Below are 281,633 nucleotides of genomic sequence, written 5' to 3' on the forward strand. Positions count from 1 at the left end.
TAAAAACTGGGGGTTTTCTGATTAAAGAAGGTGAGAATGCGAGCTCCTCACCTCTTTACTGGTCTCCCTCTCTCTCCTCTCATCCTCTGATCTACCCTGGACATGACAGCCAGAGTGATCCTTCTAAAATGCAAATCCATACATCGTGTTGCCAGATTCAGTAAATAAAAATACAGGATTCCGGTTAAATGTGAATTTCAGATAGACAATGATACATTATTTAGCATAAGTAGGGCCTGTGCAATATCTAGGACATACTAATGCTACAACTCCTGTTTGCTATTTATCTGAAATTCAAATGTAACTGGACGCCCTGTAGTTTACGGGTCCACCCTTTCCATATAGCTTTCATGGTTCCCCTTCATTCTTGGGAAAAGGCCAAGGTCTTGGGAGGGGTTTATTGGGTTCTTTACAACCTGTCCTCCATCTGACCTGTCAAGGCCCAGTATTTCTGGACAAGCCCTGTGCTGCTACTATGTCTCCCAGCCTTCAAGCCTTTGTTTAAGTTGTTTCATCAGCCTGGAAGGCCCTTCTCTATCTGAGAACCCTGTGCCTCCAGGAGGGGCCATGGCCTCTGTATTTCTACCTCCCTGGGACAAGGTAGGGGTGAGAGATTAGGTGATGAATGAAACAAGTCCAAGGCTACACAGCAAATGAGGGGCAGGTTTGCAGCAGCCACCTGGACCCATGTGACTCTCTCCCCAGGGCTCTCTGCGCCCAGCTGGCTCACATGGGCCCAGCACTGGGATCTCTCTCTCTGGGACCGTCATTCTCTACAAGCGCAATGCTCCCAGCGCACAGGGGGTTAAGCCAGCCTCGGAGATGGGAGCTGGAGCCCATGGAGTCCTTTCTGACAATAAAGCTAATGAATCCCTCCTTGCCGTTTTCTCTTGCACAATAACATTTAATCATCATTTGCACAGCAGATGAGAAGTTTGCAGCAGATGCAATTCTGCGTGAGTGGCGATTTCTGTGTGTGGGAAGCATGCCTGCTGTCCCTAGCACACCTGACAATCTGGGGCTGGGACAGGCAGCTCCCCAGAGGGGAAGTGTGTGCTCCCACGTGCCAGGGCTCTAACCCCACACACGTGTGGAGATGGGCTTCAGAGGCACGTGGCTATCTGCGTGCATGCCTGTGTGCGGAGTTTGACACACGTGGCACGGCTATGGGTGGACCATGGTGGGCCCACCTGAAGGCGCACGTGGACCAGAGGTGGTGAGGTGCCTGTGGACACGTGGTGTGGAAGTGGAGGTACATGCGTGTAGACAGGCAGACACGTGGGGGGTATATATCATGGCACGTGTGTGTGTCCTTGTGGATCCGAGCACTTGCTGGAGGACGCCTTTTAGTTAGATGCTTGTGAGCATGTATATTATGTACACACAGACCTACGGGCTCACATATGCACACACACCTATGGGCATGATGCAGCTGAATGTAGAGTTTGTACCTGATGCTTCCTGAGGCTACACATGCTTTCCTGCGCATGCATGCAAATATGCATTTGCATTGTGCACGTGTGCATGGAGCTCTGAGTTCATATGCACAGGCAGGTCCAAGGGGATAAGCATACGGGTACCAGGTACCTGCATGGGAGGGTCTGGGGACCCATGTGAGTCTGTGAACGAGTGCGTGCCTGAATGGGGAAATGTAATGGCCCGCCCGAAGGGTATTCGTGGACATGTATGTACATGCATGTAAGAGAACACAGCTATGGAAGGCACATGTCTGCTCTGTGTACAAATTTGAGTGCACACGTGAGAGGGTGTCTCTAGCACATGCATGGCATGCTGGCACGTGACCACATGGGCAGAACTGCAGGGAAACGCTCTGTGTGCATGTGTCTGCACTGTGCCCCCAGCTAGGAACATGTCTGAAGGTACACACGTGTCCGCATCACGTGCTGGTCGGAGTATGTGGGCGTGCGGGTCCACGCGGGTGCAGCGCATTGAAGCGTGAACACGCTTGCCTCCGAGTGAGGGCTGACAGGGTTACATTTTCCAAAGGCTCAGCGGCCAGTGACAGAGCTGGCCTGAGAGCGCTTGCTGGCAGGAGGTAAGTGGAGCTGCTGATTCGTGACCCGGGGGGGGGGGCAGGATGACGGCTGGCTGGCTGACGGATGCAGCACTCAGCCGCCCCCTCTGACAGCAGCCGGCTCTCTGAGCTGCCTGAAGCAGGAGGTGGGAGGTTAGTTCTTGACCTGTGTACTGGGCGCTGCCTTCCCATGCCCCTGCTGCCACGTGCAGACGCGCACACACGGGTACCTACCGGAGAGGCACCGTGCGCCCCAGCTCTGCCATCTGTCTGAACTGCCTCCCCTTCTGGCCAACCGCTCCTCTCTCCTCCCCACACTCCCCCAGAAACTCCACTCTGAATGCGAACTGTCCTGTTCTGCACAGATTCGTGGCCAGGTGGGTGTGAAACGGTCCCGGGCTTTATAAGCTTTGCGTCCCTGGGCCAGGCCCTCCCCGTCTGTGAGTACTGGGCTCCTCGTCTCTAAAACGGGGCTCCACATGGTAAACAGAGTCCGCCCTCCATGGGTCTTACCTGTTTAGTAATAATTACCTACAGGGCTTAGAAGAGCGCCTGGCATGAAGCAAGTGCCATGGAAGGGGGCTGTCATTAATATCCCCAGTTCTAAAATTCTTGGTCAATTATACATCAATTCTTGCTCATGACCCTGGATGCTCTTTTATCCTGTGCTGATGACAGTGATAGAGATGGTGACAACAAAAGGGACATTTTTTTTTTTCTTTTCATTTTCCCAGATGCCTTGAAAGGAGGGCAGACGTGGAAAAGGGAAGGCTCTTTGTTTTCTGAGCTCCTTGGTAGAGGTAGGGGTGCCCAAATAGAGCCTGGATAACACAGGGAGAGGAAAACGGAGCTCGTGGGGCAACGTGGTGGGAACCAACGTGACGGATGGCCAAAGGCTGTCTACGCCACCACGAGGCCCTTGTCTGTGACCCCAGATCATCATAAAAGCGTACAAAGCTCACGAAACGCTGGGCCTTGGCGGACACCTTGCAGAACCCAGAGAAGGGGCTGGACTCACGTATTTCACTCCTGGCTTGGTTCAGGGCCCAGTGGAGATGACAGGTGCAGTGCAGGAGCTGGAAGCAGAGGGAACCAGGGGAGCGTTACCTCTCCCCACCTCCACCTCGGGATCAGCTGCAATCCCCCAGGGAGGCTTGAGGACTCCCACGGGCTGTAGAGGACGGCGGTGGTGGAGGAACAAACTCTCCCAGGACACAGAGACTGACACCAGATACGAGCAGGCCATGTGGCCCGTGCTTCCTCTGTGTCAGGCACTGTGTGTGCTGCGGACAGTGGAGGTTCTGGGGGCCAGAGCACCCCCATTAAATCTTGGCATCTCTATTTATTAGCTGTTTGCTCTTAGGCAAGTTACTTAACTTTTTTTGTGCCTCCATTTCTCACCTATAAAATGAGGGCTACTTCATTGGGGGGATGAAGGGTTAAAGGAGTTAATTCACTTGAAGTGCTTCGAGCGTGGGAAATGCTTGGGAAGTGTCAGCCGTAATTACTGCATTTTAGCCTCAGTACAGCCCTATGGAGTAGGTGTTCTAGTGTGTGTCCTTTATGAGTAAGAAAACGGAGGTACAGAGAGGGTAAACAACGTGTCCAAAGTCACACAGCTGGAAAACAGAAGAGCTAGAGGCTCAGGAGGTGAATCTGGATGAATAAAAGTTTTTATTTCTGGCAAGATCTTTAACGCTGTGTGACCTTGAGAAAGTCATTCCCCACGTATGGGGCTTGGACAGGATGTTCAACGGTCTTTATGACTCTGTCTGTTTGTCCTTCCAGACATGCAACCTGCCTCTCATCTCCTTCTTGGCAGGTCAGAGTCAAGGCAACTGGCACATGTGGGAGGAACACAGACTTGGAATCAGAGGTCCTGTGTTGTCCCAGCTCTGTCCCCTACCAGCTGGGTGGCCAGCCAGTCACTTCACTCCTCTGGGTCTGGGCGTCAGCTTCCCTCTCTACAAGGAAGGTGGCAATACACCACCCGAGAGTTGCTGGGATTCTGTATGCAGAGTGGGGCCCACGTGGGCCAGAGAGGGGATCACTAGAATCCCCCCGGGTCCCCAAGTTATAACATCCATTTGTAGCATGAGCTACAGCAACCACAGATTAAGGCTCCAATAAGGATGATGGTCCCGAGATGCCCCATCTCGGGCCAACCACACTCACCCCGTAGCCCTCAGCGGCTGTTAGGAGACCTGTTCAAGTTGAGCAAAGCATCATTTCTTGGCCTGGCCTTCACGGTCTTTTCTCAGTCTTCCTCCAATCAGCCTTTTCTACTCACCCAGCAACCCAGCCCTGGGGACCACACGCCTCTCCCAAAGCCGCCACATGCTTCTGGCCACTCCCCCGCTCCCAGCCTTTGAGGATGCTCTTCTCTCCGCCTGGAATGCTTTGCCTGCCTGGCCATCTGGTACACCTCATACTCATTCTTCAAGATCCTGCTGGAGTCACCTCCGCTGGGAATTATTCTTTCTTCGGTATTTCCAGGACCTTATTCTGTCCATTCTGCCACCACTCTTACCCAGAGCATTGCTATTGGCTGCTTCTGGCCCCCTGCCTCCTGCCCCCACCCGGTTGGGCCCTGAGTTCCTGGAAGGCAAGGACTACTTAAACGCTCTGTGTAACCTTGAGCGGGTTACTACTCTCTGAGCCTCAGTTTCTTCACCTGTGAACCGGGGCTGACGGTATCTGAGACAATACAGGTAAAGACACTCAGGACATAGTGACTCTCTCTGGATCTGTCACAGTGGACCTTGACAAATGTGGTGGGAATGAATGACTGCTCCCTGGGAGGGTAAAAAGTAAGGCGCATGAGCATTTATTGAGCACTTTCGATGTGGCAGGAAGGCACTGAGATCAGAGCTTAACATTCGTTATCTCCCCTAAGCCTCTTAACAACTCTTTAAGGAGGGGACTCTCATTAGCCCCGTTTTACAGATGAAGAAACTGAGGCTTCAGCAGTTACGGACCTCGAGGAAGGATGCCCACCTAGTAGGAGCTAGAATTCAAAGACAGTCAATGTGAAATGAATGAATCACTTGGGGGTGAGGTGGGAGGACAAATAACCTGTACCTTACAATCAAATGGTTTTAGAGCTGGAGGCTCTGAGGGGCGACTTAGCCCTGGGGTTCTTAACTTGGGGTCCGTGGATGGGGGGACTGCTGGGTTCCCGGACCAAATAGATATGGTTCCCGCCACACCCAGTGGCTTCGGACCCCTCCACTTCCCGCCAACCCTCTCCTCTCATCCAAGTCCTGGAGTAGCCCACCTTGTCCTCTGCTGGCACCCCTGCCAGGGGTCCCACTCCAGTGTTGCCCAAGCCTCTGGAAGGCTGTCCAGTCGCTGGGAATGTCCCTCCTCCCCGCTCAGAGGAGGAGTGACACTGATGGCCCATTTTCTCCTCCCTTGGGGATGTTGGGAGAAGGGGGAGGCAGATATGCTGGGCTTCTAATAAAGACAAAGATGATAACAGCATCAAAGGCTACCATTTATTGAACACCTACTATGTGCCAGGCACTGTCCTAACCACTTGACACCTGTGAACCCTTTTTATCCTCACAACTCTTCGAGGTAGGTTCATTATTTGCCTTGTTTGACATAGAAGGAAAACTGAGGCCCAGAGAAGTGGGGTACCTTGCCCAAGGCCAGGTAGCTGGTGGGTGCCATGGCTCCACCATACACCAGCCAAGTGTCCTTAGGTCACAGCCACTTCTCTGGGTGGCTTTCTCCACCTGTTACCTGTAGGGACCCACCTCATGGTTTCTGTGACGACTCGGATGGTCTCTGCAGTGTCCCAGCACACAGTAGGCGCTTAGTAAATGAACAGCCTTTCCGTTCTTCTTAACGCTGATGGGGGTTACCTGGGGAGCGTGGGAGCATCCTCCCTCCAGGCTTCTTGTCCAAGCCAGGAGGGAGCAACGCCGCCCTAGCTCCCTGTCTAACCCCAGAGCCAGGCATTGCCCGTTCTCGTAGAAGTTTTAATGACGTTGGTCGTGATGCCCGCACCTCTGGGCGAAAGCTGCCCACCCCTCCTCCTCCAGGGGAGGGCTGCTGTCGGGGAGTGCAACCCCAACAAGTCCCCCCACCCCCGCCTTCTGGCCGCCCCGGGAAGGTAGGAGGGGTTGGGGACGGGGATGAACAGGGGACGTGCTTTGTCCTGGGGTCCAGTGGGGTCCTGGGTGACAGGGAGGGTGGGCTAGGAGGCTGGGGCCTCCTCGTCGGGGCGGTGACCAGCGTAGAGCGCGGCCAGGGGCCGGAAGCGCGGGCCCCAGCTGCTGAGAAAGGCGAAGTCCTGCTCGGAGCCCGACGAGCCGCTGTGCAGCGAGCTGAGCGAGCCGGCCGGGGAGTCCGCGCCCTCGAAGGCGTAGGTCTGGAAGGCGTCGTAGGGCGGCACCGACAGGTCCCCGTCCGCCAGCGCCACCTTGCGGCTGATGAAGTCCCTGAACACTGAGAAGTCCGGCTCCGGGCTCGGCGGCCCCTGCGGGAGCGAGTGGCGCTCCGAGGGCAGGTGGGCCTGCGGGGGGCTCCCCGCGTCCCCGCCTGGGCCCCCGCCGCCGCTTCCGTCGCCGCCCTTGAGCTCGCCGAAGTCGTAGAGGCTCCGCAGCGCCGACATGTCATAGGCCTCGGTGTCTTGCTCCCCGCCACCCTCATCGTTGTATTTGATGACATTGTCCCGCATGTCTTCGTCTTCATCGGAGCTCAGGTGGCTCTTGTGGTGGCGCCTGAGGGTGAGGATCAGCAGCACCAGAACTGTGCACGAGACAGAGGTGAGCGCATGAGGGCCAAGCCCTGCCCAGGGCAGTCGGGGGAACACCCCGCCCCTCCTCCCCAGCAGAGCCGGTTCAGCCTAAACGCTCATGCAAGATTCCTAGATTTCTGTGCAAAAACAGCTTTCTCACAGTCTGGGAACTGAGATGGCTATCTGGATAGGTAGTGAGCTACCCATCTTGAGAGGTGTGCAAATCAAGACTACACCACTACTGAGGGTGGGGTGGGGACAGAGAGCAGTGTTAAGAGATTTCACGGGTGTGGAGGGTGGGACCCAGTCTCTGAGGTCTCCCTCCTCAACTCTGTGAAGAGATACAACCCTGTGAGGTTCCTAGGTGCTGAGGGGTGGAACAGGGGCAGCTGAGGTCTGGGGGGGAATGAAATGTGGCTGACCCTGACCTTTCACTCTCTCCCTCCTCTGCCCACTCCAGAAACCCTGAGCGCCCTGTCAGCCCGTTGAGTCTCAGGTCAAGCCATTTCCTGCAGGAGCCCTTCCCTGAGAGCTTCAGGCCAGGCTCAGGACCATCCCCTCCAAGCTCCCCTCCAAGCTCATCCCCTCTCCATCACCCTGGTTCGGTCCCTGGACGAGAGGCATCAAGCATCTCCTGGAAACTGGTTAGAAACACAAACTCTAAGGTCTCGCCCTAGATCTCCTGGGTGGGGGCCCAGCAGTCTGCTTCCGTAAGGCCTCCAGGTGATGCACAGGCAGCTTAAGTTGGAAAGCCACGACTCCGTCATAGCCCAGACCTTACTGCGTTACCATGTTGGTCTCGCCTCACCCCAAAACCCATGCTGCGAACCACCCTTGAGGACCTGGGGAATGTTCCCCCTGGGTGCGGCCTGGCACGCAGCAAGCACGAGAACCACGCTTGTTGAATGAATGAGTGAATGAAGATCAGGATGCAGACCTGAGTGATGCAAGGATGAGCGAATGAATGACTCATCCTTTCTTGGCTCCCTTGCCTTCCAGGGCTCCGCCTTCTCTTCCTCCTCCCACCTCACTGATAACCGGTCCTCAAGCTTCTTTTTTGTGGCATTTGGAAGTTCCTGGGCTAGAGGTCAAATCGGAGCTGCAGCTGCTAGCCTATGTCACAGCCACAATGACACCGGATCCAAGCTACAGCTGGCCACAATGCTGGATCCTTAACCCACTGAGTGAGGCCAGGGATTGACCACACATCCTCCCAGAGACAACACTGGGTCTTTAACCTACTGAGCCGTAACAGGAACTCCCCAGTTCTCAGCCTTCTAAGCAAGCATCTCCTCTCCTCTCTGACTTCCTGCCATCAGATGTCTCAAGACTCAGTCCTGGGTCCTGTATCCACACGCCCTCTCTTGGCATGTTCCTTGTCTCGAGGCTTTCAGTTCCATTTAGAGACTGACAAACGCCATACTGCAGCCTCCAGCCTGGACTTCTCCCCTGAAACCTAGATTGTACATCCAATTTCCTCCCCCAACAAGTCCTCGGGGTTGACTGGGAGCCCTGCAACCTTAACATGTCCAAATTCGAAATAATAATCTCTCCCCCTTCCTACCCGCAGTCTCCCCATCTCAGCGATGGCAACCCCAACTTGCCAGGTACTCAGGGCTTCTTGTCTCTTTCATTCACTGATGAATCTCAGTGCCTAGAATAACTTAGCACATGGAGGAATGCGCTTGGAAGGATAAATAAGGAATCCATGAGCAAATGAGAGAATTAGATAGATAGGCAGGTAGAAGGATGGACAGACACATGCTGGCTGTCATGTCAGCTAGACTCTTCCTGCTGCTCCCAACAGCTCGGGCCAGGCCAGTGGCCAGAACCAGCTGCAAGGGCCATGGGGCAGGGTGCTGGCTCACGACCTAACAAGGTGGCTCACGACAGGGAAGGAGGTGGGATCCGGGGACAGGTCGGAGGGAGGGAAGGTGTCAGGAGAGAAGTGGGAAAAATGGATGGACAGCTTCCGGAGCTGGAGGCCGGGAGCTGCGGAGGGGGATGCCCGTGAGAGCAGATGGTGGGGAGCTCGGGCGGCGGGCGACAGATGTGCCAGGCCTGATCAGCGATTCCGCCCGTCACCTTTAGAGCACTGATGTGCACTTTCTTCGTTTGTGGGCAATTAGGCAGAAATTTGTTTGCACTGCCTCGGAAAATGAAACTGCTGTAAAGTGCACCCTCTGGAAAAAGGGTTTCTGAGCCATGGGCTGGTGGGGGGGGAGAGGCGTGGCTCCCAGCTGGGAGGAGGCTGCGGTGGGGGGGGGGCTCTGCAGAGACTGAAGAGGTCCCGGGGAGGCAGGGCGGGGGGTGTGGGGGTGAGGGGGGGCAGCGAGGTGAATCTCCCAGGAAACTGAGCAAACCCAGGATCTGCGAGGCAGCCCTGCCTTGAGTTCCTCCAGCCCAGACTGTTCCCGGAAGTCCAGCAGTCAGGACCGAGTGAGGCCGTCCCCGCTTCAATGGCCGGAGGTGGCACTATGGCCACCTGAATCCAGTTTAGCTCCTGAACCTTGACTGAGCCATAACAGGAATGCCCCAGTTCTTAGCCTTCTAAGCAAGCATCTCCTCTCCTCTCCGACTTCCTGCCATCACTGAGTGAAGAACTGGGGACACTGTGGGGGGTTCAACTGGCTGCTGGTGCACCTGATACCAGAGTAGATTGTGCCCCCTCCCCAAATGTCCTCAGATTTTACCCCACGGCCCCAGGGTTTTATCCCTGGTTTAGATTCAGAGCAGGTGGGGGAGTTAAAGGAGCAGGGAACACAGGGCAAAAAGACCTGATTTCAAGTCAGAAGACTAACCGGGTCCCCTTTAGCGAGCCACCCCACCTCCCTGAGCCTTAGTTTCCTCATCTGAAAAATGGGGGTGATCTATCTGGCTGAATATTGTGAGGTTCACAAGAGCCTTTTTACTAAAAGCACTATGTACAGAACACAATAGGACAATAGACGTGAGAGGATTTCTTTTTGCGTCTTTGGCTGCCCCTCGGCGTGTGGAGTTCCCGGGCCAGGGATCAGATCCGAGCTACAGTTGCAACCTATGCTGCAGCTGCTGCAACGCCAGATCCTTAACCCACTGTGTCAGGCCAGGCCAGGGATCGAACCCACGTCCCAGAGCCCCCAAGAGGCCGTTGGTCCTGTTGTGCCACAGTGGGAACTCTGACATGAGAGAACTTTTAAAAATATTCTTGGCTTTTGGAGTTCCCGTTGTGACTCAGTGGTGAATGAATCCGACTAGGAACCATGAGGTTGCAGGTTCTATCCCTGGCCTTGGGGTTAAGGATCTGGTGTTGCCATGAGCTGTAGTGTAGGTTGCAGCCACGGCTCGGATCCTGCGTTGCTGTGGCTGTGGTGTAGGCCAGTGGCCACAGCTCCGATTAGACCCCTAGCCTGGGAACCTCCATATGCCGCAGGTGTGGTCCTAGAAAACACACACACACACACACATATTCTTGGCTTTTAAAAATTAGGGAGAGTTTGGGCCAGGGAGAGGGTGAGCCAGCACGAATTTAGTCTCAGCTGGGGGCTGACTCCTCCTGGGGCTGCTCTGAGGATGCTTCTTACTTCTTGCAGGAGCTGCATGTTCGAATGTGGGAGAAGAGTCAGGGAATCTCCTTGCCGGGAGAGGGAAAGTGAGACTCGACGGGGCCCACTCGGGGAGGAAATGCGGGGCCCGAGGACGGGGGGCCGATTGGCCCGGGGGTGGGGCTGGGGGGCACTGGCTCTTGGCCGACTCACCAACCAGGATGAGGACACAGACCAAGAGGGCGATGAGGGCACCCGGGCTGAGGGAGGCGGCCATGACGAAGGCCGTGGTGTTGCAGGACTGGATGGCACCGGAGCTGTCGCAGCCGCAGATGCGGATGGTGAGTGTGCCCGTGCTGCTCAGCGTGGGCGGCCCGCTGTCCACCACCAGGATGGGCAGGAAGAACACGTCCTGCTCCTGCCGGTTGAAGCCCAGGTGCTGCGTGTGCACCGCGGCCGTGTTGTCTGTGCCGGGGGGAAAGGGAGTGGCGTGAGACTCGGGGTCAGCCTCCCCCGCCGCCTCCCCATTCCTCCCAGCCTCTGCCTCCCTCTACTCCCAGCTCCTGCCTCCCAGCTGACCCATAGGCCTACTCCCTGATCTCCCCACATTCTGTTCCTGGCTGTCCCCCAATTCTTCCCCCAGCTGCCTGAAGAGCTTGTCCCCAGCCATAGAGCCCACAATTCTGTCCTTAGCTGTCCTAAGATTCTATTCCCAGCTGTCTCAAAATTCCATTTTCAGCTCGTCCAAGGTTTTGTCCCCAGCTGTGCCAAGGTCCTGTCCCCAGCTCTTCCAAGATTCTGTCCCCAGCTGGGCCAAGGTCTTGTCCCCAGCTATTCCAAGATTCTGTCCCCAGCTGGGCCAAGGTCTTGTCCCTGGCTATGTCATTTTTTTTTTGGTCATTTGTCTCAACAGCATTTTTGCTGTTATTGTTCCACATTCCACCCCAGCCACCCAATGCACACTGGCCCTGGCGTCCTACGGCCCTTGAGTTGTGGCTTGCTGGGCCTGGACAAGTTCTGGGTCATCAGAGAAGACTGGGCAGTCGGGCTGGCACCTGCCTTTGGCCTGAGGGAACTCCGTGCCAGGAGTCTAAGAGTTGAGACTGGAGGGCTGGGGGTGTGGCCCCTGGATCCCGAAGAGGAGACCCTAGAACACAAACCTCTTATCTCCCCCACCTCTTTCATTTTTTTGGCCACACCCACAGCATACAGAAATTCCCAAGCCAGGGGTCGCATCTGAGCTGCTGCTCTGACCTAGGCCACAGCTGCGGCAACACCGGATCCCTAACCCACTGAGCGAGGCCAGGGATGGAACCCGCATCCTCACAGAGACAACGTCGGGTCCTTAACCTGCTGAGCCACAATGGGAACTCCCCCAGCTCTTTCCTTTGGATGCTTGTGGCCTGAGGACAGTGACCTCACACGAGTCATACTCGTCTCGTGCTTCAGCCTGGTGCTGGGCGTGCCAGTGAGGACTGGGGGTGGTGGGGTCTGAACATGCCTGGGTGGAAATAAAACACAGGCTGAGGTGTAGGTGCGTCCACCTTCCCTGCCCTTCCACCTCCTCCGCACTTCTGTTGGGGTCAGGCTATCCCTGGCCCTCCATCCTTTTGGTGGCTGCCAGCGTGGTGGTCCAGAGGTGCTCAGAGCCCAGCTGGCTGCTGCCCACCGCCCCTCGCAGCCAGCTTCACAGCAGGGGCCCTATTTCCTGCTGGGGGCCCAAGCCTACCTCCTGAGTCCTTCTCTCTGCCCCCCACAGTGTTCAGGCTGGTCTCTCTGGCCTCCGACTTTGGCAGCCTGGACCTCTTCCCCAGCCCCAAGTGAATGCAGCCTCTTCCCCGCAGTCCCCAGCTCAGTGCGCCTGGCCTGGCCTTCCCCATCACGGACATAATACAAGAGAAAGAACCCTTGGATGGGCCGACTTGTGACCTTGGGTACATCTGTGAAGGGCACCAGCGGTCCAGCTAAGACAAGATCAGTCATGGGTTAAAGCTCACGTGATGGACATGGGACGTATAACTGTGTTATTCCTTCTCCTTTCACACATACTTGAAATTTTCCACTAAATGTGACGAACTCAAGCAGAGTCCATCATTTACTAGCTCGGGAAACTCGCTCAGCTTCTCTGGACCTCGGTCTCCTCGCCTGTCACTGAGGAAAAGAGCATCACGTGACGTGAGGATTAAATCATGTAATTCGCACATAACTCTTAGGAGAGTTCCCGACACGCAGAAATCCTACCTGAACGCCGGGTGCTCCTTTTTTCCTGCTCCACCCCCCACGTGCTCACCCTGTGCCCGCGCTCTGTCTGGGCTGCCCTGCCTTTCTTTATTCGCCGAGTTCCCGCTGGCTGGAACACCCTCTCCACCTGGCCTGGGCAAATTCCTCATCTGTCATGCTCTGGCTAAATGTCACCTCCTTTCTGTGGCCTCCTTTCTCTGCTTCCCTGGGAAGGAAGGATTTATGGCTCCCTCCTGCCTGCTCTGACGATGCAGGTGCCATGCACACTTCTGTCACAGCCCTTGTCACACTGTGTTAAGGCAGCGAGTGTCTGTCTCCTCCCTGGCACGGAGCCCGCCTTGAAGAAGGGTGCGCGAATGAACCATATCTTTTAGGGTAACTGGTGGTCCTGGGTCAGCCCCTGGAGCTCTTTTGACCTCTAGCCCACCTGTCAAAGGGTGAGTCGACTCCAGCTGTGACAACATCTGCCCTCCCCTGGGAAAGAAAGGCTCGAGAACACGATGAGGAAAAGGAGGAATGGTGGGGGCTCCTCACTGCTTGCATACTTTTTATGCTTCAAGGACCGGGTGGATGCTTTAAATACGCAGTAACTGTTTCATTCTCACCACCATCAAGAATTGTGACGTCATTTCCATTTTATATATGTGGAAGTTGAGGCTCAGAGAGAAGGGATTTGTCTGGATTTCATCCTGTGAATTGGTGGCATAGTTACTTTTTCCATCCATCCGTCCATCCCCATCAAATCTTTGTTGAGTCACCCCTATGTGCTCGGCACCTGCCATAGCATCAGGGGGAAAATAATGAAGAGCTAAATCAACCATAGTCCTGGATCCTGCCTTTTATTCTAATGTGAGAGACAAATGTTAATCAAATGAACCCACAATCTAGTCTACGATGACAGACTCTGGTGAGTTCTAAGAAGAAAGGTAGAGGAGTTCCCATCGTAGCTCAGTGGTTAATGAATCCAACTAGGAACCATGAGGTTGCGGGTTAGATCCCTTGCCTCGCTCAGTGGGTTAAGGATCTGGTGTTGCCATGAGCTGTGGTGTACCACGCAGATGGGGCTCGGATCCACGTTGCTGTGGCTCTGGCCCAGGCCGGCAGCTACAGCTCTTATTAGACCCCTAGCCCGGGAACCTCCCTATGCCTAGGATGTGGCCCTAGAAAATGCAAAAAGACAAAAAAAAAAAAAAAAGAGTATGGGAGTTCCCACTGTGGCTCAGTGGAAATGAATCCCACTAGTATCCATGAGGATGCAGGTTTGATCCCTGGCTTTGCTCAGTGGGTTAAGGATCTGGTGACGCCATGAGCTGTGGTGTGCAGGTCACAGATGTGGCTTGGATCCTGGGTTGCTGTGGTTGTGGTATAGGCTGGCAGCTATAGCTCCGATTCAACCCCTAGCTTGGGAACTTCCATATGCTGTGGGCGCGGCCCTAAAAAGCAAAAATACATAAATAAACAAATAAATAAAAATACAAGAGTGGATGTGGAAGACCAGTTTGGAAGCTCTTGTGTGTTTTAGATGTGAATTAATAGTGGTAGTGGAGGCACAGAGAAACAGACAGATTTGAAAAATGAGTAGCTGGCTCTGGCTCAGCCTCAAATTCCCAAGCAAGAATAGAGGAGAGGAGAGGAGATGTTTGTTTCTCAGGGTTGCTGTCTTTGGCCATGGAGCCATATGTTTCGAGAGCTCTGGTCCCTGCCGCTCTTTCGCCCCCCCAGGAAGAAATCCCTGAGCACCAGCTCTCTACCCCTTCACTGCCCTCCTGGGCAGCAGCTGGCTTCATGTGGGGAAGCCACTGGTCACCCCAGACCCCCACGCCACCCTTCTAGGCAGGATCTGCGCCCAGCACTGCATCCATCCATCTGGCCTGACATCCATCAGTGTCAATCCCTGGCTGCAAAAGCAATATTTATAAATCACGTTTCCAAACTGGCTACAAATTTGTACAAAGAAACAGATGGGTTGGGGTAGCCGTTTGTCAACCGGGATATTTATGTGGCAAGGAGGAGGGGGCTTGGCACACTGTGGGGAGGGGCTGGGGGACTGGAGAAGCTCCTCCCTGGCTGTGCTGACATCAGCATGCTGCTGCCACCCTCGCTCCCAGGGCTAGTATCAGGTGGTCATACTGGATGGGAGCCCTGGTGGCCAAGCCAGCCCCACCCCCACACTGGGCAGACTCTCAGGCCCCTTGGGTTGGAAAGATCTGTGAACTTGGCGAGGTCAAGTCCAGGCTACTCGTGTCTGCTGGCCCAGTTCAGGATAGCAATGCAATAACGCACAGGCAGGGCAATACCAGCAGTTGTTAAAGTTGTTAAAATATTGAATGACTTCTGAAAAGCTTTAAACAGCTTGGACTCTGAGTCCCCTGAGTCCTTCCCTGCTGCCTCAGCTGCTCCCCCAAGTACAGCCCCAACTTTAACACAATGAAGCCACTCAGGGGTTACAGACAGCCTGGCACGGCAAAGCCTCTAGCGTCTTAATCCAGATTATGTACAATCAGTATCCTTTCTCATTAGTTATCTGAACTACAATGGTTGTTTAAAAAATTTCTTTTTGTGGCTGCACCCGTGGCATGCAGAAGTTCCCCGGGCCAGGGGTCGAACCCAAGCCACAGCAGTGACAATGAGCCATAGCAGTAACAATGCTGAATCCTTAACCATTAGGCCACCAGGGAACTCCAAATATTTTTAATGTGACTCCTGGAAATACAGATGGGTCTGGCTTCAGAGGCCACTGAGGGAAGGGGTGTCAAGGTCTTGGGGGGGGGGAATCCCAGACCTGTCCCAGGATCAGAAGGAACCCACATGACCTGGCTCCTGGTAACCACTGATTACCTCTCCTCCGGTCCTGTGCTCACTCACCCCAACCAGGCAGCTCTCAGACACCCAGGACTGCTCCCACCTCAGGGCCTTTGCACGTGATGTTTCTTGCACTTGGGTCATTCTTTGTCCAATTATCTACATGGCTCACTCTCTCTCTTCCTTTAGATCCCTGTCACTACTGATTCCTTCCAAGAGAACTTCCTAAACCACCTTATTTCAAATAGTTTCTCCTCTTACCTTGCTTTATTCCTTCCTATTTTGTCTTTTTTTTTTTTTTTTTTTGGAATAACTAGAATATGCCAGGTATCCAGAGTCTAGCACCGAACAGAACAAGGTCGAGACTCTCGTGAAGTTTGCATTACTCCTCCCCAACCCCAGCCACTTATCATCCTCATCCTATTATTTGTTTAGTTTCCCTTCCCTAGAATGTCAGCTCCACGGGGGCAGGGATTTTTTCTTAGGCAAAGCTGCATTTTCAGGACCTGGCATAGTGCCTGACATATAGGCTGTATTTCAATACATGCTGAATAAAGATTGCTGAATGGGAGTTCCTGCTGTGGTGCAGTTGGATCGGCAGCATCTCTGCAGTGCTAGGACGCGGGTTCGATGCTTGGCCTGGCACAGTGGGTTAAAGGAGCTGGTGTTGCTGCAGCTGTGGCATAGGTTGCAACTGCAGCTTGGATCTGATCTCTGGCCCAGGAACTCCATATGCCATGGGGTAGCCAAAAAAGAAAAAGACCCCCCCGCCGCCGCCCCGTCCCCCACTCTACTCCTTGAAGGTTCAGACTGCACCTTCTTGCTGCTGGGAGTGGTGGGGGGGACTTGAGGGGAGGGTCTCACAATGGGATCAGCTCAGGCTGGGCGGGGCAGTTTGCTTTCCAGGGAGCAAGTTAAGACAGCAAGCACACTGGATCTGAGACAGGGGTGGGTTTGAATTCCAGCCTCACCACTGACTCCCTATGACACTGGGAGGGTCCCTTATCCTCTTAGAGTCTCTTCACCTGGAAAATGGGCCAAGGGGTAAGAAAACCACCTCCCAGGGTGACCATGAGGATGAAGAGAAACTTTTCCTTTTTACAGCTGAACCTGAGGCATATGGAGTTTCCTGGCCTAGGGGTCAACTCTGAGCTGCAGCTGCTGGCCTACACCACAGCCACAGCCACATCAGATCCGAGCTGCATTTGCGACCTACACAGCAGCTTGCGGCAACGCGGGATCCTCAACCCACTGAACAAGGCCAGGGACTGAACCCATATCCTCACAGAGACTATGCTGAGTTCTTAACCCACTGCGTCACAATGGGAACTCCAGATAAAGCACTTTATAAACGGAAGGGTGTGTGCACATGGCTTATTCCAATGTCCACTTAAATCAGCGGCTCTTTCCACACTGGATGCTGGGCCCCTTAGGCCCCGCGTGGACCCTCTCTGGGTCTCTCCATCTACCATCCTCTACCCCCTCCACTCCGCCAACCCACCTCTGGGTCTGGCCCGGACTTTCTGTGCCATCTTGGACCCACCACTGGCCCTCTGGGTGCCTCTATGAGAAGGGGGCGGGGAAGCTAGGCCCCTGGCCCCTCTTTCCATGGATCCTAGGATTTGGTGGTTCACGGGTAACTCACCTTGGATGTCGAGCAGAGAGAAATGAGGGTTGCTGGGAGCTTCAGGCACCAGGCGGAAATAGAAGCGGTGCCCACCCTGGGGCTCGTCTCTGTCCACCACACTGATGGTCTGGATGAGCTGAAGGGTGAAGAGGGGGTAGGGAGCTGATGCAAGGCTGAGCCCGCTCTGGGCTGGAGTAGAGGGTACCCTGGCAGCAACCCCCAGCCCCCAGCCCCTCAGTGGTACCTGGCCTGGCTTGGCATCCTCACACACGGCTGCTTCGTAGGGTGTGGCCAGCTCAGGGGGATTGTCGTTCACATCCAGGATTCGGATCCTTAGGGATGCCCGGGAGAGCTGGGCATGATTGTCTGAAATGAGACCACAGGAATAGGGTGGGTGGGTGAGACCCAGACAAGCCCCTCATCTACCGCTAGGACAAGATCAGGCAGTGGGGTCACACTGAGAGAGCTGTGCATGGACCAAGCTCATACTAGGACCAGGACGGAGGACAACTGGCTAAGTGGGTCATTATCACCATAACTGTCACCACCACCACTGTCATCATCACCATAACTGTCACCACCACTGTCGTCATCACCATCACCATAACTGTCACCACCACCACTGTCATCGTCACCATAACTGTCACCACCACTGTCGTCATCACCATAACTGTCACCACCACTGTCATCATCACCATAACTATCACCACCACCACTGTCATCATCACCATAACTGTCACCACCACTGCCATCATCACCATAACTGTCACCACCACTGTCGTCATCACCACCATTAGATCATCACTCTAACCATCACCATTACTGTTACCACTGGCACCGTCACAACCTCCACCACCAAAATCACCAGTACCCCCCATCACCACCTCCACCGTCACCTTTGACCACTCCCACCACCAAACCATTACCACTACCACCATTAGCACAGTCACCTCTACCAACCTGTTATTAGTGCCACCATCGCCATCCTCACGACTCTCACCGTCACTGCCGTCACCACTCCTCTGTCACCATCACCCTTAGGTCCTCACTTCCATCGCCGTTAGAATCCCAGCCGCCGCCACCACCCTGTTCATTAGCGCGACCTTCCTCATCCCCGCCATCATCACACCCTCCCCACGCTTACTACCATCACCCCACCCTCACCACCAATCATTCACAATCTCCACCACCTCTGCCACAAGTGCCAGGACCAGCCCCACCGGCACTAGCGTGACCCCCGCCATCATCAGCCATGTCACTAGCACATCAGCCTCACTCCCACCTCCAACAACGCTACACTCAACATTGCCACTTTTCTCCCATCCGCATGGAGAGCAGAGAATTCTCCTGGGGGTCCCTACGCATTATTTCAGGGAGCCTTGCAGAGAGCTTGTGGTTTGGTACAATTTCTATCCCCAAATTACATAAACTAAAACATGGCAAAGGTTAAGGAACTGGTGAGCTGGCAACAGACATCTCAAAGGTCTGCTCTTTTCAGACGCAGTCCCAAGAGGGCAAGAAGAGTCCCACTGGAGGTGGGTCTTGACCAGGATCCTCAGCAAGACCACCAAGTCTCCACCCCTCCAACTATGATGTCTCTGAGGTCACTCACTGCCTCTGTCGTATTAGTTCCTGGGTCCCCGGCACTGTGGAAGGTGGCACAGAATAGGGTCTAACAGACCTACTACTGAAGGAGTGTAATGAAGCCTGGAAACATTTGGAAGAGGCTTGAATTTGGGGCATGGCTCTGTCCCCGACAGAGTGTTTGACCTTGGATAAGACTTTTCCCTCCCTGAGATCAGTTTCCACACCTGGAAAATGAACAGAGCATACAGAGTAAGGGCTCGGGAACCAAGTGGTTCCAATCTCAACTCTGTACTCTCAGTAGCTGTGTGGTCCACGCCAGGTCACTGGACCTCTCTGTGCCTTGGTTTTCTTGCCTGCAAAACGAGGCTAGCAGTAATGGGTTGGTTAAGAGAACAGATTGAGTTGATATCTGCAAAGCACTTAAAACTGCCTATGCAACACACAGCAAGTGCTAGATAAGGATTTCCTTGAAGGCTCCTTTCAGCAATGACATTAAGTGACGCTGGGCTTGTTGGGTCTAGGCTGCAGTGACCCAGCCTGGCCTCTCTCAGAAGCACCCTGACTGCTGGCCCTTTATAGCAGCCCCCCTGCCCCCCTGCCCGAGACCTCAGTGCTCACTGGTGCCCCATCCTTGGCTATCTTAGCCATGAGTTCATTACCAACTCGTTCTACCCGCCAGTAAAATCAAGGACATCCCCCGGGGGAGGGGAAACAACTCCCTTCCAAGCAGACTTGATGGCAGGGTCTCTGGCCCAGCTGGCAAGGAGCTATTTGGGGGGCAGCCTGAAAGCTTCCAGGCAGCCAGGAACCCCTTGCATTTGGGGAGGAAGTGGGGGCTGGTTGGCTGCCTCTTCCTCTGAACTTGGGGGGCCCCCTGGACACCCACGGCAGCTGCTCCTGTGTTGATAAAGAGGGACGTGGAGATGGGGAGGCAGGTGAGGCCACCTCCTGGGGGGATCAGGGAAAGGAAGGGGGAGCCCTTAATTAACTCAGACCCCGACTCCTCTGTGGAGCTCCCCTTAGCCTGGGGGCGCCTTATCTTCTCGGCTCACCCAGATCTGCTGCTTCAGTGATTAGAGGGGGCTTTTCTGGGGGCGGGAGACAGGAGTCGTGACTGGGAATGCTGGGTGAGCTGTTATTTTTAAGAGCAGGTTTTTTAGCTGGGGAGCTTAAACAGCCAGCCAGTGGGTGCTTTCGGAGGAGGGGGTGGGGGAGGGCTGCTGCCAGGAACAGGCACCTCTCTCTCTGCATTGAGGGACAGGGAGGGTAGAGGGTCAGCCAGGGCCCCATCCCCTGCGGTGGGGGTGGGGGGGCACAGGGGCCGGAGGGAGAGACAGGATCCTTCGGGGGCAAAGGGAGGTCTCAGAGTGGAGCAAAGTCCTCAGTGGGCAGACACCTTGCTGGAGGGCTGGGGCCACCGCTGGTGAGACCCCCACGATTGTAACTTTCCCTGGGTTCTGCTGGGCCTCTCCTACCACTCCCCCCTCCATATAATCCACATATGACATGGCCTAAGTTTAAGGTGTAAAATGCAACGTTTCAATACACATAGATATTTCCGAACGTTTATCACAATACAATTAGTTAGTGCATCCTTACCTTACCTAGCTCTCGTCTTGTCCTAACACCTCCTTTCAAATGTCACTTCTTGGGAAAGCCCTGAGTCCTTCGGCACGAGTGAGGGTCTCAGATCTAAGATGTGGGGCAGCCGAGAGATGAGCCTCGACGTTGCCAAAGTTGCCACCTACAGAGCTTATCCCAGAGACCCCTGAACCGGGGGCTGGCCTGGAGCCCCCGAGCTCGTGGACCAGCCCCGAGTCAGCATCCGGGGCTCCTGACATCATGGTGGTCTCCGGCGTGGTGTGGCGCATTAAAATCACCTGCAAAGCCTTTAAAACGTACTGGTGCCCAAGGCTTGGTCATGGATAGGTTTTTAACAGCCCCAGGTGAATCTGATATGCGGTAAGTGTTGCCAACTGCTGCCCTGGGGTGACTGGCAGGTGCTGCGGGGGGTCCAACCTGACATCTCGCCTCTGATTGGCTTCCTCCAAAACTCCTCTTGAGCACAGTTAGCATCATTTGTAATACTTGCTAATAAGGCATAATTTAGCACCACAAATGTTTCTGGTATAAAACAAGAAATCCACCAATTAATTAAGCTTCATCTCTGTGCAGGACTTTCCAATTTATAACAAACTTTCTTATCTACGACCTCATTTGAGCCTCAAAACAACCTGTAAAGGATGTCTTCTTAAACCCATTTTGTAGATGGAGAAACGGAGGCACCCCCAAACCGGCAAGGCTTTGTACAAAGTCACAGGCGGGTTGGTGGTGGAGCTGGGGTTGGGTCCTAGGTCTTCCGACACTAAGGCCCATGCTTGGCTAGATGCAACGCCAGTGCCCCCCACCCCCAACCACCTGAATATCTGTCCATCCAGATGCAGCTATTGCTCGGACCCAGGCCCAGGCTGACCTCACCCAATGCTCAGCAGCAGGTGCCCTCTCCAGGGGCTGGATCCCCCAAGGGTCCCACCCCCCTCCCTTGGCATCTCAGTTCAGCTGACTGACATGCAAATTAGTTTAATTATTTCTTCTTCTAAAATAAATTATATTTTGCAGTAGCTGCAATATGTTGTGTCAGGCAAAATTACATTCAATATTTTTAAACTAATTGATGCAGCCTTGAGGAAGGCTGATTGACAGCCCAGAGCTGAGCAGGGCTGCAGCCTTAACCGATTCCTAAATTAAAATTAAACGTGCTTCGGCCGGGTGCTTCCTCTCTGAGCTGGCTCACCATTAATCCGGGGAGGTGGCAGGTGAAGCCCTGGGGGGCCGAGGGGGTGAAGAAGGTGGGCAGTTAGTTCTGTGGGTGCCTCGAGAAGAGGGCAGACTGGGGTGGGAGAGCTGCTGTGCAGTGTGGGCACGCTTCTTAACTTCTTTGGGTCTCAGAGTCCCTATGGGTAATAGACGAGGGATCGGACAGGGCGATTTGAAACTGAGACTCCTGGGGTTTGCTGACTATTACAGTTTGAGCGCCTCCTTTGTACCCAGGACATAACATGGAACAAGACCAACACGGTCTCTTGGTTTGGTGTCAGGGACCAGTATCTATCATTCTAGACTGTGAGAAGAGTCAGAGTTAGAGAAAAAGATCCAGGACTGTGAACCTATGTGGCAGGGGCCCCTACCCTGATGGGGTGTAGGGACAGTTGCCTTGGAGTAGGTGACATTTAGGCAGAGATTCCACTAGGACGTAATCAGGTGAAGGGGATGGGCAGGAACGAGTGTTCCAGGTAGAACAGCACGTGCAAAGGTCCTGGGGTGAGAAGGAAGACTGTGGCTAGTGAGACTCTGGATCTCTTCCAAGGAAGACCCCAACCCCCTGGCAGTTTCTAACCCATTCTCTGGGCTTTGAGGACTGGAGCCCAATAGGAAGGGTAGAGGGAGTGGGGCCCGGCCTGGCGACTCCGTTAGGGAACTCTTAGGAATACGGTCCTCTTAAAGGACACCAGCAAACACATATCAAACACTCCCCACGGGCCAGGGTCTGTTCTGCCTCATTTCATCCTGTCAACCACTGAGAGAGGTAGGGCCTTGAATCAGTGCCATTTTGCTGATGAGAAAACGGGCTCAGAACTTGCCAGAGGCTCATAAGGATCAACAAAGCCAGGACTTGAACCCCAGTCTGGTTCCAAAGTGGGGGTTTCTAATCATCACATGGTACTGCTTTCCGACCATTTTCAGCTGCCAGAGTCCTACTTGCTCAAGGCCCCAAACAAATGTCTCTGCTTCCTCCAGGAAGCTTTCCTTGACTGCCCTCAGTCCTGGGCAGCCAGAGTATAAGCCCCAAACCTCCAAGGGCTCCCACGCGCTCTTCCTCCCCGGCCTCGTCCCTCACCCCGCGCTCCCCCTTCCTCTGTTCTGTCTCCTGCTTCCCCTCCTGCAGATCTTTGCCCAGCTGTCTTCTCGCAGAGACCTCCCCTGATGCCTTTATTTTACTTTGCTTCTTGCAATCCCACCAGACACCCTCTCCCTGCTTTATTTCTCTCCCTGGCACCTACCCAGCATCCCCTATATTTTCACTTATTTAGTTTGCCTACCATCTTTCGCCCCCATTAGAAAGTCAGCAGAATTTTGGTCTCTTGTTCTTTACTTTTGTATATCCTCAGCCCGTTTGTGCACAGCACACAGTAGGTGCTTAATAAAGATTCACTGAGAGAATAGATTTCATTGTCAGTGGCATCCCTGACTGTGGTGAGATACTGGGGAGGGGACAGGAAGAGATGAGATCCCCGGAGGGACGATTTCTGTGGGGGTGGCACCCCGTCTAGGGTCCTTCCATCTAGGGAACTGTCTGGCTGTGTGACCCTGTTCCTGTCTCTCTCTCTGGACCAAGGTTTTCTCATCAGCAAAACAAATGGAGTTGGACCCTCGAGTTCTTGGCTGTCGCAGAGAACGAGGGAAGTGAGGTGGCAAGAGTGGGAGTGGGACGTGGGGAGAGCGGGGAGGGAAGGGGGAGAGGGGTGGGGGCAGCGGGAAGGTCCCTTCTCCCTCATGGTGGTTCAAGGGTGGGGGGAGCAGAACCCAGACCCTCTTCTCCACCATCCCCCAGCGCCTCCCTCCTCCCGAGGGAATTAAATTGCATCCAAACACCAGGCTCTGATTAGCGCTGGCCAGCTGGGCAGAAAGATTTATCATCCCAATTACGAGCTGGACGAGACAAGTGGGGGGAAGGGGGGAGAGGATGGGGAGGGGGCTGAGTGAGCAGGAGGGGGTGCGCCGGGGGAGGGGCGTCAGGGCTCTCAGGAGCGGACGCTTCACACTCCCTGCCTTGTCCCCACTCCTCCAGTGGGGGCATGAGGTTAGGGCGCCTTTCTCTATTTCCCTGATTATCTGGCTTCCACGCTGAGATGGGAGGTTTGACCTTGTCTGGGTGGGCGTGTTTGGACCTCCGAAGGGTAAGGGAGGACTTCTGGGAGAAGTAGGGCCCCTGCAATCCTGGGGAGAGTGTGGGGGAGGAAGTTTTCCTCCCTAGGGCCAAGCTGGCCCTGATATTCTGGGCTGTCCTATGAGACGCCATGGACATGACAAAATCTTTGTTCCTGTCAGCATCCATTAAGTACCTAGGTGGCACAGGATCCCAGGAGTGACCTAGTCTAAGAGAAACCCAGGCCTGATTTACACACCTCTGGTGACAGGGCGCTCACTACCTTACAGAGCAGCCCCTTCCACACAGGGCTGCGCCAAGCCTCTTCCCAGAAGGCACCACAGTCAGTCTCCTGACCATCCTCCTGCCTGTCCCAGCCCTGCCCTGCACCCTCTGCACGTGACTAAGCCTGAGTCTTTATGATGAGGGCCTCCCAGCTGATCTCCTGCTCCAGGCTGGCCCCCTCCTGTCCCTCCTCCCGCACAAACCCGAGTGAACACTGAGGACTGACATCTGACCAGCTCGCTCTTCTGCTTAAAGACCTGCACTGGCTGCCTGTCATCCCCAGAGCTGTCATCCTCATAGGGCATCTGAGGCCCTTCCTTCTCTCCTCGCCGGCTCCAGCCCCAGCCTCCAGCCACACTCCGTCTCTCCAGTCTCAGGACGGACAGCGGTCTTTCTCCAGGCCCCTGGCACACAGGGGCCTTTCAGCCGGGAGCACCCAAACCCCCTTTCCTCAGCCTTCGAGACCCAACTCAGATGTCCCCTCCCCTGGGAAAGATGCTGTCCCTTCCTCTGCCCTTCTTGGGCGGGACCAAGTCTCTCCCTGTGCCTCCCGAGTGCCCACTGTCCTTTTTATTCCACTCCATGTTGTCACCGAGTGGACAAGGCTCTCCTACGTGAGCTCCTGAGGTCAGTGGCCAAGAGTTTTTGCCACCAGATCCCAGTGCCCAGCCCAGCCCATGTGGGTGACAAAAAGCCCTCAGCAGACACTTTATATAAAACATTCAGCACAATATCTGGCATAGTGTGAGCTTCAAATACACAGAAGCTGCTATTACTAATAGTTCACAAGAACAGTTATTATCCTCATAGCAATCCGGGAGGTACCATTTTTTGTTTGCTTGTTTTTTGACAGTGCAGCGGCATATGGAGTTCCCAGGCAGGGATCAGATCTGAGCTGCAGCTGCATCAACACTGGATCCTTAACCTACTGTGCTGGGCCAAGGACTGAACCTGCATCTCAGTACTCCCAAGATGCCACCGCCAATCCCGTTGCGCCACAGCAGGAACTCCAGTAAGTACCATTTAATGGATGAGAAAACTAAGGCAAGCAGAGGCGGGATGACTGTCCAGACTCGTACAGCTGGGAGTCGTGCCACTAGAACCAGTTCCTCTCCATCACGTCGCCCTGCCTCCCTAACTGGGCGGGCCATTTATCCACCCATTCAGGAAATATTTATACACACTGACTACGTACCAGGCCTGCAGTGAATGCTACAGATATAGGCGAGACCTTGTCTTCATGGAAGGTACTGTTTCCTGGGGAAGAGCGGTTCTCTAAGTCCACACGCAAATGCACATATAAATCATAAAGCAAGCTCTGTGGCGGGAAGGAAAAATCAGGGTGCTATAAAACCGTGACTTGACCTGGGGTGACCCAGGTGGGGAAGCTGCAAGCCAATCCGATTAACTCTTTGCTCTCCTGGGCAGCTAGAGACCACCCCTCTACAGCAGCTTAGGGCCCTGGGGGAGGGGGCTGGGTGCAGCCCCCTGGGACCCCATCCCTGACCCCAGTGCTGGCTTTCCAAGCCCCCAGCCCCCCACCCTGCCTCGTCTCTTTGAAGACTGTCCCTTACATCTGCCCTTTCCACCGACGGATTCAGACACAAATTGTACTTTAAATTCAATATCGGTCATTAATATTTCATGATTACAAAACGTTAAAGATAATGTCAGTGGAAGGAGCGTCTGCATGGGCAGAATGGATGACTCAGAAGTTCGGGGAGAGGGAGCCGGCATACTAAGTGGTTCGGGAGTCTTTGAGGTAACCCTCTATGACGGGCGGCGGCTCCCGCCTGAGTGCTGCCTTCTCCGAGGTGCTCGCAGAGCCTGGCTGCTGTGTATAAATATTTCCCCTCTGATTCTTGTCACCTCGTGTTTGGTACACCCGGAGCAGGCGGGGCGCCATGACCCCGCCACTGTCCCCTGTTTCCGAGGCAGCCAAATGGATGCTTCAGCAGGAGGGCTCCGGAGGGCAGACCCATGCACACTGAACTTGGGCCCCCAGCTGGCTGCTGGAGCCCTGGCCCTGCATGGACTTGCTCTGTGACTTCAGGGCCATCGCTGTTCCTTCCTGAGCCTCTATTTCCTTGTCTGTAAAGTGGGGCTAATGATTTGTTCTTGTCTCCCGGAGATGGCAAGAAGCTGGAGTGGGCGGATTATCTGTGGCATTCCTGGCTTCGCGCCTGGCACCAAAGCCATATAACTTGAGGAGCATCAGACAGGCTGGGGCTGGAATTTGGACAAATGACTTCACCTCTCTGAGTCTTGGTTTCCTCATCCACCCCTCAAGGATAATAGCCGAATCGACACCTGATTGGTGGGACGATTCACGAAGCACAGCACTGCCAAGGGCCTGGCATAGGGTCGGTGCTTAAGTTGAGTGCACAGAGTCAAGATCGACAGATATCATTAACTGTGCACTTACTAAGTACTAGACTAAGTTCTTTCCACATATCATCCTCCTTAATCCTCCTACTAGTACTGTGAAGTGGGAACCATTCATTTTCACATTGATTAATATCCCTGGTAAGGGTTGGGCAGGGGTTGTGAATTACAGCTCGGAGGGGAGTTGTCTCCAGCCCAGTCCAGCCACCACTCTTTTCCTTTCAGAGACTCCTCTCCTCCCCCATGCTTAGTTGCTGGGGATGGTGCGTGGGTGGGGGTGGGGTGAGGGGACAGTGGTGGGGCCCAGAGAGCGGAAAACCAGGAAAAGGGAGGCCCTGTAGCAAAGCTGTGGTGGAAACCGGACAGACTTGGTCCAAATCCCAGCTCTGCCACTGCACATCCTTGGGCAAATCTCCGAATGCTCCGAGCGTCGATTTTCCCATCAGGAAACTGGGTGCGGATCTTAACCGATGGCGATTCAAAAAAAAAAAGTCTGTGCCAGAAAGCCTCGAGCTCAGTATCTACTGGGTAAACAGGGTAGGATGTCTGTGAGGGAGGATCCCCCTACGCCGTCTCCTGTGAAACGGCAGCGTTACAGACTGCACGCTGCCCCAGCTGCTCTCCCTTAACCCAAGAAGGGATGTGCTAGTGGTCAGGCGACCGGGCGGTGTGACAGCTGGTGGGGGAGATGCATCTGCGGGCAGGGAGAGGAGGCAGCCCTGCCCAGCAGCCCGGCCCGGCCCCCTGGCTGCCCGGGGAGCAGGTTCGGGGAGGTAAGGGGCGGGGGGCTGTCTTCCCTTCAGTCCAGCCGCCACTTCCTCTCCAGCCACCTTTGTTATCTTCCTTTCATGCGGTGGAGAAGTGGATTCAAAGGCTCGGGAGCAGCAGGCACTGAGGTTTGAGCCAGCTTTGTATTTTCTTTTAAACCAAAGTTGAAAGAGACGAAGGGAACTTCAGCCTAGGGACTTCCTCGGCCCCCGGAATGGGCTGGTGGGGCCTGGGAAGTGGGAGGCACTGGCAGGGGTGGGGAGGAGGAAGGCCGCCAGGAGGGCTTGCGGGGGCAGGAGGGGCTTGGGGCTGAGGAACTGCGGAGGGGAGCTGGCATGCCGCCCGCCCCGGGCTCAGAGACTCTGAGTATTCCTGTTGTCACCACTGCTTACTGGTGGCTCTGCTGGCTCCTGAGACCTTAAGAGCTGACAGGGTGGGGGAGCTTACAGAGCAGGTCCAGGCAGTGGCAGCCACAGAGGCGACGCTGCTCTGGCTATGGAGGAGGCCTGGAACTGCCCTCTCCCTGCCCCTGGTGTGCCACGAACCCCCATGCTCTCAGCGCCTCACCTCCATGGCCTGACCTGTTTGGACCCCATGTCCCAGGACCCCCTCTTTCTCCTCTCAGCTCACACTCCTCCCCAGCTGCACCAAACTGCCTGTGACCAAAGCCCCCCCTGCACCCACCACACACACACTCTTCTAGAAACTGAGGCCAAGCACTTTGGAGTCATCCTGGACCCCCCTCCATCTCTCCTCCAAAGCATCCCAAAAGCAGGTCCTTTGGGCTCTATCTTTAGCTCTGTCTCACAAAGGTGACCACTTTTCACCATTTCCCTGGCTGTCATCTTGGGCCAGGCCACTCTCTTATCTTCGAAGCACTGTCGCATGTAACTTCTAGCTGAGAGCCCTTCCTTACCCACCCCCTCGCCCTGCAGCCCCCAAACACCAAACAGTCTGTTCCCAATGCAGCAGTCAGAGGCATTATGTCTCACAACCTCCCTCTCTGTTCAAACGCCTCCCCTGCCCCGTGAATCCCACCTCATCAAGTCCAGACGCTGCAATGACTGACCGCTCTCCTCCAATATGCCACGCAAACTACCACCACCGGGCTTTGCCCTGGCTGTTCCCTCTCCTTGGAACAATCTCCCCCCCACCCCACCCCCGCCCCCGGCGGCGGTGGCAATGGCATGACTCCCTCACTTTATTGAGCCCTCTGTTGAAATGTCTCCTCTCAGAGAGGTCCTCCCCTAAAAGAAACAACACCCTCTTCCAACCCTTTTCCTCTGCTTTCTTCCTTCCCGGTTTCTTGTCAGCGCAGCATCAGCTGACATGTGTACACCTTTTCTCTTAGTTCGTTGATGGTCCAGCTCTCCCCTGCAAAGACAGGAGTTTTTCTACCTCATTCAGGGCTGTATCCCCAGCCTCCAAAAAACGGACTGGTGGGAGTTCCCGCTGTGGCACAGTGGGTTAAGAATCTAACTGCAGCAGCTCAGGTCCCTGCCGAGGGGCAGGTTGGATCCCTGGCCTAGCACAGTGGGTTAAAGGATCAGGCATTGCCACAGCTGAGGCTCGAATTCAATCGCTGGCCTCAAAACTTCCCTATGCCAGGAGTGTAGCCATTAAAAAAAGGGAGGAGGCTGGTATGTAGTAGGTGCTCAATAAATGCTGAGGGAAGAAAGCCAGAACCAAGACTGGCCCTGTCCCTCTGGCTTGGGATCCTTCCCAGATCTCGGTTCAGGCTCCTGTGCATCCGCTTTTGCTGACCACTCCCCCACACCAGCTTTGGCCAGTTTCTTACTCTTTGCCGGGACCCCAACACTTGGCCCCTCCTCTCTGGGCTTTGCCGGACCACGCAGTCTTTGCCCCTCCCACCCATGTTCGCCCCGCCCCCGGGCTCACCCGCCTCCATGGCCAGCACCGTGATGTTGTGCCAGCCAGCTGTCTCTCGATCCAGCCCCTTGCCGGTCACGATGGCGCCCGTGTCGGCATCGATATCAAAGATCTGGTCCAAATCTGAGTCTCGGTCAATGGCGTACCTGAAGGAAGAAGGGCGGGGTGATTGAAGGTGCCCTGGCGCCCATGGACCCTGTGCCCATGTCCCTCCACCCTGCCCCAAAAGAGGGACCACCTGCCTGGGAAACACGAGAAGCAGAGGGACCCTTTCCGCCAGAGGAGGAGTGGAAAGGGATCGGGGTTTGCCTCTCAGCCGCGCTGGGCCCCTGCTGTGCAACCGTGGGCCACCCTCAAACTTTACTGCGCGCCTCAGTTTCCAAAGCTGGGTAATGCGGCTACCAATTTGCATGCCGCAGTGAGGGCTGGGAAAAGGCAAAGGGCCCAGCACACGGGATGTTTGATTCTTATTTTTCCGTAAGAGGCGACCTGGAACTGGGCTTGAGAAAGGGACGGGGTAGCACGCCGGGCAAGGGGAACAGAGGTGCGAAGGGCGGTGAGACCAGGACGAATGGCAATTATTCAGGGGCCGGCAAAGGGGGCAAACGCGGCCAGAGCTGGGAAGGGGGAGGGGGAGGCCCCCGAACCCGCAGAGTGCAGAATGCAGGCGGTTGACGTGCCCTGGGGAACCAGGGGGCATCCTGAGCAGGAGAGAGGGGTCGGCTTGGCCGCTCTGAGGCTCTCCGGAGGCCCCAGACCAGGGAGGGCCACGGGCCGCGGGAGGGGGTCCCGGGGGATGGCCGCCCGCCCCTCCCGCCCGCGCAGCACGCCCCGTGCTAATCTGCGGCTTTTCAGTTGCCGCGTGAAAAAGCCCTTTGTTCCGCCTTCTTCCCGGGCCTTTGTGCGGCAGCTCTAGGCCTGAAAGGCCCGTGTCCAACACAAGTCTCGGGCGGCGGCGGCCCAGAGAGGCCCCGCCAGCTCTGTCGGCCGCTTCCCCGCGCTGATAACGCGGGCGGGGGCAGAGCCAGGCTGCGCGGCGGCCCACAAAGGCCCCGAATGCCAAGCAAGGGCTCTTTGTGCGTCGCGGACAAAGGAGCGCGGTGGGCAGGGCTCAGCGCCCGCCCCCACCCCCCAACCCGCAGGAGGAAAGGGGCCCCAACCCCCTCTTCCAGAGCAAGAAACTGAGGCCCAGGGAGGTGAGGACACCAGAAACATCCTCTGCTGGGGACCCGGAGCCCTGAGATGACCCTTCAGTGGGGCCTTGGCTGCATGACCGAGCCTCTCCGGGCCTCAGTTGCCTCAGCTGTGGAATGGGCGAACGATCCCCAGTGGGACCGCATGGATCTGAGAGCAGCTGGAGCTGGCTCGGAATCTTCTGCTGCTTCTACCTGACTTTGGACAAGTCACTCGACCTCTTTGGCCTCTGTGTGCTGGTCTGGAAAATGGGGTGATTCATACCTCACACCGGTGTGGGTTAGAGGAGGTAATTCTTGGAACCAGGCACAGGTGACACGCCTTATTCTTTTCACATTCACTGTTATAGTGGGGCGAACTTCGAAAGCCCAGGCACACGCGTGCAGTGGGTGTTACAGCCAGTCTCCCGAGTCCCCAGTTTAATGCTCTCTCCTGTCCCTAAGCACCTAAGCCCACATCCTCTTTGGTCCTGATCAGCCTAGGTCCTCCTGACCTGGGTGAACCTGTGCAGGGAGGTTGAGACCCAAGATGGTCATTCCTCCCACGAGCACAGCACTTAGCAGTTTGTAGCTTACTCTTCCTCCAGCCATCCCTCCCTCTGTTCCTTTATGCTAAGTGCCGCTCTGTGCTAAGCCCTGGGGATGAAATGGCAAACAAGGCAGACAAGGTCCCGCCCTGCCTGGCATCTTGTAAGGCTGATGTGATCTCCCCCGCTTTGCAGATGAAGACACTGAAACTCAGAGAGGAAATCTGCCAAGCTCAGGGCTGCCAAGCCTGGTTGTGCAGGTGGCGTCCTGCACAAAGTTCGTCGGCGGAAAGGGGGAAGTCGGGGTGAAGTCCAGCCAGTGTTCTGCCTGCACAGCCCTGTCCGAGCCCAGGAAGCATCTTGTCAAAGGCAGGAGGGCTTTTTCTAATTTACTTCAAGATGCCATATGGACCACTGATAGATAAACCCCGCCCAATGGTGCACAGGGACTGTCACAAAATTAAAATCTGTACCCCAGTTTGGGACTGTACACCCAAAGTTCTTTCTAACACCCTGAACCATCCAACGTGGCAACACGTGGAGCTTCGGGCTACCTTTGCCCCAAGCCTGGCCTGTAAGATGTTTGGGTCCAAAAGGAGGTAGAACCAGACTCCAAGCATCAGCTCAGTCGGAAGGAAGCGTGGAGACCACCTCCTGGTTTTACAGGTGGGAGATCCGAGTCCAGCAGAGGGCCAGGGGCAGGACATGGCTGGAGCCTCCTGATTGCCCATTAGGGCTGGGCTTGTTGGGGGATGCCCACCGCCTTCTTGTTTCTCCTCCCCTCTCTTCACTCTTCTCCTTCCTCCTCCCAGTTATTCTGTTTTGTTCACTCCTGGAGGGGAAGCCGGGTGGGGAGAGTGGGGGGGGGTGGCTGTAATCTAAGTGGAGACAGCTGTATCCAAGGCCATGGGGCGGGGGCTGTGGGGAGCTGCCATTAACCAGTTAAAGACTTGGGGCTGCAGGTCAGTGAGGCTGGCTGAGCCCAGGTGGCTTTTTTTTCCAGCTCAGGGAGCCAGCCAGTGAATGGGAGGGAGGGGTGGAGGGCATGGCATGTGGCCTGGCAGATGTGGGGGGGGGCGAGAGGGCAGCAGGGGAGGCTTGTACCCCTCACATGTAGGTGCATGAGTTGTGTCTGGTTGGTGTTGTGGGCAGAAAGTGTGTGTGCATGATTGTAAGATGCTACGTCGCCGACAGAAGGTACAAGAGGCGGCCACTCAGCCCTGGAACTGGATGCAGGTCCAAGATGACCCAAGAGAAGTCACTTCATCTTTGAACCTTAATTTTCATCAGAGTGGAAATGATTTTTCCTCCCACCTTGCAAGTGGCTGGAGGATTAAATGCCTAGCTGGGGGGTAGGTGCCTAGCTGAGTTCCGGGAAAAGGACTCCATGAGTGAAAACTATTGTTTTTCTAATGAGTGCTCAGAAACGTCTGGTAAGGGGGGAGTTCCCATCATGGCGCAGTGGTTAACGAATCCGACTAGGAACCATGAGGTTGCGGGTTCGGTCCCTGCCCTTGCTCAGTGGGTTAACGATCCGGCGTTGCTGTGAGCTCTGGTGTAGGTTGCAGACGCGGCTCGGGTCCCGCGTTGCTGTGGCTCTGGCGTAGGCCAGTGGCTACAGCTCCGATTCGACCCCTAGCCTGGGAACCTCCATATGCCGACAGAGCGGCCCAAGAAATAGCAAAAAGACAAAAAAAAAAAAAGAAATGTCTGGTAAGGGGGGTACAGGAGACCCTCCACAGATCAGTGTGTGATCTGTGTGCCTGGGGGTGGGAGGCATCTTGTTTGGGCCTGGGAGCATTGCCAGTGGTCTGAGAAGGACAGGAGTCATCTGTGGTCTAGAAGGTTCTGCTCAAATCTCACTGTCCTACTTCTCATTTGGTCAGCCAGGACCTGGAGGGCAGGAAGGGGAACAGGAGCAGGTGTGTTTGTATCAGCGTGTGTGTGTGTGTGTGTGTGTGTGTGTGTGTGTGTGTGTGTGTCTGCACGCATGCAAAGAATGCCTGGGAATGGCGGTCAGGAGTGCGGATCCGGTGCCCATCTGCCTAGGTTTGCCACCTAGCAGTGTGACCTTGAGCAAGTCACTTGGCCTCTGTTCTTTAGTTCCTTCCTTTTTAAAAATGGAGCAAATAAAATACCTACCTCCTAGGGTGGTTGTGAGGATTAGACAAGCACTGCCAATAACACATTTTTACCTGCACTGGGCACCTGCCACATGACCTATGGATTAGATCTTCTTTTGATTTGCTCAGCAAGACTTCGTGCCAGGCCCATGTAAGGGCTTCACGTGCACGAGCCCCTCTAATCCTGGCCAATGCTGTCATCACTGCCGCTGCCACTTTCCCCAAGAGGAAACGGAGGCTCCCAGAAGCCAGGTGCCCTGCCCTGGGTCAAAAGGGCTGGTTGGTGGCAAAGCCAAGTTCTCAAGGCACATCCGTCTGTCCAGAGGCCCAGGTCGAACCAAGAGCATCCTCCTCGGGGCCAGCCAGGTACACCTGTGGGTGCTCCCACATGCTACGAACAGCTAGGAGCAGCTGCTGTTGTCAAGGTCAGGGTGAGAGAAGTGGAGGGGGGTACTTCCTGGCTTGAGGGCGCATATGGGTTTTCTCCACATAAATGCGTGCATGGATAGCTCACACAGGCATAGCAAACAGGAAAGTCTGCAGATTCATGCATGTCCAGGCTGCCTGGTGCTCCTGTGTCTGGGGTCGTGTACACACAACAGGCTGAAAGATGCAGCCTCCGCCTCAGCTGCAAAAGGGGCTGCTCCCCTGACCAAGCCATTCCTTTCAGCTCACTCCATCCCATCTGTGATGCTGTCCCCTCCCCCACCCTTTTGAAGCCCACACGCAAAACCCACCACACGACACCTAGAAATCTGCAGAAGGAAGGGGAGAAACAGGTGTCGAGAAAAATGGTAACGTCCATTTCCTGAGGACCCACTATGTGCTGGACACTTAATCCTCCCTCCAACCTGGGGACCACCGAGCACAGAGTCTAGTCCATAGTAGACGAGAATAAATGAATGAGGCAGGTACTACCATGCCACCCATTTTAAAGATAGGAAGACTGAGGCTTGGCCTGGGTATAGTGATTTTCCCACAATTCTACAACCAAGCTGGTGTTCGAATCCCAGGTCTTCTCTGACTCTATAGCCCATGTGTTTCTACAGCACCCCACTGTGGCGTTCTGGGAGGAAATGAAGTGTTCGCTCCCTCTCTGGTCCTGGTTTTGCTTTCCTGGTTTTGCTGCGCAAGTGAAACTCACAAGGGGGCTGGCCCTGGGCTGAGAAACAGCCAGTGTATTTGCAAGGCTGCCTAATTCAGAGATGGGCCTGCGCCTTCTCCTTTTCTGGAAAGAAAAAAGGTGTCCTACTGCCTAAGGATAAAGTCCATGCCTTCATCTAACACTCAAGGTTCTGTACAGCTTGTCCCCAAGTGCCCCCCTGACCTCATCTCCTGCCCCAACCCCCTCATGTTGAGTTCATCCAGCCTGGCTCCCTGCTCCTGAACTTAACCTTGTGGCCCCTTGAGTCTGTTCCTGGCACCAGGCCCTCACCACCACTGCACCCTGGAGTGTCCCCTTCCTATGCCAACCTATTCCTTGCCATCCTTGCTCGGGGGCCACCTTCCTTGGTGCCCAGAGTACTCACCCCTCCGTGGAGCTTTCTACTCCTTAACCCCCCACCTCAGCCCACACAGACTTAGATCTGTCATTGGATTCACTCACATGGGCCCCAGCTTTCCTACTGGCCCACAGACGACTCATCTCTGTGCCTCAGGCATAAGGGTGGAAATTGCTTCTAACTACAAAGAGAGTCAAAAGTCGGGGTGAGGTGGCAGGAGGCTGGACTCAAGAAGCAGACAATCGTGGGTTAAAGCCCATTCCTTCCCCGCTCAGGCCGAGTGACATTGAGAGAGTCACTGCCCTTCTCTGGTCCTCAGTTTCTGCATCGAGTCATCTATTTCCTGAGGGCCAAATGCAACAGCATGAGGCAGCTTCCACCTGCTCCAGGGCAGGGGTTCAGAAAAATCACTCGGGACATCTGTGCACGCATTTCTGTATTTCCCAGGTGCCTACCATGCTAGGCAAAACCTCCCAGGATCCCACTTCATGTCTTCATTTCCGGGAACATACTAAGCTCATTCCTGCCTCAGGACCTTTGCACTTGCTGTTCCTTCTACCTGGAATGCGCTCCCCCACATCTTTGTATGGTTGGCTCTATCATTCTGATGTCAGCTCATGTGTCAACTCCTTGAGTACTTAATCCAAAGTACCCCTTGCGGCTCCAATCCTTATCCTATTACCTGGTTAATCTTCCTCATCTCATGTTCTTATCAGCAATATCCCTTTTAACCATTCAACGAACGCAACTACTTATTGGCCGTTTCCCCCTCAGGAGAGGAGAGGGATTGGGTCTTATCACCACTGTTTTCCCATTGCCTGGATCAGTGCTGGACAGGGCATGACTCAATGCATGGGTGGTGACTAAGTCCATGACCCTTGGAATCCAGGAGCTGGAACAGAGGCCAAGCTCTGGGCCACACACGTGGCCTGTGAGGACCCCTTCTCTGGCCTCCCATTTCTGTGTCTGTCCCCTCCAGACTGGGCACTCCTCCCCAGCTCTGCCCTTGGCTGAGTCATCTCAGGCCTGGCGCAGGGCCGGGCTCGGAGGAGGAGTTGGGTAAATGTTTGTGGTGTGAAATTGGACCTGTCTCAAGCTCCTCACCGCCTCCACATCTGAGGAGCCCCAGGGAAGGGGCGGCAAAGAGAGATGAAAGGAGGTGGGAAGCAGGTTTCAAAGTTGGCCCTTTTAGTGCAGATAAAAGGAGGGGGGGAGGGAAGGCGATGGAGGGGGGAGGGAGAGGCTTGAGAGGGGGTGAGGAGAGCTTTATCAGAGAGGAGGGGAGCAGCCAGGCTGGAGCAGGGCCTGGGAGGCCAGGAGGCCCCTCCTCCTGTTTCTTAACTCCCTGGGCTTCACTTTCCTGCCAAACACAGGTGATAATGGTCCCCAGGTGAGGTTTGGGCTGAGCCAGAGGCTGACAGGATGTTTCAAGACTATACCTACCAACAGCAGGCATGGAAGGGCAGTAGCGGGCATGGAAGGGCAGTGGTGGTGTTCAGAGGCAGTGGAGGGCAGTTTTGGCCGTGAGAAGGGTGGAGGCAGCCGGGAGGCATCGGGGAACCTCTGCACAGAGTCTGAGCTCCTTGGCCTTCCTCTGAGGCCTATCAGACTAGTCTCGCTGGCTCGTCTCCCTGTCTCCTGTAGCTATCACAGGCTGCCTTTCTCCAGCATACCTAGCATTCCTTTGCCTCCACATACCTGTGCCTGGAATGCCCTCCTGCTCTTATTTACACCTGACCAGACTCGGGTACCCAGCTCAGTTCCATTCCTCTCTCCTCCAGAAAATCTTTCTAGACCCCTGAGGGTAGTTCCCAGTCTGGGAGTCCATTGTTGGTTAAGCAGGATGGCATCTTTGTGTCCTCTCCCAGGGCTGCCATGGAAGGTTGCACAGGCTGTGCACTGTACAACTCTGAGAGCACCATTCACAGGGACCAGGATGGGAATGGTACCCATCTGACATTGTGTAATGCAGAGATCCTCAAGTTAACTTCCCTTCCGCCTATCTCCAAATGCTCGGCACAAAGCTGGGCACATAGTTGGTTCAGGGATCACTCACTGACTATGTACAAGGTTTTCAGGGCATAAGCAGGGAGCTCTTTTTCCCACCCACCCAACAATGGCCATTCACCCTACCCCTACCTCCTCCTCCGGTTCCCTTTCCACCTGACATTCTTCCAACCTGGGCCACCGTCAGGGATTCCCCAACCCCTGCAGCTCCCAAACCCCTCCCCTCCCCGGGGACACCAACAGAGACGAAGCATCCCCTCCCCTCCCCCCACCTGCCTCCCTCCCTACTCTGCCTTTCTCTCTGCTTCTGATTCTTTCTTTCCCTTTCCAGCTTTCTTGCCAAGTCTCCTCTCTCTGTTCCTCCAGTACCAGGTGGGTCCCTCTGTCTGTTAGTTCCTCTGGCCCTCTTTCCACCAACTCTCCTCTCTCTCTGGTCACTTCCTGCCATTGTTGCTCTCTCTGCCCTCTGTGGCTGCCTCTTTTCTCTGCATTTCATTCATCCACCATGGGTCAGGGAGTGTCCACTGAGCGCCTGGCAGCAGGTGAAGCCCTAGGATGCAGTCATGGACACAGACACGCCTCCCTACCCTCCTGGAACTTATTTTTTTTTTTGGAGGGAGGGGCAAAAAACCACCAGAAAAAAAAGGGTAGCATATTCAATGGTGATGAAGGCTGATGAGGACAAAAAAAGTGGCTATGAAGTATGGGGCTGGGAAGTTGGTGGGAGGTTAACATTTTAGAAAGAATGGTTGGGGAAAGTGTCACTGAGAAAGTGACTCCTTTGGAAGGTCCTGGAGGAAGTGAGGGGACCAACTATGGGGCTATTAAGGGGGAGAACGTTCTAGGCAGAGGAATCAGGAGTTGCAAAGGGCCCGAGGTAGAGGAGGACTGGGTGTGTCTGTGGAGTTGCCAGTGTGACTGGGCAGAGTGAACAAGGGGCCTAGGGGTAGTGGAAGTGGGGGCTGGGGGTGGGGCATTGTGAGGGTCTGGGCTTTTATTCTGAGCCAGAGGTGCCTTGGCAGGGCTTTGAGCAGAGGCAGGCCACGCTTTGACTTACATCGGGGCGGATCAGTCTGACTCCTGTGCGATTCTAGATTCAAGAGGGGTGAGGGCAGAAGCAGGAGACCGGCGGGGAGGCAGTAATCCAGGGGAGAGAGCAAGGGGCAGCAGCGGAGGCGGTGAGAAATGGTCAGATTCAGGAGATGTTTTTAAAGCAGAGATGACAGGATTTGCTGATGGACTGGAGGGAGGTGTGAGAGCAACACAGAAGTTGATGGTGTTTTCAACATTTCTGACCTGCAGAGCTGGAAGGATGAAGTGATCTTTTTTTTTTTTTTTTTGGTGGAGGACGGCGGAGGCTGAGCCCAGCTCACTGCGCTGTGTGTTGCACCTGCTTCTCTCTCCTTATCCTGCGTCCCTGTCTCTGCAACTGTTCGGGAATCTGTTTCCTTTGTCTCTTTGGCTCCGGCCTGTTTTCTCCCCCACCCCCCCCGCCCCGGGCCCCCTCCCCCTCTGCCCGCCGTCTGTCCACGGGGCGCTGGCGGGGTAGCAGGCAGCAGGCGTCGGCCCCGGGCGGGGGTCTCACCGGACGGGCCGGTTGGCGGCGTCGGGGTCCCGCGCCGTCACCACGCCGACCAGGGAGCCCACCTGCGCGTCCTCCTGTACCTCCAGGAGGCCGGAGGGCGGCTGGAACTCGGGGGGCTCGTCCACGTCGGTCACGGCCACGCGCACGATCGCCTGGTCCCGGAAGGTGCCCAGGTCAGCGAAGCGGGGGTCCACGAACTTGTTGAGGGCCTCCAGGACCACGGTGTGCACAGGCTGGGACTCGAAGTCCAGGCGCTGGGGTCGGGGTGGGGGAAGCAGAGGCCCGGTGAGTGGGCTCACCCCCCACAGGGGCGAGATCTCAAGTCGGGGGTGGGGATGGGCCCAGAGAGGGCGGGGCTGGCCCAAGGTCACTGCTGACTCAGCAGGGGCTGCACCACGGAAACGGTGCCCAAGACCCACACCAGCACGTGGAGACAGTAAGGCCCTGCTGGGGACAGTCTTCCCCAGAGACACACAGCCCAGACTTCCTGTTACCGGGGCACGGGTGGTGGTGGGGCATAGTATGTTAGGGCATTTCAGTAATTTATTAATTTACAAAGCACTTACTCTGTGCCGTATTTGTTTTTTTCTTATTCACAAGTCATCTCTGATGCGTATTTCCTTCCAATCTTTATTTTTTAATCTTTTGGCCAAGCCTGCAGCATGTGGAAGTTCCCGGGGCAGGGACTGAACCCCCACTGCAGCAGTGACCCGAGCCACTGCAGTGACGGGGCTGGACCCCTAACCCCCCAACACCACAGGCGAACTCCGGTGTCAGGATTTTAAATATATAAATATAAGTAAATATACTGACTCATCTAATTTTACAACATCGCAAAGAGGCTTGTATTTTTATTACCCCAATTTGCACATGAGGAAATTGAGACCTAGAAGTTTCTGGAATTTGCCCAAGGTCACTGAGCAGAGGCAGGATTCAAACCCAGGCAGTGTGGCTCCTGAGTCTCAGTCCTTAACCCCATGAGAGGAGAGGACCCTGGATCTGCTGTGGACTCGGTCTGGGTCAGCGGGCAAGCTGTTTGGCCTCTCTGGGCCTCAGGGGGGAGGCTTAGGTGGGACTGCTAATGTGAGTTGAGCCCTATAAGCCAGGCTGCCTTAAAGCTCTCTTCGGAGATCTGGCTAAAGCCACGCTGAGCCCTGCTTCTCATCAGGGAGTGCTGGTGGGTGACCCTCTGATGAATGAGCTCCATGGCTGTGTTGGCTCTGGCCTTCTAAGGACAATGCCTTGGAACAAAGAGAAATTGCACCGGGGGAGCCACAGGCGCCTCCATTACATGGCGGGGGAGCCATCTGAGCGGCGAGGGTGACCTTCCTGGAGACCCGCCCTGTGTGTAGGGACCCTCCTTTCTTCTCAGAACCTCCCATCCTCCCACTCCCTTCTTCAGCAGGGGAAAAAAAGAAGAAGAAGAAGAAAAAGAAGGGTTACCAACTTCCTGCATTCTGTTGCCTGGGAAATCAGGATGCAGGGAGGCAGGCGCTGGCCTGGCCCGGGAGTGAGCGATGGGCTCTGGAGCCAGGTCATCAATCAGGCGGGGGCGCTGCTCCCTGAGCCAGCACTGACTCCACAGGGACACCTCAGGCGCCACTGCTGGAGCAGGCAGGAGGGGGCCCAAGAGCTGGGGGGAGGGGGGGCAGAGGGGGCAGCACTGCGGATGCAGGCTGGGCTTGGGGCCTGTTCTGCTGCTCTGTGATGCTGGGCCTCTCTGGGCCTCCGGTTCCCCATCTGTGAAATGGGCTCATCTTCCATTGAGGACAAATGGAGATCAGAAGACTGAAAACCATGTAAGGCTTAAAAGGGTGGATTCTGGAACTGGACTGCCCAGGCCTGTATCCCTACACTGCTTTGTAAGATGCGAGACCTTGGATGCAAATCAATGAACTTCTCAGGGCCTCAGTTTCTCATCTGTAAAATGGGCAATAATAGTACCTCAGCGGGTTGTAGGGATGAAATGAGTTAATACATGGAAAGCAGTCGAAGGGCACTTGGCACGTTGTAAACACTTCGTTATTAGTATCGTATTGTTTTCCCAGTTGAGGAAACTGGGAGTTTTCTCTATGCTCAAACCCTCACGGCCAGGCAGAGAATGGGTCAGAATGTGCTCATCGAGTGAGTGAAGGGCCAGATGTTTCTGTGGGCCCCAGAGGGTAGAGCCTGGGCTGATAGGAGCAGATTTAAGGAGACAGATTCTGGCTGAATGGGAGGAAGAAGAGCTGGACAAGGATAGGGAGTGAGCATCCCGTCCCCAGGGGTGTACAAAGGCCTATGACCATTTGTGGGCCAGGGCAGGGGATTCAGACCTCCCTGGGGGAGCAGGGCTGGAGAGGACAGCTTCAAAGGCCTGCGTAGCCCTGAACCGCCAAGCCCGTGACCAAGGCCTGGAAGAGGGAGTTTTGCTTTTCTTTTTGACCTCGGTTCCCTGTCCCTGGGGGTTGCTGAGTCTGCTGTTTTAGTTTCTGGTTCCCGGGCTAGCGAGCCGGCGTGGAGGCTGTTAGACTCAGGGAGGAAGGAGCTGTGGGGTCACCAGACCTGGGTTCCCATCCCACGCTCCCTCTTACAGGAGTGATCGCAGGGAAGCGCTTCGGCCTCTCTGAGCCTCTGTTTTCTCACTTGTAAAATGGGCATAATATGTTTCCCTCAGTGGGCAACACGAGGAGTAAAGGAAACAATGAGTGTGAAGGCCCTGGTTTGAACTTGAATTAGCTCAGCACAGACTCAAAACCTGGACCGAATCCTGACTCTCCACGGCTGGCTGTGCAACCTTGGACAAGTCACTTAACCTTTCTGTGCCTGCTGTTTTCATTTGTAAGGTGGGAACAGCACCGTCAGGGGTTTCCCAGGTTGGTCCAGGGGCTCTGCAAAGACCTAAGCCCTGGAGTGGAGTGGGACGGGGGCTCCTGGCCGCTCGGCAGCCTCCCTGACCCCACTGCCCTGGGGCCTGCCTCCCCACCCCTCCCGCAGCAGCCGTACCTTCTGCACTACAATGATGGCCTCCTGAGTGTCGCTGTCAGTGGTGACCTTGAACACATGGCCGCCGCTGCCGCTCTCCTCCCTGAGGTGGTAGGTCATGTCTGTGTTCTCCCCCACGTCCGAGTCCTCGGCCTTCACGCGTCCCACAGCTGTGCCGATGGGGGCGGACTCCTGGATGCTGAACTGGTACATCTCTGTAGGGGATACGGCTGTGAGCAGGGCCGAAGGGGCAGCCCCTCCCCCAGCTTCCAGCAGCTGGGGGAGAGGAGGGGGTCTCAGGGCTGCACCTGCAGCATATGGAAGCTCCCAGGCCAGGGGGTTGAGTCAGAGCTGCAGCTGTCGGCCTGCGCCGCAGATGCAGCAACGCAGGATCGGAGCCACATCCGTGACCTTCACCTTAGCTCATGGCAACACTAGATCCTTAAGCCACTGAACAAGGCCAGGGACTGAACCTGCATTCTCATAGAAACTAGTTGGGTTCTTGACCTGCTCAGCCACAATGGGAACTCCCGAGGGCAGCGTCTTAAAGGAGCTCCCCGCTTGGCCAGGGTGGGCACTGGCAGAGGTGAGTCCTTTGCAGAAATGCGGGATGCAGCGTAAGAGGGGGTTCCAGTTCTGACGGCTTTACTCCCTGATTGATTTGGGAAAGTGGCTGCAGTTCTCTGGGACTCAGTGTCCCCAGAATGATCAAGGCTAAGGCTCTGGAGTCAGTCCTGGCCGTATGATCCAGAGCTTTGGTTTTCCTCATCTGTAGAATGGGAATAATAATGGTGCCTTCCCAACCGCGCTGCTAATCCCACGATTAGCTCAGATGCTGATGCATGTCAAGGGCTTAGCATAGGACCCAGCACCTGAGAGTAGCCAAGAAAGGGAACAAATTGTACTAAAATGGTCGGGCTTCATGCTGAGGTTTTGTTGCTCTTGATGTTAATATTAGTTCCTTCATTCCCACATATTTATTGAGCATCTCTGATGTCCCAGAGGCACCTCTAGGCACTGGGGTTGCAGCAACAGACAAAACAGACCCAGATCCCAGGGCTCACAGTGCTCTCCTCTTAGCGGCAGGGGAAAAACACTAAATGGTCACATCAGTAAAACATGCAGTACGTCAAATGGTACTTTGGAGAAAAACAAAGCCAGGAGGGGAATGGGGAGTGATGATGAAGGCGTGTCTGGAGTCTGGAATGGGGTGATCGAGGAAGGCCTCCCTGAAAGGTGGCATTTCTGCCAAAAGGCTGAGGGAGGTGAGGGAGTGAGTCACGCAGCTATTTCGGAACGAGCATTCCAGACAGAGGGAACAGCAGGTGCGAAGGCCCTGAGGCGGGTGCAATGCCTGGCGTGTTTGAAGAATGGCAAGATGGCCCCTCGTGGCCAGAGGATGGAAGCCGAGGGGGAAACCGGAAGAAGGAGGGTCTGATGAGATGCAAATAGCTCCCTGCTCTCCTCCCAGAGCCAAGATGAAGGGGGGGGGGTGATGTGCTAAATGATGGGCCAGCCCAGGTGAAGCAGGGGTTCTGGAGATGGGGATGTGTCTCTTGGGACCCCCACTCGGTCTGGATCCCCTTGTGCGGAGTGGCTGCCTCTGATTCACACACGCAGCGAGGGGGGGCTCACAACACAAGCTGACCACTCCCCTGCCCTCCTCCTTGCCGCAGCTCTCCGCTGTCCTGGGATGGATTTGTACAAGGCCCTTGCCTTGGCCTGCCCCACAAGATGCTTGCTGCCTGGCCCCTGCTGACTTCTGCAGCCTCAGGCCGCCAACTGCCCACCCCAAGTTGAAGTTCAGGCTGGCTGGAGTTCCGGTCATTCCTGAAGGATGACTCGCTCTATCCCACCTCTAGACAGTCCCTCTCTTAATGCTCCTCTTTGCCTTCTCCCCTCCTGTTCCCACTCTTTTTCTAGTTTTACTGAATATTGCCTCCATTAAGGAGGCATCTCAGGCCTCCAGACTCTGCTCCTGTGTGTCCAGGGTCCCCGTCTTATCCCATGCTAAGGATTACTGCATTTCCTTATGGTTTTCTGTTTATTCTCTCTCTCTCTCCCTTTCTCCCTCTCTTTCTCCCCCCCACCACACTCCCTCCCTCCAGGGTGTAAGCTTCTCGCCTGCAGAGCAAGGACCACATCTCTCATTCATCAGGCATTCACTGGTGTCTGGCAGAACACCATGCTGTCACATAAATGAAACGTGTGAGTGACGAGTAAGTGAATGAATGAAAATCAGCATGAGTTGCCCGTATACACTCACCAGATTCACACAAATGAAGAATCTGACAATACCAAGTGTTGGTGAGCATACGGTACCATGGACATGTGCATTTTTTCGTGGGGGAAGACAGCTTGGCATTATTTAGTAAAGGTGAAAATGGATTTATCCCACAACCCAGCTATTCTGCTCCTTTGTACACGAGAGAAATGCAGACAAAACAGCGCTGGGAGACAGGCAGTAATGTTCAAAGCAGTATTCTCCATCATAGCCTCAAACTGGAAACAACGCAAATGTCCACTGACAGGAGAGTTGATGCATCATGAAATACTATACAGCAGTGAAAATGAACAAATTATAGCTACAAACAACAACATACCACTTCACAAACAGAATTCTGAGAGACAAAGCAAGACAAATCATTTATAGGACATAGGGTTAATGGAATGTAGGGTTCCATTTATATGAGGTTAAACAAACAAATGAAATTAAACTATAATGTTAGGTGATGCATACATGGGTGAATCCATCCTAAAGAAATGGATAAGGAAGGTGTGATACACACACACAAAGGGATAATACTCAGCTATAAAAAAGAATGAAGTTTTGCCATTTCCAGCAATATGGACTTGGAGGATATTATGCTAAGTGGAATAAGTCAGACAGAGAAAGAGAAATACTATATAGTTTAACTTGTATGTGGAATCCAAAAAATACAAGGAACTAGTGAATATAACAGAAAAGAAGCAGACTCACAGATACAGAGAATAAACCAGTGGTTACCAGTGGGGAGAGGCACGATAGGGGTGGGAGATACAGAGATACAAATTATTAGGTTTAAAATAAGCTATAGGGATATATTGTACAACATGGGGAATGTAACAGATACTTTATAATAACTATAAATGGAGTATAACCTTTAAACATTGCCATCACTGCATTGTACACCTGTGGTTGATATAATATTGTAATCAACTATACTTCAATAAAAAAGAAAAAGAAAAGCAAGGCGGTGGTAATCACAAAAGCAGATGGTTAACTCTGAAGGAAGGGGTGGAGGAGAACTTATGATCAAGAAAGAGCATGTGGGGGCTTCTAGGGTCCCCTAGAAGTGTTGGCTTTATAATCATTTGAATCGGACAATTATATGTTACACCCTTCTGTCTGTGAGCCGTATTTCACAATAAAGAAATAAGGAAGGGGAGTTCCCACTGTGGCACAACAGGATTGGTGGTGTTTTGGGAGTACTGGGCTATAGGTTCAATCCCTGGCCTGGCACAGTGGGTTAAGGATCTGGCATTGTTGCCCCAGCTAGAGCATAAGCAGCTAAGATCTGATCCTTGGCCTGGGAACTCCATGTGCCGTGCGGCGGCTAAAAAAGAATAAAAGAAGAAAAAGAAAGAAAGAAAGGAATGCATGGATGAATAATCCAGAGACTTCTGGGGCCCTGGCCCCTCTGCTCTGCCCCACCTCTTCCAGCTCACAGAGCCTGGTACACTTGGGGAGAAGAGAGGGTGGCCCCCACCCCTCCACATGGCCCTCCGAAGCTTCCCCATCAGTGAGTGGGGCTTGGATGGGGGCCACACCCACCCCCCGCTCCCCAGCAACAGCGACAGGGGCGTGGAGCTGGCTGGCGGGCACTGCCCACCCTGCTGTGAGTCTGGGCTGAGGCGCTAAGCCGAGATGTGCTCTCAGCTCAGGGATTGGATTCCCTTATCGCTCGGGGGTCAGTCCCCCGTGGCAGGGCCTAATGTGAGAGCAGCAGCCCTCGAGTAATGACTCGCCCGATAGGAATCAGCCCAGCTCCCCACGGCATTTAGTCTCTGCCAGCTTCGGCGACATCTCTGGTGCGGCTCTGGGCCTGAACCTGGGACAGAGGGGCTGGCTGGGCTGATGGGGTGCTGGAGGACGGGGGCCAAGAAACCCCCCACCCCCAGGGGAGGTAGAGAGTAGAAAGGCCTCCTGCTTTCACGGAGAAGCCCAGAAGCCTGTCCTCCTGCCTCAGAAGACAAAGCAAAGACCTGCCACCCCAGCCCTCAGCTGCCCTGTGCACAATTATAGGTGTTCCTTGGCCTGAGCATGGTGGCAGCCTCTGTCAATATCCATAAGATAGCCCTGTGTCTGTCCCCCCATCCCCAACGTCCCTTGGCAAGCTTGGGTCCGTAACAGATGACATGCAATAAGCAGGACGGGGTGTGTGAAAGGGTCAGGGAGGGGCCGGGGTGGGGGGTGGGCAGAGGGGCTCACTCTTGGCAGGAAACAAGGTGAGGGGTGGGAAGGCGACTATGTTGCTTGGAAAAACCAGACAACCTCAGGGTTGTCCCCTGCAAGCAGCGGGACTGGAGGGGGGCAGGGAGTTCATGGGTGACTTGGATGGACAGATGGGGCGTCCCTCTGGTGCAAGGCCTACAGGGCAGCGGGGTGCCTTGGAAGGGTGACCAGACAGACACCCAGATGCACCTCCTCCCTCCGGGAAGGCCTCACTCACTCTGCGGGAACCGGGGCGGGTTGTCGTTGACGTCAGTGACCACGATGGTGACAGTAGTGGAGCCCGAGAGGCCGCCCAGCTGGCCCGCCATGTCTGTGGCCTGGATCACCACCTCGTAGCGCTCTTGGCTCTCGCGGTCAAGGTCAGGCACGGCCGTCCGGATCACACCTGTGGATGAAGGAGGGTGAGGCCAGGGACTGCCACCCTCCCACAGCTGCCAGCGGACACGGAGGCCCCTCCCCAGGCAGAGGCTGGGCTCATTCAAGTTCAAGAGCAGAGCAGCTGATGCATAAGACACAGAGATGACCGCTGTGCAGCTGCGGGGCTCGGCAGCCAACACACACGCACAGCCCCTCACACACACATGCGCTTATACAGATACACTCACACAGATAACTCACACTCACTACTGCATACACACATGCACTCACATCCATAATACACACATACACACAACTCTCAGATTCAAACACTCTCTCCCGCACACTTGTACACATACACACTCACGCACATTTATATACAGACATACTAACACACCTTTCAAACACACACACTCGCACACACACACTTTCAGGCACACACACACACATACACACAACACAAAAGCAACAGACTATGGACTCTTTGGTTTACTGAAAAGAGGCGTAGGGACTAGAACCAGCCACTGTGTGACCCCGGGATTTCTATATATGAGCCTGGCCTGTGCCTGATCCATCTCTAGGTGCGTGGCACTCAGGCCAGGGCGGGCCCCGAGTGGCAGGTCAGTGAGTACTTAACGACACGAACTGAGCTCACACCCACCTTCAAACACACTCACTGTGGAGTCATGCTCACCTGCACACAGACACTGATGTGCCTCACACATTTACGTTCAACGTACATGACACATATGAGGTCACACGCCCACACAGACGCCTAGCTGCTGGCACACACTCTTATTCTCCCACGATTACGTCATGCCCCCAGCCCTCAGCCCCACCCCCCCAGGCCTGGCCCTAGATTCTCTGTCCAGGCACCAGCGAATCGCTGATCAGACAACCCTTCAAGCTGCTAATGGTAGCAGGGGGAGGGCAGCAGGAATGGGGGTGGTGGCAAGATGAATTCTGCACAGGGGAGGGCTGGGCTTCTTGTCTCCCTGCCAGTGGGAGACCAGGGTGGAGGGAGGAGTTGATGAGGCATTCAGAGCCCCCCCGCGCCCCACACTCCAACCTGCCGAGCACCAGGTGGTGGCAGGTGGTGCCTGGGCCCTGAGCGCCAGGTGGAGTCATGCACCAGCAGGCCCATGATGCGCCCCATAAAACCCAATCTCTGACTCCTGATGTCCCCAAACAGCCCCTAGACACCACTAAAGGCGACAGAATGGGAGGAGAGGCTATAGTGTGTGTGTGTGTGTGTGTGTGTGTGTGTAGCTGGGGGAGCAAGGGGTGGGGCACCTGGATGGTGGCCCTGTTTCTGTGGGAAAGTGTAGTCTGTCTAAACAGGGGGTCATACAGACCCTCTATCAGCGGCCTTCCAGACTCCTCAGTAAACTCCCTCCTGACCCCCCTCAGCTGGGACTGGTCTTTCCAAGGGCAGGGGAGACCTGGAAGCAGATGAACCTGGGATAAATCCCAGCTCTGCCATCTGCTGACCACGTGATCTTGAGCAAATCCCTTCACTGCTCTGAACCTCAGCTTCTTTAACCATAAAATGGGACAATCACGGTATCTCTCTAAAGAACAGGATTTCTCCAACTTGGCACCATTGACATTTGGGGCAGGATAATTCTACCCGCTAGATGCCAGTAGCAGCACCCTCGACAGCCAACCCTAGTTCCAGATGTTGTCAAATGGTCCCTGGGGGCAAAATCGCTTGAGAACCGCTGCTGCAGAGTTTCACCTCGTGAGAATTGCATAGAACCGTAACAATTGTAACGGATATTGACGTGCATTTACTCTGTGCCTGGCACACTTCTAAGCACCTTAAGTGAATCGCCTCATTTAATCCCCTCAACACCCCTATGAGGAAGGCAGTTACACCCATTTTACAGATGATGAGATGGAGGCAAGGGTTAAGTACTGGCCCAAGGTCGCACATGTAGAAAGCTCACGAGAGTCAGGATTCCAGCAGGCCCTCTGGGGCCAGAGTCCATGCTGTGAACTGCTCTGCTGGACCACTGTAAGGATGGAGGGTCCCTGCCCAGCGCACTTGATATCCCCCACCCCAGCCACCACCAGGTACAAAGGGAGAGCCCAGGCCTCTGACAGAGCGATGTTCACTTTTGTGGTCCTGTCTCAGCTCTTGAGATATCCCCCTTGCTCATCTCAGTCCTAATCCGGCAGGAGAGGAGCAGTAAAGCCAGAGAGAAATACACACACCCAGGAGGAGGCGGTTAGAGGGAGACCCACAGAGAGACGGCGACCTGGAGAGAGACAGAGAGACAGAAAGAAAGGAGGGGGAAAGCAAGAACAGCAGAGGCAGCATGAACAGACCTTCTCAGGGATGCCAGAGGGGCCAGGGACAGGGAGGGGTGGAGAAAGATGGCGGGGGGCAGTGGAGGGGGGAGAGGGCAGACAGATGGATTGACAGCAGAGTGATCACTGGACCAAAGACCGGAGCTCCTTGTGTGAGCCAGGCAGAAAGGCAGAAGGCAAGCGGGCCAGTCGAGTGCTGACTATGTGCTAAGCTTGGTGCATGTCCTGTGTACACACCTAGGAGCTCACTGATATGGAGGCTGGTGATGGGATGGGGCCCACTGTGCATCTATGAGCTTGTGAACCAAAAGCTCCATGACCCCGGCTCTGAGTGGTGCTTGGAACAGGGGTCAGGCTGAGATCCACCCCTGTGGGTGAGGAGCCACCCTCATGTGGCTGGCCTCCTTGCTGTCCCTGTCACCTCCAGCTCCAGAAGAACTGGGGACACTAAAGTCCTCTCACTTGGAAACAGGATGAAACATCATTGAGTTTGTGATCGGATGCCATCTCTGGGCAACTAGGAAGTAGGTACCCTGAGACCACGGTCCCTCTGGACCCTGCCCCCGGGGTCACACCGAGTGACAGGTTGCTCTGGTGATAGCTCCCAATGAACTACACCTGTTGGGATCCACACTTTTGGGTCCTTCCCTCCCACACTGACTCTGGCCTTGGCCATGAGGCTCACATTGGCCAGTGGGACATCAGCCAAGGGTGACAAAAGCAAAGGCTTGACAAGCCCTTGTGTCCTGGGACTTGTCCTCTTGGAACCCTGAGGCCACTGTGCTGTGAAGAAGCCCAGGATGAAAGGCCACATGGAGGGAGAGCCCCAGCCATGCCAGCTGTCCTAGCTGACCTGCCAGCCGACTGTTGCCATGGGAGTGACCCCTGCCAAAGAACAGCCCAGCCAACCCACAGAACTGAGACAACTAACAAAATGTTGCTGTTTTAAGCCACCACGTTTTGGGGCAGTTTGTTATATAGCAGTGGACAGTGAATAGAGAAATCAAGCGAGTTCCCCAGCCCATCCCTCTTCTGGGTTCCTTCATGCGGCTGCCTTTTAACTGGAGGGTCGGCTGCCTGGAAGGTCCCAGATGGCCTCAGGTGCAAGCCTGGTGGTTGATCTTGGCTGTTGGCTAGACCTGCCCTCATCCTCCAGGGGGCTGAGCTGGCTCCCTTCTACGGCAGTCTCAGGGCCACGTTCAAGAGGGGAGAATGAAAGCTGCAAGGTCTCTTAAGGCCAATCTGGGGATTTGCAGAATATCACTTCTGTGACACTCTCTTGGCCAAAGCCAGTCATAAGGTGGCCCGGATTCAAGGGGTCGGGGATACAGTCCTGCTCCCCCACTTTACTAAGAGGCCAGTTCAAGGATAGGAGGAATTGGGAGTTCCCGTTGTGGTGCAGAGAAAATGAATCCGACTGGGAACCATGAGGTTTCAGGTTCGATCCCTGGCCTCGCTTAGTGGGTTAAGGATCTGGCATTGCCGTGAGCTGTGGTGTAGGTCGCAGACGTGGCTCAGATCTGGCGTTGCGGTGGCTGTGGCGTGGGCCGGCGGCTACAGCTCTGATTAGACCCCTAGCCTGGGAACCTCCATATGCCTCGGGTGCGGCCCTGAAAAGACAAAAGACCAAAAAAAAAAAAAAAAAAAAGGATAGGAGGAATTGATGGTATATTTTGCTATTGACTCTGTTCCACTCCCCACTCTACCCCCTGATGCTGGAAGAAGCTTCCTGGAGGCTGGTGTGCTCCTGGGAGGTCTGGGAGAAAATTCCCAAGTCAGCCCATGAAGTTGTCCTTAAATCATGTGGCTCTGAAAATTCATTCATTGACTCATTTACTGGGCCCTTACTGAGGGCCTTCCATGTGCCGGGGCTACAGAGTCAGACATGAGGCCCACAAGAATGAGGGACTTTGGAGTCAGACAGATATGGAGTCAAGCCTTCTTCCCACCATTTACATGTTATCCGACCTTGGGCAGTTCTTTTTTTTTTTTTTTAAGTGTTTTTATCCCCCCTCCCGCCTTTTTTTTGGCCATTCCCGTGGCATGCGGAAGTTATCTGGCCAGGGATCAAACTCACATCTCCACGGTTTTTTTGTTTTGTTTTGTTTTGTTTTTATTTGGTCTTTTTAGGGCTGCACCTGTGGCATATGGAGGTTCCCAGGCTAGGGGTCAAATTGGAGCTGTAGCCGCTGGCCTACACTACAGCCAGAGCAACACGGGATCCAAGCCACGTCCACAACCTACACCACCGCTCATGGCAAGACTGGATCCTTAACCCACAGAGCGAAGGCAGGGATCGAACCTACGTCCTCATGGATACTCGTTGGGTTCGTTAACCTCTGAGCCACAACAGGAAGGCCTGCAGTAGGATTCTTAACCCACTGCACCGCAGTGGGAACTCCCGGGCAAGTTCCTAACTCTCTCTGAGCCTCAGTTTCCTATTCTATAAAATGGGGAAACCCAGCTGGAAGGGCTGTTAAGAGGGTTAAATGAGACAAAGCTTCCAGCAGCAGGTTCCACCTTTTAGAGGTGGCTTGATGACTCCCCTTCCCCAAGTCCTAGGTCAAGTACCCCATAGAGCACTTCCGCCAGGGGCAAGATCCATGTTGGTCGTATTTATCATCTTGTCCATAGTCTATAGCGTCTGGCACATAGTAGGTCTTCGATAAACATCCTGACTTCCTGACCTCTTCCCTTAGACCCTCTGCCCTCCGTCCTGGGTCTAGTTGTCTGTTTCTGGCTTCTCCGTTGGAATAAAAGCCCCATGAAGGCAGATCGAGTACATCACCCTGACTCCAGATCTGGCCCTTACAGAGATCAGTTTCATTTCCTCCCAGGGAACCAAACATCTCCATCTCTGGCTCGGTTGAGAAGGTTCACCAGCTATCATTTCTGGCTCGGTTGAGAATGTTCAGCAACTACCTTTTTTTTTTTTGGATTTTTTAGGGTTGCACCCACAGCATATGGAAGTTCCCAGGCTAGGGGTCGAATCGGAGTTACAGCTGCCGGGCTACACCACAGCCACAGCAATGCGGGATCTGAGCCACATCTGTGACCTATACCACAGCTCACAGCAGCACCGGATTCTTAACCCACTGTATTCTCATGGATACTAGTCAGGTTCGTTACCACTAAGCCACAACAGGAACTCCTTCAGCAGCTCTCTTGAAGTCTCTGAGAGAGGCTTTCTATGCTTGCTGGGGTGGTGGTGGGTGGGATGGGGTGGGGGTGGGTTTGGTCCTGAGAACCCTCCTTGCAGCCTGGTCCCTACCTGTCACCCCCAGTTCCAGCTGTTGTCCTCCTCACCCCCGCTGTCCCCTCCAAATGCTGCAGCAGGGGTCCTGGAGCCCAAGTGACGCCTCATTAGCCAGCAAATGCCATCCCTGTTTTCCCTGGGGGGCGGGGGGGGAGGCTTGCTGGCAGGTCTGGCCTTTAAAACACACAAGTTAATTCCTCCTCTGGCACGAGCCTCCTTGGGGCGCCCTGCCTCCCCCTTCCCTCACACCTTCCTCTCAGGCCCCGTTCCGGCTCTGCTCCCTGCTATCTGCACAGCGAGAACAGACTGTACCTCGCAGCGGCTGCTAAATATAGCCCCGCATCAGCGGAATATTCCTGGCTGGGGAAATGGAGCTGTGGCTGGAAATGGCACCAGGGCGGCCCCTACCGCGGGCCTGAAGGCAAGGGGAGGAACAAATTGGGTCCTTCCCGGGGAATGTCTACACACAGCTTTTCAGACCGAGAAAGCTGAAGGACCCTAGAACAGGGACCCCATCTGTGTTTCTTCATTTGCTTTGCTTGGTGCCCACTTTCTGGCTTCTAGGGAACGATTCCTGCCCTCCCAGGCTCCACAGCCTCCCACTTGCCACCCTCCTCTCTGCAGTGGGCGATGTGCTCAGAACCCGGCCAACCTCCTCACTCTCTTGGAGTCTGACGCTTCATCTGCCCACCCTGCCCCCTCCCAGACTCAGTCCTGGCTTTTCCCTTATTTCTCTTCTGTTTTTTCCTCCCCACCTTAAAGCTGATCAACACTAAGGGCCTTACCGCCTCGGGTTGAATGGATGAAGGCTTTACCAGCATCATCGGCATCGCCATCCTCCTCCTCCTCCCCCCGCTTGGCTTACATTTAGGTCCAAGCTTTGTGCTGAGCACCTCACACACTCATGGTCCCCCCCCCCCCCCCACCGGCCTGCATGTTCTCTCCTAGGTACCAAGTGGCTCACAGCCTCACTCCATTCAGGACTCAGCCCCAATGCCCCCTCCTCAGAAAGACCTGTCCTGATTTCTTCATCCAAGACTATTCTCTTATCCTGTCTCTGTGTCTTCCTAGCATTCATTGCTACTCTACATTATGTTGTACATTTACGTGCTTATTTTCTGTATTTCCTGCTCAAATAAAAGCTCCACGAGGACAGGGTCTTGGATTTGCCTGCTGCGGCATTCCTAGAGCCCAGAGCAGAGCTGGGAACACACAGGCCCTCAGTAAAGAGTAGCTGAATGAATAAATGAACCCTCCCGTCGGAGCCTCACAGCCGTCATGTGAGACGAGTATAATTATCTCTCTTGTGCACGTGGGGAAATCAAAGCTTCAAGAACCCCAACCATTTCTGAAGCTCTCGACCCACATTTCAGACAACTCGTTCTAGATGTTTCTTTCCTCCTCTCCTCTCACTTAAAGCCAACACGGTTAAAACTGAATTAATTAGCTCTGCACCAGATGCTGGAGCACATTCAGAAGCTCCTCTCCCCCTCGACAGTTTTCTTTCCTTTTTTCTTTTTCTTCTTCTTTTTTTTTCTTTTTTTTATGGCCACACCTGCAGCACACGGAAGGTCCTGGACCAGAGGCTGAATCCAGGCCAGGGCCTGAGACTAAGCCGAAGCTGCAATCTATACCAGAGCAACGGCATGCGGACACTTTAACCCACTGTGCTGTGCCCCGGATCGAAACCTACACCTCTGCAACGACCCAGGCCACTGCAGTTGGATTCTTAACCCCCTGTGCCACAGTGGGAACCCCCTTAGATAGTTCTCTTAATCCACACTCCTCCTCTGCTTCTCTAGGTTGTACCCCTTCCCATCCCAGGACCCAAAGTCAGGAATCCTCGAATGCTTTCTTCAACCTAGTCCTACACGTTTATCCAGGCTCCCGAGGTTTGCCCTTTGCAGGATCTCACTGTTATCCCTCATTCGCCCTCCTCAGCATCTCAACTAACCCGCATCTACCCCTCCCTACCGATCCCGCATTTTCTCTGGCTCCCTAACTAGAGAAAGCAATTTAAGGAGTCTGGGTGGGAGCCGAGGTAGGGAGCAGGCTTTGGTTTTTGTCCTTCGGGGCTCTCTGCTGGGCACCCCATGCTCCTGGTTCTCCCTGAATTCAGTTCCTGCCTCCGAGCCATGCTATACAGCAGCAGCCCGAGGGATCTTGTTAAAATAAAAACCTGAGCGTGTCACTTCCCTGCTTAAAAGTCATCAGTGAACCCACAGTGTTGGGGAGGGGGAGAGGAAACAGGCTCTCTTGTATGCGGCTCTTGAAAGTGTGATCTGGTACATTTTGGCATTATCTGCCCAGATGCCAAACGCACGTGCTCTTTGACCCAGCTTTTCCACTTCCTGAAAATTATCCTGCGGATACACTCACATGAGCACAAAATGATGTATGTATGAGGTTATTCACTGTAGCACTGTTCGTTGTTGCAAAAGATTGGAAACAGAGTAAGTGTCCATCAGTAGGGGACTGGTGAAATACATTTTAGTGTATCCACAACAGCTGTTAAATAAAGGAATGAGGAAGCTCTTTCTGTACTGATATGGAATAATCTGCAAGATGTATTGTTAGGTGAAAAAGGCAAGCAGTGTGTATAGTGTGTGTTTATAACTACCATTTGTATTAAAAAAAAAAAAAACCCGAAACAAATACATGTACCTATTTTCTTGTACATGCATAGAATCGCTCTGGAAAACCACACAGGAAAATTACATTGGGGATACAGGCTGGGTGGCTGGGGGACTGGAGACAGTGAAGAATTTCCACTAAAAGTTCCACCCATGTGGACTTTTTGAATTTTGTGGGTTTTTTTTTTTTTTTTTTGGTCTTTTTACGGCCACACTCATGGCATAGGGAAGTTCCCAAGTAAGGGGTCCAACTGGAGCTGCAACTGCCAGCCTACACCACAGCCACAACAGTGTCAGATCCGAGCCGCTTCTGCAACCTATACCACAGCTCAGGGCAACACTGGATCCTTTAACTCCTAAGCAAGGCCAAGGATCAAACCCGCATCCTTGCAGATTTTGTCGGGTTCTTAACCTGCTGAGCCATGACAGGAACTCCAGACTTTTTGGATTTTGAACTTTGAAATGTATGATCTGTTTTTTTAAAGAAACAGTATTTTTCCTTTTTTTTCTTTTTGGTTTTTAGGGCTGCACCCATGGTATATGGAGGTTCCCAGGCTAGGGGGTGAATGGGAACTACAGCTGCTGGCCGAGGCCAGAGCCACAGCAATGCAGGATCCGAGCCTCATCAGCGACCTACACCACAGCTCACGGCAACGCAGGATCCTTAACCCACAGAGAAAGGCCAGGGATCGAACCCAGAACCTCATGGTTCCTAGTGGGATTCGTTAACCACTGCGCCACAACGGGAACTACCCCCCCCCCCCGTCGGATTTGTTTCCACTGTATCACAAGGGGAACTCTAAGAAACAGTATTTTTCAACTGAATGAGTTCAAAGTCTCATAGGCTATATACCCCAAGTGGCCACCTTTGGAGTTGCAGTTACTGGGGATGGGGTGGGGGGCGCTCTTCCTTTCTTTTTTAAAAACATTAATGTTTGTTTCCTAAAATGTATTAGTTTCACAAGGAGAAAAAAAATAATGCAGATATTATGTGTAAGAGAATGCAACTGCAGACTGGATTCCTCAACCCCTTCCCCTAAATAAAACAAACACAAACAAAACCCCCAAACCCAAATCCATCAAATAGCCTCCCGCCCCACTGCCCTCGGAATAAAATCCAAGTGCTTCAGCCTGCCTCACACGCCGCACAGTCAGGCCCCCGCCAGCCTCTCCACGTCACCTCTCAACAAGCCTCTTCCCCAGTCCTAAGTTGCTTACCATTCCCCTCATGCCTCAGGCTGTTCTCTTCCTCCCAGTTTTGCCTGCACCATGCCCTCTGCCTGGAATGCCCTTCTCCGAATCTGTCTGGCCAACACTGTCTTATCCTTAGGAGATCGCCAGCTACCACTTCCAAGAGACTTGCACCCTAATTGGCCACGCAGATGCCTGTCCCCCTGCCCAACTGGATTGGGAGCCCCCTGATGACATTTAATAAACATTCTGTGGTGCCTGATGTCTCATCTCCTGCCTTTTCCTGTCCCAGCGCCCGTGAGAGCACTGCCTTTGGCATCGGCAGCTGCACCCAGCTGTGACACCTTAAGCGAACCCCTTCACCGCTGGGAGCCTCAGCATCCTCCTCCTGACCTCCCTGCTGCTCTGGCAAAGCCCCTCAGAGATGTACTCAGGTTCTAGCTTCAGAGGGAGTGAAGTGGGGGGCGGTGGCTGTGGGTGCTGGACCACTGCTTGGTGGTGCTGGTAGGAGGGCAAGCAAGCCAGGAAGCCATCCTTCCCTAACGGTCTCAGCCTGTCTTCCCATCGGATCCTTCACAGCTGCCACGTGAATAGAGGTTTCACAACTGCTGACGGGCTGCCCTTCACCAGCCGACCACCGCCCCTCCACACCCGGCCCCCAGCGACACTTATGGCCATGACCGACCCCTTATGGGCAGTGGACGCGCCTGCCTCAGTTTAGCTCCAAGGGCAAGGGGGCCTTCTGCGTTCAGATCTCCAAAGTCCTTTCAGGGAGCCCATGGGGATGGTCTCCTGCATTTTTGTTTTCACGACCATTTTGTGGGCGCCCCCCACTCCATTTTATTTTGTTCCTCAGTTCTTCTCTCTTCCTGCCTGGCCGCCCCTCCCTCTCCACGACCCTGGGATCTCCCGGAGCGGGCAAGATGCTTCTGTGTCCTCTGTTCTGACCTCCACGCAGCAGGTTGCGAGGCTCAAAGCAGACTTCCGCCCGCCCCCGCCGGCCCCGCCCCTGGCGCCCCTCCTCTAGTTCCGCCCCGGCTCCGCCCCTTTGGCTCGACCCCGCCCCTCACCGGTCTTGGGGTCCACAGTGAAGTGGTGCTCGCCATCCAGCACGCTGTACACCAGCCGAGCGCTGCTGCCGTACGTGGGGTCATCCGCATCTGAGGCCATCACCTGCATCACCGACGTGCCTGGGCCCGGGGGACCAAGCGAGACAGGGGTCAGCTGGGGCTGCTGTGCTTGTCCTCCTCACCTCTCCCCACCCCCAGAGAAGCCAGGAGGGGAGACCTAGGCAAGAGGTCACTGGAGCCAATCCCATCAACAGTCCCCAATCTAACATTAAGACCAACCCGCTTCCAGATCTGGGGCTTTCCCAGGGGCGCAAGCAGGACCACAGAGTCAGATGTGGATTCCAATCTCCCCTCAGTGGTTCCCCGCTGCAGGACTCTGGCAAGACTCTGAATCTGTTTCCTTATCGGCAAAATGGGGACAGTCCCGGTCCTTGGTTCTTGAGGGAACTCATTTTAAACTCCCAGTGCAGAACCAGCTCAGAACAGTCTCTCAGTGGGTGGTGGAAATGGATATTTTCAGCAGTTAAGGTCATTACAGAGTTAGAGCTTAAGGCTGGAAAACAGGCACTTCAATCCCAAAGCAGGGGTCCTTCTACCCATCCCAGCCCCTCCTGGGTCCTCAAGGGAATTCTGCCTCCTACCTCCCCACTTGGCATCCTCCCACCTCTACCATGGAGGTGGCAGGTGTGGGGGCATCTCCAGAAGGACAACCAAGTTCACTAGAGCTCAGGGGCCAGTGTCTCTTGGCCCCCAGGCAGAGGAACAGCAGCATCAGCTTTCCCTTTAGGAAGTGGTTGGCTGTGGGCCCTGGTGCCCTCCTCGCCACCCCCCCCCCCCGCCCCCGGGTGCTCAGACAGTCCCCGCCCCCGACACATACACTTCTCCTCATGCTCTGCACGTAGGCTGCTGGGGAGAGTATAAATTGGATAAAAGTCCATCAAACAGCGGCAATTAAGTTATTGATTTTCGACGCTGCCTCATTAAACTGGGAGCTTCTCTTGGCCTGTCCCAGAGATGGCTCTAATTTGACATCATGTTCAATTTGACGAAAGCAGGGCTTGGGATATGAGGCTGGACAGGACGGGGGTGATGAGAGGGGTGGGGGAGGGGGTGGATGGAGGGATGAGCAGAGCTGTGTGGGCCACCCGCACCTTTCCAGATAGGAAGGGGTGACATGGAAGACCAAAGTGGGATTCTTGGGGGGCTCAGGATAGGACCCAAGTGGGATGCGATTCAAACCTCACTTCAAGGAAATGCCCTCTTCTGGGTGCCCTGCTGGTGAGGGGGTGGGACCCAGGCCTCCTGAGGTTCTGGGGAGGGACCTCCCGGTGGGTTGGGCTGGGCTGTCTGGGCCAGTGGGGTGGCATGCTGGGGGGTGAGGCCAGTTCACTGCCTGGCTAATGAGCGAGGCTCTGGAAGTGCTACTGCAGCAATTCTGCTAAGCCCAGCCCGCCGCCCGCCTCTCCCGCCTCCAGCCTGGGGCCCTCGATCATTCCAGACAGACACATGTATTTATTTTTCACTCTTTTGCATTTCTCATTTCCCTCTCCATGTTCCCCCTCCCAGACTCCTAAACCGGCCCTGCAATGCGCCTCTCTCTCTTTGGCGGCTCCAGCTCCACATCAACAATGTCAGAGTTGCCTGGAGAAGCTGGGGAAGAGGTTTGGGCAAGGCCCCTCCTTCTTGATGACTGGTACCCAGGGGTCTCCTATTCAGGGCAAGGGCATGATGCCAGGTGTCTCCTATTATTCAGAGAGGGGAGAAAGAAATACACCCTATTGAGCACTCACTACATGCCTGGCTTCACTAGCCACTTAAATCCATCATCTCTAATTCTCATAGCATCTCTGAGAGGCAGAGTGCGCCCCTCTAAATTACAGGTGAGGACAGAGGTCCAAAAGGGGAAGAGACTTGACTGAGGGCTCAGAAGAAGAAAGTGGGGGGATCTGAACCCAGGACTCTCCAAGGCCAAAGACCTCAGGGAGCCAGAGTCAGCCTGGGCACAGTGACTCTGGATGGTGGTCTGGGGTACTGAATCACTATCAGTGATGACTCTGCCGCTTATTAGCAGCTTGACCTTGGGCATGCCATAAACCCCATTTTGGCCCCCATTTCCTCATTTGTGAAATGAGGGTGAGAGTACCACCCACCTCTGGGCTCCGTTTCAGAATTCAAATACATTTCCATATTCAGCACCGAGGACAGTGCCCACCCCATGCTAAGAACTCAATAAAATGCAGGTTGTTGCTGTCCTCTCAGGAGGCACGGCATGCCTGTATACAATGGCACAATCGTGCCTCCCTCACAGACATACCGAAATGAGAGAAGATACATAAAGCATCAGGCTCGTGGTGGGTGCTCGATAAACAGTGGCTGCTGTAACAGTTATGAGAGAGGGTCTCCCTGCCGCTCTCCTCTGCATGTCCCCACCCCATCCCCCAGGCAAGGCACAATGCCGAGCTGAGTGACTCCCCAGGGACGTGGCTGAGCTCTCTCTCCTTCCCTGGCTGCATCCCAGGGACTCCCGCGGGGATGATGGAATCACTTCCCCAATCTGGGATTCTTTATTGCAGCCATTACAGTTAATGCTGACACGTAGGGATGGTGAAGGGTCAGTGATTCACCACTGGTTGGGAGCCTCACACTGTGCACCCCCCCATCTTCACAAGTCAGCAGCTCCCCAGAATCAGCATACAAAAGGGCTCCAGGCTTGTGGCTGCTATAGGACCACCTGTGTCCTCCGTCTAGGTTCAGCAGGTTGCATTTTACAATGCACCATCATGGCCATTCTCTCCTTCAGTCCCCGTGCCAATTCTATGATGTAGATGCATAACGCGCTAGCAAATGTTTAACCACTGGCTCTGGGGGATGGATGGATGGGGAGAGATACCCTGCTTTATAGTGTTTGCTGATTTCCACGGTGTAAACACTCTCACCATGGCCAATTTCAAGCTACCAATGTGGTATCAAGTAGCTCATGAAACTCTAGAAAATCAATATTTGGCTCTCACGATCTGATACGAACTGACTCCAGGACAATCCTACATTATCTTCATTTTACAGATGAGGAAACTGCTATGCCCAGTGAAGGGTGAAATGTAAATGAATACTGAATAATAATGAAACCCATTATTATATATCCTTATTCAGTGATAATGATAGATTAGGTTTATTAAATAACATTTTGTGCTACATACTATAATAAGCTCTTTATGCATAGTATCTCATGGAATTCATACAATAAATCCTTGAAGTAAGTGCTGTCAAAAGCTCCACTTTGCAGATGAGGACATAGAGGCTGAGTGAAGGTTAGTATTGCACCCTTTTTGTCTCAATTTCGTCACCTGTTAAATGGGGGTAATATTACTACCAGACTCTTGGGATGGTTGTGAGAACACAAAGAGGTTTCCTTGTTCAGTACCAAGGACAGTTCCCAGCTAAATTCACCTGGCAAGGAAATAGGAGACGCAGGATTCAAACCCATGTCGATCTGAAGTCAAAACGTACATGTACCTTGCCTTCTAAGGTAGTAGGAGAGGGGGTCAATAGGAGTAGAAGTAGAGAGATAAGTGACAGAAGAGCCAAAGAGAGGAAAGGGAGGAAAGAGCAGGGGAAGAACAAGGATTCTCCCTCTCTGGCAGCTGGTTCAAGCTCAGACTTCCAGGAGAGCTGGGATCGGCTAGAATGAGCTGTGCGCTGTCCATGGTGCTACCAACCCAGCCCTTCTGCTTTGTGGGGTTAAGGGCCTAATTCCAGACTGGCATAGGAAGGGTTGTCCAAAGGATTCTTGGGTAAAGAGCCCAAGGCTCCACGTGGGATGTTGGATATGGAAAGGCTGGTCCTTGGAGAGCACAGAAACCAGTGGCTCTCAACCTGGTTGCACATTAGAATCTCTTAGGAGCTTTAATATAAAACTGATGCTGAGCCCTGTCCCAGACCAATTCAACAGAGCTCTCTTGGGGTGGAGCATAGCCAAAGGTATTTTTCCTTTTTTTTTTTTTTTTTTTTTTTTTTGTCTTTTTTCCTTTTCTAGGGCTGCACCTGCAGCATGTGGACATTCCCAGGCTAAGGGTCTAATCAGAACCAACTGAGGGCCAACCTTGGGCTGCAGACCCCAAACTTCTCAGGGCGGAGGTGGCGCCATGTGGAGTGGGGCCCAGGGATTGAAGACAAATCTCATTCCAACACTGTCCTTGGCTGGGCCTCACTTCCCCTTCTGTAAAATGGAAATAACACTCTATCCTTCCTGTCTTTGGGGTGAGGGAGACCCCTTCATGAGATGAAAGAGACGAAGCACTTTGGAAGAGAACAGAATCCTCAACTGACATGACCAAGTGTCATTATTATGAAGATGTTTGTAATTATTATCATCCTGCCTCTTTCCTGCCTCCCTTTGCTGCCCTGCTGGGCCTGGGGAAACCCTCGGCTCACATTTAGCTTCTCATTTATGAAAAATGAGTCCCACCCCCCGCTGCTGCCAGAACTGCGTGGAATGCTTTCTATTAAAAATTAAAAACCACTTGTCGAGTCCCTGGGAACGTTCCGATTACACAGGAAACAAGCCCCTTCTCCAACCACCTCCTCACCGCGCCCTCCCTGCCCAACTCCCTCTTTGATCATCACTTACGATGCCGCCAGCTCACTGGGCTGGCCCCAACCCCACTTCCTGCCACCCTGCCAGGGCAGCCTAATGTAGATGAATGATACACAGGAGATGCAGAGAAGTAGTTGCACAGGAAGAAGGGGTCGGACGATAGAAGGGGAGGAGGCAGGCCCAGGGACAAGTGACAAAGGAGGCACAGAGAGACCGAGCAAGAAAGGAGTCAGGGGATTGGGGGGTGGGCAGGTAGAGGGACAGAGATCTAGAGAGATGGACAAAGAGAAAGTGAGACAAACGGAGGTACCCAGACACATAGGGAGAAATGAGGACAGAGACAGAGAGATGAGGGTCAGAGAGGCAGAGACATATACAGACAGAGAGTGGGAGAGAGACGGTGAGATGGAAAGAGGTAGACGTACAGAGATAAAGTCAGAAAGGAGGGTTCCATAGAAACAGGCAGACAGAGATACATATGAAGCAAGAGGAAAGTGAGAGTGAGCAGGAGGGAGAATAGAGAGAAGGAAGGGGAATTGGCCTGATGGGGGTCAGGGCCCCCCATGTCAAACACACTTCTTTATAGAGTCCCCAGGGAACCCCCAAACAGCCTCTCCTTGCTCTTTCACTCCTCATGGACCCCAGCCATGGACTCTCCCAGGCAGGTAACACTTGAGCGTGTGTGGATCTCATCTGCTCCCCTGGGAGAGAAGACTCTCCTATTCCAAACCGGGTCCCATAGGCTCTTCTGTCTTCTCCAGGTTTAAACAGGGCCCTCTGTTAAACAGCCGGTCACCTGGTTTATTCAGGACAGCAACATTCTAAGCGACGGCAGTAGCGTCCTTCTCTGCCTGTTGCAGAAAGCGAACATTTCTGGCTTATCATTCAGCTCCATTCAGTCACCCAATATCTACAGAGCACCCGCTCTGTGCTAGATGCTTGAGGGCAGGATGGTGGATTAGTCCCTTTGCACCCTCGGCCAGGTGGCCACAGGGCCTGGCATAGAGAGGGTGTTCATGTTTGTTGAGTGATTTGTTGATGGAAAAGACAAAGAAAGACACGGGGCTGACTCCTGAGGGCCGGGCCTCTGCTCCCCTCTGCTACCTCTCTCCACTAGAAACCTCCTGTCCCACTTCCCCCGATCCTGGGTGGTGAGAGCCAGTGCCGTTGCTAGGCAAGGAGATATTGCACATATAGATCTTCCTGGACTTTAATTAAAAACATCTTTAGAAGTTGTCTCTGCAGAGGCCAGCGATTGATTCCTGGCTTGGGCCCGAGGGCTGTTGAGCCACACTCTCTCCAGCTGCAGACGGGACAATGAGAGCCTCCCAGCCTGCTGCTGCCCCCCCCAAACGAGACCCTTGGGGAACCACTTCCTCCTGCCTCCCTCTTTTCCTCTCTGCCACCGTCCTCCCAAGCACTGGGCTTAGGAATCAGAGAGTGTGCCGTCTGACTTTCTTTCCCCTCCCCTCTTGAGTCTCAGTTTCCTCAGCTGTAAAATGGGGGTGTTAACACTTAACCTGAAAGAGGGAGAGAGAGAGAGAGACTGTCTGGGAGGATAAAATGAGATTAGGGATGTGAAAGTGCTTTGCAAACAGCAAAGTCCTATGTGCCCTAAAGAGGCGGTCGGGACTGGTTCCCACACACACCAAGGCAAGTAGCTTGGGTTCTGGTTCCAGGTTCTGGGTCTGGTTCTGGCTCCGGTTCTTACTGTGGAAACTTAGGCAAGTTACTTTATCTCTCTCTGCATTTATCTCCTCATTGGTAAAATGAGGACAGTAATACCTGCCCTGCTTATTCCCAGGATTGTGAGAATAAAGGGAAATAGCTTTGCGAAAGCAGTGTTGGCTGATAGCTATTATTTAGTGAATGTCCCAAGAAGTGCAGACTGCACTACAAAAGAGGCTCTTTCCGCCTATTAAAGATGCTGCTCACAGAGGGACTGGAATACACGGGAAAGTGGCTGTGGCAGGGTCCCTGTCCATTTCCAGTCTGTTGAGCCCTGATCCCATCATCCAGCAATGCCAGTCCTATGGCATACGTGCCACCACATTCTCCCTTCTTGGCTTCCAGCAGACATCACTAATCGATTGTGGCATTCTTTTCTGCTGAGCCTGAATGAGACCTCAGATTCCTCAACACAGCCCTATAAGCACTACCAATTGATGAGAGTTGGCACCAGAGATGAAACTGATCTGCTACCACTTTGAGATCAGGGGCAGTATCCTGCTTATCTTTGCATCCCCACCTATCTAACAGAGGGCCACATACATAGTAAGAACTCTTAGGTATTTACTGAATTAAAGCAACTTTAATTTTTTGTTTCTCTCCACTTGGGGCTATATATATATATATAAAGTAGGTGCTAATAAATGTTCACTTAGTTGGGTGACTCATCTTTGCAACCCCGACAGAGCCAAGTACACTGGAGGCCTTGTATATAATGGGTGCTAATAAACATTTGTGGATTTAATTCAATTACTTATCTTTACATCCCCTGCAGTGCCCAGAATAAAGTAGCGGCTAATAGATGTGTGTTGGATTGAACTTCTCGTTTCTGTACCCTCAATGGTGCCAAGTATTTTGTCTTATACATAGTTGGCATTAATAAGTAGGTGGAGTTGAATTGGCCATGGGAGCCCTGTGAAATTCTGTCCACCGGTCAGGCTGTGACCACTTAGGGAAGGGGTCTGGCCCCCCCAACATCAAGAGATGATCTAGTCTAACTCGTCTCTACCAGAACTCACTCCCTCACTGATTTCACCCAGCCTCAAGCTTTAAATTCTCGCTCTGCTGATGACTTCCAAAGTTGTAACTCTAGCCATGATCTTGCCCTTGACCTCTAGACTCAGAGATCCAACTGTCCCCTTGACAACTCCACATGGATTTCTAGTAGACGTCTCAATCTAACATGTCCAATAATGAATTCTTAATTACGTGCTGCAAACTTGCTCTTCCTGGAGCATTCCTCATCTCAGCAGCAACAGTTCCATCCATCTACTTGCTCAAAGCCTTCAGCATCCTCCTCATTTTCTCTCTCTCTCACTCCCCCCATCCAATCTATCACAAAACCCTGCTGGCTCTACCTTCAGTGTACATCCAGAATCCAAGTCACCATCACCTCCTGGCCCCACTATTGCAGCTGCCTCCTCACTGATCTTCCTACTTCCAACCTTGCCCCCTACAGTCTATCTTCAACATGGCGGCCAACAAACCAACTTTTAAAAATCCACATTGGATCATATAAGTCTTCTGCTCCCTCTCTTACTTAGAGCACAACCAAAAAGCTTTTAGTGGCTACAAAGTGCCATATGGTCCAGCTTCCAGCACCTCCTCTGACCTCCTTGGATCCTCTGCCCCCTCATTTATTCCTCTCTTTGCCACAGTGGCCTCCTTGCTGTTTCTCAAACATGACAAACACATCACGCTTCAAGACTTGCTGTTGCACTTGCTGTTCCCTCTACCGAGAGCCTTCTTCCTCTAGCCTAGTGGTTCTCCAACTGTGGCTCCTGAACCAATAGCATCAGCATCACCTTATTAGCATCTTTGTTAAAAATACAAATATTTCTTTTTTTTTTTTTCTTTTTAGAGCTGCACCCATGGCATATGGAAGGTCCAGGTTGGGGGTTGAATTGGAGCTGCAGCTGCCGGCCACAGCCACAGCCACAGCCATTCCAGATCTAAGCCACATATGCAACCTACACTACAGCCGGATCCTTAACCCACTGAACAAGGCCAGGGATCGAACCTGCATCCTCGTGGATATTAGTTGGGTTCATTACCGCTGAGCCACAACAGGAACTCTAAAAATGCAAACATTTCTAACAGCCTAGATCTACTGAATCAGAAACTGGGTTGGGGCGGGGAGGCTTCTGTGTTTTAACAAGTCCTCCACATAACTTGGATGCACAATAAAGTTTGAAAACCACTGTTTCACGTAGCTCCTTGGTCCATTCCATTGGTTCTTTCGGCCCTTTGTTCGAATGTCCTCCTATAAAAAGGAAAGGTCCTCCCCCCCGCATCTAGAATTGCAGTCCCGATATAACTCCCAGTTCTCTTATTCTTCACAGCACTTACACCGCAGGGTGTATTATACCTTGGCTTGTTTATTTCTTTCCTGCCTCCCTCCCTGCTCTAGATGTAGGCTTCCTAAGGATCCCCAATGCCAGGGATGGTGCCTGGCACAGAGTAGGCGTTCAGTAAACCTCTGGGCATGAATGAGTCCCCTCAGTGCTCAGAAGGGAATGTGGGGCCCAGAGAGGGGCAGCGACTTTCCCAAGGTCACACGGGGAGCCAGGCCTCCTGACTGTCAGATGCAGGACCCGCTTCACTGCATTAGGCTCAGCCTGGCTGGCGTGCCCCTCCTCAGAAGTGTGGCTCATTGGGGGCCCCCCCGGCACACTTTCCTTCCCTTTTAAGCTGTGAGTGGTTTAATTTGTGAGCGCTGCAGCCTTTCATGTCCCAAGCTGCATCCCCGCTCCCTCTGATCTCGGAAGAGCCCAGACCCCGGTGCTGCTTGTCGACCCCGCCCCTCTCAGCGCAGATCAGGAGGCTCAGTAATTGTGACTGATTTTCAAAGCCGTCTGGAGTTTCTGCAACTACCCCGGTGTCGGACTTGCTTCCCTTTCAAAAAGTTGCTCAAATGAAATAAACTAATCTAATTTCTGCTTCCTCCTTCCTCCTCCTGGGTTTCCCTGGCTTGTCCAAGTTAAGTCCCTACTTTTTCCTAAGTGAGAATGTCAGAGTCGGAGGGCTGGCAGCGGGCGGGGAGGCAGGGCGGGGGCTCCTTAGAGCTCTGTTCATAAAGCTGGGGGCTGGCTCTGCCTCCTACTTCCCGGGTGACCTTGAATGAGTCCCTGCCCTTTTCTCGGTCTCATTTTCCCCATGAGTGACACAGAATCTTGCTGCTCCAAAAGCCTGGGAGCCAAGGCCAATGACGTGCTTGGTCACTGACATGCTAAGTGACTGTGGGTAGATCTCCTCTCTGAGCCTTGGTGTTCCCATCTGTTCAATAGGGATGCTAACATCAGTCCTACCACCTTTCAGAGTCGAAGTGAGAGTGAAGTGGCGACGGGAAGGCCACCATGGTGGCTATGGGGCTGCACTCCCCTCTGTACCCCTCACCTGCATCCACTAGCCACCTCGCAGCAGCACCAGGAGACGTCTTTTTTTTTGTCTTTCTAGGGCCTCACCTATGGCATATGGAGGTTCCCATGCCAGGGGTCAAATCGGAGCTACAGCTGCCGCCCTATGCCACAGCCACAGCAGATGGGGATCTGAGCTGCATCTGCAACCTACACAGCAGCTCATGGCAATGCTGGATCCTTAACCCACGGAGTGAGGCCAGGGATGGAACCCGCATCCTCACAGAGACAATGTCAGGTCCTTAACCCACTGAGCCACGACAGGAACTCCCCAGTGGGAGATTTCTAAAATGCAAATGTGCCCACATTACATCCTTGTGGTTCCCTCAAATCCTTTGGATATGATTCCAGCTTCCTTCTCTTGCCTCATCTCTGGCCATCTTTCTGGATTTTTCCATGTGGAAACGTGCAGCTCAGTTTTAGGTGAAGAGAGACAGGACCCCATCTCCTTAGGTCAGAGTTTGAGTCCAGGAGTGGGGGCTGCTGGACCTGGGAAGTCAGAGGGTTAAGCTACCTCTGACTGACTATGTGCATTTGAACCCCTCACTGGCTCCTCTGAGCCTTAGTTTCCCCACTTGCAAAACTGATTTCTAAGTATTCCCTGGGTCTTTGTCTTGGACAACTTCCAGATTTATCTCTCTAGCCCAGACCCTTCCACTGAACCTGTATATCGAACTGCCTTTTCCGAGATCTCTCCTTGGCTTTCTGATAAATACTTCCAGCTTAGCACATCTGAAACCAAACTCCTCGTTTCCCTCCATCCCCCAAATCTGTTCCTCCCACTGTCTCTCCCATCTCAGCAAATGGAGATCGCATCTATTTAATTGCCCAGGTCAAAATCTCGGTGGTCATCCTTGAATTTTCGTCCTCTCTCATCCCACAGCCAGTCCATTAACAAATGCTTTCAGCTCTACTTTCAAAGTAGATGCCCAAGTTTATCTCTTTTCAGTACCCTTTCTGGTACCACCTTTCTCCAAGGCACTATCATTTCCTGCCTAGGTAATTGCAGTATCCTTCTCAATGCGCAATCTGCTTCTGCCCTTATCCAGCCCCCTCCCCACCTAATCTTCACGGACCAGCCACAGGATCTTGTTACAATTAAGTCAGATCATGCCACTCTTCTGAACAAGCCCCGCCACTGACTTCCCAGCTTGCTCAGCATAAAAGGCAAAATCCTGACTGTGATGACATGGCTGCATGATCTGGTCGCCTCTCTGCGTCTCCTCAGAGGGAACTCAACCTTGGGGCCTTTGCAAGTACTGTTCCCCCCGACTGGAATGCTGTTCCCCCTGGGGCCCATGCCCTCACTTTTTTTTTTTTAATTTTAAAGTATAGTTAATTGACAATGTTCTGCCGATTTCTGCTGTAGAGCAAAGTGACCCAGTCATGCCCTCACTTCTTTTGCGCCTTTGCTTTAATGTCATCTTCCCAGACCCTGCCTGTTTACATGCTTCCTTCCTGTCCTCCTCTGTCTGAATGTCCCCTCCATGGGAGCAGGGAGGCGGGTCTGCCTTCTTGTCACTGCGTCCCCAGTGCCTATGCATACGCGTTAAACGAATGAATGAATCTGTTTCACAGATACATAGCATGTCACATGCATGCACACGCCTTAAAGGCTGTGCATGTGCACATCTGCATGTGTGTGTGTGAACACCAGCCCACACCCACATTCACCCCCCGCCGTTCTCCGTTCTCCCACCATCCCTCTGTGCTCCCCATCTTCTCTGGCCCACTCCCTTCTCTTCCTTGACTGGCTGCCTGCTCCTTACCAACCAATCTGCCAGTGTGGCCCAGTCTGGGGAAGCCAAGGCTGACCACACTCTTCCCCAAGGACCCGAATACCCCTGCCCCGTGACATGTAGCTACAGAGCTGGAAGGCCAAGGGAGAGGCAGTGTTAAGCCGTCGGCCACTGTACATCAGCGATGGAACAGATCCTAGAACTTAGGGCCGCTGCTCCCTGTCCAGCCTGGCTGGCAGGTGGCTCAGGCTTATGTGGTGCGGGAAGAGATGGCAGCTTCCGGCTTGGCCCTCAACCCATGCCACCAGCTCCCACCAGGAGCCCCAGGCTACGTGGGGCCTTGATGATCAGTCCACTCCCTGTGGGTCCCCCAGTGGGAAAGGGGGGAGTCACCCAAGCTCTTTTCAGCATCTCACTGCTGTGAGATGTGTTTCTGAGTATGGCTGTGTCGGCAGGTATGCATTTTGATGTGTGTCCTGCCTTTTTTCCATGTACGACTGTGTGGACCCAATGCTCCCGGGGGTTTGCAGCCACAGCTGGGAATGGGCGGCTGAATCTGTGTCTGGGGGCTCGGCCACCTCTGTGAGCCTGTGTCTCTGGGTGGCCGGGCTGGGTGTGTTGGGGCTTCCTGTGGGCAGTGGATGAAGCTGTCTGGAGGTTGTTGCATCTGGCTGTGCCCACGCTTGTCTGCAGCTCCACTCGGAGCCCGAGACCCCGGGGTGGTGATAATGTCGGGCTGTGGCTTTTGCCCACGTCTAGGCAGGTGGCTGTGTCTGTGCACAAGCTCCACTGGTGGGAGGGGCTGCTTCCTGGGTGGCGTTGTGTGTGACCATGTTGGGCGTGAGGCCATATCTGGTTGTGTGGCTGGGCTTTGTTTCAGCAGCTGTGTCCACTCTGGTTGATTCTGGGTGTAGGTGAGCCCAGGGTCAGTTGTGTCTGCATTCGTGTGGGGGTTGCGGTCAAGGGCTGTGCTGTGTCTGTGTGTGGTTGAGTCTGGTGAAAGGCCAGGTCAGCTGGACAGCTGTGCCTGTGGGAGTGACTGTCCCGATGTTGCCAGTGTGTGGAGCCATGCCGAGTGGGGCTGTGTACAGGTGCACCTGGGCCTGTGTGACTACGCGAGGGTGTATAAGTGTGTCCACATGTAGGTCTATGTCCCTGTGTGGGGACTGTGTCCCCGTATATGCCTGGGGTCACAGGTATGCCTCTGTGCAGGTGTGCAGCTGTGACTGCCCAGGACGTCGTCTGAGCTCATGCAGGCACCTGAGCTTACACCTGTACCCTCTGCTGCGGATGGAGGTTCCTGCCTCGCCTGCCACCCCCTCCCTGACCCCAAGTGCCTTCTCACAGCCTGGCAGCTCCCCTTCCCCTTCTCCCTGCCCCCCGTCCCAGCCCTGCAGCCCGCAGCCCACCTGTGGGTGAGAGCTCAGCCACGCTGCCAATGTAGGGGCCGTGCAGGAAGCGGGGCTCGCTGTCGTTGATGTCCTGCACCTTGATGATGAACTCCGACTCGGGCTCCAGCAGGCGGTTGGTGGCGCGGTCCCGGGCCTGAGCCCTCAGCGTGTAGAAGGTCTTCTGCTCCCGGTCCAGGCGCTCCATGGCGTGGATGTCGCCCGTCAGCTCATCGATCAGGAAGATGGTCCCAGCGCCCTCGCCCGAGATGGTGTACTTGATGGCCCCGTCCCCCTCGTCTGAGTCCGAGTGGATCTGGGGAGGTAGGGAGGAAGGCAGGATGGAGGCTGGGGTGGGAGCTCCTCTTGGCTTGGCCCCCCCAGCCCCCCAAGTCCCACTGGGGGCCCCTTCCTAACCGCATCGCTTCTTTGACAGACCTATCCTTTCTTTTTTTTTTTGTCTTTTTGCCATTTCTTGGGCCGCTACCGAGGCATATGGAGGTTCCCAGGCTAGGGGTCGAATCGGAGCTGTAGCCGCCGGCCTACACCAGAGCCACAGCAACGCGGGATCCGAGCCGCGTCTGCAACCTACACCACAGCTCAAGGCAACGTCGGGTCCTTAACCCACTGAGCAAGGCTAGGGATCGAACCCGCAACCTCACGGTTCCTAGTCTAATTCGTTAACCCCTGCGCCACGACGGGAACTCCTGACAGACCTATTCTTCGGTGAAGACACTGCGGCTGGGACGCCTCGCACCATCCTCGTCCCAGGTCTCACTGTCAGGTCCACGGTGCTTCCTGCCCCCGTCATCTACCATTCCTTTTCCCTCTGTAGCCAGAGCCATCTGAACACATCCTCCCCTGCTTGGACCTCTCCGTGGCTCCCCATTGCCCTTACAAAGAAGCTAGAGCCACCTCTGCACCTCTTCTTCCTTGAGTGCCCTGTCCTTATTTCTCTGTCTACTTGAGAGTCTACTCATCCTGCAAGGCTCAGTTCAAGGGCCACCGCTTCCCCAAAGCTTTCTCGGACCCCCCCCCCCAAACCTCGCCATTCCTCTTCCAAATCTTTGCAATACATCAAGCCGTCATTATCACGCTCAGCCTGTAGGATCGCTGTAGCCATGTTTCTCAAACCTTAATGTGCAGGCAAATCACCTGAAGATCTCATTGCAAAGCAGATTCTGACCCAGTAGGTCTGGGTGGGACCTCAAGAGTTTGCCCTTCTAACAAACTTCCAAGCTGCTGCCCTTGACCGCAGTCCCTAGGCTCTGAGTCCCCAGAGGTTAGCAGTGGTATCTTCCTCTTCTTTTTCTTTTCTTTTCTTTCTATGGCCCACCTGCAGCATATGGAAGTGCCCAGGCTTGGGGTCGAATTGGACCTGTAGCTGCCACAGCAACGCCGGATGGGAGCCGCATCTGTGACCCATGCTGCAGCGTGCAGCAATGCTGGATCCTTAACCTGCTGAGCAAGGCCATGGATTGAACCCACATCCTCATGGATAATATGTCAGGTTCTTAACCTACTGAGCCACAAAAGGAAGTCCAGGGCTGGTATTTCTTGCTCATCTGGTACCTAGAAAGCCAGCCTCAGGGCTTGGCACATGGGGGGGGACATGGAGTGGAGGGACAGAGGAGGAAAGGGAATGCAAATTGGAGGAGCACCTACTATGTGCCGGGCACTGTGCTAAGCAATTTACACACTTATCTAGTTCAGAGTTCTTTAAAAAACAAATTCCTCTAGAGTATCTTTTGCTATCTTCACTTTACATATTTTTTTTTTCCATTTTCTGACTGAGGATTAGAGAATTGGGATGATTTGCTCAAGGTCAGAGTGCTGGACTAACTGGCCTGGGTCACAGCCTGTGCTTTCTTTCTTTTCTCTCTCTCTCTTTCTTCTTTTTTTTTTTTTTTAGGGCCACATTCACGGCATATGGACGTTCCCAGGCTAGGGGTCGAATGGGAGCTGCTGTAGCTGCCGGCCTACGCCACAGCAACAGCAATAGCAACACTGGATTCGAGCCATGTCTGCAACCTACACCACAGCTCACAGCAACCCAGATCCTTAACCTGCTGAGCAAGGCCAGGGATCGAACCTGTGTCCGCATGGATATAGTCAGATTTGTTTCTGCTGAGCCGCGACGGGAACTCCAACCTGGGCTTTCTCATTCCAGCCTCAAACTGCTTGGGAGGAGCCCATGGCAGGGATGAGGCAGTATGGCCTGGCCTGGCCTTGCCTCCAGCATCGCCATGCTGTGTGTCCTTGCACAAGTCACTGTACCTCTCTGGGCCTCAGGTGCCTCCTCTGGAATATGTGGATCATAACAGCACCTCCTTCTAGAGGTTCTGGGGGAGTTTATTGAGTGTGAGGTCCAAATAAGGCCCTCGGCACCTGCCTGGCAACAGGGGACACTGACAATATGTAACAGCCAGCCTGGCAGAGGAACTGCCCACGGAGCGGTGCTGCAGCAGGGCCCCTGCTGGGCCAGGCAGGAACACTGGGCGTGCCGGATCACACAGAGGTCCAGGGAATGAGGGAGTTGGGGCGAGGGAGAGGAAAGGGACTATTTACTGCAGGTAGGGAGCTTTTTCCCTATTTTAACCACCGGTACAACTATACTGGTAGGTGCTCGCTGAAAATCAGCCTTCCTGAGACATAGTAAGTGTCCTATAAATGGTAGCTATCGTTATTATTATATTATTACTAAATGTTAGCTATATATAACTGGGATTTAATCCAGGCACTGTTAAGCTCCAGAAGCCAGGCTGTTTTCACTGCACTGAGATCTCCTGGGCAAGGAACCAGCAGAAAGACTGTTCTTCCGAAAAGAAACACCCAAGTCCTTATCCTCCAATGTCCAAATCTCCGAGGCAGCTCTGAGCAGAATAAAATGTATCTGATGAAGCCAGTGACCTTGGGTGGGTCCCTGCTCCTCTGTAAGCTTCCGCAGAGATGGGGTGCGAATGAGAGAATCCCTGAGGCCCCTTCTGGGTTGGGATGCCATGTGCCCCATCACACTCGGCAGGATAACAGGTGCCAATGAAGTCATCACGAAGGGGGATGAAAGCCCACCCCCTGCCACACAGGAGGAGCCTGGGTATAAATTCTGCTGGTGGAACTTTGTGTCTGAAAGGTGGATTATAGAAGTGCCATTTGGAAGATTGAATGGCCCATAAACATTTTCATATTTCATTAGCCGATTAATGGGCATCTCTCTCTTTTTGGCGAGTCTGCTGATTCTCAGCAGAAATTGCGGGGAGTAAATGGAGGCGCCGGGTGGAACCTTTCCGGGTCCCCGTCCTGTTATAGATTGCCCCAATTAATGCCCGTCCTGGGCTCCACCGAGAAGCCTTCTTCCTGTCCAGTTACTGTTAATAGATTTCTCATAAGTGGCTGGATTGTAAAAACCTCATAACTCAGTTTAATACCCCCAATAAAATTATCTCAAGACATCGGCCCTGAATCAGCGGCCGTGCTGGGGATGAGGAGACCTGTCTCTCCTGCTTGCTGTTGATGCTTCCTCTCCACCTTTGCTCAGGCAGGATGGCAAGAGAAGAGGGCAAACTGGGTCCCTCTCAGGGAGCCTCCACCCACTTCCCAGTCAGACCTGTTGCCGGTTGATTAAATCAGCAAACATTCCTGAGCAGTGAGATACCATCTGGGGAAATGCTGACCAGCTATAATCTTACTATCACCCCCATTTCTCAGATGAGAAAACGGAGGCACAGAAAGGGGAGGTCATTCGCTTTGTCACCCAGCTAAGGGCGGGAATCCAGTCGCCTGACTCCATCGCTCACTAGTGCTCTGATCACAGCATGTGTTAATATTACCCTCTGAGTCCCTTCTTCCACCTGAGAAATCAGATCGAGTCCTACCTGGCACGGGCGTGGTGAAGATGAAACGCCATTATGTTGGTAATGACCTACACACGCTGTAAGTGGTTGTCTCCTTTCCTTTCTGGCCCCCTGGGTCTCCGTCATGTCCCCAATGTCCTTGACATTTTATCTCAAACCCCCGGCCAGGGACCACTTACGGGGGGAGGGAGTAGAACCGAGTGGTGACGTCACTGATGATATTCTTCCGTGAAGCAGGACACAGAGCTCACAATGGGGCTCAGGGGCTACTCTCTGGGGTCTGCAGCATCAGACAGGGCTGGTCAGCCCGGGGAGAAGCTAAGAGCTTGGGCCGCTCGCCCTGCCTGCCTGGCTCCTGGCTCTGGCTCTACCTGTGGCTCCATCCCGGGGGGCGGGGGGTGTCTCAAGACTCTCAGCTGTGAGGCTGGAGTTTGGTGCTCTTGTTTATTGAACACCTGCTGTGTGCCAGATTGCAGGCTTCTGCAGAGATCTAATTTAACTCTGGGCCCATGGAAAAGTCTCCCCATTTTCCAGGTGAAGAGCTGGAGATGGGCCCAGGTCTGTTTGACTCCAAAGCGCAGCTTGGTCACTCTGGAATCTGGTGGGAACGCTTACGATGTTTCTGGCTAAGGAAGAGGCAGAGGGAGGCGGGAGCAGGCTGCCGGGTGGCCACTGGGCCTGTACTACCCTGTCCTCACAGGCCACAGTCCCCGGCCACCTCTTCCATCTATTTCATCATTTGGAAAAGGATTTTAAATCACAAGTCAGGAGAGATGGCGGTGGGCTTTGGATTCAGGAATGGCTGGGTGCCAGCATCAGCTCTGTCACCCACCTGTGGCTGGTACTGAGCGAGACATTCCCCTCCTCTGAGCCTCAGTTTTCTCATCTATAAATGACACCAATATTGTTTCTCCATAGATCGCGAGCTCCCTCTATAATATGATGATATGAGAGAGCTCCGGGCACATAGTCAGTGCTCAGTGAAGATGAGTTTCCACTCCTTTTCAGGCACCTAGTCTCGGGAGGGACTAAGGGTCCCCTTGTTCCCCCCCCATCTCCTGACAAAAGAGCTACAGTCTCAACACCTGACCCACTGGAGACCCAGGGGCCATCATGCAACATCTTCTCATCCTTTAAACCCAGCTTGTTTCCTCCTTCAGGCAGCCCTCCCAGATGCCCTCCCAATGTCCCCTCTCCTGCTCTGCACCCCTGACCTGTGCACACACCCCTCTGTTCCACACCCCCCTGTTGTAATCTGTCTCCCCAGCTGTTGTGGGCCTCATGGGCAGGGACTAACGTTGACTGTCTCCATCTGAGCTCACCATGCCTGGTACATACTAGGTGTGTGACAGAGTGTGCAGAGAAAATACAGGGGGAGGGGGAGAGAGGGGTGTGTGTGTGGGTGTGTGTGTGTGAGTGTGTGTGATGGTAAACTCCCTGAGGATATCAAGCCTATGGCTGTTTGCTTCCATTTCGCTGGCACCAAGCAGAGGCCACAGCACCACACACTGAATAAACGAATAAAGAAATATACAACTGTCATTAGAATCCACCAGCTGTCTTCCGGGATTTCTGGAGGTTTCAGTGACTTGGTTAAACCCCAGGTACACATGAGCTAGCCTAGGGGACACTTCCAGGCCTCCTACTGTTCCCTCCTTGATATCTCAGTGATCTTGCGACACAGAGATTATCTTCTCCCCATTGAACAGGTTGGCAAACTGAGGCTCAGAGAGGGTCCGTATCCTATGTAAAGCCGCACGGTGAACAAGAGGCGGCCTGAGGCCTGTGTAACTTCGCGTCTTGGGTTCTTTTCTCTGCGTCAAGCGTGGCCAGCCCAGAGGGAATTCTCCCTCCCTGAGCCCCGGCCCTGGATCATAAACAACGGGAAAAACACCAGAGTGATGGCTTCCATCCCGGGGGGGCTGAAAAACGGGATTTACGAGGCCATTAATTACTTCCTCCTAATTAAATCAAAATTAAATGCGAGCAGAGGTACGTTTTCCTTATTAAAGACAATTAAACGGACAGTGCGGCTACGCAAATAAAAACGAGTCCAGGATTTAAACGGAAAGCAAATCAAATAAAAAGCCTCCCCCCCTCCAGGAGGGGTCTGTTCGTGCCTGGGCTCCTCGTAAACCAGGAGTTCATCAATTTTCTTTAAATATTAGCAACTTAATTAAATCTGCTCTCCTCCCCACTTTAATCCTGCAGTATATCTAAAATAGATCTCACCGCCCACAGGAGTTGGTCATAAGTGCTGACCCCATAATTCTCTTGTTTTTTAAAAAAATTAAAAATCCTACAAAATCCACATCCAGCTGACAGAAGCCTCGGGGGAAATTATGGTTGGGGAAAGGGATTAGCCCAAGTACCCGGACTGTATGGAAATGTTGGGAGGTTGCCGAGGGTGGGTGTTGTGAGAAGGTGAGGGGGGACCAGGTGGGCTGCGCTGCCGAGGGGGGCAGGACGGCACAGGGGCCCATTGGTGTGGGGCCCTGGCGATAACCCAGGGGGCCCCGTGGTTCCCGCAGGTGCCGAAAGGAGCCTGGCGGTGACTGATGGAGGAGGCAGTTGTAAAATAGGTTCCTGTTGGGCGCCCAGGGTTCACTCAGAGGATGGCGGATGGTGCGGTTGCTAAGCTACCTTTGGAATTCGACAAGGACGGATGCTCCGAGCGGCTCCCTGGGGCGGGGGACCGGGAAGCAGTGAATTAACTGAAACCGTGGAGAAGTCCTTTCTCCCTGAAGAGCGAGCGAGGGCGGCATGAATGTGTGCGTGTGTATGCATGCATGTGTGCACACACAACCACTCGTACAAAGGAGGGACTTGGCCAGAAAGGGGACAGGGGATTTTCAAAAGGCCAAGCTCATATTCCTAGAGTGAGGGATGCGCTGGTGACCCCCTCCCCCCACTCTGGTGAGAAACTAGGACATCGGACTGCTCAGGAGGCTTTGGGGATGGGGGGGGCAGGGGTTCCTAATATCTGTGTGTACTCCAGGTGTGGAAATATCAGGCCAGACCCATCATCATAAAAGCTGAGACTTGCTGAGCACGTACCGGGAGCTCCCAGGTTCTCGGCCTAAGCTAACTGACTGACTCCTCATCACAACTCTTGGAGGAGGTGCCAGGCATAGCCTCACTCGGCAGATGGGGAGACTGAGGCACAGAGAGGTTAAAGGATGTGCCAGGGCCAGAGGTCACAAGCAGCAGAGCTGGGATTTGAGCCCTGGCAGTCTGGCTCCGGTTGGCCCTGCTGAACCACACACTATATCATCTTTCATAAGAAAGGGTGCTTTGGGCACGTGTTTGCAAAGAGATGGAAACTTCTCTTTCTTCCTTGCACAGAGTGCTTGTCTGAGAGTAAGAGGGGAGGGGCCCTGGGTGAAGATGATGGAGGGAAGGATAACGTAGTCATGGCAGCAGCGGGGATGCTGCGAGAGGCTGCTGTGAGAAGAAGGACCCCCAGGGCCTGGCACAATACTGGGCTCATAGAAGATGCTTCATACAGGACAGATAAACTGCACTGAGCCCAGAGCCCATGTCAGGAGAGCCTCATCTCTTGGGGTTGGTTCTACCACCACGGTGGTCTTACCCCATGCCTGCCAATCAAACTTCCCTGGAAAGCCGAGTGGCCTTGGCGTGATGTTCTCTGCCTCCAGCCTCAGTTTCCCCATCTTAGAATAAAGAGACTTAGTTGGGCCCTCCCATCACCGACAGACTGTAGTTCAAGGAGACAGAGGTGGCACTTGACTCCTGCTGTTGAGATGAAATGGCTAAGTGGATGCAGACAGAAGTGATACCACAGTGGCTGACTCTTTCATCTCTTGGGGATGTGGGTGGCGGAGGGGGCCTTCTCAGACCCCAGCTGCCGGGCAGATGACAGGGCTGAGGTGCCTGAGACCTCGCAGCTGACGTTTAGGCGGATGTGTCAGAGGCCTTCCCTGACCTGCTGGGGTTTTCCTGGACCAAAGTCTCTCTACCAAGCCTGGAGGTTTTGGAGAGGTTTGGAGACACAGGCTGGGACTGGCCTCCGATATGCACAGGTTCCAACTCTGGCTAAGGCACCTGCCCACTTGCACCTCGACTCCCTTGCCTACAAAAGGGAACCATGATTTCTGCCTTGCAGTTTAAGGGTAAAGTGCTTCGTGTGGGAATAATGAGACAACAATAAACAACCAGGCCACACGCCCAACACTTTGTGCTCAGGTTTCTTCTTTCAGCCTTTCACGACCCCAGGAAGTGGGCTCCCCCAGCCCCACTTTCATAGACAAAGAGACTGAGGTCCAGAGAGGAGAAGTAACTTGTTTCAGGTAAGCCGGTTAATGCGTTGGCAGAACCAGGCCTCGAACTCAGGTGTGTCTGGCTCCAACGTCCGCACCCTACCTACTTCACCATTAGCTCCTGCCCGGCTGCCACTTGTTCCTCCTTCCCCTTCCCTTCGCTTCATTCTACCAGCTCCACCATCTCGCCACCCTGGCTGGGAGTCAGGAGCCCTAGATTCTGCTGCTAGTTTGCTGGGTGACCTTGAGCAGAGACATGAACCTCTCTGTGCTCCATCAAATCCCCACTTTGCTCAGCTGGGGGGAATCCATGTCAGCCACACGGATGGAGGGGAGTGTAGCCAAGGACCAGGGGTTACTGTATCTAGACCAGTGAAACTCTGAGTTTCCTGCAAGGCAAACCCACAGGTTTACAGCAAGACCTTCCCCTCCTCCTCGTCAAGGGTCCTGATCCCTGAGCCTTGAATTGAGCAGCTTGGTCAGCCTCCCAGTTCTCAGGTCCATTTAAGCACACAGCAAACTCCACAGCTGGTTTCCCCCATCTCTGCTGACCAAACGTTCCTGGAACGCTGACTGGCCTCGGCGGAAGCCAAACACTCCCTGGGCACCGCCCTGCTGTTCATGCCCTACAAGCACCCTCCACCTCAACATCTCAACTGCTGCCAAGTCTCTGAAGAAGCCAGGCTCCAGCAGGCCTCCAGGGCTTTGCATCGACTCTGCCCTCTTCCTCATCAGCCCGAACACCTACTCATACGTCAAAACCCAGCTCAGGCATTTAGAAACCCCCTCCATGAAGCCAGCCAACAGACACCACTTATCGAATGCCTATTCTGAATGCCTAGTCAGTGCCAGGTGCTGACCTGTGAAGCCTTTTATTTTTTTGCTTTTTAAGGCCACACCTGTGGCATATGGAAGCTCCCAGGCTAGGGGTCGAAACAGAGCTACAGCTGCCAGCCTACACCACAGCCACAGCAACACGGGATTCAAGCCATGTCTGCAACCTACACCGCAGCTCATGGCAACACTGGATCCTTAACCCACTGAGCAAGGCCAGGGATCGAACCCGTGTCCTCATGGATACTAGTCAGGTTTGTTACCACTGAGCCACCACGGGAACTCCATGACCCGTGAGGCTTTTTATGCACCAGGGTGTCTCTGCCACTCTGGGGAGCCTGCAAATGGCAGAGGCTGGACCTCACTTCCCTCTGCCTCCCCAGCATCATACCCATGAGGGCTCTGGGACTGAAGAGATGAACAAAAGTCCTTCTCAGCGCCTGACACTCAGGGCACAGATTTCAGCCACATTAAACAACAATTACTCAGAGAGTTTGAGAAAGTAGCTCTCATTCATTCACGCGATGAACAGTCAGTGAGCAATGTCTGCGCCAGGCACTGAAGATTTTACAGTGAGCAAAACAAACACAATCTAACAGGAGAGACATGCCTCAACTGCATAATCAAACAAACACATGCATAATTAAGCGTCATGAAGCAAAGATACCAGGACCTTGGAGGGCACAGAACAGGGAGGGACGGCCACATACAGGAGGATCCGATCTAGCCTGGTGTGATCCGGGGTGGCTTTTCTGAGTAAGTGGCCTCTGAGCAGGGACCTGACTGTGAGATGCAGCAAGCAGTAGAAGGAGCAGGACAGAGCAGTTGGGGGAAGTAAACAATCTGGGGGGTGGCTGGCAGGAGCCTGTGAGGGGGCCTCAGAGGGACCATCAGAAGGACATCAGAGGGGTGCTGTGGCTGGAGACTCACAGCGAGCGTGGCAGGAGATGAGGCTGGCTGGGCGGCCAGAACTTAGCCAATAGTGGGATGGCATTTGGGCTTGACCCCTAGGGCATGGGAAGCTATTGAAGAATTTTAAGCAGAGAGGGGACAGTTTGTGTGTGACACCGTCCTGTTGGCAAACTCGTTTCTACATTCTCCGGGCATTGATCTACAAAATGAACTGGGTCTACCTAGTGCACTCTCTGCTCCAGGATGCCAAAGGGAGACAGACTAGAAAAAGATGTGGGTGGGCACGGAACAGAGGGATGACTCTGTTGTCCGCCCCTGACCGGGGGCAGCTGGGAGGCGGCCACGGGGACTGGGATGGGGGGGAAGGGGAACTGGGGTCCTTTGCATCTACCAGGGGGCTCCCGGGTCCTGGCAGGGGGCGGGACAGTGGATGGGGATCCCACTTTACCTTGCCCACGTACAGGGGCTCGGTGCCCGTGTACTCCTCCACCACGAAGAACTGGTTCCACACCCAGCCGCGCTTCACGCGGCCTGTGCCAGGCGCGCCGTCCTGCGCAGCCCGGGGCTCCGATGGCGCTGGCGTGCCCGCCGCCCACAGGGGTCCTGGCAGCTGCGGCGGCGGCGGTAGCAGCAGCAGTAGCAGCAGCAGCAGCAACGCCGGCGACAGCGCGGCTCCCGCTCGGAGCCCCCGGCCGTCGAGCCGCGGCCTCATGCTTGGCCTGCCAGGGCCCTGGGCCCAGGAGCATGGACGGGAGGCACCAGGGCGTGGCCGCTCGATGGCAGGACGGAGCGGCGCAGTGTCACATGGTGGCCTCAGCGCGGCCGCCGGGGCGCCGCCCCCGACGGGGCACCCGGACAGGCGCGCGGCCCTGAACGCCGCCCAGCCTTGGGGGCGCCCGGCTGCAGAGGGAGGGGGCGCGGTCGCACCCGGGGCATGGACGGCCCCCGGGGTCCCCGCCCGCGCCCCCCTGGCGCGGCCGCAGCCGGATCACCAGGCAGCGCCTCTGCAGCTCCGGAGTCGGGGGTGCGCCATGGTCCCTGCGCTCAGGGGTGCTGGCTGGGGTCCGGCGGATCCTTCGGGGACTAGGGGCCGTCCCGACCAGGAGCCTGCGAGAGAAACGAGAAAACATCAGAGGAGGCTCTCTGAGGAGACAGGGCAGGTTGCGTCTATCTTTTTGTCCTTCGGGTACTAATTAAACGCCGACAGTGTGCCTGGCACGGTGCAGGGTGGGACAAACAAGACCAAGTCGTTCCTGCCTTCTTGGGCTCACAGTCAAGTAGTCATGTCCTGTCCCCTCCCCCCAGCCCTGGAAACTTCCTTTCAACTCCCACCTCACACATCCTCTCTCTCTCACCCTCTCCCGGCACCCGCTTTCCTCATGGACCCCTCCTCCAGCTGTTTCTTCGTGGGCCTCCATAGGCCACGGGCCCACAGGAGCGGGGACCTTATAAGATGCCTTCCCTGCCCCCGACACCTCACGGCTGCAAATCTCTCCAGCCCAGCCCACCCTCTAGAAAACCCCCATCCTAGAAGAGGAGCTGTCCCTTCTTCAAGAGCTCCCAAGCCTTCTGGGTGCGGAGTCCCACGCCCTGCCTGTCACCCATCCCTCCACTCATTCTACCCGATACACAGGAGCCCAGGGAGGGCCTTCTGATCTCCTGTGAGTCCCTCCACATTCCTTTTGGGGGTGGGGTGCCAGAGTCCCAGAGGGCCTTGCTTGGAGGCTCCCTGTGTGGCTCTGGGCAGGGTCACCTCCCCTCTGAGCCTGCCGCTGGGGTCCCCCCATCCTCCTCAGAGGACCTTCCTTTCCCAGAGTCTGAGAGCCACCTCGCCCCCTTCCTGGACCAGCACTGCCGTCCCCAGATCCATCCATCTCTGCTTCCCTCCCTCCATCGGATCCTGCTTTCAGCAAGAAAGGATCTGAGGGACTCACTCCTACTCAAGCCATAATGATGAATAATGGCTCAACGTGGGTGTTTACAGGGGACGGCAATGAGGAGTTTCAGGCACTGAGAAGCATAAGTGGAGGTGAGGAGCTCGGTCCCCACTTCTCTTCCCAAACCGAGTTCAGCTCAGTTCAACAACTCTATTGCGCTGAGTTTTGACTCTGTGCCAGGTATGGGCTGGATGCTAAGACAAAGGTAAGTAAGCGCACAGTTCAGTGATGCGAGAGTTAAGACCCCTCGTGCACCCACCTGAATGCCTGGTGGTGTGTGATCAGGGCTCTGAAAGGGGGTGCAACCTGGCACCTGGGGGGCTCTGGGAAGAGAGTGGGCACACGTGTCCAGAAGGGGCAGGTGGGTGGGAGGGAATCAGGGCTGCTTCTTGGAGGAGGAGGCCTCTGACGGGTGGTTAGAAAAGGATGGGTGTCCTGGCAGAGGAGTGGGCAGGCAGGTTGGGGGTGGTCTGGCTAGTCTGGGGAGTCAGCTTGGAAACATGAGGTGTGTGGCTGAGCAGAGGATCTGGGAGGGACTGGCCTGGCCCCCAGCCAGGTCCTCCTGCAGATGAGGGAAGTGGCTGGAATCTTTGGAGCAGAAGACAGGCCGATCACTTCTTGTGACCCAGGACCACAGCTGGCAGTTCTCATAACTTGAACTCACTAACTCCCATGAATCACAACAACTGTGAAAGTTGCTGTCTTATACCCATTTTGCAGATGCGTGACTCCCCAGGGCGCTTTCCCACTAGCAGCTCCAGGGTTTCTTTATGGAAGGGGTTCTGGGGTAGATGTCATCTGTGGGGAGGTGGGGGTGATGGTGAGGGGGTTAAAAGTGCATTTCAGGGCAACGAGAATGAGACAACATCGGTTCCTAGGGAAGAGCTGAAAAGTCCCCAAGCCAGCTGTTCCCTCTCCCTCCAGACCCACCCTGAACTAATGGACGTCAGGAGAACTCCTGACCCCACTGTGAGCATCCCTAGCACCCCTTCCTCACCCACTCCGTGGGGTCTCACTTGGCATGAAGGCACAGCCGAGGGATGCTGGCAGACCCTCCCCCACCCTGGTGACCCTGCTCCACAGGCAGTGCCTGAGCTGTGCTGCCGCCCCTGGGGATCCGGTGCGTTGATTCCCAGCGTTATGGCCTGGGCTGGTCGTAATGAGGCTGGAGTTATGGGTGAGGAGGAGGCACCGCTCCAAAGCCTTCATTTCCTGCAGCTTATGACTTCCCTGCGCGCTGCAGGAACTCATCCCCTTACTCCATCAGGCAGTTTCAGGGCCCATCACAGCCCTGCAGGGACGCAGAGGGGAAGGGCTGGGGGAAGGGAGGGTTTGGGGGATGCTGGGGCCACCTCTGGGGAGGGCCATGGGGGTGCAGGAAGGGGGAACAAGGGGAGATCCCCCAATGTCTGCAGGCACCCCATTTGGGGCTCTCTCCCCTCTCTCTCCTTTCTTTCTCTAGAACCCCTTTAATAAGAGGGGGACACACTAAGATTCCATCATTCATTCATTCATCAAACATTAGCATCTACTACATTTGGGGAGACAGAAATGCATTACATTTATTCATTCAACACACTTGGAAAATCATGTCTCTGTTTAAGGCAGCAGGATGTAATCAGCTACTCAGCTATCAGGAGAGAGGTGCATTCTTCTGGTTATTCTTCTGGTTATTCGTTTACTCTTTCTACAAATATTTACCCGTGCCTCCCTGACACCGGCCCCCTGTGTAGGCACGAGGGACAAAGTAATAAAGCAATAAAGTCCTGGCTCTCATGGAGCTGACCTTCTGGTAACAAAGGAATGGAATCTACAATATAATTTCAGGGAGCGATAAATATTAAGGAGGAACATAAAGCAGGGAAGAAGGAGGAAGAGGGGGATGGAAGGGCTGCGGTGGGTGTGCTATTGTACACAGGGTATCAGGGAGGATCTCTCGGAGGAGGTGACATTTGGGGGATCTGGGAGGATGAGAAAGAGCCAGGCACACCATGGTTCCATGCCGAAGGAACAGCATGTGCAAAGGTCCAGAGGCTGGAACAAGCTGAGGAACAGGGAAGCAGGCCACGGTGGCTGGTACAGAGCAAGGGGGTGGCCGAAGATGCCTCAGGAAATGGGGGTGCCGGCCAGATGGAGCAGGACTGGAAGAAGGAAAGCAGTGTCCATTTCATTCTGAGTGTGCAGAGAAGCGCTTGGAGGGACTTTATACAATAAAAACCGAAATGGCACACGGCTATGAGGGAATTTCATGATGGGAATCCTTCAACTTTGGAGGGCCAGGCATAGCTGGGTGCAGAGTAGGGACTCTGTGACAGAGTAGGGTCACAGAGAAGGTGGCCTTTGGAGTTAAAGCGAAGGAAGGATTTGAACAGGCGGAATTTGGGGTGTTGGGGAGGAGAGGGAGCACGCTGTGGAAGGGCTGCAAAGTCAAGGCCCACTTTAGAAAAGTGCAGAGTCCACGAGTGTTGTCCAGAGCAGCACAGGATACTTGGTGATGGAGTGGGGCCTCGAACCCAGGACTTAGATTCCCCTTGGCAGAGGGCATCTTTGAGGGGATAGGAAAAGATGGCCCTCCGAGTGGACGCAGCCCAGTGCGCAGAAGCACACTTGGCAGGACAAGGGTGGCTGTGTCTCAGCTCCCACCTGCCTTCCTGGCAGGCCACCCCGGGCAGGGCACATCCTGCACTGTCGTTTGCAGGGTGAGGCCCGCATGGCCACACACCCCCCGACCCCCTGCCTGGACCTTCATGCCTCAGCCCACTGGCTCCTCTGTTGGGCACGTTGGCCAGATTCCCTGGCCACTGGCCAAGTCTCCACCACTCCACACGGCCCTGCCAGCACTGCCCTAGACACTCCAGCCTCTTCCCGCCCTCCTTCCTTCCTGCTCCAGCTGCCTTTCCCGAGTGGGCATCAGCTACAGGACCTTGGCATATTCTGAGTCCTTCAGGGAGGCAGCTGTGGTGCCTTGGGCTGTGTTCGGTCCTGCTGGGTCTCTCAGTAAGATCTTGGGCATCTTGGCAGCCTTCTCTGGGCCGCATGTCCCAACCTACTGCCCAGCTGTTTAATCCCAAATGGGATGAGAAGCCGAGCCCCAGGCTGGCTCAATAAATGCTGGCTTTGTCCCGTCTACTCTTCAGCCTCACTTCCTATAATCCGTGTGCTCTCAGAGCCACATAAGTTCCCACCACACGTGTGGTTCCTATATGTGTGCAGGCACATGCCTGCAATCATGGATGCCAGTGTGAGTGCACACACGCGTGTGTGTGTGTGTGTGTATCTGGTGCATGTCCATTCCTTCCACAGATGTTTGTGAGTGGCCACTCTGTGCTGTTTCATTGTGTCACAATGAAAAGTAACGGAGTCCTTGCCCTTGCAAGTCTAGCGGGGGTCAGACAACAAATAAATAACATGTCAGATGATGGTAAGAGCTATGGGGAAAAACAAAGTAAGGGGTCCCGGAAGTGCTGGGGGTGGTTCGCTCTCTCCTTCTCTCTCTCAATCACCTCTTATAAATGATAATTTATACAAGACGGTCAGGGAGGGCCCCACAGTGAGGATGATACTTTGAACAGAGATCTGGAGTGAGGGAAGGAGATGGCCGTGCACAGAGCTGGGAGAAGAGCATTCCAGGCTGGGAGAACAGCAGGTGCAAAGGCCCTGAGGTCAGTGCATGTTTGGTGTGCAGGAGAAACAGCAATGAGCCCAGGGTCGCTGAACTGGAGAGAGTGCAGGAGGGCAGCAGGAGATGAAGACAGAGAGATGTGGAGCTGGGCGTCAGAGCCTGCAAGACCTCCTTTGGGATTTTCTGTGAGTGAGCTGTGACTCTTGGGAGGGTTTTGGCAGAGGAATGCCATGATCTGGTTTACATTTTGAAAGTTCACCCAGGCTGGCTGTTGTGTTCTAAACAGAGGGATACTGGGGCTAGGAGGGGGCAAGGGAGCTATTTCAATAAGCCAGATGAGGAGTGAAGGGGGCTTGAACCAAGCAGGAGCAGCGGAGGTGCTGAGGAATATGGCTGGATCATGAAATACGTGGATGGATCAGAAATGGGGTGCGAGTGGAAGAGAGGAACCAAGCCTGACCACACCTGCAGCCCGGGCAATGGAAATGATGAGGTGCTTTCACTGAGCTGCAGGCAAGCGTGGGCAGAGCAGACCTGGGGAGACCATCGGGGACTCGTCTGGATGTATTACAATCAAGTTGTGGACGTTTGGCGAGTCCAAGTGGAGACATCAAGCAGGCAACTGTGCTAATAGTCAGGAGCTCAGGGGCGAAGTCCTGGCTGCAGATATAAATCTGGGCACTTGGATGGTTTTTAGAGCTGAGATTGGGTCAGCTCGCGAACGAGGGAGCATAGATGGAGAAGGGGTCCCAGCACCTCAACACAGAGAGACTGGGGGTGGGGACGGGAGGCTAGGAGAGAAGAGGTACTGGGGAAGCCCACAGAAGAAAGGAAGAAGGAGGCATTAGCTGGTGACAGCCTCTCCACCTTTGCCTGTCACGGTTCCACTTTACACCTGCTGTCCTGGCATAACTATGACGAGTGTCCGACCCCCTTTCACTCTCGGTTTGGATGATAAATTATATGGTCATTCTACTGACAGGTCAAGTCAGACACAGACTTTGAACTGACCATTGGATTTAGCAACACGGAGGTCATCAGTGGCCTTGATAAAAGCTGTTTTGGTTGAGTGGTAGGTGTGCAGGCGTGACTGGAGTGGATTTGGGAGAGGCTGGGAAGAGAGCAGGTGGAGACACGTGTGGGTGGGTGGCAGCCCCTCTAGGGATTTTTGAAGGTTCGTTTTGCCTGCTCCCCCAATTCCTACCCTTCCCTCAGCAGTCTGGCTGGCTGGCTTTTATGGTGTATAAAGAGAGGTGCAAAACAGAAAAGATGGGCCGGCTGCTAACAGCTAATTTTTCCCCTCATCCTTCTTTCTTGCTTCCATTTTGCTTAGATAGTCACCTTCTTGCAGCTTGGCCATGTGCTCAGCCCCTCCCCTCTGAACAGTGATTAGTCTAAGCCAATAAGAGCCATTCCCCCATTTCCAGCAGTGATTGGTCTAGAAAGTATCATGTGACACAGTTCTGGCTAATGACATATACAGGAATCACTCCTGGAGAGCTTCTGGATATACATTTTTTACTCTTTAAAAAGAAATGCCTTGAGGAGAAACTTTCTGTTTTCAGCATGTGTGAGAAGGTGATGGCTGGAGCAAGAGCAGCCATTCTGGGATAACGAGGGGAGCCACTCCAAGAGGCCAAAGGCACCCACTAAGAAATGATGGAACAATCTACCCTTGATGATATTGTTGAACCACCAAATTTATCGATTCTGGGCTTTGACAATCCAGCTCCAGCCCATCTTCCTTCAGACTCTTATTCTCTCCCCTCTGAACCCCCGCAGACCTCTATGGCAGGGTCTTCTTCTGGGATTTGGTATCAGCTGTGATGACAAGCTTCTAGAGGACAGAGATCATACCTATTCCTTCCTCCTGCCCTCCCTTCTACTTCCCACTCACACCTCGCAGAGCCAAGCATGGAGCTGGGGCCTGGGAGAGCCTCAGTGAAATCTTTCCACAGATAGATTTTGGGAACTGCTTGGGCAATGTGTCTTTCTCTCTCACTGAGAAGTTGCCAGCCTTGCTGATTTGCTGTAGCCCCATCTGTCCTTTGGGCATCATTGCCACTGCCTACATTGTATCCTTCCAGAATCTGGGCTGGGTGACCAGCATGTCCTTTCTTGATTTCTCAGTGCCCTAGTACCATTGCTGCCAAGGCTGTATCACTGTGAGCTCAGTGGCTCCAGGCCCTCCTTTGTCATCTGGCTGTCTCCCTGGGGGAACAGAGGGAAGGATTCTTATCCTCCCCTTCCCACATCTGTTTCCCAGCCTCTCACTCTGCCAAGACCAAGAAGAGGGGCTTGGCCCAGTGACCGCCACCCCCTCACCCCCACAGGACAAAGCAGGAGATCTGATGGTGCAGCCTGGGGCTCCTCACCCCTGCCTCCTCCCCCACACTCCTGGCCCCTACTGCTGGGACAGGATTTAATATCCAGGTGATCTAAAACCACAGGGTTCAGAGGGAGACCAGGGTTTGAGTCCCAGTTCTATTATTTTACTGTATGTGTGACCTTGGGAATTTTCTGTTTCCCTAAGTCTCAGTTTTCTCATCTGAATAATGGGAATAACAGTGCTTACCTCCCAGACCCAGTGTTCGGGATAAATGAGATGATGCATGTGAAGGCATCCACAGGGTTTGGCCACAAAGGCCAGCTAGTGTAATGATAATGACTGCTCTTTTTATTATTGCTATTATCATCATTATTACTTCTGGTCACTTGAAAAATCCAACTGGACCCCTAGTAAGTTCAAAGTACCCTGACCAGGTCATTCATTTATTCACTCGTGCATTTATTTAACAACTGCCACGAGCTGCTGCGTGCACCTCACTCCAGAGGAGTGAGGACTTGTGCTGGGTAGGGGTGGTTCCCCTCCGCCACCCACTCCAGGGCTAGGCTGGTGCCGGGGGCGGGGGGGGGAAGGCTGAGGCGGGAAGAGGCAGCTCATTCATTGGCTCGTTCATTCACTCTCGGCTCCACGTGCACTGGTTTGGCATGTAGATGCCCTCCCTCCATGCCCACCTGGCTCCCAGCTCTGCAGGGAGAACTGTGCCTGGCCGCCTGGCTCCTGTCTGCCCTGTCCGAGTCCCAGGGGCACAGTGCCTGCTGGATCCTGAGCCCAGAGCTCTCTGTGCTTGGCGGCTGCCTTCTCCCTGGGGAGAAATGATCTCTACAGCTCAAACTCTCCCTCTAGGCCAGAACCGGTCCCAGCATAGCACAGGAGCTGTTGAGGCGTGGAGGGGTGCCGGGCAGTGGAGCCACGAACAAGAGAGCAGACCGGTTACCGCCACATGCCTGAGCATGCGCGTGCCTGAGCACATGTGTGCATTTCCATTAGTAGTGACGTGTGCAGGATGGCACGCACGTGCGCTGTGTCCCAGCACTAGAACAACTCCGTGCATGCGAGAGTAAGTGTGGAGTGAGTGGATGGGGGCTGCTCTGCGTGGGCTGAGCCCGTGGGCTGTTCCTGGGGCCTGGGGGTGAGGCATGTATCCTGCGAGCTCGGTGCCGCACTGCCAGCTGGGGTGGGGACTGTCTCTCTGGGTGTGTTTGTGTCGGGGGTCAGGATGTGCCAGTGTTTCTGGGCTTGGTAGCCGGACTGTGATCCAGGGAGGCAAAGCGGGGAGGTCAGGGGAGCGGGGATGAGTAAAGCTGAGGCCATAGGCGCCCGCTAATCATGGTCACCCCATCTGTAAAGCTGATCTAAGGGCCCCAGTTTTGTCCCCAGTCTCTGCTGAGCCTACTACCAGATGCACCTTCATGAAGCCCAGCTTAGTCTGGAAGGTTCTGTCCAAAACCTTCCCCAGCTCCCTTTCACCTTCAGGATGAAGTCCAGACTCGGGCCTGGCATCCATTAGTTACCATTCAGAGTAGCAAAAAGCTTTTCACGCTCAGTGACTCCGCCCACGTGTAATCCCTGGATGTAGGTACTGTTATTTGCCCTCATTTTTCAGATGAGGAAACTGAGGCACAAAGAGTTCATGAACATTGCCCAAGATGCAAGCGGGAGGATGCGGTGCTGGAATCTGAACCCTGGGCTGTTGGCTCCAAAGCCTGAGCCTTTAGCCATAGCACATGTGGCCACTCACAGCCCTGTGAGGTCTGGACCCGCCCACTCTACGTCACTGTCAAGGCATCTTTCACATGCCCATCTCTCTGGGCAGATGAGGCCAACCCCTGTTTACTCCTTCAGCGCCTCTGGGCCTTTGCTCCTGCTGTTCCCTCTGCCAGGAATACCTTTCTCCCACGTTGCCCAGATCCAACCCTGACCCACCTCTCGGAGCCCAGCCTGACTTCCCTCTCCTCCGGGCCATCTCTCTGCCTCCCCCACCCCCAACCCCAGTATGCTCACTCGTCTGAGTCGGGGCTCAGAATCAGGCTCTCCGCGAGTTCCCATAGTGGCTCAGTGGTTAACGAACCCGACTAGCATTCATGAGAACGCGGGTTTGATCCCTGGCCTCGCTCAGTGGGTTAAGGATCCCCATGAGCTGTGGTGTAGGTCGCAGATGCAGCTCAGATCCCGCATTGCTGTGGCTGTGGTGTAGGCCGGCAGCTGCAGCTCTGATTCGACCCCTAGCCTGGGAACCTCCATATGCCTTGGGTGTGGCCCTAAAAAGACAAAAGACAAAAAAAAAAAAAAAAAAAAAAAAAGAATCAGGCTCTCCCTGATCTTGGTCTCGGCACCCTGCCAGCTGGCTGTGGGCGCCTCCATCCCTGCCCTCCAGCTCTGTGCCCTGCTCAGAGTGGGTTTTACTGAATGTGGGTGAATGGATGAAAGAATGTATAGATGGACGGAAGGCCACATGGTGGGGTTACCACCACACCACCTCCCGCTGGGCTGCCTTTCTGTGGCATTGTTTCCTTCTGTTTGTTCCACTCACTGATTCACCAAGTATTTATTGAGCACCTACTCTATGCTAGGCACCGAGCTGGAGGCAGAGCATGTAGCAGTGGATAAATCAAAGTCCCTGCTCCTATGGCCCAGTGTTCTCTGTGTGTGTGTGTGTGTGTGTGTGTGTGTGTGTAAGGAGATATTCATCAATTCAATCATCTCGCAAGTAAATATACAATTACCAAAGGAGTCAGGTTCCATGAAGGGTAAGTGTGGGGACTCGCACCTTTCACAGGGGAGGGGCCAGGGATGGGAGGGGCGGGGGGGCAGTTCCCCAAGAAAGGGGTTGTTTTTTGTGTTTTGTTTTGGTTTTTTGTCTTTTGTCCTTTTAGGGCCACACCTGTGGCATATGGAGGTTCCCAGGCTAGGGGTCCAATCAGAGCTGCAGCCACCGGCCTACGCCAGAGCCACAGCAACACGGGATCCGAGCGGTGTCTGCTACCTACACCAATGCCAGATCCTTAACCCACTAAGCAAGGCCAGGGATCAAACCCGCAACCCCATGGTTCCTAGTCAGATTCGTTTCCGCTGCGCTACGACGGGAACTCCAAGAAAGGGGTTTTTGAGCTGAAATGTAAGAGATGAGAGACATACTGGGGCCTAGGTCATTAGAACATGCAAAGCCACATCTGAGGGCCTGAAAGTTCAAGGGCCAGAGCACAGCTTGTGGGGGGAGAAGCGACTTACGAAAGGGCTTAAGGAGTTCAGATTTTGGCTCCAGAGAAATGGGAAGGCATCGAAGGATTTTTAGCAGAGGAGATGTGATCAGACTTGGTTTTGAAAGAGATCACGGGCTTGAGGCTTAAAGGACAAACTGCACATGTGCCAAGAGCGGAAGCCAGGGACCTGTGAGGAGGCAGTGGCAGTGTCTGGGTGAGAGGTGGTGGTGGTGGCTCAGATCAAGGAGCCCATCGTGGGATGGACAGAAGGTGACAGATTTGAAATATTTAGGAAGTAAAATAGACCAGATCTGGTGACGGGTCAGACGTAGGGAATGAGGGGGGAGCAACATCAGGTACGACCCCCAATTTTTAATAATTTTTTTTATTACCACCTACTAAGAGCCAGGTACTGTCTGGGCACTTTATGGGCATCGCCTTGCTTACTCCTCACCATAACACCACAGAGTAAGTTATCATCGCCCTCCTTCACCATCTCATTTCACTCTGATTAGAATGCCAGGGGCTGACGGGACAGAGTGGCGTTTGTCCCAAGCTTTGTTGCTTTGGGGGAACAGCCTTGGCAGATCAAAGGAATAGAGGAAGAAGAAAGGCAGGCAGGTTGCATATATTGAGCTGATTCTGAGTCAGTGAGAATAATGATAGATAACATTTATAGAACTTTTACTGTGTGCCAGGCACAGTGCCATCCAATTAGCTAATAATAAGAGGTAACACTTAGTTCCATGCAGGGCACTTTATATCAATGATCTGCTTGAAATCTCACAACAGCTCTCCTTATAATTTCTATTATAGAAGAAGGGACAGTGGCTCAGAGAGGTTGAGAGACTTGCCCAAGGTCACACAGCCAGGCTATGGTGGCAGGTGGCGGGCACGGTGATGAGGATGGGCAAAGACGTGCTCAGTGTCAGCTGGGAAGGAAGAAAAGGCCTGCCTTGGGTTCTAAGCATGAACCATGTCCTTCCCCTGAACACCTCTTGACACGGCTTATCCCACGCCGACTGTCTACTTAGCCTGACCACCTATGAGTGTTATGAATATATACATGTATGCACATTTACACTTACACACACACACATATACACGCATCCCTTGACTGACACTGCTCTCCGGCCCTGGGCTGGCCCCCTGGACCCTCCACCCCAGGTGCCCCTGGCCTGCACCTGTCTCCCGCCCTGCCCCCATCCTGCCTGCCTGCCGGTGCCGCAGGCAGAGCCCGCTGTACATCATGTTGACAGTGGAAATTACATCCGAGCTGCTGTTTTACACCGCGCCCTGTCAGAACTCACCGCAGCCCAGTGATCAGGACAAATTGAATACCATCCTGGCCGTGTCAATATTTATTCCATTTTACAAATGCGGCCGGATGGGGGGCAGGGCCCTGCTGTGATGCCAGCCAAGCTGAGCCCCGGGAGGTCCTTCTCCCTCTCACGCCTGAGCTGCCCCCTCCTCTTTCCTCCTCTTTCTCCACTTTGGTAATCAGTTAAAATTGTGAAATTCAGCATTTGTAACGAAAAGTGCATGAAACGTAAATGCAGAGTTTAACAAATAATTATAAGATGAACCCCACAGATCACCCTTTGATCAAAACACCGAAAATCACCCACTCTTCAGAATTCCCCCACTGTGTCCCTTTTGACCATAACCACTGCATCCTCCCTTCCTGGCTTTTAGGATAACTAGTGCCTTTGCCTTTTTATGTAGTTTACCACCTACTTATGCATTCCTAACATCTGAATTTAGCTTGTTTTCAAACTTGAGATAGAGGGAATCATCCTGTATATACTCTTTTGCATTTTGTTTGTATCGTGTTTTTGAGATTCATCTTTGTTCTTGTGTTTCCTTTTCACTACTGTATAGTACTCCGTTGCATGAATATACCGTGATTGATACATCCCATTCCAGTCATTCTCATTTTCCCTCTGCTTTCCACCTTTCTTCTGCTCTTCCTCCTAGTCTGTCTCTGCCTTCCCTTCCATATTCTTCTCCCCCTCTTTTGCCTCCTTGGTTGCCTGCCTCTCATTGTTGTGTTTACCACATCTGTGCATGTCACAAACATACCTGATCCCAGCTCCTCCATCCTACCAGGGGCCTGGAGGCTCCCTCTGGGTCTCACCCTCCCCCACCCAGTTCCTGGAATATGTGGCTCCAGCCAGAGGGAGATTCCCCTGGACCTGAGTGTATTAAAGTTTGTCTGTGGCAAAGGATCCACAGGGGCAGAGACTGGGGGTCCATGGCAGGGTTCTCTGCTCCTGTGCATCAGCTTCTTTTTTTTTTTTTTTTTTTTGTCTTTTGTCTTTTGTTGTTGTTGTTGTTGTTGTTATTTCTTGGGCCGCTCCCGCGGCATATGGAGGTTCCCAGGCTAGGGGTTGAATCGGAGCTGTAGCTACCGGCCTACGCCAGAGCCACAGCAACGCGGGATCCGAGCCGCGTCTGCAACCTACACCACAGCTCAAGGCAACGTCGGGTCCTTAACCCACTGAGCAAGGGCAGGGATCGAACCCGCGACCTCATGGTTCCCAGTCGGATTCGTTAACCACTGCGCCACGACAGGAACTCCTGTGCATCAGCTTCTAATCTAGCAACCTTAGGGGGAAAGTCCCCACCCATCACCCTCACTCAGACACTACCCTCTGGACTGGGGTGAGAACCAAGGTGGCCCCGAGTGGCCCTGAAGGATGCACAGATGACTTGGCAGGGGAGATGGGAACCTGGGCTGGCCAAGGGTGAAGCCCCACCCTCACTCTGTTCACTCAAGGTCTCTTGGGGTATCCATCCCGTATCTAAGCATCAGGTCTCACCAAGGCCACAGTGAGGAAACCAGCAGGCTGGGGGGAGTCCTCATGGGGTGGAGAGTCCTCCAAGGAACCATTAAAGAGACTGCTTATCATTCACAAAGACCCATGCACCCCTATGTTCATAGCAGCACTACTGACAATAACCAAGACATGGAAACAACCCAAATGTCCATTGACAGGTGGATGGATTAAGAAGATGTGGTACATACACACTATGGAATACTATTAAGCCATTAAAAGAATGAAATAATGCCATTTGCAGCAACATGGTTGGAACCAGAGATTCTCATATTAAGTGAAGTAAGTCGGAAAGAGGAAGACAAATACCACACAACATCACTTCTATGTGGAATCTAAACTATGGCACAGACGAACCTATCTACAGAACAGCAACAGACTCACAGACATGGAGAACAGACTTGGTGCCAAGGGGGAAGGGGAGGGCGTGGGATGGACGGGGAGTTTGGGGTTGGACGATGCAAACTATTACATGTAGAATGGATAAGCAATGAGGTCGTGCTGTACAGCACAGGGAACTATAGCCAATCCCCTGTGATAGAACATGATGGAAGATAATAGGAGAAAAAGAATGTATATGTGTGTGTGTGTGTGTGTGTGTGTATGAAGGGGTCACTTTGCTGTACCGATTGACAGGACATGATAAATCAACTATACTTTAATTTTAAAAAAATTTCAAAAGAGAGAGAGGGACTGCGTGGATGCCCCAGGAGCAAATGTGACACATCTCCTTTCAGCCCCTTCTCCGTCTTGGAGCTGCACTGATGATGCACATATTCAGGGTAGTTAATTTTTATTGCAACCTGAGCAGATGACATTAAGGGATGTGTCCTTTTGCAGCACAGGAGAAAGCGCTCCAGCCTGGGAGGCAAGTGGACTAGGTTAGAACTTGGCTTTGATCCTGCAGTGCTGGGTGACCTTGGGCAAGTCCCTGCCCTCCCTAGGCTTCGGTACAATGGAAGGTCAAATGGGGGCTCCCAAGGCTCATCAGAGGACTTGCTGGGAACAGGGTCCTGTCGACAGCATCATGACAGGGACTCTTTCAAAACACTTATCCCCAGGTCTCCAGAGCATCTAATTCAGTAACAGTGATAATAATACTAATAGGCAACATTTACAGGGTGCTTTCCATGCGCCAGGATGTGTCCATTTGACGAGCTAAAAATAGCCAGCTGGGCTGAGCTGTGCTAAGCACTTTACACGAGTTACCTTGTTTAATCTGTGCCACAGTCTGTTTTATTCTTCTTATTTCACAGATGGAGACACTGGGGTACAGAGAGGTGAAGTACCTTGTGCAAAGTCCCTGCCAGGAAGTGGGGATCTAGGACTTGAACTAGGAAAGTCTGGCCCCAGAGCCTGTGACACATTTTCTTTTTCCCTTTTTCTTTCTTTCTTTTTTTCCTTTTTAGGGCTGTAGCACTTGGAGGCTCCCAGGCCAGGGGTCGAATCAGAGCCACAGCTGCCACCCTACACCACAGCCCCAGCAACGTGGGATCCGAGTCGTGTCTGCGACCTACACCACAGCTCACGGCAATGCTGGATCCTTAACCCACTGAGTGAGGCCAGGGATCAAATCTGCAACCTCATGGTTCCCAGTCGGATTCGTTTCGGCTGTGCCACGACGGGAACCCCGAGTGACACATTTTCACAGTGATTCATCAAGATGTGTGTAAAGGCTTCATCCAACACGCACCCAGTGCAAGCTCTGGTTATTTTAGGCGAGCCTCACACATTCTCCCAAGATGGGCTTTAGATTCTCCAGTTATTAATGAAAAGTAGAGTCACTAAGAAAAGACTACTTGCTCGAGACCATGTGGCTAGGATCCAGCTCCAAAGCAGTGAGCTTTCACCCTAGCACTCTGCCTCCATGACCCCCCGTACCCTGTAATAGCTGCCTAACTGCATCCCCCCAACTCTCCGGGCCTCAGCCTTCCCATCTGTAAAATGGAGGCGTTGGACTAGTGGGCTGGGAATCTGGCCTCCCAGCTTCAGCCCCAACACTGTGTTCTTCTCTAGGCCTGTCTCCTCATCTGCAAAAGAAGATTCTGTGATCCTCTTCCAACACTACATGCAAAAGCCGTTTTACAACAAGCTTCCCGGTGATGGAAGGCCTTAGGTCTGGCCCCCTAAAAACAGGCTCAAAGGGGTGGAGATCTGCCTGCAGCGGGGAAAGTTGAAAGGAACCGGTGGAAGGGGCGAGAGAGGCAGAGCCACGCAGGGGGAGAAGCTGAATGTGATGCTGTCTCAGCAGAGGCCCCCGCTGCTCCATGGGGCGCTCTGGAGCTGGGATGCTGCAAGTTGAAGCAAGGGGCCTGGCCTTCCAGATACTGGACCTGAGTGGACCACCTCTCCAGGGGGCGTGACCTTGAACAAGTCAGCCCCCTTTGGCTGAGCACAGTCCCAGAGGAGGGGCTCTGCTCGGGGCTGTCGGCGGCCACTGTCACAGCTGTCCTGGGCGGTACGTTCCACCACATAAAATCCGCTGAAAAACTGGGGCCTGACCTCGGCTCTGGAGATGACAACAGACAAGACGCGGCCTGAGCCCTGGGCTTAGCCAGCCAGGCCTCAGCACAGCGCCCCCGCCCCGCCCACCCTGCTCTGAGCCCTGCGCCCCAGGTCTGCCACCCACTGTGATCACAGCGGGATCAGCGCCCCAGATCTCGCTTAAAGCCTGGCTGCCACCGCCTGCCTTGCAGCTCGTCTCTCGCGGATCCCCGAGGTCCCAGCGATTATGCCACTGAAAATTCCGCTTTCATCTTGTCAACCTCGCAGTAAATTACAGGCCCGGGGAGGCGTGGGCCTCCTCCTTAAACAAGATTCAATTCCACTTAGCTGCCCCCCTTCCCACCCGACACACGGGTTTCCTCCCTCCTACCACCCTGGGCACAGGATTTATGGCCTCTCCTTGCAGGCAGCTGGTAACCATGGCAAGCTCCTTAGGGAGGCTTCGGGCTGGAGCCTTGTCAGCCCCAGACTCCAGTGTGGCCGCTTCCTCCTAGGATGGGAGACAGGAGGGGGACGGCAGAGGGGGGTCCCGGAGGCCAAGGCAGACAGAGAACAGGAACCCCAGCCGTGAAGGAGCACGTCGACGCCCGTCCGTCTAATCCTCCCCCTGACCACGACGCAGACACTGTCGTCACCCCCAGTTTATAGATGGGCAAACTGGAGCCAAGGAGCATGAGGTCAACTGCCAAGGTCACATACCAAGGAAGCTGCTGACTCCATGGCTGCAGAGCTTAAGCACTATGGCCACTGCCTCTTCCCCCAGTGCTGCTCTCGGAAAGCCGTGGTCTCTTAAGGGTTTCAGGCCCTCTAAGACTTTGGCCCACTTCTCTGATATCTGAATCCTCTCTTGTTATTATTTTCTTTTTTTTGCTTTTTTTTTTTTTTTTTTTTTTTTTTATTTGCTTTTTAGGGCCGCACCTGTGGCACATGGAAGTTCCCAGGCTAGGGGCTGAATGGGAGCATCAGCTGCCAGCCTACACCACAGCCACAGCAATGCCAGATCCCAGCTCTCTCTGCAACCTATGCTGCACACTAGGCCTTTAACCCACTGAGCAAGGCCAGGGATCGAACCTGCATCCTCATAGATACTAATCAGGTTCTCAACCTGCTGAGCCACATGGGAACTCCTGAATCCTCTCTTAGATCTCAGCCTCTGCTTGCACTCCTCCAGTGACAGGGAGATCACTGCCTCTCTGGAGGGCCCATTATCTCTCTAATGATTAGACACAATCTCCAAATAATTGATCAAGCCCTGTCACCTCTCAGAAGCATTGTTTTGGCATTTAAGGTTCTCCGTGATCTGGCTGCTAACTCCCTCTGGAAACTTACCTTTTTGGCTCATGAACATGGTAGGCTTCCTGGGGAGGGGGTGTCTCCTCCCCACTTAGGGGTCAGCTCTGCCCCTGGGTCTTTTCTTAGACCACTCCCCCAGCCCCTAACAGCGACTACCCCCTTTCATTCCTATCCCAGAATATCAGAGCTGGAAACCCACTGCTTTCCTCATTTCCCTGATGCAGAGAGGCTCAGAGACGGGGTGCACATGGGGAGCTGATAATGGGCCCAAGTCTGACGATTAAAATAATAAATAGTAATAAAATTGCTAGATACTACCATCCTAAGCATCTTACATGTGCAATCTGCTTATTTCTCGAAAACCCCTACAAGGCTGACACTACTTCTGTTGTCGTTCTGTGGAGGGGGGGAGGCACAGAGAGGGCAGGTGACTTGTCCAAGGTCCCACAGGTGTCCTGGCATCAGAGCCAAGCTCTTCACCAGGAGCCCCTCCTGCTCCGCGCTGCCTCGCCCACTCCACCTGGCCTGTGAGCAGTTGAGCAAACAGAAGGTGCCAAGAAGAGCCGACAGACCAAGGGGAAGTATGGGTGGCTGCCATGTCAGGGAACTGGCCTGTCCCTTGCCTTCTCCGGCCGGGCCTGAGGTCAGCATGCCCCCTGCCCCAAGCCTGCCCTTTTGCGGTTACCACTTCCCACTTCCTCTGCTGTTTCCCATCCACACCCCCAGGGACCTCCAGCCTGGCCACTTCTCCCTATGGGGCTGCAACCCTGGACCTCGGGAGGCAAGGCCAGGACCTGATAACATTTCTTAAGCCTAACCCAGGGACCGGTACATAGTAGGTGCTCAATAAAGCTTTTCGGAGTTCCTGCTATGGCATAACGGGATCAACGGCATCTTGGGAATGCTGGAATGCAGGTTCAATCCCCAGCCTGGCACAGTGGGTTAAAGATCCAGCGTTGCTGCAGCTGTGGCACAGGGTGCAACTGTAGCTCAGATCTGATCACTGGCCTGGGAACCCCATATGATGCGGGGCAGGCAAAAATGGGAAGAAAAAAAGAAAAAAAGACTTGCTTTTCTCTAAGGAAGTCACACGGGGCTTTCTGCATCACGTGACATTGAATTGCTGCTTGAAGGATAAGTAGGGGTTCCCCATATAGAACAAAGGGGAAAGGGAGTGCCGGCAGTGGGAATGACTTGAACCCATCTTGGAGGAAGGACTATTTAGAGTGTGGGGTGGGGTGGAGCTGAGAGGTGGGGAAAAGGGCAGAAAAGAAAGGTGTGACTGGGCTGGGCACCTTGGCAAGGGGCTGGGTCTTAACTTAGAGGTGGGAATGCTCCTTAGGACCTCATTGTGCCTGGAACAGATGCGGGAAGGGAACAGGGAGAGCCTGTCTCTCACGGTCTTCCATCCCCGGGTTGGGACTGCTGGGGCTGCAGACTGGACCAGTTTGGCCAAATCGCACCCCCCCCACCCCCCGCCAAGTATAAGCAGGGCCTTGTCTGGAGTGACAGATAGGCAGCACCAATGCCAGGCCTGAAGGAGGTTTCACTTTCTTCTCTCTCCCAACAAGCGATGGAGCTGGCAGATAGGGCATCTTTCCCCCTAATCTCCCGTCTCAGGCTGGAACAAGAAAGCCAGCCGAGCTCGGCACCTGGTTGGAAACTTAATCCTCTCCCTCCTGAGTTTAAAGCTATAGACTTGAGTCCAGGATTCTCCTGCCCTTTCTCCAGGGGACCCTGCACCTACTGAAAACAGAGCTCAGCCACAGGGCTGTGCCTCCGGGGCTGCCTGGGGGCACCGAGCCCCTAGATCTGAGTCCCTCTTTGTAGAGAAGGTGAGTGGGGGCGGGGGAGCGGACCGGGGATCTGCATCTGGACTGGACTCCCAACGCTGCTGCTGCCCAGCTGTGTGACGCCAGGCAAGGCACTTCACCTCTCTGAGCCTCAGTGTGCTCCTCAGCAGAACGGGGGAAATAAATCCTGCTCGGTTTGCTGGGAGGCTCGCAGAGATGCATATGAAAATAATCCTCTGGAAAGAGTTTAAGTGCTGTAACCAGGTGAGATGTGATGATTATTATCCACAAGCGAGAGTGGATCAGAGCTTTGAGAGGGAAGATAATAATAGCAGCTGCGATCTTAGAGCTTTAACCACCTGCCATTACTACCCTAGGCTGCGCCTCCATTCATGGAATCCCCACCCCAGCCACCCCACAGGTAGGCACTATTATTATCCTCATTTTATAGATGGCGGAACACATCTCCTCTCTCCTCTTTCTTTTTTTCTGTCTTTTTATGGCCACACCCGCAGCATGTGGAGGTTCCCAGGCTAGGGGTCCAATCGGAGCTATAGCTGCTGGCCTACGCCACAGCCACAGCCACGCCAGATCCAAGCCGCGTCTGCAACCTACACCACAGCTCACAGCAACACTGGATCCTTAACCCACTGAGTGAGGCGAGGGATTGAACCCGCATCCTCAGGGATACTAGTCAGGTTCGTTATCACTGAGCCACGATGGGAATGCCTCCTCTCTCCTCTTTCTTGCTCTTTGCCACAGAGAAGCTGTCCCTCTGGTCTGAGGACAGTCCCCTGATCTGGGTCCTGGAGCCCGCTCACCCCTCCTGGCATCTGAGAAACCTCACACTGCAAATTCTCCCTTCTCCTGCCCTGTCTTCACCCGTCTCTGATGGGCTCCTGGCATTTACATGTGCTCAGGTAGATTCCATCTTAAAACAAACAAACAAAAATAGGCACACCCCTCCCGACACCTCTCAGCCCCTTCTCTTAACAACAGAACTTCTCCGCAGACTTCTCACGAATGCTTTCCTCGCCTCCCACTCTCTTCTCAGCCCACTGCCATCTGGCTGGCATCCCCAGCACTGCATCCAGATGGCTCCCGGGGTCACCTGTGACCTCCCTCTTGCTGAACCCAATGGATGGTCTCCAGTCTTCATTTTGCTTGACCTCTCGGCAGCATTCGAAACGTGAAACTAAACAAACTGGGTTCCTTCCCACCTCTCCAATGATGCTTGCTCTATCTCCTTTGCAGGCTCCTCCACCCCACTTTCAAGTGCCTCAATCTCTTCCCGGACAATCTCAGCCATGCCATTGGCTCCTGTTCCATCAGTGCTAGGATGACCCCAGGCTCAATCTCAATCTCTCTTCTCAAGACGTCCAGAGATGGGAATACGATGGCTTCTCAGTGCTTCCACTTAGATACCCTGAGAACCCTCCAACTCAACATGTGCAAAGCCAAACATATGTTCTTCCTCCACACTGGTCCTCTCCCAGATGCCCCCTCTGAGGGAAGGGCATCCATATCTGTCAAGTGGTCCAAGCCAGGAGGCTGGAGGTCGTGTTTAACAACTCTCACCCCTACACCCCCAGTGGGCAATCTATTATTAAGTCTGGCGCACTTTTATTTCCCAAATAATTCTCTACGTTGCCCACTCTGCGTCATCTCCATCCCCACCGTCATTCAAACCAGGGATTTAGGATGACTCTTAGAGGGCTGCCCCTGGATGGTCTGACACTTGCCACGATGGAGCACATGAGGGGAGGAAGGGTTCGGGGAGGAAGTACCAGTTCCTCCTATTTAGGGATGTTATGGTTGAGAAATTCATGAGATGCGCCAGAGGAGATGTGTAGCAGGCAGCTGGATGGAGCAGTCTGGACTCCAAGGAGAGGCGCTATAAATCTGAGATTCATTAGCCTGTAGGTGATATTTAAGGCTGAAGAAGTGAATGACATCACTTGGGGAGAGACAGAGAGCAGACCCAGAGCTGAGCCCTGAGGCCCTCCAACATCAGAGATGAAATAGAGAAGGGGAAGGAAAGAGAAAGACCGAGAAGAAGCTGCCAGTGAGGCTGGAGGCCATCCAAGAGTGTGGTGTCATGGAAACCGAGAGCGGAGCTAGAGGTCAGCCTGTTGAAAGCCACCGAGAGGCAAAGCAAAGTGAGGATGGAGAAGTGACTCCACTAGGCCGAGCAGACTGTCGGTGGCCTGGACGAGACTGTGGCCCTCTGTCTTCCTGGCTGGAACGTAAGCCCTCGGAGGCAAAGGAGGGCCTTTGTTTGCTTACACTGCGCCCTCCGAGCTCACCTAGCTCATTAGCATTGCCTCTGGCAAGTCGGGTTGTCTTTGACTGTGTGCTGGCCTTTGTGCTTGGATTTTTTTGTTTTGTTGTTGGTTTTTTTTTTTTTTTTAGGAAGAATTTCAGGCCCAGGATGAAGGTCTTTGCTTCTAAAAAGGATTCGCATTTGGCTGTGGTGCTACCATTCTGGGATTGCTTTAAACAAAATTCAAGACTTGACATTGCCTGGAAGATCCAAGTAGCGTGGATGAGGCTGCTTCAAAGCTGGGTTAGCTTTGGGTCCCCTCTACCCCAAAGGGAAGCCCTCTGGAGTTCCCACTTGTTTGGGTGAGGGTCTCCTACTTGATCGCCCACCTTGTGCAGGCCGTGGACTTCGATTTCAATTCCCTTTATGCTGGGAGATCATTAAAAAAAAAAAAAAAAAAAAAAAAAACACCATGAATTCTAAATTTCTGAGATCAGCAAATGCCCTCAGGACAAAAACAGATTCTGTGCTCTTGAACTTCTCTGGGCTTCTGTTTTCCCCTCAGTTTTGACCTAATAATTCCTGGTAATTCCTTACAAAGAGCTTACTTGTCAGCTCTTTGATGCTTTAATAAGATGCTCTTTCCATTCTATCCAGCATTCTGAGCTCCTTTCAGCTGAAGGGTGGTTCCGAGAAACCTAGCCTCCTGTTTCTAAACACGGAAATTGCTAATCCCTAGGGCTTGGCAACATGCATGGCACACTGTAATGACTTGATGACTATCTGCTGATTGGATGGAGGACGAGAACCCAGATCTTCAGCATCAACCGCTCTTCCCTAATGTGCTGGACGTCTCGCTCCCAGGCCAGGCTACAAGCAGAGCGCCGAGGTCAGAGCAGTGAGCTGTGCAGAGAGGGAGGGCTGTGCGCTCAGAGAGGGGAAGGACCCTGTGGGATGCGGAGGGCCCACAGACGGGAGGAGGACAGAGCCAGGGTGAGCCCGAAGATGGACGTGCATCTTGGCAGATGAGCCACTGGGTCGGGAAAGGAGGCCTCGCAGGAAGCGGCGTTTTAAGTAAGGCCCTGGAGTGGCGGCTGAATGCGTGAGGGACCCAGGAGCTAAGAGTAGGCAGTGGGCAGAGAAGCAAGGAGCAGCCGGGGAGAAGTTCTGAAGGCCCAGGGAGACTTCTGGGCCCGGTGTCAATGTAGGAGCGGAGGCCCAGCAGGGGCAGTCCCCTGCAGCCGGCAGGAGGAGGGAGGAGAAACAGCTTTTGTTGAAATGCACACATGGTAATTGCTAAGAAGAGTATTTTCCCCTGGTTTAAAAAGCTTTCTCCTCTGCATTTTCCGTGGTCTCAGTTTCAAAGGAATTTTAATTGCAAAGAAAATTTTGTCACCTCCCTGCGGGGAGAGGGCTCCATAGCTTCGAACAGTCAGGCCTGATGCTGATTCTTCTCCATACTGGGGATTTTCACGCTTTGGCTGCGTGGCAGCTGTCTGGGGATTGGGCAGCCTGGAGGGAGGCGGAGGGGTGGGGGACAGGCCTCCCTGCACCTTGCTGGGGCTGCGAAGGCAGGGTTTGCAGCTGGGCATCTCCTGGCCTGGGTCCTCCATGAGGGTCTTCGGTGCCAACCTGGTGACAGTCCTCACCCCTTTCTCCTCAGACCTGGGACCCGGTGGGTTTATTGAATTAATTATGGTCATTAAACAATCGGTCTCTCTGCTTCCACCCTTGATTCCCTGTAGGCTATTCGCCACAGAGCAGCCCAATGGATAATTTCCCAACCAGAACACTGTTTGGGAGTCTCTTTAAAAGTTAAACAAACAAAAAAAACTATATTAAAAAAAAAAGTTAAAGAGAAATTTACCATGTGACGCAGCAATTCCACTCTTAGGTACCTAACCAAAAGAAATGAAAACGAATGCCCATGGGGAGACTTGTAAGCACATGTTCATAGCAGCATGATTCAAAAGAGCCAAAAAGGGCAGTTCCCTTAGTGGCTCAGCGGTTAACGAACCCAACTAGGATCCATAATGATGCAGGTTCGATTCCTGGCCTCCTCGCTCAACAGGTTAAGGATCCAGTGTTGCCATGAGTTGTGGTGTAGGTCACAGATGTGGCTTGGATCCTGCGTTGGCTGTGGCTATGGTGTAGGCCGGCAGCTGTGGCTCCAATTTGACCCCGAGCCCAGGAACTTCCATATGCCACAGGTGTGGCCCTAAAAAGCAAAAAAAAAAAAAGAGCCAAAAAGGAAGTTCCCTTGTGGTGCAGTGGGTTAAGGATCTGGCAGTTACTGCCTGTGATAGTGGCTTGGGTTGCTGCTGTTACAGGTTTGATCCCTGGCCTGGGAACTTCCTTGTGCCATAGCTGTGGCCCAAAATAAAATTGTTTTAAAAAACCAAACAAACACAAGAGCCCCAACGTGGAAACAATCCAAAAGTCTATCAACTGGTGAATAGAAAAACAAATTGTGGTATAGCCAAAGGAATACTATGAAGCAATAAAAAAGGACCAGGCGACTGATACATGGTGCAAACGGAATGCCTCTCAGAAACAACACGGTCAATGAAAGAAACCAGATGAAAAAAAAACCCACATGCTGTTCGGTTTTGTTTATGTGATATGGCCAGAAAAGGCCCATCTCTGGAGACAGAAAACAGATGAGTAGTCGCCTGGGGCTGGCGGTGAGAATGGGGACTGAGGTCGCATGGGCCCAAAGCTCTTTCTGGGATAAAAGAAACATTCAAAACCTGGATTGTGATGGTGGTTACACAACTCTGTTATTTACTAAAAATCATCGAATTGTACGCTGACAATGAATGAATTTTATAGTATGTAAATTACACCTCAATAAAGCTGTCGGGGGAGGGGGAAAGCTCTCATTTCTCTCGGCATCAAAGCCAGAGTTTCTACAAGGCCCGGGGTGATCGGGGCCCAGGGCCTCTTTGACTTCGTCCACACCCACCGACTCCCGCCCTCCCTCGGCTCCACCAGCGGCCTTCTGGGCTTTCCTTGCACACAGCAGACGTGTTCCCACCTGACGGCCTTTGCACTGGCCACTCCCTCTGCCCAGAATATTCTTCCCCTAAATATCTGCGGCGCTCCCTCCTTTACCAATTTTAATATCTTTGCTCAAATACGATCTTGCAACCCCATCAGTCTGTTCAATTACGGCAGCCCCTCTCCAAGGCCCTGCCCACCCCCCTTTTCCTTCTCCTTATTTTTCATAGCATTTATCACCTTCTAATATAGGATTTCCTTATTTATTATGCTTATCTCTTGTTTCTCATCACGAGCCTATCTGCTTCACTGGGATAGGAATTCGTGTTGGTTTGATTCTCTGATGTACCCTTAGGGCATAGAACAATGCCTGGCACTAAAAGGGGTTCAACCAATATTTGTAAAGTGGAAGAATTAATAAGCAATTCCACAGACATTTTCTTTTTTTTTTTCTTTTTTTTTTTTTTTTTTTGGTGGTCTTTTTAGGGTCGCACTACGGCATATGGAGGTTTCCAGGCTAGAGGTCTAAACAGAACTACAGCTGCCAGCCTACACCAGAGCCACAGCAACACCAGATCTGAGCCGCGTCTGTGACCTACACCACAGCTCACGGCAACAGCTGAGCGAGGCCAGGGATCGAACCCTCAACCTCATGGTTGCTAGTCAGATTCGTTTGCACTGTGCCACAACGGGAACTCCCACAGATGTTTTCTGAACGCCCTCTCTGCGCCTGGAGCTGAGCATACAGCAGTGAATGGGTGAACGATTCGTTCACCCCTAGACGTCTTGCATTTCGGTGGTAGAGAAACCAGAGTCAAGAACGAATTTTAAACCAGGAATGGCCCTGGTGCCCCCACCCCAAGCCCCTCGCCAAGACATCACGAATGTGACACACTGTACAAAAGGCTGTCACGGGAGCGGGATGGGGGGCAGTCTTCCTGGAGAGTGACCTGTTGGATAAGTAGGAATTGGCCAGGTGGGGAGGAGGCAAAAAGGGAGTCAGTCCCGGGGGACAGCATGGGAGAAGGTCCAGAGGTCAGAGAGGAAGTGCGTCCTGTTTGGAGACAGGAAAGATGCTTGTTCCCTTGAACTGCAAGGGGAATGGTGGGAGAGAGGGGGCTGGACTGCACAGGGCACATCAACACAGGCAACAGTGGGTTCAGCAGGGCACCAGCCAATCAGAAAGGACACGGGCCATACACAGCTGGGAACTTCCGGCTGAATCTCTGCTGTGCCCTAAGCCAGGGGAGAGACGGTGGAGTCTGCCTGTGTTGGTGATGACTGCAGGGTTTAAATAGGGGAGTGGCCTTAATGAGGTTTCCCTTTTGGGGGGATCTTTTTTTTTATTACTCAATGAATTTTATTACATTTATAGCTGTACAATGATCATCACAACCAAATTTTATAGCATTGCCATCCCAAACCCCTAGTGCATCTCCCACTCCCCAACCTCTTTCCTTTGGAAACCATAAGTTTTTCAAAGTCTGTGAGTCAGTATCTGTTCAGCAAAGAAGTTCATTGTGTCCTTTTTTGAGATTCCACATGTAAGTGATAGCATATGATGTTGGTATCTCGCTGTCAGACTGACTTCACTTAGCATGATAATTTCTAGGTCCATCCATGTGGCTGCAAGTGCTGTTATTTCTTTCCTTTTAATGGCTGAGTAATAGTCCATTGTGTGTGTGTGTGTGTGTGTGTGTGTGTGTGTGTGTGTGTTTTCTTTTTTTTACGGCTGTATCCACAGCATATGGATGTTCCCAGGCTAGGAGTCGAACTGGAGCTGCAGCTGCCAGCCTATGCCACAGCAACCAACACAGGATGCATCCGAGCCACATCTGCAACCTATACTACAGCTTGCGGCAACATTGGATCCTTAGCTGAGTGAGGCCAGGAATCAAATCTCATCCTCATGGATACTAATCGGGTTCTTAACCCTCTAAGCCACAACGTAACTCCTGGGAGAATCATTTAAGGGCAGAATAGATTGGAGGGGCTGCCTTGATTGGGGGGGCTGGACAGGAAGCTTTAAGCCAGTCCTGCTGGGAGATTGGACAGTCCCAGCTGACTGAGTGGTTGTAGATGATTGGCAAACGGAGGGATCATGGGTAATACCCGTAACCACAGCCAGCATTTCTTGGGCAGGTACTGCGGGCCAGGGAAGGCTCAGAGCACCTGGCATATCCTATCTCTTAATCCACACAACACCCCAGAAATCTGAAACATGGAGTTTCCACGACCCACGTGGCATATCCAGGATTCAGACACAGGCTAGACATGACATTAGGCTTTTAGGAGTGACCCCAGGTTGCTGGCTTGTATGACTGGTAGAGCCATTTGGGGAGATGGGGGTGGCGGGGGGGGGGGGGCGGTGGTGGAAGTGAGAGGGGGAGCCGGTTTGTCAGGGGAGATGCTAAAGCCACAAAAAGCGTGAGGTGCCACCCAAGCAGAGATGCTGACTGTACAGTTAAACGTGTGGGTCTGGAATCCGGAAAAGAAAGGAACGCTGGCAACGAGCGGCTTGGGCATCACACCCCTAAGACAACACCCAAGAGGAGAATGAGGCGAGAGAACAGGCTCAGGCCAGCCTCAGGGCTTAAAGGGGGGGCAGAAGCACAAGACAGAGCGTGAGGATGATCCCTTCGAGGCAAATAAAAATAATACAAAAACATACGCGCTGGAATAGGAACAAAAGATTTTTCGAGAAGGAGTTATGAGACACGGTGATCAGGGTTTGCCTCTGGAGAGCGGCTGGAGGGTGGGGGAGGGGCTCTCTGTACACAGCCTATGCCTGTCTCCGTGGTTCACCAGCCACAGCTCTTTCTAAAAAAAAAAAAAAAAATATATATATATATATATATATATATATATATCAACAGGGGAATAACTGGTGAGATTTAAAGCCACTTTGGTTCCTTTTTCTCTGTATGCTTTTTTGCATTTTTTTAAATTTCATAATCAATAGTTTTAAACAATGGAGGGGCAGGTGGAGGGGGAGACGGTGCAGGTGATGGAGAAGGAGAGGCAGGAAGAAACCGGGAGAAAGGGGGGTCTCGGAGGTCAGAGGAGGGAGATCGGGGGGGATGAGTGGTCACAGGTGTCCAAAGTGGATCAAGGACCAAGGCGATGACACTGCCGGTGCAGGGATCAGAGGCAAGGAACAGAAGCATCGCGGTACAGAAGAGCACCAGGGAGGCGGTGGGGACCAGGAGAGAGGGAGGGGAGGGGGCCGACGTCGGACTGCAGTGGCTGAGGAGTGAGTGGGAGGGAGTGAAACGGAGGCAACTTGATCAGTTGGCCGGGAGGGGAAGGAAGGAGGGGGCGGTAGCGGGAGGGAGGGAGGGACTTTTAAAGGAGAGAGAGTTGAGGGGGTTTCTGCCAACAGGAAGGGATGGGGAGGAGTGGGAGAGGATGACTGCGGAAGACTGAGGGCAGAAGCTGAGCGGGGCTGGAGCACCAGCCCAGAGAGGAAGGACGGCTCCACAGGCGGGAGGGATGGAGCTGCAGCCAGGCCTCGGCTCCCTGGGGCCGCCCCTCCCTCTCTCTCCCATGTGGCCTCCGGCACTCAGCGCTGGCTCTGCAGCCCCCTTGACCTCTCCTCTAGGCCTAGGCTTCCAGGCCCTGTCACTCAACCGCTCAGCCCACTGGCCGGCACAAGCCAGGCCCCTGACCCTGCTCGTCCTACAGCCGGCGGTGCGGCCAGTCAGCAAGTCCGCCCCAACCCACCCAGGGCCTCATGTTCTCCTCAAGGGCCCAGCTCCAGGATCCTGTGATTTCACGATTCAGTGTCTCTGCCGGTCTCCGCCTCTGCTGCCTTAACCCCTGAGATGGGGGTTCAGGAAAACTCAGGAGTGGGGAGAGTGGTCCTCCCGGCTGACAAGTAGAACCTCCTGTTCCAGAAACGACGCGGACACCTTTCCTATCCCCAGAAGACACCTGCCCCGTGGGATTTCGTAGCTCCTGAACACTGGGTCCAGACTTGGCCCCGTTGGCTTTTCCAGGTCATCCTGCCCTAAATGCCCATGAGCAGAGGGGGTACCGCTGCGGCGGCAGGGGGTGTGCTGGGCTGAGGAACACCAGGGCCTGGGGGAGACTCTGCCCCAACCCAGCTGCGTGACTCTGAGTCACATTCTGGATGTCTCTGGGCCTCCGTCTTCTCCTCTGAAAATTGGGTGTGATCTTTGCTCCCACGTGGTTTAAGTGAAGGTTAAGTGAGATAAGGCACACGGTACATCTCGAACACGGTCAAAGTGCCATACTATTACCGTCATTAATAAGCCTGCCCCAATCTATTCCAATGGGAATAGAATAGAGGTTGGAATATTCCAGCACGTGCTCCAGGAGACGTGCACACCGTCACAGAAGCACTGCCGGTAACAAGGGAAAAAGAGAGAAAACATTCTACATGTCTGTGGGAAACAGAGCGGACACATAAATTGGGGTATATTCACACCATGGAACAGAGCCACTTTAATGGAACGAACCAGACCTATCAACGCTGATAGCTTTCCAAACACTGTTGGAGAGAGAGAGAGAAAAAAAAAAAAGCAAGTTGTAGAGCGATGATCCATCTAGTAGGAATCCATAAACATCACAATAACACAAAACAATGCCGCTTGTTTTCTGTAGGTACATATCATGTACCTGCAAGTATCGAAATGGCACGCAACGCTACGTATCAAACTCATCACGGGGGAGACGTCCAAGGAAGCGGGGGAGAGACCGGATTGGAAGTGGCAGTAAAGGGGACCTCAGTTGCATCAATGCTATCCTGGTTTCTAAGAGAATGGATTCACGTATTTCTTATACAATTAATTGTTTAAAAGAAATTAACTTTTTTTTGGGGGGGGTGTCTTTTTAGGGCTGCACCCAAGGCACATGGAGATTCCCAGGCTAGGGGTCAAATTGGAGCACAGCCACAGCACAGCAACCTTGGATCCGAGCCGCGTCTGTGACCTACACCACAGCTCAGAGCAATGCCAGATCCTTAACCCACTGAATGAGGCCAGGGATCAAACCTGCATCCTCTTGGATACGAGTCAGATTTGTTTCCGCTGAGCCGCCATGGGGACTCCCTCGCTTTTTCTTTTCTTTTCTTTCCTTTTTTTTTTTTTTTTTTTTAGGGCTGCATCCGAGGCATAGGGAAGTTCTCAGGCTAGGGGTTGAATCTGAGCTATAGCTGCTGGCAGGTTCTGTGTCTGTGACCTACACCACAGCTCACGGCAACACCAGATCCTTAACCTACTGGGCAAGGCCAGGGATCAAACCCACATCCTCATGGATACTCGTCGGATTTGTTACCACTATGTCACAATGGGAACTCCAAAAAAAAAAAAAAAAAGAAATTAACTTAAAAAAATTCCTGTCCTATTTCATGAAGTTGTGTAGAGGACCAAATTATACATGCACAGAGAATGCATAATTCATTTTCTAGTTGACAGAGCATTTTTACTCACGTGACCTTCGTCCAGCCTCTTAACAAGTCTTTGAGGGATGGATTGTAATTTGTGTTCTAGTGAGGAGGAAAGCAGGGCATGGACAGGTGAAGCGGTTTTTCGCAGGTCACACGTGTGGCGTGTGGGGACAGGACTGGGATTCCAGCCTGGGGCTGTCTGCCTCCACAGCCTGGGCCCCTCTTTCTACTGCTTCAGGCTCTGGGGTGAAAACACCTTTTCAGTGGTCTCCAGGGAACTTCCCGTTATGGTGCAGAGGAAACAAATCTGACTAGTTTCCATGAGGATGTGGGTTTGATCCCTGGCCTTGCTCAGTGGGTTAAGGATCCGGCATTGCTGTGGTCTGTGGTGTAGGTCACAGACACAGCTTGGATCCCACGTTGCTGTGGCTGTGGTATAGCCTGGCAGCTATAGCTCTGATTGGACCCCTTGCCTGGGAACTTCCATATGCCACAGGTGTGGCCCTATAAAGCGAAAAAAAAAAAAAAAAAAAGGTCTCCAGGCCACTGTTGTCACAGAATAATCATGAAGGGGGCACTGTCCTGGCTCCAGCCCCCTCTCAGGTGGCCCTGCAGCCTCTCTGCTGAAGTCCCACAGCCCCACCTGAGCAGGCCCCAAAGACTTGGGGACCAGCTCTCTCTTGAGACCCTCACCCACTAGTTTCCAGGAAGCAATACAGTGGCCACAGGTGTCCAACAGATCCTGGATATCAGACTCAGAGACCTGGTTCTGAATCCCAGCTCTGTCACTTACCAGCTGGTGACCTCGAACACGCCACTTCCTTGCTCTGCAAAATCACACCGAGTTTGCAGGCTGCAGCGGGCAAAACGTACACAGGAAGTGCTCCGTAAATGCAGGTTCCTCTCTTCCCCTTTTCCTGCAGCATTCCTGACTCACCCCTGAACCCTGTGCCAGGCACAGTGCCTGGCAGAATGTACGTGTCCAGGGAAGTTGTGGCTTGGCTTCTATGGGATCAGAGTATTGATGACCAAAGAAAAAGTCTCCACCATCTAACGGAGGTGGCAGACGCCTCCCCCCAAGCAAGGGCCATCTGGAACTCTGCAGGCAGTGGGAGCCACTGAAGCTTTAATCAAGAGAGTGGTGAGCTGGGTCTCAGAAAGAACACTCAGTGTGGAGCATGGCTTCGGAAGCGACAAGCCCGGAGGCAGGGAGATCCCTGACGAGGCCCTGGTGAACCCGTCAGGTGACAGATAGGGCCCCGAGGTCCCTGCTCATCCTGTGAGATGCCTGACCGACTGGGGAAAGCCAGGGGAGAGTGGGGTGGCTGGATGGATCTTGAAAGATGCTAGGATTTTATGGATGATCGAGATAAAAACACCATGTGTATAAAAATACCTTTCATAAACTTTTTAAAAATCGCTTATCCCTAGCCCGATGCTCTCATAGTCACAGGCTTTCTTGGGCACAAAACCTCCCAGCCCCTTTGTATTCAGAGAGCACTGACAAGGTCTCAAGCAAATTCCCAGCTCACCTGAATCGCTTGGCAGAAACAAGTTTTTATGTCAACTCACAAACCGACCGGTGTAAGCCCTCCGACAAACACAGCACATTACTGAGAAAGCAGGTAGCCAGCAAAAAAGGAATGGCCCGCTTGTCCTTTTCTTGTTTGTCACAGACACATCTGTTGACCTACACCTGGCATTCAGGATAAAATCTCAAACGCCTTGAAACTTCAGCTTCCCGGGGGAAGCAGGAAGGAAGGGTGGGTGGGAAAATGGACAGTGTTGAGAAAGGGAGATTGCAGTTTTACAAAAAAAAGAAAACAAATGCTTACCCCATGCCGGGCACGTGTGCTAGTTCTTAGATCCACCCTCTGACGTGGGGGCTATTTTAATACGTCTTTTATAGATGGGGGGAGGGCAGACCTAGAGAACGAAAGTATTTTACCCACATTCACACAGCTGGTACGTGGCAGCACCGGGGGGTTGAGCTTGTCAGGTGCAAGGTCCACTGTGACAGCTTATTGTCATCACCAGACTCACTAAATACCAATACTTTCCCCTTTGTCCCCAAAGACACTGATACTGATGGTTTTAGGGATGTTGCTTCATTTATTCATTGAAGAAAATTAGAGGGTGTCCTGTGCGCTTGGCAAAGAGAAGGAGGATGGCAGGGGAAGGGCAAGGGAGACAGAGGCGTGCCTGTGTGCAACGAGCCCTGACACCCTGGACTTGGCCGCCCTGGACCCAGAGTAGCTGAGCCTGCGGGAGTGGGGAGCAGGCTAAGGGAGAGGGGTCCATAAACAATAAGTATAGACAGGGGTGGGGCAGGCGTGCACAGAGAGCGCAGAGACGGAGTCCCGCTTCCTTATTTATTACCTCTGGGCTCTCAAATGCATGACTACTAGGCAGAAGTGACAAAATAAAAAGGGAAAGGAAAAAATGCCGGCTACAGCCGGAATAAAATCAGGGCAAATAGAATAAAACCTGACAGCCAAGTATAAATAAATATTCGTAAAAGAGTTAAAGGACAGATTAAAATAAAAACACCAAATGCAATTCTTACCCCTTGACAAATGCAGTGCGAATTGGGTTCTTTTAATCAAATGTTTGGCAGGTGTATGAATTATTTATAATTCAATATCAGGTGGTTAAATGGAAAATGGAAGATGTTCCCGTCATCTTCTCAGAGCTTATCCGCCTCCCCCGTGAGTTGTCCCTGGAGAGGGGGAGGGGCCGGCCCCTCCCCCACCCCGGGGTCCCCAGCTGGACGCTCTGAGCGGCACCATTTGTCAATCTGCCTTCCTGTGGCTCAGAGCCTTATTCCAGAAGGAGGCCCTCAACACTGGGGACAGGAGCGGAGACAGGGGACCAGGTATGGGGGAGCTTGGAGTCCAGACGCCTGGGTTCTTGTCCCCAGCTTCTGCAGACGCCCAGCATGCCCCGGGTAGGCCTTTGCCCCCCAACGTGGGGGCCTTGCCTCATCCTTCATCCGTTATGAAGCACCTTAGCCAGCCCCATTTCCCAGAGAGGAAAATGGAGGCTCAGAGAGATGCCTGGACGCGCCTCTGACCACACCCTGGTATGTGCCCCACCTGGGGCCAGAGCCCAGGTCTTCAGGCTCCTTGATGGCTGGGAGTGCGGTTCTGGGAGCAGATGGAGGTCAGGGTTCAGGTAGAGTAGACAGGACGCGAGCTCCAGAATCAGACAGACCCAGGTCCTTCCTCCGGCTCTGAACTCACTGTCTGTGTGACCTGGGGCAGGTTCCCTAATCTCTCTGATCCTCCACTTTCTCCCGTGTGTGCTGCACTAGCAACAGTGGCTTCCCTGGGGGCTGGGGTGAGAATTGAGTGGGTGGGGTGGCCTGGGCAGTGCCTGGTCTCCACGAAGGCTCAGCAAAGCTGTGACGGCAGCCGCAGGAAACTCCCTTCATTTTACTGATGGGAAGACGGAGGCCCAGGGACGCAGGTGACTCCTCCAAGTCATTCGTGAGTCAGTGGCGGGACATCGAGGTCCCCGGGGGCTCATGCGGAACTGGTGTGGCAGGCTCCTGCCCCAGGTACCCACCCCCACCCCCGATGCTGAACAGGACCCTGTCACCCTCCATGCCATGGGACATCCTGCTCTAGGGTGCCCCACTTCCCCGTCTCTCTCTTACATACACACACACACACACACACGCACGCACGCACACACGCCGTGTGTGAGTCAAGGCTGGAGCAGAGAGTCCCATTGCAGCCCCGTGCTGACTGACTCCCCTGGGCAGCAGACGAATGAGTGCTCGCAGTGAACAAACGGCTGTCGGAAAGGTGGGAGAATGGAGGTAATTAGTCCCCTTAATGCCGATTTCAGACTAATCTTTCACACTTAAGGAAATTGTTCCAATGATTTTCTTATTTTCAGGGGAGCTCGTTAAGTAAGAATTAGAAAAATAGATATGGTGAAAGATAAGAAAATGGATTTTGTAATGACAAGCTGCCTAAACACACCGGCGGGGGGGTGCTGGCTGGGCCAGGATGGAGTGACAGATCCAGGTCCTCCTGGGACAGGGGACGGCTGGGTGTGCCAGGGGCCTGGGCAGGAGTGAAGGCCCTTGGGGGCCAAGGGTCCAGGGCCCGCAGCCTCAGCCTGGGCCTCTGCAGAGGAAGTATTCAGTGCGCACTGGTTGTAGCGGATGTTTTTGGACCCCGCGCCTCTCTCCAGCCTCTACGGTCCTGCGCCCTGGCGGGGCGGGCAATGTGGGACGGGCGGGTGGAAGGACTCATGAGACAGCTTCCTCAACATCTGGAAAGAGAGAAGGCTTCCCTGGGATCCAGGGCCCATTGCAGGGCATTCAAATTTCAGCATCTTCTGGATCCTCTGGGGGAGCTAACCGATTGCCTGCTGTATGCAGGTTGCTGCGCTGGGCGCCTCCCTTCTATTTCATCCCACGGCCCCTCCGGGTAGTGTGTCGCTGTTCGCTATTGGTAGAGGAGGAGACATAGGGGCAGAGGCAGACCTGATCATGTTTCCCCCACACACACCCCCCGGGTATCACCTGTTCTGACTGATCAATGCCTGTGCTTCTGCACTTGTTAAGTATTGTGAATGCTGCCCTGAGTCGTGTGACTGGGCCAAGGCCAAGGCCACAGGGCTGTGAGTTCTAATCTGCCATTGAAACCCTCGGCATCCCACAAAGGAGCCTCTACCCTTCCTGCCCCTCCAGGTCACCTCTGTGTAAGGAGTCCCCCGGGGGCGGGGGGGAGGCGTGGAGGGAATGACCTGGAGGAACTGGGTCCCCGTGGGAACAGGGGTGGCCTCCCCAGGTGGGGAAGCGGGAGGCAGGGCCTACTGGAGAGGGAAGGCTGTCCTGGTGTCTATCCTTCGGAAATGGGGACGGGCCATGTTCTTCCTCACACCCTTCTCCTGCTCACTCCTGCCTCCTCATCTTTGCTGTGGCTGTTCCTGCCCCCTGACCTGCCTATGGCTTTCTCCTGTCTCTCCAAATCCTCCAGAGCCTCCCTGGAGTCCAGCCCACATCGTTCCCAGCCTTCACCCCAAGAGCCTCAGATCTCTGCTTTACCTCTGAACCTAAGAGGGACCCAGCAGCAGTGCCCCCTGCTGAGCTGCAGTGCATTCTGGGAAATTCACCTTGCACCAAAGGGAGGGACTTTGTGTGTGTGGACCAGGTTAGCATCATCAGCTGAAACTGCCAGGCGATTGGCTCTGGCAAGGAGAAGAACTGCCCTCTAACAGGGCAAGTGGGAAAACGTGACTTTGTAAAAATATCAACACGACCTTGCTCCTCGGGTCATGGGCTGGGTCCCGAGTACAAGTCTCGTCTCCTTCGCCTCCCCAGACCTCCACAACATAACCCTCTGCTGTGTGGAGTTTGTGTGATGTCTGGAGAAAGCTCTTAGAACGGTGGTTCTCAACCAGGGGCGATTGTGACCCCCACTCCCTTGGGGACATATGCAATGGCTGGAGACATTTTGCTCGTCACACTTGAGGGATGTTGCTGGCATGTATGGGGTGGAGGCCAGGGACACTACAGAACATCCTGCAGCACATGGGACAACCTTCTACAACAGAGGACCACCCAACCCAAGATGTCAACAATGCCAAGGCTAAGAAACCCCTCTCTAGAGTCATCTGATCCAATGTCTGAGCATATGACTTACCCAAGAGGTAGGGGTGGTACCTGGCTCTTCTGACTGTGTCTACCCCTGGGATTCAACATAGGAAATACAGTAGGTCTCCAAGTCAAAGATTTGGGGTTCTGACACTTTTGGTTTTCAGTTCAACAATCGCAGAGAGCACTTCCACTCTGTGCCAGGCATGGTGCAAAATGCGAGGTACTCGGCAGCAGTCAAAACAGATACGGTCTCAGCCCATTTGGAACCCACGTTGTAGCAGACTTCGAGCTGGGTCACCTTAGACTTGTGTCTTTCCCCTCCAAGCCTCGTCTTCTCATCTCTAAAATGGGCACAATACTATGTCTCCTCCCCTGTCCTTGTGAGGCCTTCAGAAATTAAAATGTCAATTGCAACCACAGATCCTCAATAAACACTAAAGTGGACTTAATGCTTCTTTTTCCTGGAGAGGACTGGGCAGGGGGCATGGAGAGAGGGTTCCATTTAAAAAGGAGGAGGAGTTCCCTTCATGTCACAGCAGAGCCGAATGTGACTGGGAACCATGAGGTTGTGGGTTCGATCCCTGGCCTCGCTCCATGGGTTAAGGATCCCGCATTGCCGTGAGCTGTGGTGTAGGTCACAGATGTGGTTTGTTTCTGGCCTTGCTGCGGCTGTGGCGTAGGCCAGTGGCTACAGCTCCGATGAGACCCCTAGCCTGGGAACTTCCATATACCTTGGGTGTGGCCCTAAAAAAAAGGAGAGACAAAAGACAAAAATAAATAAATAAATAAATAAAAAGGAGGAGGAGAAAATGAAGGTGTTATTGAGCCCTTACTGTATGCTTCTCTGGATCAGGATCCGCCTCACACCCTGCAATGCAGGGGTCCTTTTATTCAAAATGCAGGTGAGGAAACAGAGGCTGGGTTGGGGATGGGGAAGAGACACGCTTAGGCTGGTCAAGAGGAGTGGCTGGGATTTGAACCCAGCTCTCCTGGCTCTTTCAGCTCTTCCCCTTTGGCCATCTCCAGGGCTTTTTAAGATGGTGCTGGGCAGGGAGTTGAGGTTTGAGGCTGACCAGGCCTGGCCTTCAAGCCTTATTCCCCAGCATCCCCCGGGGGCTCAGTCTCACCCCATTAGCGCTGCTTTAAAAAGTGCGGACCGACCGGGGCGCGTTATTGCCCACATAAATCAGGCCGGTTCCAAGTACGGAACACCTTTAAACAAACAGCTGATGGGAGTGAAGTTCCAGGATCATTATTAATAGCTTTTCATTTCGGTGGCCGCTGTGCTGTGACATGCCTTCCCAGCAGAAGCCCCGCGCAGCCAGCCCCCCGATCGGCTGATCCCCCGAGTCCGCCAGTCAGAATGAATGACTGTACCTTTGTGTTAATTGTGGAGCCCAAGCCACACGTGGAATGCTAATAGGGCCAACTGGGAGGGGGCAGGTGCCAGTCTCGCCGGGCTGCTGGGCAGGAAAGGACCCCACCTCTGGCCCTCCTCCACATCAGCCAACAGCAGGATCTCTCTAACACGCTTCTCTGAGCCCCACCCTCCTCTGCTCAAGAAAGCCTCACGGTTCCCATGGCCCAGGGCCAAGTCTGGACTCATCCGGCTGCCAATACAGGGCCTTTCCTGTCTCATCCTGTCCATCACTCCAGCCTCCTGGCTTGCATTCCCACACCACCAACCCTGTACCGCTCAAACCCCTCTTCATTTATTCATTCACTCGTTCAGCATTAACTGAGCCCTCCGAAGGGTGCAGGGGATGCAGCTGTGAACAGACAGACATGGTCCCTCCTCTCATGGGGTTGGAACATCAAGCAGAAAAGACAGATGTTTGTGGATACTGGAGCCAGGCTGCCTGGGTCCATACCCTGGCGTGGCTCTTTACTATCTATGCGATCTTACAGCACAAATAACTTCTTCTGAGCCTCAGTTTCTTCCTCTGTAGAATGGGAATAAAAATAGTAATGACCTCATAGGGTTGTTTGAGTAATTAAATGGCTAACAATATGTGGAAACATGTAATAATAGACTATCATTTACTGTGGAGCATGAAGTATTCAGTAATTGTAAGCTGTTATCATGAACTCAGGACGGCATTAAAACACACGATGGTGATGACAAAATAAAGGGACAGGGAGCAAGGAGGGGAGCAATTGGGGGGGGGCTGGTCCAGTCTGGGGCTCCGGGAAGGGTTCCCCGAGGCTGTCTTGACCGAAGCAGTGCGGGTGGGGAGGGACAGAGCAGACAAGTGGAGGGAACAGCGTGGGGAAAGGCCCTGAGGCCGGACAGACTGCAGAGTGGAGACACCTGAAAGGCAGCGGGAGGCTGGCGCCTCAGGAGGGATGGGGAAGGAGCGGGGAGATGAGACTGGAGAAGCAGGCAGGGGGGCCGGTACACAGCGCCTCGCGGGCCTTGCTGAATTTTAAATTTTGTCCTGCGAGTAATGGGAAGCTGCTGAAAGCGTCTGAAGCAGAGGATGGCCATGAGCTTCATCTGGTTGTCAACCGGCCCGGGCTGCTGTGCGTGTAAAGCGGACCAGCCTCCCTCACCCCGTGGGACCCTCCCAGGGTGGCTGAGAAAGAAGCAGGGAGATGGGAGACGCAGCCATTGTCCAGGTGACCCCGTCCAGGGTTGGGGTGGTGAGGGTGGAGAGGGCAGGGCTGTTTCTGGAGAGCTGTAGGAGGCAGAGTCCTCAGGACACAGCAGGAATGCTCTGGGGAGATAAGGGAGAGGGACTGATGGGGGGGTGCTCCAAGGTGGCCCCACTGATGATAGGGAACAGAGTGGGAGTGAGTCGCAGGTCTGGGCAGCAGGGAACCATGAGCTCAGTTTGTGTGCCCTACCAGTCACAGGCCTCTGAGCCTTTGCATGTGCTGTTCCTTCACCCTGGAATGCTTTTCCCCAGTCTTGTCTGATGGGGAATTCTTTTTCTTTTTCAGCTATGGGGCCAGATCAGAGCTGCAGTTGTGACCTACACAGCAGGTGCGGCAAGGCCAGATCCTTTAACCCACTGTGCCTGGCCAGTGATCAAACCTGCGTCCTGGTGCTGCAGAGACCCTGCTGATCCTGTTGTGCCACAGCAAGGAACCCCCCCCCCTTTTTGGGGAACATGCTATGACATTCCTGGGCCAGGGATCGAACCCTCACCACAGCAACAATCTGAGCCACAGCAGTGAAAACGCTGGATCCTTAACCCACTGAGCCACCAGGGAACTCCTGAAGGGGAATTTTTAACTAATTGCTCACAGCCAGGCCCCAATGTCACCGGATATATGAAGGCTTCCCTGGCTGCTCTAGATTTGGTGTCTCTGTTTTCTTCTCCCCTCGTCCAGTATCACCTCCCTTCTCTGGTAGCAACTTCTCTGTGTTAACTCACGACTTCATTAAAAGGTTTGATAACAACTGCAAAAGCAAGGTACTGGGAGCAAAGACAGCATCAGATGCCCCTCCCAGCACCCTGGACCTCATCGCCCTGGGCTCCTTCACCATCCCTTTGGCTGTTTCCACCTCATCCCCACTCTGTGCCAGCGGGGCCCAACGCTTGGTCCTCCAGCCGCGCGTCTTTTCTGTCCCACTCCCTAGGTCACCACATCCAACCCCACAACTTGAAACCCCATGGAAGTACTGATGACACCCAAGTGTGAGTGTCCAACTCGGATCTGTCCCATAGCTCCTATGTGCACCTGGCCGTTCGCCCTGTCCACTGGGATGACTAGAACGCACTTCAAACTCGTCATGTTCAAAACAGAACTCCTGACCTCAATCCATGACCCCCCCATACACACAACAGTAAAAGAAGATAAATTCAAAGCTGCTCCTCCTCCAGCTTTCCCATTTCCGTAACTGGCAACTCCATTATCCCAGCTGCTTCTGCCAAAAGCCTTGGAGTCCTTCTTGACTTCGCTCCATCTCACACCCTACATCCAATCCATCAGCAAACCCCGCCAGCTCTACCTTAAAATAGACCCAGAACCTGACTATTCTCACCACCTTCGCCGTGAACGGCCCGGTCCAAGCCCCATCATCTCTCACCTGGGTTATTGCGACGGCCTCCTCGCTGGTCTCTCTGCTTCTGCCTTTGCCCCCTACTGACTCTTCTCAGTGATGGTGTTAAAACATAAATCAGATCATAACGCTCCTTTTCTCAAAATCCCTTTTGCTTCTCGTCTCACTCTGGGTAAAACGGCTCAGAAGACCCAACATGCTGGGACCTCTTGCTACATCTCAGCCTCCTTCGGTCCTGTCTCAGCCTCCTTTGGTCCTCGGCCCCTGTCCCAGCCACACTGCCCTCCTGGCTGTTCTCTGAAAATAACGGGCATGTTCCAACCTCAGGGCCTTTGCATTTCCAGGTTCTCTTGCCTGGAACACCATTGCCCCGGCTATCTGCATGCTTCACTCTCCCTTCCTTCAGACGGGGCTCAAACGGCCATGCCCGGTGAGACGTTCCCTGAGGCAAGCAGCTCCTCCACCCTCAGGACCTCCCGGCCCTGCCCCCACGGAACTTAGCGCTGTCTGCAGCAGCACACATTTGCTGATTTATTATCTGCCTCCATGTCCTTTAATGGAAGCTCTGCATGTCAGGGCTTTGTCTGTTGTGCTCAGTGCTGAATCGCTGGCACTTAGGATGCTGCTTCGCATGTAATAGGCGCTCAGTGGCCATTTCTCCAATGACTCTGGAATCACTGTTTTGAACAATGTGTCTACTGGTTTGTCTACTTCTCTCCCCCAGTGGACAGTAGGCAGCAACTGGGTCTAATTCTCTACTGCTTTTTTCCCTTTTCTTTCTTTCTTTTCCAGCCGCACCAGCAGCATGCAGAAGGTCCCGGGCCAGGGATTGAACCCGAGCCACAGTAGTGATAAAGCCAGATTCTTAACCATTAGGCCCCCGGGGAACCCCTTCCACGGCTTTTCTTGTAGCTCTGTAACACAGAGCCTGCACGGAATGGGTGCTCATTAAATGTCTGAATAAACAAATGAATAAGTAATGGAATTTCCAGATGGATTGCCTGGGAGGGGTATGAGGGAGGAGTTCTGAGACCGAGTTGCCTCCTGCAGCCTCTCACTCCCGCAGCCTTTCCTGCCTCTCCCCAGGGACTTGGGGCTGCCTCAGAGGGGAAGAGGCCAGAAGCTTGACCAAAGAATCTCCAGAGGCCAGAAGGGACAGGGGTTGGGGTTAGGAGTTACTGCTGGAAGGACCTGGAAGTGTACCTTTCCTGTTGGGGGTTAACCTCTGGATTTAGGATTCTGTTGGAGGTTAAGGAATCAGAAGTTTGGGAACAGGTCAAGAGCGTAGGATTAGGATTTGAATTACGGTGAGGGGTTGGGAAAACAGGTGGAAGTTTGGGATTTAAGGTTAAGGTTCAGGGTTTGGGGTGAGGGCTCAGAGTTTGGGTTGCGCCTGATGCTTGCGGCCAATGGGTTCAGACAATGTGTCAAAGGACTGGAATCCTCACTGGAAAGCGGGAGAAAGTTGAGAGTGGCCTCCGGGGCCCAACTTGAGGACCTTTAGTAGGTTCTACAAGCGTCTCTGTCAGGATCCTGCAAGACAGAAGCTCACAGTTTATACCAAAGTTCTGGGACAGTCATTCTCCACCAAAGGTGAGTTTTGCCACTCAGGCGACATTTGGCAATGTCAGGACTCTGTTTTGATTGTGGCAGCCGGAGGAGGGGGAGCTACTGGGACCCACTTCTCAGAGACCAGGGACGGACGCTGTGAGGCATCCTGCTAGGCACAGAGAAGCCCACCTCCGCAAAGAATGAGCAGCCCCCAAAGCCAGCAGTGCTGAAGTGGAGAAACCCTGCGACGTGGAAGAATTTTTCCACTCTAAAGGGTTAGCCAGGAGGGGTGGGCAGGACTCAGGATGTGAGTGTTCCGGCCTGAGGGCTGGTGGGATGGGGCCTGAGTTACAAAGCGGGGTGCAGGTGCCCACGTCTCCCTCTCCATGGATGCGGCTTCTCACAGCGACCTCAGGCTCTGGCAGACTCAACAGGAGGGGAGGCGGGTGAGGATGGAGAGGGGATTCGGGAAGCTATAGATAAGCAGGGTGGGAGCTGTTGAGACCAGCAGCCTTGGCAGGGTCACAGAGGGCCTTGGCTCCATCCATGGGAGGCTCTGGGTTGGGGGCGGGACAGGTAGAGAGCTGAGGTAGAGAGATGCCAACTGGAGAGGCCCGTGTGGGGGTCCTGCAACTTGTGTGAGTGTTTTGTTCAGGATAGATGCCGTATAGGAGTTCCCGTCGTGGCTCAGCGGGGAAGAATCTGACTAGGATCCGTGAGGATGCAGATTTGATCACTGGCCTCACTCAGCGGGTTAAGGATCTGGCATTGCCATGAGCTGTGGTGTAGGCGGCTTGGATCTGCTGTTGCTGTGGCTGTGGCTGTGGTGTTGGCCAGTGGCTACAGCTCTGATTTGACTCCTAGCCTGGGAACTTTCATATGCCACAGGTGTGGCCTTAAAAAGACCAAAAAACAAACAAACAAACAAACAAAAAAACCCCACATAAAATCCATATAACAACAACAACAACAACAACAGTAGTAGCCAACTGTTTTTTTCTATTTAGGGCCACGCCTGTGGCATTTGGACGTTCCTAGGCTAGGGGTCGAATTAGAGCTGCAGCTGCCAGCCTACACCACAGCCACACCAGATCTGAGCCGCCTACACCACAGCTCACAGAAACACCGGATGCTTAACCCTGAGCAAGGCCAGGGATCAACCGAAGCCCCATGGATACTGGCCGAGTTCATAACCTGCTGAGCCACAGAGGAACTCCAGTAGCCAACATTTGTATAGCACTTACTCTGTGCCATTCTGAGGGTTTTACACCCGTTAACTCGCTGTCAGTTGCCCCTCCACACCTCTACGGTAGGTCCTATTACAGTCCTCATTTCACGGATGAGAAATGGAGGCACAGAGAGGTTAAGTTGCTTAAGATCTCAGAGCTTGCATGGCAGCATGGCCGAGCTGGCTCTGGAGCTTGAGCTTAAAGGCTCAGGGCTTGTGTTTACAGGAGAGCGGCTCGGGGAAGGGCCCGTGACTTCCCCTGTTGCACGTTCCTTTGCCATCTGCATGCATGACGTCATCACACCCTCTCAATGGCCTCCCGAGACAGGTGCTATTAGTACGGCCTCTGTTTCACTGATGAAGCCATGAAGGCTCAGAGCAGTTAAGGACTTCTTAACACAGACAGGTCTGCCCGACATCAAGGTCACTTCTCCTTCTCTACGTTACAGCGTGGGGTGCACCTGGGCACAGCCCTCAGTGCCCACCCTGGTGGCCTCATTTGATCTTCACAAACAAGGCTCAGGCTCCAGGGCTTCTCCATCTTGGCCCTGTGATAAGCCTGACACTTTTCTTCCTCCCTCCCTCCCTCCCTCTTTCCTTCCCTCCTTTCTTTTCTTCTCTTTTTAATCTTTTTAGGGCTGCACCGTGGCATATGGAGGCGCCCAGGCTAGGGGTCAAATCAGAGCTGTAGCCGCCGGCCTACACCACAGCCACAGCAACGTCAGATCCAAGCTGCATCTGTGACCTACACCACAGCTCAAGGCAACGCTGGATCCTTAATCCACTGAGCGAGACCAGGGATTGAACCTGCATCCTCATGGATGCCAGTCAGATTCACTTCTGCTGCGTCACAACAGGAACTCCTTCTTTTCTTTTTCTGGTGGTTTTTAGGGCCACACCTGCACCATACAGAAGTTCCCAGCCTAGGGGTCGAATCAGAGCTGCAGCTGCCAGCCTACACCATAGCCACAGCTGCCAGCCTACACCATAGCCACAGCAATGCGGGATCTGAGCCGCATCTGCGACCTACACCACAGCTCACAGGAACGCCAGATCCTTCACCCACTGAGCGAGGCCAGGGATCAAACCCGAGTCCTCACGGATCTGGTCAGTTTCGTTACCACTGAGCCACAGCGGGAACTCCCGGCTTGGCACTGGTGACGCCGAGGACTGGATCACCCTCTGGGGTGGGGGCTGCCCCGGACACTACAGGATGTTCAGCGACATCCCTGCTCTTGACCCACTAGATGCCAGCAGCTCCCCCTGCCAACTAGTTTCTAGATGGCCACCAAATGTCCCCTGGGCGTCCAAATCCTGTGCCCTTCCTCTCCACCATTAAAAACAGCTGCCCCAGAGAAGAGGCAAAGAGGATCTGCCTGTGATACAGACGATTGTGGAAACTAAGACCCGGAGAGAGGTAATGTCTTAGCCAAGGTCACTTAGAGAGTCAGGGACAGGACTGCAAGCGAGACCAGGCTCCCACCAGCCCAGAGGAAGGTCTTGCTGCTGAGCCTTCCTGCTGGAGTCACGCTCCTCCTGCACAAGTGTTAAGTGCCAACAATGGGACAGGAGCTGGCACATGCATGGGGCCCACTGGGACAGCCCAACCTTGCCCAAGCCCTCTCCAGCTGGGCTCAGGTGGCACACACCCTGCTTCTGGCTTTGGTTCCAGCAGAACAGTTCAGGCTTTGCTCTCAAACAGATCAGATCTCAAATCTGAGCTCTGCTACATGCTTGCTGTTGGACCCCAAGCACAACATTAAACACCCCTGATCCTCTGTTTCCCATCTGAAAAATAGTCAGTTTGGGCTAGAGTCTTTCAAAGACCCAACTAGTTCTGAAGTTCTTGTTTTCTGACAAAGTAAGATATCTTGTGTTTTAGCCCTAGCTGTGCTCCCGACTCAAGGTGGCACTTTGGGTAAGTCACTGTTCCTCTCCAGACCCCCAGGTCCCTCAAAGGTAGCCCAAACTTGAGCCACACAGAACTTCTATTTAACTGTGAATATTTGCTCCATTATCCACCTGGAAAACTCCTATTCATCCTTCAAGACTGAGCCCAAATCATTTCCTCCATGAAGCGGGCATATGTGTGTGTGTTTTCCCCAAAAGACAGAAAGGGTCCTTGAACAATGGAGGCTTAGTGTCCCTAATTCTCATATCCTTATGGCCCACACAGTGCCTGGCACAGAGATGCTGAATAAATAAGAAGGAATGAATGGAAGGAGTAGATGGTTGCCAAGACCCTTAGTGGTTCCAGCACTCTAGAATCCAGGGAAGGAAGCCAACCTCTTGTTGTTACCCAGTCTCATCTTCAGAGAACTGTCCCCACCCCCAGTCCCAGCAAGGGTCCGTCGCCCCAGCCACCCACACAGTCTGCAGACCCAGCAAGTACCTTGGACAGCGACCAGAACAAAAAAAAAAAAAAAAATTTTTTTTTTCCCCTTCCGAAGGCTTTTATCCTCAGCGGAGCTGCCACTACAGGGAGCTGTCTGTGCAGACCTGCACTCCCACAGGGGCACAGAGACATTTACTAATAGGAGAGGCCTTGCTTCTTGCATATTTTCACTCCATCCCAGGCTGAGGGCTGGGCAGACAGCTGTGTTGTTTTCACATTTGCGTTTTTGAACCTGCATCCTCCGACTCCAGCTGAGGGAGTTGGGGGGCGGGGGGAAGGAATGGGCACTTCAAAAGTCCCTCCCCTTCCTCCAGGAGTTCCTCCTCCTCTTCCCCAAATCGCTCTCAACCCCCTCTTCCGGGAAGCCCTCCGACTGAAGAAGCCAAATTTTGGTTCCTGGTTGGTGGGGAGGGAAGTGAAGAGAGAAGGGGTGTCTGTGCTCTGAGATCCACCCGTTCAACAGGTATTTTCTGAAAAGTTATAAAAACACTTGCATTGAGCCCAGCTTCTCGGGGCCTCCGTTATTCCCTTGTGAAGTGGGGGCAGGGGTAGGTGAGGATTTGGACAAGCTCAAGCCCTTAGAGGAGGCAGCTCTGTGATCTTCTATCAGCCCCTCAAAGCCACACCTCACCCTCCACTGACAAACAGAACTGTTTGTCTTAGTCCAGCTTGTTCCTTCCCAAGCGACCCTGGTCCAGCCCCTTCCTCCACTGCGCCTCCGACTGCAAAAAGATGCCGGGCATTCTGGTTTCTAAGTTCTGGTTCAGCTCTGGGGGCCGGAGTTTCTGGGATTTTGATAATAAATTTACTTCCCTTTCTTCCAGCAACGCAAGGAAGGGGCTGGAGCCTCAGACGGGAGGTGGGGAATGACCAGAGCTCCCAGGGTGGGCAGGGGTGTGTGTGCAAAGAAGGATCTGTCCCAGTCTGGGTGTGAGAGACGAGTTAACAGCTCAATTGTTATTTCAATTACACGGATTATTTGAAAACAATGTTATGAGTTTCATCACTGACAACCCCAGGAAACGGCTGCTATGGCAACCTGGGAAAAGAATGGCCCTGACCAGCCAATCAGAAGTTCCAGTCATGCCCTCAGTTAGTACAAACTCTCTCTCCTCCCTGGGGGTCCCTCCCACCCTCTGCCTGGGGAGGAGCTTTGGGAGGAGGAGAAAAAGGGAGGGGCAGACGGGGGGGAAGGGGGGCTCACTCTGCAGAAAGCTAGAGGACAGATGAGGAAACTGAGGCCCAAGGAGAAGAGGGACTTGAGGCATTGGCTGATTCTCTCAAGAATCAGCCACGGGACTTTTTCGGTGCTGGTGAGGAGTGGATTTCAGGTTGCTTCCTCCACTCCCTGTTCAGCCAGACTGCAGAACGGAATTCTCTGAGATCCCTGGACAAAAATGTCTCTGTCCCCCTCCATCATCTCACCTGTCATGGGCAGGAAGAGAAGTCATGCCAGGAGCCTCCACTGGGCCAGTGAAAGGGCAGATGAGACCCTGGGGGCTCCAGAGGTGCCCCTAAGAACCCTGGATCCTTTTCTCTGCTGCCCTCTGCAGAGGCTGCCTCTGGGTGTACCGTGCCTGGGCCTATCCTCCCAGTGAAGCCCTCCAGTGGTCTCCAGAAAAAGCCCTTTCACTTCGAGAATATCCCTTATGCAGAAAGAGGCCAATTTGACGGGGCAACTGGCTGGACTCTGGCTCTGCAAAAACCCAAATTCAGAAGGCCCATTTCCTATCTTGCTTGAGCACCCCTGCGGTCCACTCCTATGTCCCTAAATCCTTCATCAGTTTGATTCGACAAACCCGTTTCTAGAGCTTAGAAGGTACCAGGCATCATTCTAAGCGCTTTACAAATCATTAGCTCCTTGCATCTTCTTCACACCCTGTGAAGCGGGCACTGCAACTATCATGCCTGTTTTACAGATGGGGAAACAGGTAGCTAAGTCCCTGGGCTGAAGTCAGGCAGCCAAAGGGGCGGAGGGGAGGGGGCAGCACAAGGACTCAAACCCCGGCAGTCCGGCTCCAGAATCCAAGCGCTTGGCTACTGTCCTAATTTCTCCTGACAGAAGATGGCCCGCCTTGTGTCTTCCTTGGCCAAGGGACTCATAAAGTTCAACCTTTATGGCTTCATTTTCTTATATTAGGAACCCCCAAGTGCTTGTGCTGAAGCTCATGGACTCTCTTTTTGTATCTTCTCAGCAGGGGAATCGTGGACAGGCGGGTTCAGAGAAGACAGCTGGGGACGCTGTGATAAGAGAATATTCGTAGATGAAAGCGGGCCCTCATGGCCCGTGTGCTGGTCTGGCTGCGCGGGTGCAGAGGCCCATCTTCGTTAACTTGGTTCCTACTGTGAGCGGGGCCCTGTGCGCCCCGTACCTTAACAACTCAGCAAGGGAGGTCTTCCTCTTCCCACTCTACAGATGAGACAACTGAGGGTCGGCACGTCAAAAAGCCTTGCCCGAGGCCATTCGGCTAATAGGTATCAGAGGAGGCTGGGGGCCCAGACTGACCTGCCCGTGTGCCATTAGTACAAGACCGAGTTCTTTGAGGGACCGGCAAAGAGTCAAGGTAGTAACAATGGCTTATGAAGGGCTGGAAGTGGGTGCTCGGGCTGGGTGGGTGGAAGAGCTCCGCCCAGGGGAGCAAAGGGCGGTAGGTGGCAATGAACCTTGGAGCAAGGGCCTAGCTGGACTGGGTGGGTGTCAGCTCTGGGCCTCTGACTATGTCAGATGATGCACGAGGGCCTCGAATGCCAAGCAGATGGTTTGGAGCCAATGGGTGAGGCCATGGGGAGCCATTGCTGGCTTAGGGCCTCTTTCTCTCCCTCCCGAGGCGGCCTCCCTCTCACGCAGCAGAGCAATTTCCCAAAGCATTTTCTCTAATTTGTGATTGTTTTTCTAACCCAGAAGCTGCCAGAGTCTCCAGCTTCTCCCAGCCCACGAACCAGGCTGAGCTGCCAAAGCCGCTGGTCTCCTCCCCCAGCCCGGCCCACTTGGGGACCTCTGAGTCCCTCCATCCCCAAAGCCCCCGAGGCTCCTGGAAGGCTGCGGGGAGGGTCTTGTGGGCTGACTGGGTTGATGCCAAGCCCCAAGGATGGCTGGAGAGCTGGAGCCACTACCTGCTGGCTGACAGAGCCTGGAGAGAGAGGTGTGGTCCCTGGGTTGGGGGTGGCAGGAGGGCTCCGTGAGGGAACCAGGTTCAGAAGGGAGCTGAGGGTTCAGAATGGGGACAAGTACATGCAGAGAGAGACCAGGAGCTAAGTGAAGTGGTGGCTGCTTCTGGAGGGACCTGGGGGTCCAGGAGGGGGTGCGGCTCAGTAAGAGGATCTGGGGCTCCAGGAGGCGGTAGGGGCGCTGCAGGGGCCTGGGGCTCTTGCAGAGGGGAGCCAGAGCTCTGCTGGGGAGTCTGGGGGATGGAGGCTCTCTGCCATGAGAGGAGAGGGCTTCCAGAAGGAGATGGGGGCACGGAGAAGAGATGGGGGGGGCTGTGTGAGTGGGGGATTCCACCAGGGGCTCAGTTGGGGGCCTGGGATTTGTGAGGAGATGGGGGGTCTTGGAGGAACGAAGGCTCAGAAGAGAGAACAGGGGCTCAGTGAAGGGATCAAGGGCTAAATCGAGGGGGGCAGATGATTTGGGAAGGGGTCAGGGCTGTGTAAGAGGGTGGGGGCTCAGAGAGAAATGTTGGCTTATGAAGGGACAGAGGCTGAGTGAGGAGAATGAGGGGCCCTCTCTCTAAGGGATGCTCTGAGAATTAAGGTGCCCAATTTGTCCTGGCTCATCCCAGCCACAGGTCTGTCTGCTTCTCCGGAAGTTCCCCTCACCTTGGTCCTTTGCTCCCCCACCCCCACCTCGCATCCCGAGTCCTTCTCCACCAAGTGCTCCAAACCTGACCCGATCTGTACTCACTCCCTCCAAGTCACTCCTACAGATTTTAGTGCAAACACATGACCAGGTAGGTACTTCAGACACCTGCAATGATCAGTAAGGTAGTTCTCCCTCCGAGGGAACTGCAATCCCTCCAGCTGCAAGTGCAGCCAATTTTCTCTGTTCTCTCCTGGGAATAGAACACACCAGACTGGTCACCTTCTTTCGGGGCATCCTCTCAAATTTCTAGATACAATAATTCTGGTCCCTTCCATTGATGTTTCTAATCACTATCGTTATTATCAAGCAAGCATCTCCAAATGCTTCTGGTAAGATTTTACCAGAGCCTGGCACATTGTAGGCTCACAACAAATGTAACTTGGATGGATGAATAAGTTGGAGGATCATGGATAAACGAGGGTGGATAAATAGCAGAAGATGGAAAGAAAGGCAGTGGTACATGTGTGGCAGGGGACAGGCGGATGGACGGGCGGATTGGCAGATGGATGTTTAAATGGAGGTGGGTGGGCAGGAGGAAGATGGATTGGTGGATGGATGGATGGATGGCTTAGATGAGATGCTGGCTGGCTGAATAATCTTAGCTGGCCTCTCAACTTGTCCCCATATCTCCCAAGTACAGACCCCCAGTGTGGCTGATGGCGCCCCAGTTCTCCCAGACATCCACGCTCGAAACCTCGTCATATTTCACTTCCCCGTTTCCCTCCACGACCAGCAGTCCTGTTGATCATATTTCCTTGGTGCCTTTTCCTTCAGGCTCCCGTTCTCCATGACCTCAGTCAAGCCCCAACTCCACCTGTGTCTCCCGGAAGATCTCAGCTGCCCCTGCCCCCTGCTTCCTTTCCCATCAAAGTCGATCCTAAAACAGTGCCATCAACCGGATCTTCCTAGAGCTCCCCAGTGCCTGCATTTCCTCGCTGGGGTGCCACGCTTCTGAATTCTGCAGAACCTCCTCCTCTCAGCTGCTCTCATTCCTCCCCCGTAATACTCTGTGCTCTGGTCAAAGCTGGCAACAGGCCATCAGCCAAGGACATTCACCAAGCTCCCCCCTCCCCTCATGCTGTCCCTGCCACCTGCACTGTCTTCCCTGCCACCTCCACCCCCACAGCACACGGCTCCTCCTGGACCTCAACACGCATATCCAAAGCTGCCTCCCTGATGCACCCTCCCTAATCCCTTCAACCAGATAGGGTCGACGAGCCACTTCAAGACACGCTTACTGAGCAGCTACTACGTATGTGCCCAACCGGCTAGGGGGCCCTGGTGGTGAGAAGATGAGACGTGGGATGAGAAAGACACACTCTCTGCCTTCAAGGGGACACAGCCTGCTTGTGGAGGCGCCTGTGAGCAGGCGCACCAACACAGAATTCAAAGGGAAAAAAATGGGTAAAAGAGTGGAATATAAGTAGTTAATGCTCAGGGAGCAGGCATTGTTCTCGTGGGCCAGGCACTGTTCTAAACTTGGATCTATTAACGGATCTATTAACGGATCAAACCTCTCAACACACCTGGGAGGGAGGGCCCGGTGAGGAACCCAGCTGGAGCTCAGGTGGGGCAGTTTACCTGTGGCCATCCAGCTGCGAAGGGGCGGAGCCACGGTGGGAATGTCCAGTCTGGCTCCCGGGTCTGTGCTTTGAACAGCTCACGTTGGGATGGCAGAAACAGGATCGTGGGAGGCGGACAGACAGAGAAATTCCTGACCGGGCTCCCTCTGACCTCCCAGTCCCCCTCCCCCACTGGGCCATCATCCTGCACCCCCAACTCCTGACAACCTGGTCCCTTTCCCTTCAAGGCAGGAGGCTCATGTGAAAAAATGGAAATGAAAATGTAGCGGCAAAGGACTCAGTCTGTTGCTGAGACACTGTAGGACCCAAGGCAAGTTTCCTTCTCCAGCCGTACAATGCGGTTGGGCGGGCGACACGTGAAGAGCCTTTGAACTCTAACATGCTTAATCCTAAACGACTGCTCGGATGATAGAAGCAGCCCCGCGAGGCTCTTGGCCTCAGGGCCTGGCTGCATCTCCCAGGAACTCCCAGTTGTCCCCGAATACAGGATTTCAGCTCCTGGTTCCCGTGGGCTCCACTGTCCTACGTCTGGTCACCTGACTCTGTCCAGCTCGTCACTGCCCATCATCTTGTCTGCCCACTGACCTGGATCCATCTGCCTGAGCCACCCATCCATCAGCTGGCCCGGGCCCCTCCACCTTGTGTCCCCTGCCTGCCTGGTGTCTTGTCACTCTGCCCATCACACACACACACTTGCAGAGTCCACCTCCCCATCCCTGGCGCCTTCCTTGGCAAGCACCACAATGACAACAGAGAGATAAGGGGGCATGACTCATAGAGAAGTCCAGACTAAACATCAGAACCCGCTTTCCAGGGACCCAAACAGTTCTCCGCCCTCAGACATCCTCTGCCATCTCTCGGGGGCGCCCCCAGCCCCCTCCGTGCTTCTACTTGAGGGGCTTCTACTTGAGGAATCTGGTCAGGGCCACATGCCTCCTGCCAGAAACGTCCAAGTGGTCCCCGAGGAAATCATTGGACAAGAGCGCGAAGATGTGTGTACAAGGATGTTCATGGCAGAATTGTTTGTAATCGCGAAGGATTGGAAACAACCCAAATGTCCGAGAGTGGGGGCCGGTTAAATGAATTATGGTCCAGCCACAATGGAGAACCATGCAGCTCTTAAAAAATGATGATGTAGATGTATATTTATCGAAATGGCAAGACATTCACAATATATTATAGAGTGAAAAATGCAGGTTACAAAGGCATGTGTGCAAAACAAGACGCCATTTTTATTTTTTAAAAATCCATATATGTCAGAAGGATAATGCCCCCAAAATGTTAGCCAGATGGGGGTGGGATTATGGCTAATTAAAAATGCTTTCCTCTACAAAATGACACACACACATACATATATATATTATACACATGTATACATATGTATGTATAAATTTGCACTTGAGGATATGCAGTGACTCTGTATTGAAGACTTCCTACAAGCCCAGCGCTGGGCTAAGCCCTTTTTCTCTGTTTGAGAAAACCTCATTTATTCTTCCTTGCAATCCTACAAGGCAGCTTCGTTAAACCCACATTACAGATGAGGAAACAGGCTCACTCAGCTAATAAGTAGCAGAGCCCCATGGTTTAAACTTCTAAATTTTTTTATTTTAAAAATGTTTATTTTTTTGGCCACGCCTGAGGCACGTGGACGTTCCTGGGCCAGGGATCGAACTTGTGCCACAGTAGCGACCTAAGCCACAGCCGTGACAACACAGATCCTTAACCTGCTGAGCCACCAGGGAACTCCCAGAGCCTGTGCTCTTCATCAGCAGGTTGTCACGTTTCTCACACGGTTTAGCTATAATGTGCCTATTTTTAAAAAATAACATATATTTACTTGGGTGATAAAGAAATGACAGAAGTTAACAAGACAAGGGAAAAAATGGGCTGCCAAAATATACACAGCAACATGCCCTCAAGCTCTGGGGTGTTTGGCAGCTTTCCGGCAGCTGTGTCCCTGGGCCCATCCATCCCTCCACGCTGTATCCAGCACCTTGGTCCAGCCTGCTGGAGAGGGGCCAGGCAACCCTGGGTAGGGCTGGGTCTTAGGTATTGAAGGCTTTAATGTCGTGTGGATTGCGGGCCCCTCCTCCTGCCCAAATTTGCTTCAGTGAGGGGCATCAGCCATATGCCATGTGCCATGCTAGATGCTGGGGAGACCAAAATGAAAAAACCCAGGGCCTGCCTTCAAGATCTTCTCATCCAGGGCTGCGTTTTTCAACCTCTGCACTATCGACACTCAGGGCTGCATGAGTCTCTGTTGTGGGACCTGCCCTGTGCACTGCAGGATGTTCAGCAGCATCCCAGACCTCTACCCACTAGATGCTAGTAGCAGCCACTTACGCAGTTGTGATGACCAAAAAGGTCCTAGACATTGCCAAACGTCCTCTAGGGGGCAAAACTGCCCCTGGCTGAAAACCACAGATCTAGTCGATGATACAGGGCAGACAGGAAAAGCTAAACTAATTGCCATCGGGCTCAGGAGAGATGGGAGGCACATGTGCCTGGATGCATCAGAGAAGGCATCCTGGGATGCACCTGTCCCAGACATGTGAGGGTCCCGCAAGGTTCTTTTCATTCTACAGACTAAATCTGGGTGATCTCATCCATCCTTGTGGCTTCAAAGGTCTATTTCTGGCCTAGAACGCTCAGGGTGGCCCAGTCTTTTCTGCACAACTGTCCATCAGGCATCTCTATGCATGTCCCCCCAGCATCTCACATATCCTCTCTCCACAGCTCTTGTCCACCTCTTCCTGAAAGCCTTGCTCCTCTGGTGGCCCACACAGCTTCCCAGGTCAGAAACAGGGGCTCCTTCCGGCCCCCACATCTACCAAGCCTCCCAAGCCTGCCCATTCAACTCCTCCAACCTCATTGTCCTCTACTCCCCGGGCCCAGCCACGGCCCGTCCTCCCCGCCAATTCATTCTCCATGGGGCAGCGAAGTGAGGCTTCCAAGGCAATCCCTTCAGGCCCCTTCCCAGCTGAAAACCCTTCAGGGGCTCCCCATGGCACTCAGGCTGCTGTCCAAGCTCCTTCTCATGCCTTTCAAGATCCACAGGGCCCAGGCTTCAGCCCACCTCGCTGGCCCTGTTTCCTGTGACTCCCACACCCGTACCCTCAAGCTCTCCGTGTTCCATTTCAGCCAAGTGAACTTGCAGTTCCGCCCTCACTTGGTCCCCTCAGTCCTCGCCCGGACCCTGCTCCCCATCCTCCCTCCACCCCGCCCCTCTTCATCTCCTGGACAACTGCGAATCAACCTGCAGGTCTCTGCTGAACCACCTCTTCCTCCTGGAAGCCTCTGCTGCGCGCCGCCCCCGCCACCGGCTCTTATCATGGCTCCTGAGAATTGTTTAATTGTCTCCTTCCTGGGACCATCAGACTCCTATCAGCTGGGATCCTGTCTGCTTGCTCCCCACTGTATCTCTAGCATTTGGCACGATGCTTCGCACACAGTAAACATCACATAGGGATGCGTACATAGATATTTTAAACTGGATAAAGAATGGATGGACAGTCAGACAGACAGATGGCTGGGTGGATGCAAGGGACAGGTACTGGGTTAGGGTCTTTAATGTGCTGAAAGAGCTTCAGGGGACGGGTGTTCAGGTAGCTGGGCAGGTGTGGCTGAATGCGGGAGCGTGGGATTGGAGGCACAGTGGGAGAGAAAGGAGGATGCAGACGGATTACAAGGACCTTGAATGTCACGGTGCAGAGTCTGGACTTAATTCAGTAGGCGATGGGGAGCCATGGAAGGGTTTTAATCAAGCAAGTGACACAATCCCACCTGCGTTCGAGAAGGATCGCTCTGGCTGCAGCAGGCATTGCAGTGGGAGGGGATCAGAGGCGGGGAGCCCAGGCAGGAGGCCGCCACAACGGTTTCGGCAAAGCCAGTGAGGTCTGCGCCATAGCAGCTCTCGTGGGGTAGACGGGAGAGGGGAAAAGAGTAGAGACGGGGGGAAAATGAATCCATGGGAATCACGGATATATTCTGATGCCCCGGCCACATGCACCGACTGGCCAGTCCCTTGAAGGGTCCTGAGGTCCAAGACAGATCCGGGTGGTCCTGACTCAACTTCACACTCCTGCCAGGGGTACAGGCAGCCAAAGCCAGGTGCCAAACCGAACAGAGAAACCGCCACCTTCAGCATCACAGAAACCACGGGATACAAACAAAGGGACAATAATGGTCCACAGTATTGCTTCACTAATGAAGCATCCTCCGTTCCAGGCACTATGCTAAGCACCATATACACTCACGCACGTGTAGCCTTCACACAACCCCCACATTACTTTCCCCAGCCTCCCACTGCCCAGAGGCGGCCACTGAGGCTCAGAGAGGCAAAATAACTCCCAGAGTCACGCAGGCAGCAAGTCACAAATGCAGGCTGGTCTGACTCCAATGCTCGGGTCTTTAATCAGTTCTATTATTGGCTGATGAAGGAACGGGGGGTGGGGGGGAAGGAAGGGAATTCCTCCAGGTTTCTGCACCCCATGTGTTCAGACCCAGACTCCTGTATTCAGAAGGCTGTCTCCACTGTAAAAGAAGTGGACTAAAGAGCGAGCGGTGTGTATATCCTTAACCCCCCAGTTAGGCCACTTTTGTGGAAACTGAAGAACTATCCTCTGGGGGCCCCCCTACGGGCCCTTGGCTGCAGAGTATGCAAAGCTGGTTTTGCAAATTAGAGAAAGGCAGCCCTTCCTCCATAGGAAGGACATAGTCTGCCTTGATGAGTGGAGCTTAAGATGATTTCAGCCCCACTTTCCCCTTGAACTGAGTGCCCTTGCACAGTCAACGACCTGCCCAACTGTACAGGATAGCCATGCCTCCACCCACCTGATTCCAGCAGCCACTGTGCATCATCTTTGGTGAGAAAAACATTCCCTCTGACAGACACAGAGCTCAAAGCATTTTACAGTCAAGTTTCTTGTCAGGCCTTGCCTCCTCCATGGGAGAGAAGGCCAAGTTCAATTACATCCATTGTCCTGATGAAAAAGTTGGGGTCAGAGCCTGTCCTGATGGTTAAAAAATAAATAAAACCTAGGCTTTCTCCAGATAGGCCTGTATCAAAACACAAGGTTCCAGGAAGCCAAGGCCTCTAGTCAAGAGCTCCACCTTAAGGGCGTTCTGAGGAGTCCAGGGGGCTGGAGAGTAAGCCCACCAGCACAGGGGACATGAAGCTTTTCTCCCTGAGCCCGGGCCTGAGCCCTAGCTCTCCTTTCAGCCTGACAAAGGTGGATTCCCTGCCCCTAGTCCCTAGTGCCCTGTAGGGGTCGCCCCAGGGCAGGATGGGGAAGCTCCCAGCCAGGGAGCCCCAGGCCAAAGCCATCTCCTTAGGGTCTCTTTTCCTGGAACCACACTGACTCCATCCTCAGCTCCCACCCCCTCCCAGGCCGAGCTGCACCGGCTGCTGCCCGAGTTATATAAACAGGAATCATTCTCTCTCTCTCTCTCTGAATACCTGAGGCTGCATTTCCGAATGAAGCTTCCTGATGGAAGAAAAAGGGGAAGAAAAAAAAAAAGAGCAGAGAGAGAAGCAAGGAAATTTAATTGGCTGACTCCTATCACCCATGTGGTAAATAAACTGGCTGCTCCAAACTTTGCGAAATCGCTAACTCGGAGGAGACAGGCCCTCGTGGGGTCCCTGCCCAGCCCCTTCTCAGAGGGCTGTGGGGTGCAGAGCTCCTGCAAAGGCCTTGGAAAAAAAGCAGAGCCCTGGGAACACAGCAGGGGCACTGGAAGTCCTGCCTGGAGGCACAATTATTCCAGACCACAAGAGATGCCCTGAGATCAGAGCCACCCCCTCCGCGCATACACTTTTTACAGAAGAGCTGTGACTTGTGTGGGTAACACCCCACCTTTAGGGGCCCCAGTGCATCTTCAGCGTCTGCTGTTTAGGCTTCTCTGCAAGAGGCATTTCAACATCTTTCCCTGGGTACTGGCCGAGGAGCACAGGGGTCTAATTTAAACCCCTCTTATACTTCAGCAGGTGTTTCCTTCTTCTGCTTGCAATGAGAAGGCAAGAAACTGTTCCCCCACCCCCACCCCCAGACCTGCCCGACCTATAAAGAGGGTCAGTGAAGCCTGAAAGTCAGGACACCTGGGTTCTGGCTCCGGCTCTGGCTCTGGCTGTAGCTGCCCTTGGGACCCGAGATTCTCAAAAGGGGAAGAAGGGGGGCCGAGCGATCTCTGCCGTGCTCATGGTCGGGAATAGGGGAGGGGGAGGCCTCATCTCCAGAAGCCAGCTGCAGAGATCTGGCTGATTCTGCAAAGCACTTGCCCCAGAGGGACTGGTGGGGCTGGGCCCAGGTAGGCACGCAGACACCCCTAGGAAGCAGGGTTTACATGTCGACAATGGCCTTCCCTTCCAGGGAGAATGTAAGAGGAGTATCCCAGACACTGGGAGATGGAGAGGAATAGGGGTGGAGAAGGAGCTGGGCCAGGGAAGGGGGTAGGGAACAGGTGACTGGAGCAGAGAGAAACCGAGGCACGCCACATGGAAAATGGATGGAGGAGAAACGGTCGCAAATGAGCAAAGACCCAAAGGATGGGTGTAGACACCGAACGCCCCAAAGAACTGTTAGAACAAGGGTAACTCAGGGGGACAGAGTGGGCACTGATGGACAGATGCAGGGGGTACTAATGAGAGACAGAGGGCCATGATGGTTAGGGAGGAGCCTAGGGGTTCCAAGGCAATGGAGATGCTGACACAAGGCAGTGGGGCCGTCTAGTGGGGGAGGAAGAGGCTAAGACCCAGAACCCCACAGGAGGCGGCCGACAGAGGGCTGGCAGCAGGCAAAAACCTCAAATGAGCCCTGAACTGGGGGCACCTTAGCGACACCCAGGGCCCGGATAAAGCTGGAATCAGACCCCAGAAAACGACTTGGTCTGTGCAACCTCAGGCCAGACCCGAAGGGGTGTAGAGAAGACAACTCGAGCTCCCAGAAGCTCAAGTTGTCTGTCGGCTTCAAGCGGCGACTTCTCTGCCCGCCACCAGGGGGTGCCCCTGCAGCTCGGGGAGACCCCGAGGGACTCCGGATTAGCTCCTTCCGCAGCAGCCCCGCCTGGTGGTCTCCAGCCGCACCCCGGCTGGGGGCAGGAGCCAGACAGCGCCAGGGAAGAGGGGCAGGGGAGATCAAGTCCGGAGGCCCTAGTAAGATGGGACCCGACAGTGCCTACACAATCCACAAGTCCCTCGTCATCGCCCAGGCCCCCGAGGGCCAGTCCCAAGTGGCGCTCCCTTTGGACGTGAGGCCGTCGGCCCTGTCCTTCTTCCGTGGAAGGGATAGTGTTGCCCGAGCCAGGTGCTCAGGAAGAGGGCGGCGCTGCCCCTCGCTCAACACCTGTCCGTCGCCCGGCCCGACGGCTGGAGGGCAGCGAGGTCGCGCTGGTGGGGCCGGCGGGGGGTCCCTGCGGGCCAGCTCGCCCCCTCCCCGTGAGGTGGCCGCAGCCGCGCGTGTCGCCGCGGCTTGAGTCAGCCTCTGGGTGCCCCCGGACGCGGCACGACCTCGCAGACACACACACCCGCGCGCACACGCTCACGCCGTGCGGTATTTCCCGGCCCGGACCCCGCCTCTGGGAGGGGCCCGGGAGCCGAAACCCGGTAGCCGGGGCTGGGGGGCCGCCGGGAACGCCGGGGTCCCGGCCCCCGCGCTCAGCCTGTGCGCCACCTCCCCAGCCCCTTTCGGCGCGCGGGCTTGGCCCCCGGCACGGCCCCCGGCGGCCCGCGGGGGTCCCGGAGGCTCCCGGGCGCGCGGCGGGCGGGGTGGGGGGTGGGGCGGGCGGGGGCCGCGGGCTTCGGGCCGCGAGGCGGCTCGGCTCCGCGCCGGGGAAAGTTTGGACGTGGGAAACTCCCTCCCCGCCCGCCCCGCCGAGAGGAGGGGGCGCGCGGGGGGCGGGCGCGGGCAGCCGGGCTCCCCCGGAGGCGGGCGGCTCGCCGCCCCCCCCCACGCCGCCTGCGGGGCCGCTCCTGCCGGCCGGGGGGCTCCCTCCCGGCTGGGCAGCCTCCCCTCGGCGCCAGTCCCGCCGCCCCTCCCGCGGCACCCCGCGCTCTTACCTCGGGGAGCGGCCCGGGGCTCCCCCCCAGTCCTGCCGCCTCGGGACGCTGCGTGGGGCGGGAGCCCAGGCGCGGGCGGGCGAGTCCGGAGCCCGGCGGCCGCCCGGAGGAGCCGGAGGGAGAGCGGGCGCGAGAGGGGGAGCCGCGGCGGCGTGTGCGCGCCTGTGTGCGAGCGAGAGAGCGAGGGAGCGAGGGAGTGAGCGAGCGGGAGCGAGGGAGTGTGCGTGTCTGACTAGGGGGGAAGTGTGCAAGGGACGGATCCCTTCCTTCCTCCCGCAGCCTCTGGTGGAGACTCGGAGAATGCAGCGCCCGCCGGGCAGGAGCGCCGCGCCGCAGGCGGCCGCCGGGCCGGGACCCCGCAGCCGCCGAGCCCGGGCCCCCGCCCCCGGGGCGCGCCCCTCCCCCGCCAGGAGGGGCCGGCCTCTCGGTCCCACCGCGGCCACGTCCCAGGAACCCCTGGGGGGCAGGGCCCCTCCTTCCTCCAACTGCAGATCCACGCGAAGGGAGCGCCCCCAGGAGGGGCCCCATCTCCCGCCCAGCCTGGCAGCTCCCCCGAGACCCCCAGTTTGAGACCCGACCCTTCTCCACCATTTGACTTTACGGCGTCCGGGGCTCCCCCATTTCTTTCCCACGACTATGGGAGCCCGGCTTCAGAGGAGAGGGGCGCAGGCTTCTCAGTGGCTGCCCCTGGCTGGCTGCCCAGAAAGCACCCCCGCCCCCGCGCCCCCACCCCCCACAGACCCAATGGTCTCAGAAGCAATCGCTGGACATCCTGCAACCAACAAAGTAAGGCAAGACATCCCCAGCCTAAATTTAGTGCCACCTTGGCCCCCAGAGCCTCCCATTTTATAATCTCCTCCCCTCCACTGCCCTGAAACACCATCCAGGGGGGTGAATTTTCCAATCTTTAAAATCCAGCTAGCCCGCTGCCCGAGGTCTTTCTGCCTGGCCCAGTTTCTTTCTCCTGGCAGCATTGGCGGCATGGTTTCTCTAGTCTCATCTCTTTAGGATGAGGCCTAATTGCGAAGTTCCCTTAGTTCTCAGTAGGAGGTTGTTGAGGGTGGGCTAGGAAACTGTGACTTCCACAGATCTGTTCTTTGTCTTGGGTTGGATGTCCCCCCAGGAGCTCCCCAAAGGGCTGTCGCATAGAGGGTGAGGATGGCAAGAGACAAGACCCCATGATACCCACCATGCTGTCGCTGACCAGACCCACAATGATGTATGAAGTTCAAGGTCAAGAGGGAGCTGGTCACCCCAGGATCCCTGGACTCCTGTGGGACTCGGACTCTAGCTCACCCCTATCCTGCATCCTCCTTTGCCTCCTTCCCTAGTTTCCATCTCTAGCCCCACGCCCTGGTCCTTCTTGCCTTCTCCATGGTGAATGGAGTCACCTGTCTCACTGGCTGCCCCTCTGGCCCCTCCCACTAAACTCCATCACTTTTATTTATTTTGAGATTTATTCTCCCTGTTTCCTCCCCTAAGTCCTCGGTTTATTCCCCTTCATGGATCTCTCCCAGCCCTCCTTCTCTGGGTTTCTCTCCTTCCCCCTCCTCTCTAGTCTTAGCCTCCAGTCTTTCATGCTTTCAGAGACCAGAGGCAGCCCTTCCAGATGCATCTCCTCACTTTTCTGTTCTCTCTCCCTTCTGCAGCTGCTCCTGTCCCCCCTTCCTCTTCCTCCAGGCCCTGATGTGGGCCATTCATCTCAGGAGTCAGACCTGCTTCATTGTCCACAGGTTGTTCTAGCCCCGGACCCTGTTGCGCTCACCTCTGCACCCCGGTTGCATGAATGGGGAAACCAGAGTTCCCGTCGTGGCAGAGCAGTAACGGGCCCAACTGGTATCCATGAGGACATGGGTTTGGTCCCCGGCCTCGCTCAGTGAATTAAAGATCCGGTGTAGCTGTGGCTGTGGTGTAGGCCGGCAGCTACAGCTCTGATTTGACCCCTAGCCTGGGAACCTCCATATGTTGCAGGTGCAGCCCTAAAAAGACAAAAGAAAAAAAAAAGGAGGAAACCAAGGCACAGAGGGCTGAAATGTCAAGATCACACCGCCGGCAAGTGATGCGATGAGGTTAGGACATGGCACTTGGGCCTGACCTCCCCCTCTGATCTGGTCTGGGAGAGGGTAAGCAGGGGCTTCTGCTGCAGTGTGACGGGGGCAGCAGGAGGCTGTGTTATGTGACAGAGGAAGCGCTGGGTGGAACGGGGCTGAGAGCAGGCTGATGGGCCACTTCCATCGGTGTCATTGTATAGATAAAATGCATGTCTGGGTCACTATTGTGTAGCAGAAGTGATCACAGCCTTGTACATGAACTATACTTCAAAAAAAACTTTAAAAATAATTTCAAAAAATAAAATAGCAATTGAAAAAGAAAGCCATATTCCTAAAAAAAAAAAAAAAAAAAAAAACCTCTTCCCTGAAAGCCTTTGGGGAGCTTGGATCTTTTGAGCATAAACTGCCTGTCTTCTTTGCTTGGTCCTGCAATAAACACCATACTTTCCTTCACCCTCCCCCCAAAAAATGACATGATAATAACAATAGTTAGCACTGAGAAAGCACATGCCACGTGTCAAGCCCTATGCTAATTGCTTTCAGTGGATCATTTCAATTTGACTCTCAGAGCAACCAACATATGCATCGAGAGATGTGGAAACTGAGGCACAGAGAAACACTAAACTTGCCGCCTATCACACAGGTAGTTTGTTGGCAGAGTGGGGATCTAAACCACACCAGAGCCAGCATACTGAACAGGTGTGTGATACCTCCCCAGGCAAAGCAAGATGCCTGATGCAATGTAGGTGTTTGGTTAGAGGTCTGAGCCTGCGCGTGATTATGGCACAGCCTGGCGAGTGTACAAATAAGGGAGGTTCGGGGCGGGCAGGCTTGGGGGTGGGATAAGGAAGGACGGAGAGGGTGGGGACGTGGCTAGAAGGATTCCAGAGAGGGGTTCGTAAAAGCCCTCCTTCCTTCTCCATCAGCAGGGAGTCTAACACCATCCAGCTGCACCGAGCAGGGTTTCCTTGGGAGTAGTCACCGGCTCCGTGGATTTTCCCTCCCTCTAGCCCTGTGTTCCTCCACGGGGCACGACTGACAAGTGGGGTCCTGGTTAAGGCAGGATTTTAGCAGCATCCCTGGCATCTACTCTCTAGGTTCCACACAGCTACCAGGAACCCCTCCCTGGTTGTGACAAAAAAGTGTCCAAACGTTGCCAAATGTCCCCTGAGAGGCAAAATCAGCTCCAGTTGAGAACCACTGCTCTAGCCTGAATGCCTCGATGGCAGGTCTGCTCCGGGGCACCCTGGAAGTTTGAACAGGTGTCAAGGAAGCAGGCAGGCTGCCCTCAGCTCTGGGCTCTGTCCTATTCCCCAGCCCTTCTCTCTGTCTCGACACTTGCTCATCCTGTGGCCGGAGCCGGAGGTGCCTCGATTCTCTCTGCCCTCGCCTGCAGAAGCCCTTCGCTGTCTCTCTAGCCCCTGTTCATCTCTTTACCTCTTGTCTGTTGCCTTCTCACCCACTGTCCGATGGTCTCCCCTGCTCGAGGCCCCCTCACCCCTGTCTCCATCAGTGTTTCTGGGTCTTCCAGACTCTTTCTCTCTTGGTGTTTGGAACCTTATTTGTCTCTTTCCACCCGTCCTTCTAGTCCTCTCTCCCCTGGCTGTTTCTCTCCCTCCCTCCCTCTCCCTCTCTCCACTTGCTCTTCTGCTTGTCCATCCACCCTCATTCTCTCTGACTCCCTGTCTCTTCCTATCTCTGTCCCCCTCCCTCAGGCTCCCTCTGCCTCCCCCTGGACTGTCCCACGATGGCTCTCTGAGTCCCCATGGTCCTCCTCCCTCTGCCTCTCCCTCCCCTTCCCCTTTCTCCTTCCCCCCGACCTTCCTTCCTTCTTTCCATCCCTTCCTCCCCCTCCCCCACTCCCTTCCTCTGTTCTCTTCCCTCTATGTCCCCCCTCCTCCCTCCTCCCTCCTCCTCTTCCCCCCACCCCTCCCCTCATTTTGTCTGTAGGAGCTGGAAGTTAAAAGCTTTTCCGAACTTGCTCTCCAGTCGCTGTTCCCGGCGCCTTTCATCTCGCCAGCACATTTGTAAAACTGCGCAGACTGAAGGGCCGTGACATGAACAACCAAAGAAATGTCAGCGCGGGGACTGGGGCCACCAGCCCGCCTGGGGGGCAGTCAAGGAGCACCCCAGCCCCTCCCTGCGACCCAGAGCCCCCACGAGGGGCTCACAGTGCCCTAAGGACCCCAGGCTTCCTTCCAGGGGTGGCGCAGGGCTGGGGCGGGGGTGAGCGCTGGGGTGGTGGAAGGTCACCTCCCTGGAGAGCCTGCGGGGGAGCCACACGCACCAAGCACCTGCTGTGTGATTAAGCACCTCATCTTGTTCATCCCAGGGCCAGACTGGTTCAAAACCCAGCACCCCACTTACCAGCCGCATCATCCTGGGCAAGTGCCTTCACCTCCCCATGTCTGCTTCCTCATAGGTAAACAGGCATGACGATAACAGTGCCTACGTCAAAGGAAGGCTGGGTGAATGAGCGAGTCCATGTAGGCACTTAGAATAAGTGTTTGCTGTAGTTAATAAGGAGAACAACAACTCGTTAATGTGGGATTATCAGCCCCATGCTCCAAAGGAGGAAGGTTTAGCAGGGGAAAGTGACTAACCAGAGCTAGTCAGGGACAGAACAGGGGTTAAAGCCAGGCTTCCCCTTCTCCCCCTCCCCCTGTGTTCTCCCTACGGGAGTGAACACAGGGATGAAAATAAGCTCCAAGTGTTAAAGACTGAGTCTGTTTTGTTCCCTGCTGTATCCTGTGGATGCTGCATAATAGATGCTCAATAAATAGTTGTTGAGTAAATGATGAGCGAAGGAGAAGGGAAGACATGAAAATGGCTGGAAAGGTGCCAAAGCTAGCAAATGGAAAGCCTGCTTTGTTTGGGGTGGGGGGTTGGTGTGGAAGAAGGAGCCAGTGCCTAGGGAAAGTCTGGGCAGGGAGAACTTGTCACTAGGACCCCGGCTGCGGCAGTACCACGGACAGCAGACACCAGACACGCCCCCAGGCTCTGGGATGGCTGCGTGACCCAGCCCCTCCATCTCCGCCTGCACCCAGATCCTCTGACCCCCGCTCCTGGAACATCTGTCTGGGACTAGACCCCAACCTTCTGCCTCCCCCACACACTCTGTCTCTCTTCTCTCTGGTCCAGATCCAAAGCAGCCCACCAAGAAAGGGGTGAGCCTTCTCCTTCTTTCCTTCCCTTCCTCTCAGCCAAAACAGAGTCTGCAGCCCTGAGCCTGGAGATGGGAACAGGGCTCCCCTGGGCTTTCCTGAAAGGCCCTAAAGACGCGGTGAGAGTAGAACAGGGCCCGAGCACCTGGACCATCCCGCCCGAAGCCCTTCCCTGGGGTGGGAGAGTGAGACAGCCCTGCCACACACATACCCGGCGACCCCCCCCCCCCACCACCACTTCAAACACTCGACTCTCCCTGAATTATTCACCTGCCTCTCCCCAGGGCTGCTGCAGCGCGCCCAGCCCAGGTGCTGAGAAGGAAAAAAAGCAGGAGGGCCCATTAAATTTAAACACTGCTGAGGATTGTCAGATGTGAGGTTCTATTCCTGGCCTGGGGAAGAGCAGCCAGCAGGAGGGGAAGGGGGTTCAGCAGGGGGCGGAGGGGAGAGCCCACCATGGGGTGAAAGTCTTGCTGAGAGCCAGTAGGGGAAGGCCTGCTGCTGGAGAACCCGCGCCTTCCCGCCTGGCAGGCCCTCGCCCACGAGGAAGGGGACCTTGCAGCAACACCTCACTCCCCTGGCTCTGATAAGGCAGGAGGACCCATCGAAAAGGAGCTTCTTGGCAGTTGCCTGAAAGCCCACCATTCCTGCTTCAGCGTGAGGTGAGGAGCGGGGCAGGGCTCTCGGGCGCTCTCCTGCTGCCTCCTTCCTGCTCCTTACAACCCGGGAATGCCAACGCTTTTAGAATATTCTTTTCTTTTTTGTCTTTTAGGGCTGAATGCACGGCATATGGAAGTTGCCAGGCTAGGGGTCTAATGAGAGCTGCAGCTACAGGCTACACCACAGCCACAGCAATGCTGGATCCAGGCCACTTTTGCCACCTACACCACAGCTCACAGCAACACCGGATCTTTAACCCACTGAACCCGCATCCTCATGGATATTAGTTGGGTTTGTTATCACTGAGCCATAACAAGAACTACAGTCTATATTCTAAAAATCACTCCCTGGGAGTTCCCATTGTGGCTCAGCGGAAACGGATCTGACTAGTATCCATGAGGACACAGGTTCCATCCCTGGCCTTGCTCAGTGTGTTAAGGATCCGGCATTGCCATGAGCTGTGGAGTGGGTTGCAGACGTGGCTGGGATCTCAAGTTGCTGTGGTTGTGGTGTAGGCCAGCAGCTGTAGCTCTGATTCACCCTCTAGCCTGGGAAATTCCATAGGGCACAGGTGTGGCCCTAAAAGGTAAAATAAAATAAAAATCACACTTTGAGCTTCTATAAAGCCATTCCTGCCCCCTTGGATATTTTTTTCTTCCTTTATCTTATTGGAAAACTTCTATTTATCCCTCAAAACCCAGCTTAAGTAGCACCCCACCAGATATCATTAAGCTCACCCACCTCTGCTCTCCATTGAATCTGGAACACACAGCCTTTGTTGCTTCCCTCTTCGTGCCCCACATAAGTGGCAAAGTCCTTGACTGTCAGGCCTGATGGGGCTGTCATGGATCATGATCCTTTAAGAAGCAACAGAGAGGGAGCTAGTCACCCTAAAAAGTCTGAGATCTCTTTGCAGTCCTAGCTCTGGCCCCAATTCTGTGTTTTGGGGGGGAACCCCTGACTCTCTCTTGGCCTTGGTTTTCTATTCTGTAAAATGCAGGAGAAGTGGCAGGGATAATTTCCCAGTGGCCCAGGGCCCTTCCACTTATAAATCCAGGATTCTCCATTACACACATACTCTTTGAAACCATCCCTTGCTCTTTCCCCAGGTGGATGCTATCTGGCCAGCCCCCTTCTTGATACCTGAAGCAGTGATGGGCTGGACCTGGCTTGGACCAACTCAGCAAAGCCAACTGTTGGATTTTCCAGGAATTTTGCCAGTCAGTTTTGCGTGTCCTTGAAATTGACCATGTTGAGAGTATTTACACCATGGAAATTGGCAAACATTCAAATCAGGGCGTCCCCTCTTATTCCCCCAGCGCCCGTTTGCTCTGCTTCAGCACCTCCAACCCCTCCTCCAGGCCTTTGCTCCCTTGGTAACCCTATTTAAGAGGTGCCTGGCTTATCCCTTGCCATTTGTCAGCTCCTGCCCAGGCTGCAGGTCCCCAACTCAAGTGTCATCCACTCCGCATGAGTACTTCTTGCTTTGATTTATTGTCTCCTCACTGTCACCTCGCTCCACAAGGAAGGCTCATTTTTAGTGACAACACAGTTTTATTGGGGAAGCACACACCCTTTGGAGCAGCAGGTGGGAGTGGAAATCCTGGCCCTGCTTTCTGTCCACAAGGTTGTTTTCTTGTCCGTGGGGTTTCTGCTCCCGACTTGCTCAAGTGCAACGGCACCGGGCCAGCTCCTCACCCCTGCCCTCACCCTCTGTCTTATCACTTTGATGTATTTATCTTCTTGGCTCTGGTTACTTCCTGGCCATTACCTTTATTTAACTTGTCCAATGTCCACTCTTCCCTCTAGACTATAAGTTCCACGAGGGCAGAGATCTTTTCTGTCTTGGTCACTGCTCCTAGTACAGTGTCTGGCACACGGCAAATACACAATCATTTGGCCACATAAGTGATCATGGCCTTGGGCAAATCATGGAGACTCCCTGAGTTTTGGTTTCCCAGTACCTAGCCTGGAAGAATTCTTGTGAGTGTATATTCTCAGCTGGCCTGAGCTGCTGTAGAGAAAAGCCCAGGCCTGGGACCTTCGTTCCTGCTCGTCCCCTGCTCCACCACCAACAGAGTGCCACCTTCGGCAAGCCAGTCCTCTTCCCCACGTGTTGGTTTTGCCAGGAGGTTGGGTGAGGTGATGAGCTGGATGGAGAAATCATTTCAGTCTTTGGGCCGCATCTGCTGTGCTCTCCCATCCCATCCCCACCCCCACCTCATTCATTCTTGCAGCAAATATTTACTGAGCATATGCTATGTCCCCAGCTCTGAGGATGCAGCAGTACACTGTATCCTCGTGGACTTGCAGTCCAACTGGGTAGGACAATAAACAAGCTACATCAGTAAAAGAAAGAGTAGGTTGGGGCTAAGTAGAGATTTAAAGCAGGAAAGGGGCACCAAGAATGTCAAAGGGGGTGTCCCCATCCTGGGAAGGGAGTGGTCTAGAAAATATCCCACTGCTGAGTGTGACGTGTGAAGAAGCAAGACATGGGTGTTCCCATCGTGGCTCAGTGGTTAACGAATCTGACGAGGAACCATGAGGTTGTGGGTTCGATCCCTGCCCTTGCTCAGTGGGTTAAGGATCCGGCGTTGCTGTGCTGTAGGTCACAGACGTGGCTCAGATCCCACATTGCTGTGGCTGTGGCGTAGCATGGCTACAACTCCAATTGGACCCCCAGCCTGGAAAACTCCATATACCATGGGTGTGGCCCTAAAAAAGACCAAAAAAAAAAAAAAAATGAGGCAAGACACAAAGAAAGTGGCTTTTTAGGGAAAGATCCTCCCCTGTGAGGGCCAAAGCCGAGAGCAGAGGCTGGCCAGGTGTGTTTGAGGAAGAGCCAGGAGGCACCGGGTCTGGAGCCCAGGGGGCTGGGGGCAAAGGATGGCACAACAGAGTAAGGACGCCTGGTTCTCTGCCTCCCTCCCTCCCTCAGTGGGAAGGTGGTCCCTAAGTTTGTGGCCTCGGAAGCTGGGGGCTCCCCTCCCTCCACCCTTCTCCCTGCCTGCCTGCCAGGGCCTCTCCTGAGCTAGTGGGGAGCCCAGGGCTTTTGGATGGGCCATTCATCTCCCGGTGCCGCGGGCTTCCAGGAGCCGGGCACGTCCTCCCTCCTCAGCCCCGCTCCCCTGAGTGGCAGAGACAGGTGTGAGGAATTAGCTGTGGGGACTAATGCCATGACAGGAACCGGCACAAAAGAAGAGGACAGAGTGTAATGTTTATTATGTTTGAAGCAAAGCAAACACGCGGCCTATTTATGTATCTATAGAGAATTAATTGGCGAGCGGCAGCAAGAAGCAGATTATAAATTAGAATCATTTTCGCCAACTGAAACCCATTCATCTTGCTTCAGAATGGGCCTGTCACCTCCTCCTGACTAATTCCTTTTAAATTCGTGGCTTTTTCTCGCCGGCCCCCCACAGCTCTCACCTTGAGACCCTGAACCCCAAGAGGTTGCTCCTGCCTCGGGGAAAGGCCATGCGGAAGCTCTGTGCTCCTCAGAGGCCCTGGCTCGCTCCTGGCGCCGGCTTCCCGGAGGGACCCCCACCCCCCCCTGTCTTGGGTCTGAGCCCCTGGTGACTCTGCCTTACATTGTTGTCCCTTCTCCCCTGTGGCCCAGGGCCTCCCTCAGGCATCTCCTGCTCTGGCCGGTCCCCAAGCACCTGGCAGGAAGGGAGCCCTGGCAGCGGCCCAGGCCGGGCAGGTGGAAGGGGCCAGCCTGAGGCCGCCCTCCTGGGGACCCTGAGGCCCTGGCCACTGCTGCCTGCTTTTGATTTTGAGCTTGGAGCAGGCAGACTCCCCGGAAATCAAAGGGAAACCGTGCTGCTGGGTCCCCGGCGGGCCTGGCTCCGGTTTCTCTCACCTGGAGTCCATGGAGATGAAAGCCTAGGGTAGGGGCCATGGCCAGGCCTGGGGGTGGAGCCAAGACAGCCTGGGGGGCGGGGGGAGGCGCCTCATGAACCCCGCCCTTCCTCCCATCTAAGCTGCTGCCCTTTGAGCTGGAGGCAGCAGCAGGCAGGCCTAAGCCAAGGCCTTTTGGGGGGGGAGACAAAACAACCAGAATGCTAAATATCAGAAGCCTCATGATCAAAAACATGAGCCCTGAGCCGGGTGTAGGTCTGAATTCAGGTAGCACCTCCCGGCTAGAGGTGGCCCCGTCACCGCATCTCCCCAAGCCTGTTTCTTTGACTGTAAGGTAGAGATGATGCTGATAGTACCTATAACCTTAGCTGATATTCAAATGTTGCCGCACTTTCATGCTAATCAGTAAATAGCCAATGGACCTCATGCTCTCGCCCGCTACCACCCCGGTCCCACCTAGGACACTTCTCCTGCCCACAATCCAAAAACTAAAGGTCAGCTCCTCTGAGCACCTCAGGGACTTGCTCCAGCCTCTATAGTGAATGTCCTGATGGGTCCACATAGGAGGTACTGGATGTTACCATCTTCTGCCCTGCCTGCATCCCACAGGTATTACAAAGCTTAAACAAGATGATGGGAGGGCCTGGCTTCCAAAAGGTGCCCAGAGATATTGGTTGACACTATTTTTTTTTTTTTTTTCTTTTCAGGGCTGCACCTGTGGCATAGGGAATTTCCTGGGTAGGGGTCAAATCGGAGCTGCAGCTGCCATCCTACACCACAGCCACAGACACGCCATATCCGAGCCACATCTGCCAGCTACACCACAGCTTGCAGCAACACTGGATCCTTAACACACTGAAAGCAAGGCCAGGAATCGAACCTGCATCCTCATGGACACTATGTTGGGTTCTTAACCTGCTGAGCCACAATGGGAACTCCAACGCTATTATTCATCCGGACCAGGGTTCAAGGTCTGGAATCTGAGCATTCCAGGCCCCTCCTCTTCCGCTTCCTCTCTACCTTAAAAAAACGCCCACCATGGGAGTTCCCGCTGTAGCCCAGGGGAAATGAATCTGACTAGGAACCATGAGGTTCCTGCAGACGAAGCTCGGATCTGGTGTGGCGGTGGCTGTGGCCTAGGCCAGCGGCTATAGCTCCGATTAGACCCCTAGCCTGGGAATCTCCATAAACCACAGGTGCAGCCCTAAAAAGAGGAAACAAAAAACAACAAAAAAAGAAAAGCCCACCAATAACTTCCACTATCTACCAGCAATCCCCCGCCCTCACCCCAACTCTGGCTATTCCCTGCAGCCCGCCTGGGCACTCACCTACTGGGCCTTGGGTTTTGGGAATGCAGAGTTTCAGAGGCAGAACTGGGGCCCCTGGAGGGCAGGACCTCAGGTGGCCTGACCTCTGTGCCCCCCAACCCCCAGAGCAACTGAAGCCAGGCTGTCAACCAAGGGCCAATCACTGAGGCAGAGGGACAGACTTGGGCCCAGTTGCTAGCAGGACTCGGTACCCCATGTGGTCATTCAGGCCTTCAGAAGCACCCAAGATCATCTTATCAAGGGGCCCCAGAAAACTTAGAGATGTGGAGTTCCCGTCATGGCACAGTGGTTAATGAATCCAACTGGGAACCATGAAGTTGTGGGTTTGATCCCTGGCCTTGCTCAGTGGGTTAAGGATCCGGCGTTGAGCTGTGGTGTAGGTCCCTGACGCGGCTCGGATCCCACATTGCTGTGGCTCCGGCATAGGCCGGTGGCAACAGCTCCGATTGGACCCCTAACCTGGGAACCTCCATATGCCGCGGGAGTGGCCCAAGAAATGGCAAAAAGACAAAACAAACAAACAAACAAAACAAAACAAAACAAACTTGGAGATGTGAAAGGAAAAAAGAAGGAAAAAATATTAGCTCCAAAATACAAAATGAAATGTACACAATCAAAATTAAGTGTTTAAATGTCTACAAAACCAAGCATGGTGCCAAGGAGTCGACAGCCATTCAGCTCACCTCTCCCACACCCAGGCATGAGACACGTGGGAGGTGGGAGTGGGTGCATTTTCCTGTGTCTGGTGTGGAGGGGAGACCCCTCAAAGCAGGAAGGCGCAGGGGCCTGTTCCATCTTCAGACCCTTTTGGCTCCCAGCCCTGCTCCTTACTCACTGTGTGGCCTTGGGCAAGTCACTTTCTGGGCCTCAGTTTCTTCATCTGTCAAATGGGGAGAACCACTCCCCAGCTCTCAGGGTGGCTTCGGGGATCAGGTAAGCATGTTTCGGGAAAGCATGGCAACCCCTAAAGTGCTGGTTTCCAGTACGGGGGTGGGGGCTTACCAGAGACTGGCTGGGGACGACTTGAACTTCAGCCCCTGGGGCCCCACTCAGGTTCTTTCTCCTACACAGGGTTATGGCCAAGGATGATATTCAAACTATGTAACAGTTGGGAATGGACACTGGGAATTGAAGCAGGACCCTGGAGGCCCTTTCTGGGTGAGGTGTAACCCATTACTTGCTAGATCCTGGGAAAAAGCCAGGGGCTCCGAGAGGAGTTGGAAATCAAGGGGGTAGCTTGAGCCCTTGGGAGGCTCAGAAGGCAGGGAAGCAGCTATTTTGTCCCCAGAATGGAAGGGTGTCAGCATTTTTTGGGGGGATAGTGATGGCAGGTGCAGATATTTATTGAATAGTTACCTTGTGCCAGGCATCAATCAGGTGCTTCTTAAAACACTTTAACACCTAGAATAGCCCTATTGGTGCCTCCTGGCTGCACATGGCCTGTCATCTCCCAAGATGGGCTGGGACACCCTTGTGAGGGATGTGGGGTTTGGAGGTCATGGTTTATAGAAGGACCCTGTGACCCAGAGATTCTGCTCCTGAGTATCCATCCCAGGGAAATTCTCAGCCTGTCCCCGAGGGACACATTAGGGGATGCTCACCCCAACATCATCTGGAGTAGGGGAGCTGGGGCTGACCCGGGTGCCCTCTCCCGGGGCACCAGGCAGGAAAATGAGGGGATACCCAGCATGGAGTCTGGGGAGGTCTGGAGGGCTGTTAGTGGAACAGACAGGTAAGGATGGGTCTTTAAAAGACAAAATGAAAGGCGTAAGAAACCAATGGGGACCTGTAGCATAATACCATTTATGTGAATTCAAAGTGCATTCAGACGGTGGTTGCATGGATCTCTACGTGCTGAAATTTATAGAGCTGAACACCAAAAAAAAAAAGGGTCATTGTAACTGTATGAGAAATAAAATAAGACAAGAGCCCCCCTCCCCCTTCAGAGGGTTTGGTCTAGGAGGGGAGACACACATAAAAATGCATTCATGCAAAATCGTCCTCATTTGCAAAAACACAACAAAAAAGCTCCCTTGTCACCTCGCCCCTCCAGGAACTCCCAGGCTAATGCAGCGGACAGAGGGGAAAAAAAAAAACCCAACTCACTGTAATCTCATCAGGGCTGTGCAAGCGTACAAGGTACTCTGGGACCGCAGATGAGGGAACAATTTATTCTGCCTGGGGGAACCCCAGAAAGCAGCCCCTGAAAAAAGATGATATGTAATTTGAGTCTTCAACGCTGTGCAAGAGGAGTTCAAGGCATAATATGATCTCTGCATCAGAAAGCAGGCAACGCTTCACCCAAGAGAATCAAGCTGGAAAGGTAGGATTTAAGGTGCCGAACGAGGAGATGCAGCTGGCTGGCGGGGCATTATAGGCTTGGGCATTATCAGCTCCTGGTGGCTGGGCCCCCTGCAGTCCAAGCTGGGCTTGAATCAGCGGGCTGTGCCCCTGCCCTCCACCCCACCCATACCCCGCCCCAAGAGGCTTGGCAGGGCTCCCCTGTGCCCCAGGAAGAAAGGTGGCCTCTTCCTCTCGGCCTGGAGCCTGCTGGTCCCACCTCCTGGGCCCCTCCCTCTCCTGGCCCCTCCCTCCCTCTCCTGGCCCCTCCCTCCCCCTTGCAATCCATCACTCGTTCTGCCCTCTTGTCCCTCCAGATTGGTTATTGAATTTGCCTCCTCCTCTCCAATCCCAGCAGCACACAGCCTGAGCCCAATCCCTGGCCAGCCCTTTCCTGGCCCATTACATCCCCTGCGTGTCTCACTCTCCAATGCCCCTTCATCGTGTAGCCGGAAGGAGCCTCTTAAAGTCAGATCTTCGCCGCTGTTCTCCTTACACGGCTCCCCATGGCCCTGGGCATAGCATCCAGCTTCTCAAGTTCCCCACCTCGCTCCTATTCACACCTCACCAGACACTTGAATCCTGCCCTTTCTCATCTCTGTGCTTTGCCCAAGGTGCCCTCTCCCTTTGGAATTCCTTTCCGTCTCCAGTTTTCCTAGCGAACTCCTGGGCACTCCTCAAGGCTCTCCCTCGGAGCCCACCTCCTCCTAGAAGCCTTCAGTGATCATCCAAGACTGCAGGGCATGTTTCCTCTCTGCTCTTGCATCCCCAAATGCACCCTATTCTAGCACAGCTCACACTGAATCCAAACTGTCTCTTTACTTCCCTGTTAGAGGTTTTGTGATGAAAACAAATGGGCTTTGGACTTAGGCTCCTCAAATCTACTACTGGTTCTGCCTTGTGAGGACCATGAACAGATGACTTGATCTTTCTGTGTCTCAGCTTTCTCATCTGTAAAATGGGGGTGGTGGCTCAGCAGGTTAAGGATCCGGCTTTGTCACTGCTGTGGCTTGGGTTCAGTCCCTGGCCCGGGAACTTCCACTTGCCGCAGGTGGCGCCAAAAAAATAAATGGAGATAAAAAGAGGACCCACCAAAAATTAAAAACAAAAAAGTCCTCAACCCCCAAAGTACTTACCTTGTTGAGAAGAATGAAGGGATTTGCATAAGTTCTTAGCCCGGTGTCTGGCACACAGTAAAAGCTCCGTAAAAGTCGGCTGTTGTCATCCATCTCCCCACACCAAACTTTGATTTCCTGGAGGTCAGGGGCCCGGCACTTTCCCGGGGTCTGCTTGTTGAGTGGGCCTCTGCCGGAGACCCAGCTGTTGGTGCGTTAAGAGATTCCACGCAGGTGCCTCCCATCAGCCAAGTCTGAGCTCTGGGTATCAGAATTGATTCTTATATTTTTATTCCTATTTTTTTAATTTTTATTTTTAGGGCTCCCAGCCTGCAGGTGGAATCAGAGCTGCAGCCGTGGGTCTATACCACAGCCACAGCAACACCAGATCCGAGCCACATCTTTGACCTACACCACAGCTCCCAGCAATACTAGACCCTTAACCCACTGAGCGAGGCCAGGGATTGAACCCGCATCCTCATGGATACTAGTTGGATTCTTTTCTGCTGCGCCACGGTGGGAACTCCTCAGAATTGATTCTTAAATCGGAGTTGATCCTCACTTTTGCCTTGGGGCCCTCACGTGCCTAGGGCTGTGGTGGAGGGACCATCACTAGGCGGGTCTCTTCGCTGCCTCCTCACCTGCTCCCAGCCCCACCTGCAAACCATTGCCTCTAAATGATGGAGCAGAGGACAGGGTCCCTCGTGGTGCCCGGCCCCACGCCCAGCTCCCCGGCACAGCTCCCGCCTCCCCCACGGCTGCCCCAGCCAGGCTCTCCTGCCTGGGTGGTCCTCAGCCTCGGTAACAAAGAAGTTTTCTTGGCAGTGTTATTAATTAGCAGCGAAAGATGATTAGTGTCATTAACAGCCTCAAGACATTTGTATTCCGAGCTCCTTGCTGGCGGTGGGGGTGCCCTGGACAGAGGTGGGGTGGGAGCCTTAGAGAGATGGGCATGAGAGGGAGCTGGCGGGAGAGGCAGCGAGACGGAGGGAGCAGGGACGGCGTTGGCAAGAGAAAACGAAATTTAAAGTGGATGAATTATTTACTGCAGGAAACAATCCCGAACTCACTTACTCTCACTCGGAACATCCCAAACTGTAATCCGTGGCATTTTTCACATCTCCCTAGCGTGCTGAGTGATTGTCTTTACGACTAGATATCGGAGGCCAGGATCATCTTGGAGGAGATTGGCTTAGTATTGATCATGTGTGTTTTCCGCGGTTGCAGGTTCCCCTCCACCCTTGACGCTGGCGCCCCAGCTTGGATCCTGCCCCAGGGCCGGAGGGGGCTGGGGTCAGCCCCAGGTGGGAGCGGATGAGGCGGTCATGTCCCTGGCGAGCATGTGGGGCCACGTGGATGGACCTCCTGGTCCACGAAGGAGCTGAATGCCCTGCAGTTTTGGTCTCGCCCGAGCCTGGTCCTAAATTGAACCCCTGATATTTTGCCACATGGTTTCGATACATCATGTCATTACCGCCCCTCAAAACCTGCAGGTGGATGTTATTAATCCCATTTTTCAGGTAACAATAGCAGCTACTCTTCACTGACCTCCCCTACGTTCTAGGTACAGGGCTAATACCTTTCATTTATTATCTAAATGTCTTCTCACAACAGCTCCGTTTACTGAAAAAACTCAGAGAGGTTACATGGCTTGCCTGGAGTCACACAGGAAGTGGCAGCATCTGGCCCCAAACCCTGCTCTCCTCACTGCCAGCACCGGGCGCGCTGGCTCCGTTGGAGAGTGATGGACACGGAGTCACGAAGATAAGGAGGACCAAGCCTCGATGAAAGGGACCAAGTGGGGCAGGTGTTCCTTCTGGGGACTTCCCGAAGCAGGCCGTGCTCAGCCCAAAGGGCCACGCGCTGGCAGCCACAGGCCGTGTCGAGCACAGGGTCACTCAGGGCTGGGGTGTCTCCAGAGCGGTGACAAAGGGAGTCTGGCCAGCTGGGAGGACACTGCCAGCCTGCCTCCGGACAAGACTCCCCTGCTGCAAGACGCTGAGGGCCTTGGGGGAGGGATCTCCATGGAATCCAGGAGGAGGAGCAGAGTGCGAGAGGATGGCAGGCAGGCAGAGGACTTGCGGCAGCTACAGAACTCGGGCTCTGCAGCCATCTCTGGCCTTTACTGCCCTTTCCGGGAGAAAAAGGAGGAATCCAGGGACCAGGGCTCTACTCTTGACTGGGCTGGAGGACTTTACACTGACCCCGCTCCTCTCTGGGCCCCTGACTTTTCAATCGGTAAAGTGGGATCTCTGACTTAAGTCACTCGAAACAACTCCTTCATGGAGTTTCAGTTGATTAGGTCAGCAGCGCCTAGAAGTGGGGGCAGGGAGGATGGTAGGTGCCCAGTCTCCCCGGGCCACTCACTCCTCATCGCGAATATTAGCTCATCAGTGTGGGAGTGACCCACACTGATAGCACTGGTGCCCACCCACCCATTTTACAGACAGGAAAATTGATGTCCAAAAGTGCGGGCTGAGATCACACAGTCAGGGGCAGGACCGGGCATCCTGCCTCCCCAGCCATGCGCCTCCTTGGTCTGCCACATCCAGGCTGCAGAGGCAAATGGACTCTAAGGCCACTTGGCTTGGGGCTGAGGGACCAAGGGGACAGGGCTGGGGGCTGGGGGCAGGTCCTGCCATGGGGGCCATGACTCTGGCATGTGGCCACCTTCTTCTGCGAGTGTAGCTGTAAATAAGGCATCTGGGAGGACTCCCAGCCCATTAACGGGCTTAACAAGCAGTAATGTGCGACCCACACTACAAATGGATCTTTTAATAATGAATAAGCATTTATTTAACAAGTTATAACAGTTTCACCACTCTTGGGATCCTCAGAAGTCCAAAGCTCTGGCATTAACTCCTTAGACTAGTGTCCCCTGCTCATATCTTTTGTCCATTATCTTTCCTGATGGTCTGTCTATCCCTTATTGATTGGTAAAAGTTCTTCGTAGAGTATGGCTATTAACCCTTTACCTGCTATATGCACATATTTTCTCCTAAATCTGTGCATTTCTTCTTCCTTAGGTTGTATAGAAATGTAAACAGTTTATGTAAAACCTGTTTGTTTTGTTTTGTTTTCAACATTGAGGCTTCTGAGTTTTGAGAAGTGCTTATGATGGATCCTCTGTTGGGGAAATGCAAGGCAAGACCAAGACACATGTTGGGTGGGGGAGGGGGCAGAGGTAGGGTGGGTGATGCTCAGAAGAATTCAAAGACAAGAGCCCTGGCCCTGGACTGCAACCTTGGGTGAGTCCCTGTCTCCTTTGGGCTTCAGTTGCCCCAACCATAAAATGAAAATATTGAAACAGACGGTCTCTCGGCTGCCTCCCACCACGAATACTCCAAGATGCGGCAAGAAGGGGACCTCCCTGGGAAGATGCTGCAGTGCATTCTGGGAAGGGTCCCAGCCATACTGTCTTTCATGCATCTCTGTCTCCCCCTGTCCCTTTCAGAGCAGAAGCTGCATCTTCTTATTGTGGGGTCCTTAACACCCTGCAGGGGCTGCCTGCCCCACAGGAAGCCCTTGGGAGAAATTCTCCAAACAGGACAGTTGATCACACCTGGAAGTGGATCCTGGCTCCATTTCGCACCTCAATCTAGAGGAGGCAGAGTGGAATGGGGTAAGAGGGTGGGCTGCCTGAGTTTGGATATTGACTCTTGTTTGTTGGCTGTGTGACCTTGGGTAAGTTACTTCATCTCTCTGAGCATCTATTTCCTCAACTGCAAGATTGGGACAAAACTTTCGAGAGGGCATCCAGTTTGAATGAAAACTGATCCAGAGGCAAGAAACACACAGTCCCTGTCACACAGTAGGCATTCAAGAAATGTCAGACCTCCGCTGTGTTCCATGGCTGACTCCAGGGCATTACAACTTGCGCTGCTAAAAAATGTTTGGTAAGGAGTCCCCGCTGTAGTGCAAAAGGATTGGCAGCATTTCTGGAGTGCTGGGACCCAGGTTCAATCCCTGGCCCAGCCCTGCAGAAAGAGACCTGAAGAAAAGGAACTAAGGCAAGGTGTTGATTGGGAAGCAGGAGGTGGGGAGTTGAGGGGGGGTAGGGAGACAGCCAATGAGGGCTGAGGATCAAGCCCATGACCACTGTGGGCCACTGGAGCTTAACTCCGTGGGGGAATTCTGGGAGCCAGCGTGGAACTCATGCTGCAGAGTATCCACCCCCACAAAGGTGCTTCTACTCCAGCGCCTAAGAGCCAGTAGTTAAGAGCTACCCTGGGGATGTTATTCTGATCCACCGTCCAGGCAGCCAAGTGGCTCTAAAGGCCTGAGCAAGCCTCAGGCAAAGAGGTTCAGGTGCTGACAGGTGGACGTCAGCAAGTGTGCAGGGAAACGGTGAGAGCCAGGCAAGAGGGGTGGGGTCCCTGCACTTCTTCTAGAAGGGAAGGTAAAAATATCTCAAGGGGGCTGGCCCCGCGGGGCTTAAGGGAAGGATGGGGGTGGGGGCGCAGAAGGGGGTTCACTGGGACCTGGTTCTTCATCACGCGCCACGCTGGGCGCTGCCTTAAATTGATAGCTCGTCCCAAAGGGCAGGAATGTCACCTCTCAATAAGATGAAATCTTTGTCTCAGGCAGGTGGGACGACAGGAAGATTTATCAAGGCCTTGGCAAAATTAACATTTGGATGGGGACACCGCAAGAGCAGCCTCCAGAGGGGGGTCTCTTTGCATTTATCCAGGCAAGTTCCTGTCAGCGGCTGGACTCAGAAAGGGCTGCCGGGTCAGCCGTCCAGCTGGCCTCCTACGGCCGGGACGCCTGGATGGACGGATGGGGACACACAGGGCAAAAGGAGATGGGAAGAGAACTGCCACCCTGGCTGGAGCAGGGAGGCTGCAGGGAGCCCCCAAGGCCGAGGCCTGGCCCTGCCACTCGCTTGCTGCAAGCCTGGGCCCCAGGTTCCCCACCTGAAACATGAGGGCCTTGCCCTCGACGCTTTCAGTTCGGGGAGTCTCCGAGACTGGGGCACACGGCAAAGCGCCTCACGCACGCTGCTCCCACGCTCTTAAGAGGCTGCTGTGAACTCATCCACAGAAATGATGGCGAGCTTTGACGGGGCACCTACTATGTGTCAGGCACTGTGATACGTGCTTCTGAAAACTCGTTCCTGTAAGATAATCGCCCCATAGAGGAGGCCCTATTATTATCATCTCCATTTTGCCCGTGAACTCAGGGAAGTATTCGTGAGTGTGGGGCCCAGGAGAGATGTACCCAGGTCACCTGGTCCCCAGCCCAGGCTTTGTCCACTGGCGTCGCACTCTAGGCCCTGCTTCCAGGGCCTCTGTGGCAGGGACTTCCTGACTTCTGCCCCTGCAAGGAGGAGCGCGCTGTTAAGAGCTCGGATTCTGGATTCAGACAGACTTGGGGGGTTTGTTCTGTTTTGGTTTTTTATGGCCGCATCCTTGGCACATGGAGGTTCTTGGGCCAGCGACTGAATCCAAGCCGCAGCTGCAGCGATGCTGGATCCTTTAACTCACTGTTAAGGGGTCGGGAAATGAACCCGCGCCCCCACCGTGACCCGAGCCACTGCCATCAGATTCTTAACCCGCTACGCCACAGCGGGAGCTCCAGACTAACTTGGGTTTGAATCCCAGCTCAACCAGGTCCTCATTAAGACTGCATGAAGGGCTGCACAAGAGCCTGGGTTTCTCGGTCTGCAAAGTGGGCACGGGAGCTGCGCTGGCTTATGGGCTGTCCAGAAGACGAGATGAGGTGACTCAGGTAAAGAACCTCGTTCCAGGGTCACTACGGATCACGAACCGGTGGAGCTCGGCCCTCTCACTTCTGCACCTTCCACTCTGGACCTGCAGAGGCCTGCGATTTGCATCTGGGGGTTATCTGGGAATGCACCTGCTCTCAGGTGAGTCCCTCTCTCCAGCTCAACCTTCATGTGGGACAAAGGGCCTCCGCAGGCCTAGAGGGTACTGGGATTGAGAACCAAGTCCAGGGAAGGGGGGCGTGCAGGGAGGACAGAGGAAGGCGAGTGTTGGGTGCATGGCCTACTGCCCCATCTCAGACTTAGACACTGGCACCCAGGACACCATCTGAAAACGCCAGCCCCGAATCCTGGGAGTGCCTTAATTCTAATCCTAAAGCTAAAGGCATCTGTGGGCTAGGCCTCCGTTTCCCCACCTGCAAAATGGGCACAGGTTCCACCTCCCACCCCCACCCCAGGTTGATTTGGGTGTAGACGGGCTTTTACCATTGGGACTCCCCGCATGTGACAAACCTGGAATGTTCATCGTGGGTACTGTCCAGATGCTGAGTAGGTTCCTGAACGCCTCTGTGCCTCAGTTGAGTCATCTGTACAATGGACGGTAATGATACTTAGTGCACTGGAGGTTAGAGGCGCAGGGTCACACAGAACAGGACCCAGGAAGTGCTGTGTAGGTGACGGTGGTTGTTGTCATCGTCGTCAACACAGGTGAGGGATGTGGGGTCCAGAGAGGGGCAGAGGCTTGCTCAAGGCCACACGGCAGTCAGGATGTAACCAGGGGTCTGGGCTCCGGGGTCACAGCCACCCACACCGAGCCCAGTCCCAGCCCAGGCCCCCAGCATCGCCCCCCAACCCTGTCGGGGACGCCTCAGGCCCCACCCCACCCCCTCCCTTGCCCAGGAGTGAGAGGAGGCCCAAATCCAATTAGCCTGGGAGCTGCCTGCTGAGTGTCGCCCCTTTAATATAGCTGGAGAAGCTGCAGAGATAAATGGGAAATTAGAATTCTGCTGGGGTCCCTGAGACCTGCCCGTCGGCCCGCCCTGAGCTGGGGCTGCGGCAATTCTCTAGGGGCTGAAGGAGCTGCCTGAGCCTTCGTGGAGGGGCTGCCCCTGAGGGGTGCTGGCGAGGCCGGTTCATACCAGCCTCTCCCACCACCCATCTTCCCGAGGACCACCCACCTTCCCGCTGCCTTATCCCACTCCCTCCCCTCCCCCACGGTCCCTCTCGGTCTCCCCCAGGCCCCTCCCTTCCCAGGGCCTAAGGGCAGTGTCTGGGGCAGGGTGGTGGCTGGGAGGCGACAGGCCAGGAGCTGACCCTCAGTTCCTGGTGCACCTTCCCTTTCTCCCACCTCCTCCACCCCTAACCTGACCCAACCCAGATGCTTCCCTCTTTTCCATGGTGTAGACCCAGGGAGGGAGGAGCTGGGGTCTGGGCCACAACTGGCTCTGGGGCTGAGGCCTCCCCTGGGCTGGGGTCTTGGCCACTTGTGGGGCTGGGACCAGACCTGGGGGGACCGCTCTCAGGGCCCCCAAATGGGGCATCTGTGGTCCCCCTCTCTAGAGAGGTGTGGGCTGACACAGGAAGTCCCTGGTCACCCCCACTCTCTCCCGCAGTCTTCTACAGCTTCCTACCCCCTGCGGGCCTCAGTTTCCCCTTCTGTACAATGGGGAAGGCGGCAACATCCAATGGAGACCTAGGATGGGCCTGGACACACAAGGCCTAGATCCTGGGCTGCAAACGGCCCCCCTACCGCCCACTGGGCCCCGCCCCTGCCTCCCCAACTCCCTCCCTCGGGGGACACATTTGCTGCTGGGAAAGTTAATCCATTACAGTTTAAAGGCTCCGTTCCTCGCTGGCAGTAAATTACCTACTTTGCATTTTGCAGCAACAACTTAACGGTATTAATTTATTGTGCTCTGTCTTTAACAAACATCATTATCATATTGCCAGCCAGGATTATGTAAATGGGAGGGACAAGGGAGAAAGAGGCCGATTCTTGTCCCCAAAGTCACCTTGATTTATTAACTTTGGAGCCCTGCAATTGGCCAGGCCCGGGAGGCACAGGTGAGCAGGGAACCCAGGAGGAACTGGAAAGCCTGAGGAGAGAGTCTCGAGGCCAGTGGGGGCTCTCAGGGGAAGACCCTGGGAGGGAAAGATGGGCTGGGCTTAGAGGGATTTCCTTGTGCACCTTCAGATAAGCCCACTCCCTCCCTGGGCCCCGGTTTCCCCACCTGTAAAACAGGGCTTGGATTTAAGAGGCGTCTGAAATTGACAGGAATGAACTTGAGAGTCAACAACACATTCTGAATGATACCAAAGCTCTGTGTGTGTGCGTGTGTGTGCACGTGCATGTGTGTGTTTGGGGAGGAGGATGGGCTGAGTGGGGAAAGGTCTGGGACCACATGATTGCAGGCTGGGGTCCTTCCCTTGCTGTGTTCCCGGGCTCCAGTGACTGTCCACCCTCAGGCCATCTGCACCTGACCAGTGATGGGCAGATACATGGTGGGGAGATGGGTGAGCAGAGGCTGAGGAGAAAGGGGTGTGTGGGGGGGACCCCTGCCTGGCTGCAGGCCAGGGGCCAGTTAATGAGCGAATCCTAGACTTGCAGGCTCTAGATGGAGAGGCTGGCTTGGGAAGGGGAGCCAGGACCAGCTCAGCCTGGGAGGCGGCAGCATTTAGCTTCTGGCCTGCCATCAGGCCTGGGGGCTGGGCTGGGCTGTACCACGGGGGCTATAGAGGGTTACATACTGGGTCCCAGCCCCCTGCCCAGAACACCCGTAGCCTGTCCTGCGTTTCCGGGGCTCCGAGCCCCCATAGGGTACTCTAGGTCGGCCTGCTTGGGGAGCTGGTGGCAGCTGGGGCCGGATGCTCCCTCCACTCACCTCTGCCCCGCCCTGCTCACCTCCTGCCTCGGGCTGGATGTGGGAGAGTCAAGACCGATTACACAGCTGGCTGCCCCCGGCCACCCTCGGCCGTTTCCCTACCACCTGCAGCTGGACTCTGCCAGGAACTCACTGGAGCTGCTTCCAAGCACCCGTGGGCTCCAGCCCAGGGTTCTGCCCCCGCCACCAGGGTCTGCTCTGGGCTTGATGGAGGCGCCAAGGTGGGGGCTGGAGAGGGGCCAGCAGGAAGGAGAGGCCCCCAGCCTGCCAGCGGTGGTGGCGTGCAGGGGCAGGTGGGAAAGGAGCAGGGTGGCGGGCATCCCCCACTGTGCTGAGGTCCCATGTCACCCCCTATCTCCTCCCATCCCTGCCGCTTGGCCCCCCCAGGGGCCTGGGGTCCCTAGCCGCCCCATTTTCCTACCTTTGCTTCTCTCCTGCATCTCTGTCTCTTGGTCTCTCCCAGCAGGGCTTTCAGAGGTGGAGGTGGCAGTGGGGAAGGAACTAGGAGCTGAGGCAGCCGAGGGGGGAGACAATTCAATTTCGAGAGTTGGTTCTGTCAATTCAGGTCGTAGCGTGATAAGAAAGTCATTTCTGTGATGGGTTTCTAATCCACGCCCTCCTGCCTCTGCATCCCGAGGCCTCCTCCTCCCTCTGCCCAGGGCCGGAGGCTGGAAGGGACCCCTGTTTCCCAACACAGAGGGGCCGGGCTCGCTCCAAATGAACCAGGCTGAGGAGCGTCTCCAGAGCTGGGGCGAAGGCCTGGGGAGCCTTTTGTAGCAAGAAGAGCAAACCCAGGAGGCATGGTGATTCCGAGTCGCCCAGGATGAAGAATCCTTCAGACGGCGCTATGAGTCACATGGCCGGGCACGGTGGTGGTGGTCTAACTGGAGCCCCACAGCAGCCCCGTGGGAGAAGCCGAAATCACCCCGTTCTGCAGCTGGGGAGAGTGAGGCTCGGAGCCGTCTGATGCCTAAAGAAACACAGAGAGATGGGTAGAGGGAAGGGCCAAGTGGAAGTGTGCTGGCTGCTGGAGCTGCTGGCGGGGTGGGGGGGGGTGTTGGGGAAGAAGCGGGGATGGGCAGGGAGTGGCGGGGAGAGGTGTGCACTGGAGACGAGGAGCCTTTGCCTCACCCTGGGCTCCCTTCCAACTCACCTGCAGCAGCCAGGTAGATGGGGAAGGTGGCAGGGACTTGTCATCCTCAGCCAGCAGGTGCCAATCTCAGATCTTAAGGGGAGCAGCCCAATGGGCACCCAGCCAGGCACGAAGCCCCAGGGCAGCTTGCATTACTGCTGGCTGGGCAGGGGGCCCCAGGGATGGAGAGATGGGAATGGGGAGGAAGATGGTTCAGGAGACACAGGGGAGCCTGGGGCGTGGGTGAGGAGGCAGCCGCCACTGTCAGCAAGAGCCGGGCAGGGGGCCGTCCCTTTATTGATGCCCGACCCCCTCTCCCAAGTCCTGACATCAAAGGCATCTCTCACCTCTCCCAGGGGGCCTGGCTGGGCACTCAGGTTTCCCTCAGTTTCTTTAACAGACCCCTGGGAGCTTCCTGGGGGCCAGAGGGCATGGATTTCAGCTGGATGAGGGCTGAGCCGCTGAGGCTGGTCCTTCTTCCCTCCCTGGCCAGAAGGGCATCAGGGAGGCTCAGGGCTGGGCCAGACCTTTGTGCTTGATTCCCAGCGCCCCCCCCTGGCGGGGGGGCAGACATAGAGGGAATGCAGCTGGCTGGACCCTTCTTCTGGCTTGCCCCCCACTCCCAGCCCCCCACCTCAGGGATTTAATAGGAAGCGAAGCAGCACGGTATATTTCCTATTCGCTTGCCCCACCGCCCCCCAGGAGGTTTGCTGGAGAATTGGCAAGGGATACAAAGCAAGGAAGATTCCTTAATCCTGTTTGTCTCCCTCTGCCTGCCCCCCTGCCCCTGCTGGCTCCAGAGGGCTCTTGGGAGAGACGAAGCAGGGCCAGAAAGTGGGATGGAATCCTTCGTCTTCTCCTACCTGCCTCCTAGGCTGACCCCGGTCCAGGTGCAGGTGCAATGGGGTGGGGGCAGGGCTAGATGGCACAGGCCAGGCTGGGCCCACCAGGCTGCTGTGGCAGGCTCACCGGATCAGGCAGGGGGCTGCGCAGGGCGGTGGGTGGTGTCGAGTGGGGACTTGCTTTAGCCGGCAAGCTAATCTCATTTGGTTGCTGCAGCCCGAACAACCAGGGCTGCATGCTAAGTGGCCAGAGGCAGCGGCAGGACTCAGGACAGCCCTGGGAGCGGGGACCAGACCCGAGTGCACCCAGGAGAATCCAGAGGCCAGCCCCGACTTGGATGAGGAGCCACACTGGGCAGTGGCGGCGGCCGGGGGCGGGGGGCGCAGTGAGGGCGACAGCGCCTCCTGCGCAGTCAGAGGTTCCTCCCTGGGGAGGACCTGCCTGGAGATGGTGGCACCAGGGTCGTCCAGCTTCTCAATTCTGTCCTCCCCACATCCAGCCCTCCTCCTTTGGGATCCAGGTGGGTTGGTGGAGATTGGTGAGTGCGGGCCACTGGGCAGGAGATGGCTGGAGAGGGAACTGGTCCAGCCTGCTCAGGAATTGTAATTGGAGAGAAGGAGCTGGTGGGGGAGGAGAAGCGCTGGAAAGGAGGTGGGGGGAGGGAGATGACAGGGGGCTGGGGAGGCTTGAGACCCAGGGCCCTGCTCATCACCCACTGCTTTTCACCTCCAGGGGCTTATTTGGAGGGAGGACAAGGGAGGCCCAGAAGGAACCCCGGCTGCTGAAAGATGACCGAGGCTAGAACTCTCATGAAATGGGTTGGGCCCAGCTTTAGCTCAGACAGCGAGGGATGGAAGTGCCAGGAATGCAGGGCCTGGGTTGGTACCGGGCTGGGAGTCCCACACTCCCCACCCTGGCTGCCACTCCTCAGGCTACCAGCACCCTCGGCCCCCTGGGAGAATCCTGGAATCGCACAGGTAGCTCCAGCCTTTGGGCAAAGATCTGTGATTCCTACATGGAGTACCGACTGCATCTCGGTGAGGGAAAGCTGCTGATAAACAGAAACCCTGATGCTCACAGTCTGGGTGTCGGAGGGCCCTTATGGAATACTCTGTGACTCCATTTCCCCAGATGCCCCTGAGGGGCGGCTGATGAAACAAGAGTCCCAGGTCCAGAGTAAAGAAAGCCCTGTTATCATTTTTCAGCATCACATCCAGCACCCAAGTGGTACCCACTCCCCCAATACTCAAAGCACCACAATTCATCTCCAGAGTCTGATGGACCTTTGCATAATTAATGGCTGTGCCCTCCCTTGCTGTGTGGCTGTGGGCAAATATCTTTACCTCTCTGAACCTCAGTTCTCCATCATGTAAAGAGGGGCAAGATTATTTAGCTTACAGGAATGTTGCAAGAAGCTAAACCAGAGTATAAAGATCAGCATGTGTAAGTGATAAATACAGACAGTGTCCACTATGCAATAGGTGTGCAAAATATCTCTTCCCTCCTATAGACGACCCCACCCAACACTAACTCTCAGGGGGCACCCAGAGCTCCGGACTGGGGTAAAACTCACCCAGGACCCAGGGCTGGAACGAGCATCTCCAACACCTGCCAGGGAAACACAAGAGATGAAATCTCTGGCCCTGAACTTCACCACCTGTGAAAGGAGAGGGCTGGGCTGATCTGTGGTTTCCGGCTTGACTCTGGGATATCAGGGGCCTCCCTTGGGGGTCAATGTCAAGCCCATAGGCCTCCAGGCCCATCTTTCCTAGTTCACCCAGACTACCTCCCTTTCACCCATAGGAAGGTCCGCAGAAGACTCTCTCTGAAAGAGTTTTAGGGGCTGCTAAGCCTCAACTGGGGGAAAGCCTCTGAACAAAGTTCAAAGGGTCTGGTAGCTCAGGGCCCCTGGAGCGGAGGTCCCTCCCCACATCCCTGCCTATGCAGACCCTCCTCATCCCCACCTGGGTCGGAGCTGACTCACCTGTCGGGGAGGGGCTGAGTGGACAGGAGAAGCGACCCCACCCCATCCCCAGGCAGCTGAAGCCCAGGCCTTGGATGCCGGCTCTGTTGGCAGTTAGAGCCCCCCTGGTCGTCTAATTTAATCACAGCTGTGTGCACGGCGACTCTATAAATAATTTTTAGTGCGACATAACCATTATTTCACTAATTGCTTCACGCGCACCCCTGGCCTGTGAGATAAATTAAAGTTTGCTGAGTCAGCACCTTTGGCCGGTGCCGCTTTGGGGCTTAGGAAGTGCAGTCCAACAACTGCGTTGTTCCCATGCCAGCCTCAACTGGGCACCCTAAACTGAGGGTGCTATTCCCGTGAAGGGGACAAGGGTGGAAGAAGTGAGGAGGAAAAGAAAGGAGCTGATGAGGGTTGCCACGTACGGTTGTCCAGGTTGTAAACTGCACAATGATACTTGGCCAGGGAAGCAAGTGGAGGTTAAAATTCAGCCCATGCAATGCTTTATCAACCTGTGTGCCCTAACATGACATTTGCTTAACCCAGGAGAAGAAGGTGCCTTTTTGTAATCTGTACAAATGGCACTGCACGGACTAGTAGACCCAAACCACCCACCCAACAGGTTGTCAAGGCCACCCCTATCAGAGGGGAAGCAAAGTGGCATATGCCCTAGAGACGCCTCTCACGTTATCAACTGCGTGGAGACATGGATTCTAGGTCTCACACTGAGTGACCTTGGGCAAGTCACTTTCCCTCTTCTGGGTTATAATGATTCCACAGTTTATCAAGCACTAATCACATCTAAGGCTGGGCTTCAAACCCATCACTGGCTCTATACACCGCGCTCTTTCCACTGGCCCAGCATATTCCCAAATTAGTAGAAGTGGCTTGAAAAACAGACAAAACAAAAAGCTTCACTCAATTAAGCACACTCGGGAAGGAAGTTAAACAGGTTCCATTTCCACAGGCCTTTCCGGAGAGCCTGCAGTATCTTCCAAAGCAGCATGACTCTCAGAGGCTGAAAGAGGTGTCGCTTTCCCCGAACGTATCTGGCCATGAACCCTTCATTTTAGGAGCCTTGTCCATGCTGCGATCCTAGGTGAACCTCTGGGCTTATTTAGTGGATTTCACCTCCAAGGACAGAGAAGTCTTCCGTTCCCAGCCCGCTCGCTGCACACGGAGCCATGACTCTGGACTCAGGGCCCTTCCCCATGTGTCATCCACGAGCAGGTCTGGGTCTTTCTTCCTTTCCATGGGTGGCTGTGTCCCGAGGCCACTAGGCTCCAAGCTCCTGGAGGGCAGAGGTTGAGGCTGCTTGTTGACTGCCGTGTCCCTGGGGCTTAGCTCAGCGGCTGTCTGTTGAGTAGAGGACGACCTAAGCGGCTGAGCTGAAAAGATACCTGGCTTTGCATCCATCCCTAGGTCTCACTGGCTGTGCGACCTTGGAGCAGACGGCTGCGATGAGTCCTTCCCCATCCGAGCTCATGTCCCTGTTTGTCAAGCGGGGATCAAACACTCTTGTCCTGTTCATCCAGAAGTGCGGAAGGGCAGCTCAAATGAAACGGGTGCATGTGAAAGAGCGCTTTCGCAAGTGTGGACCTCTTGACAACCGCAGTGAAGGACTGCTCTTGTCTGTTTCCTTCTCGCCCCCCCGCACAGGGCTGGGGCCGTGATCACGGATTTAGGGGCTCGCTTCCCTCCATGCATCGTCCTCGTCCAGGAATCCTCACTGCTCTGCGATAAGATGGTGCTCTCCTTGTTTTCTTTTCTTTTTTTCCTTTTCGGTCTTTTTGCCATTTCTTGAGCTGCTCCCGCAGCATATGGAGGGTCCCAGGCTAGGGGTGGAATCAGAGCTGTAGCCGCAGGTCTACGCCAGAGCCACAGCAACACGGGATCCGAGCCACATCTGCGACCTACACCACAGCTCAGGGCAACGCCGGATCCTTAACCGACTGAGCAAGGCCAGGGATCAGACCTGATCCCGCAACCTCATGGTTCCTAGTCGGATTCGTTAACCACTGCGCCACGACGGGAACTCCCTCTCCTTGTTTTCTGAATGAGAAAACCGAGGTTGAAAGAGGCAATGCGGCTTACCCAAGGTCACACAGCTGGATTTGAGCCCAGAACCACCTGACTCCAGAACTTGCTTTTTCTCTCTGCTCCCAGCTTGTTTCCTGTGGTACAACCTGATTCTCCCCTCTCTTTATGGGCAGGGAGATAAAGTGGGTTAAGGAATGCTAGCAGCAGAGGGACCAGGGTCCCATTGTCCTGTCACTTGCTACACGCTCACAGTGACAAGGACAACCTCGCTGAGGGTCTACCCCACACCTGGCATTGAACTGGCTGTCTTATCATCACTTCCCCCACGGACTCCTCACTCCCCCATTTTCGAGATGTGGTGACGGCGGCATGGGGCATTTACGTGACCTGTTCAGCTGCGTGCAGTTGAGGAACGAGTGGCCCGAGGTGGGCTGATTCTAGAAAGTGTGTTCTTTCCCCGAATTCTCAGGTCCCTGAGAAATCTGAATAGCCAGCCGCGGTCTGGGGGTGTGTGCAGTGGCCCTTCAACTCCTTAACTTCGGGGTCACACAGGCCCTGTGGCAGCAGCTGTCATGAAGGTGTCCCCAAGGCGAGTCGTGAGCCTCCGGGCCTCTTCTCACCCACCCATCCCCGTGCCTGCCTCTGCAGCCCCATGGGCCCGGTGCCCCCGCTCCCCTTGCCTAGCGCATCTTTGTCCCCAGGTAACAGTGAGGAGAGATGGTTTGTCCAGGGTTCGTGTTTAACAACCTGGGGGACCAGGAGGAGGCAGGAAGGCAAGAGTGAAGTGGCTGCTGACAGTCAATACTGATGCTAAGCAGTTTATGCCCAAGTCTCCCTCAAAAAGCTGCCTCCAGAAGGCAGCCTCGGTGTCTCATCTCCCTAGTTGTCCCAACTGTCAGCCTGGCTGCCATGGGGACAGTGACAGGCCCATCTCCCCTCCCAGGGTGAGTCCATCACGGCCAGTCACAGGCACGCTCCTGAGTGTGGCATTCAAGGCTCCCCAGACCTGCCTCCAGCCTCATCCCTTGTTTATTCACGTATTTCAAAATATGCATTTCCAGGAGTTCCCATCGGGACTCAGTGGTAACAAACCCGACGAGCATCCATGAGGATATAGGTTCAATCCCTGGCCTTGCTCATTGGGTTATGGATCCGGCATTGCCATGAGCTGTGGTGTAGGGTGCAGACATGGCTCAGGTCTGGCGTTGCTGTGGCTGTGGCGTAGGCCGGCCGCTGTAGCTCCGATTTGACCCCTGGCCTAGGAACCTCCACATGCCGTGGGTTGCCGGTGTGGCCCTAAAAAGCAAAAACAAACAAACAATAAACCCCCCAAACACACCAGACTCCTCCAAAGACTCTACAGACAGAATTCAGGGGTCAGTGAAGTTCAAGGGGGAACAGCTACACTGCACTCATTTCTCTAAAATGCAGCCCTTCTCCGCAATTGTAGGTACCGGCGACACACGCGGTAGAGGTAGCAGTGCCTGTGCCTTGGTCACCAGCAGAAAGCAGATGTTCCCTGTCACCTCACAGTGGTTGCAGACGTTTCACAGTATCATCGACACTCATCACCGCTTCAAAATTGTGGGAGCGAAAAGAGGTGCGGCGAGATCTTGTTAGGGAATGCGTTACCAAAGAGGCACCTACATAGCGCTGAATCACACATTTGTAAATGTTTTGAAAACTGTATTGCAATATAATTGGCTTCCTTTGTGATTCCACGTATCTTCTTCTATTTAAACACGTATTTAAAAACATTATTCTGGGAGTTCCTGTCGGGGCGCAGTGGTTAATGAATCTGACTAGGAACCATGAGGTTGCAGGTTCAATCCCTGGCCTCGCCCAGCGGGTTAAGGATCCGGTGTTGCCGTGAGCTGTGGTGTAGGTCGCAGACTCAGCTCGGATCCCACGTTGATGTGGCTCTGGCGTAGGCTGGCGGCTACAGCTCTGATTCGACCCCTAGCCTGGGAACTTCCAAATGCCGCAAGAGTGGCCCTAGAAAAGGCAAAAAGACAAAAACAAACAAACAAAAACACATTATTCTGAGAAGGGATCTGTACATAGGTTTCACCAGAGGCCAGGGGTCCATGGCCCCAAATGGGTTAAGTCCTGGAGTAGAGTGATTGGAGTGGGGGCTCAGCTAGAACAGGGCCGGGGTTGGGGGGGCTCTCTAGAGTAGTGATATTTGAGCAGTAACCTGAAGGAGGCAGAGGTGCTGCCACAAGGAGCTTCAGCGTGAAATTCATTCCAGGCTGCAGGTGGACGGGCTCTGAGGTGGGAGGGAGCCAGGAGGAGGCTGGTGCGGCTGCAGCAAAGGGGCTGATGGTGGGAGAGGATGCCGAGGGCAGGGGCCGCGTCAAGGAAGGCTGCTCAAGCCTCGGGGAGGACCTGGGCCTCCATTCCCAGTGAGATGGGCGTCTGCTGCCGGGAGTTAAGCGCAGAGCCATGCTCTCTGATTTCTCAGCGAGGGGGTCACTGTGGGTGTCAGGCAGACAATGGGAGGGCTGAGCAGAGAGTCGGAGGGGGTGCCAGGCCAGCTCTCACACAAGTGAAAGATGATGTTGCCTGGACCAGGGTAGAAGTGGTCCCATTTGGAGCTATTTGAGGCTGGAGCCAAGAGAACATAGGTCAAATGAGCCGAGAACGTTCATGTCCTGTGCTTTAGTTTATGCTCTTCCCCGGGAACACACCTTCCTGCTGCGTCTGTTTCCGGGCCCAGAACTTTCCCAAGTCTCTACCCATGTGGCGGAGGCTGCTGGTCACCTATCTGGCTCCCCCTCTTCCTTGCTAACAGATCCCCAGTATTATCTGGGGGAGTAACATGCCCATCCTAAAAAGCACACATCCCAGCCCCCTTTGCGCCTCGGGGTTGCCATGGAGATATGATGAGAAGTTGTTTGGTGGGATCTCCAGAACAGGCTTCTTATAGGAGGTAGACTCATCCTTTTCCCTCTCTTCTTCCTCTTTCTTCTTCCCTGTAACTTGGACTCGATGGTTGGAGCCTCCTCCCACAACAGCTTCTTTGAGACCAGGAGAGAAAGGTCAAGGATGTCACAGTGACCTCAACTCTGATATCCTTGAGGGCTGAACTTTGCCTCATGAAAAAAACCAAAGCCTTTATGGACTAAAGCCACTACAGTTGGATTTCTGTTATTAGCAGTAGAATAAGATTCCCATCTGATATAACCACAATCCAGCTACCTGTTACATGTCTTCGTCTAAAGAAGACGGGCCCCTCAGACTCAACGTGTCTGATGGTGGGCCTCCATCATTCTCTCAAGAAAGTCTTTGTTGGGGAACCCAGACATCTGGGAGAAAAGGCAACTAACAGTACAAGAGCTGCACCCATCCACCCTCCCACCACTCATCCATCCATCCACCCATCCATTCACCCACCCATCCATCCATCCAATCACTCATCTATCCATCCACCCATCCACCCACCCATCCATCCATCCATCCATCCACCCATCCATCTACCCACCCATCCATCCATTCATCCGTGTGCCTATCTATCAAATAAACTTTTATCAGACATCTACCACATACTGGGCCCTGTGCGAGACATAAGAGCTAGAGATATGAATAATATACTGTATTTGATGCCCATTTGCTTCTGTGTGAGCGGACCCTCTCTGTTAAGGACGAATCAGAAGCTGTAACCCATGACTGACCCTTCGCGGGAAACAGCAGGAGACGTGGGTATTCATTCCTTTTGAACCTTTGGATTTTGCATCATGTGTGTGTGTTCACTATCTAAACATGTTTTAATTAAAAACATATGTACATCTCATCTGGGTTTTCAGCATTTGCCTTACTCCTGAAAGGATTTGAGGCAGCTTACAAGAATACACAGATGAACAGAGGTGGCCGTGCTGTCAGGGTGTTTGACAGTGTCGTGGGAAAAGAGACGAGTAAACAATTCTGCACTAGGGGCAGAGGGCCACGGGAGGCCACTTACGTCCCGTCTCCAATGATCGTGGCAGCTGCACTCAGCCATGGCAATGACCTGGCACCATGGCTACCTTTGTCTCACCCCAGCTGGGTCTGAGAACTAAGATGACCACCTCTGGATAATACAGCCGGGACTCTCCTGCCCCCACTCTGCCAAGTTCAGGCACTTAGCTGACCCCTAAGTCCTTGAGTCCACATCCCAGGTCAGGGTGGCTGGAAAAAGCCTGCCCTGGTCAGGGAGCACGGATCCACCTTGCCAGCCTGTTGTCTGCATGTCTACACCAGCCCCCTGGGCCTGGGGGTGAACGCACTGAGTACAGAAGACAGCTTGTCTCCAGGGCCCTGAAGTCCGGCACAGCCAGGACCCCTTCCACAGCCCTGAACTGGGAAGCGGGGCTGGGGGCTAAGGGAAGACAGGAGCCGGGATTGCAGGCCGGCTGCCGGCCAGAACAGCGGAGAAAGCGAGGACCAGCCGGGCTGCTTGGAGAATGCGGGTCTTTTCAGAGCAAGCCTTTGAAATCCAGCAAGAATAACTTTAAACAATAAGATGCTTCTCTCTCCCCCTCGGCTGTTGCCCAGGCAACGCCAGAGTGCTCAACAACTGTTTAGTTTTTAAGAAACCAAATCTCCCTCCCTTTGGTCAGCTACCGCCAGGAAGATGAAGAGGCGGCGAAGGCGCCCCTCGCGGCCCATTGTGTGGGCACCCGGGTCAGCCGCCTGCAGCAGTGACATTTAAATCTGACGCTACATGGTATAGATGAACCCGGGGCCGCACTCCTCAATCTCCCGCCCCAGACTCCTTGCCCCTGTGTGGCTCTGGCGGTCTGTGGGGGAGGGAGGGTGGGCGGAGGTCACAGCAGAGAGGCTGACCGACCTTGGTCTGCAAGGCAGCTGGTGGCCCTGCATGGGTTTCGAGAGGCCATCTGTCCCCAACCCGCTGCATCACCTGTCTCAGGAGAGCCCTCATCAGGCCAGGGGTCATCGCATCCACTGAGGCAGTGTTGGCCCCCAGAGGTTCTCCGAAAATCCCCACCTTTGGGAGGTCTCAGCCAAGAACAGGAGCAGCTCACCTTGCAAGGGAGACTGATGCCCTTCAGCTCCAGGGGGCCTCCCACCACCCTCCAGGGGGGTGTTTTTTCTGTCCTCCCAGGTGCCAGGCACTTTGAAACGCAAATCCTTACGACCCTGCAAGGAGGTAGGTGTTTCCAGGAGCCTATTTCCCCAGAGCCGGAAACAGAGGCTCCAGACACCCACATGATAGTGAACAGGCAGGATCTGGGCGGACCCAGGCCACCCCAACTTCAGAGTCTGGTTTTTTTAGGGCCACGCCCACAGCATATGGAGGTTCCCAGACTAGGGGTTGAATCCGAGCTGTACCACAGCCACAGCAACGCCAGATCCGAGCCAAGTCTGCAAACTACACCACAGCTCACGGCAACACCAGATCCTTAACCCACCGAGCAAGGCCAGGGATCGAACCTGTGTTCTCATGGATCCTAGTCAGATTCGTTTCCGTTGAGCCATGACAGGAACTGCGAGTCTGTGCTTCTGTGTCTCAGCCCAGACTGCCTTGGTGAGACTCTGTGACACACAGTGGGGACAGAGGGCAAATCTTTCCTGGCTCCTGGGGGCTTGGCCTATGTGCTCTTCTGAAGGAGAAAACTGGCTCCCCGCTTTGCCTCCATGGAAGGGAAGTGATGAGCTTTGGGCACGTTCTGTGTCACGCTTCCTTGCACTAGCCAAAGCACAGATTTAAAACCTCACTTTTCGGAGTTTCCTGGTGGCCGAGAGGTTAAGGATCCAGTGTTGTCACCGCTGTGGTGAAAGTGCTATCCCTGGCCTGGGAACTTCCCGCATGCTGCAGGCACGGTGAAAACTCACTTTGCTGGTCTTTCAATCGGCTGTGCAGTTGTGAAGGAGGTGCTAACAGCAGCAGGCGCTTGGGGAGAACTTACCAGGTGTTCAGCAGTGTTCTGAGAACTTCATTTAATCATCGCAGGAACCCCAGATACAGGGACCATCTGGGATCATCTCTGGTTTCAGATGAAGGACTGGAGATCCAGCGTGGTGCAGTTACTGGTCCAAGGTGACAGCTGAAAGAACACTCAACATAAACCAGGGGGGCAGGTCCTGGCACACAGTAGGTTCAAAGCAGGTGCTGGCTTTCACGTCCCAGGAAAATAGACAGAGGGGCTTCTGTCTCCAGGGAAGCAAAACATGGGAGAAAGTTAAATTTAGAAAAGCCAAACCAGGTTAGAACAAGCCCCTTATCCAGCTCAGCAGCAAAATCAGGACGGGAAATTGGCTTCAGCCACAACAAAAACCTAGCCGGGCAAGCTTGACGCTGGTGAAATGAGAAAGGCCGAGCGGGGGAGGGAGGCCCGAGGCTCTGGGGCGGGAGCGCCCGACGCCCGCTCCTTTCTGCCTGGGAGTCCCGCTCCCGCACCCAGGACAGGCGGCCCTGCCCCGCCAGGAGCCCCTCGGGGGCCGCGCTGAGTCCCCAGCTGTGACGAGGCACACAGGCCGAAAGAGCGCCGCCACGAGGCTGGAAGTACCGCCCCCGCTGCCACTTGGCCACAACCCGCAGGGGCCCCTTCTCTCGGAGGAAACCGCACAATATTCCTCCGCCTCTTCCCACCTCCACCCTGAAAAAGTCCCGGTACCCTAATCACGTCCGCGCCCCACCTCCCTCCCAGATGGTTTAGCGCCGCTAAATGGTGAGCCGGGAGGTGGGATGCTGGGGTGGGGAGTTGGGGGTAATGAACTCCCATTGGCTTTTTTCACGAGATCACTGCCTTAATTTACGAGGCCGGAGTGAGGCTCATTTCCCCAGCGCGCCTTGAGTAATTAACTATTAATAAAAGCATTACTGAGTTAACCACGGGGGCATGTTTAATTCATGGGGCAGCCCTGGAACAGGACGGAGGCTCTGGCTCCGTGGGGGATTCCTCCCAGAGCAAAACACAGCCAGCGGGAGGCCGCTCCCCCGCCCCACCTCCGCCCCAACCCCGCCTCGCCACCACCAGACCCTCGGGCCCCTGCAGCGGGCAGTTCTTTGTGCCCTTAACCGGAGGGGCTGCCGGGTGACACTGCTGGCGTCACTACCCGAGGGGCTGCAGAGAGGCGGAAAACAGGGCACTGGGAAGGGTGAGTCTGGGCGGGGAGGGCTCCTGGCTGCCCTTGGGAGCGAGGGAGGTGAGTGACCCTGGGCAAGTCACCCGGCCTTTGGAGCCTGTTTCTCCTCTGGCAAGTGGGGCAGCTGATCACACCTCTCTCCTAGGGGTGCGCTGCAGGAGCAAAGAAGGATGGGAAAGGAGGTGGTAAATGACCGGGTGCTTTTCACCCGTGCGGCCGTGGCTTTAGGCCCGCCCCTCCCCCCACCTGGAGGCGTGGCAATTGCTGCGTGTTGGTGGGGAAGGGGTGAGACCTGCTTGTTCAAGAACCACCTGAGCAATTCCCATCAGGATAACTCCTGGAAACGAGTGTTTCAAAGGAGGGACCCGCCCCTCCCCCTCTTCTTAACCCGCGTGCCTCGGTGGCTAATAAGGGTGAACTGATTCCTATGGTGCTGAATCGCACCATCCCCGTGTTCACTCACTCCTGTGTCTTTGCATCTACTCTTGTCCCTGCCAGGTACTCCTAGCTCCTGTTGTCTGCTTGGCGACTCCTGTGCTGTCTTCAAGTCTTACTTTGAAAGGATCAGCTGCTTCTGGGAATCTTTGTTCTCCTCCTGCCCCAGGCAGAATTGGTTGCTCCCTTTTCTGTGCTTCTCATAACTCATCTATTATGGCATCTGTCCATCCACCCACCCACCCACCCATCCGTCCGTCTTCACTAAGAACCAGTAGTGTGTGTCTCTGACCATGGTGGACGCGTCCAAGTTTTGGACAAGTCCGGCTTTCCCTAGACCAGTGGTGGTTCATCTTTTGGGGTGGCGGCAGGAGGCGGTGGTCAAGGAACCCTCCGCCAGGAAAATGCACCTTGTGCCAGGAGTTGCTTCCCTCTTCACGGATCCCTGGTTGTGCCTGAAACCAGGCTGTGGACCCTACATGTGGTGGCTGCTGACACGGGCTGCTGATTCTTCTCTGGGAATGGGACTTGTTCCCCCAGCCCGTGGAAGCATGGCTGGAAGGCAGCCTTCAGCTGTCAGCCCTTTGGGGAGATTATCTTGATTGGAAGAAAACTGCCTCATCCAAGGTCACACCTCTTTCCAATGACAGATCAATGAGGACGTGCAAAGGCCCGAACCCCACCCCGCTTGAAGCTCAGCTTCTCCCTCTGCTGAACTGTCGCCTCCTTTCCACAGGTGTTTTTCCCAAGACCACTTTCTAAACAACATCTTACACGGGGATCGCCACCTCTGTGTCTACTTCCCAGGGAACCCAATGGATTTAAAAGCCCTGCAGAAGTTTCTCGAGGACAGCAACGGCATCTTAATGCCTTCTGTACCTCCAGCGGCTCTCACTGGGCAGGGCGTGTTGTAGGGGCTCCAGAAACATTTATTGAATGCACTTGAATGCATTTTCTCCTGCTTCCTCGTCTGTCCCTCTGTTGTCCCAGCAGGAGAGTTCTCGTCAGATACCTAAGAGAAACAGGTGGACCCACTGGCAGGATGCCAGCCGGACTAGGACTGTTTCTGGGGAAATATACTAGTTGCCAACGAAACTGGAAATAACCATGGGAACAGAAGTCAAGCTAATGGGTTGCTGTGAAGCAAGGTCAAAGCGGCCGGGCTGCTGTCAGGGCTGTGGGATTAGCGTGAAGGCTCAAGGGGATGGCTGGGGGGCTGGAGGCTGGCAGGGATGGGTGGTGGTGGTGGGGGGGGACAGCCTTTTCTTGCAGGGCCAACCATTAGAAGTTAGATTGTTCCTCGGAACCTGGAAAACCCCCCCTTTTCCACGACTGGAAATTCCTTCACGGAACAAAAATCCACTGAGGGTCTCTGCTGTCCCAGGCCTTGCAGCAGGGAGGGTGACCTCAGAAGGCCGGGACTCCAATGCTTGCTCCTCTGCTCACTTGCTTTGTGTCACCCAGGTAAACTATGTCACATCTCCGTTGCTGACATTTGCTGAGTGGTTATCACTGTGCCCAGCATGTGCTAACTGCTTCACATATGCAATTTTATGTTCAAAACAGTTTTGTTAGAAGACAGATATACACACACACATATGTATATGTAAGCTATATTATTAACTAATAATATATATTATTCCATTTTTAAAGGAAATAGGCTCAGAGAGGGTCAGCAACATGCCTAAGACACACAGCTAATCTCAGGGCTTAGAGGAGATGTGACGCCAAGTTTGCTGAAGTCTGAGGTTGTGTTTTAATTTTTTTAATTTTTTGCTTTTTACCGCCACACCCGCAGCACAAGGAAGTTCCCAGGCTAGGGGTGGAATCGGAGCTGCAGCTGCCGGTCTCTGCCGTAACCACAGCAATGCTGGATCTCAGCCGCATCTGTGACCTACGCTGCATCTTGTGGCAATACTGGATCCCCTTAACCCACTGAGCGAGGCCAGGGATCAAATCCACATCACCATGAATACTAGTGGGGTTCTTAATCCGCTGAGCCACTATGGGAACTCCTGAGGCTGTGTTCTTAGGCACTTTTTTTTTTTAATGGCTGCACCTGCAGCACATGGATGTTCCCCGGCCAGGGATCGAATCTAAGCTGCAGCTGTGGCAACACCGGATCCTTTAGCCCACCGCACTGAGCCAGGGATGGAACTCACACCTCCTAGCTGTTGTAATAGGATTCTTAACCCACTGTGCCACAGCGGGAACTCCTCCGAGGCACTATTTTGCTAAACCTCTATGAGCTTAGTTTCCTCAGCTATGACACAGGTACAATCAACTCCTACAGCACTGGGTTCTTAGCGATTAAATGACTGACGCGCAAGGCCTAGGAGGTGCCCAGGGCACGTCCATTCTGTTCCCTCCCCATCTCCCTTGTCCCCCGCACCCCAACGCTTCCCTGGGCAGGGGGAATGGTGGCCCTGTTTGCCATCTCCCCAAGGACAAACGTCTCTATCCCAGGTCCGGCAGCGTCTGGCACACGGCCAGCACTCAGTGAACGCTGCAGAGCCGGATGGATGGTGGGGGCGTCCCCACCCTCGGCTCTGGACTGCAAACCGGGGACGCAGCTCAGTTCATCAATAGTCCGTGACGCAGAAAGCAGCGGTGAGTGCCACGGAGACAGTTCTCCTGGTGGCACGTAACTCTACTCTCGAGCCACTGGCAATTTTACGTTTTCCCCAGCAGAATGGAGCAGAAACAGATGGAGGTGATCCCCTGAGCCCTCCTGGCGGAGAAGGTACCAGAAGGAAGATGAAGGTATTCCAGGTCCAGCCCGATGTCTCAGGTTTCTCCCACCGGCAAACCCCAGCTCGTTCTTATCCCCACCAAGCCCCTGACTGCAGACATCCTTGTATATTGGGGGCATGAACCTCCCTTTCACCGTAGGCCCCCGGAGAGGCCAAGAGGCGGTGGGCACATAAGCACTTAAAACCCGAACCTGCAGGTCAGCTCTCCTCCCCTCCTCCCTCCTCAGCAGAAGCCCTGAAGCTGGAGGCTTCGTGGGGACAGATGCCACAGCCTTGGAGAGACAAGTCACATCCTCAGCTTCCTTCAACCTGTGCGAGCACCAAGTTGCCATGACGACGCTGCAGCCCTGAGATGCAATGGCTGCAGACAGCATGGGTGCTTCCAGGGCTCAAAGCTGAGGGTGATGCTGTCTGGCCCAGCAGGCCAGGCGACTGGGTGGGCTGGGTGGGGGAGGGGGAGAGGGAGCCCTCCTCTAGGATTGGCTGGTAATTGCCACTAAGTGAGGGGCTGTCACTGAACCCAACATGTGAGCGGTGGGGGCCCCTGGCTCCACACCCCATAATTACTGCACCAGACAGCACACTTGCTCCCTGTGCGGGGAGAGGTGGATGGAGGCGGAGAGCAGACAGGAAGCTCTCATCCACCTGAGCCAGCAGGGCTCTGGCAGCCTCTCCTGCCGCCCAAGCATCCTGCATCCCAAGCAGCCCCCTTCTTCTGGTCCTCCCCACGTCACCCGGCGTCGTGCGCCCTCTTCCTTAATCCTAGCTTCTGAGCTCACAGAACCCAAGGAGGGCAGAGGTACAGGAACCAGCGAAGATGCCACCTCAGGGGAGCCCTGGGTGTCACAGTGCCTGCAGAAATCTGCATTGTGAGGCTGAACTGGTGGCCGGAGACCTCGGTTCTCATCCCGCCTGAGTGCAGAGGCTCTGAGGACCTCAGGCTAGTCCCCGGCCCCTCCTGGGCCTCAGTTTCCCCAGACACAGGATTGAGAGTGGGACGCAGTCATCCTGAAGAAAGCTACTGCGAGGGTTGGCGACGACGTAGAGCCAGCGGGCGGCCTCCTGGATTTGAGGGCCAGCTCTCAAGGAACACAGCCACGCCCTTCCGCTTCTCTGTCTCTGCCTGTGGCTGCTTTCCCGCTACAACAGCAGGCTTGAGTAGCTGCGACAGGGACTATATGGCTCCCAAATGGGAAATATTTACTATCTGGCCCTTTTCAGAGAAAGTTTGCTGACCTGTTTCTAAAGCACGAACACTCCCCTCGGCTTAGTGGACTGAGCAGACATGGCTCTGATCTGATTCGAACAGCTCCTAACGAGTCCCGTCTGGGTCTCCATCGGGACCCCTGCCTGGGCTTGGATGGTGGTGGCTGGTAGCGCAGGTTGGGGATCCGAAGTGTGGTGCGATGGCGCCACCTGCTGTGAGTGCCTAAAAGCTCCCGCAAGGCAGGGAGGCCAGGCCTCAGCCCCGCTGCACCTCAGCGCTGGGATCCCGCCGCTTCCCTCTCCATTTTATAAAGGACTGCAGTCTCCAGGGGCAGCGGGGGGACACATCCAAGGGGGTAAGCGAGGCCCAGGTCCCAGATCCACATCCCCTTCTTATAAGTTCCAAGGACAGGCGCGGAGGCACCCAGTCCTGGCTGTGCAGCCTGTTGTGGCCACTCATTTAGGGCTTCAGTTCCACGGCTGTTAGAAGGATTTTCCAAATCCATACATACATGACATTTACTCTGTTACCCATACTGACTCAGTCTTCAGAACAATTCCGAGGTAATTATCCACGTTTCACAGATGAAAAAACTGTGGTACAGAGAGGTTAAGTAATTTGCTTAAGGCCACACAGCTAGTGACAGAGTCAATGTTCAGATGAGGCTGTGAGAGCATCAAAGGCCCCAGAATGTGATACTCGGTACCTATTAAATTTTCCTGCCTGCAGGTGTGGAGGGGCCCCGAGAGGGCACTGGGGCTCCGTCACCTGAAGAAGGCCACGTGGGCAGGGAGGGAAGGGGAGAGGCCAGGCCCATGCCACCCCTCCCGCCCCCACACCTCCAGGCAAGGCAAGGCGGCCAGTGGACCGGAAACCCTTTATTTCCAAACTATAAATAGATCTGCTCTCTGGGAGCAGATCTCTGCTCTCCAGGTGACCAGGCCCCAGCGTCTCCATCCCCCATTTCTAACGTTCTGCAGTCCACACCCTGTCCCCTTAGCAACCCGTCAGAACTGCAAATCACCATCCTGGCGTCCGGGGCCTGGCGGGCGGCTGAGAACAGCCCACTCCCCTGGCCCGCTGTGACGCCAGCACAGCTCGGGCCCCTGCCCCGGGCAGCTCCGAGAGGCCGGCCCGGGGCTCACCCATTTGAGCAGCTCCCTACCCTGGTACCACCACCGCGCGGTCACGTGCTCTCCGAGGCCCAGCCCGGGAGGCGCCGGGCCCCCTGCTCCCCCGACAGGCTACTGGGTCCCGGAGCGGCCGAGGCGTGTTAAGGTTGGGGAGTGGCCTGCTTCTAAGCTGGTGCCCTGGCTGGTCACTGCTGCCCCTGGGCCACAAAGTACTCCTCCTCGTTGTCCTCCTCGTCCGGCTGGCTGGTCCGGAGCAGGAGCTCCAGGTCGGGGTTGGAGCCCAGCCCTTTCAGGGACTTAGGGGCGCCATCACCTGGGGACAAAAACAGCCAGGTTACAGACCCAGCAACGGGTCTTCTTGCTGGGCCCCACTGTGAGGGTGTGCTGAGACACCCAGGCCCCCACCCACCTCCTGGAGACGACCCCTGTGGCTTTAAGGAGTGGCGGTGGCAGAATCACCAGGCAAACTTCCTGAGTTAGAGGAACAGCTAGTACAGAGGCAGCTGGACTGTGCAGACAGTCGCCAGACTGGAACTGCTCTGGGAAGTCGAGAGCCAGCCTCCCGGGGGGCTGGGTGAACGGGAAGGCAGACTGTCATCAGGAGTCGGGCCTCCGTGGGGACAGGGGGAGGCTGTCATCAGGAGTCGGGCCTCCGTGGGGGCAGGGGGGCAGCTTGGTTACCTCGGGCGTGCAGGGCTTTGAGGGCCACGTGCAGGGATATCCCCGAGAGGCAGAGGGCGAAGCCCAGCCAGTTCAGGAGGCTGATCTGATCGCCCAGCAGATGAGCTGCCAACAGCAAAGTGCAGACTTCCTGCGGGCAGAGAGGCCGGAAGGGGTCATGCTCAGCAGGGGGAGGTGGCCCCCTGGCAAGCAGGGTTGGGGGGGGGACGGGCACCGGTGTGCCCACAGGGTGGGGCCAGACCTGCCAAAACTCCCACGGACCCCCACCTCGACTCTGCCAGGCAAAGGGGAAAGCTCCCCTGGGCTCGGGGACCCAGGCCTGCCTGTGACACGTTCCTCCCTCCATGACACTGAGGTGCAGCAGGGGAGCTGCTTTTCACAGAATTCTGAGAGGATTAAGAGGCAAGCCACATGTTGGGCTGGGAGCAATGTTGTCAAGCCCACCGCTGTGTCCAGAGGATGGAAGGACAGCTGCCCTTCCAGAAGACACCTGAGGATGAAGAGCCCTCTGCTACCACGAGGGAATGCAGTCACACTGGGCTCTACTGGACACACATTGGTCACGGGGTTCTTGGTCCACACTGGCTACAAATGGGACCAGTCCTCATTCTGAGAAAGATAACTTAATGGCTCATTTTTTGGTTGGCAAGACCCTTGGGGAGCCCTGTGCTTCTGGTTTTAGGCCACATGCCTCTAGTACCAATTTCTGCCCAGTCCACGGCCCTGGAGCAGGAAGGAGTGAGAGATGGTGAGAAGCGAGGGCAAGTGTGCTGCTAGGCAGCAGTAAAGGCAGGACTGGCAAACACAAGGCACGCATGATACAAGCATCCCTTACTGTGCTTGTGGCAGACATTGCCAATCAATCCCAGAACCCTATACTGTCGAGTATGGCTCAATTCTGGCTTCTGGCCAAGGCCCGATGATCCGAGCTGGGATTCGTGGTAAAATGTAAATGTGTCGCAGGCCCAGTGGGGTCAGACCTGGCTTTGAGCCCCAGCTTGGCCACCTCCCAGCTGTGTGTCCTTGGGTATGAGCACCTCTTCATGCCCATGTCCCTGTCTGTGGAGCAGGGATGGCCACCCCCACCTCACAGGGCTGCGCTAATGACAGAGGCAGCGCAGGCAAGGGCACAGCACAGCATGCAGCACCCTGGCAAGGCACTTCCGTCTTCTCTGCAGGGCTCTGGGGAGCAGGAGCTGGGACACCCTCAGGGGGCTCCCCCCCCAAGACAGGATTGGGGTCACCCCCAGACTGTACCTTAAAAATGCCGGCAATGGAGAGAGTGAGGCTGGAGGTTCTGGAGACCAGGAGGAACTCGGAGAAGCCCAAACCAAAGGCGAGAATCCCGCCAAGGAAGAGGCTCCCCAGAACCCGCAGGAGCAGCCCGGTGTCCTGGAAACGGAAGATTTTCTCAGATGTGGACAAATGGAGACCTGAAAGCAATGGGGGGAGAGAGCGGGAGGCCAAGTCCTGGGTGTGCCCGCCTGGGCGGCCTCACCCTACCCGGGCGACCAAAGTCTGCCTCTGCTGCACCACCGCACAGAGGACCTGCCACCTGTCTGAGGCCCTGAGGGCAGGGACACGCAGATGGCCTGGGACTTGGGGAAATCAGGGAGGCAGTGACGGCTGCCAGAGAGCCCTGGGGCGATACAAGCCGGAGATCCCAACCGGGAGAGACGGGGAGGTGCTTCGGAGCCTCCAGGCTGACATGGTCGGTCAGGGCTGGCCCCAGCAGAGGCAACCGGGGTGGACCTCCCCGTCTTCAGCAGGGGGTGGGGGAGGGTGACGTCACGTGGCCTTGGCAGCTGTGACACCCAGTGGGCCAAAGAGAGGCGGGGCAGCCCACCATGTGAGGCCGGCCAGTGCCCCAGGCCACAGGACGACCGCCTTAAATTGCAGGTGGGCCACCCATAAACAGGGACGGAACTCTATCCTTACAAACCTTGGCCATTTAATCGGGGTGGTGCTATTACGTAGCTGTGGGGTTTGGCCGAGACACGTCCCCTTTCTGGACCAGTTTCCCTGCTGATAAAATGAAAGGGTTGGGACTAGACAGGACGGTATAATTTGATGACTAGTTTTCAAAAATGAACACTCCCAACAAAGACAGGGCAGGACCACAGTCCCCTCTTCCAGAGACACTCGCAAGGCAGCCACACAGCAAGGTGGGCTTAGACTTTCAGAGTGTTCCTAGCCCTCCAACACCGCGCATCTGAGAGAATGGGTCTTTTTTTTTTTTTTGCTTTTTTAGAGCCCCACCCTTGGCATATGGAAGGGTTCGAATTGGAGCTACAACTGCCAGTCTACACCATAGCCACAGTGACATGGGATCCAAGCTGCATCTGGGATCTATACCACTGCTCATGGCAACTCTGGATCCTTAACCCACCGAGTGAGGCCAGAGATTGAACCTACGTCCTCATGGATACTAGTCGGGTTTGTTACCGCTGAGCCACAATGGGAACTGTGAGAAGGGGTCTTTGGGTTCCTCCCTGCAGGAAAGCCCCTGGGGGAGCAGCAGGTGTACAGGTCAGCCCTGGACGAGGAACAGTGGACACGTGTGGGAGTGGGAGGCTGGCCGGGGACTTGGAGATTTTGGAGGGAAGCGCCAAAGAAATGCAGAGTGACAGTCCCCGCCGGGCAAACGGCCTCCCGATGTAGGCCATCTTGTCTGGTGCTGGGCTCAGCAGTGCTGCAGAGGCAGAGGCTTCGGCAAATTGAAGGGAATTCGGGGAAGAGCAACATAAGTAATGAAGGCGCTTGGGGGATTAATTTACCAGAAAAGATTAAAGGAGCTAAATCCATGCAGCTTTGCTAAGTGATGACTACCAGGGGCTTGCGGATGAGGGTTTGCAGAGATGGGGAATGGTGTAAACACCGGGAAGGGGGGGAGAGCGTGGCGTTCCGTGCAGGGGGCACAAGGAAGGAATGGAGAGATTTTAAAAAGGAATGAAAAAATGAGGCTGCAGAACAGAAGTTTCCTGGACAACGGGGCTGCGGAATAATTTTCTCAGAAAGGTTTGAGATGCTTCACTGCTTGAAACTTAAATGGATGTGGGACAGAATTCTCTGTAATGACCCCGAGGGCAGAAGGGACTCTGGGAAGAAGGATAAACAGGAGACAAAGACTAACTCCAAAACACGGGGGAAAGGACGGCGATGGCTCACCCCCACCCCTGCCTGGGAAACTCTCCCTGCCTCCTCCCTGGGGATGACAGCAGAAGGGAACTGCTCACGGGCCAGGCTCCTGAGTGCCACCCCCACCTCTGTCCTCGAGGCGCTGGAAATGCACACCAATCCCACACACACCTCCCCACGCCTGGACCTCCTATTCTCACTTCCTGGGATGCCCGCCCCCATCAGGGTGTCAAAATCCCATCGATTCTCCGCAATGCAGTCTGGGAAGCCTGCCTTTCCCCCCACCACCCTGGCATGAGGTTTGGGAGGAGGGACTCCGAAGCCAGATGCTGGATCCACATTCAGCTCGTTTATGAACCGGGGGACCTTGGGCGAGGCCACCTCTACTTCTCTCCGCCTCAGTTTCTTTTGCCTATGAAATGGGGCGGTCATAGCACGGGCGCATGGGGCTTGGCGGGCAGGGGGGAGGGCGGTATTAAAGGAGTTACAGTGTTTACAACGATGAGAACAGCTCTGGCATAGAGCTCTCTGCATTCACCGTTATGACCGCCTCCTGTGTTTCACATGCATTTTCCATGTAGCATTGATCACGCTGGAGTCTAGCCATTTGGTTTAAGTGTCAGCTCCCAAACCAGGCACCGCCTGGGAAGGGACTGCCATATCTGATCTCAGCAACCTTTGCAGCTTCCAGTGACAGGCTTGGAGCAGGGCGGGGGACCCGCTGCACCGAGGTGCCCCGAGGTGGAGGACCCCACGTACCTTCAAATACAGCAAAGAGAGGGAACAGCCCCAGAAACATGAGTGGCTGCAGGTGGAACATGGTGTCGATGGGGTTCTGGAGCCCTGTAGGAGGCGACACGGGTGAGCTGTCGGGCTGGCCCGGCCGGTCTCCGACCTGCCTGGCGTCTGGGCCCCTCACTCACCAAGTTCCGCCTTTTGCAGGAGCATCTGGGTGAGGGTCCAGCGAATGCCGCCGATGAACGAGGCACCCAGCACCAAGGCAAAGCCCTCGACGTTGAACTGCGTGGACTTGTAGGTGAACATGAAGAGGCCTCCGGCGATGAGGAGAACCACCAAGACCAGCGCCGCTCGCTGAAAGGACGGGAAACCGCTGCCGCCAACCCGGGGTTGGGGGGGCGGGGGCCTCACGTTCATCGTGTCTGGAGCTTGGGGGTCAGCAGCCATCTCAGCTGCCCCTGGGGCAAGACATCCTTCTGCCCAGGGGTCCTGGATAGCCCCTTCCCACTGATGTATCAGGACTGACATCCAGCTGGCATGGACCCGACCTCCCGAAGCACTATGGTGCTTTCTCACAGCTGTCCTAGGTCCCCACGTGGCCCTGGAGGCGCCCCCAACCAGCAAACAAAGGCCTCTTGCTGCACAGCAGGAAGCCTCCAGGACCCGCTGCCCCAGCCCTCGTCCCTGACCCCGTCTCCTGTGCTCAGTGCTCCTGCCACACCAGCTTCTAAATAGTCTCAGTAGGGCCCTGTCTGGGTCCTTCCTCGGTGAGTTACTGCCACCTGCGCTGGGCTTGTTCCCTCCATCACATGCTGTGACCAGCCACTGCTCAGATTCCTCTCTTTATTCTTAGCATTGGTGGGAGGAGGAGGGACGCAAGGAGAGCTAGGCCTCACCAGCTCCTCCAGCTTGAAGATCAGAGAGAAGATCAGGATGAAGAGGACAGCCGAGGACTTGGTCATTGTGTACCTGGAAGGGAAAATTACCCACGATGCACTGCTGGAGCCCGCGCGCCCAACCACTGCCAAGAGAGGCGCCCACGGCACAATCAGTGGGCTGGAAAGGGCCGGGGGGGGGAGACCCCTGACTTTCCTGAGGGCAGCAGGGTAACCAGGATACAAAAGACCAAAGGAAGGCAGCCCAGGTCTTCTGGGTTGATAGGTGACCTTTCATCGCAAGAAATCTCTGACTAAGAGGCCTCTGATTATTACCAGGGAACAAAAGCTGCAGGTCTGACATTGAGCTTAGAGCCCCATTATTCACCTACCCTGGCGGGTGGGGGCAGGAGAAGCGGGGAAAAGAGAAGGCAGAGACTGTGCTCGCTGAAGCGCAGAATCAGCTGGAAGAAATAGCTGCCACCTGCCCCCACCCCCGCCCCGTGCCCCTCTGTCCCCTGCCCTGTCACAATGCTGGCTGAGCCCCGGGCTTGCCTGGGCCTCCTGGCAGGGAGGCACAGCGTCCCCTCTGTGCCAGCTTTCTGCAGAGGCCGTGACTTCCAGGAGAGCTGCTGGGAGCCAGGGGGGCGGAGCGAGCAAGGGCCCATCCTAGACCCGCCCCCTGGCCCCTTGGCCCCTTGGCCGGGTAGCTGTGTGCCTGAGCCCCAAGGCAGGTGGCAGGCGGGCGGCACCGGTACTCACAGCGAGACGGTGATATAGAGGAAGCTCCAGTTGGACAAGCCCACGTCGAGCGCTGTCGCCAGTGCTGTGGAGACATGGGGCACCCGTGGGACCACAGCCAGGCCAGGCCGGAACAGATGTGCCAGCGGCGCACACACTTCTCTGAGGTGCCTGAGTGTCCCGTTCTGGCCTGGATGCCCTGGCTCTCTCTGGGGCTGATGAGCCCTCCTTTCTACCCAGTTAACTCTTGGCCGTGCCTGCAGCATGCGAAAGTTCCCTGGGCCAGGGATCAAACCTGTGCCAAGGCAGGGACAGTGGTGGATCCTTAACCCGTTGAGCCACCAGGGGACTCCTCCACCCAGTTACTGGAGGGTTAACCCCAGACTTCCCAAAAGGGGAGGGGGCTGCTCCAGCACGAGGGCAGGTGGCAGTCTACTCTGAATGGCTGGGACCTGTGTGGTCCCCACTTGTTGACAGTTTTGAATGTCCCCCGGGAGAGGGGAGGGGCGTTAACCTGATCTTGCCGAGCCCTTACTGGCAAACTCTTCAGAATGGCTCCCACCTGCCTCAGAATGAAACACATGCTCGCTGCTCGCTGCTGCTCTCGGAGGACCCGGTCCTCCAGGATCTGACCCTGGACCCCTCTCAGTTCGCCTTTCTTCTCACCTCCTCTCAGCATCTGGGGCACTTTCAGACCTACCCCCCCACCATGCCCCTGGCACCACACTCTCCCAGCGCCTCCCCCCACGGCAACTCAGGTGTGCCACTTCCCTCCCAATCTCCCCAGCATCCCCTTGCACACGAGGGCAGGGACTAGGCTCTGCTCACTGCCATCTCCAGGCTGTGGTGCCCGCTCAGGGCACGTGCATGCACAAGGGTGAGGGAACTGCTAGCTGAGGCGCAGCAGAGCCTCTGGGGCGCTGGGGGTGGAGGGAGGAAGTGGGAGGGAGGATGGGAGGGAGTCAGGGGTGGAGGTGGGGGTGGGAGCGCAAGGGGGAGGGCCTAAGCTTCAAGCCCGCAAGCTTCCTTTCTGGGCCTCTGGCTTTCCTTTCAGGATCCGGCCCCCTCCACCCTGGGGCCAGCCGCCTGTGGGCACATACCTGTGGGAGCTACTCTTCTGAGGTAGTCGGTCCAGCTGAGCACCACGCGGGCCCTGTGGCTGGAGCATTGAACCAGGGCCCGCGACAGGGCGGAGAACAGGAAGATCACGGCCAGGTGCAGCATCGTCATGAACAGGGGGAAGTGGAAGCTCTGCGGGCAGCCGGAGCACGAGGGCGCCTTTACAGCCCGCCAGCTCCCGAGGGCTCCCCACCTCCACCGGCCGGAGGAGTGAGGAGGGCTCGGCAGCGTATGAGGGGCCTTGACCCATATTACACTCGCCCCACCGCTGGAGGTCACGCAGGCAGCAGCAGGCCTAGCTTGGTGCCACCTCTGTCACTTCAACAGGCCCCCAAGCTGCCTGCTCTGGCCCCTCCCAGGCAGTACCTGCATGGCCCGAGCAGCTCATTACCAGGCCAGGCCTGTGCTGCCTCAGGCCCCCGAGGGTCCCCAGCTCCTCTTCGGTGGCTCCCCCTTTCCTGATCTCCCCTCCATCCAAATATTTAAGGGCCGTCCCCTCACTGGCGTGACCGGCTTCCAGTCTGCTTAGGTGAGGCCCGTGCCTTCCTGCTGGTCAATATCGGGGGGCGTTGTGGCCATGGCGGCGCCCCCGCCCCGGGGCCTGGGCCCTGCGAGGTCCCCGCGGTACCTTGGTCAGCCACTTGTTGTAGAAGGTGATGCCGATGGAGAAGCAGTAGTAGAGAAGGACCAGCCCCAGCGTCAACACCGCCCTCCACAGGAAGGCCACGTCGAGGGCCCACCTCCCCATCCGCGGAAGCGGCAGCTCCCCAGCTCTGGTCCGTGGGGGCGGCGCCTCTCCTGAAGACGGCCGGCCAAGCTGGGCCCACGACTCTCAACAGGAAAGTCTCCCGGCTGGCGCGCTCTCGGCCTCCATGATCCAGGACTGTCTGCTGAGCCCCAGGCACTGTCCTCACCTAAGGGGCTGGTGGCCTGAGCCGACCCGCTCCATGATCCACTGCATACACGGTTCGCCGGACCCCAGGGCTGAGGCTGGAAAGATGGAAAGGCCGGTTCGGTGGCTCTGGCAACGGGGAGGGGGGGACCCCCCCCGGACTTGTCACTCCCCAGCCCTGCTCCTGAGCAGAGCGGGCAGGACCCCCGGAAGGAGCCCGCCCCGCCTCTGGCCCAGAGGCTCACAGCTCCCCATCATGGCCACTCTCCTGTCACCTCAAGCTGTTCTCCATGAATTTCCACCAAAGTGACCTTTTAAAAATGTAAATCTGATCATGTTGGATCAGCCTGCAGCCCTTCCTTCGGTATTTCCAGGGCTCTTAAGATAAAGACCAAAAACCCTTCTGGCAGCTAAGAAGTCCTGTCCAGCCCCGCTGGAGGGCTTTCCTTTCCCCAAACACACCCGCCCTTTCCTGCTGCTGGAGGGAGCCCAGCCTTCATTCTTTCCTCTTATCTTCGGCTCAAACGTCCTTTCCTCAGGGAGCACGGCCCCTTGATGGGTCCCCCTGAGATACGGCCTGCTCCCCTACTTTTCCTCCATGGCACTTGTGCAAGACCTGATGATCTGAGCACCGGCTGGGTCCCCCGGGAGGCTGTGGGCTCCACGCAGACAGGAGCCCCAGCGGCCACGTTAGCTTACAGCCACCTGGCGCCCTGGTCGTTCCCCGTATGGTGTGACGGCGCAATGCAAGAGAGAGGGCACGTGATTTTCAGGAGACTGATTTGGTCTTTAGACGTTGAAAATGAACCAGAAAACCCACACCTCCTCTGCCAGCACCTCTAACAGCCACTCCCATAGGGGCGGTGCCTGCCTGAGGGTCTGGCCAGAGGAAACCAAGGAAACCACTCCCTGCCTCCTGGTCGACCCAGCCCAGCCTGATGAGTGGGGCACGTGGGCTCTGGGGGACCAGGAGGAGCCGGGTCCTGTGTTACCCACACGCTACTTCATCTGTGCGTCCCTCCTCCCCCCATCTCCTCCTCTGAGCCCTTCCCACCCAGCTGAAATGCCACCTCCTTCTGGAAGCCTTCCTAGAACCATCTGATCAGACAGAGCCTGCTCCCCCACCCCCAGTCCTTCCTGAAGGGAGAAATGACATCCAGTTCTGTACTCTGGAACCGGCTTATCATGTCCCCTCCCCCAAGGCAAACTGGGAGCAGGCACCAAGCTTTGCCTGAAGGACACCCTAGGCTGGGGTTCTCTTCGGGGACGCTGGAGCCCTGTGGTGTTTGGGGCGGGGGGGGGGACTCTCCTAGCTTTCAGTGAGTGGGGACTCCAGGGGGAGAGACCACAAAACTAAGAATTGTTCTGCATCCTGCATAAGTTCAACATTCACACTGGCGAAAGATCTAATTATAATGTCCTGCATCCAGAACCCAACTCTATTTCCCCTGTTAACACAGAGCAAATTCTCCATGGTTCTACCAGGCATGCAAGTGTCTAAGAACACCACGTACACTCAGGGGAGGTTGAACTGTTTTTGATAAAACAGTACCACGAGTTCCCGGCTGGGGAAAACTACATCACGTACGGCCATGGTTTGCCAGCTGCCAGCACAACCGGGTTGCAGCTGCAGGCCTCTGCATGGTGGCTTTCACGCTCCCAGAGGTTCTATGAGAGGTGAAAGCACGGACGGTTTCACAGTTGCTTCTAGGACTGGGCTGCCCAGGAACTCACATACTGAAACGCATTTTATTTTACTATCAATTACTTTCCTTTTATTTCTCTTCTCTATTATGGCTAAGGCATCATCAATTTTTTTTTTAATTCTGTGTGTAGATCGTTTTTATTCACCATAAATTTCATCTGAGGATAATAAAGCGGGGGTTGTTAAGGAAATATCTGTCGTTAAAAAGAGGGTGCTGCTTCCAGTGGGCTGAGAACTGCTGTGCTAGGTGGTCTCAGGCGGTCCCCTTCCTTGAAATGCAAGCTCACATCTCCTTGAAGTGGCTCCCTCCCTCTGACCTCCCCATCGGCTCCAGAAGAATATGCACTGCCTCCTTATCCTTTCTGCTTCGATGTCTAGCATCAGGCACCTTGGACCAAACCTGTTCAGGACTGACTCCTGTTTCCCAGGACTCATCCACCCTCTGTCCAAATCTTCCCACTTCAGCCAGCAGCACCAACATCTGGTTGCTCCGGCCAGGATTTTTTTGGGGGTGTGTGTGTGGGGGGGATACATCCTTGGCATGTGGAAGTTCCTGGGCCAGGGATCAAAGATGAGCCACAGCAGTGACAACATGAGATCCTTAATTGCTAGGCCACCAGGGAACTCCCAGAAATCTTGTCCTCATCCTTGACTCCTCTCTTTTCCTTGGCCCACATTCAATCAGCAAATACTGCCTGCTCTATCTTAAAAAAAAAAAAAAAAAAAAAAATCCCATACAGGGTCCCATCTCCTGACCGCCACCACTAGGCTCTGAATCACCATGGTCCCCCCCCCACCCCAAACACACACACACAACGCACTGGTCTCCTCTGTGGTTCTCTCTGCTGCCTGCACCTCCACATCAGACTCCTGCTCACACAGCTAGAGTGGAGCACATGGGCACCAAATCCACATCTAAGAGAACTCCAGGCCCGTGCACCTTCCTCTCTACAAACATTTCTCAGCTTTGGAATGACTGACACTTGGGGCCAGATCATCTTCTTTGGGGAGATGGCCTGTCCTGTGCATTGGAGGATGTTCCACTGCATCCCCAGGTCTCTCCACCCTTGATGCCTGGAGCATCCCTTCCGCCTCATCCCAAGTTGTGACAACCAACAATGTCTGCTAAATTTCACCTGGGGGACAAATCTGCTCCCTATTAAGTCTGACTGCTGACATCCCATGGGCAACCCCAGGGCATGCCGGCGCTAAGACTGCTGTCCCCTTCCAAGCTCCCAAGCTGGGGCAGTCTGCATCCTCCTGGGAATCGCCTTCTGGCGCCTTCTTGCTTTTGGTGCGGTTCCTGCTCCATCACTGCCATGCTGTCCCTCCACTGTTCAAATCCTACCCTTCCTTCCAGGAACCAGTCCAGGTCCCCTCACTGCAGGGAGTCCCCATGACGACGGGAGCCCCCAAGGAGCACCTTCTCAAAGTTAACAAGCCTTCTAATTGGTATCCCTACTTCCTCTTCGCCCTCTATGGTCTGGAGTTCACAGTTCAGCGGGAGGGATGGCTTCAGCACAGAAAACAGACCAGGCCCTCACTGGCCCAAGAGGAAGGCCTCCTACCCTCTGGCCTCTGCCCACATCTGCAACCTCATTCTTCCCTCCCCTCCTTTCTGCCACGCTGGCCCCTGGTCCAACACAAGCCTGTGTGCTTCCTTGCATGTGCTGTTCCCTCTGCCCAGTACACTCTTCCACCGACCTTTGCTTGGCTGAACCTCCAGGGGTGTGGGTAGGGGACCCTCCTAATCCTCGTGGCACCTCCCACTGCCTGACGTTTCCTCATTTGCCTACGTGATTACTGTTCATCTCCAACTCCCACCCCACGGCGGGATGCGGCCTCTCCAAGGGCAGGGCTGGCTCGGCGTGATGCCTGCCTGGGTCACGTCTCGGGTGCTCGGGAAATGCCGGGGGGTGGAGGGAGAGCGGAGCGCGCGCGGAGCCTCGGGCTCCTCCAAGACGGGGACACCGAGGCCCGGGAGGGGCAGGTCCCCGGTGGGCCCCAAGCTGTGGCACGCGTTGCCAGACTGGGACCCCGCTCCCAGTCCTGCCCGGGTCCCCCCTCCCACCGACCCCGGGAGCGCGCCGAAGGCCCGCCGCGCGCCCACTCACCTCGTAGCGGGCGCTTGGGATTCCTCCTCCCGGAAGTGCGAGGCCGAGCGCCGCCACCCGCCCGGGGAACTTCTGCCGGAAGCCGCCGAGGGCGGGGCGGGGCGGGGATGGGGGCGGGGCGGGGGCGGGGCCGAGGGCGCTCTGCGGAGACCCCGTGCAGCGCGCCCTCGCTCTGCTTCACGGGTTGCTCCCGGCGCCCCGCGCCGAGCAGGGTCTTGGGCTGTGGTTGTTTGTCTCCTGGGTTCCACCGGGGTCTCGGCCTGGAGCCCCGGTGCCTCCTGCAGACCCCTGCGCACCTCTGGCAGCCAGAAAACCGTCAGCTGCTTACAAATTAAGTATTTACTTTCTCCAAGCTAGTGCTGGGCAACCATGGAAACACTAAGCTCTCTCCTGGGCTTTTTCTTCTGGGAGCTCAAGCCAGCTGGGGAGTGATGTTAGGGGCTTTAAATATTAGGACTTAGAAGATCCATGAGAGGTAATAAATAATAAACATTAAACATTTTCTGAATGCCTGAACCTTTAAAGAATGATCTCAATTTCAGTGAGTCGGAGAGCATCCCAGACTGAGGAAATAAGGAGGCCAGAAGAAGACTGGAGCCTGGCTTGGAGCCCACTTGTTTATAAAAAAAACCATGGTTGGAAAAGTAACCAAGGGGCAGGTTGCAATGAGCCCAAAAATGCCAGTAGGGAGTTGGGATCCTCCTCATCTTGCAGGATGGATTAAAAGGCCGAGAGCATATGGAGAGAGGGAAACATTTGGAGGCTAGGGCAGGCTAGGGTTGCAGATTGAGGCCCAGTTTGGGACTTTTTGCCTCCTAGATCTGTAGCTCTAAGGCTGGCTGCAAACAGGAGTCCTTGCAATGGACTCAGCTGGGCTCCCTGGCCTCGCTGAACAGAAGGATGGAGGCCAGAGTGTCAAAGCAGTTCATTATGCAAGCCGCTGCTGCCCAGCCCCACCAGCTGGCATCACGCAGGCATTCGCTCATTCAGCACTTACCATCACCTACAATGGCACCCAGGCTCTGGGCTTTATTCAGCCCCCAAGGCTGCATGCACTTGCTGTGCCTTTTGAAAGTGCTGATTCTCAGCCTCTTCTCCCTCAGAGGCAGGATGCAGTATCTACATCACCGCCCTCATTCTAGCCTCCCAGCTACCAAGGCTGAGGTTTGGAGCTACGGCGTAAAACACCAGCTGGTAGGCTGGGCACCAAGCATCGGCAACACACAGGGTGAAGAACTTGCCTTTTCTGTAAGGCATGAGGACTGGAGCTGTTCCTGGCTGTGTCCCTGGCAGGAAGAAGAGGGAGGACATGTCCACGCGGGTGTAGAGTATGCCTTTTCCTGCTGTACCCGGCAGGCTTGAGCAGAAAGCACTTTGTCTTGGTGTGACAGTCTGTGGCATCATTAACCAGCAGGGGTGTGTGTGTGTACCCGCGTGCACGCAGGCATGAGCTTGGTGGGGGCAGAGTCCTTGAAGAGGAGGAAGGGACTCTTGGAAGGGACTCTTGACGGCTCCAGTTGGAGCTCGCTAACATCTCCCAGACACACTGCAATGAAGCCTTGTCAAGGTGAAAGCTCCCTTGGGCAGGGAGCAAGTACAGAGAAAGAGCTGTTAATAGGAACGAGTTTGTACATGAAAGAGTATTTATTGAAAACATGGTTACTGACAGGAAGCTCCCAGCCACTCAGGTTACAATCTTAGCCCACAACTGGAAGTGTTACCTTTTTGTTTTTTGGCCTCCCATTTTATTTTCCCTCCAACATTCCATCCTAGGATAGGTAGATCTTATATAAATATATATACACGTCTGTATAAGTATGGCCTATAGTAAAGAAAATATATAGTACCCTCTTCATTGGGCAGTACCCACCATGCCAGGCTACCAATACTGAATGCCCCTGTGTTTACACGTGGCCAAGGAGAGAGGCTGTGCGTGTGGTTTACAAGCGCTGCAGCACCAGGGAAGGCCCACTGGCACAGCTGTGGCCTTGCCTGGCCCCAGCCGGCTCCCTGAAATCAAAGCCAATGGGAGGAACCACAGCGCTGGGCCAGAGAGGAAGGACAGGCAAGCCTCCTGAGTCTGGAAGGCCAAAGGGAAGCAAACGGGAAGGCTGCCATTCAGGTTAGGGGGCGATTTCTCCCCGAAGAAGGAAAAGACAAAGGGGGGGACGTGGAATCTAGTGACCTCACCTCAGTCTGGGCCGAGGCCACATCTAGGCTTTCCCTGTAGAGTCCCTTGAGACTAAGAGGGTGGGACTTAGCCTGCTTGTCTCTGACTTGCCAGGATGAGCGACTGAGGCCTTGTAGGGAGAAATGTCCATCTGCCCACCCAACTGTGTGAGCAGGAGGATCCGGTGGCTCTGGAGACCAGAGATGTCAGAGCCAGACCTCGGCGGCGGCAGCAGCAGCAGCAGCAGCGGCAGCAGCATGATGGCCTTGGACGAGGCCAGGATGAGCCCTCACGAAGACGGCAAAAGCAGGGGCAAGGCATCTACTACGCAAAGGCCGAGGCCTCCACTTAGATCTGAGACACAGGCACGGGCTCCCAAAGGCAGCCTCCCCATGGCTCTCAACACGCTCAGCACGTGTGTCCTCTGCAGGCAGCCTGTCCTGGGCCAGCTCTGGCCCACATGGAGAGCCAGCTGACTGGCGAGCGGGCTCAGTTAGAAAAGGTGAGTGGCTGTTCTTAACTCCAGCTCAAGAAGCAGTTTCTTGGCCTGGAAGGCAAGGGCGTGTGCTGTTCATTCCTCACGGCCCGATCCCAAGCTCCACGGTGACGGGGCGGGCAGAGCACCCGCCTTCACGACTCAGAGTGGACAGGGACCAAGAGGAAGCTCTGGGTGGTCCGAGGTGGGTTTGAGGAGTGACTGGCATTGACTGGCCACCACAGTCACTACAGATTCTGTACAAGCAAAAGACAAGGCACCAGACTGTGACTGTTTCTCCTGGGCCCCAAGTCCCTTGCTGGGTGCCGCTGACTCTGGCTCTGGCCTCAGCCGTAGTGATAGACGAAGTCATAGCTGCTGGGCTCCTTGGGCACCGGCGGAGGGGCCTCGGGGATCTGGATATTCTCCAGGTCCAGCAGCCGCAGCTTCATCTCCATGCTTAGCAGGGTGTCCAGGTCACTCTTGGTCAGCTCGCTGGACATGTCCTTCCCCAGAAGGGCACTGAGGCCATCGATCCAGATGCAGTACTGTGGGGAGCAAGTTGCAAAATGTCACCTGGTGGCCCCTGGTCAATGGGAGGTCCTGCCAAGGTCCCTTTCCTAAGAGGGCTCACGCCGTCTCTTGGGGCCTACTCGGTGCAGGCAAGGCTGATCTGGGATGACAGCAAAGATGAACTGGGAGGTGAGAGAGACCTTTCGGTTTTTCTAAGAGGTTTACATTTAAACTCCCTGAGACAATTTGAAATGGGATTTTAATTTTTTTAATTTAAAAAAACTTTTTTAGCCACATTCGCAGCAAGCAGAAGTTCCTAGGCCAGGGATCGAACCTGCACCGTATCATTGACCTGAGCCACAGCAGTAACGACGCTGGCTCCTTAACCCACTGAGCCACCAGGGAATTCCGAAGTGTGATTTTTAAAAAGGGAATGAATGCAAAATAAGAGCTACCAACAGGGATACCAAGTATCTGAAACTACCCGAGAAATTTGTAATAGTGGGCAGAAAATACATATTAGGTGAAAAAAGCAGGACACAAAAGAAATTACTGCAGTCTCAATTTTGTTTTCAAAAAAGTAAATGAAAACAAACAAAAAAAACCCCCAAAACCCAATAAAACTCAATAGATGTTAAAAATAAGTGCTAGAAAAGTTGAACTTGAGGGTCTCATGATAAGAGGAAATAACAGAATTCTCATCCTTAACCCATCCTTCCCCGCTCCTCTTCCCATCCTTCCTGCTCCTCCTGTCCATCCTTCCCCATTCCTCTTGTCCATCCTTCCTACCTCCTGTCTATCCTTCCCCGCTCCTCTTGCCCATCCTTCCCTGTGCTTTTGCTCACCTGTCTCCCACCTGCTAGTTCTTCATTTCTTCCCAATAAAACCCACTGGCAGCTCAGGCCCTAAGTGTCTTCTCTTCCAGAAGTCCCATCTCCAGTTCCCTCCAATGGCTCTCAGAGCTCACCAGACATGTATGCTCTCAACCAGTTACTTTTCATTATCTGTATCTTCCAGCGCTACAGATGAACCTCTAGGGCCCACATCAGGAAGACCAGACCCATCCGGCTTCAAAGCCTAGGTCAGACCCACCACAGCATGTGTCCAGGGGCCCCAGGAGGGAGCATCTGTCAAGCTCACTTGGGTGAGTGGCCACACAGAAACTGAAAAGAGAATTTTCCTAGCATCCGGCAAATAAATTATCCTCAGCTGACCCTGTCTTTCTAACAGCAACCTGCTGTTGCTGCTAAGAGTGACCGGGAGAGCCCAGCTCAGGGGGGAGGAGCCCCAGCGCGGCAGATCCTAAGTGTCAACAGCCTTCGTGACACTGTGCTGCCATCCCTGTTCTGCCCACTCCCCCCAACACCCCCAGGTGCAGAGTCACAGAGAGGGCTCAGCTGTCCAAGGGAGCGCCACACTCTTCACCTCATACTTATTAGGTGCAATGAAGTTTAAGGTCTCATCGGGGTCATACAGGATGGAGAAAGCCAATTCCAACACTTCCTAAAGGAAGGAAAAGGGTTTCAGTTATTTGGAGCCATTAACAGAATGGCCTGAATTCTACACACCAAGATCTTGGCCAAAGTCCTTGTACCTTGGGACCATCACCGAATGTGCTGATTCAGATGTGATGTCATCAGGGTCGCAGGGCTCGTGCGTAAGTGTGACTAGAGATGAGGCCAGTGATGATCAACCTTCACTTACCCACTCCCCACACAATCATGCCTAGGATGTGGTGACACTTTTTTTTCTTTTTTCCAGCTCCTCCTACAGCATTAGGAAGTTCCCGGGCTAGGGGACGAATCAGAGTTGCAGCTGGAGCCTAGGCCACAGCCACAGCGAGGTGCATTGGTGACTGCACTGCAGCTTACAGCAACACCAAATCCTTAACCCGCTGAACGAGGCCAGGGATCAAACACGCATCCTCACAGAGACAACTTCGGGTCCTTAACCCACTGAACCACAATGGGAACTCCTGATGATACTTTAACGATTGGAAAAAGCCATTTCTCAACACTCAGAACCTCTGAATGTCAGAGTCAATGACTGCATATTACCCTAAGTGTGTGTGTGTGTGCGCGTGTGTGTGTGTATGTGTGTGTGTGTGATATATCTGGGTAATTAAAATGAAAGCTGTAATGGTTTAAAAAACCACCACAACGAAAATAAACTGTAGCCAAAGATGGGACAACCTGAGCATCAACAATATACCTGTAGTGGACTGAAACAAATGTAATAGGCCTTTTAAATCCATGAGTTCATAATAATACTAAAAATCGAAACAAAATGCATGTACAAAATGGGTCACTGATGGATGATGCCAGGGAACTTCATGGTTTTAAAAGTAGGTACATAAGAGTTCCCATCGTGGCGCAGTGGTTAACTAATCCGACTAGGAACCATGAGGTTGAGGGTTTGATCCCTGGCCTTACTCAGAGGGTCGGGGATCCGGTGTTGCCGTGAGCTGTGGTGCAGGTCATCGCAGATTCGGCTTGAATTCTGAGTGGCTGTGGCTGTGGCTGTGGTGTAGGTGGGTGGCAACAGCTCCAATTAGACCCCTAGCCTGGGAACCTCCATATGCCACAGGAGTGGCCCTAGGAAAGGCAAAAAAAAAAAAAAAAGTAGGTACGTAAAAGGAAAGAATCAAGCATTTTCCTTCTTTCTTATATAAACTGTACCACTGGGAAACTACAGTAGATGATGGCAAGTTTCTCTATAGAGAAGTAGTTCAGCTAATGATAAAAAGGGATGACTGCACTATAATACTAGTTTGCAAACCTTAACTTACTAATGAAATGAGGCGCTGAGCATCACGAGTCTGCTAACATCACAAAAAGAGAGACGGCCAGAGTTATGGGCCTCTGGATAGAATGTAATACCATCTAGGAAGGAGTCATGCCAAAACAAAAACGTCAAGCCTGAACTGGATCAAGCCTCTAGATCGCTCTACCAATTTACAGATCTGGGACAGAGGCACGAGCTAAACTACACCACGGGGAGACAGTCAGCAGATTTCAGACTCTGAGAAACTATCAAACAAGCAACCTGGTTTCTTCAACTGATAAGCTGCAGAGAGTGGGAGGAGGGGGAGAGCACGAGAGGACGGAAAAGACTGAGGGGGAATTTATGAAGTAGGAAACTTAAAAGATGAATTACAACGTGTAAATCCTATTTGGATTCTGATTAGCAACAAAATGGGTATGAGTGTGTGTGGATGTACATGTATGTGCGAATACACATACATATATTTTTATACAGAGAAACTATAATATTTTTAAGATAATTAGTGGAAAATCAAACATCAGTGGGATATCTGACACTAAATAGCAATCTTTTATTTCCTTTTAGGTGTAAAAATGGTATCGTGAGTATATTAGAAGAGTCGTTACAATTTAGAGACACATTCTAAATATTAATCGATGAAATGATAAAATACTTGAGATTTTCTTCAAAGTAATAATGGGGAGGCACAAGTGGACGGGGAGACTTCACCCCGGTTGTTGAGGCCGGACAGGGCATGTATGGGGGCTCTATCTATTCTGGTTTCTGTCCATAGTGTTTTTAATAAAATATTCAGGAATAATTTAAGGAGAGAGAATGGGCGAGAGGCCATGCACCTAGAAAGCAACCACCACGGACTGCTCCCCAGGTGTCACGGTGACAACAGCTCAGACCCAGGCCTGCCCCTCCACTCACCTTGTTCTGTTTCAGAGCGCTTTTCTCTTTCATGTGGGGACAGTCTTTCCCAGTGACAATGGCCTTAATGTCTGCAACAGGAACTGATACATGAAAGGACTTAGTTTTTGGAAGCTTTATGCTGCAAGTTGGTCCTCGCATCAGTGCTGGAAGGGAAACTGCAGCCCCCAGACTCACGGGGCTGTACGCGCTCAGGGAGGGTGGCCTGGGTTGGCCCCTCCTCCGTGGCCACCGTGCATGGCCCGTGGCTGGCGGGGCTGTGTCAAGTCTAACTGGGGGTCAGTTCGGGGCTTTTGGATTGTCTCCCTAAGGAACAGGGCCTCAGACACTCACCTCACTTCTATCTCGCGGTAATAAAGATGACAACGGACACCGTAGTAATTACTCTTACTCCCTGCCAGCCACTGTTGTAAGTGCTTTACACAGAGGACTCATTCAGTCCTCGGACAAGGGAAATGTGGCTGTTATCCTCATTTTCCAGAAGAATCCAAGGCAAGGGGGAGAATTAACTTGTAATTCATTAGAATTAAACTGCAAAGCCAGGACCTGAACCCAGGCAATCAGGCTTCAGAGCTTCTGCTCTTAATGAACCAGTGCATTGTTTTCCATCACCCTTTACAAATCTGCAAACCCACTCACATCTGTGCTCTCACTGAATTCTCCGGACAGCCCCGTGCGGCAGGCCAGGTGCAGATGTCCTCTGACCGAGGGAGAAACAGCTTCAGAGAAATAACTGGCCCAAGGCCAGATGACCAGTTTGAAACAGCCAAGACTAGAACCCAGGTCTCCTAACAGCCTGTCCAGCTCCCAAGACATCTCAACAGAGAAATAAACCTACTTTTCTCCTGCAGGGATTCGAACGTCACCTCCCCTTGAGGGTTGTCATCCAAGTCTCCGTAGTGCAGGACCTTGTGGTTCAGGGCCAACCGGCAGTACCAGAAACGTTCTGGAACACAAGGGGGGCCAGGCAGGTAAGCAAGGACAGTTCTGGGACAAGCCTGGGCACACGAGGGGCAAGAAGACGACTTGATCCCAGGCTGCTTCCTGCAGGGACTGTGCAGCTGCTCCGGGCAGTAAGGACAGAGAGCCCAGCGCCCAGGCCCCGGTCTCACCTTGCCTTCGGCGATTCCCAATCTTTCGGAAGCTGCTGCCCTCACAGAGCCGGTTCAGGCGCTGCTGCTTGATCAGCTCAAGGATCTCGGGCTGGATCTTCTCCCTGAGCTCCCTGGGGCGGACATGCGCCGGAGTAAGAAGGTCAGGGGACAGCAGAGCTTCTGAAGGGAGGCAGAGCTGGGGCTGCCCCCTGCCCTGGCCTGGACTTACACAATTGGCGGGGACTGGAAGTCATCCTGACTCATCCTCTCTGACTGGCGCAGGCGCAGAATCTCAGAGTAGCTCAGGCTCCGCAGTTTGCTCTTAAACTGGTCCAACGAGTTGGGTTTGGAGGGCAAGGCTCGGGTGATCTGCTCTCGGACTACCTGCATAACCTGAGAGGAGACAAGAAGGCGGCCCTGCTCCGGTGAACGGGCACCAGGCTCTGTGCGCCCCCGGGGCCTGGGCAGGGTAGGCACCCACTGGGTGTGTAAGAGCTTGGACTCTCTCAGGCATGCCTTCCTGGGCAGATACCTAGGACAAACGATGCCAGATAGTGACAAAGGCTTTATTTCTCACATATTTCAATTGTCACCGGTATGGTGGAATGAGTGTAGGCTGCTGGGGCCAGAGATAAATGGGTTCATACCCTCTGTGCCTTACTCTGTCCCTTGAGTGAGTCACTTAACATCCTCAGGCCCCACCTACTCATCTTGAAAGAGAGACAAAGGAAGACACATCTGACAGAGCCCGCCGTGAGGACTGAGATGCTATGTGGACACACAACGCCTGGCACGCTGGAGCGGCACAGCGCAGTGTTCACGGTACGTGTGACTCCCTTAAACAACCACAGCTAAAGGAAGAAGCAGGACTCCACCTGCACATCCGGTCAGTGCTCCACCAATGAAGGAAAAATCTATAGGAAAAAACAAAGACTAGAGGGAAACACATAAAAATGGTTGTGGTTGCTGGGTAGAGGAATTACAGATAGCTTTGTTTCTCTTTATATTTTACGAATTGTTTGCAACGAGATGAGCAGCTTCAAAAGAGCCAAGTCCCAGATCAGCAGCTCTCGGGGGCTCGCAGTGCTGTCCGGAAAGCATCGGGGGATGACTGCTGTAGATGCCCCAGCATGCATATCACGCTCTCTGCTCCTTGATCTCAGCTGACAAAACTGCAGCTCTGCCTGCAGAGGAGCATGCAGCAACACTGGGAGCAAGGCTGGGTGGTATGAGAACCCGGAGCTTCAGCCCCCGACCCCTGCTCAACACAGCGGTTCAGGAATCCCGATCTGATCACAACCCCAGAGCTGTGGCCACATAGATCTGAAGACACAGACACTAAATTCTTGCCTTGGGGCAGCTTATGAGACTACCTTGCTGGAAGGAGCCCCAGGGGGACCCAACAGGGAAGATGGGAAGGTTGGGTGACGACGACCTGGCGCCAAGACCACCACGTGCCAGTGATCAGTAAACCAGAGCTTTCACTGCTACACTATTCTCCTGTCCAACAGGAAGATGGGAGGGGCTCGGACGGGTCCACTGGGCCAACGAGGGCCCAGGGCACTACGGGGGAGACACATGCTCAGGGCTACTGAGGGGCTGAGGCTCTCAATGCCTTTGTCTTGTGACACAGAGTCGCAGAACCCCATGGGCTTCCAGCTCAGGGATTTCCTCAGGCTCTGGCCTCCTGTCACGGGCTGCGCTGGGACGGCTCAGCCCTGGGCCTCAGAGCTCTGCCACACGGACCTTGTTGAAGTCCTCGGCTGTGGCCCTCATCTCCTTCCAGGTCTTGTTCAACAGCTGGATGCAGATTCCAAACAGCTCCTCGAAGGCTCGGTCATGGGTGAAGAACATCGGGTGGTAGTCGTTGCGGCCTTCGTTTGCTGTGGAAGAAGAGAAACCTGGGATCCTCCGCACCGAGGTCCAGGGGAGCTAAACCAGACTGCGGGCCGGGCCTGGTGAGGGTGTGATGGGCCCGCCTCCACCTCCTTAGCCTTCTGCTCCAGGCGCTTTCTCTCGATCTGGCTCAATCTGGGTACAAACGGGCTCAGCTGGCCCTTAACACAGGAGTGAGTGGATGGCAGCGCAGCTACTGGACATGCTCAAATCACCAGCTCAAACAAGCCCCAGCCATGACGCCCATAAACAAGGCAAAGATGGATTACATCTCACTCAGTGGTTTAAAAAAAAAGGCAGGGGCGGGGCGGCAAGTTCCTGTCGTGGCTCAGCAGAAACAATCTGACTGGCATCCATGAGGATGCAGGTTCGATCCCTGGCCTCGTTCAGTTGGTTAATGATCCGGCATTGCCGTGAGCTGTGCTGTAGGTCGCAGACGAGGCTCAGATCTGATGTTGCTGTGGCTGTGGTGTAGGCCGGCAGCTACAGATCCGATTCGACCCCTAGCCTGGGAACCTGCATATGCCACAAGTGCGGCCCTAAAAAAGACAAAAATAAAAGAAGAAGCAAAAGCAAAATAAGGCTGTGCAGTCCCACAGACACCTGACTCTATCACCAGGTTTCTGAGTACAAGGAACGGCTGAAGGGGGAGGCGGCGCTGCACAGACTTACGCAGTTCCCCAACCTGTAGGATTTCACAGAGCATTTTGGTGAGCTCGATGGCACTGCGGCCAAAGGGGCACTCGTGTTTGTCTTCTCGGCTGCTGTTCTCCAATACGATCTGTCGGGGGAAGAGAGAAGGAGGGTTAGGGAGGGAGGCAGGCGATGTGGCATCCGCATGGAGGGGGCTGGTCCCCAACCTTTACCCGGATGTACGTGTCCTGATGGACTTTGGCCAAGTACAGCATGTTGTCCAAGGCCAGCATGCCAGGAGGAGTCTGGGTAAAGTCCATTGCTGGGTTGATGTGGTTCTGGAGAAATAAAGACAAATAAAGATCTGAGACTCAGTAGCCTTCCCATATTCGGTTTCAGCTGAGGGGAAGCCCGATTGCCCCTCTGCCACATGCCACTAGCACCTCACACTTGCCTGTCATAGCTCTTGTCTCGTGCCCACCTCTACTGCGGCCACTGGACTGCGGCTGCCCGTCTTGTATCCCCAGTGCATACAGTGCTGCTGGGCACGGAGTAGGGGCCAATATGTACTTAAATGAATGAACCCATCCTCAAGCTATAGCCTATCACAAAATACCCCCTCCAGCTTTTCAAAGAACATAGCTGCTCTGGGGAGAGGCCCCCTCTCCACCCATTGGCCGACCCCCCCTGCCGGGCCCTCCTACAGGTGAGTGTTTCATAGGGTCCAGAGTTGCACATAACCTGGTGAACCTGCCACAGCCAGGGCAAGCCAAGTGTCAAGGCCCCTCCAGCCTCTAGGGTCATCTGTTCCAGGACCACCGTGATGCTGAGGGAGAGCTGTCAGGGCGCTGTCTGGGTGGGCTCCTGTCTGGGTGGGCCCCTGCTTCCCATCGGGGGGAAGGTAGACACCAGTGTCTGGGCTCTGGGGAACTCACGGTAAATCCCAGCATCTTGTAGTCCTTGGTGTACATGGCTTTGCGTTTTTCAGTCCCACTCCCGGGGACGTTGCTAGGGTCAGACTCCGCATCAAATGCAATCCTCCTCAGTTCAAATATGATGTCTCTCTGAGCCTGGGAGGTGAACAGACAGTCAGCAGGTGAGTCAGCTAACCAAGAGGAGCAAGGAAAGCAGAGCGGGTCGGGCTTTCCCTGCAGAACTCTGGTCCTGATCGACTCTGAGGAGTCGCCTCTACCTTAGCTGGACAGAGATGGGCTTGGCCCAGAGAGTCTCCCAGCAGGAAGGGATCACGATGAGGCACAGAGCAGACACAACCCGCAGGGTTCCTGGCACACAGCGGGTGCTCAAGACATAAAGTGCAGCGCACACAATGCGAGCCAGGAAAGCTCTGTCCTGCTGAGAGCCTACCTGGTCGTTGGGGTCCATCTTGGTCATCATCCTTTCTTCCAGAAGGTTAAAGGTCAGGACTTGCAGGACATACAGCTGATGGGCCATCTCGGTTTTGATTGGGCGGTTCCCTCGGATCACATGCTGGAAAAAGCCAAGGCAGGGAGCGGGGGTGGGGGTGGGTTGGACTGACTTTCGCCTACTGAAGAGTCACATCCATGCAGTGAGGAAGAAGGTCTGCTGGGCAAGAGGTAGGGCTTTCCTCCCCCACAAGGGACTTTATGTTCTAGAAGGCGACAGAACACGAATGGGCCTGATTTAGGCGGAGATGATTCACTGCCGGCCCAAAGGGCAGCGTCTTTTTTTCTTGCACCCCCCTGGGCAGGGAAGTGGAGTGGGGTGGAGGCTGCCCTGTTAAGATTATGACGTGGGAGGTCAGTGGCTGGACCTCATGCCAACCGCCCGGACAACAGTGTGCGTGGAGGATCTGCTTGTGGAGCTGGACAGTACGATTCTTTTCTTCTCCCTTAGAAACTGTTTTGGACGGCCCCACCAAGGAGAGGTTTGGAAAAGATCACTCTCTTAAATGACCTCCGGACACCTACTCAAAGGGGGGCATCTGCCGCTCCCTGTCCGACCCCCTCATCCCCCTCACACTGGTCTCCTGCCCTTCCCTCCGCTCACTGTGTCTGTCCCCCATCCGGTGTCCCCTTGTCCCGCTCTCTCCTCTGACTCTGTCCTGCCCCCCTTCCCTCCTCCCTGATGCCCACCCACCTTGAGGGGTCCTTCTCCTCCTCTCATGCTCCATCTCTGTCCTGTTCTGCCTGCCAGTCCCCCATCTGTCCCTCCATCTGACCAGCACGGGTTCCCTTCCCGTCTCTCTCTCTGGGCCTATTCCCATGACCACGGTAGCCTCCTGCTCTTTGCTGCCTGCTACCTTGAATTCCTCATACCCTCTGTCTCACCCACCATCTCAAATCCTGTCATTCTTGGCCTCTCCTTGTCCAAGTGAGACTCTTGCCCAGTTTCTCACATGCACCACCTTTGGGTTCCTACCCAGTCTAGCTCTGTCTCTAGAGCCGTGCTGTCCAATACGGCAGCCACGAGCCATATGTGGCCACATGCATCGAAGTCAGTTAAAACTAATTCAAGTAAAGCTGCAGGTCCTCAGGCACACTGGCCACACTGAGGGCGGCAAGCTCGGTGGCTAGTGGCCACTGCGCATGCTAGAGGGGATGTGGAACATTTCCATTCTCACAGGAAGTTCTCCTGGACAGCAGGACTCCAGAGCCTTCTAACTTGAGATCAGCTCTCTCTAGAGCTTGCTCTGGTTCCAGATCAACCTCTTGAGGCCTGTGCAGTCTCGTTTGGTAGCCACTAGCCACATGGGGCCGGTGCACACACCTGCAGTGTGGCGGGCCCAAAGTGAGATGTGCTGTAGCTGTAAATGCATACTGGCTATCAGAACCTTAGTACAAACAGAGAAAGGGTAAAATACCTCATTAATAATTTCTCTGTTGATTACATGTTGATATCATAGTATTTTAGATGTACTGGCTTAAATGAACTATATCATCAAGATTAATTCCCCCATTCCTTTTTTAATACTGCTTCTAGAACATGTGCAGTGGAACGAGTGGCTCACGTTGTATTTCCATTGGATGGTGGTGCTCTAAACTGCCTCTCCCGACCATGCAACTCCAGAGAGCTCTTCCCTTCTCTGCCTCTTTCTTGCTCTAGATCTGCACGGCCCCATACAGCAGCCACAAGCCACAGATGGTATGTAAACTGAAATTTTAAAGAATTACAAACTCAGTTCCCCAGGTGCCCTAGACACATTTCAAGGGCTCGACAGTCACTCGTGGCTTGGGCTACCACTCTGGACACACCTCCACAAGTTCCACTGGCCAGCGCTGCTCCTGATCGCCCCGTGGCATGCATGCCGCGCCCTCACCTCCCCACCCACACCCCCAGCCCTCGCCCTCTCTCCAGCATGAGCTCTCTCTCTTCTCAGCTTTGTATGTGTCCCTCTGTCTCCCAAGCTTACTTCTCCCAGTCTGCTCTGCTCATCCTCCTCCCCACCCCACCCTCTCACTGCCCAGGCTCTTTGTCCTGCCTCGGCTACTTCCGCCACCTCCTGTGCCTCACTCTGAGCCTCTTCCTTTCTGTGTCCCTCCCTCTGCCATTCTGATTCCCCCCTGTCTGTCCATCCCTCCTCCTTCCTCCCCATCTCGCTCCATGATTCATAAAACCACTCTGAAGAGAGGTTAAAATGAATGGGATATTGGTTTTCATTCACTTTAACCCCCCTTTTGCACACTTAGAGATGTCATCGCGGGGTGGGGGGTGATTACTCTAGCCATCGATGGCTTGAAGAAGTACAGCTCCAGTCTGATCAAGTCTTATTTGACTGTCACGTATCTTGACGTCTCCGCGCTCTGGCTCAATCGTGTTAAATCCCCGGAATTTCGTGAGCATGCATTAACCGTTCGCTAGCAGACTGTCTCAGTGCTGAGTCCTAACTGCCTTCTACAGTGGACGGAACCTTTGCTTGTTCACCAGCTTGGCCCAGAAAGTTAGAGTTTAACTTCTAACCCCATTCGGGTAAGTAATAAGCCTTGAAATTCATTAAAGTTTCTTCCTCACTCCCACACGTGCAGGACAGCCCACTTGGCATGTGGACAAGAATGTGGGGGCCTGTGTGACAGGTCAGATCCCTCCTGCCGGCTGGGAGATGGCCTGGGAGATGGCCTGAGGGCAGGTGCTAGGTCTGCGAGGTGAAGTCTGACGGGCTTTGCACGTTTAGAGCAGCTGGTCGCTCTGCTTCGCAAGTGCTCATGGTTGCTCCTTGAACTCTACCAGCTTTGTATCGCTTTCACGGTGAAGGAAGCGCCCATGTGAGCAGAGTGCTCACCAAGTGCCAGGTACTCTGCTAAGCCCTGTATATATATTAGCTCGTTTGGTCCGCACATCCAGATGATCAAATCGAAGCCCACAGAAGTTAAGTGAGTTGCTCAAGATCAAAGATTGGTTACCTGCAGAGCAGGGGCTGCTGACTCCAAAGTTCACGTTCAGAGTTGCGAAGCCTTCCACTCTTGACTCCTGATTTCTCATTTCATTGCCTTCACTCTGATCTCCCAGTTTTATCTTGTTTTGATAACTGATAAGAAGGCCTCCTATAACCTAGCTCCCTGGCTCTCCTCGACCCCCCTTCCTCTCCCCCCCTCGCATCCCAGGTGGAACAGGGACTGAGACCTCCCTTCAAACGCCTCCCCTTCCCCACCAGAGCTGGCTCTGCTCGCCTCACCCCACCCCCTGAAACACACAGGTCTTGTAGTGGGATCTTTCTGAATGCCAGTGTGGTTATCTCACAATCCTCTGAGAGCCCCTCAACGGCTTTTGGGAAAAAGACTGAGGCCCGGCTTGATCTGCTCTTTGCCACCTCTCCAGCCTCGTCACAGATCCTCGCCCGCCTTCTACCCAGTCACAGTCTTGGAGGAATCCCTTTCCTGACTGGTCTGCTTGCTTATCCTCAGCCTCGTCTGAAGGCACGCCTCTAAAGCCTCCCGACATCTCTCCTTCCAGCAGGACTGACTGCTCTGCCTCTGAAACCTCCCAGGCCCCACACAGCCCAGGCTTCCGACTGGTGTCAGCTGAATGAATTCCTCTTCTGTGCCTGTTGTAGCACATGCCCTCTGGATAAAACTTTTGGAGTTGTGGGGCAGCGAACGGTACAGCAGGTTAAGCACCTTCTTAGAGGCTCTGCAACTGCTGGTGGGACGGCCTCCTAGAGACAGCTTGACTTACAGAGGATCACAAAACAGGCTCTCCAGCTTAGAAAGTATTTAGTACCTACTGGTAAGTTCCCTCTGAGTGTCCATCCCACTCCACAGTAACTTCAGTAATAATAATACAACCATAACAATAGTAATAATTGCTGCTAATAGTAAAAACATAGCTTTCTCTGGGAACTCACATTGAGGATTATGGACCGAAGGTGCTTCTGTGCAAATGCGTTGGCCATATCCTATTGAGAAGAAGAAGGGAACGTGAGACAAGGCGGCAGGCACGCAGCTGCGACAACTGTCAAGAGGAAGGTGACGTCATGGCGCTGGAGCTTTTTCCCTGAACATTTTTTCCTTTCACATGAAAAGTGGACAAATGGAAAGAAGTTCACGGACTATCAAATATGCACCTTACACGCTGAACAAAGTTCCCGCACATTTTTTTTCACGAGTACAAATTAACGCAAACAGGGCTTCCTTTCCCAATGGCACAATCGACTGAGTCATCTTCAGAGAGGGACAAAAACTGCTTCAGGACAAGACAACTGTGTTACAAGGATGCCGGGCGATGGACAATGAGCACAGGGCACAGAGCAGCATGATGGTCCCAAGCCACATGCACTGTCCCAGACCGGAACCACTGCCAAGGCTGAAAGGGACTCTAATGAAACCCTGACTCCTAACAGAGGAAAGAGCCTGGGCCCCAGCATCCCCCTCCAGCCCCCCAGCAACACGCCAGCACACAGAGCTGGGGCAGGACACGCCGAAACAGCAAGTGCTCCATGACTCACTTCTGGCCGGTTTAGAGAACAATGTGTTGGGTGCTTTGGGGTAATTTTTCATAATAGGGTCACTGTTTTTATTATATTTGATCCGGTTTTGACAGTAACACTTTATTTATTTAGCACACTCAGAAATAAAGTAGCCCAAGTTAAGCAAATCTTCCAGGGAATGAAGCCTTAAGGGTCCTCTCAGAACCATTATTTTGATCATTCTTATGCAAATCTTCTAAAAATATATACACTTCTTTATTTCTGAAGGGATAACCATGATTATAATTTAATCAGTGCTGAGGACTTGGCTTCATCAAAAACCCCACATTGGTTATTGTTCTGTGCTGTGACACTGCAATACCCTAAGGAGCTCCTGGGAGGGGAAGCTGTTTTCCCCTAAACAAAATGGTCCCAGATTACAATGCTTTTTATTTTTCTGACAGCTTTTCATAATTCTTCTGTCTCCTCCTTCCAATGTCAGCCATCACTTTTTATAATGTTAATTAGTATGACTTCACTTTCTAAACTGCTGCCTTAATTTAATTTTATAGATAATTCTAAATCAAAGGGCCTGAGGGAGCTGTCACACCCCTCCTCTGGAGCAGTATCTGTGAGCCCCAGCATTTTTCTCAGAGCTGGAAGGCCTTTTTCTCTCGCTTCTAGATTTCTAGCCATATTCCAAATGGCTGACACTGCCAGAAACATGAAGTTTTACTTCGCATCCCCTGAGCACACACTGGCTGGCAGGAAAAGGTAGACTAGAAACTACTTTAGCAGCTATGGGAGGCCGGTTCGAGATTAAATCTTGCTATAGACACTTACCAAGAGGGTAACTGACAGCGGTCTGCTGCCGAACATAAAGGCCTTTGAGCAAAGGCTTCTCTGTGGTGCCAGGGAAGCACCCGGCCAAGCTGACCTCTCTGAGCTCCCTCGAACCAAGAAACAAGCATCCGAATTCCCTTCAGTCAACTGTCGAAAACCTTTCCAATTCCTACAGACTAATAAGCATCCAAAAGGGCATGGATTTACCTTCACTCTTGGCTATAGCAAGCTGGAAGGCAATGCACCTGCTCTCATCTAGATGAAAGTCACAGGCTGTTTCTGAATCTCATCTTCCCTGGCGGAGGCACAGCGCCACGTGAGGGCAGGTTACAGAGGAGAGACTGGGCCACACTCCCTGGGGCGCCATTCCCTTAATCCTTTGTGTGACCCTGATCTGCAGTGCTCCTCTGAGTGTCCTGACAAACAAGATTTACAGCACACAACCTCTTCCTGTGTCTTCAAGTTCCCTGAACAACTAGATTAGATCGTGAGATTCCTGCCCAGCTTTGACCTCCCCACCTGGGAGAGCGCGGGGCCCCTCTCCACACGGCAACGCTACTTACAGTGACAGGCAGGTCTAGAGGATTAAGGTGCTTGTCCTGCCGGCAGAAAGCAAAAAGCACAGAGAGAAGCAGATGGAAGAATGAGCTTTCGGCTTACATTCAAAACAGGACTAGGAAGGGAGAGATTATCAGAGCAAGCCATCCAAGAAGGACAAGGACAGACAGAACCACAGATGCTCCTGGTCCTCCCACCAGAGTCTACCAAGAACTTGGTACATGATCACAGGAACCACAACTCACTGAGCCCACGGTACTGACAGAGGATCACAGTCTTTCTTTCGTACATCCCTTGGGCTTTTACCAGAGAAATCTAGGATGGTAGGGTTGGAAGGGCCCTTAGAGATCTTTTAATCTGGTCTTTTCATTTAACAGAAAGAGAAATGGAGACCCAGGGAGGCTAAAGTACTTGCCCAGCAGTGGCAGGAAAAGTATTCTCTCGGCCTCAGGGCCCTGGCCTCTTAGGGCCCTGCTGACTCTACTGCCCAGCGGACTCCTGGTTTCCTCACTCGTAAAGTAGGGATATGACATCCTTATGAAATAAACGGGCAGACGTTGTTGCACCCATACTAGAGGTGAGGCAACAGGGGTTCAGAGATGTCGGGTGACTTGCATCATGTCACACAGCTAGGGGAGAAAGACGTTTAGAACCTGGTTCAGAGGCTCTTCATACTTGAAACTTCGAGCTAAGCCCCTCCCCTCCTGCTTCCTTAAGCAAAGATCACATTTTGTTTTTATCTCCTTGGACTCAGGGGATCTCCTGTCCCTGCTCCTTGATCCTCTAGCCCAGGGATTGTCACACTAGGGCCAAGTGAGGCCTGTCGCCTATTTGTGTCTGGAAGGTCTATGGAAAGACAGCCCCTCCCACCTGTCTGCCTCTTGTCAGGGGCTACCTTTGGCTACAGTCACAAGGTTAAATAGTTGCCGCAGAGACCATAAAGGCCACCAGAAGAAAAATATTTTATTTATTTGCCCTCGAGAGGAAAAAGTTTGCAGGCCCCCTGCTCTGACCTAAGACCCAGCTGGTTTTCCTCCTAGGTCTCCCCTGGGTCGTCCTTAGCAAAGCCCCTCTGACGGGCTCTGGCCACAGAGGGACAGGAGGAAAGACTCTTGGAAAATGACTAGGTGGGTGAGAAGTTTTCTCTCGGAAAAGCCCAGATAAAAAGCTTGAAAAGGCAGACACAGACCTGTCTCTTGTCCTCAGGAGCCTTCAGAAAAAGTGCGTTAATCAGTGCAATGGCGTAGGTCTGAATCTCCTGGTTGGAGCTGTGTCAATGGAGAAAGAAGGCAGAGGGAAATTAGAAGACAGGCCAGCAAGACGACCCTTAGAGATGGTTTAAAACAATCATTCATAGACTGTAATCAAATCATAAGCGGAGGTGAAGGCTCAAAAGCCTTAAAAAAAGTGGGCAGATGTCCTGTCCCAGCAATTCCACTAACAGGAATTTATCCGAAGGAATTTATAAATTTTAAATATATATATATAATTTATATATCCAAATAAACAGGAATTTATTCCAAAGACAGTCATCAGAGAGCTGTGCCAGCATTACTGGTAAGATGTTTCACTGAAGTACTCTTTAAAAAAAGAGTTACATTTGGTAAATAATCCCAATGTTCACAGTAGCAACTCCAAAGCAGTCATTAAAAACCATGTTTTAGCATAAAGGTTCTTCACTTGGGATCAGAGATGGCTTTAGAGTGTCTGTGAACCCTAAAAATAGTGCAGCAATTAGTCCATGTAGCTGGTTGACTATATATTTTTTCCAGGGAGGTTAAGAGTCCATAGCTGTTATTGATTTTTCAAAGGAATTTCTGGAGTGCCAAAAAAATTAGAACGACCTTTTGAGAAGATTCTTTGACATGGGGTATGTTCAAGATCTATGATTCTGTAAAAAAGCCAAGGCACGCACCATTTGTGTAGGAAGATTCCAACTTTGTTAAAAACATGCGTAGAAAAAAAGACCAGCGGGATAATCAGTTTCATGTGAACAGTGGTTATGTCTGGAGGGGGGATAATGGGCAAGTGACTTACTTTTTGTGCTTTTCTGTATTTTCAAAGTCTTCAACTACGAACTTACTTTAAGTAAACACAGTAACTACAACCCTTCTCTGGAAACCCTTGACAAGGGTTTCCACCTGCCCCGTGGTGGGTGCACTCTGTGGCTCTCTTTCCAGAGGGGCTGCTGGGCTTCCTGGTTGGGTGGGGGCATCGTGGAAGTCTAACGGAGGACACTAAGTGTCCCTCAGCCCAGCAGCAGAGGACATAGTTTCTCGGGACAGTAGTGGGCTGAAAGCATTCAGACTGACCCCTGAGAAACGCCTCGATCCTCCATCAGCCCTAGGGAGGTAACTGAAACAAAGAAACAGAGGTCAATCTGAGGTCAGGAAAAGCAGAGCTCTTCATCTGAGTTGGTAATGTCCCCCTCGCTTCCGCCAACCTTTGGGGCTTTTGGGGTATGAAAGCAGAGGCTGAAGAATTCCTTAGAGGAGAGACAAGGAGAAATCAGAGCTGCAAATCTCCTTGTGCTTTCTTTTTACTTGGACTCATGGGAAGGGGCAGGCTGAGCACAGAGCTGCCATAAACCAGCACGCCTGGGAGCTCTGGCTTCCCCGGGAACCAGCAGGGTGTTCTTCTGTCAACGTCCCACAGGCTGTAAGGGAGCAAGAGTCAGAAGGGAATCAGCAGCATCACCACCTTTGTTTGGGGAAGTCTAGTCCTCTTGAATGGTGCGCAGTGGTTGAGTGTGAAGTAAAAAGAATGGAGAACAGAGGAACAGGGCTCCTAAGGGATCGTCTGTCTTCGGCTTTTGTTCACTATCTGGTAAAATGTTTGAGGAGGTAAAAAGCTTCTTAAAGAACAAACAAAAGCAAAAAACAAAACAACGCCCCCACCCCAAATCTCCTGAATTTATGGAATACCTATCCTGTGCTGGCCACCACGCTAGACCTTTGATCTCCGTTGAGCCTCCCAAGTCTGGGAGGCTGGGAGGATTAACCCCAGACTGGAGATGAGGAAACTGAGGTCAGAAGAGAGCAGGTAACTTGCTGAAGGCCAAGACCCGGGGGAGCCTGGATTTGAACGGATACCTGGACTTGAACTCACGCGTTAGACGATACTTCTTGCTGCCCCCTCCAAGAGCAAACTTTAGTTCAGCAAGAGTTCATTCAGCAAATACTAGTTGAGCTTCAACTTAAACAAAGCAAGGGATACAAAAATGACTGGTCCCTGTTCCCAGAGAGCTCAAAGTTTAAATCAGGAGACAGATAATAAAAGTATAGTATTTTATATAAATATAATTCTCACAGGGACAGAGACAATTTGACCCATGGAGAAGAAAGCATCTAATTCTGCCTGGGGCCACGGTGTAGAGGAAGCCTGGGAGAAACACCACTGAGTCCTAAGAGGCAAGGAGAGATACAGAGGGTTTGAAGCAGGAACATGGCATGAACGGGTCTCAACTACGGGAGGAACGCCGGCAGTTGTGGACGAGGTGATGAGCGAATGAACGAGCAGACCAGCATCGGGGAATACAGCAAAGCAGACGGAGGACGGAAGGCTTGAGCAGAGGTGAGAGGGGAGAAGAGACCAGGTGGGGAAGGGAGGCTGGGCAGGGCCTCTACTTACACCTGGAGATGAGAGATGAGCTGCCCCACGGTGATCTCCTCAGCGATCTTCTGGTACAGACTCTGGCTGTTCAAGACCATGCTCTCCAGGATGGCCAGGGACCTCTGCAGGATTGACACATCCACCATGGGCTGGCTCACGTACCCTGCGATCTAAAGCCAGAGAGGGCAGGTCAGTGAGGAAGCTCAGGGCCCGAGAGAGCTGAAGGCTTAGCTTTTAGATACCCGCCCAAGCTCTCCTCTTAGGCGTGCTGCCCCCATTTGGACAGGTGTCCTCAGGTGGACAATGGTATGTGCTACACTGGCCGATGTGCCAGGGAGCCCCCAGATACGGTGTCCAATCAACTGTGTTTCCTTAAACCTAAGGGCTTAATCCTTTGTTTTCAAAATAAGGGTTCAGGTGTGAAAACGCTGCGTGTAAAAGGCAGATCTTCCTGATGCTGGGATCTCATTTGCTCTCCACATACATGCAGAGACTCGGAGATGCAGCAAGGACCTCAACGTCTTGTTCTCTAATCCCTTTCTCAAGCCCCATTATTACTATCCTTGATACAGGACCATTTCACTTTTGCCTAAATATCTCCAGCATCGGGCACGTCTCAATATCCCAGGCCAAAGACAGGTGCAATTCTAGGTCAGCAGGTCATATCATCCCTTGGTTTTAGTCCGGCTGTCTGAGTGGACACTGCCCCTTCTTATAGAAGAAAGGAGGACAACGCTGGAAGTATCTGTTCCCACCAAGTTCAGTCTGATAATTGAACAGGCTACCTTGCAGATTTGTAAACAGAAGACAGACCAGTAAATATAAGGCTAATAAAACGAACATTTCTCTTTTTTTAATCCTAAGAGGAGGGAGGACTCAGGAAGCAGGTCGGAAGACACAGGGATGTACTGGCTGGCTGGCAGCCACCATCCCAGGTCTCACTGACAGTCCAGTTCCACTTTGGTCATACTGAGCTCCGGGAGCCCTGTGAGCAGAACCAAGTACATCTTCCAGGAGCCACAGGAAGGCCAGGGCCTGAAGATGAAAAATCTGGCCTTGGGGACAGAATGTCAGCCCTCACTGGAACAGCCGTGTTGGCTGCATCTCCCCTCAAACCTACAGAACAACTGGCGACCAGGGAGGAAACAAAGACAGACTGTTGGAGGCCTCACCTGCTTAATGAAGGTGATTGAAACCATGTCCCAGGAGACAATGCCATGGTCCATGAGTTCTAAGAAGGCAGTCAGGGTGAATGCCAGCATCTCACTGTAGCTGAGACGTGCGACACACACACAAAACAATACAAAGATTCAGAACCTGGGAACACAAGCGTGGCAGCCACAACAGGAAGGGATTTCAGTGCAAGCACCCTGTGAGAATCAGCGGAGGCCGCTGTGACGGCCCCTGTGCACACCTACGCCAGGTGTGGAGCAGATTCCCCCCCCCCCCCCCCGCCCCGGGATCTGTCACTGACAAAAGGCTGCCGGGTGATTAGGCTTTCCTTCTCCGCACTGCAGCATCTCAGGGAAACAGTCGCCTATCCGTTTCCCAAGAACAAAAAAGATAGCAGATCTCTGTCAAACTCCGACACTTGGTGGGGGCACCTGGGGGAGCTTATGTTCCAGGTTCACTTTAAGGCCCAGGGGCCGCAGAGGGCAGACTTGGGACATGTGCTCAACTGCCTGTGCACATTGCATCTTTTCAAACTTCTGTTTCTTTCTCTGGAAAACTGAGTTCATCTTGCAGCCTTAACCTCACTGGGTTGTGATGAGGGCAAAATGACAATGCATGTGAAACCCTTACCAGAGTGCTGACAGAGAACAAGGATTAAAATGTCTTCTCCCCTTTGTCTCTCCTCTTTATACATTTTGTCTGTTACACATCTGTACAGTGCTCTGTAATTTACAAGTGGTATTGCCATCTACAAAGCATGTTCGGACCTATTCTCATGAACCATACTCCCCACGACAGTTCCACAAGGTTAGTGTCACCCCCATTTTAAAGAGGAGGAAATGAAAGTCAGTCTAATCCTGCACTCTTGGGAGACAGCAGAATTCCTGGGTCAGTGCTGGTGGCAGCCAAAGGCTTCAAGATTTCAGTGCAGCTGGAAAATCCAAGCCTTAATACCCAAGATTAGTCACTTGGTTTGGCTAAAGATTTCAATAGATCATTCATTGGCTGAAAAATTTCTGACCCCTTCTCTGCCAGCTTAGGTTCCATGAGCTTAGAAGACAAACTAAACATCTGTTTATTCACTGCGGATAACAGCACACGTTCACCTTGGTGCTGGAGCATTACCAAGATGTTGACGGTGCTCAGCAAAGCTCTGGATCCCCCGCCCGTGAAGATGACGGTAGGGAGACGGCAGGTGGGCAGGGGGAGTGTGTCTGTGTGCCCAGGAGTCTGTGTACAGAGCTGGGGGTGCCTGGGAGGGGGAGGCAGGGGTGTGGTTAAGGACAGACAGACAACTGCTCTAGTTGATCACGGACAGTCTGCTCACTAACCTCTATCGGGCCAGTCGTTTTCCAGAAGTGATTTCAGCCATGAGCCAACCTCTCTCTCCCTTCCCGACTCCTCTGGCCTCGACTTTCGCTCCTCACTTGACACAGTACATTTAATGTGTGAGAGCCCAACTAGACTACACCATTTCATACCACAATGGTGAATTCTATCCCTCAGCGTGGACTGGGCCCCGGCACACTGCTCATCTGATTCGATGGAGAAGGAGACTAGGCTGTCCTTCGAGTGTCATGAATCTGAGAGCCCCTGAACAGGACCTCAGGGATACTCACTGGGACAGGAGCTTGGTTCCGCTTTCCACCAGCCGCGTCAGCACAACGATGCCATCCATGTTGATGAACTCGGTGGCGAAAGTCACGTCAGCAGAGAGCTTGGCCAGCTCCTTCATGGCGTCCAGCCGGGTCTCCATGTTGGATGACTGGGTCCTCTCCATCAGCTGGCGTGCAGCCCGGGACTGTGAGACCAGGGACAAGACAGATGCCGTCTGCTCTCTGGGGCAGGTCACTGCTCTGTGAATAGCTCACAGGGGCCTCTCTGTGGACTGCCAAGCCCAAGGCGGAAGTCATTTTTCACACCGCTTAAGATTTGCTAAATAAACGTTTATTGGACCAGTTAGCAAACTGCTAGTAGGCCGAGACCAACCTGTAGCTATGTACATCCTTTCTGTACCACTCTGGTCTATGGATTAAAAACATCCCCACCAAGGGAATGCAAGAAAGATCTGGAGGATGGCAGTCCACTAACTAGGGCAAGTCACAAAGAAACAGGTACTGGTTCAACATTGGAGAGTTTTTCTTTTCTTTCCTTTTTTAACTTGAAGTGTAGTTGATTTATAACGCTGTATTAATTTCTGCTGTACAGCAAAGTGATTCAGTTATACATGTCTACGTTCCTTTTCATATTCTTTTCCATGATGGTTTATTACAGGATACTGAATATAATTCCCTGTGCCCTACAGTAGGACCTTGCCGTTTATCTATTTTATTTTAATTTATCTTTTTGTCTTTTTAGGGCCACACATGTGGCATATGGAGGTTCCCAGGCTAGGGGTCGAATCAGAGCTGTAGCCACCAGCCTACACCACAGCCACAGCCATGCCAGATCCAAGCCACATCTGTGACCCACACCATAGCTCACGACAACGCTGGATCCTTAACCCACAGAGCGAGGCCAAGGATGGAACCTGTAACGTCTTGGTTCCTAGTCGGATTCGTTTCTGTTGTGCCATGACGGGAACTCCAGTTTATCTGTGGTAGTTTGTATCCGCTCATCCTAAACTCCTAACTTATCCTTCCTCTACCTCCATTCTCCTTTGGTGACCATAAGAGTTTTCTATTAACTAAAGCCAGGAGACAGTGGAAGAGGTATCTCTTGAAGTACTGGGCTCTCAGTCACTAGAAGCAATCAAGGAAAATATGGACAACCAACTGCCAAAGATGCTAGAGAAGGGATTCCTGCACAGGGTGGAGAACTAACTATGATGACCTTTAAGGTTCCTTTCCATCCGAAAATGGGGTAAGCCTGACAATTTTTTTTCTTTCTTTCTCTCCTTCCTTCCTTCATTTCATTTTGGCTTTTTAGGGCTGCACCTGTGGCATACGGAGGTTCCCAGGCTAGGGGTTAAATTGGAGCCGCAGCTGCTGGCCTACACCACAGCCACAGCAACGCCAGATCCTCTACCCACTGAGCGAGGCCAGGGATCGAACCCAAGTCTTCATGGATACTGGTCAGGTTCGTTTCCACTGAGCCACAAAGGGAACTCCCCTGACAATTTTTTTTTTTTTAACTTTCTCTCCAAGTTTATATCATTGCTCCTCAAAGTCCTAGCCCTGGGGAATCTTTAAGAATATCAAGGGGCTGGAAGCAGCGGATTTCAAAACGGCTTTTTGAAAATAATGGCTGGTGAGAGAGCCTCCTCTGAGCACACGAACTTTTCCTAGTGGGACGCTTGCCTCCTGCAAATTACAACTACAACCCTTCCTCTCGTGTTCACTCATCTTTCCTGTTGCTGAACTTATTAACTGTACAGTCAGTGACTCAAAATTTACCATTTCATCATTCGCTATTTTTTGTGTGTCAATGTTCTCAGTTGGAATGGAAGAGTCTGAAGAGCAGAATCACTTGTGGGGTCTCTGTTTTTTTGACAGTGCCAAGCAAGTGACTGGAGCCCAGGTTCTGCTGCTGCCAAGGGGTCAGGCTGCCTGTCTTTCTCCCACTTCATGTCTTTAAGATGGCCCTTAAAGAGCACATTGCTCTCGAGGACACAGAAATCCTCCGTTACCTCCGAGGTGGAGAAACTGGGCACCGTGAGAAAATGTCACAGGATAGCACAATTTGAACAGCACTGGTCTGCATCACACTTAGAACCTTCAGACTCCAAATGTTAATTTTCCTCCCAGGATAGTATTTCCAGGCCGCTGCTTCCTGCTCCAGAGAGATGTGCTCCTGGGAAAGTCAACTGCTCTGTGCGAGAGGCCTGTGAAATGCTTTGGCACCTCTATAAAAGTGCACATTAAATTAGCAGAGCTTAGTGGGGAGAAATGAAGTCTTCCGGACGAGAAGAGTACAGGAGGAGAGAAGAGAGCAGAAGAACACTGCTGAGAACACTGGCCTAGGGTCAGCCAGACCTGGGTGTGAGAGGCAGCTCCACCGCCCTTAGAGCTGATGGCAACTGGAGAGTTTCTTAATTTCTCTAAGTCTCAGTTTCCTTGTCTGAAAAATTAGGGTTAACCAAGAGTACTAATTTATAAGTCAACTACACCCCAATAAAACTTATTAAAAAAAAAAAAGTACTCATCTCATGAGGATTTGTCAAGATTAAGCCACACCATATATATAAGGTATTTAGCAAAATACAGGAGGTGCTCAGCAAATCCTAGCTGTTATTACTCTGCACACCCTTCCTCTTAGATAGACCAGCCCTCTCCTCAAGAAAACAGGTGCCATCATGTCCCTAATCCTTCAGCAGCCCTTCCACAAACGTATTAAGTTACCCCCGTATTACCGGTCCTTCTCCGGGCCGAGCAGTCAGGCCAAGTCCCTCCACCTGGGCTCGGGGCTCCTCCCATCCTGACCCGGTATTCACTCCCTCTTTCCTGCACTGTCAACCTTCCTCTCTTCCATCGTAACATACTTTCGAGGACACATAAAAAGTTGCAACAGAAGTTAACAACTGTGAAGGCTCAGTGGAGGCGGGGAGCCGTCTACACGAGGGGAGGGACGAGGGATGGGGTGGGAGGGAGACCTTACATTGTATCTTTGTCAAACTTTGATTTTAAAACACATGAATGTTTAAGCTCTTTTTATGGAGCTAGTACCTTCTCTGTCTACTTCCTTTTGAATGAAGCTTCCCGGTGACGTGGTAAACACAAGGTCCTCACTTTTCCACCGCTCTCATACTCGGCTCACGGCAATCTGGCTGCCTCCCAGCCATCCCACCCAAACGCTTTTCACGAGGATCACCAGTGACCGGCTGACCCCCAGACCAACAGTTTTCTGTGCTCAGTTTGCCGCCTCTCTGCTCGCTGCAGACCACGCTGTCCTCTAGCCTGACACTGCCTGCCCTCCGCTCCTAAGCCAGTTCAGGCTCCTGCTTTCTTCCTACCTTTCTGGGTGCCTCCTTAGGGACCCTGAAGGGCTGGTCTTGCAGAAGTCAGGCGGCCGTCTTGGACTCTCCCATTCCTTCCTTGGCCAGGGTACCCCCTTCTTCACCGGTACTTTTCCTGCCCACCCTTTCACCTCCAGTGCCATGGCATTCATGGGCTGTTAACACTGCTCATCAGCTTCTCAAAGATTCCCCCTGCCATCAACCTTCCTTTTTTAAGCCCATCTGTCACACTGTCACTAAAGGTGATCTTTCTAAAATATAAATCTAAACACATACATGTTCCTGCTTAAAATCTTTCAATGTCCCCATGGTCCTTTCTGGATAAAGTCCAACCCATACACAGGCCACCCAGGAACCTTCCACTGGCTTCTGGCTGACTGCTCCAGGCCCTCAGCCGCCCGTCCCTCCCAGCTCCCCCAAACAAAGCACATCTCTCTCCTTGGAATAGGTTTCCTTGTCTTCCTTCTTCAGCTAGTTCTTGCTTTTTCTTCAGCATCTGAGCTCAGGGGCCCCTTCTCTGGAAAGGCTTTCTGAGAATCCTAGGCTGAATTAAGTGGTTCCTTTTTTAAGTTCCCACAGCTCCCTAAGCAACTCTCTCTTAAGGCCCTTGAGAGAGACCTTATATTGTATTTATTTGTTTCCTCCCAACTAGGCTGTGAGAGCAAAGATTGACTCTTGAACCCCCAAGTCTTAGTTTCTAGAACGGAGTCTGGCCCATGGTAGGTGCTCACATGTGCCTGTCTAATAAAGGAATTCCAAAAGAAGGCAGAATACCTACCGGGGAGATAGCCAGCTGTAAGATTGTCCCATTCTTGATGTCATTGCGAGTCTGGGGAGTGAAGAGAAAAAGGAGTGGCTAAGATAAAATATTAAAATTGTTCAAGCAGGCTGAATCGACAAGAACTTTCTGTTATTTTAAAAGTAGTTGTAACTGAGACTCTTCAGTCAGGCCCTCTTCTCCTGCTTGTTTCTTGGCAAAGAATTTCTCAGATCCTTTTCAGGCACCTCTGAGGAAGGAGAAGACACGTTTCTTCCAGCCACCAGAAGAGAACAAGGGCCGGCACTCTCTGCCCTGCCCAGGAAGCAGCTCTTTCTTTACCGGTCAGTGGATGCTCCCCGAATGTGAGGAGCAGAAACAGGGCCGCCCCCGCAGATGGTTCACTTCAAAGCGAGGTCTGTACTGGGTCCGCTTCTCCCTGTACTGACCTGTTCGGTGATGTAGAGCTGGGGGCCGTCTGCGTAACGGAGGGTGTAATACTCCGGGTTTGGCAGCGACCACCTGTGTGAGAGAAAACGAGTACTGCCACTTGGGCCATGCCTGGGGGTCTGTCTAGAAGCTGCACATAAATAGTTTTCAATAGAGTTGCTTAAGGGATTGCGTGGTCGGTTTGATGAACAGGAGAAAAAAAAAAAAAAAGCTTTGGATTGAGATGTTAAATAGTAACCCTCTCAGTCTTCTGCCAAGATTGGCACCACAAAAGGTAGCACATATAATTCAGCGCGGGTCTCAGATCCCACTAGGACCTCAGGCTGGTCCTTCCAGGACTTAAAGGAAAAACTAAAGATTCACAGGAGGCCTTAGGGACATCGCCACCTGCTATTCCTCCTTTGTGAGACAACGACCCACAAAAGCCCTGTACTGGGGACTCAAGTAACGCAGATCCTCCAGCAGAATTCCTTTCTCGGTCTGGCAGGGCTCCCCTCTCTTTAGCCTGTCACTGTCCAAAATGAGGGCAGTTTCAACTTACCCATCACAAACTTCCTTGATGATGGACGCCAGGGGCCGTTTCTGAAAGAGGAAGAGAGAGAGATTCTTCACCAGCAACTACATCCTTTGAGTGCCAAGGTCCTGACAAGAGGGTCTGCCAGGCAGGGGGGGTCAACCAGGGGCCTGAGCACCGATTTCTTCTCTGAGAGCTTTTCTCAAAGAGGAAGCCTCTCCCAGGCCATGGTGACCAACCTTCCACTGGGCAGGACAGGGCTCGGCTTTCCTATTGCTGGTTCTTACTCCTGACCACCCCCTAAAGACAGCTTCTGTCATGCAATCCCCAGACTCCTCTCCTTGCCTCGCTGCTTCTCACTTCCACAGCTTACCTGGTCGATTTCGAGGAGCTGAGCATTAGCACCTGGCCACTCGATGGCCACTTTGACGATGTCTGAAGGTGGCGGCATCGTTCCCACTGGGCTTTACTTCTCTGACACACGCGCACACATACACACACAGCTGCTGGGGGAGAAAGAGTCAGAAAAAGGAAAAAGTCTTCATTTTTCACTTTCGTATATTTTGGAAAAACGGAAGATAAAGAGTGTCCAAAGAAACATATGGCACTACTTAGTTCGAATGTTTCTAGATCATACCACAACCTTTCCTTGGGCTTGTTGTCTCTTTAGATTAAATCAGCAAGTAGAAATGGGACAAACCTATCTATCAACTGCACATAAGCCAGCAGCAAGATCTGCCAACGTGACACTTCAGCTTAAGGGCCAGGAGGACTCCGTGGTCGAGGAGCACATTTACTGCAAAGTCCTGTCCTGGGACCTTGAGAGGAGGAAGCACACGCCCAGAGACAGCGAAGAATAGACCCGGCCTTCTCCTGGCTGAGCAGGTAGCTGAAGGAGCCAGCCTGCTCTGCTCCCTCAGTCATCCTGGAAAGATCCCAGAGTCAGCAGGGCCCAGCCACATGCTCTCTTGTTTTCTTCTCCCTGCTTATTGCTGCCACTCCTGCTCCACCAAGGGACACAATGCAGAGCCCCCTCTGTGTGGGATGGCACAGAGTTCAGAAAATGGAGAACAGAAGCGGGACAGGAAATGCTATTTTAATCCCAACTGCCAAGGGCAAGGGCCTCTGAGAGGTCAAGTGTAGGGAGGTGAGGCAACCCCCACAAAGGCCCCACCAGAGGAGGACAAGGCTTTGGAAGTACCTCTGACCCCTCCCCCACTGCTCTCCAAAAGAGGAAAATAAACCATTTTGAACAAGTCTGGAAGATGGGCCCATGTGACCAGTATCCTAGGCAACTCTACGAGCTGAGTGGTGTTCCAAGCCGCAGCGAAAGCATTCTCTCTCCGAGGTCTGATGAGGCGAAGTCACTCCACTGATTTCTTATTTCAATGTGTGTTTACACTCCATGCCTGCAGGTTCAGGAGAGGCCGCTTTCTTAGTGAAAAAGACCTTTCTCCTGCATCCTCCAGGTTTAACCACTCGCCCACAATTCACGCTTCACCAATGGAGACTGCTGGCCCCTCCTGGAACATGCAGCATCGTTGTCGCTATGCTGGTATGCATGGATGCCATCAATTTTTCAGCCCAAACACAGATGTCAGTTCTCACAGCCTTGTAAGTACAAACCTCTCTGTCAAAGAGGTGAGGTGGGTCCTTCCCCTATAATTCCTCAGGCCTCGGAAAAAGGGAGGCACTCACAACCATTTCCTGATCAGAGTGGGCTGCTTCAGAAGTCAACTGCCCAAAATACCAGCCCTTCCAGAACATGGCTGCGTAGAGGAGAGGGTTCTCAACATGCTACCACTCATTCTGCTGGGGCCTCCCAGCAGCCTTATGAAGCAGGCAGAACAGGATTATAAACTCCACCTGAAGACAACAAGACTGAAGCTCAGTGTGGTTACGTTGCCCAAGTTCACCCAGCTAATAAGAGTAAAGGGGACAGAACGGGGAACTGACTGTGGGTCAGTGCCCTTCTGCCCCCCGCCGCTGAGCTAGCCTGAATGTCTGCTCATTGCAACGAAATCAAGCCTGAAGATGAAGTGGGCTGGCCTCATGGCCCTGAGAACTTCCACAGCTGCTGCTGCTCCAGGCTGAATTTTCCACAGGTAATTTTTATGTGCCTAAACACATAACAAACCTCTGAAAAGATGGCTCAGCGGGTTTGATCTCTGGCCTCGCTCAGTGGGTTAAGGATTCCCGTGTTGCCCCAAGCTGCAGCGTAGGTCACAGGTGCGGCTTGGATCCAGTGTTGCTGTGGCTGTGGTATAGGCCCCAGCTGTAGCTCTGGTTCAGTCCCTAGCCCGGGAACTTTCATGTGCAGCAGGTGCGGCCATAAAAAGGAAAAAAAAAAAAAGCCAAAAAAAGAGAAAGAAATGGGCCCATCAGAAGCAGTCTTGTTGAGATGCTCTGCTCTGGTGACACAGCAAAGCAGGGGTGGTACCATGAATCTCCGGATGCCTAGGGCAGGAATCCTTATCCAAGTCTGTCATAATTAGGAGGTATGACTGTACGATTGTGAGATCATTTTTTAAATTGAAATATAATTTACATATAATAAAATGCACAGAGCTTATGCGTGTGTATATATAAAAATATATATAATAGAAATACACACACATATAAACCTCCTCCTGAAACCATCACCTACAAGACACTGAACATTTTCACACCCCCTAAAATTCCCTCCTACCTCCTTCCTGTTAACCCCCACCCTCCAGCCCTCCAAGAGGCAACTTCTCTGACTTCCATCACCATAGGTTTGCTTTGCCTGCTTTTGTACTTCATAGATGTGGAAGTGAACAGTTTGGCCTTTAAGACCATTTGCTACTTAGTTTCTTCTTTTTTTGGCTGCTCCAAAAGTGCAGAAGTCACCGGGTCGGGGATCAAACCTGTACCACAGCAGTAATCCGAGCCACTATAGTGACAAGCCCAGACCCTTAACCTACTGAGCCACCAAGGAACTCTTGAGTTTCTTCTTTTTAAAGTAAGGAGGCCCAGGAGTTCCTGTCATGGCTCAGTTGTTAACAAACCCGACTAGTATCCATGAGGACACGGGTTTGATCCCTGGCCTCGCTCAGTGGGTTAAGGATCTGGTGTTGCTGTGAACTGTGGTGTAGGTTGCAGATGCAGCTCAGATCCCGTGTTGCTGTGGCTGTGGTGCATGTAGGCCGGCCGCTACAGCTCTGATTCGACCCCGAGCCTGGGAACCTCCACATGCCGTGGGTGAGGCCCTCAAAAGACCAAAAAAAAAAAAAAAAAAAAAAAAGGTGCAGAGGCACAATAGGAAGAGCGCTGGGCTGGGATGACTTTCCCTGTTGAGGAAAGCTTCTGGACTCAGAGCTGGAGGGCTCAGGACCTAGTCACAGCTCCATCACTGAACGCCCAGGAGATGTATACATGTCCTTTTCACCCAAGTCTAAGTTTTCTTCTCCTGTGAGGGGAGAGTATTGAACAAAAGCGTGTGTAAAACGCCTAAGATTCTAAAGTAGAACTTAAAAATCTGAACAAGCATTGTCCATTTCAAAGTCCTCTCCAAAAGAAGCTACACCCTTATTTCAATGGTGCTACTAAGAAACAAATCATATTTTTTGGAACCCTTTTCTGGATACTGTCTTTGGAGATAAACAAAGCTAAAGCTTGTTATTTTATGGTTATACTTTACTTTGACCCCATATGGCATTTTGCTTTTTTTTTTTTTTTTTGTCTTTTTGCCCTTTCTTGGGCCACTTCTGCGGCATATGGAGGTTCCCAGGCTAGGGGTCGAATTGGAGCTGTAGCCGCTGGCCTACACCAGAGCCACAGCAACGCAGGATCCGAGCTGTGTCTGCAACCTGCACCACAGCTCAAGGCAACGCCGGATCCTTAACCCACTGAGCAAGGCCAGGGATCGAACTCACGACCTCATGGTTCTTAGTTGGATTCGTTAATCACTGAGCCACGACGGGAATTCCTAATTTGCTCTTTCTTTATTAAAGTCAGCCCTGAGTGATTCTTGTCTGTTCCAAAAATTCCTATCTATTTTATTGTTTGTTTGGTGGCCATGCCTGTGGCATATGGAAGTTCCTGGGCCAGGGATCGAATGCCCACCATCCATAGTGGTGACACAAGCCACTGCAGTGACAACACCAGATCCTTAACCCACAAGGGAACTCCACAACCATTCTAAAGCGTGGGGATTTGCAACCGCCAGGACTATTCCAGATACCATAAACCCCCGTTCAGAGACTTTGCCCTTTCCCCAAATACCCAGACAACCTATGTGTACAGAGCAGCACTCTCTCCACCTAGGCCACAGCTGATGAGACCAACCTTAGTTGGACTAATCCAATTCTTTTTCCTGAGCTGAAAGACAGAGTAAGGCAGATGGATGACAACGGCCCCTAGAGCAGAAAGGTCATGGTCAGCTCCAAAGCACGTGCCACGAGGAGCCAAAGACATGGAGGAACAAAAACCAAGAGCCTCGCAGAGGAAGCTGTTCGGCACGAAGAATTCAGAAACTAGAAACCGCAAAGTCTCAGAAAGAGATGGAAAAAGACTGCCTGAAGACTGTCCAGATTCTATGGCCAGACTTTCTACACCTGGGGTACCTGACATTTCCCTGGATTCTGCCAATAAAACTCCTTTAATTTAACCTAGCCTGCATTCCTATTCATTGCAACAAAGGGCCTTAGACAAAGGCTGACCCCCAGCTTTGAAGAAGGATGTCTGAATGGCGGGCTGACTAGAAAGAAGCATAATAGGCATACGATGGCATTGAGCAGGCCCTTAATTAACACCGGCTGAAATAATAATGAGCGAAACCCACTTAGATCAGTCTGGTTTGTTCAAAACAGTTCAGTTAGGTGGTGACTTTAAAGGTGTCATCTTGTATGTGGCAGTGATGTGTAGACAGCCTCTTTATACTGGATAACTCGTGTCTATAGCATTATTTTTGTTAATGCCCACACGAACCCTGAAAGTCACCTCCATTTTACAGAGGCAACTGAAGTTCAGATGGATTGAAAAACGTGTCTCCCACGTGCCTCTTTTCCTCCCCTCCCCCACACAAAAAGAAAGAAATCACATCAGACCTGGGTCTCAAGACAGGGTCCCAGGACTTCAAAGTCAGTTCTCTGCCTTCTACACAATAGCTCCTTTGACAAGGATGATGACTTCAGCTGACAATTACACAGTGCCAAGGCCCTGCTCTAAGGGCTTGACACATACTAGCTCATTTAAGCCACACGGAACCCAGTACACTACCCCGTTTTACAGACAAGAAAATGGAGGCACAGAAAAATTAAGTACCATGCTCAGTGTCACGCAGCTACAGTAAGTGGCACAGCCCGAATCTGAGCTCAGGCAGTCTGGCTGTTTGAAAGCCACGTGATAGCAGGTGGCCCTGTACCCACAGCACGTGCTTCATGGAGGATCTGGGTTTGTTGGACCTGGAGCTGAAACACACCGAGGCTCAGAGACCAACGACAAGAGCTCACCACTGTGACGGATGGAGAAGCCCACTGTCTAAAGGTGACCCCTACTCCTTTGCGTGATGCCCAGTCCTTCACAGTCTAGCCAGACCTTCCTGGGCTGTTTCTATTGCTATTTCTATGAGGCAGGTCATGTTCTTCCTCCTCTCCTATACCTTTGCACATTCTCTTCCTTCCTTTGACTGTCAGAAGAGCTCGTATACAAACTTCAAAGCCCTGCTCAGATGTCACATCCTCTGTGTACCAGTCTCAGCTTTCCCCACAGTTCCCTAGCAAGGTGAAAGACGATGGGCCTCAGTGTTCCTGTGACATTCTGTTCACAGCTCTGAGAAGGCTCCTTCCTGCCCTGTCCCATCACAGTTATATATCCACACAGCTCTCCCCTCCACCCTCTCCTCCTCTGGGGCAGGTCCAACCCTGCAGTTTCATCCCCTGGCACAAAACCTGGCGCTCGGTTACGGCTCCATAAGCACCTGTTCTGCTCAAATCCAACAGCTCTGACTTCCTCAGCTCACACAAACCAGAGCTGGCTCTCCAGGGTTTCATGGGGCTCAGGCGTGAAGTGCTCCGATTGACGGTGTTTCCACCATGACCCACCACAGAATTTCCATTGTTTAAAGTTTTGTTTTTGGAGTTCCGTTGCGGGTTCGATCTCTGGCCTTGCTCAGTGGGTTAAGGATCCGGCGTTGCCATGAGCTGTGGTGTAGATTGCAGACGCAGCTCGGATTCTGTGTTGCTGTGGCTGAGGTGCAGGCCGGCAGCTGCAGCTCCAATTTGACCCCTAGCCTGGGAACCTCCATATGCCTCGGGAGTGGCCCTAGAAAGGGCAAAAAGACAACAAAAAAAAAAGTTTTGTTTTCACATCTAAGGTTAGGACGTGTCTCACTGGAAAGTCAGATTTAGCACCCTGACTCTCATTAAAAGCAAGGGGAAAACATCCCTCCGTTCTTCTCCCTCAAGAAACCTCAGGACATAGAGGAGAATGAAGAATAAGAGTCTCCAGGTAACAGTCCCAGGATACAGGGTCTCCTTGTGGGGAACCTTTTCAGCTCTTGTTTGCTTACTCTTTTCATTTTCATTTTAGAAAGGAAGTGGAAATTAGGTCGAAGCAATTCAATAACATTGCGAAATCCTCAGGGTTATAAATAGCCCCTTGCTCTCCTGCTCAGCAGCTCTATCGAGTTCAACAGCAAACAGCCTGAGTTTCATGTCCAGGCCCAGAAGGCAAAAAAGTCTTGAACCCTCCTCCCTCCTCCTTCAAGTGGTACAGACACAAAGATGGTCTGGAAAACTCTAAATGTCACAAACAAGAGAGAGGCACACACTGATCTGGGGAGGATAATTCTACTCTAAGGCATGAGAGAAAAGTCTGGGTTTTCAAAGGCAAAGACCAGAAACAAGAGAAAAACAGGACCTTCGGGGTCTCCAATGAACTTTCTCTCAGTGGATTCTGGAAGGTGCTTACAAAGTCGGCGGAGTTACAAAAGGCCCCAAGGAGGTTCATCAGTCACCAGCTCCTGCAGGGACTGGTCCAGGGAGCTGGATTCTGAGCCTGGCAGAAAGGAAGTGAAAGATGATCCCTTCCCATTAGTAAGGAATTCAGATCGAAGGCCAGAAGGTTTCCAGCTCCCCGCCTGCCCCCGTTCCTTTAAGGATAAGGATCAACACATGTTCTTTGGCTTTTGATTCAGAGGGAGAGGCTTGGGTAAGTTTGGCTTGTTTCCTACAGCAGGAAGTAGCACACCAGGAAGGCGATCAGAGGTGACACCCTCTTTCTAATCGAGAACACAATCTCCACAGAGGCTTCTTCCTCTGAAGTCCAGCCAAGTGAGACGTGACACAACCTCCCTTGGTTCAGACCCTGAAAGAGGGTGAGACTCTGAGGTATAAAGAGGGAGACGGGTCTGCAGATTCAGGTTCTGACATCGACTGCTGGAAACACTGAGCAGAACCATCACACCAACGGCAGCTGAGGTTTCTCCTTTCTGATGAAACTTGCCGGACACAAGACACACCCAAATATGTAGTTAAAAGCCACCCAGGGAGTTCCCGTTGTGGCTCAGGTTAAGGACCAGATGGTGTCTCTAAGAGGATGCGGCTTCAATCCCTGGCCTTGCTCAGTGGGTTAAGGATCCTGCCTTGCCGCAAACTGTAGCATGGGTCACAGATGTGGCTCAGACCAGTGTTCCTGTGGTTGTGGGGCAGGCCGGCAGCTGCAGCTCCGATTTGACCCCTAGCCTGGGAACTTCTACTTAAAGCCACAAGTGTGGTGAAGAAGGGTGTGGAACAGGGTCAGGCTTCTTTAACACCTACCCTGAGGATTGCCCAGGTCTGCTCTTCTGCTTAAAAACCTCCTGCAGTGTTCCTATCCTTCCAGAATGAGCCTAGACCCCTCAGGAGAGCACCCAGCTTCTTCCAGTCCCGAGGAGCCTCCAGATGACCCTTAGACATTACGCTCGCCTGTCACAGCAGACCACCTGCTTCCCCCAAACTCGCTCTCTTCTGGTTTCTGCCATCATTCCCTCCACTTTGTCCGGCTGACGAAGACCTACTCGTGCTTCAAGGCCCAGCTCCTTCAGTCACTCCCCTGTGTGGCCTTCCTAATTCTTACCTCAGGCAAAACGAACTGCGCCCTCATCCGCGCTCCTGTCCCAACCCCACTGACAGGTTTCTTTCTCTTGATGTTCAAAGTGTGGTCTGCACTCCAGCACCATCGACACTGTCTGGGCGCCTGCAGTAACGCAGCAACGCTCACTCCAGCCCAGACCCGCCGAATCAGAACCTGCCTTCTAACAAGATCCCCAGGTGCTTCACATGCACATTACAGTCTGAGAAGCAGAGTCTAGACCGGTGGTTCGCAGCTCTGGTGGTGCCTTGTCGATGCCCACTCCAGGGCGCCGCAAGCCTGTCTGGTGATTCTAACAAGTGGCCGGGGCTGGGAGCTGTTAGCTGAGGGCAGGGACCCAGCAAGTCTGCAGCTACTCCCGGGTCTCCTGCGCTGGCGGCACAGTGCCAGGCGCACCGGCCTGACTGCCTTTAAAAGAGAATAAAAACTCTTAATGACGGAGGACTAGCCATTGCCTAGAGCTCTGCAGGTCCCTGACCATAGTCATCGAGAGGGATGTAGAGGGCTCAGTGTTTCCAGACCGCTTGCCTCAGTTTTTGGAAATGAAACAGAAACTGAAGTAGTAAATACAGATGAATGAGAAGAAACTGTCTGCCTTCATGGGGCTGCCATGGTTGCAGCGGGGAGGGAGGGAGGGAGCGTGCTGAGCTGAGAGGCCCTGCGTTAGGACTGAAATCCCAGGCTGGTGACCCGACGCCTTCAATACCAACCACAACAACACAGCACTGTTCTTGCTGGAAAGTCAGGCCAAGCCTCTTGTTTTATAATAAGCGAAAGGAGGTCCAGGGAAGCTGGCCAGGCTACACCACCAGTCAGGCACAAAAGAAGGCGTAACCCCCCTCTTCTGGGTCAGCCCTCCCCCTGCAGCACAGGAAACCTGACTGCCCAGCTCTGCCCCCAGCACGAGCCTCTCTGACCTTAGGTCCTGATCTACATGAGGAGATTGGACTAGACGTTTGTGAAGCTCTTCCAACCTTGACCTTCTAGCGAGGCAGAGTAACAATGAGGTTAGGAGCTTGTGTTCTGCTGGGGGACAGGCCTGGATTTGGCTCCAGCTCTACGAATTTCCATTTCCTTATCTACAAAAGAGGGCTCGAATCAATATCACTCTATAAAGTTACTGTGAACACATGGGGTGGGATAATATACGTAAATCTTTTAACTTAATACCTGACACAGAGGAAGCAGCATTCCAACAGTGTGAACTTGAAGAAGTTGCAAAAACACTGTAGCCCTGTTTCCCCGGCATAAAAAAGCCCAATTTGCCAGGTTTTAGTATTCTGATGACAAAATGAGAGAATACCTGTGAAGGTAATTGGGGAAGAAAATCAACATACAATTATTATTATTATTACTTTTCTCCTAGAAGAAGCTTGGAGAGTTTCATAGTCAGTTCCAAAGCAGCGGCCGTACAATGCCTGGCACATAACAGGTGCTCAACAAATCTTTCCTAGTGACTCAGTTCAAACCAGTATGTCTGGATGCAACTAGAGATCATCATACTAAGTGAAGTAAATCAGAAATAGAAAGACAAAAAACATATGATATCACTTACATGTGGAATCTAAAATATAGCACAAATGAATCTATCTACAAAACAGAAACAGACCCCGAACAAGAAAAGACTTGCGGAGTTCCCGTCGTGGCGCAGTGGTCAATGAATCCGACTGGGAACCATGAGGTTGCGGGTTCGGTCCCTGCCCTTGCTCAGTGGGTTAATGATCTGGCGTTGCCATGAGCTGTGGTGTGGGGTGCAGACGCGGCTCAGGTCCCGTGTTGCTGTGGCTCTGGCGTAGGCCGGTGGCTACAGCTCTGATTCGACCCCTAGCCTGGGAACCTCCATATGCCTCGGGAGTGGCCCAAGAAATGGCAAAAAGACAAAAAAAAAAAAAAAAAAGACTTGCGGTTGCCAAAGGGGAGGCGGAAGGGAGAGGGATGGACTGGGACTTTGGGGGTAGCAGATGCAAACTAATTCAGTTAGAATGGGTACACAACATGGTCCTACTGTATAGCACAGGAAACCATATCCAACCTCCTGGAATAAACCATAATGGAAAGGAATATTTAAAAAAGGAAAAGAAAAAAAGAATGCATGTATGTGTATAACTAAGCCACTTTACTGTAGAAGAGACATTAGCACAACGTTGTAAATCAACTATGCTTTAACAAAAAAGAAAAAACAGTCTAATGGGTTTACAAACTCTGATGCTTAAGCAGCCAGACAGGTAAGTGAAAAAGCCAAGCAGCATCTATGTGGGAATTGCAGCAAGTTGCAAAGTGTCCCGTCCCCCCACCCACCCAGCACTTTGGAACACACCATGCAGCCTCTGCACACACTGCTTCCGGTTCTTCATTTTATCAGCCTGGTGCCCTGAACCTCATTTAACCTCATCACTTTGTGACCTGGTCTTGTCTTTCCAAGTACACAGTTAGCATTCAGAGGATGAGGGCCGGGAGTTACACTCCTCAGTCACCCTAAATGGCCTGGAACAGTGCTGGCCTCACTGTGGTGAGGATTTCACTCAACGAGCAATTGTTGCACAGAAAGGCCAGACTGTTAACTCAGGCCTTGTATGCCTAGCACCTTTGAGATGCTGCAGGCTGTGTATATTTTTCTACCCAGGACTAGAGTAGGGTTGGTACGGACTAGGCTGAGTTGGTGGGGACTGTGCTGAGCTATGGTGACTGCATCAAGAAACATTTGCCTTGCAGGTTTTTCCTTCCACTGCACCAAATACATATGTTCCTGAGCCCCTAGGCAGGTGGTACCAATGCATACAGACACACTGTCTCTGTATGGAACAAGACAGAATATTCAACATACTCGCAGGTGCCACTGTTTTCAAGAAGTTTAGCCCCATTTCTTGCACCACCAAAAGTTCCTGGCACCTCCTGGAGGCAGCAGAGGGTAACAGATGAATAGATGGGGGTCCTGGTCTTCAACTTGCCTCCTCCACTCACGAACTTTAGGAGGACCGCTGGCAGGCAGCGTAACGTTCAGAAGCTTCATGATGTACATCAGTAAAATGTAGACAACACTAATTACCTCAAAAGGCTTAAGGTGATTAAATGTCACCGGTATATAAAACTTCTAGCATTGCACACCCCCACATGTGGCTACTGAGCACTTGAAATATGGTTACCACAAGCTGAGATGGACTCTAAGAGTAAAACTCCTACCAGATTTCAAAGATTTAGTACACACACACAAATGTGGAATATCTCATTAGTATTTTTATATTGACTACATGTCAAAATAATATTATTTGGGAGTCTATTAGGTTAAGTAAAGTATATTACAAAAAGTAATTTCACCTGTTTTTTACTTTTTTAATGTGGCTACTAAAAAAAAAAAACCATTTTAAAATAACTAATTTTCTTTTCCTTTTTTTGTCTGCCCTAACACATATGGAGTTCCCAGGCTAGGGATGAGATCCTAGCCGCAGTTATGACCTGTGCTGCAGCAGCACGGGATCTTTAACCCACTGTGCCAGGCTGGGGATTGAACCCGTGTCCCAGCGTTCCAGGGACACCACCGATCCCATTGCACCACAGCAGGAACTCCTAATAATTTTTAAATTACACGTATTGATTGTATTTCTATTGGTCACCAATGGTCTAGCGCAGAGCCTAGCACGCTTTTTTTTTTTTTTTTTTTTTTTTGCTTTTCAGGGCAGTATATGGAAGTTCCAGGCTAGGGGTCAAATTGGAGCTGTAACTGCTGGCCTATGCCACAACCACTGCAACGCAGGATCCGAGCTGAGTATACGAGCTGAGTATATGACCTACACCACAGCTCATGGCAACACTGGATCCTTAACCCACTGAACAAGGCCAGGGATCAAACCTGAATCCTCATGGATCCTAGCTGGACTCTTTATAACGGCTAAGCCACAAAGGGAACTCCCTGACACACTTTTTGTGTAGGACCTCAGGGACATGACTCACACGAACACCCTGTTCCTCCTGCCAAAGCCAAGTTTTCCATTCATTTATTTAAAACATATTTACAGTGCCTGGCCCTGTGCAAGATGCTGGAAATACAAGAAGCAAAAGCAGATACTACCTTTTTCCCTGTGAACCTTATTATCTGGTGGAAATAGACAAGCCTATTTTCAGCCATTCAAGGGTTGTGAAGGAGAAGTATACAGGGTGATGAAAGTGGGGAATTCATTTGGTGAGGGAGTCGGGCGCCAGGGATGCCTCCTGAGGAAGTGATACTTGAGTGGAGATTTGAAAGATAAAGAGGAATTTACTGGAGTAAGCCAGGCAGGGAAGATATGCCCCGGAGTAGGAAGACCAAGGGTGAAGACCCTGAGTAGGGCTGGGGCTTGGTATGTAGAAGGAACACGAAAAGGTGAGGAGAGTATTGAGCAAGAGGGGTTGGTAGACTGAGACCAGGGAGGAGAGGTCGGTGGGTTCCCCTCTCCAAGGCTTGGGAGAGGATCCGGGGCTGGCCCTGCAAGAGGTGGAAGAGGCGTAGTTGTAAGCAGCGGAGCGTCCGGATCCGAGCCCTCCGGCCAAGGGGCAAGGCCCTTGCGGATCGGCCAGAGGGCATGTGGGCAGATCTGGTTAAGACGCGGCATCGGTCCGGGTAAGAGGCGAAAGAGGGCTGAACTGACGAGCAAGCAGCGGAGATACAAGTAGACGGACTGGGGTCTACCGAGCCGGGCCGGATAGACCGGGCGGGGTGAAGAGCCTTGTCTATTGAAGGGGGTGGCGACATCGAGAGGATCTGGGCGTCTGGCGCCCGGGGCCACCCAGCCCCAAACACTCTCTGGGCGCCTATCAAGCCCCTTCCCATTCGGTCCCTCTCCCGTCTCCTCCCTCACCGTCTCGTCGCACTCCGCGTTCCACCCACCCACCCTCCTCCTCCCCTACCCCTCGACCCCTACCCGGTCCAGCCCCCGCCCCTCGAGGCCTGGCCTGCCCTCTTCCCCACCCGTAGACCCTTCCCTGTCGGGGACCCAGTGCCCCTCAGGTCCGGGGGACCTAGCTGGGCCGCGACCCCTCTGGGGCCTGTCGTACCGGCGCGGTGCAGCCCAGGCCCGCCCTCTCCAGCCCCTCGGTCCCCTGGGCAGAAGCAGGCCGCAGCTCTCCGCCCGCTTCCCGGCCCAGCCTCTCCTCCCTGCGTCCCTCAGGCCAGGCCCCGCTCCGAGGGCGGGAATGCCCGAGCCCCCGGCGCGCCCCTCACTCACCAGAACGCCAACCTAGGCCCAGCTCCCGCAACCGGGTCTCACCGCCGCCGCCGCTCCTCCAGCCTCCGCCCGCCCCACCTTCCCGGGACCCCGCCCCGCGCAGGCCGACCCGGGCTCCTATTGCTCCGCTTCGCCGTCACGCTGAACTCTCCTCCTTCAACTGGGTTGATTGCCTGTCACTCAAAGGAGGGCGGGCCCAGATGCTGAGGGGAAAAGCCGGCGATCCCCGCCCAGCTAGCGGAGGCCTCTTAAAGACATAGGCCTCCTCTGCCGCCCCAGGCTATGGGTTCTGGAGGAATGGGATTTCTCCTCAAATTCAAGAGGCATTACCAGCCCCCCACCCCACCCAAACTTTTCTTTTGGCACTGCCTGGGTTCCTTGTGATAAATCAGAGCTTTTGAGGGCTCAGCTGTCCTCTGGTGGCACTAAGCCCTGTGCCCGGCGGGCATGTAACGCACTCATCAGTGGGATAACTGTGGCTTGAAGAACTGAGTGGGAAGTGACAGTCATGTCAGAGGCTGTGAGCAGCCGCGGCTGCTCACCACCGAGTTGGAGCTAATTATACCGGCACCCAGGGCTGACCGTGGGCGCTGAGCAGAGGCAGAGGGGTACAGCTCAGCTGTACTGTTGGTAGGGACCCGTGGGAGGTGGTATTCGTCACTGCACCTGCAGATCGGAACAAGGCCAGGCACTGCGCCAGGGCCTCGCGCTCGCTCGTGCTATCTCCATTTACACTCACAGCAACTCTGATGTAGGTATTACGCTGATCCTCTGATGGCAGACTTAGTGATGGGCTGAGCAAGATGCCAGCCTGTGCCTGTTTGATTCTAAAGTTTATGCTTTAACCTTTTTTTGGTCTCACAGATCCTTACAACCACAATGGATGGTGGGTATTTTGTTGCCTCTTTTACCGACCCTCAGCTGGAGAGGCTAAATAAGGAAACTCTTACCCAGCAAAGAAACTAAATGACAGCTCCCATTTAGATGGTGCTTCTGTCAGGAAAGCATCAGAAAAGCAGTTTTACATATGTTGTTTCATTTGATCCTCAAAATATCTTCGAAGTGAAGATGATTCTTATTAGTCCTATTTTACTGGTGAATACAGTGATGCTCAGGGAGGGTGAGGTTTAGGAATAGATAACATTGCCACTGCCCTTGCAGAAGTCATCAGTTTATTTTCCATAAATGACCATTGGAAATACTTTTGGCCATACAACCTCTGTCAAAACTATTCAGCTGTGCTGTTATAGCCTGAAAGCAGCCACAGACTATATGTAAGCCAATGCGTGTGGCTGGATTCCAATGCAACTTTATTTACAAAAATAGGCAGTGGCCTGTGGCTATAATTTGTCCACTCTTAGTCTACAGGGCTGTGGATACAAAAGTGTTTAATAGACTTTTGCTTTGTGGGATTCTCACAGCAACCTTGTTATTATTCACACTTTGTTTTTCTTTGTACAGCCTCATCTGTGGCACATGGAAGCTCCTGGTCTAGGGGCTGAATCGGAGCTGCAGCTGCCACAGCCACAGCAACACTGGATTCCAGCCACATCTGCAACTTACACTGGATCCTCGACCCACTGAGTGAGACCTGGGATCTAAGCTGCATCCTCACAGAGACAATGTTGAGTTCTTAACCTGCTGAGCCACAGTAGGAACTTCTAGTCATACTTTAAAATTTTTATTTTATTGTAAAACAAGGAATTTTACTTTACTGTTCAAAAAAATGTCTTTCTTTTCTTGCCTGTGCCCATGGCATATGAAAATTCCAGGGCCAGGGATTGAACTGGTGGCACAGCAGCAACCTGAATCACTACAGTGATAACTCGGGATCTTTAACCCACTGCGCCACCAGGAGAACTCCCATACTTTTAAAAATTATTATTAAGGTATTATTGTTGCTGATGATCATCCTCATCCTTTTACAAAGGAGGAGTCAAAAGCTTGCAAAGCTTAGGCTTTTTACTCGAGGTCAATTCAGGAACTTGAACTCAGGTCCAGCTTTCCTCACTCCCAATTTCATCTTCTGTCTACAAAAGTGGATTATGGGAAGGCATGAGCATTCCACCTTGGTCTAGCAGATCTTTTTCTTGCCCCATTGCAAGATAACAGGCCAAGTTCATTTTACCTTTCCCAGGCTCCAGTGGTAACTCCTGTAGTTCCCCTTTTTGGGAACGTTCTCCCACTCCTTCCTGCCTTCCCAATTACTGCAGCCCAGGAACACCTCCCTCCCTAAGCCCCCAGGGTGCTTCTACCCAGCACTTTTATTACTGAGAATAGCATCTGCTTGGAAACAGGCTCCACGTGGGCAGTGACTTACTTCTGTGGAGTCTGCTAGCGGCCCTCCAAAGCCCTTTCTCCTGGCCTTCCACACTCACATGGCTGCCTGGCTTAAGCTTCTCTTCCCAGCCTCACTTAAAGCTAAGATTGGCTGGGTGAGTTCTTGCCAGTGGAAGGGACGTGTGAAACTGCAGGCAAGGCCTTTAGTCAGTGGGCCCGCCTCCTCCCTGCTCTTTCTCACCGGCTGTGTCCAGCTTTGACCTTGGATAATGATGATGATGTGTGGGGGATGATGGCACCATCACATACAAAGTAAATGATCATAAAGCTACCTGTTGACTCAAGGTACTTTTAGGCCCCTTCATACTCTTACATGAAAGAGAAGTAATCTTTGTTCTTTAAGCCACTGATTTTTCTAGGGGGTGTGGGGGGTGGGTGGGTATCTGTTTGTCAGAGCTAGCCCTGCACTGACACAACCCTGAGTGAAAGCTTCCTTAAATTTTGTGCCCTGGGTATCTCACTTGCCCCACCCTAGTCCTGGCCCTGCTCAGTACCCATTTATCCAAGGAGTGAATCATTCACTTTAGCTTTAAATACTTTGTCTCCCTCCTGCCCCTTGATTTGCCAGTGCAAGTTCTTTAATTGCAAGTCTTGGGAACCAACTCTGGCTAATTTTAGCAGAAAAGGAGCTTATTGGCAGGCTAGCGGCTAATTCACAGAGGGGCAGGAAGCTAGAGGACTAGGCTTAGAGAAGGATGGAGCCTAGAGATGCTTTGGGTGTTTAGGTAGCCAAAATGAATTAGTCCTATCTTCTTTTCCCTTTTTTTGATCAGCTCTTTCTTTGATCAGAGTCAAGATGCCTGGTGCAAAAGTCCAGTTGGCTGAGCCTGCATACCATGCCCTCCCCTAGCCAAGGAAGGCAGGAACCCTTACGGACAGCTCCACCAAGACTGCACACAAAGCAAGAATTTCAGATCCCTCCACCTCCAACTCCCAGCTGCTACCCCTGGGCAACAGAGGACAGGTGCCCTGTTTACAGGCTGGGATCAAGTCGAAGAAGTACATGAAGCTGAATGTCATCCTCATACAAAGCCAACACAGTGTCTGGCACATGGTAAAGCGTAATAGTTACCATCCCTGGGCCTTGTCATTATACGGAGCTCTTTGTTATTGTTGGGCTGCACCCCACAGGCCCCCAAGACTGAAGAAAGAGCCTGGAGACAGTAACAGAGACATCAATGGCTTATTGGACAGAGGATCTTACACGAAGGGTCCTGGAGCAACACCTTTCCAAATACAGCAAGCAGTGGGCAGGACATGGCACTCTGCTACCCAGGGGTGGGAGGACCATTTACAGGGGGAAATGACATCAGGTGGGCCCATCAGTTACCAGGAACTAGTTAATCCCCATAATTAAGAGGACTGGATAGTCCTGTGAGTGAAACAGGGCCTGGTAGAGCAAGGGATATACAGAGAGCAAGAGAACATCCATATTGAATGGCCTAACCATACGGTTACTTACCGGCTACATGTTCTTGTGCAACTTACTAAATCTCTCCGAGCCTCAGTCTCATCTGTACAATGGGGATAATAACAGGACCGACCTGAGATTGTTGTGAGAGTTCAATGAGATATAGTAAATGTCCAACACCTAGCATGGTGCCAGGCACATCATTCAATACATTGTATATAGTTTTAAAAATCATAGTAGGCCTTCAATAAGTCTTTATTGCCTTTGTTTTCAGTTCCTCTAAAATCGCATCTGAAACTGGAGCATATCGAAACACTCCTCTCAGTTCTCTAATTCTTTGACCTTCCACATCTGTCATCCCCTTGGTGGCCTCACGTCCCTCCTTAGCCGGCTCACCACCTTTCCCTGAACTTCATGATCATCTCTCCTTGGTGTGTGTCGTCCCCCGCCCCTCCGGCCCCCATGCTCCCTTCTCTTTCCATCTGCTCACCTGGAGACTCCCAACTCTGCTTCAACCTAAATCGCTACCTGCCACCCCTGTGCCCAGTAATTGACTGGGACCAGAGAAAGATACAGACCCTTTGGGGCTCAAGCAGGTCCTCCCCAGCATGGGGAAATCCTTCACCACCCATTTCCCTGGCCAACTCACTCTCACTCACCCAGAGGCTACCCTGAATCTTCTCCTCTCCTCCGCCTCAACTCCTCACTCTTGGTTAATGATTTTATCATCTCTCTGACAAAGAAAGAAAAAGAAAGAGAGAGAGAGAAAGAGGAGTTCCTGTCATGGTGCAGAGGAAACGAATCCAGCTAGGAACCATGAGGTGGTGAGTTCGATCCCTGGCCTCGCTCAGTGGGTTGACAATCCGGAGTTGCTGTGTGTAAGTGGCAGATGTGGCTCGGATCTGGTGTGGCTGTGGCTGTAGCTCCGATTAGAGCCCTAGCCTGGGAACCTCCATATGCCGTGGGTGCAGCCTCAAAAAAAAAAGCAAAAAATTTTTTAAAAAAGAGAGAGAGGAAAGAAAGAAGAACGAGAAAAAGAAAGAAAGAAAGAAAGAAAGAAAGAAAGAAAGAAAGAAAGAAAGAAAGAAGGGAAAGAGGGAAAGAAAGAAAGAAAGAAGGGAAAGAGGGAAAGAAAGGACACAATCTCATCTTCTCATTTGCAAATCCACCCATCTACCTGCATGGGTGCCTGAGTGCTCTGCATCCCCTCCTGCTATAAACGCACCCTCTCTGATCCTTCATGAGGGTGATCCTGTGGGTGCAGGAGTATTTCATCTCTTCTCATCTACTCAGAATTTTGCTTCTGCTGTTATCCCCTCTCCCCTGCAAATCCATGTTTTGGTTATTCCCATCAGCATCCACCCATGCTGTGCTGTGGTCCAGAGTGCAGGGGCCCTAGGCAAAAGCTTCACCATCCATAAGACCTTAGCCGACCTGGCACTTGGCTCTTTCCACCTTCCCTTTAGCTCACTCCACTTGGGCCTTACAGGTCTGACTTCTCCTTCCTGGAACGCAGTGTCTTCCCTCCTCTGTGCTTTTGCACTTGCTGTTCCCGCTCTTGGAATGCTCTTCTCCCGATCATCACGTGGCCTACTTCTTCATCGTATTCAGACTGTGCTCTAACACCTCCTCAGGCGAGTCTTCCCTGACCACCCTATCTTCTCTAATCCAGCCCCTCCAACCCCACTCTGTGTCCGTATCCTGCTCCGATCGCCTTCTTAGCGCTTGCTGCCATGTTACTGTTTTGTTTTCTGACTTCCACATTAGCTGCAGGCTCTAACAGCAGGGATGCTGACTTGTTTCTGGCTGTATCGGGGATATGTTAGGTAGAGCATATCTGGCACATAGTACGTGGTCAGTATCATATTACTGCATCATCAAATAAGCAAATACAAAGAAATCACGGGCAACTAGAGCGTCTCTATGAACCTGACTCACACCATGTTTGAACTTTCGTAAATACTCATAAGTTAAGCATGTCCCTTTTCGCCAACGATTATTGTTGAGGAGTTCCCACTGTGGCTCAGCGGGTTAAGGACCTGACATTTTCTCTGTGAGGATGCACGTTTGATCCCTGGCCTCACTCAGTGGGTTAAGGGTCCGGTGTTGCCACAAGCTCCGGTGTAGGTTGCAGATGCAGTTTGGATCCAGCATTGCCGTGGCTGTGGCATAGTCCCCAGCTGCAGCTCTGATTCTATCCCTAGCCCAGAAATTTCCATATGCTGTAGGTGTGGCCACCCCCCCCCACAATTATTGTCGAAATACAATTCCTGCCACCATATCAGAAAATCTAAAACCTATGTTTATCTGCTAAAAGAAATAGCACCAGCATTTATTATAGATCTACTATGCACAAAGACTTCATATTGGGGATTTTTATATTCATGATCTCATTTAAACCTGCCAAGTTTCTATGGAGCACTAGCGTACCCACTTTAAGAAGAGGAAGACTGAGGAGAAAGGAAACTTGCCACACAGCCTGTCTGGCACTCAGGTCAGTCTGACTTCAAAGAACATGACCTTCTCTTCATACGAGCCACTGAAAACAATAGACCGGGGCATTTCACTCTTTATTTTCAAACGCTTATTAGGCCTGGATACATTTGAGATTTTGTGCCGAGGTCTTTACATGATTTATCTCGTTCAATCCTCACATTTCAAGGAGGTACTTACTCTTATTACCTTTATTACACAGATGAAGAAACCGAGGCACAGAGAGGTGGAGACATTTGCCCAGGGTTATTGGTGGGGTGGTGAAGCCAAAATTCAAATCCAGATCTGTCTAACTTCAAGGCCTGGGTGTTTTCTGCAACACTGCGCTGTCTCCCTTAAGACAATCCTCTGCCTCAGAAAAAGAAAGATGACTAAACAGGCGAATAAAGCATCATTAAGAAAATTCATGGTGACTTGGTTCTTTGAGTGGGAAGCAAAGGGCAGGAGGCAGACAGCCAGTCTGGCCTTAGCTCTTGCAGGTTGGGGGTTCACATAACTCACCATAACCTAATTTGTGAAGATCTTTCTTCCAGGAACTGGGGCTTATCTTGTACAGTGTGTGAGTGGAAGAGGGGCAGTGGGTAGGAGGTGGACCCCAGGGTGAGCAGTTACTTGTCAACCCCAGTAGGGACCTAGTCCTGCCGCTTGTGTGAGACCAGCGCCCTCTGCTGGCATAGGAAATCATTTTCCAAAATCTATAGCTGTGTGTGTGTGTGTGTGTGTGTGTGTGTGTGTATGTGTGTGTAAATCATTTTTTGAACATCTATAGCTCTGTGTGTGTCTGTTGGGGCAGAAGGGCATCAGGGGAACGTATTCAGTGAATGTCTAGCACACCCAGTAAATAAAAATAATAGCTACCTCTACCACTTACCAATATAACATTAGGGTAGGGACAGACACTGTTTTAAAGATTTTGCATTCATTTTATTTACTCCTTGGGACTTTTACACACTGCATCTAATTGAACCTTCACCCCAACCCTCTGAAGTCAGAATTATTATTATTATTATTACCCCCATTTTTCAGAAGAAGAGCCTGAAGCACAGAGAGGTGAAGACATTTGCTATGTGGCTATCAAGTCGAGGATCTGGGACTTGACAAATGGATTCTAACCTCAGCATCCTTTGTGCTCTGGAAACCACTAAATGGCCATTCCTCATGCCCAGAGCGCCCCCTGGTAAGTCCCCTGTAAACAGCTTCCCTGAGAGCCGATACACAGCAATGGCTCAGTCATTTCTTAGAGAATGGTAAGCATGCTAGGATTTGGTGGTGAGTCTGCTGCTTCTGGACTCTGGTGGGGGTGGGGAGGCTGTAGATCCCTCCCCGGGATGGTCTTAACAGCCCACTGCATCCTTGTGAACCGGAGATAAGCCCCAAGCCAGCGCTAAGCTAGGGCCCCCCTGGATCTGCTTCTCCAGCGGGAAGATCTTGGTTACAACAGAACCAGAGAATCCTCAGCAATAATGTGAAATATTTAGCAACCAGTGAGGCATGAATACGGACTGATCAGAACAGACAGCTCCTGGAGAAGATTCCTAGAGGATTGCTCTGCCCCTGCCCCCATCCCATATGGCCAGCACGCTTTAACCCTTTAGTTACCGGAATGTGGGGAGGTGAAGGGGTTATGGAAGGAGAGGCCAGGGCTGCTGGAGAAGTGGGGTTTGAGGCTTCTATTATTTACCAATGAATGTGGGAGAACGTCACCACTTTAATGACGGACATGGCCATGCAGGCTGAACACTGCCATCTTTACTGCGGGTCCTCGGGCACTTTGCTCGGCTTCTCTGAAACGCATGAACCTTATGTGTAAAATAGGGGTAACAGCAGCAACTGACCCATGGGGCTGCTGAGGGGGTTATATGAGGAAAAACCAAGCAAAAATCTTGCCTACAGCTCTGAGCGGGCATTCAGCCAATGGGGTGGTTGTTATCGGCCAAACGTGTGTGTGTGTGTGTGTGTGTGTGTGTGTGTGTGTGTGTGTCGCTGTTGGGTGTGGGGAGAGTGACCCAGGGCCCCTTTGTCTCCCCATCCCTCACCTTCATCCTTGGAACTGTAAGCCCAGCCCAGCCCTGGGTATGGGGTGGGTGTTCCTTTACTGGTCCATGCTCTCTTTGCCACTGTAGTCACTGCCATGACTGCTACTGAATTGGCCTGGTTTGTCTGGAGCAGGTGCCCATTTGTTGAGATGCCAAGATGGCCACAATAGAAGAAATGAAGATCCACTCTTGCCGAGGGCCTGGCCTTGAACATCTGGCCGGGGAGGAGACCACATGGAAGGGCTTCTGTTTATTGTAGGAAGACTCCCCTGTTTATCTCTTCCTTCCACAAATAGTTGAGCCTGGTGCACACCAGACACTGGTTACATAATGGTGAGCAAAACTGACATGTCCCTGCCCTCAGAGCATTCGCAGCCCTGCAGGGGAGAGAGCAGACAAACAAGCAAATTAACTAATTAGCTAACTAACTAAATAGAATGTGTTATTATAAACAGGGATGGATGTTCTGGGAGAATGACTGGCCTCACTGCTCCACATTTCAGCAACTAAAGCAGGAGGCTTGCACGGTCAGGGAAGTCCTCTCTGAGGAGGTGATGATTATACTGAGATTTGATGGATGAATAGGAGTTTTCCAGGTGAATGGTGAAGGGGAGAATGTTCCAGGCAGAAGAGACAGAGAGGAGAGACCTTGACTTGAACCGGGTTCTTAGATTATAAAATAAAGGGGAGAGGAGGGCAGAGAAAAGCCAGCGTATGCAGGTCCTGTCAGCTCCGTGGTCAAGAGTTTCAGTTCTGCTTGATGTGCAATGCGAATCCATGAGAGGGGTGGAGGCAGGGGCATGACAAGGTCTGATTTGAGTTTTGCAAAGAGATCTCTTGGGTGTTGTGATCAGACTGTGTTGAGAACGGCTGGTCGAATTCAAAGACGGAGGCAGGAGGACCAAAAGAGATGTGAATATTAAAAAGCCTGCACATTCCTAAGAAAAGACTGATTTTTCTATAGTCCTAGTAATAAATAACCACCAGAATTGGTCTAAAACCTAACAGAGCAACTCACCTCACTGACCCTACCTCTAGAACCAACCAAGCAGCGAAAGTATGTGCTTTGAAAACCAGCCAGTATGCGGCAGATTCACTGCAATGAACATGCATCTGAGGCTGGCATCGCTCCATTCCTGCTTTTGGAGTCAACTGGATCCCAAAGCAAGCTTCTCCCCAAACCTATAGGGGAGCCATTTGCTTTGCTCATAAGACTATGCTGACCAGCCCAGCGCTCCTGCACATAAAGAAGCTACAAACTCAGCTGGCTGCCGTACTGAGTGGTGGTCTTACCCTCCAGCAGACCTCTTTACCGTCACCTGGGCTAAGGATGATGATGCTTTGTCCCCTTGTCACTGCTGAGGATGTCCTGCTGGGGCTCCTGCTGCTGGTTCTCATGGTCGGTCCAGGCTTCAGTGGTTGACCCACCCTTTTTTGATGTTCAACCTCTTTCTTTGGAGATTTTTGTCTTCATTTCAGCGCATAGTCACATCTTGGCCTGTGCGGGGGGGGGGGGGTGCACCCCTCGAGGGGATGTGTGGGTCAGGATCTAGTCAGGAGTTAGAAACCACACCTGTTCTTTGAAAGACATAAATCAATAGAAAGAATTGTTAACTAGGTGAAAGTTGTTAAGTTGGTATCTAAAAAAGGATCAAAAGAACTCTTAAGTTCTCGGGGGAGGTAGTGACTTCAGGAAACATCTACCACCACTAAGGCTCAGGGAACAAAGGAGAGACATTGGTATTAAAAAACTTAGAAGTGGTTTCTGAAACCTCTGAGGAGGGGCCCCCCGGTCAGCTGTCTGAGCTCAGAGGAGGGGCTGTGAGGGTGGGACGCGTGGGTTTGAGGGTTGGTGTCCAGCCAGGGCTGGTTTCTGCAGGGGCATAAGAAGGCTTCTGCAAGTGTTGAAGAGAGAGCTAACTGGATTCAACTGGAGTTACAGGAGGCACAGCCACTGCCAAGGTGGATGAGTGATGCTGGGTGACGGTCACAGGAATTCCACACAGGAATTCCAAAAGAACAAGTCCTTTTTCTCTTCTAGGCTTGGAGCTCCTGCCAGCACCCTCCCTCCAGAACAGAGACTGGAAGGGGGCTGCTGGCAAAGCTGCAGTGCAATCCTCAGAATCCCAGCGCCAGCATCACAAAGCAGAGAGAGGACAGGTGGGTTTGGAGCTGAGATGAAAGCTTAATAACTGAGTAGATGACATTCTAGGTCTCCATTTCCAGCCCATGTTTTGGTGTGCCTTATTTACGTGGCAGAGAGCAGCCTTATTTCTAAGATTTGGGGACGTCACCTCAGGCTTCTCTCCAGTGGCTTCCTCTCTGGTGGTGGGCACAAATGCAAACATGATTAGCTGATCCCCAGCAAAGTGCGCCTCCAGTGAACGAAGGGACAGAGGAAGTGGTAGAATGTGGTGCGCGTCCAGCCCCGGTGGTTCTAATCCTTGGATGTGGCCACAGTGCCTTTGCACTGGCCTTGAAGGATGAGGGATGAGTGGCATCCCAAGAGATTTGACAAAAGAGGCTGTCACTCCACTTCAAGAAGAAGACTCTGAGGGTCAGAGCATTCCATCACGGAGTCAGAAGCAACTCCATCGGTCTGACTGCCGATCCCAGATGCCTAAACCACTGCCTTGTCACTAGAGCTTGTAATTTCTTCAGGTTTATCATCCTATCAAACGAGGATAATGACAACTGCCTTTCAGGGTGGTGGTGAGGGTTAAATAGCTTCATATATTAAATAAAAACATAAAGCCACTCTGGGAGAGAGATGCTGGGCAGATTCCCACTCCCACTCACCATCCTGCCAATGTGTCCCAGGAAAGTCATAAAGCAGTCTGTGTAGTGGATCTGGGGGTGAGAGAGGTGATGGTGTTCTCACTTGGCTGAAACCAAGCATGCAAAATCCTTGAATGTCATTGTCTCAGCGAATAGTAATAATAGGGATAATGATAATAATGGCAATATGCTCCCATTTAACGAGCACCTACTACGTACATGCCAGGTATTTTACATTTATTATCCTGCTTTGTCTATTCATCAAATGGGTATTTAGCTCACTACGTGCCAGGTATCATGTTATTTTAACGCTAATCATCACAATGAAACTGAGTGGTAGATATTATTATTCCCGCTTAAAAGATGATGAAACTGAGTTAAGAGAGCAAATAGATCCAAACTACATAAAAAGCATCATTACTATTTTGGTCGCATGAAAGAGCCTATTATATCACTTTTTAAAAAGTTCCCCAAAGTTTTGTGAATGAGAAAGCTCCAAAAGTTTGATTTAAAAAAAATAATTCTTCTTAAAATAAAGATCTCAATCGATGGGTTGCATAGCAAAATGGATTGAAGAGTTAGTGAACCAGAAGATCAAGCTAAGGGATTCCCCCAGAATATGCACTGCAAAAGATGAAATAGATGAGAAGTGTGAACAAAAGGTTAAGAGACGGATGCACAAGTTCACTGTCTGCTTAACGTGGGTTACAGAATGAGAGAAGGAAACGAAGGAGAGAATCCGGGAAGCAAGGCAATAATTCAAGACGTTTTCTTAGAATGTAAGTACATGAGCTCTTATATTGAGAGGACCTAGTTACAGATCCTCTGTAGCTCAGAGGCATTGCTTCCTGTAATTTATAAGAAGACTGTCAAGGAGTGACTTTGTGGTGCAGCAGGTTAAGGATCCTGGGTTATCACTGCAGCAGTGCAGGTCACTGCTATGGTGCGAGTTTGATCCCTGGTCTGGGAGCTTTCATATGCTGCGGGCACAGCCAAAAGGCGACAGAAAGAAAGAAAGAGGAAGGAAGGAAAGAAGAGAGAAAGAGGGAAGGAGGGAGGAAGGAAGAAAGACCTATGTGAGAGTACTTTGTGATGAATTTCAGGACACTGAGGATAAAAAGGAATTGAGAAAACGTTATCTAGGGTGGAATGAGAATGCGATGGAAATCAGTCTTCTCATCTGCAACTTTGTCAGCAAGAAAACAGGGGAGGAACATCTTCAAAGTTCTCTGGTGAAATACTTGTACATTTAAGCTTCTTTACCCAACAAGCTATTAAGCAAATGTGAAGGCATCATAAAGACATTTAAAGATACAAACAGACTGAACAAGTTACAACTCACAGTCCATACAGAATAGCATTTCTCAACAGGGTCCTGTTGGCATTTTGGGTGGAACCATTTTTTCAGCATTTAAGACGGTTCCACCTCCTGCAGATGTACTTAGTGTCCTTCACTGCCATCCACTAGATGCCAGCAGCATTTCTCCTTAGTCACTGTGACAATACTAAACACCCCTACACTGGGAAGGAGGGCGGTTTAGCCTCTGGTTGAGCATCCACTGCTGCAGATGTACTCCGACAAACAAAAAATGAATCCAGGAATAAAAGGTGTGGTAAGAAAGGAAACCAGACAAAATTATTATTATTGTTATTAATTATTATTATTAGTCTTTTTAGAGCTGCACCCATGGCATGTAGAGGTTCCCAGGTTAGGGGTTGAATTGGAGCTGCAGCTGCCAGCCTTCACCATAGCCACAGCAACACAGGATCCGAGCCGCACCTGTGCCCTACACCACAGCTCACGCCATGGGATTCTTAACCCACTGAGTGAGGCCAGGGATCAAACCTGCGTCCTCAGGGGTATTAGTCGGGCTTGTTAACTGCTGAGCCATGACGGGAACTCCCAGACAAAATTATTTTTAAGTCTAAATAAATACCTTTACTTACAATAATTAACTAAAATCTGAGATGATAACATGCGATGGAGAAGTATGAAGTCTGCAAAGGAGGTAGGAGAGAAAAGTAAAAGCATGCTAAGATTCTCACTTCATTTAGCAGGAAGATAATGACCTTGAGATGTTGATTAAGAATATGCTTAACTGGGAGTTCTCGTGTGGCTCAGTGGGTTACCAACCTGGCTAGTATCCGTTCAATGATCCCAGCTAGTATCCATAAGGACGCAGGTTCAATCCCTGGTCTCACTCAGTTGGTGAAGGACCCGGTGTTGCCGTGAGCTATGGTGCAGGTCACAGACAGCAGCTCAGACCTGGCGTTGCTGTGGCTGTGGTGTAGGCCGGTAGCTATAGCTCCAAATTGCCCCCTAGCCTGGGAACTTCCATATGCTGTAGGTGCAGCTCAAAAAAAAAAAAAGAAAAAGAAAAAAAAATGCTTAACTACATGTGTCAAATATATAAAGATAATAGGAACATAACATATATTTTTGCATTAGAAGAAAAATTGAGAATAAATAAAATGCTGTCAATTAACCAAAAAGCAGGGGTAAAAGAGAAACAAGAAAACAGCATATCCAGTAGGAAATCCATGGCAAATATATCAATAACCATAGTAAATATAAACAAATTCTCCGTTAAAGGACACAGACGCTTGAATTAAGTTTAAAAAGCCAAACTGCATGATGTTTTATAAGGGACAGCAAAAACAGGGCAATATGGAAAGACTGAGAATCCTGAGATGGAAAAAGGTATACCAGGCAAATGCCAGCAAAAGGAAAGCATCGATTTTAGCCTTAGGCAAAACGGATTTCAAGGCAAAAATCATCAGTATGATTTGAAAGGACGAAAATAGATATTGATGAAATATTCGCTCTTCCAATTAAGTTTAGCCTTTGTGCTTATATGTGCCTAGTAACACAGACTTGAGAGATGTAATATTAAAACTGATGGAATTACAAGAAAAAACAACATCAAATCCACAGTTTGTGTGAAACTTTTAACTGTAGGTTAGAAATCTGTGGAACAAGCAGTTAAAAAATCAAGCAAGGAACACAGAGGATTTGAATACCATGACAAACAAGATTTATAGACTAGATTTATATGGAGATGCACGTTTTCCCTTTTCAAACACAAATGACAACTTATACAAATTATCCTTATTTGACATAATAATAGTTTTTCCTTTTAACCTCCCTTCTCACTTTTCTCCTAGTCTCCTATTTTTCTTTTCTCTCTTCCCATTCTTCTGCCTGTACCATCTGCTTTTCCTCCTCCCAGGTAGTCCCACTAACAGTGATCAGAGCCTTCTATATCTTTCTTCATGCTCATAAAATCAGATGCAAATGTATATACCTCTTTAGACTTCTCTCCCTCTCTCTTACAAAAGTAGAACCGTAGTTTATAGTACCTCTCTCTGCATCTTGCAAGAGATGGAAGATGAAATTCCCCGCAAGTCAGCAGAAGGTAGGTTTAAGACATTCCTTTTTGGAGTTCCCATTGTGGTGCACCCGTAATGAAGCCGACAGTACCCATGAGGATGCACGTTTGATCTCTGGCCTCGAGCAGTGGGTAAAGGATCCAGCATTGCCATGACCTGTGGTGTAGGACGCAGACACGGCTTGGCTCCTGAGTTGCTGTGGCTGTGGTGTAGACCAGCAGCTGCATTCCGATTCCACCCCTAGTCTGGGAACCTCCGTATGCTGCAAGTGTGGCCCTAAAAAAAAAAAAAAAATAAAAAGCCAAAAAAAATAAAAAAGGATTTTTTTTTTTTTTTTTTTTGTCTTTTTGCCATTTCTAGGGCCGCTCCCGCGCATATGGAGGTTCCCAGGCTAGGGGTCGAATCGGAGCTGTAGCCACTGGCCTACGCCAGAGCCACAGCAACGCAGGATCCGAGCCGCATCTGCAGCCTTCACCACAGCTCACAGCAATGCCGGATCGTTAACCCACTGAGCAAGGGCAGGGACCAAACCCGCAACCTCATGGTTCCTAGTCGGTTTCGTTAACCACTGCGCCACGACGGAACTCCAGGAATTCTTTTTTAATGGCTGTGCAACATGTCAAGATATAAGTGTACCACTGTGTATTCAACTATTCTCCTACCTATGAGGATACACTTATTTTTTTTAGGGTTTTATTGCAATCACAACCACATATATTCCGGTGCTTTTATTTCTATGGGATGGATTCCCAGGCATGGGATCGCTGGGTCAATGAGTAAGCGGAGTTGTTTTATTTTGATATGTGTTGCCAGATTGCTCTCCAACAAGGTCATTACTACTGGGATGTGGTGAAGAGAGTTCTTTCCCGGCTTGTGGTAGGTGTTATCATGCTCCGGATTTGCTAGTCCGATGTGAGTAAAGTGCTATCTCGTTGTTATTTCATTTAATTTGCATTTCCCTGACTGCTAGGGAAGCTGAACATCTTTTTAAGTTTATTTGCCATTTGGATTTGTTCTTCTATGAACAGTCCAGTGACAGCATTTGACTTTTTTCTTTTTTTTCCTGGCAACACAGACATCAATGCTTTAATAGACGGGAGAGCTTACATGTGTGAAGAAAGGTCCTGGAGAAACACCCCACCATGTGCAGCTGCCTCTGACCATTTTTATTCTGATGCTAATTTGCAAACCCCCTTTCACCAGATAGATGTTAACTCTTTATCTGCTGTCTGCATTGCAGATGGGTAGCACCTGTAGTGCTAAGCAGGTAATAGTGTTCGAGGTTTTCTTCTAATATTTTAATGGTTTTACTTTTTGGATTTGCCTTTAATTCATTTGGAATTTATTTTTGTTTAAATGATGTGAAATAGGGTCTTTCTTCAATCTCTACACTAGCCACTATAGTACCCACTAGCCACATGGGACAACTGCATTATTTGAAATATGACTGATCTGAATTGAAATGGGCTGTAAGTTTAGAATAGACACAGGATATCCAAGATGTAATATGAAAAAAAGAATGTAAAATGTCTCGTTAATAACTTTTATATTGATTACATGTTGAAATCCTCATATTTTGGATCTGCTGGATTACATAAAATATCAACATTCACTTCATATATATTTCTTTTTCGCTCTTTTCAGTGTGGTTCTGAGAAAAATTTTAATTACAAACACAGCTTACATTATATTCCCATTGCACAGCACTATTCCATATCATCAGTCATGCCAGAACAATTTTTTAAGCATTTTTGTTCTCTTTCACTTATCTTTTATCTGCCTCATGAGAGGTGTATCTATTTTATTGCTTATAGTAGACATCTGTCTGATGCATCACTTCCTATCATCTTTTGAATAGCCCTTTTATATTTGGAGAAATGATTCATCAGAACTCAAATTCCCAGCCTCCCTCACCATGAGGATGTGTGTATTTGACCTTCGTGGAATGAATGGGAAGTGAGCTACATGGGGAATCATGTTCTACATGGAGTTGCCATTTCCGTGGGTCCAGGTGGCACAGGCAATGTGCTCTGACCATGGCAGCCCCAACAGGGGTTTCAAGATCAAGGTCCCAGCACCAGGGGGTAGTGACAGCAGTGGCAGTTTCTTCAGACAGCACAGGATATGGTTTTGGGCATTGCTTAACCTTGAGTCTGGCTTTTCAGCCCTCACAACGACATTGTGAGCTACTCAATAGCTCTTTTAAAAACTTGGAGTTCTCCTGAGGCTCAGCGGGTTAAGAATCTGGCATCATCACTGCAGGGGCTTGGGTCACTGCTGTGGTGTGAGTTTGATCCTTGACCTGGGAGTCTCCAAATGCCATGCTGTGAGAATGGTGGCAAAAAACAAAAAACAAAACAAAAAACCCCCCCACAACACACCACCACCACCACCACTGTGCTTGCTTCTTAATCATCAGAATCAGCTTCAATTGCAATACAGAACTCATTATAGAGCCCCCAACTGGTATACTGGGATATTTTTCCTCAAGGAAGAGGATTTGGGATTTATTTTTTTCTTACTATTTAAAAAAAAAATCTTCTATCCTTATGAGTTCTCACTTCCTTTTTTTCCCCCCAGCTTATTTTCTTGTTCTTTTTCTCTTTATCAAGGAGACTACTGTCTTACCCTGGGTTCCCCAGAAAATAGAGCCTGTGTCAAAGGCTGACATGCTAACACTTCGTTGGGTTTGTGCAACAAGAGAAACCAGGTTGATGGAAAAAGTGAGTCGGGGAGGGAGGAGAACAAAGGTAAGAAGGTGCATTACTGAGAGGCTCACAGTTTTGTCACCAGGGTGGCTCACTGCTGGGGCTCATCTTCGAGAGGCTGTATGAACTACTCTGTCTTGGAACATCCCTCAGAAGAAGGTGAGGAGAATTTACCCACTGGGTTCTTCCAGTCCCCAGTCTCCTGTGGTTCAAAGTCCCTCCTCCCCCACCCACGGCACTAGCCTTTTACTTGCAGGCAGCATGACTTGGCCTTTAGGGAAACCAGAGCCTCCTGGGCCCATCTGGCCACTGCCTAGAGTGGCCTGTCTCTCTCTTTCTGTCTGTGCTACAGTCTGTAATGCAGTCAATGGCAGAGACCACGAGCTGGCTTAATGACCAGAGAATAGCTTTCTCTTCTTTGTAAAGCCCTCTATCTAGGAACCAAGGCAAGTGACTTGGGGGTAAGGCTGCTAAGTAGTGGAGTCGAGGGGAGAAGACCAGAGATTTGGGATGGCGCACAAACTAGGTCTAGCACATTCCATCCCTGGCACCATTCAGATCCACTTTCACCCTCTTGTAACATATGGAGCACATACAAGAACAAGATGGCTTCATTTCTTCCCCAACAGGGGAAATGCCAGTCTGTCCTTCAAGGCAGTAGCTGTGGCAGCGCCTGGAAGATGTGTAAAGAGGGTTAGCAAATCCTTTGCAGCTGTAGCTCCTCCCAGGGTCATCATGTATATGCATCATCTTCCTCGTCTCCCATCCATTCTCCAGCTTCCCCCCGCCTGGACATCACTTCAACTGACATGTGTTTCTTGCCTGGTGAGACAACCTAGACCTTCCTCTTCAAGGAGTCTGAACTCTTACTTGCCTTGCCCTTGTCTAACTGTGGTTGCTGCCATTACTCTCTTGCCCGGAAGCCCTAAGAGATGCTCCGGGGATTCCCAGGTTCCAGTTGTTCCCACTGTGTAGCAGCTACCCATGCTCCTCACACTACAGAGTGGCTTCTCTCAGCCCAGAGAGTTTCTTTTGTTGCCTGCTAATCCACTGGCAGGAAGACCCCTAATGGCCAGGAGGTAGTCCTCTATTCCTAGAGCAACCACCCCATATAAAAGCCCCAGTTTCAGTGCATAGACGATATTCTGCAGAGTGACACCTAACCCGAAGGCATCTCTAACCTAGGGCCTTAACTAAACCTTGGACAGGCCATTCTACCCTTCTGTCAGGCTGATTGCTTTGGGTGATGGTGTAAATCCTTGCTACTCAAAAGTGTGTGTGTATGGACGGGATCAGCAATCATCAGCTTGATAGAAATGCAGAATCCCAGACCACGCCAGATCTACTGAAACAGAATCTGCATTTCAACAAGAGTCCTAGGTGATTTGCATGCACATCAGAGTTTGAGAATTGCTGTACATAAAAAGACCAACAAATCATGTTCACTGAAACAGGGTAATGCCTGGGAACAGAGGGAGTAAGGGGGTGACAGGTGGGGAGGAAGAGTGGGGTACAGGGTGTGGCTGTGGATCTGGAGCAATGCTTAAACTGAATTATGTACAAGTACCAAGTTCTTTCCATTTATTTGTTTTCTTCCTTTTTTTTTTTTTTTTTTTTTTTTTTTTGGCTGCACCTGCAGCATGCAGAAATTTCCAGGCCAAGGATTGAACCTGCACCACAACAGCGACCTGAGCCACTGCAGTGACAACGCCAACCTGCCGTGCCACAAGGGGACTCCGAGTTCTTTCCATTTATTGACAAAAGTTACTTAATTTAAAACAAGGTGCTGAAATTTTTTTTTTTTTTTTTTTTTTTGAGGCAACCAGCTTCCAAGGTTTATGGTAGAAGCAAGATCGAGTGCATGTTTGCGGTCTAGTCTGGGTCCAGTGAGAGCCCAGCCACCAGAGGCCCAGGGTCCAGGAGTTACGGTCAGAAGGAAAGCAGTAACATCTGGGAGCACTTGACTTATGCAAATCCAAGGACTTCCTGAGGAAGAGGCTGCGCCTGCCCTCGTGAGGGTGCTTCAACCTCATTGCTCCACCGCTCAGAAAGCTGAGGGGGAGGAAATAAGAGGGCTGAGTCCTTCCTTCCCCAAACGCTAGCAGAGGAACCTAGGGCACGAGAGAATCCTTGTGGGACCAACAACCCCCCAGCTGGAACACTACTGACCCAGAAGAGCGAAGCCTGCTGGGCCGTCCATGTCTCAAGACTCTGACCCACCTGCACCCCGGGGAGCCAGCAAAGAAAAATACCAGTGTACCTATGGGGTCCTAGAAATGAGAAAGAACCACCCTCACACAGACAACAGCCCGTATGAAGGTACTGGAGGAGAAAGAAGATAATCTGAACAGAAGTCAGTGATGAAAATAACACCCGAAGGAGCCACAAATACAGTGCAATGTGTGCGCAGGCAGGCGCGCGCGCGCGCGCGTGCGCGCACACACACACACACACACACACACACACGAGAAACTCATGTTCTGGATCAATGGGAAATCTCATATTCAGACTAAAAAACCTCGGGAGATGAGTCAAGGGAGAGGACAGTTACGGCTTAAACGTGACAGGGAAGATCAAATGGAAAAAAAAACCCCACAAGTCAGAAATTCAAAGAGATGGAAATAAGGTGAAATAAAAGAAGTTGGGGGAATGATGTCAGTAACCAAATATCTGCGTAACTGAATGACTCAATATTGGAAGTGTAATTATTGGAAACATGGAAATTTATAAAATGGGGGGAATGGGGGAGTTTCCTTTGTGGTGCAGTGGGTTAAGGACCCGGCATTGCTGCAGCTGTGGCATAGGTTGAACCTGCAGCTGGGATTCGATCCCTGGTCTGGGAACTTCCATATGCCATAATGACGCAATGGAGGAAGTTTTCCTGAAGAAGTCTTGATCAGAAGATTTGAAAGGTTCACAGGCTTCCAAACAGAGCTTATAAAAACTAATACGTACCTTCAGGCACAGACTGAGAAAAATGAACTCCAAGTATATATACCAAGCTTACCAGCCTTCAGAGAGGGAAAATAAGTAACTTACAAAGAAAATCAATGAGGCTGGCATTGGACTTCTCATCTGCAATCCTGGAAGCAAACGATGATGTAATGTTACCTACAGACTTTTGAGGGGGAAAAGGAAGCCTAAGGGAAAGATGAATAATAACATGGGACTATAGGTGGTGCAGGATCTCAGCCTGGAACTTGGGGAGGGGCAGGTGGAGATGAAGAGTAAGAGCATTAAATCTCTTTGGGGGCTGGGAAGCACGGAGATGTGAAAGTATTATAATGGGTCATCTTTTTCTTTTTCTTTGTAGGGCTGTATCTATGGCATATGTAAGTTCCCAAGCTAGGGGTTTGAATCAGAGTGGTAGCTGCTGGCTTACATCACAGCTACAGCCACAGCCACACTGGATCAAGCCACATCTGCAACCTATACCAGAGCTTGTGACAACACTGGATCCTTAACCCACTGAATGAGGCCAGGGATCTAACCTGCATCCTCATGGACACTAGTTAGGTTCTTAACCCACTGAGCCACAATGAGAACTCCTATAATGGGTCATCTAAATGTGGAGAAATAGGTGTTTTTCATAGAAGGGAAAAGATTATATAAATGTGATCATGTATTTTTTCTGAATATTAAAGCGAAGAGGTATTCTCTAGCTCTGCAGAGCACTAAAATCTAAAAGGAACACAGATAATAAATGGTTGTTTTATCGAGCCAGCAAAAACAAGAGAGAGAGAAATAACACAGTTAAATAAATAGTAACCCGAATTAAAATGGAAAACATAAAATAAATATAGCCACCTTTACTGTAACCTCAAACGGGCTGAAGTGTCCTATTAAAACCTGACATGTGCTAACTAGGATTAGAGAACAAACCCAGGCATGTGCTATTATTGTTAGGGATACCGCATTAGCCAGAATTGCATGTAACACAAACCTGAATCACAGTGGTTTAAACGTATGAAAAATGTGTTTTTCCTTGCGTAGGAAGGAAGGTAGGTGGTGCATCTGCTCAAAAAAGCTCTACTTTACTGTCCATTCTAGATTTCCCCTCACCCTTAGCACCTCTGCTGGATGCAGTGGCTTACCTGGTGGTGTGACCTTCAACCTTCACTCGGAGGGATCCGGGCCCCTCCTGGTCACTCTGCTGTTCACAGTATGAGGCCAAGATGGAGGCTCATGTCCATTTACCATCGATATTCGGCACTTCCTCCACATCCTGAGCTCAGGTTTCTTCCTCCTCTGTCAGCTGGTCATAAGGGACCCACCTCCCACTGCATGCAGCCATTGCTTTAAGCCAAGGGACAGGCAGCAGATGGAGGAAGTGGGGGTTACTTGTGCAGCTTACTCCTGCCATCAGGCCCTGCTCTGCTCAATCTTGTATGTCTCAGTGCCATCCTGCTGTGTTGCTGGGCCTGCCTGATCTCAGAATCAGGTTGGTTGATCTGACAGAATCCAACTCATTGTGGAGAGTTCTGGCTCCATGGGCCAAGCAGCATGCCAGGAGCTATTTACTGAAAGGTGTGTACATCTCTGCTGCAGAGGACATGGCCTGGCTCCAGAACCCCGCGAGTCTTGAGTCGTGATTTCCCCACTGGGACTTGCTATGAGCTCCACTCAGCATCTTTTCCCACCACTGCTATCTCTAATCCCTAGGGTCTTCTAGGTCACATGGCCCAAGCTTTGGGGCTATTTGCTTTGCAGCGTGGACCCGCTGCAGAGCTCGTCCCAGCTCTGGACCCCTCTCAAAGATGGCAGACTTGCATTTCCCCCAGTATTTGGATCAGCATAGTATCCCCAGGTTTGGAATATTCTGTCTCCAAAACCCAAGGAAGACTCCCAGCGTGACATTTCCTTCTTTGTGGCGGGAGATGAGCGGTGCAATGGTTTTTTTTTGCCTGTACTCTGGAGGGGATGGTCCAGCATGCTTTACAACATTGTAAACATGTTACTTATCTGGCAGGCCCTACATCTTTGAAGAGTTTATCTCACACCGTCTAGAATGCTTGTGTCTTCTAAGGCCTCCACGTATTAGCTGCTTCACCCAATCCAATTAGCATATGTCATCAATCGAGGGGCCACTGTGATGTTCAGAGGCTGTCCAGCCAGTCCGGGACTCTCCCGACTACAGCATGAAAGAGGGCAGAATTAACATAGCCCCGGGGCAAGACTGTACATATATCCAGTTGCCCCTGCCACTTGAGTGTGAACGGCTTCGTTTCCTTTTTTTTTTTCCCTGATAGGGATGGAAAAGAACACATTAGTCAGACTGGTCGCTGCAAAACCCCTATAAGGCTGTGCTAATCTTCCCTTGCAAAAAATCACATCTGGCACAGCAGCAGCACCGAGGCTACAATTTGGTTGAGTTTGCTGTAGTCCAGTCTCAGCCAGTAGTGGGTTTTGACTGATGAATTTAACAAGGTATAACAATACTACCACTGCAGCATCATTTAGGTTTTTAAGGGGGCACGGATTTCTGCCATTCCTCCTGGGATGTGATACTGGTGGGATTTACTCTCTTGGCTGAGTGGAGGTGGGGAGCTATTTCAGAAGTTGCCACTGGCCCTCCTCACTAGGAAAGCTCCTACCCCACAGGCCAAGGAATCAGCGTAGGAAGTGTGCTGGTTACCTGTAAGTCTGTCCACCTGGGGCTGGGACATGACCACAGGGTGAGCCAGTGGGCCTAGAAGACTCCCTGCAGGCCAGACTTGGACCAGGATTTTATTTCTTTCCTGCCCCTTATATGCCCTCAATTTATTGTTTTGTTTTTATTTTTAGGGCTGCACCTGTGATACATGGAAGTTCCTGGGCCAGGGGTTGAATTGGAGCTGCAGCTGCAGGCCTACGCCACAGTCACAGCAATGCTGGATCCGATCCACACTGGCGACCTACACTGCAGCTTGCAGCAATGCTGGATCCTTAACCCACTGAGCAAGGCCAAAGATAGCACCTGCATCCTCATGGGTACTAGTTAGGTTTGTAACTTGCTGAGCCACAAGAGGAACTCCTTATCCTCAATTTAATAGGGAGGCTGTGGTGATTCTTTGGGTCTCTGGGTATCAGTGATAACTCAGACCCTGCCAAAAGTTTTAAAAATGTTCACATGTTCTCCTTTCCTCGCCATATGGTTGTCATGAGGATCCAGAGTCTTTCTAGGGATCCAGCCTCCTCATCAGCTGATGCGTTTGAAATCCTAAAACTGAGGTTTGGAAACTGAGTAGAGGCCTGTGACTTTGGGAGGGTTGGCCAACCACCTGATCAGGAAAGCTAACTGATGAAAATTAAGTATCTTAGCACAGAAGAGACATTGGGTCACACATTTCCATGTGTAATATGCGTCAGAGAAAGACTAGAGGAAATACAGTGAACTGCTAGCCACACTTACCCCTTAGTGGCCGTAGGGTGGATGGTTTTAATTTTCTTCATTTTACTCTTCCGTATATCTTCCAGATTTTTGTCCGCAGATGTATTTATGCCTTGCCAGAGATTACATGTGTATATGTGTTTTCTCTGCTCTGGGGAAAGACTACAGAAAATAATCTTGGCAGAGCTGGAGGGGTTTGTCAACTCTCTACTCTCCAAAGGAGGGATGTGGGCTGGTAGCATCACTGAAGATGTCCCCCCCCCCCAGGAGGGACTCTTTTGAATCACTGAAAGGGGCTTCTCCCAGGGGAGTGGGAAAGGGGCTAGGGAAACAGACTTGAACCAGCCCCTTTGCTATAAAAGTGGAATACACACTTGTCATACAAGATAGTCATTTTACCGCTAAGAATTTGCTCAAGAGAAATGAAAACCTATGCCCATACAAACACTTGTACATGAATCCTCCACAGTAGCTTTAGTCACAACAGCCTCAAAATGGACACAACCTGATAGCCATTAATGAGTGAGTGAATCAATACATGGTGGTATATCCTTACAATGGAATGCTACTCTGCCAGAAACAGGAATGGGCCATTCATACACCCAGCAACATGGATGACTCTCAATTACGCCAAGTGAAAGAAGTGAGAAAAGAGAGTACATAGGGTTTGATTTCATTTATCTAACCCTCTCTAAAAATGCAAACTAATCTATAGGGACACAAAGCAGACCAGAGATTGCTTGGGGGTGGGGGGGTGGAAAATTGGGGTGGGGGTGGGGCGCAAAAGTGCATGGGAAACCTGTGGGGATGATTAGAATGGAATTTAAAAGGGGGCAGAGGGTGTTCTGAGCAATGACAAGACCCCCAGTTAGGAACTGGTGTGGTTGGACAGTGTTACAGCATTCCCCTAATCAGAGGAGAAAGAGCTGGTTGTCCTGTGTATCCCTAACTTCAGGTGTGGGACAATGATGGCATTTTCTCTTGATGCATATCCCCTTATTTCAGTGTTTTCCAACCTTTATTTTTTAAGTTACAGCTTCTCCAAGGAGACTTTTTAGATTTTTTCCCCAATTGTTCTCCTTCTTATAAAGATTTAATACCGTAGTTTTACTGCGTATCTGTCTATGTACCATAGTCCTTTAGAGCCACAAACCATCTTAATATCCAGACTTTTTTCCAGGCTCCTAAAACCAATTTTCACTCTCTTGGGGGCAATGCTGCCCCCATTGAGAATGCATGCCTATTCCTTTAAGAAAAAAAATAAAGCAGGCAGGGAAAAAGCAATATTATAATTTAAATGGTCTGATTTGTTTCTTTGACAGAAACGAAGTGACACACATAACTGTGAAAAATGTCTCCCCAGCATTATGCATTAATGTGGGTTAATGAAAATGGGTGGCTGAAACAAGGAGAGGAAGGTTTGGAAGGCAGTCCGCTTTCTCCTAGAGCAGAGAAGTGGTGGAGTCTTTCATGTGCGACTAGAGCCCTCTGCTGGCCATTTCACAAACAAACTCCCCCCACAATAAATTAAATGCAGCCCATTCATTCAATTTCCCCAGCGTCCTAGAGCCTTGATGAGCTCTAGGCTTGAGTTTGAAGTTCTGCAAGGTTAATAAGCAAACCAGAGCTCACACACTGATAAATTGCAAAACTGGCATTCAAAGCCAGGTGTGTCTGAAACCAAAGCCCACACTTTCCTCCTCAGGAGACTGGGGCTCATTTATTTACCTATAGGTATCTAATTGCTCCAGCATCATTTATTCCAAAGTCTATCCTTCCTCCATTGAATTCATTCTCTATCTTTGTAAAAAAAAAAAAAAGTCAGTTGGGCATATTTGTGTGTGTCTATTTCTGGGTTCTCTATTATATTCCATTGATCTATATGCCTATCCATCCACCAATACCACAAAGTCTTGATTATTGTAGCTACATAATAAACCTTCAAATCAGTAGACAGAGGCTTCCAGTTTATTCTTATTTTCCAAAATTGTTTTAGCTATTCTAGTTCCATTCTCTTTCCTCATAAACTTTAGAATAATCTTGCTTATATCTACAAAAACATTCCTTCCAGGATTTTGAGAAGATTTGCAACAAACCTATACATCAATACAGGGAGACTTGGCATCTTTACTGTGTTGAATTTTCCAATCCATGAACAAGGTATGTTTATCTACTTTTAAAGATACTCTTCAATCAGCATTTTTTAGTTTTAAGCATGCAGGTTTGGACATGTTTTGTTAAATTTACACCTAGCCATATATTCATTTGAGCAATTAAAAGATGATACTGTACTTTAAATTTTTTTTTTTTTTTTTTTTGGTCTTTTGTCTTTTTTGTTGTTATTGTTGCTATTTCTTGGGCCGCTCCCGCGGCATATGGAGGTTCCCAGGCTAGGGGTTGAATCGGAGCTGTAGCCACCGGCCTACGCCAGAGCCACAGCAACGCGGGATCCGAGCCACGTCTGCAACCTACACCACAGCTCACGGCAACGCCGGATCCTCAACCCACTGAGCAAGGGCAGGGACCGAACCCGCAACCTCATGGTTCCTAGTCGGATTCATTAACCACTGCGCCACGATGGGAACTCCTGTACTTTAAATTTTGGTACCCATGTGTTCATTGTTGGAATACGGAAATACAATTGGATTTTGTATGTTTATCTTGTATCCTACAACCTTGGTGAACCTATTAGTTCTAGGAGGTTTTTCTGTGTTTTTCTCCTTTTTTTGTAGTTTCCTTGAGATTTTCTACCTAGACAGTCAAGCCATCTGTTAACAGGATAGTTTTATTCCTTCTTTTCTGATCTGTATGTTTATTTCCTTTTCTTGCCTTATTGCAGTGGCTAGAACTTTTAGCACTATGTTGAATAAGACTGGCAAGAGCAAAATCTTTGTCCTGTTCCTGATCTTAGAAGAAGCAGCCAGTCTTTCACCATTAAGTATAATGTGAGCTGTAGGTTTTTATAGATGCTCTTTGTCAAGTTCCCCTCTATTTCTATTTTTCTTAAAGTTGTCACAAATTTCAAATACATTTTGTCAAATACATTTTGTTCTTTGGTTGATATGTGATATTTCTTCTTTGGTTTGTTAATATGGTGGATTTTACATTGACTGATTTTGAATATTGAATCAGCCTTGCATTCTTGCAATAAACCCTATGGTATAAAATTCTTTTTATATATTCATATGCCTTTTCATATAATTAATACATAATTCTATTTGCTAACATTTTGTTAAGAATATGTGTGTCTAATTCATGAGGAATATTGGCCTATATTTTTCATTTTTTGTACTGTATTTGATTTTTTTTTTTTTTTTTTGGATCAGCGAAGACTAGCCTCACCAGCTGAACAGGGAAATGTTTTCTTCTCTTGGTTTTCTGGAACAAAGTGTGTAGAACTGGTATTATTTCTGCTTTAAACATTTGGTAGAATTCTCTAGTGAAACCATCTGAGCCTGGTGATTTACTTTTTGGGAGTTTTAAAATTACAAATTAAATTTCCCTAATTCTATTTCATATCGGGTGACTTGTGGTAGTTTGTATCTTTGTAGGAATTGGTCTATTTAGCATAAGTTGTCAAATTTATGCATATGAAGTTGTTCATAAATTCCTCTATTATCATTTTGATGTCTTCAGGGTCTGTCATGATATCTCCTGTTTAATTACTGATACTGATGATTTATGCTTTATCTCTTTTTTGGTCAGTCTTCAGAGACTTTTCCAATATACCACACTACCTAAAACACAGACGTGTATTTTAATAACCACCTTTGAATTCTTCAGGGCACTCAACCAGATAAAATGTCTTTTAAGTGACCCTAGGAAATCAATGTTGAATTAAAACTGACTCCTGCCTTCTACTCCTGGGATATCTTGGTGTTTTTTTGGAGTCTGAGGCCAAACTGCATTCCTATAGATTCAGCAGGGCTAATGGACTCCCCAGCCTATTTGCTGTTGTTGTTGTACTAGGTGGCAATGGTTTGAATTGGCCAGAAGCTAGGTTTGAGATTCCAGGGGCCACTGGGCACCATCAGAGATGGACACTGGTTACTGGGGTGAGGTTGCATCTAAAGTGAATCTGTCCTTGGGGCCCAGATACTGACTCCACACGAACACGGCAGCTCTTGTGTGTTAGGAGACTCCAGGAATAAAGGGGACACACACACTGAAAGGAGACTGCTTACCAATACTCTGGGAAAAGGCCAAAGGGGCTCAGACAGGAAGCCGGGCCAGAAGCAATTCTTGAGCCTTCCATTCAGAATGTGCAAAATTTGTATGGTGTCACCCTCTGTTAGAGGGTATCTGGACTGTGTGACAATAGGGGTTTAGGACAACCTTCAGAGAAGTTAGCTGAACAGATTGGCAGGAGACAGACTCCCCCCAAAAAAGCCTATTATTGGGTGTCTAGGAGAGAACAATCTAAGCAGGGAGGTAACAACAGGTCCTGCTAAGAAAATTCAATTTCCAATCCTCTCTGAAGACAAACATTGTGCTATCTTTATTCACCAATCTTTATTTCCAGATCATCATCTAGGTTCAGCTAATACTGGAGAAACATTAGAGTTATGGGCTGTTTGTATCCCTCCAAAATTCCTATGTTGAAATTTGAACCTCCCAATATTATGATGGTGTTAGGAAGTGGGGACATTGGGAAATGCTTAGGTCATGAGAGTGGAGCCCTTGTGAATGGATTAACACCCCTATAAAAGAGAACCTGGAGCACTCCCTCACCCCTTCTGCCCTGTGAGGACACAGCCAGGAGAAGGCTGTCTGCATTAGGATGCAAGTTCTCATCAGACACTGAATCTGCTGGTGCCATGATCTTGAACTTCCCAGGACCCAGGACTATGAGAAATAAATTTCTGTTGTTTCTTAGCCCCTCAGTCTATGGTATTGCATAGCAGTCTGAAGAGACTAAGACAACAGTGTTATCTCAATCTGTCTCTTCCATTTAAAGATTAATAGAATGGAACAATGTCGAGATTAGAAGTCAAGCTGCCCACTTTCAGTGCCTGTTCATCATTCCAGATAAAACCAAAACGAGTGTCTTAAAAAGCTTCCTACTAGAAATGTCAACCAAGGGAGCACCATCAATCAAAAAGACGCACAGGCCTGAAAACTCCTGTTCCCTGTGGATTTTCTGACCATGAAGAGTTAAAAACATTATTTTAAGAAGAGTAGCATAAACTGAATACATTTTCATATCAATGGATATTTCCCAAGATTTTTTTTTTTTTTTTAGGGCTGCACCAGTGGACATGGAGGTTCCCAGGCTACGGGTCTAATTGGAGCTACAGCTCTCGGTCTACACCACAGCCACAGCAACCCGGGATCAGAGCAGTGTCTGCGACCTGCATCACAGCTCACAGCAATGCCAGATCCTTAATCCACTGAGTGAGGCCAGGGATCAAACACGCAACCTCATGGTTCCTAGTTGGATTTGTTTCCACTGCGCCACAACGGGAACTCCCTACAAGATCATTTTTGATGAGAGGCTAAACAGCCAAATTGTTAAGCATACAGTTGGGTTAAATGATATAATCATAGGACTTAGCCTTGAGTGCTTACACTTCAGTGCATTAAACATACACACACACACACACACACACACACACTTTGCCCATTCCTTTAACTTTCAAACTTCCTTTGTCACCTGGTTTTAGATATTTTTTGTAAAATACACATAGTCAGATTTAGTTTTTTTTTTTTGGTGGGGGGGCACCCATGGTATGTGGAAGATCCCTGGCTGGGGATCAAACCCACACCACAGTAGCGACCCAAGCTGCTACAATAACAACACTGGATCCTTAAACTGCTGTGCCACAAGAGAACTCCAGATTTAGTTTTTAAACCACTCGTTAATCTGTCTATGCCTTTGTTGTGTGAATTTAACTTGTTCACATTATCAGTGATGACTGTTACTACTTATTTTTTGGTTACTGTACTTTGATTTTTCTTCATTTTCTTTACTTTTTCTTTGTGACATTACTTTGTCAATGTTCACTGTATTATTTTTTTAATTAGAAGAAATTTTTACTAGGAAACATAGGGAAAATCAAGAAAATCAATCATACCAGGTCCAAATCAGTAATGGTATGGATACATGAAAAAGTCATTATGGAGATTCTAGATACAGGAAAATAGATGAAAGAAAAGAAACTTAACCCTTTATTTTTACACCAAAACACCACTTTTAATGCAATTATTTCAACCTGTTTCTTGAATATTAAATAGCTTATAAACAGAAATATATATGTGTATTATATATATGCATATACATAATTCAAAGAAAAAATAAGGAATACTTATATAGTCACATTTAAGAAACATGAAGCTTCCTCTCAACTTCTCCCTAAACGTAAGCCCCTCCTTCCTCCACAGATGTAATTGCTATCTTAGACTTTGTGTTAACCACTCATTGGCTTTCTTGTGTAGTTTTACTGCTTACATATGCATCCCTAAATGATATACTGCTGAATTCTTTGCTTCTGAACTTTATATAAATCCAATAACATGGTATTTACATTTTCCTTTTTATTAATCATTATTGTTTTAAGATAATAATCTTGATGTGCTTAACAGGCTCCTTTTTATTGGTGTATATTATTCCACAGTATAACCATACCATTTATCTAGTCTCTTGTCAATGGACATTTGCTACTTTCTTTTCAACTGTCATTACAAAAACTTGCAATGTTGCAATGAGCCTTTTTTTTTCTTGTCTCTTTAGGGCCACACCCACAGCATATGGAGGTTTCCAGGTTAGGGGTCTAATCGGAGATGTAGCTGCCAGCCTATACCACAGCTGCAGCAACGCCAGATCCGAGTCATGTCTGCAACCTACACTGCAGCTCATGGGAACGCCAGATCCTTAACCCACTGAGCAAGGCCAGGGATTGAACCTGCAACCTCACGGTTCCTAGTTGGATTTGTTTCCTCTGCACCACGATGGGAACTCCACAATGAAGCCTTCTTATAGGTGTCTATGGGTGCAGATGTGCAAGAGTTTCTCTAGGGCGGGGTTTTCCTGTGATGGAGCTACTGGTATCCTGGATGAGACCCTTCTTCCTATTAGCTCCCTGATGCAGAGCAGGCAACTGAGTATCTATGGCCCTCCCATGTACCAAATACCTGTGGCACCCTCAATCATAGTGGCAATCATCCCAGTTATGTCCAGTTGTCTTAGAGTATGTATCTAGAAGTGCAATTGTTGAGACACAGGTTATTTGACTCTTCATTTTTTTTTTTTTTTTGGCCATTTCTTGGGCAGCTCCTGAGGCATATGGAGGTTCCCAGGCTAGGGGTCCAATCAGAGCTGTAGCCGCCAGCCTACGCCAGAGCCACAGCAACTCGGGATCCGAGCCGTGTCTGCAACCTACACCACAGCTCACGGCAACGCCGGATCGTTAACCCACTGAGCAAGGGCAGGGATCAAACCCGCAACCTCATGGTTCCTAGTCGGATTCGTTAACCACTGAGCCACGATGGGAACTCCTGACTCTTCATTTTTTACTTACAACGTATCCTGTATTGTTGAGATTCAAGACAGAGGTGGGTCCCCTATATAAATCCAACATATACGCAATTCATGTTAATTAGCATACTCAGGTACTATGTTCCTATCCATATACCTCAGAAAGTCCTCACATTTTATATATATAAGTAATACACACACACACACACACACACACACACACACAATCTGTGACCTACACCACAGCTCATGGCAATGCCAGATCCTTAACCTGCTGAACAAGTTCAGGGATTGAACCTGCATCCTCATGGATCCAGTCAGGTTTGTAACCCACTGAGCCACAACAGGAACTCTACTCACATATATATTTAATGCTGCTGTGCCAATGACTTAAACTATTCCTGCTTTGACAAAACCTCCACATTTCATTCTACTAAGAACTGAATATTTTATTATTTTTTGCAATAAGTTTGATATCATGTCTGAAATATGACTATTTCCACAAGAACACTTTTCCACAACATCATTTTTATCCACATTTTCAATCTGTATTTTAAAAAATAAAACATTTCCCCTCAATATCTTCGAACACTTCTTGAAAGCTTTCACATGAGCAAAGCGTTTATAGAGTGTTTCTATTTCACTCCTATATTACTTCTCCAATTCCATCAAGCTATGTCCTATTGAAAAAGATTTTACTATACATGTTGACATCATAGTGGTTCTGCCGTGTGGTTTTCCTGATGTTCAATGCATATAACTTGTAGAAGATGGCTTCTGGACATACACAGGTTTCTTTTTGTGTGTTTTTCTTTGATGTTTGGTGAGGGCTAACCTCTAGCTGAAAGTTTTTCTACATTCATTACACTCATAGGGTTTTTCCCCTGTGTGAATTCGCTGATGTCTTTTGAGAGCTGACTTTTCATAGAAGGTTTTCCCACATTCGAGGCACTTGTAGGTTTCCTCCCTCATATGAGTTCTCTGATGTACGACCAAATTGGATTTCACATAGAAAGATCTCCAGCATTTATGGCATTTATAGGGTTTCTCTCCTGTGTAGGTCCTCTGATGTTGAGTAAGATTTGACTTCACACGGAAGGTTTTCCCACCTCAAAATATTTATAGGGTTTCTCTCCTATATGAGTTCTCTGATGTACAGTGAGGGCTGACTTCTGGCAGAAGGACTTTCCACATTCATTATATTCATAGGGTTTTTCTCCTGTGTGAATTCTTTGATGTTCAGTGAGGTTGGACTTCACAAAGAACGACTTTCCACATTCACTACATTCATAGGGCTTTTTTCTTGTGTGCACACTCTGATGTTGGGTAAGGTCTGTTTTCTTAGGGAAGCTGTCCCCACATTTATTACAGTCAAAGGTTTTCTTCCCTTTGCAAGCCCTCTGATTTCGAGCAAGAGGTTCCTCCTTGCTTGAAACCCCCTCACTTTCACTACCCTCATTTTGTTCCCCCGAGTGTGCTCTCTGATGTTGCATGAATTTTGACTTCTTGTGGGGGGATTTCTCACACTTAACTACTGTCAAAGCTTTTCTCACTTGTATTAATTCTCTGATTTAGAGCGAGGTGGGATTCCTTTCTTAAGGCTCTCTCACTATTATTACACTCATTGGGCTGTTCTGCTGTGTGAGTTCTCGGATGTTGAGTCAGGCGTGGCTCTTCCTGGAAGGATTTCCCACATTTGTTAGCATCATGGATTTTCTTTCTTATGTGAGTTCACTCATTTTGAGTGAGGAGTGACTTCTGCAAGGCTCCCTCACTTCCGTTATACCCATGAGGTTGTCCTCCTGGATGCCTTCTCTGACACTGAGTAAGGTTTGACTTCTTGCTAAAGGATTTCCCCAATTTACTACATTCATAGTAAGCTCTCTGATGTGTATGTTTTGGCTTCATGAATGAGGATTTCCTATTTTCACTGGATTCATGTGGTTTCCTTTCCCTAAGGGTTCGTGGACAAGCACTGAGCTTTAACTTTTGGATGAAGGCTTGACTGTATTTGTTACCTTCAGAGGGTTTCTGACCTGTATGAGCTCTCTTGCATATAATAAAGGCTGTCTTTCTGGGAGAGGCTTTCTCACAATCATTATATTCAAGAAGTTGCTCCCAAGCTGAATTCTTCTGATGTTGAACAAAGTCCTCAATTAGTCTGTGGGATTTCTTCTTTTGATCATTTTCACAGGGCTTGTTCCCTGTAACCATTTTCTCATGCACAGTATCAAGGAATCCATATCCATTGAGATTAGACTTTTTTCTCACATGGCTTCTATTATGAATAATTAATTCAGAAATAATTTTCAAGTTTGTTACAGATAGGTCACATTTATGGGACAGTTTTCTTGAGGGCATTAGATTTGTGGCCATATTAAGCATTTCTCTGAAGGTCTTACTTCTCTCCTTAAGTCACTGCTTTGTTGTTGATGAATAAAGTTTGCCTCAAATACTTGTTTTCATTTTCTTGTGTTATTTCATTCACGTGAGTGGTTCTTTGGACTTTAGACATGTGAAAATTAACATATAAATCTTAACACGTTTCTTAATAAACAGGTTTGTACACAAATGCCCTACGTTGAGTTGATTCTTAGGTTTCCAACATAGTTTCCTGGGATGGAAGAACTCCTCAACACATATTTATCCTACCCTTTTAGTTTGGTACATGAAAACAAAGACAAAAACACATATTGTAGTAGAAAAGGGGAGACAAAGCTGAAAATTAATATGGGCAGCTTTGGCATGTTACAAATATGAACTCAAGATGGGTAGAGAGTTTGAAATAAAACACAGGGAATGGTGAACTGAGTACAAAGGAGATCAGGAAAACTACTGATCCCAGGATGGAAGATATTAAAAGAATGAGGCAAAGATAAGGGACACTGAGTAGGGAGACTAGGAAGACTGAAGGGTGATCAAGGGAAGAATCAGGGCAAAGATTAGGTCTGGAGGCAATCAGAGACCAGAACTTAATCCTCTTCTGCCCTGGATCTTAATTCCTGCCATAGGATCCTACTGTATAAGCTTTCAATTTCCCCTTCTCTTTTCCATTCTGTACACAAATGTTTATGAAATACTAATTTCCTCTGATCTAAAAGTCAGCCCCATAGTTCTAGCCCCATCTTTTCATATGATTGTGATATGTCAAAACATTATCTGAAGACTGTTAAAATATATGAGAGGATAAGCCATGCTTTCAATAGGATCCAGCACACCTCTGTATCCTGACTATTGGTGCTATCATTTGATTCTATCAGTGCTAATCAACAATTGTCTGTCTTGATTGACAATTCGACTTTTCCTTCTTTCAATCTGCTGATTTACTTTATTGACTGACTGTGCCCTATCACAACACTAATTTTTAATTCTACTTTTTAAAAATTGAAGTTTAGTTGATTTACACATAGTGTTAATTTCAGGTGTACAGCAAAGCGATTTAGTTATACACAATACAGATATATGTACATAACCATATTTTTTTTCAATTCTTTTCCACTATAGTTTATTACAAGATACTGAAAACAGTTCCCTGTGCTATACAGTAAAATCTTGTTCTTTAACTCCACTTTTTTTGTTTGCTTTTTAGGGCCACTTTCATATGGAAGTTCCTAGGCTAGGGGTCGAATCAGAGCTGCAGCTGCCAGCCTACAGCACAGCCACAGCAATGCTGGGTCACTGACCCATTGAGTAAGGCCAGGGATTGAGCCCACATCCTCTTGGATACTACTAGTTGGATTTGTTTCCACTGCACCACAATAGGAACTCCCTAACTCCACTTTCACACTGCATTTTCTTCCTCTCTGATTTCTCTTCTTTTGTGTAAGAATCCAAGTACCTGGCTATTCAACTTGGTCCCAGGACCTTTTTTTTGGTGTGGCATATGGAAGTTCCCAAACTATGGGTTGAATCAAAGCTACAGCTGCCAGCCTACTGCACAGCCATAACAACACTGGATCCTACACCACAGCTCATGGCAATGCCAGATACTTAACCCACAGAGCGAAGCCAGGGATCAAACTTGCATCCTCATGGATACTAGTTGGGTTTGTTACCATTGAGCCACAATGGGAACTCTGGTCCCAGGACATTTATTAATCCTTGCCTTAAAATTTTTTGGCTATGAGTGATTATTATCTTCTGCTATTTTCATTTTATGCAATAACATTGGTTGTATGCTTACAAACTCATGATTTTTCTGTAGAGATAAAACAAAGAGAAGCCAGTATGCTAACAACGGAAATTTGATATTGGATTTTTTGGGGGAGGGGGGCTGTGCCCATGGCATGTGATGGAACTGAGCCATAGCAGTGACAACGCTGAATCCTTAACCTGCTAGGCCACCAAGGAACTCTAATATTGGATTTTTTTCTTTAAATTGTATACTAGATTTTTATATCTAAATTCACAATACATGATCCTCACACAAGTCTACAGTGTTGTCAGCTCCTATCAGATCAGGATGTTTAATTCCATCCATTGTGTGTTTTCAACCACAGAGCCACTCTCATGTTCTACACTTACCACATATTCTGTCCTTAGCTCTACTCAGAACCTGGACATCCTTCAGGGTACTGTTACAATCCCACTGCTCAAAAAAAAAAAAAAATCTGAACACTTTAAGTTCCATTTGTGGTAAAATATGCAAGTAGCTACTGTCTGTATAATATGTTTGAACACTATTTCCACAGCTATGGAGCGTCCTCTCTATTTCTGTTTCCATGAACAAGCCTGATTTTCATTGCTTTTGGCAGTTTTTCCACTTTTATTTTTAAAGTTTGGGATTTCAGCTGCCTCCAACCTATAACAAAAATAGAACTGACATTAAAAACTTTTTCCTTGTGGTCTTTGGGTAACTTGCAGAGGTATAAAAGGGCAATGCTGACTGTGTTTGCATCTGCATATTGGATTTCACTCCTTTCTTCTAAAAACACTGTTCACGTGCCTCCTGGGACACCCTAGGGTGCTCTAGTGGGTGCTCCTTCTCAGTCTCTCTCGCTAGAGCCCAACATCTCTCTGCCCTCCAAATGCAGTGTCCCTTGACCTCTTCTCTTACCTACTTTCTCACTCAGAGTAGAATTCAGTCTTAGCAGGCTTATAAAGCTTTGCCTCTAGTTAACCTCTGCCATCATCTGCTACTTTATCTTCACTGAACTCCTCTTGTCTCACTGACTTCCTTGTTGCTGACTGATTACACCAGGTGCCCTCCCGTCCAGAGGCTTGGCATCTTCTGTTCCCTCGACCTGGACCTCTCAGATAACCATAGCTCACTCCATCCCTTCATCCAAGACTCCACTCCACTACTCCCGTCCAAAAAGGCCCTCCCTGACTTCCCTTCAAAAAACAAAACTTCCTGTCAGTCTCCATCCCCTTCATCTGACTTTAATTTTTCAGAGTCCTGATTACTCCCAGCCATGTTACCCATTTATTGGCTTTTTGGATCTACTGATAGGAGCTGAGACTTTGGTTTTGTATCTCCCGAGCTTAGAATGTGACTGGTGCATGGTAGGTGCTTAGTAAATAATTGAATAAAATGATGCATTGATAGATGCATATTTACAGAGTGTTTGGCACAGGAGGGAAGGTAAAAGGAGGCCATTATTGAAAAGAGGAAAAAAAAAAACAAAGACATGAAGATCTAGGATGAGGAAGGCAGCAATTGGATTCTACAAAAACCAATCAACTCTCTATAAAAGTCAAGGAGGCAATATGCTTGTTTGTATTTGACACTACATCTAATGCAATATTATGTGTAGATATCTATATTTAAGGTTCACCAGCAGACATTTGCAACCAAACATCATTTGCAATGAGTAATATTTAGAGGGTGACTCTTTCATCTTGGGATAGTGTCCATTGGAAATCACCTCTCTCACTGTATGAATGTTTGCTTCTTGCATAAATCTCAATGGCTAACATCACTGGAATTAGCTTCACCTGATCACTTTCTTTTATCCTATTTGATCTAACTGGAGGGTTACCTATTCATTCAAAGGCTTAATTAAGATTCTAGAAAGCATCTTCTGATGTTGTTTTCTTCTCTGCTTCTAACTCTCTTTTCAGTGTGTAGGCTTCTCATTACAAAAATATAGCTTGAACTGAAAACAACATAAGGGAATCAATAAAGCACCTAAATGAAAAAACGTCAAATAGAAAACAAAGAACATTTATATATGAGAATGGTATTTGGAGGTTTGATGTCTAAGGAATGGTAGTCATCAGTCTTAAGTCACTTCAAAAAGTCTGGAGGCTCTAAGAGAGATTACTAAAACCTGTTTCAAAGACACCAACCTCTTAACTGGGCCACTTTGGATCCAGTTTCCGCTTCCATCTGACCTCATTAACTCACCTGGGTGGCTGTGACTTGGGAGTCCTCCCGTTAATATCCGTGGTTCCTCTCCCTGCTCCGACTTGAATATCAGCTCAGGTTTGTTGTGGGAAATGACATGGCACTTGGCAAAGTTGCTTGGGATTCAAGCCTTTGGAAGAACAACAGGGGAGAACCCTACAATGATGGGGTCCTCATCAAGGAAGACCCTTTCACAGGGAGAGAGACTAGAATACATCCTTTCCATCCCCTAAGAGGTCTCTGAATCTAGCATCTCAAGTCTCAAACTCATGACACCCTGTAAGACAGGAAATGCACCCGCTCAGGAAGCTGTGCTTACCCAGGGATGCCAGGTGCCTGTAGTTCTCCAGCATCACGTCTCTGTACAGGAGCCTCTGAGCATCAACCAGCAGCCGCCACTCCTTCTGGGTGAAGTCCACAGATACATCCTCGAACAACACAAATCCCTGTAACAGCCCGATGCTGCTTAGTCTGCAATGCTCAAGACTAGAGGGTTTGGGAAATACGTATGGATGTTGACTCTACTGTGTCTACTGTAAAGGGTTTGCCAGAAAATGTTACAAAGGCTGTCTATCAAGTGCCTTCCTGCATGTCACAAAGGCATACTTCAGAGATGCTGCGGCTTTGGTTCCAGACCACTGCAGTTCAGTGAGTTACCTGAATTTTGGGGTCTCCCAGTGCATATGAAAGTTATGTTTATGCTATTCTGTAGTCCATTCAGAGTGCAATAGCATTCTGTCTAAAAAATCCCCAATGGACACACATTAAGAGTATTTTATTGCTAAAAAAATGTTGACGATCTGAACCTTCAGCAAGTTGTAACCTTTTTTTTTTTTTTGTCTTATCTTTTTAGGGTTGCACTTGCGGCATAAGGAGGTTCCCAGGCTAGGGGTCAAATCAGAGCTGTAGCTGCTGGCCTACAACACAGCCGTAGCAACTCGAGATCCAAGCCACATCTGTGACCTACACCACAGCTCATGGCAATGCCAGATCATTAAACCCACTGAGCGAGGCCAGAGTTTGAACCAGCGTCCTTATGGGAACTATGTCGGTTCTTAACCCGCCGAGCCACAACGGGAAGTTCACCATTGTCATCTTTTTGTTGGGGGAGGGCCTATCCTTGATGTGGATGGTTGCAGACTGATCAGGGTAATGGGTGCCGAAAGCTAGAGTGGCTGTGACAATTTCTTAAAGACAGACGATAACTTCTTCCACATTGACTGATTCTTCCTTTCATGAATGATTTCTCTGAAGCATGTGATGCTGTTTGATCGCATTTTACCCACAGCAGAACTTCTTTCAAAATTGAAGTTATCTTCTCAAAGCCTGCTGCTGCTTTACAACCAAGTTTGTATAATATTCTAAATCCTTTGCTGTCGTTTCAACAGCATCTTCACTAGTAGATTCTATCTGAATAGACCACTTTCTTTGCTCATCCCTAAGAAGCAACTACTTATCTGTTCAAGTTTTATCAAGAGATTGCAGCAATTCAGTCCTGTCTTCAGGCTCCACTTCTACTTTTAGTTCTCTTGTTATTTCCACCACATCTGACGTTACTCCCTCCACTGAAGTCTTGAACCCCTCAAAGTAATCCACGAGGGTTGGAATCAACTCCTTCCAAACTCTTGTTAATGTTGATAGAAGTCTTGACTTCTTCCCATGATTCACAAATGCTCTTCACAGCATCTAGAATGGTAAATCCTTTTTTTTTTTTTTTTTTTTGCTTTTTAAGGCCACATGCAGCATATGGAAATTCCCAGGCTAGGGGTCAAATTGGAGCTATAGCTTCCACACCACACCACAGCTGGATCCGAGTCGTGTCTGCAGCCTACACCACAGCTCACGGCAACGCCGGATCGTTAACCCACTGAGTAATGCTCTAGAAGCAGGGTGAGTGTTTTAAAGCCGTGGTTCTCCATCAGTCATGATTCTGCCTGCCAGGGGGCATCTGGCCATGTCTGGAGACATTTCTGATGTCACAACCCAAGAAAGAGTGCCACTGATGTACAGTGAGCGGAGCCCAGAGATGCTGCTATCCAGCCTGCAATGCACAGGACAGCCTCTCCAACAAAGAATTACAACAAGGAATTACCTGGCCCCAAATACCGATAGTGTTGAGGTTCAGGAAGCCTATTTTAAAGGCAAGTCAGAGAGGAAAGTAATAGGTTACTATAAGAGATGACCACCTATTTTTTTTTTTTTTTTTGTCTTTTGTCTTTTGTCTTTTTGTCTGTTGTTGTTGCTGTTGTTGCTATTTCTTGGGCCGCTCCTGCGGCATATGGAGGTTCCCAGGCTAGGGGTCGAATCAGAGCTGTAGCCACCGGCCTACGCCAGAGCCACAGCAACGCGGGATCCGAGCCGCGTCTGCAACCTACACCACAGCTCACGGCAACGCCGGATCGTTAACCCACTGAGCAAGGGCAGGGACCGAACCCGCAACCTCATGGTTCCTAGTCGGATTCGTTAACCACTGCGCCACGGCGGGAACTCCAAGAGATGACCACCTATTTTTAATGTTGTGGTAGCACTGGAGGTTTAGGAGTGGGAGCTGCTTCCAAACGGAACTCATCAGTGATTGGTGATGGCACGAGGGAAAAATGGAGCATTACTCCCAGGGTATCTGCAGGAGCAGCTGGGTCAATGCTGGTGGCATATATTGAGACTGACAAAACAGGAGAAAGAATAGAGGCAGAGATCCATTTGGGACATGTTATCCTTGAGATGCCTGTGACACATACAAGGTAGAGATGCCCAGGTGATGGCTAGAGTTCAGGAAAGAGGTCTACAAGGATACATTTCTGGAAACCAGGAGTGTCTCAGTGGTGGCTGAGCCATCGGAACAGGGAACTTGCTCACCAAGAACATGGAGATGGAAGGACAGCAGAGGAAGGTGTGTGGACCTGGGGACCACAGAAGAAATCAGGAGTCAGCAGCTATCTCTGCAGCATCTAGAACAGTCCCACTCCACAGTGGTGCCCAAAAAGCAGTTGCAGAATGAATGAAAGACATCTCAGGAGCCACTGGTGGTGAGAATTTCGAGAATAAGTGACACTTCTGACTCAACACAAGGTTGGGCACACACATTAATTTCCGCCTCTAAAACTATAGCAGGGAGAGACATAAAAACACCAATATATGACACAGAGCAGAGGAAGTTTCCGGAAGACAGAGCATAGGAGGCAGATACTAGTGCATTGTGCTCGTCCCTTAATGTAAACAAGAATGGGCTTAAGTCTCAGGTTCTGTTCAGTGCCTGGAGGGACCTCCCAGCCCAGCAGTAGCTGTGGCTGGAAGCCGAGATGGGCTCTGGGCTGAAGACCAGGGAACGTGAGTCAGGGAAGGGCTGCCACACTCTGTACCCCTCAAAGGTGCTGGCTGAGGGTCAACGCTCAAGAGGACGCGCCCTATAAAAAGCAGAATACTGCCTCCAGGTGTCTGTGTGAACTTTGCAGCCTAACAGAGGAGCAGGGTACTGTGCTTAGTCCCTTGATTCAGTCCCAGCTTTTGTTTTTAGGCAACTCTGGGGAAATAGACTAACAAGCTCTGCCATCAGGTAAGGTGCTTCCCCTTTGGCAGGGGAAAGGGAGTCCCCTCAAGTTTTGCCCTCCTCTGCAGAGCCTAAGAGAAGCCTGTCTGTACACATATCCCAATAATCCATGTAAGAGGCCCCAAGTCAGTCCTTTCGTTCAAGTGAAAAATGTGCCACGGAAACAGAGCTTTGCGAAGCTGAGTAACATACATCAGCTGTCTACACTGATCTAAGGAGACTTTTATCTTTCTGGTCACACGGAAAACAAAAAAAGGCCCAGATGCTGGAGGCAAAAATAACAATCTGAAAAATAAGCATCAGGGAGAGCAGATTTGAAGCAAATTTAACGCCAATAAAAAGCAACGGCCCGAAAGATAAGTACCAAGACCAACAGATTGAAGACTATGAAAACAAATGTAAGTAAGATATTGAAGAGAAGAATTTTTAAGTATCCCCTTGGGTGTCTGCAAATCATATAAGAGAGCCTCACTTCCCCAAAAGGAGAAGAGTTGACTACGAACAAACAAAAAGTGCACTGATATTAAACATTTTGTTGCTGACTTAGGATAACAACAAAAACCCCAAACTCATAAGCAAAGGCTTGAAAACAAAATGACCCCGATGACAAAGATGAGTCAAGCTCTCGAGGCACAGGATAAAAGCACAGAAAAGTGGAAACGAAGGAAGAGACGTGCGGGCGCACAGATGGCCAGCCTCTGGCCAAGGGAGGGGAGGTGCTGACAGCCACTCGGGATATCTGGGTGGAGGGAAGGAAACGAGCATGAGCACCGAAAGAACTGAACACGTCCAGAGCAAGTGGGTCTTCAGCTCAGTAGGACCTGTGCAATTACCAAGCAGGCATCCTGAAGATAGGGAGCCGGCATGCAGCCTGGGGAAATACCTGAACACCAGGGATAAGGGAAACTTGCAGGGAGAAAAAAATCAAACCCGTTACTACACAGGAGCATGAATCAAGCTGCCACACGACTTCTCCTCAGACTCTCCAAATGCCAGGAGGTAATGCAGATTGCCTTTTCTTTTCTTTCTTTTTCTTTTCTTTTTTTTTTTTTTTTTTTTTTGTCTTTTTGCCATTTCTTGGGCCGCTCCCGTGGCATACGGAGATTCCCAGGCTAGGGGTCGAATCAGAGCTGTAGCCACCGGCCTACGCCAGAGCCACAGTAACGTGGGATCTGAGCCGCGTCTGCAACCCACACCACAGCTCACGGCAACACCGGATCCTTAACCCACTGAGCAAGGCCAGGGATCAAACCCGAAACCTCATGGTTCTTAGTAGGATTCGTGTTAACCACTGCGCCACGACGGGAACTCCCAGATTGTCTTTTCTAAGCGCATCTGAAGGAAAGGGATTTCAAACCAAAATTCTATAACCAGGCAATCACTCACGGAACGGGGCGGAACGAAGGCCCTTTCTGACACCCAGACTCAGAAGAGTCATTCTGCAGATCTCTCCAGAGGCCTCAATCAAAACTCAGCAGAATCGGGGAAAGAACACAGACCATACGTAAACTGTGGTGGACACACAGAGCTATGGGAACTGGTTCCTGGCACAGCCAGAGAGGGTGGGTGACTTTTAGACTGTGCAAGGGAACCATACATGGAGCTAACTCAATAGGAAACATCTTTTAGGAATTATTAAAGTGGGTATAAAGGCAAAGATTTCACAGGTTCTGGAAAAAGCTTTACACGGTGGTACCAAGCCTGAGAAGTCCCGAAACTTTGGAAGAGGTGCTGCTGCAGTAATTGATGGCAACTTGGACCCAGGCCACGCCCAGGTCAAAAATAGGCCACGTGGAGTCAGGTGATAAAATCAGCCATTGAAGCCAGAATGGCTGGTCCTTTGGATGAGTTAGGGCTGCCACAGAAGCAGATCAGGAGAAGGTACTTCACACCCACTTTCTGCAGAAGTAGGGTTCCCAGATTTAGTAAATAAAATACAGGGCACCCAGTTAAATTTGAACTTCAGGTAAATAAGTTTTTGGTATAAACACGTCCCAAGCAAGATATACTGTATATGTCCTGTGTCTTAGCTGGTAACCCTAGGCCTAAGAGCTGTCCATTCCAAGTTCTTGGGCTGGCTGGAACACAAACAGATGGCAAGTTACTGCTGACAGTGGTTGGAAAGCTTGCAGGGGGCTTGGACTCCGGGTCTCCATTTGGCCAAATTTCTAATGCGGTATCCTTAGAACTACTGCAGTTATAAGCTCTTGAGAAGTTACTTACAATTCAGTACAACGGGGATATAATGCATGTGCCTACCTCATAATGCTGTTGTTGGAATTATACGTGCTAATCCAGGTGAGGCATTTAACAGTGCCTAGGGCACATTAAGCCCTAAATTGCAGGTAATATTATAACTACTATAATTCTGTCACTTTATCTTCAAACTTGGGATGGCAAAAAAGAAAACAACAACCAGGAAATGTATGTTAGAATTGAAATAATTATTGTTCAAGTAGCTAGAAGATGTGACTGTTAACAACGAATTCCAAAAACATGTAATTATTATGTTAGGAGAAAATGAAAAAAAATTATTTAGAGGATTTCCACAAAACCCGAGGTGAGGGAGGAGCGTATCTGATTTGAATGATACTGAGGAAAACAATTCCTGACATTGGTGGAACAATGTGCTTACATGCGTGTTAAATACATCACAGGGCATCGACGGCACAAGAAAAATAAGTAAAGACCCTCCACACCTCGGGAAGAGGAAAGAAGGAAAGTAATACACGATGGTACAGGAAAATGTTGGGAAATGAAACAGTGAAGAGAAACTATCGACCTGAAAGCATGGTTACTAAAAATGCAAAGTAACTCTTAAATGTCACTGACAAAAAATGGCGTCACAAGTAAACAACTCACCCGGGCTGTGTTCATTTTCTCCTGCTCCTGGAAAAGTTGAAAACTGTAAAGGCAGAGCTAGAGAAAAAAGAGAGCAAAGAAATTGTGAGACATATGATCTACCTGGAAGGTCCTCAGAGCATTTGCCCAGAAATCCACAAGGGTCAGGTGACCAACACATGGTGGGAGACTCCCTCTACCCCCTCAGAGGGGGGCAGGTATGCCAAAGGGGCCCTGGCAACCCTGGGGTCACCTGGGGAGCTGAGAAAAGCAGGTTTTACATTGAGGAGAGTAAATATTTTTCCTTATTGGTTTCTTATAATTCATCCTCTTCTTTGATTTAATAGCAAACACATATAAAACAAGGCAAAGTCCAAGTAAGAAAGAGCAGGTTAACAGCAAGAATGACATGCCGTGCTTTGGCTATTATTAAACCCGTTACAGTCGGAAATTTTTGATGTCTAGGATTTACATTAAAATACTCCAGTAGGAGTTCCCGTCGTGGCTCAGTGGTTAACGAATCCAACTAGGAACCATGAGGTTGTGGGTTCGATCCCTGGCCTTGCTCAGTGGGTTAAGGATCCGGCGTTGCTGTGAGCTGTGGTGTAGGTCAACGATGCGGCTCAGATCCTGTGTTGCTGTGGCTGTGGTGTAGGCTGGCAGCTGTAGCTCTGATTCGACCCCTAGCCTGGGAACCTCCATATGCTGCAGGTGCAGCCCTAGAAAAGACCAGAAAAAAAAAAATACTCCAGTAGAGGAAGATGAAAGGGGGAAGTGTACGTGTGTGTGTTGATGGTGGGGAGGAGTATATATGTTGGTAATTTCTTTCTTTTTTTTTTTTTTTTTTTTTTTTTGTCTTTTGTCTTTTTGTTGTTGTTGTTGCTATTTCTTGGGCCGCTCCCGCAGCATATGGAGGTTCCCAGGCTAGGGGTCCAATCGGAGCTGTAGCCACCGGCCTACGCCAGAGCCACAGCAACGCGGGATCCGAGCTGCGTCTGCAACCTACACCACAGCTCACGGCAACGCCGGATCGTTAACCCACTGAGCAAGGGCAGGGACCGAACCCGCAACCTCATGGTTCCTAGTCGGATTCGATAACCACTGCGCCACGATGGGAACTCCTATGTTGATAATTTCTGAAGCTTGATGAGCATTGGAGTCATTATATTATTTTCTTTACTTTTGCATGTTTTGAATATTTCCATTTGAAAAAGTGTATAAAATAATGCAGTGAACAAAACTTGATATTCTATTTATATTTTTATCTCCATGAAGTTAAAGAATTAAGAGGAACTTCTGGCAACAGGGATAGATGTGCTTTAACAAAGTCTATTTTTTATTTATTTTATTTTATTTTTTGTCTTTTTGCCATTTCTTGGGCTGCTCCCGAGGCACATTGAAGTTCCCAGGCTGAGGGTCTAATTGGAGCTGAAGCCGCTGGCCTACACCACAGCCACAGCAACGCAGGATCCGAGCTGCATCTGCAACCTACACCACAGCTCACGGCAACGCCGGATCGTTAACCCACTGAGCAAGGGCAGGGATCGAACCCGCAACCTCATGGTTCCTAGTCAGATTCGTTAACCACTGCGCCACGACGGGAACTCCTATTTATTTATTTATTTATTTATTTATTTTTTTGCTTTTTAGGGCCACACCCGCAGCATATGGAGGTTCCCAGGCTAGGGGTCCAATCTGAGCTGTAGCTGCTGGCCTATGCCACAGCTCACGGCAACCCCAGAGCCTTAACCCACTGAGTGAAGCCAGGGATTGAACCTTCATCCTCATGGATGCTAGTCAGATTTGTTAATGGCTGAGCCCCGACGGGAAATCCAAGTCTATTTTTTTAAAAAGGCATTTATTCTCCTTTGGTTCCGGTGTCTCCAAAGGAGGTTTTATGAAGAAACTTGTTTTGACTTAACTGAGACACAGTGGGCAGAACAATGGGGGAGTCAGGGGGCCTTGAGGTGCCTTTTGGTTATGCCACTAATGAAAAATACATTTATAATATTATAATAATGTAGGTATAGGCAGTTCGCATTGTGGAACAGACCCAATTTGACCCCTAGCCTGGGAACTTCCATATGCCACGGGTGTGGCCCTAAAAAGAAAAGAAACAAAGGCAGGTATAGTATTAGTGATACTAACCATACTTGCATAGTGCTTATTATGCAGTAGGCATTGTTCTAAGCACTTTACATATGTTACCTCATTTATTCCTTAAATAGATCAAGATGCAGGTACTATTATTACTTCCTTTTTATAGATGAGGAAATTGGGGGGAAGAAAGTTTAAGTAATGGGGTAGAGGTGGGTTTTGAACCCTGGCAGTCTGGCTCCAGAAGCCTTGTATTTATCCCTATGCTAAATACTTCCTCAGGCCCCCACTCGGGGCAGGATTACACACTCCGAAAAGCTCTTCCTGCATTCCCCTATAAAGGCAGGAATGGGGGTGGGCAGCATATCCTTAAATTCCAGGTTTGATGATGGGTGTGGTTTGAAGGCTGCTCAAAATCCCAGAAGAGGGGCTGGAGAATTAAGGGCATCGGAGGAATTTCCAGGAGGAGTAGAGAGAATGTCCCCTTGGCCGTCCTCCTGGACTCGTGCTCATCAACTGGCCTGCGGATTTCCTCTTCCCACGAAGCTGCCTCCTCCCCACCACCCTCAGCCCAACTCCCTTTTGAAAGTTGGCCCACACCTCCACTGGTTCTCCACAACCTCAGGTACGATGTTAACCAGGGCAGAAGGATCGGGAACTGGTCTCAAGCAAGCAGATCTAGAATCTGCTTGATTCCGGGATCTCTGCCCTGCCACCATGGAGAGCTGTATCCGGGTGTGTGTGTGGGGGGGATCTCCTGCTCCTGGCGCCCTCTTTTCCTCGCAAGAGCTGTGTGAGCCTGGGGAATCCGTACCCTGCAGGAGGTGGTAAATTCAAACAACTGGGATCTTCAGCCCAGATCCCAACTCTCTTGGAATTTGCCATCCTCTACACAGAAGTTCTCTCAAACTGGTCCCCAACCAGCAGCATCAGTGTCACCTGGTAACCTGATGGAAATGCAAATTCTTGGGCCCCTCCCCAGACCTCCTGAGCTGGAAACTGGGGGTGGGGGTCCAACAGAGCTATTGGGGTTTAACAAGCCCTCCAGGTGTTTTTGAGGCATGCTTATTTGAGAACCACTCGCAGAAAATCTGGCTTAGGCATCTGAAAACTGCTGACGGCACAGGCCAGATGGACAATGAAGAAAGTCTAGAAGCCTCAAGTATGCAGTGACCTGATGGCTCTGAACAGATACCAAGAAATCTCCAAGAGCCTCTGGAGAAGACTTAGTCCCCATACACTCCAGGTCCTTCCCTGTGGCTCTTAGGGATGTGTCACTCTGCTTAGTACTGTGAAGGATGTGCTGCTGGACTAGACCCAGCACGGGATTTACAAATAAAACTGAGGTTTGCAATCCCAGCTCCTTCAATTACCGGCCTTGAGTCTTCACCTCCAGTGTCTTGGTTTTCTTATCAGTTAAAATGGGATGGTAATACCGACTTCACTGGGGTAGGGGGATGGGGTGTCTCTGAGAACAAATAACGATCTTAATGAAAAGAACAGTGATAAAGGCAATTAACATTTCCCAGGTGCTCAGCAAAGGCCAGGCTTGCTGTTGAGTGTTTACAGGTTATCTTAATTCAATCTTCAGAACAGCCTTGAGACTGCTGTTGGGAATAACTTCATTTGACAGATGGGGAACCTGAGTCTTAGAGGCTCATCGTTTTTTAAACTTATCTTTGTTCAAATTCAGGTTCTTAAATCAGTCAACTTATACTGCAAACCCACCACCTGCTGCTAGCCTGCAGGTATACAATAAATATTATTAGAATTTATTCTCACCCTCGCTGGTGTTGTGGATTTGACTCGATAATGCACAGTCAGCCAAGGCACATGCAAATTCGAGGAGCTTCTGGAAACAGCGCTTTAACATTTGGACGCTTTTTCTCAGCGCAATTTATTCTGACCTAGCAACAGCTACTCTGTTACTTGGCTTTCTTTAGGAGCAAATGCAGACCAGACTCGGGAACAAGTGTTACAGAGAGTCTCAGCCCGCGTGAAATTCGCCCAAGTTTTTGGTCCACCAGGTGTGGACACAAAACCTATCCCAAGATGAGCGAAGCAACCCTCCAAACTAGGTTCTCACCTGTAGCACTCATCCTTCGTGCAGGAACCAGCGACAGAGCGTCGCGTAAACCCGAAGCCTCCAGGATTATCTACCACATAAAGCTGGAGACAACTGAGCCAAACAATGAGGGAGAACTGCGCATGCGCAAAAGGAGATTCGAGGCCAAGTTCCCACGCTCTCCTCCAGGTGATCCATCAAATTCGGGCTCTGTTTCC

General features: G+C 52.3%; 4 protein-coding genes and 2 long non-coding RNA genes across 36 annotated transcripts; 1 reads left to right on the plus strand and 5 right to left on the minus strand.

Annotated features, from left to right (window-relative positions):
- Nucleotides 1-5,518: 5,518 nt before the first annotated feature.
- On the minus strand, nucleotides 5,519-137,505 carry CDH22 (cadherin 22). Of its 3 annotated transcripts, XM_021077733.2 has the most exons (12): nucleotides 137,276-137,505; nucleotides 79,225-79,883; nucleotides 68,921-69,215; nucleotides 56,035-56,154; nucleotides 45,432-45,599; nucleotides 40,741-40,934; nucleotides 37,756-38,009; nucleotides 28,828-28,964; nucleotides 17,221-17,342; nucleotides 16,995-17,112; nucleotides 10,520-10,771; nucleotides 5,519-6,793 (listed from the first exon to the last, which is right to left on the minus strand). In XM_021077733.2, the coding sequence occupies exons 2-12, from the start codon at nucleotides 79,486-79,488 to the stop codon at nucleotides 6,240-6,242; spliced, it is 2,478 nt and encodes an 825-aa protein (XP_020933392.1). In that variant the 5' UTR covers nucleotides 79,489-79,883; nucleotides 137,276-137,505; the 3' UTR covers nucleotides 5,519-6,239. The 3 variants fall into 3 exon arrangements, 2 of the variants coding, with proteins under 2 accessions (XP_020933392.1, XP_084860200.1); XM_085004074.1 differs by lacking the exon at nucleotides 56,035-56,154; XR_014832457.1 differs by lacking the exons at nucleotides 5,519-6,793; nucleotides 10,520-10,771 and having other exon boundaries at nucleotides 37,818-38,009.
- Nucleotides 137,506-154,564: 17,059 nt separating this feature from the next.
- LOC106506701 (uncharacterized) lies at nucleotides 154,565-172,975 on the minus strand. Of its 7 annotated transcripts, XR_014832474.1 has the most exons (6): nucleotides 172,295-172,975; nucleotides 163,950-163,984; nucleotides 161,881-161,948; nucleotides 160,823-161,371; nucleotides 158,033-158,106; nucleotides 154,565-157,617 (listed from the first exon to the last, which is right to left on the minus strand). It is a non-coding gene; the product is annotated as an uncharacterized LOC106506701 (long non-coding RNA). The 7 variants fall into 7 exon arrangements; XR_014832469.1 differs by lacking the exon at nucleotides 161,881-161,948 and having other exon boundaries at nucleotides 163,957-163,984; XR_014832473.1 differs by lacking the exon at nucleotides 161,881-161,948 and having other exon boundaries at nucleotides 154,565-157,607.
- Nucleotides 172,976-175,508: 2,533 nt separating this feature from the next.
- Nucleotides 175,509-191,044, minus strand: SLC35C2 (solute carrier family 35 member C2). Of its 7 annotated transcripts, none has more exons than XM_085002636.1 (11): nucleotides 191,006-191,044; nucleotides 186,923-187,284; nucleotides 186,276-186,426; nucleotides 185,197-185,260; nucleotides 184,456-184,528; nucleotides 183,745-183,913; nucleotides 183,581-183,664; nucleotides 180,941-181,116; nucleotides 179,684-179,813; nucleotides 179,412-179,572; nucleotides 175,509-179,315 (listed from the first exon to the last, which is right to left on the minus strand). In XM_085002636.1, exons 2-10 carry the CDS (start codon nucleotides 187,040-187,042, stop codon nucleotides 179,436-179,438), a joined length of 1,104 nt encoding a protein of 367 aa, XP_084858762.1. In that variant the 5' UTR covers nucleotides 187,043-187,284; nucleotides 191,006-191,044; the 3' UTR covers nucleotides 175,509-179,315; nucleotides 179,412-179,435. The 7 variants fall into 7 exon arrangements, 5 of the variants coding, with proteins under 5 accessions (XP_084858762.1, XP_084858763.1, NP_001172088.1 ...); XM_085002637.1 differs by lacking the exon at nucleotides 191,006-191,044 and adding an exon at nucleotides 187,803-187,916 and having other exon boundaries at nucleotides 178,733-179,315; XR_014831717.1 differs by lacking the exon at nucleotides 179,412-179,572 and having other exon boundaries at nucleotides 180,941-181,075.
- Nucleotides 191,045-192,630: 1,586 nt separating this feature from the next.
- On the minus strand, nucleotides 192,631-233,598 carry ELMO2 (engulfment and cell motility 2). 17 transcript variants are annotated; one of them, XM_085004077.1, is made up of 25 exons: nucleotides 233,517-233,598; nucleotides 229,489-229,621; nucleotides 229,236-229,397; nucleotides 227,107-227,244; nucleotides 220,598-220,727; nucleotides 220,252-220,292; nucleotides 219,710-219,782; nucleotides 219,282-219,332; nucleotides 215,169-215,350; nucleotides 213,549-213,648; nucleotides 212,395-212,546; nucleotides 209,954-210,032; nucleotides 208,770-208,805; nucleotides 206,803-206,853; nucleotides 202,848-202,970; nucleotides 202,418-202,552; nucleotides 201,716-201,820; nucleotides 201,522-201,630; nucleotides 200,700-200,836; nucleotides 199,183-199,346; nucleotides 198,972-199,084; nucleotides 198,698-198,805; nucleotides 197,860-197,942; nucleotides 195,589-195,666; nucleotides 192,631-194,198 (listed from the first exon to the last, which is right to left on the minus strand). In XM_085004077.1, exons 5-25 carry the CDS (start codon nucleotides 220,673-220,675, stop codon nucleotides 193,998-194,000), a joined length of 2,199 nt encoding a protein of 732 aa, XP_084860203.1. In that variant the 5' UTR covers nucleotides 220,676-220,727; nucleotides 227,107-227,244; nucleotides 229,236-229,397; nucleotides 229,489-229,621; nucleotides 233,517-233,598; the 3' UTR covers nucleotides 192,631-193,997. The 17 variants fall into 17 exon arrangements, 13 of the variants coding, with proteins under 13 accessions (XP_084860203.1, XP_084860205.1, XP_084860207.1 ...); XM_085004079.1 differs by lacking the exon at nucleotides 227,107-227,244; XM_085004081.1 differs by lacking the exon at nucleotides 208,770-208,805.
- A 150-nt stretch (nucleotides 233,599-233,748) lies between these two features.
- Nucleotides 233,749-243,255, plus strand: LOC146395339 (uncharacterized). Its single transcript, XR_014832478.1, has 4 exons — nucleotides 233,749-234,267; nucleotides 236,646-239,761; nucleotides 240,787-240,937; nucleotides 241,930-243,255. It is a non-coding gene; the product is annotated as an uncharacterized LOC146395339 (long non-coding RNA).
- Nucleotides 243,256-265,154: 21,899 nt separating this feature from the next.
- Nucleotides 265,155-279,412, minus strand: LOC102159612 (zinc finger protein 248). The gene is given in 9 exon segments (XM_085003181.1): nucleotides 265,155-265,625; nucleotides 265,628-266,045; nucleotides 266,047-266,940; nucleotides 266,942-267,021; nucleotides 270,569-270,571; nucleotides 270,866-270,967; nucleotides 271,185-271,311; nucleotides 277,275-277,331; nucleotides 279,407-279,412. Coding segments are annotated over 9 exon segments (2,049 nt in total). The 3' UTR covers nucleotides 265,155-265,263.
- Between the last annotated feature and the right edge of the window lie 2,221 nt (nucleotides 279,413-281,633).

This window comes from Sus scrofa, chromosome 17 (genome assembly GCF_054392235.1).
Source record: "Sus scrofa isolate SSC_HxYL_T2T_F1_AM1 chromosome 17, Sscrofa_HxYL_maternal_Yorkshire_Landrace_v2.0, whole genome shotgun sequence".
NCBI lineage: Eukaryota > Metazoa > Chordata > Mammalia > Artiodactyla > Suidae > Sus > Sus scrofa.

Coding starts and splice junctions, on each gene's coding strand:
- CDH22 (XM_021077733.2), bottom strand. CDS start 79,488: ATGAGGCCGCGGCTCGACGGCCGGGGGCTCCGAGCGGGAGCCGCGCTG. Junction 28,965..37,755: donor GCCGCCAACCGGCCCGTCCG/GTGAGACCCCCG, acceptor TTCTTCCTTCAG/GTACGCCATTGACCGAGACT. Junction 10,772..16,994: donor CTCTCTGCTCGACATCCAAG/GTGAGTTACCCG, acceptor CCCCCGGCACAG/ACAACACGGCCGCGGTGCAC.
- ELMO2 (XM_085004075.1), bottom strand. CDS start 220,675: ATGCCGCCACCTTCAGACATCGTCAAAGTGGCCATCGAGTGGCCAGGT. Junction 219,783..220,251: donor ATCAAGGAAGTTTGTGATGG/GTAAGTTGAAAC, acceptor TCTCTCACACAG/GTGGTCGCTGCCAAACCCGG. Junction 208,806..209,953: donor CTCCTGAGGACAAGAGACAG/GTCTGTGTCTGC, acceptor TTCTGCCGGCAG/GACAAGCACCTTAATCCTCT.
- SLC35C2 (XM_085002636.1), bottom strand. CDS start 187,042: ATGGGGAGGTGGGCCCTCGACGTGGCCTTCCTGTGGAGGGCGGTGTTG. Junction 179,814..180,940: donor CCATTGCCGGCATTTTTAAG/GTACAGTCTGGG, acceptor CTCTGCCCGCAG/GAAGTCTGCACTTTGCTGTT. Junction 179,573..179,683: donor CAAAGCCCTGCACGCCCGAG/GTAACCAAGCTG, acceptor CCGTTCACCCAG/CCCCCCGGGAGGCTGGCTCT.